The sequence below is a fragment of the Balaenoptera ricei genome, chromosome 1, assembly GCF_028023285.1.
Source record: "Balaenoptera ricei isolate mBalRic1 chromosome 1, mBalRic1.hap2, whole genome shotgun sequence".
NCBI lineage: Eukaryota > Metazoa > Chordata > Mammalia > Artiodactyla > Balaenopteridae > Balaenoptera > Balaenoptera ricei.
In genome coordinates this window covers 159,824,758-160,074,464 of record NC_082639.1, presented here as the reverse complement: position 1 = coordinate 160,074,464, position 249,707 = coordinate 159,824,758, and the positions used below count along the sequence as shown (strand labels likewise).

Here is a 249,707-nt window from a genome sequence, read left to right as displayed (position 1 = left end):
TCAGATGTTGGGATTCTGACCCAGGAAAGGATGGAGAATTTCTGACAACTTTGAGAAAAACGAATGGGTCTGCGGGCCCTAAATGCTGAGGGCTGGGGGTTACAGCCAGGAGGGGGCGCGGGGACAAAGGGTCTTCCCTGAGCTGGGCCCGAGACTCACTCCAAGAAACCCAGGCAGCTGGAGGATGAGCAAAAGCAGTGGAAAGTGAGACCCAATGTTGGGAGGACTGAGGTCTCCGGAGGATGTCAAAAACATGAGGCAGTGAGGTCATTCGGCCCCCCTGACCTCTGCTAAAAATAGTTGTGGTTGCCATAGGGGTGAGAGCTGTCAGGAAGCCAGGGGTGAATCTCCATGTCTGGTTGGGGCTGTGCAGAGATATAGCTGGGGCGGTTGGGCCGTCAGGCCAGGTGGCAGGAAACCTAAGACACACGTTTGGGGCTAGAAATAACAGAGACAAAGAACTAGTCTTAGGAGCAGCCCAGGGGAGAAGGGCCCACACCTCCAGCTAGAATGGAGGCCAATGACAGGTCCCTCCTCCCATCAGCATAGGGAAGCTCTAAGAAGCTCTTTCCTTTAAGAGAGGCAGGGGTGCCCCAGAAATAAGACTAGGAGGGAGGTTTTGGTGCTTTTTTAAAAAATTATTTTATTTTTTTGCCTTCAACATGTATTTAGCATTACTCTATACTTGGCATTGTACCCAGCCCTGAGGATTCTGAATTGAATAAATGTGGTTCCCACCCTCCAGAGTCCGGTGGAGGAGAAAGATGCATAAAACCAACACAAATTTATGAACTCTTTTTGATAAGAGTTAATGATCAAAGGCCCGAGCAGCAACCCACCCACTGCACACCAGGCCCCTCCCTTTAGCAACCCCCAGCCCCAGCCCGGGCTGCAAGCCAGCTGAGGGTGGAGAACCACCCAGATGCCTGCAGAGCAACACGCCAAGTTCCAGACCCTTTCTCTGCCCACACATCTCTGCCAACTGTTTGGAGCAAAGGAAAATAACCCAGTTTGGGGAAAGACATAAAAATGACAGTATTCTTTCTTGATCCTTCTCCCTCGCCACGTCCCAGCCTGGGAAAACCTGTTAGATGCTTCTTGAGAGGGTTTCTAAAGGCCATTATTGGCTTCCAGTTAAAGTGGGTGAGTGTGTGTATTGAGGCGGGCTGGCTTTCGTTGACCATGGAGGTTTGGGACCCAGTTCGAAGTCACAGAACAGGTAGAGACAAAAGACAGTCAGTCATTTCTGGTGTCTAGAGCTTACTGAACAAACATGGATTGAGCCCCTGTTGCCAGGGACCAGGGTGGGATGTTGAGTCCAGAGCTCCAGCCTGCTAGGGGCACCGTCATTACACAGGACATTGGGGAAAGCTTCATGGAGGGAGTGAGCTGAGTGTTGCAGGCTGAGAGTTTTCTGAGTCAAGTAGAGGGGTTTTTAAGGAGAAAGAATTCCTTGCAAACTTAAACACTGACCTCAGACAGTCAAGTCTGGTGCCTGTATGTAAACCTCATTCACTCAGATGTGCTCCAGTATCCTGACTGCCACCCGCTCTCCAGCCCCATTTTATCCTCGGATATGCCCCCGCCAAGTAAGGTGTCTGCTGTCTAGGGAGAGGCAGGGTCCAGGGGCTCTTTTTCTGTCCCCCGGGTTCCTGGGGTTCAGGCTCCAGGCCTGGTTTCTGCCCTTGTCTCTCCTCTCTCACAAGCTGCAGCCTGGTAGCTTGGCCCCTCACTGCTGTGCCACGAGGGAGGCTGTTAGAAGCACAGCTCAGCACGGGGGCAGGTTGGGTGTGTCTCTCTGGAGCAGCAGCAGGAGCCCGCTGGGCACGGTCAGGATCGGTCAGGACCAATCTCCCCTGAGGCCAAGGGCAGCCATTTCTCTGTTGTGTCTTCCCCACGGTCGGACAGACTGTGTTGGCTCCTCTGAGGCCCCATGTGAGAAGGAGAGTGTTGGCTCTGCCCAGATTGGCTGTGTGACCTTGGTCAAGTCAGTGGACGTTGACCTCCTATTTGTTCAAGTATAATCTGTACTCTAAGGTCTGTCCGAGGCAATATGTGTGAACACACTTTGTGAGCTGTAAAGCACAGCACTGGTGTGAAAGGCTGTTACTTTGTGGGAGTCCTGAGCCCCCATGGTTAGAACAGGGAGGCTGTCTCAGAGTTTACTTTTCAGGCATCATCTTCCAGATGGGGATTCCTAACCTGGGGTCCCGATGTTCTGCAGGGAGTCCTGGTGGCATTTGTAGGTTTTTTGAGAAAGTACGTTTTCTGGGAAGATGATGCAGAGCTTTTCATCCGACCCTCAAGAGAGTGGACAAGTGAAGACCTGTTGAGAGCCACTGCCTGAGCCTTGGGCTTCATCCCTGGGGGTCATCTGCCAGGGAACCCCGACCCAGGAAGGCCGAGGGGCCTCCGAATCGTTGGAGGCAACAGTCACGCAGGCTGAGTGACCTATGTGTACCCACTCAACAAGGACATGTCTAAACAGCCACATGAATCCAAAATCGCCAAGGAGGTGTTTGCTGAGCCCAAGTTCAATGCAGGCCAGCAAGACAATAGAGCTCATGGGATCTATATCATGCCAAAGTCTAGGAGGTGATTGATTGTTCTGTACTGTTCTCTATGTTGGCCTGATTTTGACTGGAATGCCAAGTCCCATTCTAGATACCATGTTACTATAAGAATGCAGATAAATGGAAATATTTCCAGGGGACACAGGCCAAGCTGTCAAAATGTCTTGAAACCAGTCTTAGGAGGAATGACTAAAAGAACTGAGGGTATTTGGCTCAGAGCAAAGAATTACAGAGTAGATGGAGACTGCGAGTGGACATTAAATTCTTGAAGTGCTGTCTAGTGGATTCTATAGGGAGGCAGATAGTAACTCAGTAAAAGGAAATATTTTCTAACAGTGAGCTTCATGGGGTGCTTGGACTGGAACTCCCCACTACCCCACATATTTGGTCTTTTGGAAGGGAAGAAATTACAGGGTCTAAGCTCTATCCCAGAAGAAGAGGAAGAAGAGACAATGACCATTCCTCCCGTGGGACTCAGGGAGAATGGGTGTTGCCTTGTAGAGGGGAGAAGGGGCAGGGCAGGGAACAGCAAGCCAGATCTGGGCCGCTGTGGCCTCTGCCTGCTTTCACAAAGGAGTCTTCTCTGACTGCCTGGATCAACTGTGGTCGAACCCCTTCCTCCATGGACCCTGCTGTCTTGCACACAGTGGGGAGCAGGGCTGGGTGAGGAGAGAGGAAGCTGATGGCCAGAAAGGCTGGTCTCCAGCCCCGTTGAAAGACAGGATGGGCTGTCCTAGGCAGGCCAGAGGGGTGGGGATGGGAAGATGGCTCACTGGTGAATCACCCATGGCCATTGTCTGCTCCTGCTCCCTCTGGGGAGGGTTGCTGGGGGAGACAAGCCTCTGGCCAGCTGGGCCGATGAGGACAGGTTTCCCACTCCTGTCCTCACAGCTCTTGGGGCCCTCCTGGCCCACCACCCAGCAGGGGAGGGCCTGTGAGTTGGCCTTGGATGGATGTTGAGGGGAGTTCGTCCAACTCCGCTCACCCTTCACGAAGGATGGGGGTCCCACAGAGGAGCCCAGAGACGTGGTCTGCAGGGGAAGCTGCCCGGCCCTGTCTGGCACAGCCGAGGAATCTGGCAGGCGTGCCCCCTCTCTAGTGACCTCACCTGAGCCTGCCAGGCACACCCTCCCTGCCACACCCTTCCTAAGCCTCCTTCCAAACCTGCCCTCACCCAGCAGGCCTGTCGAGCACCGCGCCCCACCTCGGGGCCCCAGGGGAGCCTAGGGAGAGTGAGGTAACTGCGGGTCAGCCCCTCACCAGGGCCTGGTCTGGTCTGAGGCACAGGGCTGGCCTCCTGCCTCCAGTCGAGTCTGGGTCCCTGATGACTTCTGGGGTTGGAGGTCACAGAAGTGCAAAATGACAGACTGTCAGGGTTGTTATATATATGGAGAAACTGAGGTCTGCAGAGAGCAGACACAAGCAGCAGGACACCCAGTCTGCAGTGGGAAGCTGGGGGACCTCATGACAGGAGACTGCTGCCCTCCTGGCTCCGGCAGGCCTCTGACTTGGGAAAAGTCTGAGGTTTAGAGCCACCTGACAGTTCTCCTGCTGCCTCCCTTGCTTCTTTGCTTTTTTGGACCCATATGAAGGTGTTCTGGAGCGTAGGAGCGAGGTTAAGAAAGGGATGGCCCTGTGGGGTCAGCAGCGTGGGCTTTGGAGCCAGACAGACATAGGTTAGAACCCTGGTTCCTGCCACCTCCTGCCAGCAGGACCTTGAGAAGTACCTAGGTCTCGCTGAGCCTCAGTTTTCTCATCTGCAAAATGACAATAATTACTATCTCGAAATGCAGAATGTGTTACATCTATTATCTCATTTAACTCTCACAGCAAACAGTTTGAGGTAGATATTATCTCCAACCTTCAGATGAGAAAACTGAGGCTCAGATACATCGTGCAGGATCTCGGGAATCCTGATGAGTGGTAGAGCTGGGACATAACCTGTGACTGTCTGATCCCAGGGCCCGCGCTCTGGACCACTCTGCTATTCTGCCGTGGCCTCCGAGGATGGCTGGGAGAAATGACGGGGGTGAGGTAACAAGATATAGCGCCCCTTCCCCAGGACCTGATGAGGTGTCGCAGGGAGCAGGGCTGGGTGAGGGAAGAGGAGAGAGGGGCTTCTGGGTCCAAAGCAGAGGCCACTGCGAGGGTCCCGGGCCTGTGGCACTTCGGGTTAGTGGAAGGGGAGGGACCGGAAGTCTTCTCGAAGGTGGATGAGGGCAGAGCCAGTGAAATAGAGATTCTGTGGTTAAAGCAGCCCCTCAGTGTCGCTGAGACCGTGGGGCTGAGGGAAAGGCAGACTCAGGAGGAACACGTGCCAAGCTGCTGGCAGGGCTTTCCCCTGCGGAGGGACAACATTTTTACTCTCCAGCCCCCATATTGTTTGCATTTTTTACACCGACTGTGCATTATTTGAATTTTCTTTTAAAGGAAAAATAAAGGCTAGAAAGATGTATGTCAAATGCTAATAGTGGGTGGAGGGCATCATCTGTGACTGAAGTTCCCTCAAATTTTCTACGACAAACATGTATTAATCATTCTCAGGAAATATTATTTAAATGAGATTATACATGTCAAGTGTCTGGAACAGCACTTCTGCCATGATGGAAATGCGTTCCATCTGTGCTGTCCAGTACGGCAGACACCAGCCACACGTAGCTCCTGAGCACTTGAAATGTAGCTAGTGCAGCCGAGGAAATGAATTTTTAATTTTATTGAATTTTAATTAACTTACATTTCATTTTAAGTAGGCCTGGCCTTTGAGGGTTCAGTAAGACAGACAATGGATGATGATGCCGGGCTTTATTTATTTACTTTGGCCGCGCCACGCGGCTTTCGGGATCTCAGTGCCCCGACTAGGGATTGATTGAACCTGGGCTGCGTCAGTGAAAGCCTGGAATCCTAACCACTAGGCCACCAGGGAACTCCTGAGGCCGACCTCTAGAAGAAAGTTTGCTGCCCTGTCACCATCTGAGCCCTTCCTGATGAGTGCCCTCTTCCCTGCCCTCTCTTTTCTCCTCGGCTTCAGAGCTTCCTCTACCTTCCTCTACTGCCTCCCCCTCAGCCACCTTACCTTCCTTCTCTCACCCTGTACAGAGCACAGGGGTTCCTCGGCCAAACCCCTCCAGGTGTGCTTGCCGTGATGTGCACAGCTGCAGGTGAGAGCCCAGGCTCAGCACCGCCTCACTGTGGCAATCTCAAGCAAGTCACCACCTCTATCTGGGCCTCAGTTTCCTCATATGTATAATGGGAGTCTTGGCCAGAGATTCCATAAAGGCCTCATGGCCCTTCACCTAGCTGCTGAGGTCACAGGCTGGGATCACTGGGCATGGCCAGGGGTACTGGGCACTGCTGAGCAAGAGAGACCTAAGTGAGGTGACAGAAAGGACTGTCTGGCTGGAAGGCTTATGAGGTGCTGGGATGGGCGAAAAATGTGTGAAGAAAGATGTGTCATCGAGGGAAGAGAACTTTGCTAATCCAGCTCCCCTCCAGCAGCTAGCTGCTCCTTCTTAGATCATAACTTCGTTTTAGCAGTTACCAAGCTCCGTTGTCTTTTTTTTTTTTTTTTTTTTTTTTAATTTATTTTCGGCTGCATTGTGTCTTCGTTGCTGCCCGCGGGCTTTTCTCTAGTTGCGGTGAGCGGGGGCCACCCCCTGCTGCAGTGCGCGAGCTTCTCATTGCGGTGGCCTCTCTTGTTGCGGAGCACGGGCTCTAGGCACGCGGGCTTCAGCAGTTGTGGCACTCGGGCTCAGTAGTTGTGGCTCGCGGGCTCTAGAGCACAGGCTCGGTAGCCGTGGCGCATGGGCTTTGTTGCTCCGCGGCATGTGGGATCCTCCCAGACCAGGGCTCGAACCCGTGTCCCCTGCATTGGCAGGCAGACTCTCAACCACTGAGCCACCAGGGAAGCCCTCTGTTGTCATTTTTTTACCTCTGTCTTCCTGGATAGATTTTGAGATGTTTGAAGAGAAAGAGTTTGTCTAGTTCACCTCAGTATCCTCCATCTCTTACATAAAACATGTTCATGTAGGTTTGATGAACAGATGAATAAATTGTTCCTTTGGATCCTCCCTAGGCTTTTCCCTCTGGGGTTGGCATTAAGCTCTGTGGCTCAAAGGACTTAGCCTTGGGAAAAAATAGAAAGTCAATGAAATTTGTAGAAAATTTTTTTTCCCTTTCTGCCTCCTTGAAAATGTTTTTTCTTCAACCTCTCAAACCCTAACCTTCTCTTTCTCTGGCAGAGTAAAGAAAGTGTTCAGTGGGATAAACGAATTCATACTAAGGTGTGAATGGCTCAAGGTTTACCCCTCGTAGGGGCACCTGCATTTGTACATGTAACAAGCAACGCTTAGCCTACCTGTGGGTGTCAGGCTTCAGCTACAGCTGCGGTGGCGTTGTCAGCAAGCCTGGGTTTGTCCTGGGGCAGCCATTCACCAGCTGTGTCCATGAGTAAGTTCCCCTCATCTTTCTGAGACTCGGTTTGCTATCCGTAAGTGGAGTCTCATGTCACCTCTCTAGCTACCCACTAGGGTTATGGTGGAGATAAAATGAATCCATGTACACAAAAAGCATTGTTAGCTGTGAGGCCTTGCATAGGAAAAGGGATTGATATTGCGATGACTTTGGGCCGGGGGGGCGAGGGGTCTCCCCACACCCTCAAAATCATACCTGAACAGACCACGGCTGTGCGTGGAAGTCACCTTCCTTTTAATCTCACAGCTGCCAAGTGGAGAAGAGAACCCTGGCATTCTCTCATCTTTTGCCCTGCTCCCGGGGAAAGGTGAGAGGGAGGCCAGGAGAGCCTTTGGAGCCAAACTTGCTCTCTGACTCACCTCCAGATGCCCTCCCCCCAACCTGGGCGTCCAGCAGTGAGGACTCCCCACGGTTAGAACACCGGTCCGGACTCCTCTGTCTGCATGCATTCCTGCTCACAGACCTCACCCAAACCAAGCCGCCTCTCCACCACACCGGGAGCCTGCCCTTGAGTCTGCTTCACAGAGATACTTCCTGGATTTCCCAGAAACTCACTAGCTTCGTCAATCTCTCCATCCTAAATTCTCCATTTGTGTGGAGGTGGGGACCCTAAAGCCCAGAGAGGTTGCATGACCGTCTCAGTATCACACAGCATAGTTGAGTGTTAGCCCCCAGGTCCCTAGACTTCCGGATGGTCCCAGATCTTCCTGAGGAGAATGCTCACCCTTTCCCTTCTCTCCCCAAACTCCCCTCACCTTCCCTTTCTCTTTCAAGCACCAACACCCCTCTGAAACCCCCAAGTCCCATAAGTTCTGGAGTGGGGGTTCCCTTCCCCTCTTCCCTCTCCCTCTCACTGGAGTGGCCTTAGAAGCCCCTTCCCCAGGTATCCTGCCCTCTGGGGTGTAGGCTGGGCAGTACTGATGCCTGAAACACCGCATATCCCTTCAAACCATGTAACGATGCCTCTGTCTCACCTGCAAGCCCAGAACCTGACCAAAACTATCTGCTTGGGACACTCTCCCTTCTTGCCTCTTGCCCATCCTTCAGTGCTCTGAGAAACCTCCCCAAAGGTCCCTATCAGAGTGGAGCTCTCCCTCCCTGGACTTCCCACCCCATCCCCTGCTGCAGCATTTATCTCTTCCTGCCTCTGTGTTAGAGGGCTGTGTGTGTGTGTGTGTGTGTGTGTGTGTCCCCATGTGTGTGTGTGTATGTGTGTCCCCACTAGGCTGTGAGCTCCATGAGGGCATGGACCATGTCTTACTTTTCTTTGTGTCTGAGTGCCTGGCACAGAGCAGGTGTTCAAAACTGCATTTCTTGAATTTCATTGAACCTAAAGCTAGCGGTTTGGGTTACAGGCTACCTGGACTACAGGCTGCCCATCTCTGATGAGAGCTCCAAGACCAGCAGAGAAGGAAATGCAGAGGAAGGAATGGGACCCCTGGTCAGCCCCTTCCTCCTCAGCATCCACGCTGCCATCGCTCAGGTCTTCCCATCCTTGGCCTGGCCTGGCCCTGCCTGGCTGAGAAGATGAGGGGGGGACCAGCCAGAGACATATAACAGGCCTGTGCTGGTGACTTGTCTCTTGCATGAGTTTATTTAATGCCCAATTTCGTGGGAAATCTTCTCCTCCTCACCTCCACCTCAACTCTGGGTGCCTGGGGCTGGGCTCAGGTAGAAAAAGAACAAAGGGACCCAAGAGAGTGGTACAGAGAGAACTCAGCCTTCCTGTAGGAGCCCAGAGATCAGAGCGCCCAAACCAGCTGGAGACCCAGATCTTTCTAAAGGATTTACTTTAGTCTTCTCTTCAGTGAGCTGAAATCGCTACAAGAACCACCAGAGTAAGGCAATTAAAGGACCTTTAGGCTGGGAGGTTGGCCGGCAGCAGGGTCCAGGCACCCAGAGCTTGTGGAATCTCCTCCGGGTGCTTTTGGAAGCACAGCCAACTTGGTGGGTGGCTGCCTTGGGGGCAGGGCCATGGCCGAGGTGGTCTATTGAGCACCACTGGGCCCCTCATCTTGACAGTTAGACTTTGGAGGGCGGGGGAACCAAAGACAGGGATCGGCTACCGGGGAGGGAGGGAGGGCTCTTCTGCGAGGACCCGCGTGTGGGAAGCAGTGCCGCCGTCACCGACCTAGACTGTCCTTCTAGCTAGCTGGGTGACTCAGGTCCTGCTGGCAGGTCTGGATGTGCTGGGACAAGTCCCAGCCTTCCCTCCCTCTCCACCTCTGTCCCCGCACGCGTGGTGGAGGCCGAGCCTCCTCCTTCCAGCTCCACTGGGGGGTTGGCTACAAGCCTTCAGCCTGAGGGGCCACTGCCAGCCACTTTCTCAAGCCCTGCCCCAGGCCTGGCCCCGAGCAGGTCAGAGCCCTCTGTGGGGACCCCAGATGGCCCAGCAGCATCCTGACAGTTGTCTCCCTTAGGGAGAGAGGTCTGGGAACCTGGGGTGCAGGCACCCATATGTGACATCTCCTCCGAGCCTCACGAATGCCCTGCCACTTGGGCAGCCCAGGCACCCTTATTTCGACGAGGAGACGGAAGCCTGCAACCTCACAGCCAGCGCTGAGTGGCTGAGCCTCCACTCAAACCTGGGCCTGCTGATGCTGATTCCTGAGCACACACCTGGGCCCGTGGTCTGGAGGAGCCTGGGCCCCAAGCACTGATATACTCACAGGACCCGGGTGGAGGCAGCCGGCCTGGGCCAGGCAGGCCTCATCCAGTCCTGTCTCAAGCTGGGGCCTGACTCCCTGGGACTGGGCCGGCTTTGTCTGCAAGTCCTAGAGGAAAGGTGTCTGGAATAAGCAGGCTCTCAGCTCGCAGGGAAAGGGAGCTGTGAGGGCCTCTACTGAGCCTTCAGGAGTTGGAGGCCAAGACCTCCTCAGTCACCCTCAGCCTTGCTCGTTTCTGTAGGGTCTGCCTTAGACGTCTCTGAGCAGTTCTGCACTTGAACATCCCCTTGGCTTCAGGAAGGAGGAGGAGTCATAACTTGCCTTGGTTAGTCCCTTATTACGTTCTAGGCACCAGGCTAAGGTGTGACACGCAGAATGTCCTCTCTCCTGCACCCCAAACCTGTGAGCCAGATGCCATTTGCTTTCCTATGGGCAGAGGAGGAGGCTAATCTGAGACTGGAACCCTGTCTGAGGTGAGTGGCAGCACTGGGACTGGAGCCCAGAGCTGCAGGCTCCAAAGCCCAGGCTCTTACATTGGAAACCAGACCTCACTTAAGGGCCCTGTCACTGACGGGGGCCTGCCACGTGGATCCATCCAGGCGTCCCGGCTAAAGCTCCCCTCCTCTCCCACCCTGTGGCCCCAGGTCTTTCCTCCTTTGCCTCCCCCTCTCCCCAGAATCACCCTTGAGTCACCTGGAGGTGCGGGGGTCAGGTCACTGCCCTCTGCCCCGTGCCGTCTGAAGGCTTTGGTGTGGGCCCAGGCTGCACCTGCTGCAGTGCCACCGTTTCCACAAGGCTGGCAGGTAGCACCAGCTCTGCACGGGCACAGCAAACATGGCACAGCAAATACGCCGGCTCCAGGACAGCCAACTGCCCGCCAAGTGCTGCTGGAGCACTACCGCACCAAGCAGAGATGAGTTCTCAGCTGCCCCCAGCCTGGGCCACTGAGGCTGCGGGAGTGTGCTGGCCTGGCTGGGCCCTCTGAACCCCAGGTGTGGGGCTGGGACCTGCAGGACGGACCCCCGGGGAGAAAGCCTGCCCGTTGGTCCTGCAGTCTAAAGGAGGGTGGTCCCCTGCAGAGGCCACCCTGACTCAATGTCTCGCCCTGTGACCCCTGGTGGGAGGGGCAGGCAGGTCCAGATTGGAGCAATTTGTCCCCTTTTTACAGAGTGGAGAGAGGCTCAGACATAAACAAGGAATGGCAGTGACTGTCAGAGGAATGAAACCCAACTCCTAGTCGGGGCCTGGGCTTAGCGAGAAGCCCCTTGTCACAAAGAGGCAAATATAGGGTCTGCCTGTTCCGTCCTTTTTTGCAGAAGATGGCTCTGTAGCCGGGGCTGATGTTCCCCTCTCCTAGGGCTGTTTACTTTGCAGCCTCAGGATCAGCTGAGAATGTCATCCCCCAGCCTCCCTCTTCCCTCCTCCCTTTCAGTGTGGACTGTGGCAGGCAGTGACATTTAAGAACCAATGCAGGGAAGGCACCTGACCTTGGGGAGGAATGTGGGAAATGTCTGCAGCCTGGAGCAGCCACCCCCCACCTGGGGCCCAGGAATGTGGGCTCCTGGCCCAGAGCCCGTGGCCCCCAAGGGAGGTGTGCGTGTGGTTGAAAGAAATGGGTGGTGCAGGGCCCAGGAGTGACATTGTTGGAAGGCCCTGTAAGGTCACCTGGTGAAACTCCTACCCGGTTATAGAGGGTGAAGATGAACCATCAGTGCTGCCCTCCTGCCAGCGCCAGCACAGCACCCTCTCTGATCCAGTTAAGGGCACAGTCCCTGACTCCTAAAGTCCCCTAAAGCCCAAGGTCATGGATACATCTGTAACCTGACTTCTCAGACCTACAGAACCACAGAATGTCAGAGCCCTTTTTTTTTTTTTTTTTAATTAATTAATTAATTTATTTTTGGCTGTGTTGGGTCTTTGTTTCTGTGCGAGGGCTTTCTCTAGTTGCGGCAAGCGGCAAGCGGGGGCCACTCTTCATCGCGGTGCGCGGGCCTCTCACTGTCGCGGCCTCTCTTGTTGCGGAGCACTGGCTCCAGACGCGCAGGCTCAGCAGTTGTGGCTCACGGGCCCAGTTGCTCCGCGGCATGTGGGATCTTCCCAGACCAGGGCTCGAACCCGTGTCCCCTGCATTGGCAGGCAGACTCTCAACCACTGCGCCACCAGGGAAGCCCAAGAGCCCTTTGAAATTAGCAGCTACTGCATCCATCCATATTACAGATGTAGAAACTGAGGCCCAGAGAGATGGGAATTGACCACAGGTGCACTAATTATGGGCCAGGGGTCTGGGGTAGGTGCTCTCCCTACAGCCCTCCTGCCTTCATGAACTGGGGGCATCTCCTTCTCGCAGTAGGGAGACTCAGGTGGGCCCACTGAGCTCCCACAGGGTTCCTGCTGGGAATCCAGTGCCTTCTGTGGGTGCCCTCAACTGTCAGGGGTGGGAAATACAGTACCAGAGCAGACACTGAGGGCCTGGCCTCTATGCTCAAGGCAGGTGATCTCTGCTCTGGCTGGACAGAATTGAAAGGCCAAGCTAACGCCAACAGATGCTAGTCTTTGGAGCTGAACCCTAAGAAAGTGCTGAATAAGGACTCTGCTGCCCTCCTGTGGCCATACCTGGGCATGACTGCTGTCATCGAGGCCTCCAGCTGCTTACGTTCTCCAAACTAAGGAAATCTCTCCCAATTCCCCTCCTCCTAGAAAGCACTCCAGCGGGGCTGGATGGGGTGGACATCATCTCACCTCCGTATCACCCAGGCCAGAGCTTTGGCTGTGGAAAGCAAATGGGAAGGGTGGATGACGCTTTGTTCCATGTCAGATCCTGGAGGATGAAGGCCGCAGGCCAACAGGTGAGGTCCAGTCTGTGTTACCCAGAATGCTTGAGTGTTGGGAGAGACTCGGTGGTTTCCATGGAAACAGCCTAATCAACCAACGCTAGACGGGATGGTTTGAAAACTTAGAGGATATTTATTTCTCGGGAAGGTCCACAACAGCTGGCAGGCACTGCCCTCCCCTGTTCCAGGGGATTTCTCTCTCCTTTTCCGAGAAATCCCCTCTCTTCTTGGAAGTGCGCTTGGGGAGGCTGGGATGTGAAGAGAAACCATACACAACACTCCAGAGCCTTAAAAAAAGGAAAGCAACAGACAACCTCCCCCACACAAATACACACATACAGAATAAACAGACGTAAAAAAAGAGGCTGAAGCTCTGCTTGGGAGAGTGGGGCTGGGCGGCTCTGCCCCACCTCCCCCAGCCAGGAGTCTCCAGATCTAAATGGCATGGAAGTGCCTGATAGCCAAGCAGCAGCCCTGGCTTCAGAGAGAGGACCGGGGAGGGAGGTGGGGGGGGACCTCTCCCTGGAGCTCAGGGGGATAAGGGACAAAGGAACAAATAAATAAATAAATAAACAGAACCCTAAGAGTTTGGGCTGAGGCTCGGGACCCCTGGGGTCTCTTTCCCTGAAAAGAGCAGATCCAGGGACAGGCAGAAAGAATAACAGGGAACACACAAATCCAAAGCCACACCCAACTGGCCTCCAGAGCCTGCATCCTTCAGATCCCAGAAGGGCCCAACCCAGAACCCAGCCTCAACCCAGCTCTGGAGGAGGGAGGGGTGAGCTGGGGAGCTTCCCCAGGGCCAGTGGAAACTCTTGCCTTCATCCTGACCATCTCCACAAAGAGGGAGCCGGAGCTGCCTCCAGCATGGGCTGTTCCCTAGGAAAGCCAAGGCATGGCCCTCTCCTGCCCCTCTTCTCATTGGCCTTCCTGACCCATGGCATCTGCATCAGCTGGGAGGAGCCCTTGTGTGACTGTAAATAATCAAAACAGTCCATCCGGGTGTCCTCTGCTCCATTTGGCCACCGACGCCCCCACCACCTCCAGCCAGGGCTACACTTACGGCTCCCTTCAGGCCAACAGGGAGGAGGCACTGGACAGAAGAAGCAAGGACAGAGAAGGGGGCAGAAGTTGCTGGAATGGACAGTTTGGGCAGGAAGCCCAAACTGGACATATGAAGAAGTCCAAGGACTCGGGAGTCCCAGGGTCCCCCCGGAGAAGCATGGCCAGCGGGGGGCTGGGGAGAGCACGGGGTCGGGACAGGCCGGCCGCTCAGCTGGGCAGTAGCACGTGCTGCAGGAGGTAGGTGAGGGAGTCCCAGTGCTTCCAGAGGAGGAAGAGGACGAGGACCAGGAGGGCGGTGCTGGTGATGCGCAGGCGGGTCTTCATGAGGGGTGTGATGAAGTTGGCGAGAGTGGACACGAACACCAGCAGCACGGCCATGAGCGCCAGGATCACGTTGATGAACTTGCCCAGCAGCGCCCGTGCGTTGGCGTTCTCCACGCCCTCCAGCTGCACCACCTGTTGCTGTTGCTGCTGCAGCTCCAGCTTGGTGACCCGGGTCAGGCAAGACTCCACAGCCTCCTGCAGGGACACAGGGGTGGGTGCATTGGAGCTCAGGGCGGGCAGACCCCCAGCCTAAACCCTACCTGCCCCTCAGAGGAGGTGACAATGCTGTGCCCCCTCCGAAGGCCAGGCAGGGTAGAGGGTGATCAGCTGCAGCTAGGGGCCCGAGTTCTTTAATGATGACTATCTGGGGAGGCTGGTGGGAAGTGGAAGTCTTGACTAAGGGGAAGGGGTGGAACCAGCCCACTCCCAGATTCCTCTTGAGGCTGCTGTACCTGGATGTCCCGGGCCCTTTCGTAGGACTGGTAGGCCACCTTCTCCTCCATGCTGGCCAGCTCCTGCTTCAGGTTGGTCATCTCATTCTGGTGAAGCTCGGTCAGGTCGTTGAGCTGCTCCTCCAGCCGCTCATACCTGGCAGAGGGAGAAGGTATGACACCAGTGCCAGCTCCCCAAGCCTCTTGTCTCCCCCCAGGATCAATTTCACTCATTCTCAACAATGACTCAACCCACCCCAGGTGTCCAGCCCTGTCCAATTTTAACAGCAACAACAATGAAAGCTACTACGTACACAGCACTTCTTATATGCAGGCTCTGGGCTAGGCACTTTAGCCACATTATCTCATAGGATCCTCCCCACAAACCTTCAAGATAAGTACTAGTGTCATCCCCATTTTACAGATGAGAAGACTGAGGCATAGAGAGGTTGAGGAACTTGCCTGAGATCACAGAGCTCATGAATGGAGGAGTCAGGGATTGACTGACTTCAACAACCTCGGCCCTTAAGCCCTGGGCTAATAGGCTCTCTTGGGTACCAGGGACACAGGGATATAGAGACACAATCCCTGCTCTGAAGGCACAAAATATCAGAAGATGACTACTATGTGGGGGCGGGGGGGGGGTAGTTAGTTTTCAGGCAGGTTTCCCCCTCAATTTTCCAAACCTTCTTCACATATATGAAGAAGAAAAAGTGCTAACTAAAGAAAAGATCCCTAAGAATCCCAAGGAGCAAGTGCCAAATGCCACACGAGAGGCGCAGAGCAAAAGCAGAGCAGACAGAAGGAAAGGAGGGGACAGGCTGACTCAGGACCCTCGGCTGGATGTTCACATGGACCATGCCAGACACCTACATACGGTGACTTTACAGGTTTGGACTCAATCCTCACAAACCCTATGAACAGGGATTCACGTTATTCCCGCTTCACAGATGAGGACACCGGGTACGGAGAGTATTAAGAACTTTGTTCAAGGTAAAGAGTAAATAGTAGAGCTGGGATCTGAACCCAGGTAACCTGGCTCCAGAGTCAGTGCTCTTAGCCAGAGTCTCTCCAGATAAGAGGCCATGTAGCTGGCTCCTGCCTCGGTTTCCCCTTTTGTACAACAACCATGTAATCATCAAGTAGGGATGCTCAAAGCTCCTGAGACAGGCAGAGCCTTCCTTCCACAGGCCCCATAATCCTAACTTCCAGCTGCCCTGGAAGCTGGTGGAAGGGTCCTCGGAGCCTCTTCCTGGCCCCTTCCAGCAGCCCAGGACCCTTCTAGATGCTCCCCCGTCTGCTGCTACCACCAAGTGTGAAAGCCGGTGCTCGGCCCCTCTCCCCAGGGGTGGGCCGGGCGGCACACACCTGTAGCGCTCCTCCTGCAGGCACTGGGTCATGTAGGTGTAGTCCCTCTGCAGCTGAGCCTTCAGGTCCTCCATCGAGTCCTCCAGGTGGGACTGGCCCTCCTTGATCTCCCGCAGCTCTTCCAGCACAGCATCCAGGTTTCCGGGGGCTCCGTACAGCATGTTTGACTTGGGGCTCCCCAGCGCCGCAGCGGGCCCGGCCCCCGAGTTGCTGCCCGCCCCGGCCGAGCTGGCGCTGGCGCTGGAGCACTCATCGTCGCTGCCGTACTTGGGGCTGGACACGAGCGTGGCACTGCCGCTCAGCGCCCGGGCCGCCTCCTCGGGGGGCCCGTCGTCCAGAGGGTCCTTCAGGTGGGCGATGTTGTCAGCGCTGCCAAACTTGTTCCGGATGAGGCTGGCGAACTCCCGGGGCTTGGACACCACGGCGGTGTGGGTGGCCTGTGAGAGGCCCGAGAGGCTGCCCTTCACGCCCTCCACCACGCCACCCCCAAAGCCGCTGATGCCGGCGCGCATGTTGGCGCCCACGTCCTTCAGGCCCTGCTGCATGTCCCGCAGCACATCCTTGGGCTGCCGCGAAGGCCCGTTCTGCTCGATCTCCTTCAGGCGCCGGCGGTAGTGCTCCAGCTTCTTGTGCAGCTGGGCGATGGTCTGGGCCGACTTCTGGTTCTTCTTCTCGAACACCTGCTTGATGCGGGACACCTGCTGCTTGTCGGCGTTGTTGGCGAGCTTCAGGTACTCCGCCACATTGTCGTCCCGCGCCTCCTGCTCGATCTTGATCTGTTCTGTGATCTTCAGGATCTTCTGGTGCAGGTGGTCGATGGCGGCCTTGGTCCGCTGGGGGTCCGGGGCCCCGTCCGGCACGTCCAGGCTGATGGGGCCATCGGTGTCACCATGGCCAGGGCCGCCAGGGAGGCTCAGGGCCACGAGGTCCCCCTTGTCGACCTGGGGAAGAAGGCAAGCAGAAGAAGCGTAAGTCAATCAGGAAACCAAGGGAGGGGGCCCACAGGAGTCTCTCGTGTGTCCCTGGACAACTCTGGACTTGGTTTCACTGCCTAGAAAACGGATGTAGGACGAACAGGAAACTTTTAGAGTCCGAAAGAATAACGGCAATGACAACAGGATTCCCTCACAGCTGCCATTTAGGAAGGGCTTGCACATCTGCTATTTACCCAACCCCCACAACAAGCCTAAAGTGCAGTCCAGGCAGACCTGCTCCTCCTTTGGCCCAGAGAGTTCAAGCACGTTGCTCAGGGACAAACAGCTTCAGGAAGACAGAACTGGCAGCCCAGAGCTCTTTTTGCCCCGTCACACGGACCCAGCAGGTCCGAGGCTTCACTGCAGTCACGGGGTTATTCCTCAGGGATGAGACACACTGCCCCTCTGGACTCAGCCCTCCATAACGCTCCTGCCTGGAGCAGGCCTCTCCCTCAGAGCTGACCAGAGCCTACACTCGGGCCCCATGCAGGCACAGGAAGCACTCCCCTGCCCCCTCCCCACCTGGGCTTCCCCAGTGCAGCTCAGCGGGGCACCTGCCTCCGCGGACACCTCTCCCAGCCCTGCCCTTACCTTCCAGCTCCCTGGAGCCATTAGCAACCTCTTCCGCTTCATGATGGCGGGAGCACCCAGCCCTGCCCGGTCTCCCAGGACAGGGAGAGGAGCACACCCCCACCTGCCTGCTGGCTGGGTCCCCAAGGGCTCGAGTCCCAGAAGTAACCCACAGGCTGAGGGAAGCAGGGCCCAGGCTGGGGGCCTGGGGGTACCAGCCATCCAGCGTGGAAGGAGGTGAATGTGCAGGAGGGTGAAGACAGCGCCTTTTCCTCGCAGGCAGGCAGGCAGGCAGGCTTCCTGAGTGCATCAGGGTGGCACAAAGAAAGGAGCAGAGAGACTGAGAAAGGATAGGGGGCAGGGAGAGAGGGGAAGGAAAGGTCACAGAAGATAGGAAAGATGGGAAGCAAGGTCGGATGAAAGCAGGCGGGCCTGGAGCCCCACTCTCCCAGGGCCAGACCCGCCTCAGCCTGTTGGAGGACCACTGTCCACAGCCGAGTCCCAGTGTCTTATCGCCATGCAACAACGGAAGCAGCAGGAAATGGCTCAACCCCATGTATTTTTACACACAGCACACCCCTGGCCGGGTCAGATATTGCTCTTTTTGTGTATGCGGGGGTGGGGGCAGGGTGAGGTACACATGGGGGAAGGGGTTAAACACAAAGAAAGTGGCCCCAGCTCACAGCTCACGCACCGGAAGCAGCCCGTGCCAACTGCAGGCAGAAGTCACTGGGCTCCATTTCTGCCGAGGTGCAAAATTATTGGCAAACACTGTTAAAAACAACAGCCCTGCCAAACTCAGGAGCCAGGGGAGGGTGTCTCCTCTGTGGGCTTCCTCTTCAGCCTTTTCAGGTCCCAGTTCCACTGGGGATGCTGGGTACAAAACCCATCCCTTCCCATACCTCCTGAAGTCAGGACTTTCCTCTGACATGTGTTTTGGGTCTCCCCGCATGTCCCTTTGCCCTCTGCCAGGTGCTGATACCTTCAGGACCTTGTATATCAGAGGAGCCAATTCCACAGTCTCCCTTAATGACCTGTCCCAAGGTCTACTCGTTGTAGCAATCTGACTTCAAACTGCATCATGCAGTGAAACCCCTTCTTCCTGTGCTGTTCCCTGCAGTGACAGCAAACACCCCATCTCTCGATTTTCCTGACCCTCAGTATTCCCCCCTGTAAAATGGGGGTAATCATATCTACTCTCAGGCCTTTGGTGAGGGTTACACAAGATGATGTCTAGCAAGCACTCGGCACGGCACAGGCAGACAGAGGCACTCATCGGTGCTGTCTGGATCTGGCAGCGCAACGTTTTTTGTGTGTGGCGGAGGAAATGAAGTTTATTTAAAAGATTATACTAAAAAATTTGCTCAACATTGATACCATGAGACAAAATTTAATTCTATATGCAACACAAAGCTTTTAATATTAAAGAACTTGACCCCTTTATAAGGCCGCTGTGCTTTCCAAAGGGAGTCAACACTTTCCCTCTCTTCCACCCTCTTTGTGGGAGAAAGAATATCCAGAAAATGAGTTGGGATCTGGCTGCCTCACTGCCCGATGCTCAGCTAGGTTGTGGGCTCATCTTTATAAAGAGGAGAGTGTCGGTCCCACCTACTTGGAGGAGTGTGGGAGGACCTAATGAGACACGGACTCGCTGTGAAATGCAAAAGTGCTTTGGACTACGAGGGAGTGTAAAAGAGCAAATTTGCTGCCTGTCTTGGCTCCAGTCTGGCAGCTTAGAGCCTTTTACCCTTCAATTTGGTGGCTGTCTGGCTTACAAATAGAAAAGCAGAGTTGAAGCTGGCTGTGAAATCCCCATGAATGAGAGAACAGACACTCCGGGAAAATCAGCAGGGCCTGGTGGTGAGCTGAAGTGGGCTGGGGTCCCACCCGTTTCCCCACCGCCCGCCCCTCTTCTCTGCCCTGGGGCCCAGACTCAAGCCTGGGGTTCCTGCGGCAGTACCCCAGCTCCTTCCTGCCCCTCCACTGGGTCTACAATGCCTGGAGCCTCTGGCTGGCTCCAGTCACAGAACATCCCTCTTTGTCCCTGCCCCCAGGGAGTTCTCCACTCCCTGCCCTCCCCAAGCTCACCCACCCAAGGCTGCAGCGCACTTTCAGGACGAAAGGGACACAGGGTGACCAGGGAAGAAGAGCCAAGGAGGCTGCAGACAGACAGGCAGAGGTACAAAGAGAGATTATGCTTTAACAAAGGAAGGAAAATTAGAGCATTAGAAGAAAAAAGATGAGGAAGCTGTTAAGAGGGATGAATCAAGCAGAGCATGAGGAGAATGAGATTTGCTCACAAAAAATAAAAGAAGAATCGCAATGGGACAGGATACAAGGCCCATGCAGGGCAATGGAAAGGGCACTAAGTGTGGAAGCAAACACCGGTTTAGAATCCTGGCTCTGTCACTTACCAGCTGTGTGCCCTTAGATATGTCATTAACTTTTCTGGGACTCAGCTTTCTCATCTAGAAAAAGGGGGTATTTCTACCCACCTCAACGGATTGTCAGGAGGATAAAATGAGACCGTGAAGGCAATGATCACAGTACAATCTCAGGGCACACAGCAGGTGCTCAGAAACAAATCACAATCAACTGACACTTCACATCCACTAGGACGGCTATAATTGAAAAAGGAAAATAACAAGTGTTGGCGAGGATGTGGGGAAATCAGACCCTTCACACCTTTGCTGGCGGGAATGTAAGATGGCGCAGCTGCTGTGGAAAACAGTTTGGAGGTTCCTTAAAAAATTAAACATGGATTTGCTTTATGACCCAGCAATTTCACTCCTAGGTGCAGCCCCAAGGAATTGAAAGCAGGTATTAAATAAGTACTTGTACACATATGTTCACAGCAACACTATTTACAATAGCCAAAGGGTGGACACAACTCAAATGTCCACTGATCGTTGGATAATGGGTAAGCAAAATTGGTAGAGTCACACAATGGACTCTTATTTGATTATAAAATGAATGAAGTACTACAGGCTACAACTATAGGCTACAACGTGGATGAATCTCAAGAGCACTACACTAAGTAAAAGAAAACAGATACTAAAGGCCACATATTGTACAATTCTACTTCTATGAAATGTCCAGAATAGTTAAATTCATAGAGACATAAGGCAGACTAGTGGTTGCCAGGGGCGGGGGAAGGGAGAAATGGGGAGTGACCGCTTAATGGGTACAGGTTTCCTTTAGGGATAATGAAAATGTTCTGGAACTAGATAGAGGTGATGGTTGCACAACCTGGGTGTGGAAGGCCAGGGCCCTCAATCTGCTGGCCTAGGTTGCAGGGCCAGCCCACGTCCTATTACAGAGTGGGTCTGCGGGAGGGTATCTGGGTCCTTCATTTTATGGGCACATTTTTAACACAGCAGAAGCTCTAGCTGGGACTTCCCTGGCGGTCCAGTGGTTAAGACTCTGTGCTTCCACTGCAGGCATGGGGCACAGGTTCGATCCCTGATCGGGGAACTAAGATCCCACATGCTGCTCAGCACAGCCAAAAAAAAAAAAAAAAAAAAAAGGAAGAAGCAGCTCTAACTCACTCACTAAAAAGAGGAGCAATACAGATCACTGAACTCCCGGTCACTAGCAGGTGAAAACTCCCAGGGTCCCCCAGCCTGGAGCACGGCAGTGGGTGGGCTACAACAGGCACTGCTGTTCCTCTCTCGAAACTGACACAGAGCCTCACACGGTCCAGGCCACCCAGCCCTGTGTCCATGCCCAGCCACCAGCACCATGGCCTCCTTACCCTACTCTCCTGCCTGAGAGGGGCCGGACACTCCGCAGGCACCTGACCCCAGGAGGAATCCCTGTGCACAGGGGGGCAAGTTCTAAGAAGAGGAAAAACGTGGAGAGTGGCCCATGCTTCTTCCATGACCCTTATCCACACAAGGCAACCCGGAGGCCGGGTCACGCTCCCTGCTCAGGGTGCCCACCAGCCAGGGCTGAGGTCACTGACACTATTCTACACAGACAGTGATGTCCGAGAAGTGCTGATGAATGTTCTGGAAGAGCCAGAGCTGGGACGTTGTCAGAAGTGTCCAGGGCACAACTTTCCCTATTCGTCTCCCTGCTCTGGCGAGACACACCCCTGGGAGCACCCCCTCCACGAGGCTTCACAGCCCCTCAGACTCTTCTCCCTGCCCGCTTCCAGCAGAGCTGAGCAAAGCCGGATTAGGCGCTCTGCCAGATTACAGGGCTCCCACCTCCTCCGGGGCCTGAGCTCACATCTCCATGTTAACCCGGCCAGACACAGGACATGGGTCTTCCTCTCACACACTGGCCCGGCAGCCTGGGTCCCTGAGGCAGACACTGTTGGGACAGAAGCATCCAGGCTTACATGAAGCTACTCAGTGCAAAGGGGAAGGACGCTAGCCATGTAAGTTGTGAGATGTGAATCATGGATCTATTGCTCCAGCAACAGTACAAACACATTATAAACATGCTTCAAGATGGACCACATCAACAATCACACTTGCAAGGAATGCGTACTCCACACCTGCACTCCCAGGTTCCCAGGAGACCGCAGATGGCTCCCAGCCTGTGACTCCCCTCCCCCAGGGACAGGCAGCCCCTTCCTACATTTACAAAGTGCTCCTGTCAGGGTCCCCAGAGCAAGCTGACACAGAAGATGATTCCTGTCCTAGCTACCTGCTCAGGGGTTGGAAAGCAAACACTAAGGTCACTCTTGGGAAAAAAAAAGAGGAGGGCTTCCCTGGTGGCGCAGTGGTTGGGAGTCTGCCTGCCAATGCAGGGGACACGGGTTCGAGCCCTGGTCTGGGAAGATCCCACATGCCGTGGAGCAACTAAGCACGTGAGCCACAACTACTGAGCGTGCGCGTCTGGAGCCTGTGCTACGCAACGGGAGAGGCCGCGACAGTGAGAGGCCCGTGCACCGCGATGAAGAGTGGCCCCCACTCGCCGCAACTGGAGAAAGCCCTCGCACAGAAACGAAGACCCAACACAGCCAAAAATAAATAAATTAATTAATTAATTTAAAAAAAAAAAAAGAGGAAAGAAAAGAGCTTTGGGGCTCCTATGCTTCCCTTTAGGAGAGCAGGGTGGCCCTGTCATCCCGGGACAGGTGGCCTGTGTGTCGCCTCCCAGGGCGGAGAGCAATGGAGTCAGGTGTCAACCCTGCTTTGTCTGTAGGTCTGACCAGATGGGCCGAGGTCCATGCAGGGTGCTGCTCCTGGGCTGCAGTGACTAAGAGCCCTGCGGGTGAGTGTGACAGGCCTGTCAGGCCCGGGTGACTCAGCAGAGATGCTTCCATCTGCTGACTTCTGGCCCTGAGACTCTGATTTGAGCACCCTTCTCAGGATGGAGAACACACAGATTCCCCTCTTCTACTAGTTCCCCGAGGAAAAGGGAGGTAAGCCAGGCCAGGATGGAGAGGAACAGCCATAGCCAGCTAACACCCCGCCCCCTGCCCAAAGAGGCAGTGTGACCCTACAATGAAGCTGGGAGGGAGGCAACCTGACATCTCCCACACCAACCTGATGTCCCAACCAGAGCAGACTGGGAAGATTATGCCAACCCTTGGTCCTTAGCCAGGGGCTGCCCCCATTCTCCCAGATACTGCAGGCCCCGGCTCTGGCTCTGGAGGCGTCATCACAGCTAACCCAAGCCAGGTGGGGGAGGGGCGGGGAGGGGCAGGAACAGGCAGGGGGGGTGGGGAGGGGAAGGCACCAGCTCATCCAGTGGTTCCATCGGTGCCTGGGAGCCCAAGTGGCTTTTCTCCAGAGGACAGGGAGGCAAATGCTTAGATAAAGGGGTACACGTGGAGGAGTATATATTATACATATACACCTGGGTCTGTTCCTTGGGGAAGAGTAAGATGAAAAACTCCTGCAGTGAGACCCCAGCCGCCACACGAGGGAGTCAAGGGCAGGTGCGTGAGGGACCTGGCTCTTCCTGCAGTGCCCCTTCCTCGTTGCATGAGTGCCCTCAGCGGCTTTACAAGGAATTTTACGCTGCTACAAGGGACTGCAGGGTGCAGAGTCCATACAGATGAGGAAACTCACTCTCGCATCCTTTCATGCAGCACCTACGACCTCCAGGCAGCCGGGCACTGGGTGGAGGCTTCAATCAGCCTCACCTGAAGCCAGCAAGTGCTTCCTCCCACCCTGATCCTAAGGGTGACTCTTCCTGGCAGAGTCACACTCCTCTCATCTAGCCCTTGGATTCCAGTCCTTTCTGATAGGTCCACCCCTTGGCTCTGGTCAAAACTACAACCTCGGCTCAGCCGCCTCATTCCCTGCCCTGCTGAGAACAATGCCCTTTTGTCCACACAAATGTCCTGCTGTGCGGTCCCCTCTGCCTCCTCATACCCACACCCTGGCTGGAACCCCGGGGCTGCCCTCCCACCTTGGCGCCTCCTTTATTCTCAACCCTCCAAATTCTCCCACAGCTCTAAGTACCCAGCACTTTGCTCCTTCCGGACCCTCCTACTGGGATCGTGCTCACTGGCCCTCCACATTCCTCCCTCCCGGTCACTGTTTCTCCGTAGACAGAGGCAACCACAACCAGGAACACCCCTTCCGCTTAATTTCATGTCAGCTCCTCTGGCCCCACGCGGAGTGACGTCTGGCCACTGGTTTCTGTAGGTTTCTGTGCCAGGGCTCCCTCACCAAACCCCAAGGGCCCTGCCAGCACCCGTCAGCCTAAGCCTGGAGGCCTGGTGTTTACCCCTCCTCCCTTCTCCCATCTCTATAATGGAGAGAGAAGAGGAGAGGGGGCCACAACCCAAGAGACTGGAGGGGAGCACAGCCCGCCTGACGAACTGCAGAAATGGCTTTCTTCCATCCCCCAACCCCACCCCCTTCCCTACCAGGGCCTCACCTGTGTGGGCACCGTTTCCCAAAGCCGTGCTGGTGATGGGGTACCAGGGGCCCTGAGGCCCCAGCTTTCTGCAGGCTGTGCCAGGCCCCCGGGATCACAGTCCCTGGGCAGCACGGGGCTTGCCAAGGAAAGCCGGGGTCTGCGAGCAGGTGTGCCGGAGCTCCCAGGCTCTGCAGCCGCCATCTCCAGTCTGAGGCCCAGCCTGGGGATTAGGGGCGGATTGCGCTGGGAGATTTCCCCCTCCCTGGGGCTCATGGCTGCTCCTTCCCATCTGGGAGGAGAAAGGGAGGATCACCAAGTGGGTGCCCTCCTCCACCCTGCCCATCCCCAAGTCCAGCTGTTGCCACTATGAGTCCAGTGTTCATGAGGACATCCAGGTGTGACAGACAGCAACGCCTGCCTGGGGGGCAGGTCGGGGAAGCACATGGCAACACGTGCACCTGCATCTTTCACACAGCTGGATGGATGCTCCGCCCCTGCCTTCCCCTCCCCTCCTCTCCCCTCCCCTCCCCTCATGCACGTACACAAATGCCTCTCACTGTCAGAAGCCCCTCTCACAAACAGGCACAGTCCCATGAACTCCCTTCTTCAGCCTCAGAACAGAAGTGGACCTCCTAGCCAGGCTTCCAGGATGGAAGCGAGCTCTTCAAAGCCAAAAAGGCTGGAGCCTGGAGCCTGCTAACACAGCCAGCTCAGCCTGCAGTCTTCTGCCTCTTTCCCTGCTGCCCTGTCCATAGGCTGAAGGCACCATCACTCCCAAGGCTTCCTCCCTACTCTAATAACTGCCTGGAGGAAGCAGACAGCAGCCAGCCTCACCAGGGGATTTCCTCTTCTCTGAGATCCTAGAAATCGACTTTCTGCTCTGGACACCGCTGAAGCTACTTCCCCGCTAACTTCTGCTTCCCATTCGTCACCCCCCCCCCCCACCTCGTCCCCCGCCCCAACACTCAGCAAAAACACCCAAGATAAAACATGGATGGTAAACTCACAGCCGTCTCTTCCTCCTTGGACTTCATCTTGACAGTCCCAGCAAGAAATCCCGTGAGCGGCCAGCAGAGGGGGCCAGAGGCCCACAGTAGCAGAGAGCAAGCTGTGAGGAGGGTGCCGGGGTGGCCAGCAGAGCTCAGGTGTCTGCTGGGTCTCTCTAAGGGCAGCTTCCCACAGCAGAATCACCAAAGACGACGCAGATTCTGCACCCACTTGAGCCTGGTGAGAGACTCAGGGCTTAAATATTAAGGATCGGCATGGATCACGCTGACGGGGCGGTCCAAATTCAAGAAGGTGCACAGAGATAAGGGCCCAGTGCTATCTCTAGGGCCCAATGCCAGGGCCCTCAGCCAGAACACCAAAAGCAGAAGTCCCCACACCCTAGGCTCGTGGAAACCTTACAAACATTTGTGGTGGCAATGACTTGGGGTTTGTGAGGACAGGGGTCTAGCAAGGGCACAACGCTCAGGTCCCAAGTTCTGGGGCCGGCTCAAGCATAAGCAGTCAGGGACATGTGGGGTCAGGGACACTTCTGGCAGCTTCCCACATCTGTAAATGACCTCCCGCCTATGGTACTTGAGTTTTTTCTTTATGCTCTGGGCAGGTGCACTGTTCCTATTGCATAAACAAGTCTTAGGTCTTAATGCTCCCAGGAAGGCAGGGATCAGATCTTAACTATATCCGGGCCCTTCACTGCGTCTAGCATAAGACTGACCCTCCCTAGTATTGACGTCTGTAGATGACTGCCTGATCTATCCCACTGAGCTGAGATGGAAAGCAGTCCATCTACTGCAGTCTGTCCTAGGTAGCCACGGAGGCGGCCTGGTCTTCTCACACTCAAGACATCCCTCCTCTGCCCCCCTCCTCTCCAGGCTCCGCCAAGCTAACATTTGTAACCTTTTCTTACAAGCAAAACAGGGGGAGGAGAAAAAGGAGAAGGCAGTAGCAGCAGAAGCCCAGAGGCGAGGAGGGGGCTGAGTAAGCCGAGCCCTGGGGCTCTCATGACACCTCACAAGGTCTCACTCCCCAGCTGCCCAGGATCATGAAGGCTCAGAAGCACCAGAAAGAGGTTCCTTCGAGGCCTCATTGCACCACCAAGATGACCCTGAGGTGGTATCTGGCATCTCCCTAATGGGAGGGTTCAGCTCCCCTCCAGGGACAACTCACCCATCAGCACAGTAACTGAAGGACAGGAAAAAGGGGGGTGGAGCTCAGGGTGAACCATTAGTCTGCTAAGAGAAAAGGGACAAACAGGAACCAGGGGATGTCTGCCAGGCAAACCAGCAGGAGAGAGGTCCCTTTTCCTCTAGAGTATGTTCTTGTCTTAACATGTCTGAAACGTTCCCAAATCTGCCAAGGATGTAGAGCTTCCTGCTCTGGGGGTGGGAAGCAGGAGCCCAAGGTGCCATGACGTGGTGGAAAAGGTGATGCCCAGGGTCTGGGTCTCAGCTCCATACCTGCTATGGGAGCTTGGTGGAGTGAGCACAGGCTCTGAGACTCAGTGTCTACCACTGCACTGGGAGGGGTGTGTGAAGGGAGGGGGGCTTGGAAAGCCCTGGCAGGAGATGAGAGTGCTGCAGGAAGACACCTCGCTCCCTGGGGTCAGGTTACACCTTTCAGCCCACGGCAGAGGGCTCGGGTCAGAAGGCCTGCTGTGACTCCTCACCCCGCCACTCGCTAGCAATGCGGCCTCCACAGGCCCTGTACACGCCTCTTCACAACTGCAAGAGGAGGCGGCAGCACCCACAAAACAGCAGGCTGGAGAAAAAGGCCTCAGGGATGAGACCGGTGGCATCAGGAGCTGGAGGAGAGGGTGGGTGAGCTGAGCCCTGGAGATTCTCTGCAGCTCAGCTGCAAAATCGTACATATGATCCTTATCTCCCAGGGCTGTAGGGAGGGGAGGATCAAATGGGAACATGAGTAAAAACGCCTGACACATCGTAGGTTTTACTGAAATAAATGACTAACGACCCAGCAATCCCACTACCATCCACCCTGAGAAAACTATAATTCAAAAAGACACATGCACCCCAATGTTCATTGCAGCTCTATTTACAATAGCCAGGACATGGAAGCAACCTAAGTGTCCAGCGACAGATGAATGGATAAAGAAGATGTGGCACATATATACAATGGCGTATTACTCAGCCATGAAAAGAAACGAAAGTGAGTTATTTGTAGTGAGGTGGATGGACCTAGAGTCTGTCATACAGAGTGAAGTAAGTCAGAAAGAGAAAAACAAATACCATATGCTAACACATATATATGGAATCTAAAAAAAAGAAATGGTTCTGAAGAACCTAGGGGCAGGACAGGAATAAAGACGCAGACGTAGAGAATGGACTTGAGGACACGGGGAGGGGGAAGGGTAAGCTGGGACGAGGTAAGAGAGTGGCATGGACATATATATACACTACCAAATGCAAAATAGATAGCTAGTGGGAAGCAGCCACATAGCACAGGGAGATCAGCTCAGTGCTTTGTGACCACCTAGAGGGATGGGATAGGGAGGGTGGGAGGGAGACGCAAGAGGGAGGGGATATGGGGATATATGTATGGCTGATTCACTTTGTTATAAAGCAGAAACTAACACACCATTGTAGAGCAATTATACTCCAACAAAGATGCTAAAAAAAAAAAAGAAAGAAAGGCCTAGCCCTGAGGCTCCTTCACATGCGTATGTATACACACACACACACACACCCCACAGTTATTCTAGGAGGTGCCTGGAAGACTCCGCCTGGGACAGAAAAAGCCAAAAAGTAGCTACATATGGAGCAAAGTTGAGAGTGGCAGGCGGACACAGGAAGAGCTGCAGCTGCACTAAAGCGACAGGCTATGGAAAGACATTAGCCACCAAGCAACTGTCCTTGTGCAAAGAGAAGTGCTGCTGGGTAACTGCCACCAAGTGTGCTCCTGGCAAGTCCTGGCTACCCTGCCACCTCCTCTTTGGCCTGGCAGAGACAGGCTCCATCTGAGCAGGGGACAGGGCAGTTGCTGGCCCTTTGCAGGCTCAGGCAGCTGAGCCAAGGCAGGTGTCTCTGGCCACACTCTTTCCGCTCTCGCAAGTTAGCCTGAGTCCAGGGCGACAGACAGGTTCCCGTCATCCTGGAAGGGGACCCCTGGAGGAAGCCTGGACCCTGAAGGAAGCCCAGGTCCTGTACGCAGGCTCTCCTCTGCAGGCCCAGCAGGTTTCAGCCCTCTCTTTCCCTGGGCTCCCCTTTAGTTTTTTCTTCCTCTTCCCCTCGTTTTCATGCAGTGCCCCTTCTTGCTTTAATACTCCTAAATAGTAAGTTTTTTCTTGTCTCTTCCTTTGCCATTATTATTACTCTTCAGATCCCCACACCCGCCCCCCCAACACACATTCTTTAAAAAAATCTTCCTTCTTATTTTTCTTTCTCCTGGGGGAAAAAAAAAAAAAAAAAGCACAAACCACACACCCATTCTGAAGGGTGGGAAACCTGAGAAGTCATAGGCTTCAAGAGCAAAGACTAATGCTGAAGAGCAGCTAAATTTAGTAGCTTCAAATACAAGGTGAGGTCTTCAAAAAATTTCAGGCTCCAAATGTGCTGTGAAAATCTCCCGGTTAGAATTCCTCCATGAAAGGCTGGCAGCTGCTCCAATGCTCACCTCTTGGAAATGGGGGTTTGGGAACTGGTCAGTACCCAAAGGTCCCTCCCCTAACACTCACTCTTAGAGTCAGCCAGTTGGTCCATTTTCTTAGAAACTCATGTCACCAAAGAGCCCTACTTCCCTCTGGGGACACACAGGAGGAAGGGCCATCTTCTTCAGGATGAACTAGAGCAACTAAGGTGGGCGCATTTCCTAGGAGCATGTGGAGAGGCTCGGCCACATGAGCTGGCAAAGCAGACAGGAAAGGCCAGAGTAGAGAGCGCTGTGGGGCGTGCACACACCACACCACCTTGCAGCTGCTTCCAGGGAGGGAGGAGGCCATCTCTTTTGCCCATGGGTCCTCGCCCTGTCTAATGACGTGGACACTCCTGTTACAGAGTTCATGTCATGAGCCAGACGCCGGGCAGTGGAGAGGACCACACACTTAGGTCCCTTTTAGGAAAATCAAAACTGGTGCCAGCTGGGTAGGAAAGAGGAACGATTTCCATGCCTTCTATAGCCACTCTATTTCCCTGGGGGAGGCGACATTGGGAACAGGACTGGGAGAAAGTGACCCAGAGAGGAAGCAGTGTCTCCTTTTTGGGCAGTTTTTAGGTAGCAAAGCGCCCTCCACCCCACCCTATTTGCCAAGAATAATTTAGGACGACTCCCTTCTAAAAGCAGAGGACTGAAACACAGAACTCTTGGGGCGTCCTGCTGACTCAAGGGCTCAGAGCTTACCATGAGCTGACGTGATTCAACGAGAAATGTATGTGAAAGCAAAGCAGTCTGCAAACTGCAGCATGCTGCCCAGTGGGCTCAAAGGGACACGTCAAAGGCCATGGTTGGCATGGCCTGGGGGTGCCCACAATGCCCTGAACCCTTGAGGAGCCAGTAGACAGGCATGGCACCCAGATAATATTTGGGTCTGAAGCTGCCTTCTCAGGCAGCAAAGAAACCTTATATAATGAAGTTAATATTACAGAGTACTTTTCTTTCCAGGGCAGGGTTCGCCTTTCCGGCCACCCAAAGGAGGCCTCCTGGTCACAGTATCACTTAGGATCTGATTTAGCTTCTGCGGATCATGCTGAATTATTCATTAGCTATGGATACTGGCCCAGCTCTGGGGTCCCGGTGGTGGGGTACCTGAAGTGAGCACACTCCCCAGATCCAGACTTGGAGGAAGGTCAGAGGGACAAAAGAATCAGGGGCATCAGACTCAGGATGCGGAAGATGTGGGTGCAGGAGCTGGGGCGGCGGGAGGGCTGGAGGCAAAGAACAGTCAGACAAGCTGCCTGCAACACCCCAGCGCCTGCCACTGGAGAGAGAAGGGAAGTCAGAGAAGGCTTCTGTTCCCAGGAACTTTGCTCACTGCCTCCAGCCCCCACTGCAGTTCAGGGGAGCCCTCGGTTCCCTGGGAGCCTAGAAGGAATGCAATGGGGTGTGTGCACGCATCACTGCTCCTGTTTCAGAGTCCTCTGCCCTGTGGCGCACAGAGAAAGCCCAAACTGTGCCTATGAAAAGAAAGAAGAAGCAGAGCAGGGATCAGGTAAGTGATACTGTATTTCCATTGCCTCATCTGGCACCAGAAGAGACCAGGGTCACGTTTCGCATCTCAGGGATGTGGTGCATCCAGAGAGGAATGTGCCCGGTGGCTGGGGAGACCTGTGCTAGCTGCCAGGACCCATGCCCACATCACCAGCGCTGGCTCATCATCATCTGGAACCGCTGACAGAGAGCTCCTCTTGCTGCTGTTATCAGCTCTGTTATCACCCAAACCTTGAGCACACCTTCCACTGGGGCGTGTCTGAGGGGGCTGAGGCTCCTGGGGGGAAGGCTGGGGGCCTGACTGCTGTCTCCCACCCGTGTCTGGGCTGGCAGCATCTCACCCCCCACCCCTGGGGCTGTGCTTAGAGTCAGGTGGGTAGAGAAGGCATGACATCAGGTCTTGCTAGGTAACTTGGACGTTATCTAACTTCACCCCCTGTACCTAGGGGAATTTTGTACTCCCAGAAGCCAGAGCTAATCTGGAGAGCACTGGGTACTTTCTATCTAGAAAGAAAGTCATGGATGTCAGTAGGGAAAAGACGAATAGAGGCTAGTTCCAGAGGCCAGCTGCCTGCTGGGGCAACTGAGTCCAAAACCCTGCTCTAAAGTCAAGAGGCTGCTGCTGCCTATGATCTCCGGTGTCAGAGCTTTAGGTAAGGGGTAGAGTCATTTTTTCGGCCCCTCCCCTGATTGGACAGGACCCCTAAAAAGCAAGGGGGCTTCACCTGAACATGAGGAACTCAAATCGGACTAAAGGAAGAACTTAACTCACCAGGTACCTCAGATATACTGGGCAACAGGGGCTTTTAATCACCGAGACAGGGAGCAGCGGTTCATGGCGAAGCACAGAGCTGCCCTGCCGTGGCCTGGCGGGCGGCTGGCAGCGTGGGCACTGCCTTGGGAGGCCCTCCTGAGGCCACTGGGCTGGCTGCCCCTCTGCCTAAGGAGCCTTTCCACACAGAGGAAGAGAGAAGGGAAGAGGGGATGAGAGAGGGTGGAAGAGGGGAACAGAGAAGGCAGCTGTCCTCCCCAGCCACTGCATGTGGGTCCAGGCTGGCACAGACCGGCGCATGTACACGAGCGACTGAACGGAAAGAGTGTAACGCAGCTCTAAAGGTGGATGCGTCTGTGTGGACAGGCCAATGGGCCAGCCGGACAGGGCCCCGTGGGCCTCCCACGGAACCTGGGCGACAAGCTCAGACACATCAGGAGGCCTCACAGATGAACGGTCCAGCCTCCCCCAGCTGCCGAGGGAACCTGTTCGGAAACCTCTCTCAGCAGAGCTGGCCCCACCCACCTCTGAACCGGTAGGCTTCCAGACATAAAAAAACCAGGCTCCTCGACACCTGCCAAGATCTGTCTTCTTGGCAAAAGCCTAGGGCTAAGGGCAGCCCCTCACTTGCCATTCCTCAGAGTAAACAGGGGTGCTTATTTATGCCCCTTATTTATTAGGGCAGAGGAGAAATCTTGTTGTTGGATAAATCCGGCGGAGGAGTGTACAGGACAGGCTGTCCAGAGTCTGCTCTGGTTTACGTGATGGGCGGAACGTCCCTGGTCTCCCCGTCTGGGGCCTGGAGATAACACCTCCCTGAGGCCACGGGGAAGCGTCCATCGTGGCATCATCTCCACACTCTCCCCCTCACCTCTCAGCACCTGGTCCTCTCTCCCGCCCTGCCTGCCCTCGAAGCCAGGGGGCAGCAGGCTGGCCTGTCGGTAAAGTCCTCCTGCCACTGAGCACTCCGTGCTGGTCTCCTAAGGCTCTGGACATCCTCTGTGAGCCTCAGGCTCCCACCACCCCAACCCATGCTGCTCCTCATCCTGTGGGGACCAGCCACGCTGCACAGATGGGGAAGGATGACCAGGGCAAGGTCAGGGGCCAGGCTGGTAGAGCTGGCTGTGAACTCAGCACTCCTGCACTCTTCCTCTCCCAAGACTCTCCAGCTGGAGCACCTTGCGCAAGCCTTCTGAATGCGGCGACAGCTGGAGAGAGCTTTTGAACAAGGCCGAGAGGCAATCAATGACCAAGCCAAACGTGGGAGAAAGGGAAAACAAGCCTCTGACCCCTGCAGGGGCTAATCCACTCTCTGAAAGTCTGGGAGCAGGTTATCAAGGCAGGACAGAAGAGTTGCTAGATTTTCCTGAGCGTACACTACGTTTTCTAGGGACTGCTGCTCAGCAAAAGAGAGACCGGGAAGTGGGGTGAGACTTATCTGCTGAGGAACCAGGAGGTCCAATTCCATTGCCACTGCACATATAACCAGTGGTTCCTGCTGAAAACTCCAGGGCCCAGATTTCCAGAGCTTACGGCCACACACAGACAGGGAACCCAGATGTCACCTGCATTCTCTATTTACCTGCCAATGCCCCAGTGCACCAATAATGATGGCTTAATTCTTCCACTTTATAGACATAAGACAGAGAGTGGTTATCTTGCTCAGTGTCACACAAATAGTAGAAAGCAGAATGGTGAGGTTGAGATGACAATTTGTTTTTGTTTTGAAAGGGGAATCATTTAAGAAACAACCTTGAAGACAACCAAGTAGATCTGGAGGGAACAAATGACAGGCGAACAACATCACTAAGACTGAGCTGCTTCCTGGGACTGTGAACCCTTCTCTGTGCCTCTGCTGCACCCTTGCTCTCCCTGGGGCTCCAGGTCCCCTACTTTCTTAGGGAGGGGCCAGGGTGAGCCTCACAGGACAGCTAAGGAACTTTAGCTGCCTCCAGGGTGTTTCAGTAATTCAACCCCTGATAGGGCCGGCTCTGGTCTGAAAGTCAGCTGCTAAGTTCTAAACAATGGCAAGGGGTGTGGGTAGTGGGGGAGGCTTATGAATTAAAAATAGATGCTAGTAATCACCAGGGAGCTTGCAGAGAGCATGTGGAGCTATGTTTACTAGAGAGAGAAGAATCCCTTCTATTCATGCCCAGAGACCAGGGTGGAACCACCACCAGCTTATCACACCAGCCAACGGCCTCTGGGTTTGGGGGAGTCAGCTGACCATGCAGGATTTACTGATGGCTGGAAGACCCCCTTCCTCAGGACATAGAGGCACCCCCTCTTCTCAGCATCCCCCAGGGCCACGCCCATCCCTGGGGGACAGTGCCAGATCAGAAAGGATGTATAACTGAAGGGGAAATTGCAACCAAGAGACAAAGCCACCGTCCTTGGGCTGAGGCAACCCGCTCATGATGGAAATTGCATAAAATGGTCCCTGGTGGTTTTAGTGACTTCAGATCTCAGTCTGGTCTTGTGGACATGCTAGAAACATGGGGTCTAGTCTCCTCTCTGCCATGAACTGGCTGGGTACCCTTAGGCAAGCAGCCTCCTGATTCCTGTAGGCCTCAGTCTGCTCATGTGTAAAATGGAAATAACAGTACCTGCTCTGACAACTTCACAGGGATGTTATTAGGAGTAACCAGGGAGTATATGTATGACAAAGCTTTGGAAAGATGAAATTTCTAAATAAGGATATAAAGGTCCTTATTAGGTCATAGGAATAACCATTTTCCCCATTCCCACCCTGAACCCAGGGACCCTTCCCCCAGTGAGCTCACCCAAGAGTCTCCTGGCCTGTCTTCCACCAGCAGCAAGAAGAGAACCCTGCCTGCCTCCTGGATACCGTGGGGACAGTGTAAAGACCAAACAGGAGCCTGCGGAGAAGCTCCCCAGCTGATGGGCTCCCCACCCCCTCCCCACTGCATTCCCAATCAGCAAACATCAACAAACCCTCACCAGCCTCCGAGAAAGTGCCCACCGCGCACCCACTCACACAGCCTCAGGACTACAAGGTTCCCACTCTCCCTCCTCGCTAAACAGCTCTAGGACCAGAGACCCTGGCTTGACAGGACTGTACTAATTTGACTTTTAAAATGCATCCGCTGACTCGGCAGTGAGAGGCGGACTTGGCAGCTGCTGCAAGCAAAATACTTGCTCACTGAGAATTCCCTGCGGTCCAGTGGTTAGGGCTCGGCACCTTTCACTGCCGTGGCCCGGATTCAATCCCTGGTCGGGGAACTAAGATCCCACAAGCCACGCTATGTGGCCAAAAAAAAAAAAAAAAAAAAATACTTGCTCATTAAGGGCTGAACAACTGGTTCATCCTGTGGGTCCCTCTGGGTCTCCCTTCCCTCCACAAGGCCACATTTCCCTTTCAGCCGACACATCCAGATCTCACTCTTGGCACAGACTTTCTCTGTAGTTGAAACTAAGCTTGCAGATGGTCCAGTGCCATCGTTTTAAATACTCTCTATATGCTGACAACCCCCAAGTGTCTGCCTCCAGCCTGGGTTTCTTCCCAAGACTCCAGACTCCAACATCTGACTGCTTATTTGGTCTCTCCATGTGGACGTTTAACAACCATCTCAAACGTAACGTGTCCAAAGACTAGCTCTTATTGCTGCCCCATAGCCCCTCCAGATATCTGGTCCGTGTGCTGTCTTTCCCAACTCAGTTAACGGCAATTTCTTCTTTCCAGCTGCCAGGCCAAAAACCTGTGAGCCATCTCTGCCTGCTCCCCTTCTGTCGTGCCCCAAATCCATCAGGAACCTTTGTAGCTTGATCTCTGAAGCGAATCCAGAATCCAGCCACTTCCCCCACTCTCACCCTGCAGCAAGCCACTGTCAGCTCACCCCTGGAGGCTTCCAACAGCTTCCTAGCCAGACTCCCTGCTCACGCTGTGGCTCATAGCCTAGTCTCCACAGAGCAGCCCAAGCGGTCTTCTTCAAGGGTGTCACTCATCTGTACAAAACCTAATGACTTCTCATCTCACTAGAGAAAAAAGTCAAAAGCCCTTTTCCTGGCCTACTAGTGATCTGTAGCCCTCCCTGCGCATCTTTTAAAAACTAACAAAAACCAGACTGCCTCAACCAATATTGGCCTCCTTTCTCCTCCCCGGAAGAGCTGACCCTCCACTTCCAGCATCTGCTCAATCTACTAAAACTGGCTACTTGCCACGGTTATCAATGACCCCCACTGCTTGATACTATCTATGTACATTTCCAAATCCAGATCTGACCTGTCACTCCTGCTGCATTTCACTCCGTTGAATACTTACTTCCTCCCTCTTTAAACTCCTTTCTCCTTATACTTCGGCATCATTCCTCTCCAGGTTCACTCCTGCAGACCTGGCTGCTCTGCCCCTTATACGTCGTCTCTGTCCTTGGTCTCAGCACCCTCGACACATGCCCTTCGACTGTCTCATCCGCACCCAGGATTTCAAGCTCAGTACTGGCTCCCAGAGTGCTCGCCCCAGCCCAGACCTCTCCCCCAAGAACCCCATTGCCAGTTGGTGCTCTTTAGATGGACAGCTCCCAAAGGCACCTGCAATTCAACATGTCCAAAAGTGAACACATCACTTGGCTCCCAAAACATGCTCCTTGGGCTTCCCTGGTGGCGCAGTGGTTGAGAATCTGCCTGCCAATGCAGGGGACACGGGTTCGAGCCCTGGTCTGGGAACATCCCACATGCCGCGGAGCAAGTAGGCCCGTGAGCCACAACTACTGAGCCTGCGCATCTGGAGCCTGTGCTCCGCCACAAGAGAGGTCACGATAGTAAGAGGCCCGCGCACCGTGACGAAGAGTGGCCCCAGCTCACCGCAACTGGAGAAAGCCCTCGCACAGAAACGAAGACCCAACACAGCCAAAAATAAATAAATAAATATTAAAAAAAAAAAAAACATGCTCCTGTGTTTCCTCAACTAAAGAATGCCCCATTCCTAAAGTTGCTAAGCCAGAAAACTAGAGTCCTCCTCTACTCCTCTTCCTTCGTCTTCCATGTCCACTTTCTCGCCTATACTGTCGATGAGAACTGCCAAAGGTCTTCTGAATTTATCTCTGCCTTTCCATCCTCACTGCTGCAGCCTAGACTCCGGCAATAGCTCCAATAACGGTTTCTTTGACTCCACTCCTGTCCCGCTTCCTAATCTACTGTCTACACTAAGACCCAAAGGGACCTCCTCCTGCCATTTTCCTGCCTAACACCCTTTGATAGCTTCACACTACCCCGGACTCAACATGGCAAGGCCTTTTGTGATCTAACCTCTGCCTACCTGTCAGCCTCCAAAAGTACTGGACGCTCCAACGACAATGAACCCCGGGCAGTCCCTGGCATCAGCTCGCTTGCCTTTGTACACACTATACCGTTCCTCCCCCCACCCTTCCTCCCAATTCTCTGGCTAAATTATACTCCTTCTTCAAGATTCAGCTCAATGGCTTCCTCTAGAAGGTCTTTGCCAACAAGCTCCCATATCCTCTATCACAGCCTCATCACCCTATCTTGTCCATTCACCAGCCTGTCTCCCCTCTATTCAGTGAGGACAGTACCTCCGGCTTATTCATTCTTATAGCACATAACAAGTATGCAAGAAATATCAATACTTATTATATGAATAAAAGAATGAATATAGAAATTCAGAAAGTACCAAACTAGATTTTCTCCTTACCCAACAGCCCTTCATGGACTCCTCCTCTATCTTCTTTGGTTGGTAACAATAATAAAAACCATACTGTGCCAGGCTCCATTCCAAGTATTTGACATATATGAACCCATTTAATCCTAGAGCAATTCTACTATTATTATCCCCATCTTCAATTGAGAAAACTGAAGTACAAAAAAATTAAGTGACTCAGGCAGGAAGTGGCAGAACCAGGGTTGATGCTAGTCTGTGCTCTCAACCACTGCATGTATTGCCTCTTGAGAGCATGTTTAAGGAAAACAAACCAACATTACTATCAGCCTGAGCAAAAGATAATTTTCAAAAACAAATCCCCAAACAAACAAAAATCAGCCTTTTGGGGATCATCTCTTGCTTTTGGCTTGTCCTATCTCTGGCTCCTTCCGTCAGACACACAACTCTGCAGGCGGCAGCGTGTCCACACCCACCAGGCCAGGCCCCAGCTCAGGTCCTCAAGGCCACAGGCCCCTGCGCAGGTGGCTCCTGCCTCTGAGTAGCCCCGACCCGGAAGGCCCTCCTCTTGCCCCGCCTCACCTTGTCGCTGAGACCCTCCGCCTCCTCGGCCAAGAGGTTGCCACCGTCAGCCAGCAGCAGGGCCGTGTCAGTGGTGGAAGAAGACCGGGGGCGGCACTGGTGCTGGTGCAGGATGGCGGCCAGGCTGCTGTCCTGGGGTGTCTTGCGCAGCAGGTGGGGGCTGCCACGCTGAGGCTCCAGGGAGCTGCTCTTGGTGCGCCGGCTACTGCCCCCGCTGCCGCCACTCCCACTGCTGCTGTGCAGGCTAGCACCCCGCTTGATGGAGGGCCGGGAGCGGATCTGCTGCAGCACGCGGTTGAAGGCAGTGGGCCTGGCGGGCAGGTCGTGCAGGGACATGGCGTAGGAGACGCGGTGCATCTCCGGGGAGCGCTCCTTCTCGTCCGGGGAGTCATGGTCGGACATGCCCTGCTGATGCTGCTGCTGGGAATCCTGAGACGTCTGATGCTCCCTCTCCCGTGACCGGCGGCGGCCGTGGAACAGGTGCTTGAAGCCGTGGCCAAACATGGAGCCCTCTGAGAGCTGCTGGATTTTCTTAAGGAGGAAAGATGAAGAACCTGGTGAGTGGAAAGCTCTCGAATGCCTAGTCGGTTGCGGGCAGAGGTGAGGGGTCCATTCCTGGGATATGAGTGTAGCTCCTACAGCCATCTGAATCTGGATGATCCCCATGAATGTCCTGTCATGCCTTAAAGGTCACCTTGCAGAAAGGTGGCAACCCAGACCAATTCCTCTCATTCACAAAGAAATGTACCCGTATGGCTTCCCACAGGACATTCCAAATCCACACATGGTTCAGGATTACTGGTCATGATATCCTTGTGGCTATAGTCTGGGGCTCAGTGGCACATGCGGGCAGCACTTGGCTCATGAGGTTTATCCCTCTGGACTGATTCTCCCTCCATCCCCTAGTCCCTTTCTCCTTCCAATTAGGTCCTTCCTCCAGATGCTCTTTTGGCCCACCAAGCATCCATTTCCAAAGACGCCTCATTGCAACACTCCCTGGGAAAATCAGGGTCATACAATCAGGTTATACAATTGTAGCAGATATTGCTAATGACCTACCCAATGACTATTCTCCTTTCTTTCTTACCAAATTGCACGGCCTTATTGTGCCATGCTAAAAATTCTTGCTTCATCAGACCCCCTTGCAGCTAGGAGTAGACACGTGACATAGTGTAGGCCAATGAAAAGCAAGGTGAGCGTTTCTGGGGAAACTTTTGCTTACCTAATAAAGGTACTAGCCCTTTTTACTTCTTCCCATCTGGAATGTGGAGGTAATGCCTGGAGATGCAGCAGCCACCTTGCAACTGCAAGTAACTGGCATGATGATGAAGACCTACACACAGATGGTAAAGCCCCCAACAACAGGCCTGGGAACTTGATGGCCCTATGGAATCACCAACCCAGCTGTGAATGTCTACCCTGGGATTCTTGGTTCATGAAATAAACAAGTCTATCTTTATCTATACAACTCTAGAATAATTTCCTCTTATTTATAGCCAATCTCATTCCTGACATAGCAATAAAATAAATTTTACTGAAGCTTCCGAGTTGGTGAATACTTCCACATGCCAGGAGGGTGGCACATCCCAGTCCCAGGGCCACAGAAGCTCCTGTACTCAAGACCTTCCAATCCTCACCGTATGTGCCTCTTCATCTGGCTGTTCATCTGTACCCTGTACAATAAACTGGTAAATGTTAAAAAAGTAAATAAACTACCTCAATGGGCATACCTTGTAGTGCGGTCAGTAATGTGACCACTTCTTTAGAATACAGTCTTAGTGTCTTTCCACTCAGACTGGAACAAACCAAAGGGGCTCTGGAGCCCAGTGCTGCACTGGCCCCGGCTTCCCTCTTAGCTCTGCCGCTGAGATGCTCCACCTGCTCCCCAGGCAGCACTGCTCAGCGAGAGACAGCCCCACCACCCGGCCGGGGCGAGGCAACGTGTGGGATAACTCCAGACAGCTGCTTCTGTCAGGGGGTTGGCTCACGTGGTGGAGCTGAACCCTCGGCAGAAAGCTTCAGAGCCAACAGCAGGAGGGGTGGGACTTTGAGGACCAGGTGAGAACGCGCACTCTGTAACTCCTGAGAGGGAAACTCAGAGCCCAGCCACATGGGGTTCAATGTCTTCATCTGTAAAACTCATCACCTCAGGAGGCAGCCTCGGTCATCTAGGAAACCTTGCAAAGAATTCCAAGTACTGGCTTTTCTTTTTTTTTCTAGAAACAAACTTACAGAGCAGAAAACTTGAACCATGCAGACACCAAGGAGAAAACCAGCTTCAGATCTTCTGAATTAGCTGACCCCACTCTCACTGTTAACTTTACACCTCAGCGTGCTTTGTGCAGACACTACTGTAAGATGTAAGCCGCACTTACATCTGATGTCAGTAACAACGCACACTACTGTGGATTACGTCAAAGTGCAGGATTTTCATTTTTCACCTCGTTTGAGTAGCCCCACAATCCTCAAAGTAGGTGGGGCCCCTGTAAAACCCATTTTACAGGCCAGACAAGTTATATCATCACAGCTCACCGTGATCTAACGGTTTACAGTTTTCGATATGCTCTTTCTCCTGCATTCTCTCACTTGATTTTCCCAGAAACTAATAAAAGCAACAGCAGCAACATTTCCATTTTTAGGTGAGGAAATTAAGGTGACCATTACTCCTTCTCAAGAATTTAATCCTGGGGCAGCCCCGCAGACGCTAGGTTTCACAGTGCCAGGTCTCCTGATGGGAGCTACCATCTCCTCAGGGCCAGCCTGAGGCAGAGTCTGCTCAGGGTAAAACCACCACGTCCAAGGCAGGCCGGACTGAGGAGTGCACTCCGCCAGACTTGGCAATGGCCAGATCCTGCAGCCTCTGGACCAGGGACAGGCCAGGACACCCCCCCTCCACGTCGGGCCCAAGCTGACAGCAGACCATCCTCCAGGCATCGTAGATGGGGCCAGCTGGCTCTGGCATTTGTCCAGCAACTTCTGCCAAATGGTCACATTACATATTACAAATTGTCTTTCTAGCATTCTATTCCAAGCCTCTTTCTCCTCTCCCCACCACTCCTAACCTAGCTTCTCCAACACTGAGGCCCCTCTTCCACATCCACTCAGATACAGGGTTCCCTTCAAGACGGCACCACAGTCCCAAGGCATTTCCTCTCCCTGAGCCCCAGGAGAAGGGGGTAGGCACTGGGGACAGCAGCCACCACTGTCTGCTATACTGCACTGAATCCTAAAATCCTTGGTCAAATTACTTTTAATATCATACAACAGCATTTTTCAAAGTGCTTTCCAATGTATGCTGTCACTCTAACCTGACGCTAGCCTAACCCCAGGCGGCAGGATGTCACAGAGCATCAGTGTCTCCATTTTGCAGATGAAGAAACTGAAGCACAGCACAGTTAAGGGGCTCATCCCAGTCACACAGAAGAACCTCCAACTTCTAGTCTAAGTTACCTTCACTGGCTCACACACTGATTCCGAGACTAAAGCAGATACAGTATTTACGTGTGTCCCAGAACAGTATCACAGGCAGGATCAAAACAAAACAAAAATGCCTGGGCCACGGGGGGTTCCGCCCCCTGAACTGCAGTGGTGAATCTTCCTGTGCCACACCGTAGGACTGGGGCGAGACCTGTAACCAGTGTGGGTCTTCCTTTCCCACCTTCCCATCTGTTCTGCAGGTAAAGGAAAGCCAGGGTGACCCCAGGACCTTTGCCCCAGCAGCGCTGAGGAGTCTGCTAAAGTCTATGGTAGAGATGAAGGAAAAGAACAAAAAAGAAGACAAAGAATAATGGGGGGAGGGAGATGGCTCCAAATGCAGGGGTTTTTCCTCACTTATAAGGTGCAAGGCAAGAAAGCAGGGTAACACATGGGCTGGGCTGTTTCTGCATGTGGGTGTCAGGGAGGAGAGAGTTAAGGAGTTTTGACATAACACGGTAAGTGTTCAAAAAAAAAAAAAAGAAACCAGCACATACACATAACCAGCCACAAGTTTTGGAAATGAGGAAAACCATGGTGACTAGCTTGAGGGAACTCAGCCACCAACGCGGCAGAAAGCACCACCTGCTCTGACTAACAGGTTCCAGCTACTAAATGTCACTTGCTTCTCCACATTGACTATTGCTTTTCCCCAGCTGCCAGAAACCATTTTGGTGGCCAAACGAAGCCGTGTATTCATTAGGAAAAGGGAGCTGAGATGTTTCAGAGTTAGAGATGGGACACAAACAGCTCTCCTGATCTATGAGAACGAGCAAGGGCTGTCCCAGAACTGCCCAGAGGCCAGAAGCAAGGCAGAAAGGAGAGCATCCTGGGGCCAGGTGCCTGCACCTGGGGAGGTAAATGAGAGAAGTTTGCTGTCTTTCCCTGAACTATCTTTAAGGGCAGAAAGGGTGCCGTCTCCTTGGAGTGCCATCGTCGTCTCAGGAAGAAAGGGTAGACTAGATGGTTTCCGAAAGATCCTTCCTGAGAAGGCTGTGGTCTCTGAACAGTTAGGCTTCATCTCCTTTCCTCCCTGGGTGTGGGTCCCCCAAAGGGGAAGTCTGCTCCAAAAGCTGCAAACACAGCTGCATGAGGTCAAAAGTAAAATGCTTCGGGGTGCAGTGACTTTGGCACCATCTGGTTAAAAATAGCCAAAAGCAGCTTCTAATTCCTCCAGGTCCCTGTGTTCTTAACAACTCCCATTAGAGCTGAAAGGATCTGTAAAAGTGACACTACCTATAGTTAATTATCCCACCTGGCAGCTGACTGCATAGCTGACTGCACATCCCCTCCTCCTGCCTGGGTTTGAAACTCCCTCTGCCCCACCACAGGTCCGGCTGGGAGGGTTCAGGGGCTGATTGGGTCACCGTGAGCCTTAGCAAGCCTAGGTCGCCAACGTTCCTCTATTTATAGGGTCTCTATGGAAACAGGGCCAGCATTAGAGAGCTAATCGCTGTAAAAAACCCACAGAGTCCTACTCTTGAAATACAAAGTGGATTGCAGAAGTCTTCAATTGCCCTTAAGAGGCCTTGGGTGGGGAGCCTGGGGTTGGAGCGGGAGAGGAACTGCCACCCCAGGTTTGGCGCTGACGGCCACAATGATGAAGAGTGAGCGGCTGCAACTGTTTCTCTTAGAAACACAGTGAAGAAAGATTTTTGGAAGCATTTTTTTCTTCCCCAGCATCCCAGCTGACGTTAAACAAACAGATCTCAACTCAGGGGCAAGTGATTTCCCCATTCTCAATTTTAGTTTAAGTCCTCGTTCCTTTATTGCTCAGAGAATTCTGCCTGAGCCAATGCAAGTCAGGCAAGGTGACCTCATGCAGCGGATCTTAAGGCAGAATCAGCTCAACATTTATCAGCATAAAAGATTCTTTTTCTTTTTTAATGATTTTTTTTTTTTTTGATGTGGACCATTTTTAAAGTCTTTATTGAATTTGTTACAGTATTGCTTCCGTTTTATGTTTCGGTTTTTTGGCCGCAAGGCACGTGGGATCTTAGCTCCCAGACCAGGGACTGAACCCACACCCCCCGCACTGGAAGGTGAAGTCTTAACCACTGGACCGTCAGGGAAGTCCCAAAAGATTCTGATTAAAGTTATCTTCACGGTGTGCCCTCTCTCTGCCTCTTATCCTACACCCCGTTCACTGCTCCCTGCTCCATACAGCCCTGTCTGACTACGCCGGTCTAAAGTGACCTCACCACCCTGCTCTGAACTCCAGAGCGCTCGTCATCTACACCACTCATCTTGCAATTAATCATGTTCTGCCTTGTGACACGGCTCTGTCAAACGGTTATCCAACTTTTCACCTGCTTCTGGATGGAATCCTCCATGAGCAAATGGAGGGCAGGAGCTGTATCATCTATTATCTTTGTGCCCCCAGTAGTAGGGGGAGAGACCTTAACACAAACATGGCCAATGCTACTTAATTATTTTCTAAGTGGAAACTCTGCGCATCTACAAGACCATCTTCAAAAGGCGATTTAATCCTTAGACAACTATCTTTTCCAGAGATTTAAAATGCTCATTCGCACAGTTTTTTGTGTCTAACCCAGATCCCTCCTGCTGCAGTTAAAACCTCGTCTCAGTCTATCATCTTAGTAATTGCCTGGAAAAGGATGAACACAGACCCAGGGGCCCAAATGTGTTTCCTGTCCTCACAAATGGCTCAGGTCAAGACTTAATGTTCTCACAGCCAGCTTTGTTTTCCAGGTGGACATCATTCAGCCAGCTTGGCTGGAATAAGGAAGCCTTTAGCCATTTGGTTTGAAAAGTCAAATACTGTCTTTCTCACCCAATCACAAAACATAACTGCGATCCCTCAACAGCTTTGTTTTAACTGTTCAACACGGAGAGAGGCTTAAGTGTTTGGCTGATAAAGGGGGACCCTGTCCAGTATGGCCTCATTCTAAGAATGCACCCTCCTCATCCATGAGCATTTCAAAGCGAGACGTCTTTCTTAGAGGAGAGATGAAAATAGGCGTGAATTTAGAGTTGGCCTCCAAGACCACCACTGAGAAGCCACCTGAGATATTTTTTCCCCAGCTCCTGACACCCACACTTTTTTAAAACTTCAACCCCAAATTCAGGTCCTATCAAATGTTTCAATTCCTTGTTGACGGAGAGATTCTTGTTAATGGGATTGGCAGTTAAGACAATTAAATACACGAAAAGTAGCACATTCTGTAAATGCCGAGCCTGCACGACAGTTCCCACTGGAACAAGGGCAGCTGGGAATTCATCTAGAACCCAATATGTGGCAGGAGAACAGACAGCTTCATTCACCACATGCTTTCCTGTTGGCCACCAATTCCTCCCAAGCCCATATCCAGGGCTGCTCTGAAAATTCCTGATGGCAGAGGGGGTAGGAGAGGGGCAACCCCAGGTCTCAGGACCCTCTGCCCGCCTCACATTAGGTCCAGGTGGGACAAATACAGGAACCCTCCGCATTCTTCACCACTCTCCACTGTCCCTGACTATTTACAGGGCTGGGGAACTGCTGTCCAGTCAAAAAAGGGCACTGGCCTTACAAGGGACCTGGCACTTGCCCTTTCACTTCCCCCACTTAGAAAGTGCCCTCCTCTTCTTTGGTAATTAACGTTTCCACCCTTTAAAACTTTCTCTAAGTGCACCTCTTCTGATGAATCCCATATGTTTCTGATTCCATCAGTGATGCTGGAAGCACCCTCAAACTTACACGTGCTTCGACAGATGACTTTCTTGCAAGTGTTTCACTCTGTTTGCCTGGAGGCAGAGGCAGTGCCTGCTGCCGAAGAACTGATTTCCCATTTCCTTGTGCTTAGGTCTACCGCAATCCTACCTCCCCTGATGAAACATCTCCCAGGGGTCCTGCTCCCACCTGAGACTGTGGGAGTCTTCACACCTGAACATATCACTTCTGAAGGAGAGCTGGGGGCCTCATGACGCAGCAAGGCCACAAAGAGCCCTGCCCTACCATCGGAACCCTTCCCCAGGGTCCCAGAGCACACACAACCCTCCATCCCGCCCGCATTCCCATGAAGTCGCCTGTCTTCTCCATTGAAAAAGTGGAGAAACTGAGGCCCATTAATTTTACTAAAACCCTGGGCCTTAAAAATAAATAAATAAAAGAAGAGAAAAATAAGCAGGGGCTTCTTGGGAATGTCAATGTTCTCTCTCTTAACTTGGGTGGTAGGTAGATGGGGTGTCTGTTTTGCTGTTGTTATTTAAGGGGTACATATGTTTTCAGACACTTTTATATGCACGTCGTGTTTCACAATTTAAAACATGCCTTCCCCGCTGAAGCCATCAGTATCTGTTAACCCATGAACCCTTTGCCAGCAGGCTCTCTACTGGACCGCTGAACGAACAAGGGGCATCGGGCGCAGGTGACGCACCTGTGATCAGCACAGGCTGCGAGCCAGCAAGGAGAATCATATAGGATTCAGTTGTGACTTTCCCTCAGATCTTTGGTTTCTAATCGCTCTTCACTCTGAGCAGACAGGAAGACCAGTGAATGGTGTGGATGAAAGAACCCAAATGAGTCCTGAGTCAAAAGCACTTCGAGGGGCTTCCCTGGTGGCGCAGTGGTTAAGAATCCGCCTGCCGGGCTTCCCTGGTGGCGCAGTGGTTAAGAATCCGCCTGCCAGTGCAGGGGACATGGGTTTGAGCCCTGGTCCGGGAAGATCCCACATGCCATGGAGCAACTAAGCCCATGCGCCATAACTACTGAGCCTGCGCTCTAGAGCCCACAAGGCACAACTACTGAGCCTGCGTGCCACAACTACTGAGGCCCACGTGCCTAGAGCCCAAGCTCCGAAACAAGAGAAGTCACTGCAATGAGAAGCCTGCGCACTGCAACAAAGAGTAGCCCCCACTTGCTGCAACTAGAGAAACCCCGCGCATAGCAACAAAGAACCAAAGCAGCCAAAAATAAATAAATAAAATAAATTTAAAAAAAAAAAAAAAAAAAAAAAAAAGAATCCGCCTGCCAATGCAGGTAACAGAGGTTCGAACCCTGGTCCGGGAAGATCCCACATGCCGCAGAGCAACTAAGCCCGTGCACCACAACTACTGAGCCTGCGTTCTAGAGCCCCAGAGCCACAACTACTGAGCCTGTGTGCCACAACTACTGAAGCCCGCGTGACTAGAGCCCATGCTCTGCAACAAGAGGAGCCACACAATGAGAAGCCTACACACCGCAATGAAGAGTAGCCCCCGCTCAACGCAAATAGAGAAAGCCCACGCGCAGCAACGAAGACCCGGTGCAGCCAAAAATAAATAAATACATAAAATTTTTTAAAAAAAGCACTTCGAACCAGGACTGGAATGGTGCAATTCAGAGTACCCCCTTCTTCTTCCAGGAAAAAATATTAGTACTGTTCAGAAATCCCTGGAGAAATTATTTGCAGGGGCTTTTGTGAGGGTATAGAGAACCTCAGGGGAAGTCTAGGGGAAGGCCTCCAGCCAGCAAACCCAGAGCCTTCCTTTCAGGAAAGGCTGGGGAGAGGTGGAGAGGTCTGCGATTTCCTCCCCTGCCCTCGGGTTTCTAAAAGGCATCAGGACAGAGCCAGCTGACTCTCGTGCTTAGCCACTCATCCCAGGCCTCAGCAACATCTACCACATGCTGTATTTTTAACAGGAATGTGTGCTCCATCCCTTTCTGCAGTTTTCCCCTGAGCTCCTCCCACTCCCACTCTCACTGGCACTGCATTTACTTGCCGGAAAATCTTGATGTACTTTTGGTCAGCCGACACTCTCTGTGACCAGCAATCTAGCATCTCCTCCCAACTAGCAAGGAACCTGGCAGCAGCAAAGGACTGGATAATGATCACAAATGAATCAAGACATGAACTCAAGTGGTTCAACAGGAATCCAAGCCATAGGGGGCAGGGGATGTGACTCTGAATTGTTGGGCTCCTGTTGCAGGAGCGTCTGCTGAGATTGCCCCTGAAGGTCACATCAAATGTGTGGAGTAGCTGAGAAGGCCCCCAAAGTACCTGCATAAGCTGCCTGTGGGGCAATGTCCATTTTCAGGCTATTTTTCAGTTACAGTTTTATGATTGCTCCTTTAAGACTGCTGCTTAATTATTTTTCCTTCTTTTCACTGGTCCTCCCCACCCCATAATCACGGATCCCGGGCCACCATAGGAGAAATTTACAGTGCAGTTCTCCACAACACTGAAGGACCATGGAGGGAGACCACGGGAGTCCCTGAAAGCTCTGGCTGCCACTAGCTAGGGCACATTCAGACCAAAATTCTCTCCTCTCCCTCCGCAAAACTTCCACGGAGGTGCTTCACACAAAGGCTTTTTTTTTTTCCCCCTTTCTCAAGATGATTTCCTCCATTGCACCTAATCCATCACAATGCCTGGAGCTGTCACAAGAAAACAGAAGTGGGACTAAAGGACCAAAAGTTCCTATCTCCAAAGTTTAAAATGAAAACAACAGCAAGCCAGAACTGCGGCTTGCTCCAGGCCAAACACAGGTATGAGGCAGGGGGGTGTTAAAAATCAAACTTACCCCGTTCTGGTACCACCATCAAATCTAAAACAAGTTAGCTTCTACCCAGTGCTAGAGCCAAAGATGGAATTTTTCCATCATTGGAAAACTGTGCCAGCACTGGTAAACAAGTTTGGACACACTTCAATATTCCTGGACCCTTTCCCCCAGAAAAAGGCTCAGAAAAGTTGAGTGATGTGCCTGAGATCACACAGCAAATCAAATTGCGATAGCCCCCAAGTTCATGCCTGGTTCTGAAGTCCCTACGCTGTAAACACGTGATAAAGCAGACAGAGATAAACAGGAAAAGGCCCTGATTGTCTCCCCGTGCTCCCCCTGAGCAGGCAGCAGCTAGGTTTTCTCTGGGTTGCCAGCCTGGGTCCACATGGCGGTGGTTACCTCGGTGATATGCTTTCTGGTGGGGGTGGAGAATAACTTGGAAGGACAACGTCTTTTCTCACACCTGATCTCAATTTTGGTTCGGGGAAAGTCAGCATTTAACATCAAGTATACAGTTGTTGCTATGTCTGCCCCAACCAGAATGAGTGTCACAAAAAAAAAAAAAAAGAGAGAGAGAGAGAGGGAGTATAAGAGGGTGGAGATGAACGAGCTTTTTAAGCAGCTTTATCTACAAAGACACTGCAGCCCCACACCACAACCAGTCCACCTTCCCTCACGAAGGCAGCGGGGGGAATGAATGGAGCTGGTCGTTTCCACTGCTGCCTGAGCTGAAGAGTCCGGGAGTTTCCAAGGCTGCTGCTCATGGACTCAGCGTGAGAATCCCACCTGGTCAAGGAATCAGGGTTTGCTGGCCAGACCCATCTGGATCGGCCCAGAATGAAGATGAAGTCTGCAGCAGAAGGCTGGCCCCCTCCCCACATCAGCCTTAAGAGCAGCTCTTTTCCTTCACCATCTCATTTAAAATAGGAACCACACCTCCTGACCACACAGGGTGGGCTCAGAAGTGGCAGGTGTGCCAGGTACCAAGGACTTAATGCGCACAGCCTACCCAGTGGAGCTCATCTTAGACATAAGGCTAGCCCCAAAACTCTGAAAAGGACAGCAGCAAAACCAGAGGTCACATTCGAATAACTACCACAAATTTTTAAAGTACACACATGGAGGTAGCAGTCACCTTCTCAGCCCTCCCCAAGAAACACAGACAGGTAACACACAGGTAAGAGCACACTCACCTGCGCTCTAACTTCCTGACTCTGTGCCGCTCAGGTCGAATGAGGAATGTCATTGGTTTATTCTGGTGAGCTCCTTAGTGGCTGCTGCCATAGGATACAGGCTTTATTTAACATAAGGGAGTCCTTTTGCTCCCCTAGCTAAGACCTTGCACCCCCTCTGGAGAAAATGTCCCCCAGGCATCAATCTCCGATGCATCTAAGTTCCTTCCTTGGGCTGACATCTCTCTCAGCCCTGTGGTGAGCTGGCTTGAGAAGTCTGAGCCTGCAGTCCCTGTGGCAGCTCCAGCAAAGGTGCATTATTTATCACAGCTGCTGTTTTAATTAATATAGAGACATCCAATACAGCTCAATAACTGTCTCGGCGACCTCAGGCTGGAAAATAAAGGACTCCCAGCTGCATGCAATCGCCTCTTTCGGATCCTGGTTCTAAATGCCGGCTCTGCGTGTGTGCAACTTGAACCGAGGCCCCAAACCAGCCTAAGCACTAAGCTGCCACCTGTCAGTTCTCCACCCTGGGGTTGGTTTAGCAAGCAGGCAGGGATCTCCAAGCACTAGCTTAACCTCTGGCTCCACCTAACGGCAAGAAACCCACACTCCCCTTTCACAGATGGACAAACTGAGCTTCACTCCAGGAAGGTCCCAAAAGGAGGAAACTAATTCAGCAAAGGAAACTAACGGTCTTTTGCTTGGGCTCCCACGCTGTAATTTTCTTCCCCTGCCATTTTACAGGAGGGAAAGTGATGTCAACTTTTTAGTTAGCATCTTGGATTTCTCCAGCCCTTTGCGAATAGCACTTCACACACATTATTCAAACAATCTCGGATGTGTAAGTCACTAGAACGTCTGCTGAATAATGAGGAACAAACACAGAGGCCCGAAACGAGCTGAAAGACAGAGGCACAAATAGTACCTGACGTCCAGCACAGGGTCTGGCCCAACATCTGCTCATTCTCTCTGACCTTTGTCTGGCTTCCCCATCACTTTTATTCTGTTAAAGCACTTCTGCGCGGGGCGGGGAAAGCTAAGTCGCCGGTTGGACTCGTAAGGGGAGGGTCTGCGCTCACCTTTAAATCGGGAGGCTTGCTTCGGGGACCCGGGTTGGGCGCCGCGGCAGCGCCCGCATCCGAAGTTGGCCCGCCAGCAGAGTTAGCACCCGTGGCCTCCCCAGGCCGGAGGTCCGCGCCCGGCAGGTGGCAAGCTGCATCTTCCAGCCCAGCTCCATCCTCCTCACCCTGTTGTTGCTGCAGCTCGTCCGATTTGCACCTCTTCATGGTGTATGTGGGTCGGCAAGGGGAATCTGTCCTTCCAGCGCGCCTTCTTGGGGGAGACCGCACCCCCTCTTACACTCAGAAACGAGGCTTGGGGTCTAAATTATTAACGAGGAGGGGAGTCGGCGGATCACAATTTCTTGAATTAAAACAATAAACCTTTTTAAAGGAGGGTGAGAGAGGGGAGAGGAAGGGGAGCCTTGGTTACAGCTTGCAATAGTTCATTACGACCTGGGGAGCGAAGACAGGTCACAATCGAGGCTGGGCAGCAGGAGTCCTTGGGCAGTCATTGGAGCGGGAGGAGATAGCCCCCAGCCCCCAAACTTTCTGCTTCAGGGCAAGGGCCGGGCGGAGCGGAGCTGGGCGGCACAGCGCATCCCTCCCGGCGGGCCGGGCTGCTGGGCGCGGCAGGCATGGCGCGGCCGGCCGGGCAGGTTCTCGTCGGCAGCCCTCGGCGCCGACTGCGGCCCCCAGCCCTGCCGCGGGCCCCCGCCCCACACTGGCCGGCCACGGAGCCCGCAGCTCGCCGCGCCCCGCCCCTCCCCCGCGCGCGCGCGCGCGCGAGACCCACTCCCCGCCCTCCGCGCCGCCTGCTGCAAAGCCTCGACCGCCGCCAGAGCCAGCGGCGAGCGCGCAACCTACCCCGCCCAGTGCCTCGGCCCGGGAGGGGGAAGGCGAGGCAAGGAGGGAGTGACAACGGCAACGGGCCAATGGGAAGCCCGGAGGGCTGAGGGGGCGTCGCGCGGCCACGTTTTTAGGGTTGGTTGCATCGTGCGATCCCCCAGGAGAGGTCTGGAGGGTAAAGCTACTGCGTTTTAGCATTGCAGAGAGCGGGCTGCGGAGTAGAGACTGGGGGCGGCTGGCCAATGGAACGCGGTTTTAGCAGATGCGTGAGAATCTGCTAAAACTCAGATGCGTGAGTCTTCCAGGAAAGACTCTGTCGGGGTTCCCCCCACCCACTCATTTTATTTGGCGGGGAGGAGACGAATAGGGATGCTTATCATCGCTGCTTTTTTGCTCTAACTTTGCACATTATAACATCTCTTCAATGAGGAAGACGCGGATCCCCTCTGACGCTTGACCTGAAACACCTACCAATGCCTACATTCAGAGCTGCAAAATGCAAGGAGAAGAAAGCGGGTGTTCTGCCCCATCGCCCCTTCCCTTCCCCCCACTTTAAGTAAACTATCTCATGCGTCTCAGCTTTATGCTCAGAAATGAGAAAGTATTTCATTTTTGAACACAATAATGTATGTGACAGTTTTTTGCAAACTGTGAAGCAGCTTTGAAATAAGAAGGGGTATTTATGGCAGGAGGTTGAGACATGGAAGAGAGGAAAGGAATGCAATCTCTTTTTCCCATAAATCTCAGCCAAAGTGCGCTGACTAATCTGGAGGCACAAGAGAGCAAATACTGGGGTTACCAAAATATGCAGCCTAGTAATAATAACAACCCCATATGAGTGCCTACCCTGTGCTTACTGTGGATACCATGGTTTTTGTCCACCCAGCAGCCTAGACGAACAGTTCTCAAAGTAGGGTCCTGGGACCAGCAGCAGCAGCATCACCTGGAAACTTGATAGAAGTGCAAATTATTGGACACCATCCAGACCTACTGAATCAAAAATAGTGGGCCCCAAAATCTGTTTTAACAAGTCCTCCAGGTAATTCTGATGCAAGCTAACATTTGAGAAGCACTGGCCTAGACTGTAGTGAAGGGGCCACTCAGTCAGTGAGTCACAGTGATCTCTAAAGTGTTTCACAGTTTCCCAGTCTCTTTCACACCCATCATACCATTCTGGCCTCACTTCAGTCCTACTAGTCTGCGAGTCTCCTGACTCTGTTCTGTCTTTTTCCCATTCCAACCACTCATTTTAATGTGTGTCCTAGAAGAGCCTAAGTTGTTAAGAATTTACTTCAGTCTAGCAGCTACTTTCTAAACAAGGCAGCTCCATTTCTAGAAAACAGGAATTTAGGATGGGCTGGAAATGTAGAACCACCCCCACCTCCACTAGACAGTATCAGGCACAATGTGGAAACACAAGGCCACAAGCCTTTAGCATTTTCAATGGTGAGGGAAAGGAAGAATGTGCCTTTGAAGTCGGTGGTAGGAGTAGACAGAACCAGTGGGGGCAGATGACCTCAGTGCAAGATGTCAGACAGAGTCTACTGCCCCCTGCCTGACTCGCCCCAGTGAAGTGTAGGGGCCCTACAGACCCTGGGTGGCAAATAGTGAGCACATGTGGACACATGTTCATGACCTGACTCTAGGCTGAAGAAAAGTGAAGGCAGTCGGTGTGAAGCTTTAAGGGAGCAGAGACCATAATCATTTTGAATTATGTCTCATTTCCATACTAGGTTGAAGTTGACCTTGAGTTTGATGTTTATAATATTTTCATGTACCCATAGCATGATGGACAGATTTCCTGTTTGTGGCCATATTTAGCAGGTCAACAAAAAAGTGGTGGGTTTCATGAAATCAGCCAATACTTTACATTCCATTTTGGAGAGGCAGCGTTGTGCAGAGGTTAAGAGCTCAGACTCTGTGGCCAGACTGCTTGGGGACAAATCCTGGCTCTGCTCTCCACTGACCATGTGATTGGAGGCAAGTTGTCTAACCTCTTTAAGCCCCAGTTTCCTCTTTCAGAAGTGGGGATACCAACCTTATAGGGTGTTGGGTAATACATGTAAAGCACTTAGACATTGCCTGGCACAGAGTGAGGGCCATGGCTTTAAACAGAGATGTCATCCAGCTTCAAAAAGTTGAACATTCCACTCCAGTGGTTCTATCCTTGGGAGTTCAAATGTGTCTCACCCATTTCTGACTTTCACTGAGTGTCATATTATAGAACAAATATGCTACTGCCAAAGAAGTTTGGGTGAGAAGTTGTGTAGAGAGCTGTGTGACCTGCAACCACCAGGTTGAAACTGATGACAAATTTTCGATTCTTGAGTACCTAAAATAAAGAGAACTTGAAAATACTTTGACTGAAATTTTGTTTAAAGGATTAAATCATTCTATCATTCTAGGTTTCTTGGGAAAATATAGGCACATACTATATTTTGACGTTCAAGATAAGACAAAAATTTACAGGTTTACAATACAAGAGATTATATTCAGTATGTAGGAGTAGCATTTTCCATTTTGCTTTGGTACCACTGGTTAATTGTAAATAAATAAGTAACATGGTGTAGTGGGAAGGACACTGGTCTTGGTGTTAGAAAATACATGTAAGAATTCTGGTTCTGTTACCCCCTGTGTGTTCTTGGGCAACAAAATCACTTAACCTCTCTCATCCTTGGGTTTCTCATCTGTAAACAGGGGCTAATAATATCTATCCTCACATGGTTATTTTAAGGATTAAATTAGATAATGCATGTGAAAATACTTGACACATGGTATGTGCTCAGTAAACCTGAATGAAACAAAAATAATTAACAAACTTGTCCAAGCCCACTGTCTGCCACATGAGAAAGGCAGGATTATCCCACTAAGTTTAATGCTTTTTGTGAAAGGAAATCCCAGTTAGGCTAATGGAAGGGGGCAATCCTGGTAATATCAAATTTGCTAAACCAGTAAGTGTATAATCAAGGAGGATAAAGATTAGGGTTATGGAATCCTGTTATCCTTGTCGACAGCCACTGCATTTACCTTGAAAAACTGATGCAGCTTTAATTGTAGAAGATAAGGTGCCAAGATCAACAGGTAAGCATAAAGTAGATTTTTTTTCTTTTTGTAAGAGCAATTAACTCTAAGAAATAAAAGGCTTCTCTTTTTCCAATAGCAAGAGGCTTGTAGATTATCCAAGGATAATTAATTATCCTACTCTGCAGGAATTCTTTAAAAAAAATTTAAACATCAAATGGGTTGTCAGAGAGCTATTTTAAGATTTAACATACTAACTAGAGTGCTTTGCTTAGAAGGTAAAAGTACTCTCTTGAGAAACCAGATATAATAATTTTGATCACTGTATTTTGATACCAATATCATTACAAGTATTCCTTTGTTAATGTAATTTTCTTCCCTTTCTTTTGGAGATTTCCACTTCCACTCAATGCTCTCCCTAAAAGAAACTGGGTTCCGTTGGATTAGGAGGTGTAAACTACGCAAATAATCGTCAGGGAGATTGGCTGGATTGTTGCTGATGTCACAATCCCACCACCTAAATACAGGCTTTTTATTGGCTATTGTAAGAGGCAGGCAGGACTGGGAAGGCTCTGCATCACTCGTGAGTTGGAGAAAGCTCTTGAGTCTAAACTAAATTTTCCCTGTTTTTTACTTAAAATGTACTCAGAAGCATTTTCCAATATGTTATTCTATTTTTCCATGTTATTCCATATGCTCTTACTTAGACATATTTCCATATGTTTTGGTAAACATTGTAAATGATTGTTTACCATCCTATCAAGTGAATGTATCATGGTTTATTTAACCACTATCCACTTTATTCTTAGCTATTTGTTTCAATTTTTTGCCTTCAGGTATAAAACTGTAGTTACTATTTTTATTGAGAAATAATATATATTATTTCCTCCATAGCGTAGGCTCTCTGATACCTAACTAGCAATGCTATAAAGGCGTAAACAAACCCAGATTGCCAATTTTGTAAACATTTTTCTAGCAGCTTTCCTAAGACTTGCATGGGAGATCCAAAGTTTGACTCTTTCCTTGGAGCAGTGAATCTCCCATCTGTAATACAAAAAAGGGGAAGTTCCTGCTTCTCATTTCAGGTAGGATGCATATTCTTCATTCTGGGTGCTTGTTGCTTCTTAGTAATGGGAGAAAAGTCACAAGCATCATGGCCATGAACAGAGGAGGTTTGTGAAGCATAAACTTAAACCCTGATTGTGCTGCTCTCTGTGAGAGCCTGGGACTGGTAAAATGGCTGCTTTGTGTCCTTTCCCATCTCCATAGGGAATCCATACAAACCTCTGGACAGTCTGTTACTTTAGGCTGAAAATGCTAGACCTTAAAAAGTCAGAAAAAAAGAAGAGAAAATATCAGCTTTGCTCAGAGAGAATCAGTTGTTTATTATTTTTCATCTGAAGATAAATATCTATGGCAGTTCCATCTATTATTCTATGTGGTACTTTAAAATATAATAATAAGAGTAAGCACAGAGAACTATAGGTGTTTAAAGAGAACCATAGGTGTTAGGCATTTTGCTAGGAACCTTGTGAACTCTCTCTTAATCCCCATGTCAAATCTGCAAGGTAAGGGTTATTCACTCTACAAATGAGAAAACAGGCTCAGAGAGATTATAGCACTTTCATAGGCCTGAGAGCTACACTCTGCTCTGTCTGACTCTAAAACTAAAAGCCTAATAGTCCTTTCACAACTGTAATTTTGAGCCACTCTTGTGGTAAAGAATTTATCAATGAGTATTAGACTACAGTTAGATGTATCTCCATTCATTCAAATATATTTATGAAATAAATATCATTTACAAAGGCTTTACAAGATGCTTGTGGAAGATAGAGAACAAAAAAAGACATTGGTCCCTGCCTTTGGACTTAAAGTGCAGTTGGGGAAATGAGACACAAATGAAATGTAAAACAACAGCATAAGATTGAAGTGGTAATGACTGTCAATACTCCAAGGGGGAGATAAGTACCACAGTCCAGAGAGAGAGGGATCTCTATGAGGGATTAAGATGACTCCAAGGAAGAGTGTTATGCACATTCATCCATATCACGAGTGTTAAAAGGATAAAATGTCACTTTAGAATGATTCTGAAGCCTTTAAGTAGGAAAGAACTATATAAATCATCTTGAATATAGAATCACTCAATATTGGAATCTCTTTAATTTTACATCTGCATGTTATAGAATTTTTATGGCACATTAGTGATGGGAAAAACTTCTTTTTTCTTTTTATTCCCTGAGACCATAGAGCAGTGTTTCTCAAAGTATGGTTCATGGACTATCAGCAACACAAATCACCTTGGAATTTAGTTACACATTCGGATTCCTGGGCCCCACCCCAAACTAATGGAAACAGAATTTCCAGGGGTGGAGCTTGAAAATCTGCACTTGAAATAAGTATCCTAGGTGGTTCTTTTTTTTTTTTTTTTTTTTTTAATTTATTTTTGGCTGCATCAGGTCTTTGCTGCTGCGCGGGCTTCTCGTTGCGGTGGCTTCTCTTGTTGTGGAGCACAGGCTCTAGGTGTGCGGGCTTCAGTAGTTGTGGCACGTGGGTTCAGTAGTTGTGGCTCGTGGGCTCTAGAGCACAGGCTCAGTAGTTGTGGCACACGGGCCCAGTTGCTCTGCGGCATGTGGGATCTTCCCAGACCAGGAATCAAACCCATGTCCCCCGCATTGGCAGGTGGATTCTTAACCACTGTGCCACCAGGGAAGTCCCCTAGGTGGTTCTTATGCTCACTAAGTTTGAGAACCACAGATGTAGGGGAACACTTGGTTGATCACATTTATTGATAGATTTGTGAATTAGTAATAGCTCCTTTTTTATCAAGCACTTACTATATGTTTGGCACACACTCCCACTTAGTCTGTAAGACAAACTTTGTAGATAAGTATCATAATCTCCATTTTACAGTAAAGGAAACTGAGGCTCGAAGAGGATTAAAAATTTGCCCATGTCACCTGGCTAGAAAGAGCTAGCCAAACCAGTTTTGTTTGACTTCAATGTCTATACTTTTCCCACAATGCCTACTGCACTGTTACTTTGGGATTGAGTGCCTATTATATGTCATATAATTTCAGTCTAAACCTTTCAGTACCCTCCAATGGTACTCTTGCCATGTAAGATAACTAAGATTCAGAGATATTAACATATATCTCAAAATTACCTTCCACCAGTTGGAACAAAGCTTCTTATTCTAGTATGACTTTTCCTCAATTTTACTTCCTTCTGACAGTTCTTTAAACCTTTTGCAGCTCTGACTATTGGGGCTTCCTTTCCTTGTTGTTATTTATCCTGACCCTTTGCACCTAGTTCGGAATAGCAAACCATAAGCTGAAGTCTATGCTTCGTTTTTAATAGCTACCACACCTCGTCCCGACACAGGAATGGAGAGCTTCGGTCTGTCTGAATCAAGAGGGAAATGTCAGTTGCTTGAAAAACCCTCTGCTGATCTTGTGACTGCAAAGAGAAAAAGACAATTTAATCAAGGAAACCTTTCCTGGGAAGGGGGAATCACAGTATCCCATGTGAGATCTTATTCTGGAGCATGCATGCTTGTGTTATAAATCATTTTCAGGGAGTCTCATATGGCCTTGGGGCACATCCAAGCAGATAGAGGGACAAAGGGCTGTTTTCATTGGTGAATCTTCCAGGCGTGCCTTAAACCTCTCACAGGGTGCTGGTGAAAGAAGACAATACTCTCTTTCAAGATACAATGACATAGCACAATTCAGTAATATATAGCTAGAGCCATATAAATGTCTGTACCCTTTCACCCAGTAAAACCCTCCTGGGAATTATCCTGGGAAATAATTCAAAAGAAGAAAACAGGCAACAACACACCAGAAAATGTTTATAACAGTGAAAAACCTGAAGCAACCTAAATGCCCAAGAATAGGGAGTGAATGACTAACAGTGGCATAGCAGTGTAATGGAATATCAAGCTGCTGTTAAAAGAGAGAAACATGGAGAGTATTTAGAGACACGAAAAGCCTTCTTTAAATACTATGAAAGGAAAGCATTAGAAGGCAAAATTGTGTTGAGCTAGAATAAGGGCTTTGGGGTTGGATGAACCTGTGTTATTAGCTGGATGAACTTAGACAAGTCACTTAACCTGAGTCTCAATTTCCTCATCTATAAAATAGGGATAGAAATATATATCTTTCCAGTGTTGTTGTAAGAATTAAAGATGATATAAACGAAATGATAAAATTTTGGATAAAGCCTGGATAAAGATGGGAGGGGAGTGCTAAGAAATAATCATAAGTTTTAAGCCAAGATACGGGACTATTGAAAATTTTATTTGAAATGAATTATTTTTACGATATTTTAAATTTAATACTATTTTTTTTTTCCTTTATTCCTCCTCACCCTTAAAAAAAGGTCATACTCCCTGTGCAGGAGATGTGTGTGCATGTCATCTGGAAACCTGCTTATGGATCACTAAGCCCTATTTTGAGAAAGTTCTAGATCAGTGCTTCTGAAATCAGCTCCAGAAAAATGACAGGAACCCTAAACACTGACACACAGGAAGGTCACTCAGCTAGGTTCAGGGCCTGCTTTTCAGGTACTTAGAGATTTTTTTTTTTTTTAACCTCTTTTTTGGAGTATAATTGCTTTACAATGGTGTGTTAGTTTCTGCTTTATAACAAAGTGAATCAGTTATACACATACAATATGTTCCCATATCTCTTCCCTCTTGCATCTCCCTCCCTCCCACCCTCCCCATCCCACCCCTCTAGGTGGTCACAAAGCACCGAGCTGATCTCCCTGTGCTATGCGGCTGCTTCCCACTAGCTATCTATTTTACGTTTGGTAGTATATATATGTCCATGCCACTCTCTCACTTTGTCCCAGCTTACCCTTCCCCCTCCCGTATCCTCAAGTGTCCATTCTCTAGTAGGTCTGCATCTTTATTCCCGTCTTGCCCCTAGGTTCTTCATGACCTTTTTTTTTTTTTTTTTAGATTCCATATATATGTTTCAGCATACGGTATTTGTTTTTCTCTTTCTGACTTACTTCACTCTGAATGACAGTCTCTAGGTCCATCCACCTCACTACAAATAACTCAGTTTCGTTCCTTTTTATGGCTGAGTAATATTCCATTGTGTATATGTGTCACATCTTCTTTATCCATTCATCTGTTGATGGACACTTAGGTTGCTTCCATGTCCTGGCTATTGTAAATAGAGCTGCAATGAACATTTTGGTACATGACTCTTTTTGAATTATGGTTTTCTCAGGGTATATGCCCAGTAGTGGGATTGCTGGGTCATATGGTAGTTCTATTTTTAGTTTTTTAAGGAACCTCCATACTGTTCTCTATAGTGGCTGTATCAATTTACATTCCCACCAACAGTGCAAGAGGGTTCCCTTTACGCACTTAGAGATTTATGTGAAGCTTGTTGGGTAGCGCTCCCTCTCTCCTCTACAGTTTGGGGATGGGGAATGTTCTCATGACCAGAATGCCTTCCATCCACCTTTGCTTCAGAATCCTAACCCTCACCTGCATTAAACCTCCACCTTGCAGAGCTTGATTCCTGAGAAAGGGGATAGACAGGAGGATGATATGAAATATTTTCTTTTGGCTAAAATATATTGAGCATACTCTTTGTGTCAGGTATTGTGTTTGACACATGTGGAGAGATACATACTAAGCCAGTTGGAAAATGTTTTGGAACTCAGGTTTCAGAATTTTCCAGAAAACCTCTACCAAGATAATGTAGACAGGGACTTCCCTGGTGGTGCAGTGGTTTAAGAATCCGCCTGCCAATTCAGGGGCCACGGGTTCCATCCCTGGTCCGGGAAGATCCCACATGCAGCAGAGCAACTAAACCCGTGTGCCACCACTACTGAGCCTGCACTCTAGAGCCCGCAAGCCACAACTACTGAGCCCGTGTGCCACAACTACTGAAGGCCACGCACTTAGAGCCTGTGCTCTGCAACAAGAGAAGCCACCGCATTGAGAAGCCCGCGCACCACAGCGAAGAGTAGCCCCGCTCGCCGCAACTAGAGAAGGCCCACGCAGAGTGACAAAGACCCAAAGCAGCCCAAAATAAATAAATAAATAAATAATTTTTAAAAAATCCTTTAAAAAATAAATTTAAAAAAATAAAAATAAAAAGGTAACATCGACAAAGAAAAGGGTGTTGATAGGTTTTCAGCTATCCACCTTTCTCCTTCCAGGATCAGCCCAGAAAGATAAAAACATGTGTTACAAGGTCTTATGCTGGGCAGGTAAAGAAATTAACCAAAAACGATTTCCACCAAAATGCCAGGCAACATAGTAGAAAAAGGATCAGAAACATTTAGACTTGGAAAAGCATTACCAGTCTTCCAATCTTACTGATGAGAAATGAATTGTGGCAAAGCAATGTTCAGCACTTCTTCTGGAAAGCTTTGGGTCAGTTACTCTAAAAAATTTCTGGAAACTTTGTTCTTCTACTTTCTTCTTCTACTTGTTCTTTTTCTTGGCAGTAAAACAAAGATTACCTCTATTTGGGGTTATACTAAATTTCTTTTGATTGTTTTTCCTTCCCATGCTCTGCATCCTAACAGCCAGGGATGCCACTGATGAAATATTCAGCATTGGAATGATACTTGATGTATAATTAAATAGAATACATTTAGCAATTCTGTTTTATAGACCTTTAATCTTCAAGTTAATAAACCTACATGTAGAGAATCTCATAAACAAAACCAAAACATTCTTGGAAATACATAATTTCCTTGGAAAAATACATAATCCTGAATATATTTACTACAGGAAGGAAAGAAAACATTTATTAAGCACTCTTATGTGCCAGGAAAGTTACTAACTGCTTTACACATTATGTCATTTAGTCTTCCCAACCCTGTGAGGTAGACATTAGCTTCACTATACAGATGAAGTAACTGAGGCTCCAAAAAGTTAAGTGATTTGGATCACAGGATCCAGGATCACAAAGTAAGTAGCATCACAGCTCAGACCAGAACTTGGTCAGATTCTGACTCCCGTGCTTTTTCCTAAGTTTTTACAGGATTTCATTTCCAAAGCACTTTCTCTTCCTATGGCTCATTCCATCCTCCCCAAAACACAATGAGATTACACACAATCATAGAAGTCTCCCTTTTAGCACGTCACAGAGCCAGGATAAGAACCTAAGCTTGTAGCAATCATCAGCATCTCAGTTATCATTTATTGAATGCTTTCTATGTGCAAGCCTCTGTACTAAGCATTTTTAATACTTTTTTCCCTGTTTCAATTCTCATGATAACCTTATGAGGTGGTCATAATTATTATCCCATTTGATGGATGAGAAAACCAAGACTCCGAGGGGCCAATGACTTGCCCAGTAGCAAGTCAGGACTAGAACTCGGGTTTGTAAAAATGATACCACAATTGATAAAAGCAGTTGTCATTTATTAAACACATCATGTGGCAGATACTGCTTCTTAAAAAGACTTTTTATTTCTAAATACTTTGAGATTTATGATTGGCATTGAATTTTTAAAATATTTATTTATTTATTTATTTAAGGCTGTGCCGGGTCTGGACTCTTAGTTGCGGCATGCGTGCAGGATCTAGTTCCCCGACCAGGGATCGAACCCAGGCCCCCTGTATTGGAAGCGTGGAGTCTTACCCACTGGCCCACCAGGGAAGTCCCGGCATTGTTTTTTTAAATGCTCACAATAACCCTATGAAGAAGGTACTATTATTCCCATCTTACAGATGAGGAACTAAGACTTATAGATAATAAGTAATGTCTCCAAGGGCATACAAATGGGAAGGGGTAGAACTAGGATTTGAACGCAGGTCTCTTCGACTCCAATCCTATTTCCTTAATCCTCAGGCTTTGCTGATTCCTGTTCTGTCTCTGTACACCTTTTCTACCCAAAGTGTGGTCCACAGACCAGCAGCATTGGCATCACCTGAGAGCTTGTCATAAATGTGGAATCCCAAGCCCTACCCCAGACCTACTGAATCAGATGTGTATTTTAACAAGATGCCCACATGAGTCTTGTGCACATTAAAGTTTGAGAGGCACTGCTCTGCAACACACCAGCAATATACAGAATAAGCAGAGAAGGGAGCGAGATTGTCTAGAATAGGGCTTCTCAAACAAGTTCCCTTGGAAATCAGTTTTGAGCTGGAAAGAGGTATGTTCTGCTGCTCAACTCGATAATGGTGATCTTTTCCAATTCATAAATAAAATTAAGTTAATGAATTATATTTTCTCATCTTCCATAATTTCCTCTCCTCTTTGGAGTTGATATCACTTGCCTGTTAGTAAGTTTAGACGATGACAATTGAACAGTAGTAAAGAAATACCTATGGAAAGCTCAGAAATGTTGTTTAATTGTTTGTTGTATTTTTCTCTTTAATTTGTGGGTTTTTTAATTCTTGGACTTGTGATTGTGATTTTATGGTGCATAACAGAGAATAGTCATATTTTCTCATAATAAACTTGTTCCTAACTCACATTACAGAATTCAATGTTAATGTCTTTTGGTGTTCCACAAAAAGCACCTGATTCTCACCTATATGAACATGAGGATCAAGTCTTCAGAATCTCTCTAGAAATCATCTAACCTAGAGGAACTTGCCATAGAAAAGTAAAATTAGAAAGAATAACGTATTTCTCACCTATTCCTCTTCCTTCAAAGAGGATCAACATTAATAGATACAAATATAACCTACTGTTTTTTTCCGAATAGAAATACGAGTGGTTTTTTTTTTTTTAATTAATTATTAATTTATTTATTTTTGGCTGTGTTGGGTCTTCGTTTCTGTGCGAGGGCTTTCTCTAGTTGCGGCAAGCGGGGACCACTCTTCATCGCGGTGGGCGGGCCTTTCACCGTCGCGGCCTCTCTTGTTGAGGAGCAGGGGCTCCAGACGCGCAGGCTCAGTAGTTGTGGCTCACGGGCCTCCTTGCTCCGCGGCATGTGGGATCTTCCCAGACCAGAGCTCGAACCCGTGTCCCCTGCATTGGCAGGCGGACTCTCAACCATTGCGCCACCAGGGAAGCCCCACGAGTGGTTTTTTTTTTTTAACTTTTTTTTTTTTTTCTTTTCTCAATTTATCCATTTATTTATTTATTTTTGGCTGTGTTGGGTCTTCGTTTCTGCGCGAGGGCTTTCTCTAGTTGCGGCAAGCGGGGGCCACTCTTCATCGCGGTGCGCAGGCCTCTCACTGTCGCGGCCTCTTGTTGCGGAGCACAGGCTCCAGACGCGCAGGCTCAGTAGTTGTGGCTCACGGGCCCAGTTGCTCCGCGGCACGTGGGATCTTCCCAGACCAGGGCTCGAACCCGTGTCCCCTGCATTGGCAGGCAGATTCTCAACCACTGCGCCACCAGGGAAGCCCCCCGCGAGTGGTTTTTAAACCATGTTCTCCTTTGTGTTTTTCTAAATACTCAAAAATATCTACAGTGAACATCCAACAAATATCTAATGAACACTTACTAAATGACAGGCACTCTTTTAGGTGCTGAAGACACAGCAATGAACAAGCCAGACAAAAATTTCTCTTCTGGATTGGTGGTTGCCAGAAGCTGGGGTGAGGGTGAAGATGAGGGTCAGGGGAAAAACGGATGGAGTCAAAATGTACAAACTTCCAGTTATAAAATAAGTAAGTCCTGGGATGTAATGTACAGCATGGCTACTAGAGTTAATAATACTGTACTGCACATTTGAAAGTTGCCAAGAGAGTAAATCTTAAAAGTTCTCATCACAAGAAATAAATTTTTTTAACTATGGATGGTGATGTATGTTAATTAGACTTACTGTCGTGATCATTTTGCAATATGTACAAATATCAAATCATTATGTTGTATACCTGAAACTAATGTAATGTATGCTGATTATACCTTAATAAAACCCAAAATCTTGGTTCTGATGTCAGTGTCTTTGGGCCTTTCCTCTTGGGCTGGTCAGATTCCTTAAAGAAGACACTGCAAGTTTCCTCTCTGGAGGGTAAACATCTTGTAGCTAGAGATCTAGGAATTGAATGGAGGAGGAGGGTTGGGAATCTTCACATTCAGTATCCATTAGTTCATTTAATCTCCCATTTTATACAGGGACCTCTGATTCAGCCCTCTCTGGAGAAAAAATACTTCAGTCTTCTTTTGGAGGAGTGGGGTCAGGGGGACAGTTGAAGAAGGGGAAGGTGACTTGGAGATCTAACTGCTCTTAAACAGCTTTCAAGATCCTTGTTTTAATCCCTGCCCATGATACAAGCTGTACATGGCAGCCCTGTTGTCCTATAAACAGTAGCTAGGGGGGGAACTACTATTACCAATTCCTGAGACTTGAGGGATTCTGTAGTGTACATCAGGTTGGGTCTCAGCTTTTCCCACTTTGGGTTTTGGATTCAGGTTTTTCCAGGCTAGTAACTTAGTTAACGCTTGTCCATTTGCTTTCCAGCTTCTACTTTGTTTTTGCTACTGGCTCCTCTCATTACTGTGGGCTTATGCTTTTAAAAAAATTCCATTACTGTCATTTTACTGGTGTCCTAGGAGGGAACAAAAGTAGTTCTGTGCGTTTAAGTGTTTAACACTCATCACCTGCAGGAAACACTTTCCTATACTAACTTAAATCCTCTCTCGTTATCATTCAAACCCTTATTCTCCCACATTTGTCCTTAGAATTAGATATTGCAATAAAATATGTATTTTTACTTGTAGGTGATTGTAATTTAGGAAGAGTTCACTGTCATTCACACCCTTTAAAGTTTTAAATAGCAGGAAAAAATTGATCACTTTCCCCAGCAGATCAAAAATGTAGATGAGACATACACATATTAAAAATTATGTATGTAAAAGGTTAGTTACTGCAGCATTGTTCATAATACCAGAAGACTGCACAAAACCTAATGGTCCATCAACAGAGGACCTGTTAATTGAAACATCCCAATTCATATGGTAGTATAATATACAGTCAAAAAGGATGAGGCAGATCTTTATGTTCTGCTGTGGAAGAGTCTGTAAGGGCAGAATAGAGTAAGTATAGTATGCTAGATTTGTGTTTTAAAAAATATATTTATATAGTATCTATATCTGCAACAGTAGTTACCTCCTGGGAGGGGAACTAAGTGACTGGGAGACAGGGAGTAATAGGAAGACTTCGTTTTCCTTTGCATACCTTTTGCACCATTTGAATTTTATACCATAGTCCTATATTACAGTAAGTCCCCTACATACGAACCTTCAAGTTGCGAACTTTCAAAGATGCGAATGTGACATTCCATCAATGTCAGGCGTGAGTGAAATTGCAGCTTGCCCTCCGTCTCCTATTGCTGATGATCTTTCAGCTCTACCATCTTCCACCTCCCACCTCCTCTCCCTCCTCCAGTCAATAATTCTTCTTGCCTGTTCACTCGATGCCAGCCCCTGTATGCCAGACGTTGAACTGTACTAGTGTACTTTTCAAGGTACTGTACTGTACGATTAAAAATGTTTTCTTTATTTTTTGTTTGTTTTGTATGTATTATTTGTGTGAAAAGTACTATAAACCTATTACAGTACAGTACTATATAGCCGATTGTGTTAGTTGGGTACCTAGGCTAACTTTGTTGGACTTGCGAACAAATTGGACTTACGAACGTGCTCTTGGAACGGAACTCGTTGGTATGTAGGGGACTTACTGTACTTACTTTAGAAATAAAGAACTAATGAATAGTTTTTAAAAGGATGAGCTCCATGAACTTTACCTTACAGAATGCTCTCCCTGATTACTTCCACCTAGCCATGTTTCACCCCTTCTTCAAGATGTTAATTCTCAATTCCTTTTTTGGACAACTCCAGCTCAACTACTCTCTCATCTGATCTCCTTTGCTAGAAATTACTGTGTGTGGCAAATCATCACACATTGCTTTGTTACAGCACTTCTAAAAAGTAGTATAAACCATCTTGCATTAAACTTTTCATTTTGTATTTTCATTTGTTTCACTGAGCCTTTTAGGGGTTGCAATGGTCTTTGAAGGGGTCTTCAAAGATAAAGAATGACAAATGGAGAATACGTGAGCAAGTAAAAGGGAAGGAGAACATGAGAAGGAATTTGAAGTTCCTCCTTAGGGGCAGACTTCACACGCATTTACCAAGTAGAGATTCATGTAAGCCAGTGACCCCTTTTTATACAATACTAAAAGCCCCTGGATAGGTAAAACCTTCCCATTTTGCACGGAATTAACCCAATTATCACAACATCAATTAGCTAAGAGCACTTGCACTCCAGGAATGAGAGGTTGGAAGACCAAAGCAAACATTTTTGAAGCAAAACTCACAAAATTTTAGAGGGCATAAAGATCAACTAGCCCAAACCCTTACTTCACAGGTCTCAAGGCAAGGCATTGGGGAAGTTCAGACTCCAACTCAGGTCTCCTCTTAAATTCAGTTGGGGAGCTACACTATCCAGCCTGTGGGAGAAGACATCTGGCCTGGGTAGAAGATGGGGTCTTTCCATAGCAAGAAAGACAGGAGGGCTCTGTGCCTGGAGAAGAGGAGAAAGAAAGCAGGAAATGAAAAAGAAGTGGTTGTCAAGTTTTGTTTTCTTCCTAATTGTGTCCCGGGCTCCGTCACAGTACATGTCACTAGAAGTCTTCCATATTAGCAGAAGCCAAATTAAGATAATCAGAACTGGTTTGGAAGGCTACTAACCTCAACTTCCCCTTACCCAGCTTGGTCTCTCTACTTCAAGAAACCAACTAAACTTCGGCTTACAGCTCTTTAACGACCCTTCTACAACCCCCCTTCCACACCTGGAGAAGGAAAGTCTGAAAAGGAGGATGCAATGCAAACATGAGGGGTTTCCCTATTTCCATGGTATTTTCAGCTGCTTCCCCAGTATGTACTGTATTGGAAAGTGAGAGCCATTTAGGGTAGCCATGGAGACAGTACTAGCCTCAGTCTTGTTTCCTTACTTTTCTTTGCTATTAAAATCTTTCGCTCTGATTTCAGTAAGGCACCCCTACTTCTGCCGGAGTCCGGGTTCTGCAGGTGCTCTCTCTCCTCAGGGACACTTCTGTAGGGAGTAGGAACATGTTTTTAAATCGGGAAGAGCGTGTGAGCTCTGTGTGAGAACGGGGGAGATGTATACCAAAGGGCGGTCGGTCGCATCCACAGTCTCCAGGTTTTGGAGCTCGGCCCCGGCCCAGACTACAAGTCCCAGGAGACCCCGCAGTGACGGGGTGCTCCGGTGATCGTTCCCTCACTCCTCTGGATAGTGGAGATAAAGGTTCCGTTCGCGGCGCACTGCGGTTTGGTTTGTTTTCAACGGCGGTGACGGAGGTTGGGAACCCGGCCGACTGCAGGCGGGGGCGTCAGGAGGCGGATTCCTCCTGCCCTAAGCACTGGGGGGCGGGAGGAGGGGAGCCGGACCAGAGGGCCGGGCACCAAGCCGCGAAGGCAGAGCAGGCTGAGGCGATGGAGGGCGACGGGGTGCCGTGGGGGAGCGAGTCGGTCTCGGGTCCTGGCCCGGGAGGCGGCGGAATGATCCGCGAGCTGTGCCGGGGCTTTGGCCGCTACCGCCGCTACCTGGGACGGCTGAGGCAGAACCTGCGCGAAACGCAGAAGTTCTTCCGCGACATCAAAGGCTCCCACAATCACAGCTGTCCCTCCTCCCCCATGGAAGGCGGCGGGGCCGAGCGCGGCCCTGCCGGCGATGTCGCCGAGATCGGGCTGCAGGCGGGTAAGGAGGGTAGCCGTGAGGAAGACAGGGCTGGAGAGGCAAACTGAGGGTGGGCCGCACCCCTGCCCCTGCAAAACCCCGGGAAGAGGCGGAAAGTGGAAGAAGGGCCGCGTGGCGGGGCTACCGGGCCTGAGCTGGCGGGATCCGAGATGCCGTGGGAGGGCATCTCTCGGGGTGGGGGAGGGGAGGGGCTCCAGGGACTCGGCCGCGGGGACCAGGGGGCAAGGGGCGCCCGAAGGCAGGAGTTCCAGGAGCAGGATCCAGGGGGCCGGGCTGTGCACGGGCGGGAGCGCGGAGGGCCCCAGTTTGAGAGGGCGGAGGTTAAGCCTCGGAGTGAGGAAAGTTGCTCTGAGTTCGGGGATGAGCAGTTGTGGTCAGAGTCCCAGTTAGGGATGGTGGAAAGGAGGGATGGAGGACGGGCGGTAGGCAGGGAGCCCTAGGAGGCCAGGGGACTGTAGTGGATTTTGTGTGTGTCCATTGTGTGTGTGTGTGTGTGTGTGTGCGCGCGCGTCTGTGTGTTTGATTATGTATGTGAAATACGCTTACATCAATCATGTGGCAACTCTGTGAAAGGAATGTACTGGAGAATGGGGCTGGGGTCGCTAAAGGAAAGGATGTCTCATGGGTGCCAGGGAATTGCCAGAGATGCGGATTGCGTTTAGGGTGAAGAAGTTAGACAGGGAAAGGATTGTTTTTTGGTCCTGAAACTTGATTCCCTCTGGGATGTGTTAGAGGCCCTAAAGCATTTAAAATCGTGCAGCGTCTTTGACCTCTCCTAATTTCTTACTTCCTCTTAAACTGCTGTTGATGGGGAACTGGAGGGTTTGATAACTACTTGGTCTAATTAGGAAATAACAGGTTGGATGGAAGAAGGGACTGGCATCCCATGCAGACAGATACCTTGGGACAGTATAGCAGTCAGTGGGTTTCATTGAGTGATTCTCTAACTAAAGTGTGTATTAAGATTAATGTTGAAAATATCTCAGGCTCTATCCTACAGATTGATTATGTCTAGTGGGTGGGTCCTAAGAATCTAAACGCAAGCCATGGCTAGGGATTCTGATGCAAGTGGGCCAGCAAGCACACTTTCAGAAACACTAATTTAGATGCTGACAGCAAATTTGAACATGAGGCGTAGAATGCAGTGAATTCTTAAACTCTTCAGAGTTTGTGTGTTGGGCCCTATATTTCCAAAGTTGCATGTTTAATATCCTAAATTTGTCTGAGACTCCAGAAATGGTGATAAAAATAAGATTCTGATTGATGATATTCCACTTAGTTGGCCTGGATGTAAATAAAAAAGCTTTTATTTTACCTCATGGAATAAGTGGGATGAGGGGGGATGACTAGCTTTTCTGAAGTTGTGGTTTTGCCATCTTCTGCCCAGAGATTTGTTATGCTTAAAATGGACCCATAGAGGGGACTAATTTCTGTGAGGCTATCAAAAACAATTGGTGAGAAGGGCAGATGTTTTCAGGGATGAGCCCCAGAACGTGTACTTTCACCCTCTCCCTCAGCAATGCTTTCCAGCGGCTTTCCCTGCTCACAAGTTTTTCTTATAGCTTATCTTAAAAAACCCTCTATTGCTGTAATTTTATAACAACTATTTTAGAATTACTACTGATAAAAAATCAGAGAGTAGATTCACCTCAGAGAGATGGAGGTTTTCAAGGCACCTTGGCTGGCTCTTCTTTTTATTCTTTAAAAGCCAACTTAAGAAATACAAATGCACCTTTGTATTTTGCCTCATTGGCTTTTCTAGTTGACTGCATCATGAACTAATATTTTCGTATTTAACTCTCTTCACCCTCTGGAGTCTGTCCATCTGAAATAAAAACCAGGGGAGGGTACAGATGACAGGACTGGGAGCCATTTGATTTTGTTCCATAAAATGCTTCCATTCCTTTAGTGTGGAGAGTTTTATTTTTGGAGGTGAAAAGGAACATCAGGAGAAATTAGTGAGGTGGCACTTACTATGTATATTTTGGGGATGCCATTTTCCCAGCTGTTTGGGTGATTGTGTTAGAACGTAGAAACCATTCCTTAAAAGACAACTAGCTCTTGTTCTCTCCCTTTACAGACTATCTTTACAAGGTGAACTTCATTCAGAGACTGTCTCAACTTTCTTCTGTGAATGTTGGTTTCTGATTAATAGGAACTTGAAATGTTAAGCGAAGGAACACTCAATTCTTAACCTCAATTCTTAAAACCTCTTTTGAAGGTTTTAATCATCGGTTCAGAATGGAAGTATCTTCTAGGTTGGATGTAGTATGGTATTTGAGCAATTGAAGATCATGGATTAACTGTAAATTTTTATTATTTCACTTTTAACCACAAAAGAGATGGGAAGGACCCCCCCAAATAATGCTTCCTTCTTAATTTTCACAGTTTTGAATTCACTGAGGGCAGTGTAGTGAGTATATAAGGTACATGATGTTTTAGAAGTTAAAAAGTGGGTGGAATCTAAAATGAGAGTAGCTCGACCTGTACAGGGAAAACTGAATTATAAGTGAAATTGCCTTGATTCAGGTCCTCCTTTTCTTCCCAAAGCATTGGCCTTCTTTTCACTTAACTATAGGGAATGACAGCCCCTCTATCTGTTGATTTTCCTCTGTCAGAGGGTTCAGAAGTAATGAGATAAAGGCTTTGAGCACTTCTGAAGACAGGCAGAGTGGAGTATTACAAAGTAGCAGAGGGAGAAGTATTTTTCTTGTTTTATGATCTATCAGAGTTCCAAGCTGTTGCAGTGTATCATAAACCTCTCAATTTTAAGAAATTGGAATGACTCAAATGTATTTAGTTGGAATGCTTTAATCTGTGCTACATTCCTTTCTTCCTGGTTCCGCTCCTTACTAACTGAGTGACCATGGGCAGATCACAATGGCGCTGTGCCACAGTTTTCTCATCTGGAAATGAGGATTATAATAATAGTAGTTGCCTCTAGGGTTGTTGGGAGTTAATATATGTGTTTAGAACAGTGCCTGGTAAGGTGCTGTGTAAGTATTAGCTATTACTAGTCAATAAACATTTGAGCACCTGGTAATAGGGTTAAAGAGTCAAATAAAAACATTGGTCTTGGCCTTGGGTTAGTGGAGATCAGTCTTCCCCTTCTATACTTTTCTCCTAAGAAAGAAAAAAAATTATAATTATCATTACAGTGCACCTGTTTGTTTATGTTGGATGAGGGAGGAAAAGGACTAGGAAGATCTGAACCTGGCCCTCTAGAAAGGGATAATCTAATCTCAGCCATATGCATATGCAACATATAAAGTAGAAAAACTGCAAAAAGCTAAAGGTAGATTATAGGCATTTTGTGTGAGTTACAGTTCTTAGGTTTTTATAGCTCTTTGCCATTGGTTTGGTAACAACTTCGTTTCTCCAACATCCTTCACCCTCTTTTGGTTGCCAGAATTAAAAGGGAGAAGAAAAACACTAATGTACTTATTTATTTAAGAAAAGCCCTAGTGCACATTTTTCTTGGACTTGTTAGACAGAAATTTGTATGGATAATACACTTTAAGTGGCAGAGTGACATCTGGGCAAGGGATGGAAAGTTGGGAAAGAGGATATTCTTTACAGCCTGGTTTCTTATAGTTGCCATCTTCAACTAGGGCTGAGGGGTGGAGGGAAGTTGGTTGTGGGGTAAAACAGCCAGAGACTGGGATGGGTGTGCTTTCTAGTAATTTGCCATGGTCTGTTTAGAAGAGCTGCCTCAGCATTTCAACAGAAGCTTAGCAGAGATGGTGCTATAATTGTGATTCTTATTTATTACTTTTATTACCTTAGATGAACAAAACCCCATTTCCCCAATTATATCTAAAACTTTCACTTTCTCTCAATTTTCTTCCTGTATGGAAGCAGCATATAGTAGTCAAAAGTTTAAACCACCATTGTTTTTTGGTGTAACAAGTGGAAAATAAAAAGTAGTCAAAAGCAAGCACAAGCACTTGAATCAGACCTGAGTTCCTCTTCTAGTTCAGCCTTTTATTAACCGTGGGACTTGGGGCAAGTTACTTAACCTATTGGAGTCTTGGTTTCTTCATATGTAAAATGGGAGTGATATAGAATGCCACGTATTGTATGAGTCCATCTATTTGAAATGTCCAGAACAGGCAAATTCATACAGACAGAAAGTAGATTAGTGATTGCGGGGGGATGGGGGGAGAGGAAAATGAGGAATAACTGCTAATGGGTATGGGATTTCTTCCTGGGGAATAAAAATGTTCTAGAATTAGATAGTGGTCATGGTTGTACAACTTTGTGAATATGCTAGAAACCACTACATTGTGTGGTTTAAAAGTGTGAGTTTTCTGATATGTGAATTATATCTAAATAAATAAATAGAATGGGAGTGATAATGTCTACCTCACAAAGTTGTTGTGACATTTAGAGATAATATACATTAAAGCACTTAGCACAGGCATATAGTTAGTACTAAACATATGTGACATTTGAGTGTGTGTGTGTATGTGTGTATGTACTTGGTGAACATTAGATTAGGAGGCTGGAACAGGGGGGTCGGGGGAAGAATAAGAGGAGTGACGAATGGAATGAGGGACAGAACAGTTTTGAGCTGAAGCCAGATTTAGGCCCAGGTCTCTAAGCTCCCAGTCCCATTCTGCTTCTGTGACTCCTCCCTTGTTCTTTCCTGATCTGGCCATGGGAATAGAAAATGCACCCTGGCAGTGGAGAGATTACGTTACAAGTGAGTCATAACCCAGGCTCCATAGCTTGACATGGAACCATAATCTACTTCAGTGGGAGATTTTATCTGATTGAGTGAGTATAATGTGACACTACCTACTCAAGCCTTTTATTCCAATTTCCAGTCCCTTTCCTTTTCCCTTCCTAATCTTCCTTTGCTAGGATAATCTGTTTCCCATGGCATGGGGCAGCGCACTACTAAAAAGGCTTGGATAATTCTTCCTGCTCTTGAAAGAAAAGACATTATTACCTTTAAGATTATTATCATTTGCAATATGTTTAGTTTAGTCTTAAAAGGCATTACTGATTTCAATACGGTTAGTTCTTCAGCCTTGCAAGTAGCATTTAAAGAAAGCATGGATTTAAATAAAAATCCATCTGGTCTTTAGATTTTGTTTTGCTCTGTCCACTTTCCAAGCATCAGCATTTATTTCTCCATGCTTCTCTGTCTCACTATGTTAAGTCAACAAAGAATCTTCCTGCAATAAATGTCCTTCTCAAAAGCAATCTTTTGAAAATAAAACCTCAAAAAATATGTTACTGAAGTAAAGGGAAACATGAATTTCACCTTAAACCTATTGCTCAATTCCTATAGGCTCTGGACATACAGATCATGTTTTTATTTATTTATTCATGTGATAGCTATGGATATATTTGTCTTATCTCACTTACTAGATCGTGAACTCCTAAGGGTAAAGACTGTTTTACTCATCTTTGTATCCCCTGCAATGCCTACCATAGTGCTTTGTACATAACAGGCAAGTAAGTATCTGTTAGATCGTTTACATATCTGGTAGATATTGGAATGATGTTTTTTTCCACTTCAGAAGGGCAATTTTTCCCCCATGAAAGATATGGGATTTTGTATCTTTGCCCACATTTTCCTGTCTGCGCCCCTAAAACAGAACAATGATAAGCATTTGATAGATGACTAATTAGGCTGGAGCTGCCAGTATCCCAAAGAATGATTTTCACGTCCCAAAGAATGAGTTGCATGCAATACCGGAGCTTCACCACGATATGGGAAGTAAATATTCATTCACTCAACAAATCTTTATTAATGCCTAACTTTGTACTGGGTACAGGACACACAATGGTGAAACATTGTCCAACTAATTGATATTTTTAATTCTAAGCTGATGTTATGAAAGAAAGAAGGATTAGTGTTTCACCATGTTCCCTCTAGAGGATTTCCTACACATTGGTTTCCTGCTTAACCATTAGTCTTTGAGGACAGGAGGATAAGGCATATGAGAAATTCTAAGATTAAATGGCATTGATAAAAACAGGAGTTGAGATGCTTTACTAACTTTCTGACAGTAAAGGAAAACTAGCCCCAGTCTGTCTCTGGGATGGAATAACGATAATTGTCTTGTTTGCATGGTTCAAAAGCAGAATGCATTCATGAAGATTGTTGTTAAGAGTATCTTTTATCTTCATCAGAGGTTACTCACAGGGATGCCAATATGAAGCGTATGAGGAGTGTGGGTGGATGTGGTTTGTTCCCTAACAGTTTTAAGACCTAAGGTGAATTTGCTCTTTACTTTTTGTAGGAAAATAGTTCACCTCTAGGGATAGTGGGTTTTGCTTCCTACGTGGTCCAGGGAATCTGAATGGTGTCATTCATAACAAGAGCGTAGAGTCCCTGTGAAAGATGCAGCTTTTCTTTCGTGACTCTCAGAGGTCTGACTGGAGTCCCCTGTAGGATTTTCAGTCTAAGTATAGGCCACCCCATGCTTGAAAATTGATTCCATTCTTTGCCAAACGGGGAGTCTGGTAATCTTGGGGATCCTGGAACTTGACACTTTAACAGAGGAGAACAGATGTAGCAGTGGTTATGTGCCCCCTGCTTAAAGCTATAAATCAGCCTCTCTGAGAAGGTCTCCTTATAGATAGTATTCCTCCAAAGTCCAAACTAAAACTCTCTGAAGGAAAGTTGGTCAGAGCATGGGGACTCATCAGAATCCCCTGTGGGCCCCTGGTTGAATTGCCCATCACATGTGGTGCCTTCTTCTGTCGTATTTAGTAGGCAGTGTGCAATGTGAGTGGTTTGGACGTATCCCCAGCCTGTGGGGTGCCATGTGGCTGCGGGAACCTTTTGACTGCAAGTCTTTGGAGTTGGGCTTTATAATGTGCTTCCGTTCCCTGGGGTGGTGTTCTCTGGGCAGGAAGATGGGAAGTAGAACTTGAGGATTGTTTTGCTTTTCACTTGTTTAATAAGACATCAAAACTATCCCAAAGAATAGTAATAGCTTATGTATTCATAAAAGCCTTTGATTATTTAAAAAAAAAAAACACCCTCATACTTCTTTTAAAAAAAATGCTTTTATCACTTTTATTTTACTCATATAAAAAAAGGTCTAATTTTAGCTTCATCAGATTAAGACTTCAGTGTGTTATTTATGCCAGACAGATTTTACCCTTTCTAGTTTATATAATGGGAGAGAATTACATTTCCCAGGATTTTTTTGGTTAAGCCAAACTTTCCAGACTAAAGACTAAGTAAGAAATAAAGAATATTATAAGAGACAAAGAAGGACACTATATAATGATCAAGGGATCGATCCAAGAGGAAGGTATAACAATTGTAAATATTTATGCACCCAACATAGGAGCACCTCAATACATAAGGCAAACACTAACAGCCATAAAAGGGGAAATTGACAGCAACACAATCAGAGTAGGGGACTTTAACACCCCACTTTCATCAATGGACAGATCATCCAAAATGAAAATAAATAAGGAAACACAAGCTTTAAATGATACATTAAACAAGATGGACTTAATTGATATTTATAGGACATTCCACCCAAAAACAACAGAATACACATTTTTCTCAAGTGCGCATGGAACATTCTCCAGGATAGATCATATCTTGGGTCACAAATCAAGCCTTGGTAAATTTAAGAAAATTGAAATCGTATCAAGTATCTTTTCCGACCACAACGCTATGAAACTAGATATCAATTACAGGAAAAGATCTGTAAAAAATACAAACACATGGAGGCTACACAATACACTACTTAATAATGAAGTGATCACTGAAGAAATCAAAGGGGAAATCAAAAAATACCTAGAAACAAATGACAATGGAGATACGACGACCCAAAACCTATGGGACGCAGCAAAAGCAGTGCTAAGAGGGAAGTTTATAGCAATACAAGCCTACCTCAAGAAACAGGAAACATCTCGAATAAACAACCTAACCTTGCACCTAAAGCAATTAGAGAAAGAAGAACAAAAAAACCCCAAAGCTAGCAGAAGGAAAGAAATCATAAAGATCAGGTCAGAAATAAATGAAAAAGAAATGAAGGAAACAATAGCAAAAATCAATAAAACTAAAAGCTGGTTCTTTGAGAAGATAAACAAAATTGATAAACCATTAGCCAGACTCATCAAGAGAAAAAGGGAGAAGACTCAAATCAATAGAATTAGAAATGAAAAAGGAGAAGTAACCACTGACACTGCAGAAATACAAAAGATCATGAGAGATTACTACAAGCAACTCTACGCCAATAAAATGGACAACCTGGAAGAAATGGACAGATTCTTAGAAATGCACAAACTGCCGAGACTGAACCAGGAAGAAATAGAAAATATGAACAGACCAATCACAAGCACTGAAATTGAAACTGTGATTAAAAATCTTCCAACAAACAAAAGCCCAGGACCAGATGGCTTCACAGGTGAATTCTATCAAACATTTAGAGAAGAGCTAACACCTATCCTTCTCAAACTCTTCCAAAATATTGCAGAGGGAGGAACACTCCCAAACTCATTCTACGAGGCCACCATCACCCTGATACCAAAACCAGACAAAGATGTCACAAAGAAAGAAAACTACAGGCCAATATCACTGATGAACATAGATGCAAAAATCCTCAACAAAATACTCGCAAACAGAATCCAACAGCACATTAAAAGGATCATACACCATGATCAAGTGGGGTTTATCCCAGGAATGCAAGGATTCTTCAATATACGTAAATCAATCAATGTGATACACCATATTAACAAATTGAAGGAGAAAAACCATATGATCATCTCAATAGATGCAGAGAAAGCTTTCGACAAAATTCAACACCCATTTATGATAAAAGTCCTGCAGAAAGTAGGCATAGAGGGAACTTTCCTCAACATAATAAAGGCCATATATGACAAACCCACAGCCAACATTGTCCTCAATGGTGAAAAACTGAAACCATTTCCACTAAGATCAGGAACAAGACAAGGTTGCCCACTCTCACCACTATTATTCAACATAGTTTTGGAAGTGTTAGCCACAGCAATCAGAGAAGACAAAGAAATAAAAGGAATCCAAATCGGAAAAGAAGAAGTAAAGCTGTCACTGTTTGCAGATGACATGATACTATACATAGAGAATCCTAAAGATGCTACCAGAAAACTCCTAGAGCTAATCAATGAATTTGGTAAAGTAGCAGGATACAAAATTAATGCACAGAAATCTCTTGCATTTCTATACACTAATGACGAAAAATCTGAAAGTGAAATTAAGAAAACACTCCCGTTTACCATTGCAACAAAAAGAATAAAATATCTAGGAATAAACCTACCTAAGGAGACAAAAGACCTGTATGCAGAAAATTATAAGACACTGATGAAAGAAATTAAAGATGATACAAATAGGTGGAAAGATATACCATGTTCCTGGATTGGAAGAATCAACATTGTGAAAATGACTCTACTACCCAAAGCAATCTACAGATTCAATGCAATCCCTATCAAACTACCACTGGCATTTTTCACAGAACTAGAACAAAAACTTTCACAATTTGTATGGAAACACAAAAGACCCCGAATAGCCAAAGCAATCTTGAGAACGAAAAATGGAGCTGGGGGAATCAGGCTCCCTGACTTCAGACTATATTACAAAGCTACAGTAATCAAGACAGTTTGGTACTGGCACAAAAACAGAAATATAGATCAATGGAACAGGATAGAAAGCCCAGAGATAAACCCACGCACATATGGTCACCTTATCTTTGATAAAGGAGGCAAGCATATACAGTGGAGAAAAGACAGCCTCTTCAATAAGTGGTGCTGGGAAAATTGGACAGATACATGTAAAAGTATGAAATTAGAACACTCCCTGACACCATGCACAAAAATAAACTCAAAATGGATTAAAGACCTAAGTGTAAGACCAGACACTATCAAACTCTTAGAGGAAAACATAGGCAGAACATTCTATGACATACATCACAGCAAGATTCTTTTTGACCCAGCTCCCAGAGAAATGGAAATAAGAACACAAATAAACAAATGGGACCTAATGAAACTTAAAAGCTTTTGCACAGCAAAGGAAACCATAAACAAGACCAAAAGACAACCATCAGAATGGGAGAAAATATTTGCAAATGAAGCAACTGACAAAGGATTAATCTCCAAGATTTACAAGCAGCTCATGCAGCTCAATAACAAAAAAACGAACAACCCAATCCAAAAATGGGCAGAAGACCTAAATAGACATTTCTCCAAAGAAGATATACAGATGGCCAACAGACACATGAAAGAATGCTCAACATCATTAATCATTAGAGAAATGCAAATCAAAACTACAATGAGATATCATCTCACACCAGTCAGAATGGCCATCATCAAAAAATCTAGAAACAATAAATGCTGGAGAGGGTGTGGAGGAAAGGGAACTCTCTTGCACTGTTGGTGGGAATGTAAATTGATACAGCCACTATGGAGAACAGTATGGAGGTTCCTTAAAAAACTACAAATAGAACTACCATACGATCCAGCAATCCCACTACTGGGCATATACCCTGAGAAAACCATAGGTCAAAAAGAGTCATGTACCAAAATGTTCATTGCAGCTCTATTTACAATAGCCAGGACATGGAAGCAACCTAAATGTCCATCGACAGATGAATGGATAAAGAAGATGTGGCACATATATACAATGGAATATTACTCAGCCATAAAAAGAAATGAAATGGAGGTATTTGTAATGAGGTGGATGGAGTTAGAGTCTGTCATACAGAGTGAAGTAAGTCAGAAAGAGAAAAACAAATACAGTATGCTAACACATATATACGGAATCTAAGGGAAAAAAAAAGCCATGAAGAACCTAGTGGCAAGACGGGAATAAAGACACAGACTTACTAGAGAATGGACTTGAGGATATGGGGAGGGGGTGGGGTGAGATGTGACAGGGTGAGAGAGTGTCATGGACATATATACACTACCAAATGTAAAATAGATAGCTAGTGGGAAGCAGCCGCATAGCACAGGGAGATCAGCTCGGTGCTTTGTGACCACCTAGAGGGGTGGGATGGGGAGGGTGGGAGGGAGGGAGATGCAAGAGGGAAGAGATATGGGAACATATTGTATATGTATAACTGATTCACTTTGTTATAAAGCAGAAGCTAACACACCATTGTAAGGCAATTATACTTCAATAAAGATGTTTAAAAAACAACAACAAAAAAAAAGACTAAGTAAGGCCGTATCATAAAAGCAACTGGATAACAAGACTAATTTGAATAAAAGCTCTGTTTTTATTCAAATTAGAGGGACAGTGACTGAACCAATATGGAGCTTACTTTTTAGGAATATTCTGTGCAATATACTGTAGCCTTAACTTTTAATATTATGGAGATATGTAGGAGCAAGAAGGAACGAAGAACTTGGGGGAAAACAGCTAGTAGGAGAAAAGTCATTTTTATTCTTTTGGCATATAAGAAGCCCCCTGGCGAAACCTATCTCAGTTTCTCCTGATTGAACAATTGGCCTGCTCTGCTGGCTTATATTCCATGGAGAGAAGTGGAGAAGTTCTGCTGTTGCAACTTGGAAATATGGTTGGTTAGTCGAGGATAAAAGTAGTTAGTTGGCATGTGATAAAGAGGCCTGAGCTGCAGAAGAGGTGGAGGTGTGTTCCCTACTGCTGAGTCATCAGGAGGCTGCTGCAGGCAGTACAAGGTCAAGCTTCTTCTGGTGGCTTCTTGTTCAATGAACTGGATAGTTATAGGTAACTTTCATCAAAGTGTCCTGTCCTGGAGTGGGTGTTTGTCTATACTGCTTAGTCTTGAGGACTTGGGTTCTAAATCTGATCCTGAACTGCTTGTTTAGATGAGTGCCTTGGACTCCCCAGACTCAGAACTGGCATCAGAAAACGATCACAGGAAGATTGAGGAGAAAGAAGGTAATGTGCAGGGCAGAAGTGGGGACAGTGAAGAAACTTATTGTTTAAATTGTATTATTACTGTATATGATGTGTTTTTTACCTGCTGGGTTTTTTTGATGAGTAGAATTCTATCTCTTAATCTCTTTTCTCTGAGATCCAGACCTGGATACATTTTGCTAGTTACCTTTTTGGCCAATATTTTAAAAATTATTTTGAAATAATTTCAAATTTATGTAAATGTCACCAGAACAGTACAGAGAGTTCTCATACCCACTCCATGCAGGTTCTCCATTTATTAAGATTTTATTGCATTTGCCCCATCACCTAATCTCTCTCTTTCTATTATATGTATATATTTTTCGGAACCTTGTGAAAGTGAGCTCTAGATAGGTTGTCTTATCTCTTCTAAACACTTCCAGTGTGCATTTCTCCCAAACAAGGACATGCTATCAGCATGCAACTTCCCAAATCAGGAAATCAACATTGAGTCAGTATTACCATCCAGTCTACGGACCCCATTTAAGTTTTGCCAACTGTCCCAGTAATGTCTTTTTCTTTTGATCCAGGATCCTGTCCAGGAGCACATGTTGCATTTAGTTATCATGTGTCTTCAGACTCCCTGAATGTGGACAGTCTCTCGGCCTTTCCCTGACATTTCTATCTTTGGCAGGTTTAAAGAGCAGGCTTTACATTCTATGGGATGACCCTCAGCCTGGATCTAGCTGCTTCCTCATGACTAGACTCAGGTCATGAGCTCTCAGCAGGACTAGGCACAGAAATGACGTGATGTGCAGTCACATCAGAGGTACATGTTGTCGGCCCACCCACCCTTGGAGATGTTAAGCTTGATCTCTGGTCATGTTGGTGTCCGTTAGATTTCTCTACCTTAAAGTCACAGTTTTTCCTTTTGCAATTGATTAGTCTTTTGTGGGAAGGTGTTCTAAGATTTCACTGATGATCTTGTTCCTGAAAATGCCTCCCTCCACTAGACCTAGCGTCCATTGACAATGCCCACCTGCCTCAGTGGTGGTTTTTCTATCCACTATTTCTTCTATATTTCTTAGTTGGTATTTGCAAAGTTAGAGCATTCCTTTTCCATTGTTTGTTTATTATTTATTTATATCAGTGTGGGACTTCTGAATTTTTTCAATGGATTATAATTTCTTATTATCATTTAAAAAAAATTTTATGCTTAAATTGTCCCCAGTCCGGTGAGTAAGTCCCCCTTTGAGGTGGTTCCTGTGTCTTTTTAACACATTCCCACCATTGGGTCATTCTTAATGGTAACTAGCTGAAAGAAGCTGCCTTCCAAATGACAGGAACTAAGCCCTGAGTGAAGCATGGGGTCGGCTTCCTCGAAAAACTGCTTCCATCTCTGCATCCCATAAATTACAGCTTCAGCTGCCAGCTGCCTTTCTATTCCCCCTGCAGCTCGACCAGCCTCAGGAGCAGTTTCTCCCAGAAGGGAACTTGTCAGCAGGCTGCTGACAAGTATGGTCTCTTCATGTCACATGGCTCCCAGGAGATATAAGCCTTGGGGGGGGGGGGGGATGGGCAGGGAAAGGGTTGGGGGGAGGTTATGTCCCTCTTCCCAGGTACCAGTACAGTCTGCTTTTCAAAAGCTGTTCAAGATCTTAACATGACCACCAGGTAGGATAACTTTAGTGACATTTCTGCCAGCTTGACTTTCAGCTTCCAACAAGAGGTTTAGCTGCTTGAGTACATTTCCATCTCTAATCTCCAAAAACCATCCCCTTCAACCAAAATACCTTGTATTATTTGGTCCTGAAGATTCTGAAACCCAGACTCCCTAAGCATATGTTTTCCTTAAATGGGGATGCCTCCTCTAAAATTCAGAATCCTTTAAATTTAGCTGAAGGTCAGAGAGCTTGTTTGGGAATGATAAATAAATGCTTCTTGGCAGAATTATTTCTCTCTCAGCTCCTGGGGTTTTTGTAGCTCAATACTGTGAAGCTTGTAGTAGAATTGATTGTAGTAGAAAGACTGTATAATGTTCATTTCTCAATTTAGGATTTGTCCTTTACTCTTGGCACATGTAGTTAATAAGAAATAAAACATCACTACTTATTTGTGGAAATGCATATTTGTGTCACTGATTACTTCAGTGACTTATAAAATCCTTTGTATTTCAGTCACTTTCAGAGAGGACTTCAAGTTCAGTGCTAAAGGTGAGGTAAAAAATTTTACTGAAGGAGGGAAATCCTTGGGTATCAGGAACAAGTATTGCAGTAGTAACTCTGTTGAGACCTGAATTGACTCTGAAGCCCCATCAACCTTATGAGTTTCAAGAATAGGATAAGGCAAAGATAGAGTTCCACTTCACTTATTCCATATAGTGCCTTCCCTCCTTGGCCATGGACTATACCTTACCCTGGCCTTCACTCATATTATTGACTGGGATGGAAAACAGGCAAGAAGGAGAGTGTGATGATATAAATCCATTACTCCAAAAACAATTTAAACAACGTATCTAACCTAATGGGTCACTAGAGACATCAAAAGTTCATTAATGAGAGATTGGTTCAAGACGACAGAGTAGAAGGACGTGCTCTCACTCCCTCTTGCGAGATCACCAGAATCACAACTAACTGCTGAACAATCATCGACAGGAAGACACTGGAACTCACCAAAAAAGATACCCCACATCCAAAGACAAAGGAGAAGCCACAATGAGACGGTAGGAGGGGCACAATCACAATAAAATCAAATCCCATAACTGCTGGGTGGGTGACTCACAAACTGGAGAACACTTATACCACAGAAGTCCACCCACGGGAGTGAAGGTTCTGAGCCCCACGTCAGGCTTCCGAACCTGGGGGTCCAGCAATGGGAGGAGGAATTCCTAGAGAATCAGACTTTGAAGCCTAGTGGGATTTGATTGCAGGACTTCGACAGGACTAGGTGAAACAGAGACTCCACTCTTGGAGGGCACACACAAAGTAGTGTGCTCATCGGGACCCAGGGGAAGGAGCAGTGACCCCAGGGGAGACTGAACCAGACCTACCTGCTAGTGTTGGAGGGTCTCCTGCAGAGGCAGGGGGTGGCTCTGTCTCACCGTGAGGACATGGACACTGGCAGCAGAAGTTCTGGGAAGTACTCCTTGGCGTGAGCCCTCCCAGAGTCTGCCATTAGCCCCACCAAAGAGCCCGGATAGGCTCCAGTGTTGGGTTGCCTCAGGCCAAACAACCAACAGGGAGGGAACCCAGCCCCACCCATCAGCAGTCAAGTGGATTAAAGTTTTACTGAGCTCTGCCCACCAGAGCAATAGCCAGCTCTACCCACCACCAGTCCCTCCCATCAGGAAACTTGCACAAGCCTCTTGGATAGCCTCATCCACCAGAGGGCAGACAGCAGAAGCAAGAAGAACTACAGTCCTGCAGCCTGTGGAACAGAAACCCCATTCACAGAAAGAAAGACAAGATGAAAAGGCAGAGGGCTATGTACCAGATGAAGGAACAAGGTAAAACCCCAGAAAAACAACTAAATGAAGTGGAGATAGGCAGCCTTTCAAAAAAACAATTCAGAATAATGATAGTGAAGATGATTCAGGACCTCGGAAAAAGAATGGAGGCAAAGATCGAGAAGATGCAAGAAATGTTTAACAAAGACCTAGAAGAATTAAAGAACAAACAGAGATGACCAATACAATAACTGAAATGAAAAGTACACTAGAAGGAATCAATAGCAGAATAACTGAGGCAGAAGAATGGATAAGTGACCTGGAAGACAGAATGGTGGAATTCACTGCTGCAGAACAGAATAAAGAAAAAAGAATGGAAAGAAATGAAGACAGCCTAAGAGACCCCTGGGACAACATTAAACACAACAACATTCGCATTATAGGGGTCCCAGAAGGAGAAGAGAGAGAGAAAGGACCCAAGAAAATATTTGAAGAGATTATAGTCGAAAAGTTCCCTAACATGGGGAAGGAAATAGCCACCCAATTCCAGGAAGCGCAGAGAGTCCCATAGAGGATAAACCCAAGGAGAAACACACCGAGACACATAGTGATCAAACTGGCAAAAATTGAAGACAGAGAAAAATTATCGAAAGCAGCAAGGCAAAAAAGACAAATAACATACAAGGGAACTCCCATAAGGTTAACAGCTGATTTCTCAGCAGAAACTCTACAAGCCAGAAGGGAGTGGCATGATATACTTAAAGTGATGAAAGGGAAAAGCCTACGACCAAGATTACTCTCCCAGGCAAGGATCTCATTCAGCTTCGATAGAGAAATCAAAAGCTTTACAGACAAGCAAAAGCTAAGAGAATTCAGCACCACCAAACCAGCTCTACAGCAAATGCTAAGGGAACGTCTCTAAGTGGGAAACACAAGAGAAGAAAAGGACCTACAAAAACAAACCCAAAACAATTCAGAAAATGGTCATAGGAACATACATATCGATAATTACCTAAAACGTGAATGGATTAAATGCTCCAACGAAAAGACACAGGCTTTGAATGGATACAAAAACAAGACCCATATATATGCTGTCTACAAGAGACCCACTTCAGACCTAGGGACACATATAGACTGAAAGTGAGGGGATGGAAAAAGATATTCCATGCAAATGGAAATCAAAAGAAAGCTGGAGTAGCAATACTCATATCAGATAAAATAGACTTTAAAATAAAGAATGTTAAAAGAGACAAGGAAGGACACTACATAATGAGCAAAGGATCAATCCAAGAAGAAGATATAACAATTATATATGCACGCAACATAGGAACACCTCAATACATAAGGCAACCGCTAACAGCTATAAAAGAGGAAATCGACAGTAACACAATAATAGTGTGGGACTTTAACACCTCACACCAATGGACAGATCATCCAAACAGAAAATTAATAAGGAAACACAAGCTTTAAATGACACAATAGACCAGATAGAATTAATTGGTATTTATAGGACATTCCATCCAAAAACAGCAGATTACACTTTCTTCTCAAGTGCGTATGGAACACTCTCCAGGATATATCACATCTTGGGTCACAAATCAAGCCTCAAAATTTAAGAAAATTGAAATCAAGCATGTTTTCTGACCACAACGTTATGAGATTAGAAATGAATTACAGGGAAAAATATGTAGAAAACACAAACACGTGGAGGCTAAACAATATGTTACTAAATAACCAAGAGATCACTGAAGAAATCAAAGAGGCAATCAAAAAATACCTAGAGACAAATGAAAATGAATACACGACGATCCAAAACCTATGGGATGCAGCAAAAGCAGTTCTAAGAGGGAAGTTTATAGCTATACAAGCCTACCTCAAGAAACAAGAAAAATCTCAAATAAGCAATCTAACGTTACACCTAAAGGAACTAGAGAAAGAAGAACAAGCAAAACCCAAAGTTAGCAGAAGGAAAGAAATCATAAAGATCAGAGCAGAATTAAATGAAATAGAAACAAAGAAAACAATAACAAAAATCAATAAAACTAAAAGGTGGTTCTTTGAGAAGATAAACAAAATTGATAAACCGTTAGCCAGACTCATCAAGAAAAAGAGGGAGAGAACTCAAATCAATAAAATTAGAAATGAAAAAGGAGAAATTACAGCAGACACCACAGAAATACAAAGCATCCTAAGAGACTACTACAGGCAACTCTATGCCAATAAAATGGACAACCTGGAAGAAATGGACAAATTCTAAGAAAGGTATAACCTTCCAAGACTGAACCAGGAGAAATAGAAAATATGAACAGACCAGTCACAAGTAATGAAATTGAAACTGTGATTAAGAATCTTCCAACAAACAAAAGTCCAGGACCAGGTGCCTTCACAGGTGAATTCTATCAAACATTTAGAGAAGAGCTAACACCCATCCCTCTCAAACTCTTCCAAAAAATTGCAGAGAAAGGAACCCTCCCAATCTCATACTGTGAGGCCACCATCAACCTGATACCAAAACCCAGACAAAGATACTACAAAAAAAGAAAATTACACAACAATATCACTGATGAATATAGATTCAAAAATCCTCAACAAAATACTAGCAAACAGAATCCAACAACACATTAAAAGGATCATATACCATGATCAAGTGAGATTTATCCCAGGGATGCAAGCATTCTTCAATATATGCAAATCAATCAATGTGATACAGCATATTAACAAATTGAAGAATAAAAGCCAATATGATCATCTCAATAGATGCAGAGAAAACTTTTGACAAAATTCAACACCCATTTATGATAAAAACTCTCCAGAAAGTGGGCATAGAGGGAACCTACCTCAACATAATAAAGGCCATATACAACAAACCCACAGGAAACATCATTCTCAATGGTGAAAAACTGAAAGCATTTCCTCTAAGATCAGGAACAAGACAAGGATGTCCACTCTCACCACTATTATTAAATGTCATTTTTTTTTTAAATTAATTAATTTATTTATTTATGGCTGTGTTGTGTCTTCGTTTCTGTGCGAGGGCTTTCTCTAGTTGTGGCAAGCGGGGGCCACTCTTCATCGCGGTGCGCGGGCCTCTCACTATCGCGGCCTCTCTTGTTGCGGAGCACAGGCTCCAGACGCGCAGGCTCAGCAATTGTGGCTCACGGGCCCAGTTGCTCCATGGCACGTGGTATCTTCCCAGACCAGGGCTCGAACCCGTGTCCCCTGCATTGGCAGGCGGATTCTTAACCACTGCGCCACCAGGGAAGCCCTCACCACTATTATTCAACATAGTTTTGGAAGTCCTAGCCACGGCAATCAGAGAAGAAAAAGAAATAAAAGGAATACAAATTGGAAAAGAAGAAGTAAAACTGTCACTGTTTGCAGATAACATGATACTATACATAGAGAATCCTAAAGATGCCACCAGAAAACTACTAGAGCTAATCAATGAATTTGGTAAAGTTGCAGGATACAAAATTTATGCACAGAAATCGCTTACATTCCTATACACTAATGATGAAAAATCTGAAACAGAAATTAAGGAAACACTTCCATTTTCCATTGCAACAAAAAGAATAAAATACCTAGGAATAAACCTACCTAGGGAGACAGAAGACCTGTATGCAGAAAACTATAAGACACTGATGAAAGAAATTAAAGATGATACCAACAGATGGAGAGATCTACCATGTTCTTGGATTGGAAGAATCAACATTGTGAAAATGACTATACTACCCAAAGCAATCTACAGATTCAATGCAAACCCTATCAAATTACCAATGGCATTTTTTACAGAACTACAACACAAAAATCTTAAAATTTGTATGGAGACACAAAAGACCCCGAATAGACAAAGCAGTCTTGAGGGAAAAAAGCAGAGCTGGAGGAATCAGACTCCCTGACTTCAGACTATACTACAAAGCTACAGTAATCAAGACAATATGGTACTGGCGCAAAAACAGAAATATAGATCAATGGAACAAGATAGAAAACCCAGAGATAAACCCATGCACCTATGGTCAACTAATCTATGACAAAGGAGGCAAGGATATACAATGGAGAAAAGACAGTCTTTTCTTTCTTTTTTTTTTTTTTAAACATCTTTATTGAAGTATAATTGCTTCACAGTGGTGTGTTAGTTTCTGCTTTATAACAAAGTGAATCAGCTACACATATACACACGTTCCCATATCTCCTCCCTCCCGCATCTCCCTCCTTCCCATCCTCCCCATCCCACCCCCCCAGGCGGTCACAAAGCACCGAGCTGATCTCCCTGTGCTATGCGGCTGGTTCCCACTAGCTATCTATTTTACATTGGTAGTGTATGTCCATGACACTCTCTCACCCTGTCAGGTCTCACCCCTCCCCCTCCCCATATCCTCAAGTCCATTCTTTAGTAGGTCTGTGTCTTTATTCCCATCTTGCCACTAAGTTCTTCATGACCTTTTTTTTTTTTTTCCCCCTTAGATTCCATATATATGTGTTAGCATACTGTATTTGTTTTTCTCTTTCCGACTTACTTCACTCTGTATGACAGACTCTAACTCCATCCACCTCATTACAAATACCTCCATTTCATTTCTTTTTATGGCTGAGTAATATTCCATTGTATATATGTGCCACATCTTCTTTATCCATTCATCTGATGATGGACACTTAGGTTGCTTCCATGTCCTGGCTATTGTAAATAGAGCTGCAATGAACATTTTGGTACATGACTCTTTTGGAATTATGGTTTTCTCAGGGTATATGCCCAGTAGTGGGATTGCTGGGTCGTATGGTAGTTCTATTTTTAGTTTCTTAAGAAACCTCCATACTGTTCTCCATAGTGGCTGTATCAATTTACATTCCCACCAACAGTGCAAGAGTGTTCCCTTTTCTCCACACCCTCTCCAGCATTTATTGTTTGTAGATTTTTTGATGATGGCCCTTCTGACTGGTGTGAGATGATACCTCATTGTAGTTTTGATTTGCATTTCTCTAATGATTAATGATGTTGAGCATTCTTTCGTGTGTCTGTTGGCCATCTGTATATCTTCTTTGGAGAAATGTCTATTTAGGTCTTCTGCCCATTTTTGGATTGGGTTGTTCGTTTTTTTGTTATTGAGCTGCATGAGCTGCTTGTAAATCTTGGAGATTAATCCTTTGTCAGTTGCTTCATTTGAAAATATTTTCTCCCATTCTGAGGGTTGTCTTTTGGTCTTGTTTATGGTTTCCTTTGCTGTGCAAAAGCTTTTAAGTTTCATTAGGTCCCATTTGTTTATTTGTGTTTTTATTTCCATTTCTCTAGGAGCTGGGTCAAAAAGGATCTTGCTGTGATTTATGTCATAGAGTGTTCTGCCTATGTTTTCCTCTATGAGTTTGATAGTGTCTGGCCTTACATTTAGGTCTTTAATCCATTTTGAGTTTATTTTTGTGTATGGTGTCAGGGAGTGTTCTAATTTCATACTTCTACATGTACCTATCCAATTTTCCCAGCACCACTTATTGAAGAGGCTGTCTTTTCTCCACTGTATATGCTTGCCTCCTTTATCAAAGATAAGGTGACCGTACGTGCGTGGGTTTATCTCTGGGCTTTCTATCCTGTTCCATTGATCTATATTTCTGTTTTTGTGCCAGTACCAAACTGTCTTGATTACTGTAGCTTTGTAATATAGTCTGAAGTCAGAGAGCCTGATTCCTCCAGCTCCATTTTTCGTTCTCAAGATTGCTTTGGCTATTCGGGGTCTTTTGTGTCTCCATACAAATTGTGAAATTTTTTGTTCTAGTTCTGTGAAAAATGCCAGTGGTAGTTTGATAGGGATTGCATTGAATCTGTAGATTGCTTTGGGTAGTAGAGTCATTTTCACAATGTTGATTCTTCCAATCCAAGAACATGGTGACAGTCTTTTCAATAAGTGGTGCTGTGAAAACTGGACAGCTACATGTAAAAGAATGAAATTAGAACACTCCCTAACACCATACACAAAAATAAACCAAAATCGATTAGAGACCTAAATGTAAGACCGGACACTATAAAACTGTTAGAGGAAAACATAGGAAGAACACTCTTTGACATAAATCATGCAAGATCTTTTTTGATCCACCTCCTAGAATAATGGAAATAAAAACAAAAATAAACAAATGGGACCTAATGAAACTTCAAAGATTTTGCACAGCAAAGGAAACCATAAACAAGATGAAAAGACAGCCTTCAGAATGGGAGAAAACATTTGCAAACGAATCAACGGACAAAGGATTAATCCCTAAGGTATATAAACAGCTCTTGCAGCTCAATATTAAAAAAACAAACAACCCAATCCAAAAATGGGCAGAAGACCTAACTAGACATTTCTCCAAAGAAGACATACAGATGGCCAAGAAGCACATGAAAAGCTGCTCAATATCACTAATTATTAGAGAAATGCAAATCAAAACTACAATGAGGTATCACCTCACACCAGTTAGAATGGGCATCATCAGAAAATCTACAAACAACAAATGCTGGAGAGGGTGTGGAGAAAAGCGAACCCTCCTGCATTGTTGGTGGTAATGTAAATTGATACAGCCATTATGGAGAACAGTATGGAGGTTCCTTAAAAAACTAAAAATAGAATTACCATATGATCCAGCAATCCCGCTACTGGGCATATACTCAGAGAAAGCCACAATTCAAAAAGACACATGCACCTCAATGTTCATTGCAGCACTATTTACAATAGCCAGGTCATGGAAGCAACCTAAATGCCCATCAACAGACGAATGGATAAAGAAGTTGTGGTACATATATACAATGGAATATTACTCAGCCATAAAAAGGAACGAAATTGGGTCATTTGTAGAGACGTGGATGGATCTAGAGACTGTCATACAGAGTGAAGTAAGTCAGAAAGAGAAAAACAAATATCGTATATTAATGCATTTATATGGAACCTAGGAATATCGTACAGATGAACTGGTTTGCAGGGCAGAAATTGAGACACGGATGTAGAGAACAAACGTATGGACACCAAGGGGGGAAAGCGGCGGGGGTGGGGGTGGGGGTGGGATGAATTGGGAAATTGGGATTGACATGTATACACTGATGTGTATAAAATTGGTGACTAATAAGAATCTGCTGTATAAAAAAAATAAAATTCAAAAATTAAAAAAATTAATTAATTAATTAATTTAAAAAAGTCATTAACATTACTTCCCACCAATTCTCCCTTTTTAGAATAATCTTAACCTCAACCCAAAGGGTAATACACACTAACTGATGAGAGGAACATTAAAGGTTTCTCTGAAAAGTACCTACTGTTTCTTTTAGAAAATGGACTCTAGAGCTCTTAGGTAGAATAAGAATAACATTTTTTAAAAGTGTTCACCAGCTAGTGTTAATGCTGTTTTTTTCTCCCAGGCCTCATCGTCTTGGGCGGTTTCCGTAAGGACTCTGTCAGTCTGCTTTAAATTGGGGTTCTACAACTACTGAGTTGTGTTTGGCCCTACATTGGGAGAAAGTGTGGTAGGGCGGGTAGAGGAGGAAGAATTTATCCTCTGTCAGTCTGCTTTAAATTGGGGTTCTACAACTACTGAGTTGTGTTTGGCCCTACATTGGGAGAAAGTGTGGTAGGGCGGGTAGAGGAGGAAGAATTTCTCCTCTGTCTTCTTATTATTTCCAGCTGGGCCTAAGAATTAAACTGACATAAGACAGATAAACAGGAGAAAAGCATAAGCACTTTGTTAAATTTTACATGTACATGGGGGTCCTCACAAAAGAATGAAGACCCAAAGAAACAGAGTTGAACTGGACAAAGAAGTAAATTATGAAAGCGTGACAAGACAAAGGGCCTTGGGCTAGGGCAGTTAACGGTGGGAAAGTAACTAGGAAGGTACTGGTTAGTTTAACAAGGCTTATTTGTACAGATTTTTCTTGATCTCGACTCCCAGTCTCTGGTGATAAGAATGTTGCTTTCCTTCTGTTATAGGGAGGACATCTTCCCAATGGGGGTTTTATCTCTTGCTTTCAGGAAGATAAAGCGGAGATCAGAGCGCCCTTCTTATACCTGCTGTTTGTCGAGTGCCTTTAGGTCAAAATAATCCTTATGCCAAAGTGACATTTTGGGGGATGGCATATTCTGCCACCCTTCAGGGACATTGTTTACCATTAAGTATTCACCTGGCCCCCTGAGACCTAAGAACAGTTCCTGCTCTGCCCTGTGTTCCACTTTTTATCTGCTTAGAGAAATGGAGAAACATGGCTTCTTTTTTGTTCTGTTTTGCCTTTTAAGCTACTGCTTCCCCATCTACAAATGGGGATAATAATAGTTTACGTCTGGTAGAATTGTGAGCATTAAATGAAATGGGGCAAATAAAGTGATGTACTTAGAAAGGGCTCAGTAAATATTATTGTAGGGAAGGAAAAATAATTTCCCTCTACCCTTCTAGGTTCTTGGCTGAGACACTCCTGTTATAAAAAGATTAATGGGAGAAAAACAACCAGAAATTTAATAACATGTGTACCTCCTGTACACATGGGAGATACCCTGGAAAAACTGCGTGACTCCAAAATGGCCCAAGCCACTACCTTAAATACGATTTCCAGCTAAAGATAAAACACTCGGGTGGGGTGAGGTGGGGGGAGTCATTTATGGGTGGTTATCAGGAAAAGCACAGTAAACAAGGGTAAGGTTGTTATGCAGTTTTAAGTGGTTGCCTTCTGCATTGATAAGAGTTTCTAGAGATTTTGAGCCCTCCTCTTCCTGGCACTGGAGGAAGACACCCTTACAAATGGAGATGTCCCTTTTAAATATGTCTCCTACGAAAGGGTAACTTCTCAGTTTCCAGAGCTTCACCTGTGTCTGCTGTTTCTTAAAAATAACCTGCTCAAAATAATATGTCAAAGAGGCATATTTTGGGATGATATATTTCATTCCCCTTCATTATCTAAAACAGATAAACAAAATGCGTTGCTACTTTAGCTGCTCTTCTCCTTGTAGTTTGAAACGTTTGTTTAGAAGTAACGCAAATCAAGATAATCTGTTTTTAAGAATCATCACGAAAAAAAAAGTCTTGTCTTGCATTTAAGACAATTTGATTTGAATTTTCCTGCAGCCAGAGTTGGCAGGGTTAATGTGCTCCAGCTGAGAGGCCGTGCTGTTACCTTCCGGCAGCCCCATATGCAGATGCTGTTATATTAATTACAAAAGAAAACCTGATTAACTCGAAGTCCTTTAACTGTCAGTGAGGCAGCTGCTCTAGCTCTGCAACAGATTTTCTTCCTCCCTCCTACGGTCAGTCTACAGTTTTTAATCTCTTCTTTAGAAAACTGTTGAAACTGCCTGGTAGGTCCTCAGAGCCCCTGGCTAGTTCAGTCAGCTTTTGATCTGCCGTTATAGTAGTCCAGGGGGAGCTCGAGTAATTAAATTCAGGTACAGTTTAAAATAAAAACTATCAGACCAACTGCCCATCCCCCTCAGTTATTTTTCTTTCAACAGTTAAAACCTGATGGAATCCTGGAATTTCAGAACTGGAAGGGATGTTAAAGATGATCTAATCCAAGTCCCTTAGTTCACAGATGAGAAATCCAAGGCTGAGAGAAACAAGTAGGTTGCCAGTCAGTGGTGAAGCCCGGGATGGGAGCGTGTGCCCTCGGCTGGTGCTCTGCCCACTCCCTCACCGACGCATTTGCCGAGAGGAGCAAGGAGTGAAACGATCTCGTTTCAGCTTCATTTCTCTCCATGCTCTTGTTCAAATCTTGTAGACACGTTGAAGAGCAATGAAAAAGCTAAAGATTAGTGGGAGAAGCAAAGGCCTTGGATAATGACGTTTTGAAAAACAGATGGCGATATCCATTTTGAAGACCTTTTCTCAGTCCAGTGGGTTGCACGCAGAACCCTAGCAGAGTGCGTGGAAACGAAAATTAGAACTGGTTTCGCTGTCAGCCCACTCTCCCATTGCACTGGCCTATGGTTGTTTGACTCTAGCGGGTTTATTTGTAGTGACTATTTTTGTCACTACAGAGATGGGGGTGTGATAATTTGGACCAGATGAGTAATGGGGTATGTCTGCTGTGGTTTTGGCCAATGCAGCATGGTTTACTGGCTTTCCTATAGTTGACCCTGAGGTCTCAGAGGTGTTGAGATCTCTCCCTCTGGTTCTGAAAAATGGTTACTTGGTTTTTGTTCTCTGTTACCTGCTCTCCAAGCAGCAGCAGTCACAAAACTCATTTAAGCTTATTTTTATTATGGCTTTTATTTAGGCTTATTTTTATAACTTTTGTTATAGGAGTTTGGATACCCGTCTGAGATCTGAGGAAGACTGGGAAAAGAGAAAGAACAGGAAGGGTAGATAAGAGCGAATCTAACTGGACTTCTCACTGCTCAGGCTGAGACTGTGGTCTGCAGGTGAATGGGGAGGTACTATTCTGTTGTCCACCTCTACTCTCCATGTTGAGATGAAGGAGGTTTTTAGGAATGACAGTTGCTCCTATACTATTCATGGTACCAGACTGTTCATCATGCTACTGGACTTTTCTCAGTACTTAGTAGAACCACTTATGGCTTTCTGTAGACAATTCTCCATGGTAAATGGATTCTTACACAGAGCAAGCAAGCGTATAACAAAGCGTATAACAAAGCAAGTGTATAACAAAGCATTAACTATTTTTTAGTCATTGTGTTGGGTGTTGAGGATACAGAGGGAAATATGGTTCTTCCTGCTTTTGGTAATTATAAACATACAACTAGAATAGTCTGTATAGGGGAGCAAAATTTACCATCCCAAAATGTGTCTCTGTGGTATGAAGATTACTTTAGGCTTGGTTGTTTTAAAGAAACAAAAGGCTCAGGAAGAGCTTTTATCTCCTCTGCCTTAACTGCCTAAAAGAATTTAGATAGAGGGCCTATCCCAGAAAGAGAGCTATCACCAGGGTTAGCTACAGTGTAATATGAACCAGGTGTAGTAGTCAGGGGAGGAACCTAGCAAGGCCTGTTTGGTCAAAGTCCTCTCTATGTCCCGTTGTTTCTGGATGGCCCAGCAAACATTTGTTTACCAAACATTCACTCTTCATTCTTACTGTGAATTGCCTTGTTTCCCTTTGAAGACCCAGCCCCCTACCCCCTCTCCTTAGTCCAGGATGACATATGTATCTCATTTAACCCGTCTTTGGAATCTCATGTTCAGATTCCCCATGTGTACCTAATTAAATTTCATTTTCTCCTGGTAATCTGTCTCATGTCAATTTAATTCTTAGACCCAGCCAGAGGAAACTAAAAGGGTAGAGGAAAATTGTTTTTCCTCCCTGACAACTGTGGTAAGTGTTGTTTAGTTGTCAATAAGATATGAAGGGACTCAGGACTCACTACTTGCTAAGTGGTCGCACAGCAATTGGCTGTGTCCCCTTGCTTTTAGATTGTATCAGTGGGTCAAAAATTAGACCAGTTGTCTGGTGTTTTACTCTTGCGCTTAGTAAATACCTTGCACACAACTGGGCACTCAGTTAACACTTTGCTTTCTCATCTCTGTCCCAAGAGAATAGATTTCCTGTTTCAGTGTCTCGTATCACTGGTTTACATGTGCTGGCCAGGTGATGTACTTATAGGCCGACATGAAAGGAAGGGCTTAATGAAATTCATAAAGGGGGCTGGGTGAAAGCCAACTTCCTTAAATCTTTTGGTGATGCCATTTGTGGGAGAGAAAAAGATTTGAGGATTTGAAATACTGAGTTTGAAGCAGGATAGGTAGAGTCTGAAGTAGGACAACCTCTTAAATGAATCAGGCCTCTCTTGCTTCAATTACATAAACAAAATGAACAGCTCATGGTTAAGTGACTAAAGCAAATACTGTTTCACTTGGTGCCACCCTAAATTTCAATTAAGATGTATGTATTTGGCTCCGAGATTGGACTTCTAACAGCCTAAGAACCGTGTGTCTGTGCCTTTCTGGACAAACACAAAGTTGCCTGAATCTTAGACTTGGGCAGGCGCTGCCACTGAACAAGCTGGGGAGTGATCGAGTTCAGAATATGAGAGTTCTAGTCAACTAATTTCTGGTTCTTTTTCCCAAATAGATGTTCTCATACTTTAGGAAGACTTTTGTTTTCTCTCTTTTTAAAAAAATTTTTAATTTATTTTTTATTTTTATTTATTTATTTTTGGCTGCATTGGGTCTTCGTTGCTGCACGCGGGCTTTCTCTAGTTGCAGTGAGCGGGGGCTACTCTTCATTGCGGTGCACGGGCTTCTCATTGTGGTGGCTTCTCTTGTTGCGGAGCACGGGCTCTACGCACGCGGGCTTCAGTAGTTGTGGCACGCAGGCTCAGTAGTTGTGGCTCACGGGCTCTAGAGCACAGGCTCAGTAGTTGTGGCACACAGGGTTAGTTGCTCCGAGGGATGTGGGATCTTCCCGGACCAGGGCTCGAACTCATGTCACCTGCATTGGCAGGCAGATTCTTAATCACTGTGCCACCAGGGAAGTCCCTTGTTTTCTCTTGAGTATTATTTGATCTGTTTAGATGAGTGTGGTGTCCTGAAAGGATATTTCTGAGATGGATCACACCTCTTCCTAGATTTGCCTGGATTTTATCCTAACAGGTAGTTCTTTCCCTTTGTCTTATTCAGGGTCTTGTCCTCCATAAACTGAAAGAATGTGATTTGATTAGGAGATATTGATCTTAATTGAGCACCCAGTGTTTTAAGAAAACAGATGACTTGGCAGCTGGGATGCTGTCACCAGCCATCAGTGAAATGAACCAGAAAAGATTCTAGAGCTTATGCACACTTGAATAACATTTTATTTCAATACATGCGTATTTAAAGACTGGCTCATACATTTAGTTATAAAATATGTTATAAATGAGGAAAATAAGCTAAAACTGCATGTGGTAGAGTCATTTTAAAGGGCCTTTATATGTTCAAGTATTAGGTCTTGTGTCACAAGGAAGGTTTTCATTTTGATATATTCGGGTCTTGGATTCACATCCCAGTTAGTGTGGTCTTTTCTGGCTTTGTCAATTTAATGATCTTGTACCTGAGTCCTTGTAAACTCCTTAGGCTGTCCCTCCACTGGTTGAAAAACGAGAGGGGAGGGTAGATCAGGTCACTGCCACCTTTCTGGATAGAAACAACTGTTCTGGGAATGAGCCAGAGAGGGGAATCCTGTTTGATATTTGAGGAACCTTTTCTGACTGGGATGTTTTCCTGGTATCTCCTTCAGCCAAGAGCTTCCTAGAAATTTCTTTTCTAGGAGCCTGACATCCTAATGGGATCTCCCTGGCAGTCTTTCCCTACCTCTCCTCACTCTTCTCTCTGTACTCCTTTCTCCTTCTCCACCCTTCCCTTCCCCAACCAGGCCAGCTGAGCTGCATTTCCTTCCCACCTAAGGAAGAGAAGTACCTCCAGCAGATTGTGGACTGCCTCCCCTGCATCTTGATCCTCGGCCAGGACTGTAATGTCAAGTGCCAGCTGTTGAACCTGCTCTTGGGGCTGCAGGTGCTTCCCACCACCAAGCTGGGCAGTGAGGAGAACTGTAAGCTTCGGCGCCTCCGCTTCACCTATGGGACTCAGACTCGGGTCAGCCTGGCACTCCCTGGCCAGTATGAACTAGTGCACACGCTGGTTGCTCACCAGGGCAACTGGGAGACCATCCCTGAGGAGGACCTGGAGGTCCAAGAGGACAGTGAGGATGCTGCCCATGTTTTAGCCGAACTGGAGGTGACGATGCACCATGCTCTCTTACAGGTACCAAACTCACACTTATATAGTTGCACAGATATATACCAGCTTTCCTTGTATTTGAGCTTTCTCAGAAAGTAATTTGGCAATATGTACTCTGGGCTCTGAGCATCAGCTGATAGAGTCAAAGGAACATGATCTAGGAAGTTGAAAACCAGACAAGGCTGTAGCAGTGCCCATCCCTGCCCCTGCTACCATGCTGCAAGGCCCTGGGCAATTTGCTTAATCCCTGTCTAAAATTGAAGGACTGTGGTACTTGCATCTCAATGTGCTTTGACAGAATTAGGATCAGGGTTAGAAATCCTTTTTTCATTTCTTAGCAGGAAGGTGTTGCTAGAATTGTCTCTAGCCATCCCTTTCTAAAAGGTGCAAGTAAGATGATTAATGTTCTTATCTGAGTTGAGAACAAGTGAAGAACTTTTGAAGTTTTCCTTAGACCTGCCATTATTTACTAAGTGGGACAGATCATGTTTCCTACTTTCTAAGGGACTTCAGAACTTGAGGACAGGTCTGGCTCAATGTAAGGAGATATGGAGATCCTGTCATCTGAAGAATATCTTTGCTTTTCTCAAAGATATTCTTCCAACTCCCAAACAGAACACAGGTCTTGCGGCATCTCCTAAAAGATCATATTGTCTATCTGGTATTCAGATCTCCATTTAGGAAGGACTTGTCTCTTGTGCAGGGCTTCCCTTGCTACTGTATAGCTAGGACTGGGCTGTTTGATTAGGCCAAATGGGGATGAGCAGAGGACGTGACTATGTCGGGGGTCAGGAGCTGGTAGGAATAAAAGAATGCAGACATGCTCAAAACAGAGAGTCCATCACCATGGTTAGCTGTGCCAGGAAGGAAGGGCTAGTTTGGCAGGACTAGGAGAATGGTTTCTTCTTCTCTTCACCTACCCCTGTTCTAGAAGGCTTGATCTCTCAGTCAGTGAGTGAGTGCTTTGGTTGTGGCCTCGGCCTGTGATCCTCTAGAAGTAGAAACTGTCATCTCATTTCCTTCCAGAGTCCAGATTTCTTTTATCTCGATAAATGCTAGAGGGGGCTACGTATACCAGCCAGCATTTCCTCTCAGCTCAGTTTCAGTGGTGGCTTTCCTCTGTGTTCAGACTGGGAGCGTGCACTGCTTAGCTCCAGGACAATGTTAGAGTTCTTGGATAACTCTGACAGTAGCTCTGACAGTGATCTTTGTTTATTGACTGAGCCTGCTCAGTTGACCCACAAACTTCTTCACAATTCATAAGTATTTGATCCATACACAATCTCTATAGTATTCTGTTCTGGTCTAGTTCCTTCAGTTTCCAATAGCTTGGTGGTTTTCAAACTTTTTTAGATTTTAATTCACTCTAAGAAATAACATTTTATTATCAGGACCCAGTACATATATACATGCATACATTTGAAATAAAGTTTCATGAGACAATACTTTTACTTCTTGCAAAACACACTGATATTTTCTTCTCTCTTCTATTTGACTTCCTTTTTTTAAAAAATGATGGTAGCAACCCACTAAATTGATTATCTGACTTAATGTGTTGTGACCTGCAACTTAAAAAACACTGTTAAGTAGCTGAAATGACTGCCATTAGTTGGGTGGTGATTTTTCCTGTTCTTGCCTTTTATAAACAGTCTTGGAATGTGAACAAAGCCATCTGCAGGACAGGCACATTATTTGATTGATTTTTCTGTGTCCCTTCATTTTTTTGGTTTTAATTTTTAACGCTCATTTACTTTTGTCCCATGAATTGAGGCGATAAAATAAAGTCACAGAAAAGAAAGTGAGAGTCATTTCCCAAGTGCATACCTGAGCACGTATCTTACTGGTGAGAGTTCCCAGTGCTGCTCCAGGTGTATGTAGTAAGCACTCAGACTGAGTTAACAGTTAAGGAGGCTACTTGGCTGGGAGGAAAGTTGAGATACCTAGTCAACTTTCTCTCTGCACAGTTGAAATATATATTCTCTTTCTTGAGAAATATTCTTCTCTTTTCTTGTGGAATTCTCCAGCCTCTCACGTTCTGTCTCATGTGGTTTGTGAGGCTTCCTTAGCCAGTGTTTCTCCGGATCTGCTTTATACTCCAATGGTTTTGATGTGGAAACAGCATTTCTAACTTTAGAATCCCTTGATGCTGAGCCTCAGAGGGGCCTTAGCAGCCTTTGGGGCGCTCAGGCCCTGCTCTGTCACTATAGTCAGGCTCCTGTCTCCATTTAGTGTTTCAGGGATGCTCAGCTTACTGCTGGGAGCATTTCCTAACTACCTTGAAGATTCTCTGTGCCAGTGAGAAAGATCTTTTTTTGTTTAGCTCCAGTTATATTTAGCACCAGGGAGTTAGCTCTAAACAGCCCTTCCATTTGGTTTGTAAAGGGAGTGGTAAAGAAAGGAAACATTTAGCTAAAGGAAACCAAGATTGAAATAGGGGAAGTGAGATGTTCATTTTTAACTGTCAAATTATTAAAACAGAATTTCCCCTTACCCTCTTATACAATGGTCATTCTTCTAATACGTTACTTTAAAGGCCTCATAAATTAGCCATTTTCAATTTGTTCTGGAATAGGCCAACTCACATGGTACCCACATGGAATACCACAGTATTCCCAGCTTTTTAGCTCTGGGTCCCCTGAGATTCTCAGTTCATAATTCAATAATAGAGGAATACTATCAAGCTGTTAGTTTCTGAAACCTCATTTAGTGTTAAAACATAGTCATTTTCCAGCTGGCAACACATTTTACCATTCACCATATTCACTAGTTCTGTCTTTTTTTTTTTTTTTTTTTTTTTAATTTATTTTTGGTGGCATCGTGTCTTTGTTGCTGCGTGTGGACTAGTTCTGTCTTCATTTACATACTTCCCCTTCCTAACCTTCACCCCCTTTCTGGTACATACATCACCTCCTTTTCTTTTTTGTTCCTTTTACAAGTCTAGTGGAACACAGCTGTCTGCCTTAGAGTTGCCTCAGTCTGATGTGTGAGTGTGTATATGTTTTTCCCTATGAACACCTGTAAGAAAAGGAATAAAAAGAAGCAGAGATGACTAAACTTCTTCAGCCTAAGATGGGATTCCTGCAGCCTAGCAGTGGCATTTCATTTTCTGTGGCAGTTTCATAGCTCTCAGTTTTCTGCTCTAATCAGTAGCCTGTTTATCCCTACCAGGTGTTTTCTGGCCCATTGGACAAACGTACATGTCACCTGGCAGCCAGGCTGCCACACACTGTCATGGTTACTGGCTCATGGTGATGTCTGGTAGGGTATAGTTCAGGGAACTAAAGTAGACTAATGTTTCCAGGAAAGGTCTAATGAACTTGCAAATAAACTTTTTTTTTTTTTTTACTACTTTGAGCTCTTAACCATTTGGAGTAGTAAAATTTTCTCTTTATAACCCTCAATCAGTAGCCATCAATGGAAATAATCTGTTTGTAATTTCATACAGACATTGATATTTTTATTTTTTAATTTTTAAAAATTAAAAGTTTTAAATTTGATTTATAATTTTTTAGTTGACATACAGTGTTGTACAGCAAAGTGATTCAGTCATATATGTATATTTTTTCAAATTCTTTTCCATTATGGTTTACTACAGGATATTAAATATAGTTCTCTGTGCTATACAGTAGGAGCTTGTTATTTATCTGTGTTATATATAGTTGTTTGTATCTGCTAATCCCAAACTCCTAATTTATCCCTCCCCCACCCTCTTTCCCCCTTGGTGACCAGAAATTTGTTTTCTTTGTCTGTGAGTCTGTTTATGTTTCATAAATAAGTTCATCTGTGTCATATTTTAGATTCCACATGTAAGTGATATCATATGGTATTTATCTTTCTGACTTACTTCACTTAGTATGATAATCTCTAGGTCCATCTATGTTGCTGCAAATGGCATTATTTAGTTCTTTTTTATGGCTGAGTAGTAGTCCATTGTGTATATGTACCACATCTTCTTTATCTATTCATCTGTCGATGGACACTTAGGTTGCTTCCATGTCTTGGCTATTGTAGATAGTGCTGCTATGAACATTGGGGTGCATGTATCTTTTCAAATTATAGTTTTCTTTGGATATATGCCCAGGAGTGGGATTGCTGGATCATATGGCAACTCTCTTTTTAGTTTTTTAAGGAACCTCCATACTGTTCTCCATAGTGGCTGTACTAATTTACATTCCCACCAACAGTGTAGGAGGGTTCTCTTTTTTTCCACACTCTCTCCAGCATTTGTTATTTGTAGACTTTTTAATGATGGCCATTCTGACTGGTATGAGGTGGTACCTCATTACAGTTTTGTTTTGCTGTTGTGATCTATTTTATTCATTTATTTTTTAAAATTTTTATTGGAGTATAGTTGATTTACAATGTTGTGTTAGTTTCAGGTGTACAGCAAAGTGAATCAGTTATACATATATATCTCCACTCTTTTTTAGATTCTTTTCCCATATAGGTCATTACAGAGTAATGAGTAGAGTTCCCTGTGCTATACAGTAGGTCCTTATTAGTTATCTATTTTATATATAGTAGTGTGTATATGTCAATCCCAGTCTCCCAATTTATCTCTCCCCCCTTCTTCCCCCTCTGGTAACTATAAGTTTGTTTTCTATATCTGTGACTCTATTTCTGTTTTGTAAATAAGTTCAATTGTATCATTTTTTTAGATTCCACATATAAGTGATATCATATGATATTTGTCTTTCTCTGTCTGACTTACTTCACTCAGTATGACAATCTCTAGGACCATCCATGTTGCTGCAAATGGCATTATTTTGGTTTTTTTTGTGGCCGAGTAATATTCCATTGTATATATGTACCATATCTTCTTTATCTATTCCTCTGTCGCCTCCTTATAGTTTTGATTTGCATTTCTCTAATAATTAGTGATGTTGAGCATCTTTTCATGTGCCTATTGGCCATCTGTATGTCTTCTTTGGAAAAATATCTATTTAGATTTTCTGCCCATTTTTTGATTGGGTTGTTTGTTTTTTTGTTATGAGTTATACAAGCTGTTTATATATTTTGGAAATTAAGCCCTTGTCAGTCACATCATTTGCAAATATTTTCTCTCAGTCTGTAGGTTGTCTTTTCGTTTTGTTTATGCTTTCCTTTGCTGTGCAAAATCTTATAAGTTTGATTAGGTCCCATTTGTTTATTTTTGCTTTTATTTCTATTGCCTTGGGAGACTGACCTACCAGCTTTCCCAACACTACCTGCTGAAGAGACTGTCTTTTCTCCATTGTATACTCTTGCCTCCTTTGTCGGAGATTAATTGACCGTAGGTGTATGGGTTTATTTCTGGGCTCTCTATTCTGTTCCATTGATCCATACAGACACTGTTAGTTTTAATTTATCAGCAGTTAATACTTTCACAACCCCAAATCAAAGTATCTTACTAAAAATCACAAATTTATGCAAAATTTTAACCCCCAAATTTACTAAACATTGTTTGTTGCTAGAAAACTAGCTTCTCTCAATTTTTGTCTTGTTTTTGGTATTTGTTTTGGCGCCTTATGAAACTAAACTTATGTGTTGCTTACTTTTAGTTAGATGCCATGTCTTCTCTTGAATGTATCTAGATTGAAAGATAATAGTTGACTGGTAAAAAGTTGGAAAGAAGCTTGGGTGACTATCTTCAAGGTAAGCAGATACTTTTGTAAGGAGAGAGTATATAGAATTAGGTCAAAGATGGCCGTTTCTAAGGGAAAAGAAACAAAAGTTGGGGTAATATGTATAAGAGAAATAATGCTATTCTAGAAATATAATTAAAGAAACCCTGATTTTATGGGGCAAAAAGAAAGGGGAACTAAAGTGATGTGTTAAAAAAGGATATGGGAAGTTCAGGAAAATGCTAAATTATAAGTTCCTTCCAGGCAGTAATTCTATGTTCTTTGAATTTAACATCGCTCTTGCCTTTCCCCTAACACACACTAACATACATAGTGAAATATAACCGATACATTGCTCTTTGCCAAGAAACCTGGTAATACTTTTAATAGGTTTATTGTACCTGTTAAGGATATATGTGGTTTAGAGGCAAGATTCTTTTAAAAATCCCTATGCTCACTATAGTAGCCTTGATCCCTCTTAAAAAGAACAGCTTAAAGCTGAGGCTATATTTTCTCAATTCACCACCACTGATTCATTTTTGGCCTTCTAAGATTAGCTCTTTGGGGGAAAATCTGGCAAGAGATTATGGTCTTAATCTTCCTCTTCTGTTTTCTCCCTTTTTAAGGATCCTATCTACCTCTTTCCTGCACCAAATGTCGTCTCTTTCTGTTTTCACTATCTCAAAGATCTGTTTGTGTTTCCCTTTGGGTAATGGATGGTGGCCGTAGGGAATCCTCCCTGATTCAGAGATGCAGAGGTTGAAAGTACTGTCAGCAGGCAGAAATTCTGTTATTTGGGCAATTAAAAATATTTTCTTTTTGACTTCTTTTGCAGCATTGTTTCATAGCAGAGCAGGGCTTTTACTTATAGCCAGTGTATACTTTTTAACATAGACAGTAGGACTGTTAGGGTCCCTGAAATCATCTTGTCCATCCTTTATTCTTCTTTCAGAACTTTCCTAACACCAGCCCAGACAGTTCCTGACACAGTGGACCTTCAGTTACTGTTTAAACACAGTCTTTGTAGTTAGGTGGGCCTGGACTTACATCCTGGCTTGGTTACTTAACTGTGTGACTATGGTGCTGGGGTGTCCCGCATTTGTAAAATAGAAGTAGTAATCTGTATCTTTTAGGACTGGTGTGAGGCTTAAATAAGAGACTAGATGTAAAGCATCTAGAACAGTGTCAGGCACTTAGTAAGGCTCCCTTTGAATGATTAATCAGTGTCCTTGAGAAGAGGATTTCCTATTCTCTCAGTCACCTGTCCCTTCTCTGACAGCCATCCACGGTGGAACTCCTTCCTTTTGTCAAACTTAAGTCCTTCTGGTTCCAGCTTACTTAGAGTTATTCTGCTCTAGTTAGAAGCAAAGTTCTTCATAATTATTATGAAGTGCTTTTGTAATAAAATGAAAGGAGAGATGTTATAAAAAAGGTAAAAAATACAAAAGTTAAAGTTATAAAGTTAAAAGGTAAAGTTTCCCCTTCTTCCTTCTTCTGCATTCTACTATTGTCTCTCTTGATGGGTCTAGTAAGTGATAAGAGAATAAAGCTTCACTTTCCTACTTTTATCTGTATATGTGGGTACCTGGATGTTTGAATATCCACAAGGTATTGAGTTGTCAAAAAAGTTCATTTGGTTTTAAGTAAAAATAAAAGACACGTTTTTCATTTTCACCAAGAATTTTATTAAACAATGTATTCCCTCACCGAACGAACTTTTTGGCCAACCCAATAGACTGCACAGACGCTATTCAGTACATTCTTGTCAACTTGTCTGTTATCTCATTCATCACAGTATGAAATCAGATAGTTCTGATCCTTAAGGGCTTCATGCTTATGAGTTGAGACACAGAGCTAAAGCCTTCACTTTGGGCTGTTTGGGATTGTAAACATATTTCCACTTTTGGCATGATGGTCTCATGCTTTCTGTGGCTAGTTCAGGGCTTTGGTTGGGATTATGGTTTTTCCCAAGTCTTGTTATGGCCTCTGAGTTACCACTCCCTACTTTTTACTAGGTAGGGAGATGAGCTTATATTTGTTCTATGCTGACTGCTGGGGTAAAGCTCTGGGTTGACACAGTTGCTTGTGGCCTGTTGTATTCTAGAAAGCATCTCAGTCAGTCGCAGCTCCCCAGTGGAGAGTGTTTGGACCAAAAGTAAAGGGATTTTCTACAATGTAACAAGAAGAGGGAGGTACTTGCCTTAATATGTAATTGACATTTAAGAGTGATAGTTCAGAGAACTGTATAAAAATGAGGAAAAATCAATCCTGTGTAAAAACAGATGGGAAAAACCTCCCATTGCCCTGTGAGAGTGGGCATGGGAGGAGAACTGATAGTGACGATAGGTAGCATACAGAGACAGGGATTGGAGTCGAGTCTGTGTCAGTTGCTGGGCAAGGGCAGGACTCTTATATAGTTAGGTACTTCTCTTCTGTGTGATGTAATGAGGCTTCAGAACTATAGAGAAAGCAAAGATATTTATGACCTACCTGAGTATGTGATCATCTTCTGTTTGAACCATCAGTTAAGATAATCATCCTTACCTATCATTGAGTTTCGGTAATGTGCCATGAGCCATAGAGTAAGGAGTCCTCACCAGTAAGAGCCTATATTCTTAGGAAGTGGTCAGGCTTCAGTGATTGAGCCATTTCTTCTTGGCACTTAAGGTAGTGTCATTTTACATAAAAAACTTTTACATAAAAAACAAAACCAGAGAGGTAAATTCTGGTGTTTGCAGAGTAGCAATCTCCTTTCTGTTACATTCTCTTAGTCTTGCCAGAAAAATTGATGGTAATATATCAACTTATGTAGATTCGACAGATTTGTGCAGATGTATTCTAAAAGAGAAATCTCTTTAGGAATTTGCTGTGACTCAAAATGGGAATTATGGCATACTCTCATGATTCCCTGGGATTCTTCTTCCTTGATTGAGTTAGGAGCAAAATGCTTACTCACTGCTTCATTCTTGGAGTAGATGCAAATAGCAGTTCCAGATAAATGTGTGGGATATGGGTTAAAAATAGAAAATTTTATATATGATGATTGAAAGTGGTTTTGAGCAAGTAGTAAAGGCATCATTTATTCATCCAGTAATTGCACATTTATTTATTTATTTACTATTACTGTTTTTTTGGTCACGTCAAGCAGCAGGTGGGATCTTAGTTCCCCGACCAGGGATCGAACCCGCACCCCCTGCCGTGGAAGCACAGAGTCTTAACCACTGGACCTCCAGGGAAGTCCAATTGCACATTTATTTATTGGATGCTCATTAAGTGCCAGACACTGTTCTAAGTGCCAGGAAGGAATACAGCCTTCCATGAAACAGTCTGAGGTCAGTCTTCCCTCTCAGGTGGCCATAATAGGGCCCAGAACAGGGCTCATCCTCTCTGTGAATTTTTTTTCACTCCCTGTCTCCAGGAGACAGTGCTGGCTTCCCTTTTTGTTTATAACCGTCAGGCATGAGTCATCCCTTTGCTGTGAGTATTGCAGAATCACATATCACATTCCAGTCTAATTTGTACTGCTGCCAGGGTCTCAGCCAGCAGCTCTTTTTGCCTGTCTTCCAACAGTCTTGATAGTCAGAACAGTGAGACCGACTGCACAAGTTAATTAACTGGGGAACGGAGAAGAGAGAGCATGGTACTTGTTTTCTATCCATTTTTGTTTAGTACAAGATGTATTTAGGAGTAGACAACTTCTTTCTAGGTGCCAATGTACCAGGCAGTACCTACCATCAGAATTCATTTTTGGGGAATTTTTAAAAATTGAAGTATAGTTGATATATAATATGTTACAGGTGTAAAACATAGTGATTCATAAGTTTTAAAGGTTATATTCCTTTATAGTTATTGTAAAATATGGGCTATATTCCCTGTATTGTACAATATATCCATGTAGCTTATTTATTTTATACATAGTAGTTTGTACCTCATAACCCCTATCTTGCCCCTTGCTCCTTCCCTCTCCCCACTGGTAACCACTAGTTTGTTCTCTGTATCTGTGAGCCTGTTTCTTTTTTGTTATAGTCACTAGTTTGTTTTATTTTTTAGATTGCACATGTAAGTGATATCATACAGTATTTGTCTTTCTCTGTCTGACTAATTTCACTTAGCATAATGCTCTCCAAGTCCATCCATGTTACTGCAAATGGCCAAATTTCATTCTTTTTATGGCTGAGTAGTATTCCACTGTGTGTGTATGTATGTATGTATGTATGTATATATATATATATATATATATATATATATATATATATATATATATATATACCATATCTTCTTTATCCACTGAATCCATTTTTTTAAAAATGAATTTGCAACTATGAGCAAATAAAGTCAACTGTCCCTTACAAAGGATATTGGTTCTACAAATGGACTTGGCAGCTTTGGCTGATGGTTGTTACACACACAAAATGGTCCTTTGAGGAAAACCTGTAAGTTTATTTTAGAATTTTAAGAAAATCCATCAAATAAACAAGCAAACAAAATTCTTCCTGAAAACTTTCTAAACAACACTTAACTTTGGTTTTGAATATTTAGGCTTTCTTCCCTTAATATTTCTATAATAAGTTTGATTGATTTATACCTTTAAAAAGATATATACTTAAGACAGAAGCAATTTTTAAAATATTTTTAAAAACCACTGTCATCTATAATTGTCTTGTTATAAATTTTCAGTTCTTGGGATTCTCTTCTAGCCTATCTAATTATTATATGTAATTAAAGTGTTGGCATTTAGGCAATTGCATGTTGTACTCTAAACCCTAAAAGTTCTTACTTACCCACTTTTTGAATGTGCCTCATGAAGTGACTGATACTCCAGCAGTGTGACTCAGTGTAGTGAAGGGGCTTGTTTTGAATAGCAGGGTGAGTGTCACATTAGTCTTCCAATCAGAAAACATTCCATGCAATTCGAGGCACACATGAAACAGCACATTTCTTCTTGGCCTAGGCTTGGGTAGAAAGCACGTGGATTTATACAGTGTTTGCTCAAATTACAAATGCTGAGATGGTAAAAGCACTTTTAGCTTTAGGGAGTTCAAAGTGGCCAGCCAAATGAAAGTTCTGTGACCTACCTGAGAATAAAATTTATGAGTTCTTTGTTGAGGAAGAAGGTGAGACCTTTGTACTTTGCTGGAAATAGGAGAGCGCTGTCTCTCTCTCTCTCTCTTTCTCTGTCCTTCAACACACACACACACACACACACACACACACCACACACCACACACCCCACACTACAAGAAACAATAGGCTGGCATTTCCCAGCCCTTTCTTCCTTATCTGGAGGAGATCAAAAAGGAAAAGATGGGCTTCCCTGGTGGCGCAGTGGTTAAGAATCTGCCTGCCAATGCAGGGAATACGGGTTCGAGCCCTGGTCTGGGAAGATCCCACATGCCGTGGAGCAACTGGGCCCGTGAGCCACAATTACTGAGCCTGCGCGTCTGGAGCCTGTGCTCCGCAACAAGAGAGGCCGTGATGGTGAGAGGCCCGCGCATCGCGATGAAGAGTGGCCCCCGCTTGCCACAACTAGAGAAAGCCCTAGCACAGAAACGAAGACCCGACACAGCCATAAATAAATAAAATTTAAAAAAAAAAAAAAAAAAAAAAAAAGATGGGTCTGAGATGGAGTCAGCAGGTCTTTTAAAAAAAAAAAAAAAAAAAAGGAAAAGATCCCAGGTTTTGATTTTTAAAAATCTTTCATCAATAATACCTCTTGCTCAAAAAAGGAATAAAAACAGAGTATTAGTCTGAAAGAAAATAAACAAATTGCATATCTTAGATTTCAAATAAAGTAAATTTGCAACATCTGATAACTGTTAAGAACACAGACTTCAGCAGATTTGTGTTGAGTTCTTTCATAACTCTTTAAAATGTACTAGAATTCTGCAAAGGATTGATTTTGAGTCTGCAGACTTTGGAGTTGGTGTGCCTGCAATGGTGATATAGGCACAAGTCTCCAGGTCAGCACTTAGGTCTGGAGTGCCAGGCAAAGTAGGCAATTTCAGAGATTTGGAGGAACCTATGCATGGATGGAAATACATGCTCTTAAGTGCTTCAAGATCCTTAGGAAAGAAGTAGAACAATAAAAAGAAACTACTAGCTAGGGAAAGGACCTGTGGAAAGTTGTTTCTAAACCAAAGATCATTCTTGAAACTCACTTTAGGCGTTGGGTTTATCAGTTATGATTGGTTTCCATCATATGTAACAATCAGAAAAATAGGGGCTTGCTTAAGCAAGACAGAGGTTACTTTTTCTCCCTCATATAAATGAAGTCTAAAGCTAGGCAGTTGAGGGCTGGTGTAGCAGCTCTGTAGTCATCAGAGATCCAAGCTCCCTATTTCTTTCTTTTTTAAAAAATTAATTAATTAATTTATTTATTTATTTATTTTTGGCTGCATTGGGTCCTAGTTGCTGCGCGCAGGCTTTCCCCAGTTGTGGCTAGCGGGGGCCACTCCTCGTTGTGGTGCATGGACCTCTCATTGCAGTGGCCTTTCTTGTTGCGGAGCACAGGCTCTAGGCGCGCAGACCTCAGTAGCTGTGGCACGCAGGCTCAGTAGTTGTGGCGCATGGGCTTAGTTGCTCTGCGGCATGTGGGATCTTCCTGGACCAGGGCTTGAACCCGTGTCCCCTGCATTGGCAGGTGGATTCCCAACCACTGTGCCACAGAGAAGTCCCCCTATTTCTTTTTGCTTCATCATCCTCAGGGCTGGCTTCTACTCTCACGTTTGCCCAAGGACTGCAAGATGATCACTGCTGCTCTGTCTGTCACATCTGTGCTCCAACCAAGAAGGGCAAGTCCAAAGGGTGTACTTACTAGTAGAATCAACCCATTAAAGAGCTTTCCTGTTGCCCCACCTGTTATTGGCCACCCCTGTCTATAAAAGACATTGCCTTCCGAATAATGCAGAGGTTAAATATTGGATAGGCAAACCTTAGTGTCTGCCAGAGCAAGTGAGCATGAGCATAAAGGTATTACTAAGACTTAGGTGGCTAAGACTTTGGGATGCCTGCCAACTCCTAGAATAGGACGGTAATGTTTGGCAGATATAGCCTTTAGTTTGCTGCTTGATTGATTGATTCAACAAAGTTAAGGACTTACTCTGTACTAGGCACTGGAGTTATAGTAGTGAACAAGATAGACATGGTCCCTGTCCTCAAAGAGTTTATAGGCTAATGGGAAAAAATTAGGTTTTAAATAAATAAATTATAAATGTGTTGAACATTAAGAAAAGGAGAAGTAGAGAAGTGCTCGGGATTGTGTAATAGGAAGGACTCCCGAGGGGTATGACACGATGTATACATTGAGATTTAAAGGACCTTGGGAATTAGCCAGGTTAGAAAGATAGGGATGAGTTAGTCAGGTTAGAAAGAGGGGGAGGAATGTTCTAGGCAGATTCACTCCCAGTCTGTTAAGAGTTCTTTCTTCATCTACTATTTGTCTTATTTCTTCATCAGAGGGAATTAATGGGAGTTTCCAAAGTAACAAAAGGGACTAAATATTCTTTTTTATCTAAAATGGCTAAAAGGACTGCCATCCTTTCTACTTATTTGTTTTTTCACTCTCTCTAGACGAGTGCCTGCCTGCATAGGCTGCACCAGGGAGTCTTGGTAACCAAGGAAGGAGGTGGACAAATGACTGGGGCATACCGAAGTTCAGTTGCCCCATCATAGATCTGGATTTTGGTCTCAGTGTGGGACTTTGGGGAGGCAAGGATTGGTTCTGACCCTGAAGTGCTGATATGACCCCCTTCCCCTTCTAGGAAGTGGACATTGTGGTAGCACCGTGCCAAGGCCTCCGGCCCACAGTGGATGTTCTGGGTGACTTGGTGAATGATTTCTTGCCTGTGATAACCTATGCACTCCACAAAGATGAACTCTCTGAAAGGGATGAGCAAGAGCTTCAGGAAATCCGAAAGTATTTCTCCTTTCCCGTATTCTTTTTCAAAGTGCCGAAGCTGGGCTCGGAGATAATCAGCTCCTCCACCAGAAGAATGGAGAATGAAAGATCACCACTCCATCGCCAGCTAACTGACCTGGGCTATCTGAGCAGCAGTCACTGTAACTGTGGGACCCCCAGCCAGGACACCAAAGCTCAGAGCATGTTGGTGGAGCAAAGTGAGAAGCTGAGACACTTGAACACATTTTCTCACCAGGTGCTACAGACTCACCTGGTGGACGCAGCCAAGGCCCTGAACCTGGTGCACTGCCGCTGCCTCGACATCTTTATTAACCAGGCCTTTGACATGCAGCGGGACCTGCAGATTACTCCCAAACGTCTAGAATATACACGAAAAAAGGAGAATGAGTTGTACGAATCACTGATGAATATTGCCAACCGAAAGCAGGAGGAAATGAAGGACATGATCGTTGAGACGCTTAACACCATGAAGGAGGAACTTCTGGATGATGCTGCCGACATGGAGTTTAAAGGTAGGTCCTAGAGAACTTGATGGGGTGCGGGGACTACAGCATCCTCTAACTCTTTTCCAGCTGGAAGTTGAGTACATTAATTCTGAAGCCCAAAGGAACCTCAGGATCATCTCACCTACCCCCACTGTCATTAGCAGGAGCCCACCTTAAATCATTTAGCCAAGGTGGCCTCTCTTGTTCTGAGAGACCTTCCTGGAAGATTCCACCATCATTCCTTCCTAGGACTGTTAGTCCAGCTTTTGGTAAATTCATCCCAGTAGTGCTCTTTAGTCTCCAGTTTATATCTGTATCCCCTTGACCTTGATAAAACTGGAGAGGAGCTGCTTGAAGAATGTCACTAAGTCATGCTTTAACCCTGGCTCCTTTGGCATGGTCCATGCTTCTTCATCGGTTCTTTTTTGTGTGTCATGGTCTCATTTTCTTTTCAGGCTGCTCCTGAGACCTAACTCAGAAGGATTTCCCAAAGTAGCGGTTTTAGCTTTTCTGACGTTCCCATTCTTCATGAATGACTGTTAACAAAACTGGGCCAAATGCTTAGTCTGGTCTTTTGGTGTCTGAGGTTTAGATGCTACGGACTTTGTATACTGACTTCTGCATGAACATTAGCTCTACTACCTATTAATTAAAGTACGTGGTTTGCAAGTTACCCTTTAGGTTCTCAGTCATGGCTATGCATCCAAATAACCTGGGAGGCTTTTTGAAAATGTAGATGCTTGAGACCATTAAAGACCACTCCAGACCTACTAATCAGCATTTCTGACATGGGACCTAGCATCAGTTTTTTGTTTTTGTTTTTTTCTAAAACAACCTCCCTAGGTGGATTCTGCTTATTGCCATTTTCTAGGTGAGGAAACTCAGGCTTAGACAGGTTAAGTAGTTTGCTCAAGGTCACACAGCTACTAAATAGTAGAGGCAGAATTTGAATCTAGACAGTCTGATTCCTGAGCCCATACTCTTAATTTCCATGCTTTACTGCTTCCTCATCTGTTCCCAGTTACCGATGCTACCATCTTCCTGGGAACCAGCTTCAAAACCTCAGCATGGAGACTTCCCTGGTGGTCCAGTGGTTAAGACTCCGCGCTTCCAATGCACGGGGCATGGGTTTGATCCCTGGTCAGGGAGCTAAGATCCCATGTGCCGCGTGGCTCGGCCAAATAAAAAAAATAAAAATAAAAAAATTTTTAAAAGTAAAAAAAAGTCTTAAGCAAACAAACAAAAACCTCAGCATGGTCTTTAACTGTTTTCTTTCTCTCGTCCCCGTAACCAGTCAGTCGCCAAGTCCTGCTGAGTCTTCTTCCCTATTTCATATATACCTTTGCTTCTCTATTCCTTCCTCTTTAGTCTAACTGAACTATTGTTACCTGACTTATCTCACTGACATCTTTCTCTCCTTTCTCCAGTTCATCTTTACTGGCTCTATTTCTACAGACTGAGTTAAGACTCCTTAGCCTAGTATTCAAGATCTTCCAAAGCCTAGCCATTTCCAACTTTCTCAGTCTTGTTTCCCACTATGCACCTTCCTGTAATTTCTTTTTTGGTTGGTCTCAACTGCTTCCTGTCCTCTGCATGCTTCCTTTACTTTTTTTTTTTTTTGCTTATGCCCTGCCCTAAACCTGAATGTCTTTTGTTTGTGAATTTTCAAATCCTACGTACCCTTCAAGGCCTCTTCCAAACAACATTTTTCATGAAGTTGTCTTTAATTTTCTTAGCTAATAATGATCGCAGTTCATCTGGACTCCCATAGAATTTCATCTGGAACTGAAATTTCTGGTGTATTTCACTTTTTTATCTTATTATTATATTTATGTTCCTCTATTTTCTAAAATCCTAGAAATGAAGAACAGGATCTGGGTCTTTATTCATCACTATATCCCTTGCAGCAAATAACAGAGTCTGTGTATAGTACATCTTTGGAAAATGAATGAGTGTGTGAGTGATGGTATATGTTTGTCACACTTATAGATACAAAGGAAATATACTTTAGCAAGCATAGGATGCTTGATTTCTTATCGGTCTTTCTAAAGATGAACAAAGATACCTCTTTGGCGAATTCCCATTGTAGGGAGGAGTTGCTGAGAAGTGCTCACTTGCAGTGGAAATCCTAGGAAATCTTCTGAATGTTTAATTTAATTCAGTGCCTGAGTAAAAGACCCTGGAGCATCAATGCCAGCATCAGAGTAGACATGATAAAGGGTTGTCAGGGCAGGTAGGTGGAGCAGTCAATGAAACATTTGATTGTCTATCATGTACCAGGTATACCATGTTTGGTACCTGGGACACAGTGGTTAGCTCAGATGTGGAGTAACTGGGAACAAGTAGATCAAATGTCTGGCTCTGTTAACTACATCGTGGACTTGTGGTTCTACTTACCTAGTTGGCTACATCTTAGACAGGACTTACGTGCTGCTTCTTACCTTGTTCTAATACATTCTGGGTATCCTTGAGGCAATGACAAGTAGATTTAGAAGAGAGCTGCCACATATCCTATGGAGCCAGATTTTTATTACTGATTTTTGTTTCTTTTAAAATAAAGGTAATGCATGCACACTAGGTATCATGACATACATACTTTATAAATTATTTATGTTTTGAAAAGATAATACCTAGAAACATGGTACTTTACTCAAAGTTAAAAAGATACTGTCTCCTAGTCATCTAGTTTTCCTCTATATGTTCTTCTGCCCTTGCTTTTTCACTTATCCCATATCTTAGAGATCTCTCCATAGATGTGCAGAGAAATTTATCTTCTTCTAAAGGATATACCTTAATTTATTTAACTGTTCCTCTACTGCTGGATATATAGGCTGTTTCTTGGTTTCTTTTTTTTTAAAATAAATTTATTTATTTTATTTATTTATTTTTGGCTGCATTGGGTCTTTGTTGCTGCGTGCGGGCTCTCTCTAGTTGCGGCGAGGGGGGCCACTCTTCGTTGTGGTGCACGGGCCTCTCATTGCAGTGGTCTCTCCTGTTGCGGAGCACGGGCTCCAGGCACACAGACCTCAGCAGTTGTAGCACGCGGGCTCAGTAGTTGTGGCTCGTGGGCTCCACAGCGCAGGCTCAGTAGCTGTGGCTCACGGGCCCAGCTGCTTCACAGCCATGTGGGATCGTCCTGGAGCAGGGCTCGAACCTGGGTTCCCTGCATTGGCAGGTGGATTCTTATCCACTGCACCACCAGGGAAGCCCCTTTCTTCCTTCCTTTCTTCCTTTCCTTCCTCCCTTCTTTTCCTCCCTCCCTCCCTCCTTTCTTTCCTTCTTTCCTTCCTTCCTTCCTTCTTTCTCTTTCTTTTTCTTTCTTTCTTTCTTTTTCTTTCTTTCTTTCTTTCTCTTTCTTTTTCTTTCTTTCTTAGAGTATACTGCATTGATCATCATTGTGCATGCATATATTTGAGACTTGTAAGGGTATATTCCTAGAAAAGTAATTCCTAGAAGCAGAAACAATAGTTGGGTCAAAGGGTGTATAGATTTCTTTTGTTAATTGGCTGGTTAGCTTAAATTTTTTATAGATATTGCCAGATTTCTTCCAAAGAGGTGGTACCAATATAAGTTTCTAACATTAGAGAGGGCCTTTTTAGGAGTGGAATTTTTATAGGTGATTTGTCTTCTCTTAAGTTCTTCTATCCTCTGGTTTGCAAAACAGACTTTTCTAATCCTGAGAGCTAGTAGCATAGTGGGGACAACGTTCCAGTTTTACTTTTTATTTCTCTAGTAGTTGATTAAAATTGAATTCTTGACTCTTGGATTTTTCTCATTTATATGCTAGGAAGTGTGAATTATTACAAAGATCAGAGGTTTTGGAATCCATGAGCTTTGGGTTCAAATGCTAGCTATATTACTTCCTAACTGTACCATCCCCTCCCAGTGCCCACTTTATTCTCTCTTTGAGGCTTTTTCCTGACATATAAAATATAACCAGTAATATACCCCTGACAGTGTTGTTGTTGGGATTAAATTAGATTACATATGAAAAATACTTACTGTGCATTTCAAATAGTCTGCAGTCAATAAATGTTGTTCCTCCTCTTCTATAAATGTGATATAAGAGCTGACAAAATCAATAGGTTCATTCTGTACACAGTTGCTCCTTCTCACGATTCTTAGATGCCTTAAGTAGTTGAGGATTGCATGGCCCGTGGTCATCCTGAGAGTCAGTTTGTCAACCATATGCATTTTAGTAGCTGTTGTTCATGGTAGCTCCTTGGGTCTGACTTGGGAGCTGCCTTTATTCAGTGTGCCTGCCCCTTCCCCTCACAGCCAACTAGCTTTTTGCTCTGCCTCCATAGATGTCATTGTCCCTGAGAATGGAGAACCAGTGGGCACCAGAGAGATCAAATGCTGCATCCGACAGATCCAGGAACTCATAATCTCCCGGCTTAATCAAGCAGTGGCTAACAAGCTGATCAGCTCTGTGGATTACCTACGTGAGAGCTTCGTCGGAACCCTAGAACGGTGTCTGCAGAGCCTGGAGAAGTCTCAGGATGTCTCGGTTCACATCACCAGTAATTATCTCAAACAGGTACTCAAAGGGTAGTAAAGAGTGTGTCACAGATAACACATGAAACAGAATCCACCCACGAACACAGCTTCAAGTTAGTCAAGAATTTCCCTTTCAACTTTTTGCCAGTCCAGTTTGAATTTTATTTTGTTTTCCTATCTCATGACCACTGCCTGTGGGAGGTGCTTGTGAATTGTCAAATTGCAGTTAAGTCTATGAGCAAGAAGATGAAGATGAAGTAAAGGAGCCCAAATAGTCACCAAATAGATGATCAGCCTGCATTGACTCTGCACATATACTGAGGGATAGATTTGGGAACCTTGGAACTGGACCATGTTCTTGAAATAAATATCATTTATTGCAATTTTAATTAGCCACTCTACTCAGGGAATATTGACTTTCGTTTGTGTACTGTCTTTCAGATCTTAAATGCTGCCTATCATGTTGAAGTCACATTTCACTCAGGGTCCTCAGTTACAAGGATGCTGTGGGAGCAAATCAAACAGGTAGAGGTTGTTTAGGGAAGTGTTTTTCAGCCCCTAGTTGGCTTAGGTGAATCTTGGTCGTTCCAACAGAAACTGATGTCTAGGATGTCTGTCCTAAACAAACTGATGTCTGTCAGGGCAGGTGGCCCTTTGTCCTGGTTTGCCTGCCTGGGAGAATCCTGGTTTATGCCTGTTCTGAAATAATTATTAACAGTGCCCCCTTTAACTATTAAAAGTGATGTGTCTAAATGATATTTTATGGAGCCATAAAACCCTACTTCACTACCTTCTTCATATTTCTTTTTCCCAACCTAAGTGTTTTCTCAGAACCAGGCTTTGTTGCCAGAGGCCATGAGTGTGGTTTCCTTTCTGATGTTCCATCTGACTCTTACGTAGAGTTATTTGCTGTATTTAGAAAGGGATTTATCAGGCACCCCCAGTACTGAATGTAATGTATTGATTTGTGAGCATGCAGACTAGGCCTAGTGTTCTTTGATGCTTTCCGTTGGGCTGAGCCCCGATTTTGAGGTAGATGGAATTGGAGAGTGTTGGACTTCATACAGCTCTTATCTTAAGATCCTGGCCTAACGAGTGGGTAACCCAGAGAGGGAGGGGTGTTGGTTCTTCCTGGTGGTTCCTGTCTCCCATCCCTCAGTGTTCTCACTGTCCTCATCCTGACAGATCATCCAGCGCATCACATGGGTGAGCCCACCTGCCATCACACTAGAGTGGAAGAGAAAGGTGGCCCAGGAAGCCATCGAGAGCCTCAGTGCCTCCAAGTTGGCCAAGAGCATTTGCAGCCAATTCCGGACTCGGCTCAACAGTTCTCATGAGGCCTTTGCAGCCTCATTGCGGCAGGTGGGTATATAGGAAAGGACATACAGCTGGATCAATCGGAGAGGAACTTCATCCACTTTGGAATGTTTTGTCTACTGCTGTCTACATAATTTTTAAAAAATCATCAGTATATTTCCTTTCTATTCTGTTAAAGGATAATACTAAGTTACAGGGTGTTTCATCAGTAAATTTTTCATGTGGATATTTTTCTAACTCTAGAGAGAATGGAGGGAACTCAATTTCTCCCCACTTCACTGAGTGAGGAATGAAAATCGAGGGGTAGGAATTTTATATGAGTTTATATAGTATTTTAAGAATGAGTGACAGAAAGGGCTGACATTCCAACTTCCATAGTAGTTTGCAGTTATGTGACATCTGCTTATCCCCTTGGGGTGTGCGCGTGTGCATGTGTACATGTGTGTGGAGGGGAGGGTAGGGAGATGTGATTATGCATCCAGGAAGAAAAATTATTACTTAATGAATGCTCACTATCTGCCAATCTCTGAGCTATGTTACATATATCTTATTTAATTCCCACAGGTATCCTCATGAGGTAGATATTATTATCCCTATATAATAGGTGAGCAAGCCAAAGCTGGGGACCTGATAAGTCATATTTCTTTCTTCTTTTTCCTTCCCAGCTGGAAGCTGGCCACTCAGGCCGGTTGGAGAAAACTGAAGATCTATGGCTGAAGGTTCGGAAAGATCATGCTCCCCGCCTGGCCCGCCTTTCGCTGGAAAGCCGTTCTTTACAGGATGTCTTGCTGCATCGTGAGTCCTTATTTTTTTTCCCTAGTAAATTGGAGGAGGAAGGTTCTGGATACCTGACATCCTCATGTTCAACCCTGGAGAATCCCAGTGTCTAAAGCTGCTTCCTTGCGAAGCTGCCTAAACACCCATTGATGTATTTTTGAATTTCTGATGAAGTCTGTTTGGTCCTGCTATTTATATAGTTCAAATAATACAACCAAAGTTTATTTAAATTAAACCAGTTAGGTTACTACTGGTTTAGAAAACATCCAGATTTCTTCCCCTGGCATAATTATGACTTCCTGCTTCTAGGCAGGTCCACGTCTAAGAATCTTAGGGAGGTTGCCCAGCAAGTTCCCATCCTTCCTGCCTTATCTCTGTCTCTGTACCTTATAGGTAAACCTAAACTGGGACAGGAACTGGGCCGGGGCCAGTATGGTGTGGTGTACCTGTGTGACAATTGGGGGGGGCACTTCCCTTGTGCCCTCAAGTCGGTTGTCCCTCCAGATGAGAAGCACTGGAATGACCTAGCTTTGGAGTTCCACTACATGAGGTAGGTTCTGGTCTCATTCATCTTCGTGGGGAACAATCCAGAGAAGAAGCTAGAAGCCTGGTATAAATTTTGTACCAAGAGCTATAGTATGCCTTGTCTCTCCATTCCTATGTCTCAGAATGTTGTAGACCAGTATTTCAGTGTCTGGCCCAGAAATGTGCTCTCTTCAAGGCCTTTCCTGCTTTTACCTGCCCTTTCCCCACCATCCTAATTTCTCAGACCCATCCTTCCATTTGACTTTCTTCCTTAGTCCTTAAGGCCTGTCAGTTTTTAGATTCCATAATTCTCTGTCCTCGTTAGAGAGGCCATTCTCTTTGCCCTCTCTCTGTACTGAGGGCTATTACCTCTGGGCCTGGACTATGCATGGTCTCAGGGTTATTTCTTCCACTGTGGTGACATGCTATGCAAGGTTAGCTCTAGCCCAGACCTTTCCACTCCTCACCAGGTCTCTGCCGAAGCATGAGCGATTGGTGGATCTGCACGGTTCCGTCATCGACTACAACTATGGTGGTGGCTCCAGCATCGCTGTGCTGCTCATTATGGAGCGGCTGCACCGGGACCTCTACAGTGGGCTGAAGGTGAGGCAGGGCAAGGAGGAAGTGAGGTCCAGCTGGCAGCCAGACCCACAGGTTCCTTTCTGGCCTTTCCTCCTTTCTTCTTTATTCAGAGCCCCTAGCTCTCATAAGACAATGTTGGAGTAATCAAGCTTTATTACCTTCATTTCCAAAAAACCTTAAAAATGTCTCAGAACATGTTTTTTTGCCCAGTTTATATCCAGAGTACTGCAGTTCACCACTTTTACCTCTCGTGGTAGTGGTAAAAATCTAGACTACACAGAAGAGCAGAAAAGCTTCCTATAACTCTGCTATTCTTTCTCATTTTTGTTCTCAGTGAATTAAGCTAGTTTTTGTTGTCAACAAATATTTATTAGTGACTACTTTGTACAAGGCCCTGTATTAAGCAACATAAGGGGATATCAAAAAGTATAATTGGCCAGGGGCTTTTAAAAGAATTGTAGGGACTTCCCTGGTGGCGCAGTGGTTAAGAATCCGCCTGCCAGTGCAGGGGACACAGGTTCGAGCCCTGGTCTGGGAAGATCCCACATTCCGTGGAGCAACTAAGCCCCCACGCCACAACTGCTGAGCCCGTGTACTGCAACTACTGAAGCCCGCACGCCTAGAGCCCATGCTCTGCAACAAGAGAAGCCACTGCAATGAGAAACCCGCGCACCGCAACAAAGAGTAGCCCCTGCTCACCACAACTAGAGAAAGCCCGCACGTAGCAATGAAGACCCAACACAGCCAAAAATAAATTTTAAAAATATTTTAAAAAATAAAATAAAATAAAATAATTGTAGTCAGTGAATATTTCATGAACAGGTGGCATTTGAGTTGGATAAGTGAACCCTCATGGGTAAAATTTGGGCAGATGGAAAGAAGAGGTCATAGCAGGGGGAAGGAATAGCATAGTGCCCAGAACATTTGAAGGACACTGACTGTGTTGGAGCAGCTGGTTCATTTGGGGAATAGAGGGGAGATAATATGCAAAGAAATGTTGGGAACAAGTTATAGAAGACCAAAAATGTAAAGAGTTCCATAGCATTCAAATTCCATCGTAGACAGTGAGAAGCGAAAGATTTTGAATGAAGGTGAAATACCCTCAGTTGGATGTTGAGTTCCCCTCATCTAAAACAGCCACCAGTAGGGAAATAGAGAGGTTTCTTTTGTTTGTCCTCTACATTGGAGCTGGAAAAGCTAACCCCAGAGTATCTGGTAGGTCCCTTCTCACAGGTGCCTCTTGTACCAGTTTATATGGAATAAGACAGAAGAATCCTTAGAAATGCTTGCAGGAGCCATGAGAAATCAATACGGTGAATAAAATGACCCTGCAAGTGGCTTTCCTTCTTCATTTCAGGGGAGTTAAGCTCAGCACCATGTGATGCTTTTCCATAAGTGGGTTAGAGAACTATATATGGGCTTTTGGATGAGTGATATAACATTCTCCAGAATTCAAGAGACCCTAAATTGGAGGCTTGGTAGAAGTAAGATGAGTGACTTTGGTATTTGAATCCATAAAACCAAAGGCTAACCAGTCCTACAAAGCAATGGAAGTAAATCTGCCTGAGAGTCCTAGAAATACTCACTTTGAGCCTCTAAGGCAGTTCTAGAGTTTGTTCAGGATTAGAGATGCACTCATGCCTTCAGGCGTTTGGTTGTGGCTCTCCTAGTCACATTTGGGGATCATCCACCTGGCCTAAGTGCTGCCTCCAAGGGATTTGATCTGGCCTTTATAGCTTGCCCTTCCTTGCTTTTCCTTTATTTCCCTCTCCTACCTTCTTCTTCCCTTATTCTCATCCACTTTTCTGTCCTTGTGTACCCTAGTGTGGTCAGTCTTTCAGTATCTCACAGAAGGAACTCTTAGTTGGTATAAGCAAGTTGGATTGAGGAGTTGTCTTCTTAGTGACAAGTAAACCCTTTTGTCTCCCCAAGGCTGGGCTGACCCTGGAGACCCGTTTGCAGATAGCACTAGATGTGGTGGAAGGAATCCGCTTCCTGCACAGCCAGGGACTTGTCCACCGTGATATCAAACTGAAAAATGTGCTGGTAAGTAAGAGCTGTTTCCCCAAGACAGGGAGTTGTCTCTATGTGTAAGTGACCTTTGGAGGGAGGTACACATAAATGTAAATTTGGTCACAGGAAAAGACTGTGACCAGTTAACAGCAGAGTGGATGGATGGTTTCTTGGACTTGAAGCTTAGGGAGGAGTTGCATCATAGGCCTAGCTTATATTGCTTAAGATTTTTTCTCCCAACACTGGTGAGAAAATTTAAACTTACAGAAAAGCTAAAAGAGTGGTACAATGAAGATTCACATACTATTCACCCAGATTCATATTCTCTTTCCTAGTGTAGTCTCTCTTTGTTTCTGTCTCTCTCTTTCTTCACACACACACATACACACACACACACATTTTTTACTGAACTATATGAGAGTAACTTGCAGATAAAACTTTACTCCTACATACTTCAGCTTGTATCTTCTAAGGAAAAGGACATTCTTCCACTTAATTAAAATGCCATTATTCACACCCAAGAAGTTTAAATTGATACAATATTATTAGTTAATACACAGTCTATATTAACATTTTCCAGTTGTCCCAAATATGTTCAACTATCCCAAATATGGTCTATTTGTTTGTTTGGCCCAGGATCCAATCCAAGGATCATACAGTGCATTTTGTCATGTTTCTTTAGCCTCTTAATCTAGAATAGTCCTGCCTTTTTTTGCTTTTGTGACATTGATATTTTTGAGGATTCCAGGTCTTGTTATTGCTTAGGGTTTGAGATGCTGGATGAGGACTGAGATGGGTAAACACACCTTAAAAGGTAAGATAGTCATGAACCTGCCAGTCCTGTTATCTAATTATAAAGAATCTTTTGACATACTCCTTTTGAAAATATATTGGATTATCATTGAAGTGTCTCTGGCAACACTTAAATGATATATAAAGAGGGCTTCCCTGGTGGCACAGTGGTTGAGAATCCGCCTGCCAATGCAGGGGACACAGGTTCGAGCCCTGGTCTGGGAAGATCCCACATGCCGTGGAGCAACTAAGCCCGTGAGCCACAACTACTGAGACCCACGTGCCACAACTACTGAAGTCCGCGTGCCTAGAGCCCGTGCTCCGAAACAAGAGAAGCCACCACAATGAGAAGCCCACGCACCACAACGAAGAGTAGCCCCCACTCGCCACAACTAGAGAAATCCCACGTGCAGCAATGAAGACCCAACACAGCCAAAAAATAAAAATAAATAAATAAATAAATTTATTTTTAAAAAATGATATATAAAGATGATAGCAGTTTTGGGGGGAGGGAAATATCTTCCTAAAATTATAGGCTGAAACCTAAGAGGCTTGTCAATAGCCAAATGAGACAGATTTTTTTTTTAATTTTTATTTTTATTGAAGTATAGTTGATTCATAATGTGTTAGTTTCTGGTGTACAGCAAAATGATTCAGTTCTACATATATATTCCTTTTCGTATTCTTTTCCATTTTATGTTACTACGAGATATTGAATGTAGTTCCTTGTGCTCTACAATAGGATCTTGTTGTTTATCTGTTTTATATATAGAAGTTGGTATATGCTAATCCCAAACTCCTAATTTATTCCTCCCCTACCCCCTTTCCCCTTTGGTAACCATAAGTTTGTTTTCTATATCTGTGAGTCTGCTTCTGTTTTGTAAATAAGTTCATTTGTATCATATTTTAGATTCCACATAGAAATGATACCATATGATATTTGTCTTTTTCTGTCTGACTCACTTCACTTCTTTTGATAATCTCTAGTTCCATCCACGTTACTGTACTATTTCCTTCTTTTTTTTACGGCTGAGTAGTATTCCATTGTGTATATATACATCATCTTTATCCATTCATCTGAGACAGATTTATTGTCTTGGACCTCAGGAAAGGAAACTAGAGGGAATTAAAAAACCCTCCTCAGCTGACCAGAGGACCTCAACCTTCTTATTTAGCAACTTTCTGCCCTGGGTTCTGGAGGTCAGAGGAGAATAATCAGGAACTAATAATACTTTCCTCAGTGTCCTTCATTTATTCATTCTTCCAAGATTTGCTAAGCTCCTGATATGTGCTAGGCACTATGCTAAGTGCTGGGGATACAAAGATGAAAAAGACAGTCCTTGCCATCAGGTTGTTTACAGTATGGGGAGGAGACAGTAATGGGAGTGAATCTGGCGACAGGGAGAATAGAGGCAGAGTTGATTAAGTACTGCTGTGAGGAAGATGCCTACTTTTGAGCTTGGGTATGCAGCTGAGCGCTATGTGCAGGACCAGGCATAGGATGACTCTCACCCTGCTTTGTTGGCAGTTGGACAAGCAGAACCGTGCCAAGATCACTGACTTAGGATTCTGCAAGCCAGAGGCCATGATGTCAGGCAGCATTGTGGGGACACCAATTCATATGGCCCCTGAACTTTTCACAGGTAAGCTGGAGGGCAGGGGGTGGGTTTGGGCAGGGCTCCGTGTTTTAACCAAGTGCTACCCTTTGGGCTAAGTAGTATCCACAAGTACTACTGGCAGTTCTGGCATAGGCAGGGGAGAAACCAGAACAGGGGAAACCTAAGACAAGTAGGGGGACAAGTGAAGAGGTAAAGGGGCAAGAAAGAAAAGTGTAAATGGGAGTCACCAACTATTCTACTGGATGTCTCTCTGGGCTATTAGTGCCATCATTGCCATAGTCAACCAACTATTTAATCCTAAAGTATTGATTGAATAACTCCTATATAATAAGAGTTGTCCTCTATCATTAAAGAACTTACAGTTGATGGAGATATATTGAGAGGTAAAATAATTAAGAAGCAGTATAAGATAACATGTGATTAAGTGCTACATAATGTAATGTTGGTGTTCAGAGAAGAAATGTTAGATGGTTTTGTGGTAGAGGTGAAATTCTGGATAGAAACTGAATGAGATCTGGAAAATTTGGTAGGTGGGAAGGGAACTCTATATTTATTAATATATTCTTTGAACTAGGCACTGTGGGTATGTTATGTCATATATTTTGTTCCATTTAATCCTCATGACAATTCTGTGGTGATATTGATGCATTTTTATGTCCATGTCATGGATAAAGTTGAGGCCAGATTGATGAAGAAACCCACCCCAAAACACTGAGCTAGAAGTAATGAGGCTGGGATTGGAATTTAGGTCCTTCTGTCTCTAGAGTCCAACCATGTTAGTTAGGAGAGAAAATTCTGGAGGCTGGGGGAGAGGAAATAGGAGCAAAATTGCCGATTAGAAATAAGCATGACAGGAAAGAAATCAGTTCGGGAAGTAATAGCAAACAAGTTGGAGATAAGATATATTTGAGCTTGAAATTCATGCAGTGGAGTGAAGGCTTGATGTGGAAGAAGTAAGGAGTGGGCTTCCCTGGTGGCGCAGTGGTTGGGAGTCTGCCTGCTAATGCAGGGGACACGGGTTCGAGCCCTGGTCTGGGAAGATCCCACATGCCACGGAGCAAATAGGCCCGTGAGCCACAACTACTGAGCCTGCGCATCTGGAGCCTGTGCTCCGCGACAAGAGAGGCCGCGATAGTGAGCGGCCTGCGCACCGCGATGAAGAGTGGCCCCCGCTTGCCACAACTAGAGAAAGCCCTCGCACAGAAACGAAGACCCAACACAGCCAAAAATAAATAAATAAATAATTAAAAAAAAAAAAAAAACCCTTGGACTAATTAGTATTTAAAAAAAAAAAAAAAGAAGTAAGGAGCTACTGGGCTTTTGAACAGGTGAGGGATGAAAAGAGATGTTCATGGAAATGTTTAGTAGCAGTAGGTAAGGCAGATTGAGTGGCAAGAGCCAAGTAGGGAGACCAGTGGTGGAGACCAGACCTAGGATTAAGTTGGTAGTAGTGCTGAAACAAAAAATGTTACAGATTTGAGATCAATTCAGAGGAAGGATGGGCAAGATTTTGTAATTAACTTGATATGGGTGATGAACAGAAAAGAATGACTATAAGATGACTCTGAGGTTTTGAGCCTGAACGGATGAGGAAGGTTGCGTCATTGCCAGGGAAGGTGGAAAGGGAACGGCAGGTCACTCGTTAGTATTGGTAAGACTTAAAATTAGCAATTTATAATATTTGGATTTCTCTCATTAGCCACAAGTCTTCCGCCAACCCTTCATTGAGTGATACATATAAGGATTAGGAGTTACTTGGATAGCTGTAGTCCTACGCACAGTGAAAAGAAGTAGACAGTCATCATTTTTCTTTCCCTGACTTTAAAAAAAATTTCTATTCCCACTTTTATTATTTTATCTTGGCTACTTCATATTTAAATTCATTTGATTATTTCTACTGCAGTTCATCCTACTGCTGTAAAAATAATCTTTCTAAAATATTTTCTTCATGTGACCTCCTGCTCTAAAGCATAAATGACTCCTGCTGCCCACCAAATCCAGACTCTTCTGTCCGACTTTAAAAACCTTTATGTTATGGTTCCAACCTATCTACCCACCTGTATTTCCCAACCTCATTTCCCTAACATGACCTTTCAGGATTAATCTTTTTGACTGTCCCATTAAAATAAAGGCCTGGACTTCCCTGGTGGCTCAGTGGTTAAGAATCCGCCTGCCAGTGCAGGGGACACGGGTTCAATCCCTGGTCCAGGAAGATCCCACATGCCGCAGAGCAGCTAAGCCTGTGAGCCACAACTACTGAGCCTGCGCTCTAGAGCCCGTGAGCCACAACTACTGAGCCCGAGTGCTGCAACTACTGAAGCCCGCATGCCTGGAGCTGGTGCTCCGCAGTAGGAGGAACCACCGCAATGAGAAGCCCGTGCACCGCAGCGAAGAGTGGCCCCTGCTTGCTGCAACTGGAGAGGGCCCGTGCGCAGCAACCAGGACCCAACACAGCCAAAAATGAATGAATGAATGAATGAATAAATAAATAAATAAATTGATATAAAAAATAAAATACTTCACACAAACAATAATCAAATACAAAATATAATGAATATCAGTGAAATATAAAATAAATAAAATAAAATAAAAGGCCTGTTTTCCTTCCCCTTTGTCAAGTTCTAGTCTTGGCTCTTTTAATCTTTAGCCCTCCCAGTGCCATAGTTTTTCGTATTATAAAATGGGCATTATAAATGTGTCCTGCCTAACAGGGTTGTTATAAGAGATAATGGGTATGAAAGTCTTTAGGAAAAAATGTGTAAAGACCTCTGCAGATGCAAGTTAGCGGTGATGCTGCTGATTCCCTCCCTGGCTCACTACTTGTCACCCTTTCTTGCTGTAGGGAAGTATGATAATTCTGTGGATGTCTACGCTTTTGGCATTCTTTTCTGGTATATCTGCTCAGGCTCTGTCAAGCTCCCTGAGGCATTTGAGAGGTGTGCCAGCAAAGACCATCTCTGGAACAATGTGCGGAGAGGTAAGAGCCACGAGCCTTGCTTTGCCCTGACTCCCCAGGAGAGAGCAGACTGAGACCAGGCACTGCCGCAGCGGCCTCCCGTCCTCCTCTCTGGCCACTCCACAGCAGGACCTCATACACATTTAAACCATCATGGAATCCAGAAAAGACATTTAAGTCAAACCTTTGCTTCCAGGCAGCATGGTTCTGAACTCTCAGAAAGGTTTTTATCTTTAAAATTTCTAATTCTTCAACATCCTATGCCAGTGTATTCCAGTTTTTCATCACAGTTACTCTTAGGTTCTAACCTAGATATTTGCAGTTGAAGCCAAAGCTCACTGCATTGTTTAGCATCCTGAGCCCCAACTGGGTAATCAGCCTGTGAGCTGATCATGCCTCTTCATTGTGTTGGTTCCCTTCTCGCTGCCTCTGGTCTTATTTCCATGCTGCTTTCTCTAGGGGCCCGTCCAGAACGCCTTCCTGTGTTTGATGAGGAGTGCTGGCAATTGATGGAAGCCTGCTGGGATGGTGACCCCTCTCAGAGACCTCTCTTGGGCATTGTCCAGCCCATGCTCCAGGGCATCATGGACCGGCTATGCAAGTCACATTCTGAGAGGCCAAACAGAGGACTCGATGATTCTACTTGAAAGCAGAGACCTTTCTCTTTCACTCTTTATTTCTTTCCTTCCCCTCACCTTTTGGCTATGGGAAGAATTTGACATTCATTACAGAGAGCTCCCAAGGGGACTGATGCTTGCTGGGCAACTTGAGACCTTCCCAGGCAGAGATGACTCCTGGATAGGGAAGAGTTGGATGGCTGTGAGCATATCCAGTTCACTGATGCCCAAGCTATTTCTTTAGCCAAAAAGTCAGTATAAATCTCTTCTGTATGAAATTTCAAGAAAAGTCTTACATAGTTTCCTTTTCCAGACTGTCTTTTAACTCCAGCCGTAATTAGGACTCTGTGCTCCCATTGTGGAGCTCACATTCCTAACATTCTTTGGAAGTCTTAGTTCTTAGCTCCATTTACACCTGGGAGGTTAGGTTTTTCTCCACCCAGAGTCCCTTTTCAGTTTATCCCCCGTGGCTTAGTCTGCTCTCAGACACCAGCAGATTGCCCACATTTTTTGCCTGAGCAGGGAGAAGCAGGGGAGGGGCTGATGCTTAGTAAGGAGATGAGTGGTTGCAGTTCATTTTTCTGAGAAAAGGCGCAGGCCAGCCAGAGTCCACATGTAGATATTTGGAAGTGTTATTTAAACACTCAGCAGGCTGAGTACAGGAATACATATGTATAACACGCGTGTATACTTTGCTTTCGTTGAATAACAGTGTCTGCTAATTTGGGGTTCTTTGTTCCTTGGCATCCATTATTTAAGTGATGCAATGCCATGAAATGTACTGTATTGTATATTACTTGGGAAGACACTAGATATTCAAAGAGGCCTGGCAGCACTTGGGCTGTAGAGGGCTCAACAAGGCCAAAGTCCTGAAGATTTTACCTCCTAGCTTTGGTTGTCTGTGCTCCCACATGGTGAGGTGAGATTGTGGCAGGGGGAGGAAGAAGGATGGGATGAAAGAGTTACCCTTACTGTGTTCCATCCTTCTTACCAACTTAATTAGGGCAATTTACCCCAGCCTGAAAATGATTACCTGGCCATTTTTAATGTGCTTGAGGTCTGGTCGCTTCTGTTGCTTCAGAATTGAGTGACGGACCTTCCTGCAGAGCAATCAGAAGACGCAGTGGAGCCTGGGGTTCCAGAGTAGCTGCCTTAGTGCCTAGGGAGCCAGTGGCAAGGTCAGTCTGGGGGCGTTGAGGAATGCACGTCGGGGTGAGGTTTCCACAGGCATGCCCTAGTTCCCTGGATCCTCTGCAGAGAGTGGCTCATTGATTGAGTGAAAGCCTTTCACTTCTCTGGGAAGGAGGACTGTGCTGGTTCTTCCCAGACCAAAGAAGTCATTTGTGACTCCATCAGTTTCAAGGGGACAGAGCCTAGGCAGCAGCTTCTCCTAATTTTTAACACTAAAATTCAAGGAAAGAGTGAAGGGAGGGATATATTACTACCACGGATAGAAACAGGGGACTGGTAGAACTCTCAACTAGTACCTGTCAGCTCTCCAATGCATTTTTTTGCATTTTCACTTGAGCTGCCAAAGAGGTGTTGACAAAGTTTTTTCCTGATCAGCAAAGTGGTTTGGGGTAGCAGGGCTGCAAAGTGATAACTGCACTGAATGACACTTTATTTTTTGGCTTATTATTTAGCACTGAGAAGCCAAAAGGGATTGGTGATTATAACAGCACTTTGGGGAATAGACTCCCTCTGGCCTTGCTTTGGAGAGAAGGCATGCGTGGTATTTCATCTGACTAATCAGGGAACCTCCTAGGTTCATACTGCATCAGAGTGGAATAAATGGCCCTCGAAGAGTCCATTGCCGAAAGAGTAGTTGCTTTCTTTGAGTTTTCAAAGCTTGATTTTTGGATTTGCTGGATCAAATAACCCACTTTTTCTTTAAAAGAAAAAAAAAGAGGGTTTATCCTTCTAAATATGGGGGTGGGGTGGGTCAGGGCTAGTGTGATGTTTAAGTGGGTTAGGAGGGAGTCAACTTGAGAAACCTGTATGGCAAACTCCCTTGGGGGTTTTAAGTACACTACTGTTCTGAAAAGTGTTTTATTTTTAACTTTATCTGCTTTGTTAACATCCAGTCCACAGAGCTGACTGAAGAGACTGTGTGTGAACATCTGACACTGGGGGGACACCTTACTCAGATGGTTGAAAAGGAAATTGGTCTGGACAGCTTGTTGTCTTTTGTCTTTATGTAATGTTTTTGTTTGTTTCAAAGGACTAATGTTTATTATTACAGTGTTAAATAAAAGTGTAATATACTAAGTGTGTAGAATAAAAGTGCAATAACAAGAGAAAATTACTTTGGCACAAACTTCAGTTCTTACACTCTCTCCCTCCTTGTACCACCTGTCTCTTTCCATGATATTGTTACAGCAGGACAGTGTTAATTGTGTATATTTTTAAGAGATGCAGCTATGGGTTAAGTCTTCATTTAGTGTAATTTTGAATGGCTGGGTTTGGTTTTATAGAGTATTGTGTATACTTCTGGGGTGCACAAACACCAGATGTGCTGTATAATAAAGATCATATTAACGTTTTAGGTTTATATCTGTTTGGCTTTTGTTTTCCCTTAACCTCACTGTGTCTGCAGAATGCTCTCTATTCCATTCCATTTCCACTGGGACCCTAGAGGTCTTTCAGTTTGCCTTGGAGATTGATGGAACATGTTACTCTCCCCCATGGATTGCTCTCGGTCTCTGGGCACTTGACGTGACCACTACCAGAGGGTAGGGCCCGGGAATGGGAGGTAGGAGAGCGAAGAAGAAGGGAGCAAAGTGGAGTGATAGCAATTTATTTTTCAGAGCCTCTCCTGGGTTCACACCCTTTCCGCCAGCCTCTTTTCAGCATGAACTTGCAACATTCTGAACTTCTGCACAAGCCTATCTACTCTTCATTACACTGTGAGAGAATCTGGGCATGGAATCCATATATGGGCCTATCTGCATGTGGAATATTTGAATTTTCTTCTTAGGCTCAGCCTGCTCTTCAGATTTGCTTGCTCGGCAGTGCCTGATGGACACCATCATAGGCCTCTACCAGCAGAGCAGCGCCATCTGTAGCCACCAGGGACTGTCAGTCAGCACGCAGCATGCCTTCTCCCAGGGGGTGTGCGCTGTTTGTTTTCTTTTGGATTACCACATGATACTCACGGCTGCTTCACTTTTTGCTGTAATGGCTTGTGATCTGACTGCAACACCAGTTTGGCCAGGAGATGGCAGCACACCTTAAACAGTTGATGTGTTTGTGATTAAGTCTTAAAGGAAAAGCTAGAGTTGAAACTCTGGTTCTCAGCCTCCCCTACACAATAGTCATCTAATGTAGATAAGCCTGTTACACTTGTGAAACTCTCCGCTAACTCCAGCCATCCTTCACAGCTAACTATATCCCATCTTTATGCATATACCGTATATTCTCCTACTATAAAGTTCAGAATGACTGAGTTCTCTTCCTCATCATGATTATCTTGGAGAAAACAGCCTGTGGTGTACACATTTTTAGCCTGGGTATGCTTCTTCGAGAACACAGTCCTCAGCAGCCTTGCTCTTTAAGCAGAGCGACTGGGGTGGCCTTCCTAGCCTTCCAAACCCCTGTTTGGGTGGGGCTCAGAGGGGAGAGGCCTAGTTTCTGAACATTATTAAATTCAACTTCAGAATTTCTGTCTTTAACAGGTCCCCAAGGAGTCCACAAAGTGCTAATTGAATAGCCTCCTTTCAAGTGTAGTTATCACAGGTGGCCATGTACTGGTTGAGACCTCTTAGGGCACTTCCAGGGATGGCCTGTTCCTTAGCATATTCTAAAGGTAGCATTTCGTTACTGAGCTGCATGAGCTGCTTGTAAATTTTGGAGATGAATCCTTTGTCAGTTGCTTCATTTGCAAATATTTTCTCCCATTCTGAGGGTTGTCTTTTGGTCTTGTTTATGGTTTCCTGTGCTGTGCAAAAGCTTTTAAGTTTCATTAGGTCCCATTTGTTTATTTTTGTTTTTATTTCCATTTCTCTAGGAGGTGGATCAAAAAGGATCTTGCTGTGATTTATGTCATAGAGTGTTCTGCCTATGTTTTCCTCTAAGAGTTTGATAGTGTCTGGCCTTACATTTAGGTCTTTAATCCATTTTGAGTTTATTTTTGTGTATGGTGTTAGGGAGTGTTCTAATTTCATACTTTTACATGTACCTGTCCAGTTTTCCCAGCACCACTTATTGAAGAGGCTGTCTTTTCTCCACTGTATATTCTTGCCTCCTTTGTCAAAGATAAGGTGACCATACAAGCAGCTCATGCAGCTCAGTAACAAAAAAACAACCCAATCCAAAAAATGGGCAGAAGACCTAAATAGACATTTCTACAAAGAAGATATACAGATTGCCAACAAACACATGAAAGAATGCTCAACATCATTAATCATTAGAGAAATGCAAATCAAAACTACAATGAGATATCATCTCACACCGGTCAGAATGGTCATCATCAAAAAATCTAGAAACAATAAATGCTGGAGAGGGTGTGGAGAAAAGGCAACACTCTTGCACTGTTGGTGGGAATGTAAATTGATACAGCCACTATGAAGAACAGTATGGAGGTTCCTTAAAAAACTACAAATAGAACTACCATACGACCCAGCAATCCCACTACTGGGCATATACCCTGAGAAAACCATAATTCCAAAAGAGTCATGTACCAAAATGTTCATTGCACCTCTATTTACAATAGCCAGGACATGGAAGCAACCTAAGTATCCATCAACAGATGAATGGATAAAGAAGATGTGGCACATATATACAATGGAATATTTACTCAACCATAAAACGAAATGAAATTGAGTTATTTGTAGTGAGGTGGATGGACCTAGAGTCTGTCATACGGAGTGAAGTAAGTCAGAAAGAGAAAAACAAATACCGTATGCTAACATATATATGGAATCTAAGAAAAAAAAAAGGTCATGAAGAAACTAGGGGTAAGACAGGAATAAAGACACAGACCTACTAGAGAATGGACTTGAGGATATGGGGAGGGGGAAGGGTAATCTGTGACAAAGTGAGAGAGTGGCATGGACATATATACACTACCAAATGTAAAATAGATAGCTAGTGGGAAGCAGCCGCATAGCACAGGGAGATCAGCTCTGTGCTTTGTGACCACCTAGAGGGGTGGGATGGGGAGGGTGGGAGGGAGGGAGACGCAAGAGGGAAGAGATATGGGAACATATGTATATGTATAATTGATTCACTTTGTTATAAAGCAGAAACTAACACACCATTGTAAAGCAATTATACTCCAATAAAGATGTTAAAAATAAATAAATAAAGGTAGCATTTCAAATCAGTGGGAAAATAGACTATTTAACAAAACTGGCTATCCATCTGAGAAAAAAATAGACTCAAATCATCATGCAAAAAAATGTATACCAAAGATCTAAATGTGAAAAAAAGGCTGTAAAGGAACTAGATAAGAGCACACATATTATTTACCATGTGCTCGGCACTATTCTAAATGCTTTACCTATACTCACTAACTTAATCCTCACCACAACCCCATTTTACTGATGAGAAAACTAAGGCACAGAGCGATTAAGGGTCAGGCAACTGATACATGCCAAAACTGGGATGTGAAACTAAGGAGTCCGGCACCAGAACCTCTGCTTCTAGAGAGGACCACTGCACTGTGCTGCCTCTAGGAGAAAATGTATGTAACTGTGTTCACTTATAGTTGGGGGGGTCAGGAAGAACTTTCTTGAATATGATCAGGAACCCAGAAGCCATACGGAAAAAAAGTGATAGAAATTATATAAAGAACATATATAAGAGCCAAAGACACCAAAACCAAATTTAAGACTAATCACTAGTTTAGAGAGAAGAATTGCAATATATAACTGATAAAAAGTTCATACTCCTAATAATATGAAGAAATGAATCAAAAAAATCTAAAGGCAAATTGGTTAATAAATATTTGAAAAAAGATGTTCATCCACACTAACAATCGGGAAAAACCAAGAAGATATTTCATCTATCAAATTACTAAAAATAAATATTAAAAACCTATTCATAAGTGTGGAGGATGAGCATACCTATGTTGTCGGGAAGTGGACACAGCCGCAAAAGGGCAATTTGGCAGGAAATATTACAAAAAATGTTAAGGTATATATCCTTTACCCCAGAAATGACTTCCAGGGAGTCCCTACCTACAGAAATATTTGCACATGTGTGCAAAGCTATGTAAGTACAAGGGTGTTTATTGCATCATTATTTGTAATACTAAAAAGTTGGAGGCAGTGTTAATGTCTGACAACAGGGGAAGATTAAATTCTAGTGCTCATACCATGGAATGCTATACAGCCGCTGAAAGTAATGGTGTAGATTTCTCTGTACTGACAAGGAAAGATGTTTATACTATATCATCAGGTAAAAAAATAATGTATATAAGAATATATTTAGTATGACCCCTTTTTTGGTAAAAATCCCTTCCATTCTTCCATAACCCCAAATTATCTGGAGATCTAGTCCATCTCTCTCTATATATGCATAGAAAAAAGTTTGTAAGGATATATATCAAAATGATAACAGCGGTTTTCCTAGGGAGAGAACTTCCAACTTTTAGTGTATTGAATTTCTGTTATTGTATTGTTCATCTGCTATGAACATCATTTTTTTTTTTTGTAATTTAAGAAAATGAATGAAATGGCTAATTTAGGAGAAGGGAAATATGTATTGGAAAAACTTTAGGGGCTCACAAAATCAACAGGAAACTAAAAGTTCAGGCTCATAGATTGAATCAGTGGGTTGGAACCAGAGCAACTCTTCATCGTGGCTGTGAAGAACCATCTTCACTCCTGATGCGTCCACAGCCAGGGAGGATTTTCTCAACTGGCCCTGCACAGGCCCCAGGCCTATCTCCTACCTGTACTGGTTCTGAACTGGAAGGCTCTCTCCCCTCCAGATTCCATGGTGGGAGGCAAGCGCCTGGATTTGCCTGCTCACTAAAACCGCATTCAATGGAGAAGTAATTCCTGAAAGGTAATCAAAGAACAGTTAGAAAAGGGACCTAGATTCAGGACAGGCTCCAGGTTGACAGATGTCCACTATAGTTCACCTCTTGGGCTGCTCGACATCCAAATCCACTCTTCTGGCACTACTGGGAGGCAAGGTCGTGGAAGGAGATTTATAGATTGGAGCCTGTGCATGGAGGGGAAACAACTGGGTCTCTGGTAAGTTCATTTTTATTTTTATTTTATTTTATTTATTTATTTATTTTTTAAAAAAAATTTATTTATTTATTTTTGGCTGTGTTGGGTCTTCGTTGCTGTGTGCGGGCTTTCTCTAGTTGCAGTGAGCCGGGGCTACTGTTTGTTGCGGTGCACAGGCTTCTCACTGTCGTGGCTTCTCTTGTTGCGGAGCACGGGCTCTAGGCGCGCAGGCTTCAGTAGTTGTGGCACGTGGGCTCAGCAGTTGTGGCTCACGGGCTATAGAGCGCAGGCTCAGTAGTTGTCGCGCACAGGCTTAGTTGCTCCGCGGCATGTGGGCTCTTCCCAGGCCAGGGCTCGAACCCGTGTCCCTTGCATTGGCAGGCGGATTCTTAACCACTGCGTCACCAGGGAAGCCCTCATTTTTAAATCTCTGGACTTTTTTTCATTGTAAGAAGACCCCCTTAGCTTTTGTTTCCTTTCTTCCGCCTTCCTTGTTTTCCTGGCATGGCTTCCCAATGAGATTAATCACAAAGGCCCTCTGTGCTCTTCCCACATGCCAGTCCCCTGCCTCTCTCCCCCACCTCAAGGTTACTATTGTGCTTATCATTCTCTTGCTTAAAAAAAATTTTTTTCCCCCAAATACACATGTACCCTAAACAATACATAATTTGGTTTTGCATGTTCTTGAGCTTTACAAAAATGCTATCACCTGTATTTAACCTTCTGTAACTTTATTTTCACTCACATGTCTCTGATTTTTATCCAAGCTAATTTGTTGTCACTGTAGTACAATACACTTCACTGCAGTGTATTATTCCAATGTGCACATGTACTGGAGTTGAGCCATTTGCTTTTTCTCAGAGAACCAACTTTTGGTTTGGTTGTTTTCCCATTGTATCTCTTGTTTTCTATTTCATTAATTTCTGCTCTTGTCTTAGTTATCTTCTTTGTTCTCCTTTTTAGGATTATTCCATTGTCCATTTTCCCAGCACCTTCTTTTTATTTTTAATAAATTTATTTATTTATTTATTTTTGGCTCCCTTGGGTCGTGGTGCGCAGGCTTCTCATTGTGGTGGCTTCTCTTGTTGTGGAGCACGGGCTCTAGGCGTGCGGGCCTCAGTAGTTGTGGCACGTGGGCTCAGCCTCAGTAGTTGTGGCACACAGGCTTAGTTGCTCCGTGGCACGTGGGATCTTCCCGGACCAGGGCTCAAACCGTGTCTCCTGCATTGGCAGGCGGATTTTTAACCACTGCGCCACCAGGGAAGCCCCTCCCCCCATTTCTTGAGTTGGATGCTTAGCTTATGGATTTTCAATCTTTCTAATGTAAACATTTTACAATCTTTCAACCTTTCAATCTTTCTAATCTTTCAATCTTTCAATCTTTCTAATGTAAACATTTACGTTCAGAATTTCCCTTTAAATACAACTACTGCTGCACCCCATAAATTTTAATATGTAACATTTTTTGTTATTATTCAGTTTTAAGTGTTTTCTCATTGCCATTGTGATTTCTTCTTTACCCTGAGTTTTACATAGGCATGTTTTAAAATTTCTAAGTGTGAGGATAAATTCCTTTATGTTTTTGTGGGCAGACAGCATGGTCTGTATGATGCCAGTTTTTAAAAATTTGTGGGAACTTGCTTTATGAACTAGCTCATGGTGAATTTTTTTTTAATGGTTAAGATGATAAATTTATTTTATGTGTATTTCACTGTGATAAAAAAATTGGTAAAAAAAAAGGATTGAAGTTCTGATACACAACATGCATGAAGTTCAAAAACATCACACTAAGAAGCCAGTTACAGAAGACCACACATCATATATTCCATTTACATGAAATGTCTACACCAGGTAACTCCTCAAGATGGCGCAGTTTGGTGGCTGTCAGGCGCTGAGCGGAGGAGCTGTGACGGCTCGTGGGCACGAGGTTTTCTTCCTGAAAGTGTTTCAGAAACGGCAGAGGTGGTGAACCTACTAAATGCCACTGAATTGTTCAGTTTAAAGTGGTTAAAATAGCACATTTTATGTTAGGTGTACTTTACACCATTTAAAAAAAAACCTATAGAACCGATTAAATTCAGGCTGACAACCTGCACAGAAGGTGCTGGAAGGGGCTTTGCTGCCACGAACACAGGCCCGGCCGGACATGCCCAGGCATGACCTCGAGGCTGCATCTCTGCCGTGTGTCCCTGTCTGGCTACCGCCCGTCAGACCCGCCAGCATCTGCATGCGGTCCTGACCCGGGTCAAGGGTGCCATTTGTCCCACCAGCCTGACCCTTCTCACTCGCCCGGCCTTGGCAGTGAACACCAACGCCCACGCAGGTGCCAGGATCACGCCTGCACCCGGGCCATCGGGGGACCAGCGCAGGGCCGTCCTAACTGGCCAAGGTCATCGTCACGATTGAGCCAGACGAGCAGAGCCCGGGAGGGGATGCCACCCCCACCCTCCGTCCACCCCAACTCCCACCGGCCGCCGAGAGGCTGCTGAATGTTCCAACAAAAGCGAGTGGCCCGGAGCTCGGAGCCGCCCCTGGTGAGCATCTCAAGGACCTGCTTGCGAGTGGGGATGGCCCCACATTCTCCGCATTCCGCCGCGGTAATGCAGCCCCTGCCCACGCGTCACCCCACGTCACCCTCCGGCAGAGACCCCGTGACCCCCACGACCCCAGGAGGGCACCACATCGGCTGTGCCGACCCCCATCACCATCCCCTACATGAGGCCCCAGACAGGGCGGCGTCCACGCGGGGATGAAGCCAGGAGGGCACCGAGTCGGGGACAGAACGGGCAGGCCCAAGCCCCTCGGGGCGGCACTGCCAGGGCCCTGGCCTGAGCTGATGGTCGGGCAGCCGGAGACCGAGATGCAGAGATGCTTGGGCGACCCCCGCGCCGCGGGCCAGCACGGGCTGCTGGCGACGGCTCTGGGCAGAGAGACAGCCTGTCACTGTGGTTGAGAGCCATCAAGGGAGCACAGGAACGAGCTGGGGGACGCCTGGTACAGAGCACAGTGGAGGGGACCCTCCTTCCAGCAGGAAGGTCTACCTTATTTTGTCCTTTTATGTGTCTGAAAAGACAACGTGAACTATCAAAAGTGTGCCCCTTCCGTGAGACGTGGGTACCCCGGGGCGGGGGGTCACGGGGAGGGGCACCCCGCGGGGATGAGGACCCCTGGGAGGCCCACCCGCCTCCGAGCCCCCCACCGACGAGCTCCTCTCTGGCCACCTGGGGCTCCTGCGGGTGGGCTTCTGCTCATGGGGTCTGCTCCCAGCTGGCCGCACTCCCCACCCCCTCAATGTCCTGCCTTGACCCACATCCTGGCAGGTCCAAAGGCCGCTCGCAGCGAAACCGCACATGCGCACAGGAGCCTGCTGTCCTGGACGGGGCGGGCGGCGGCCACAAAGTCTTACCCGTGGGACTGACTCCCCCCACCCACCTTCTCAGGGCGGCTTCCAGGCCTCAGAAGCTCCAGGTTCGCCCCCCACCTCTAGCTTTATCTACCACCATCGGACATCTGCCTCCCAGCCAGGACGCACTGGGACTCCTCAGTCTCCCCCCAGTCTTCCCAAACCTGCCCCTCACGTCCGCCCCCACATCCACCTGCTGGGACAGCACCTCCCGCCGGCCCCTGGGCTGCTCTGGCCTCTTCAGACTGCCTGCTCCACTCCCGCCAGGAATCCACGATCGGGATGTCTCCATGGCCTTGCTGACTGCTCCTCCAGGGTCCCCTGTTCTCTTTGGGAGACCCCAGGGCCTGGCCCTCATCTCGCCACAAGGGCTCCCAAATCTCTCTTCAGCCCCGACTGCTCCCTGAAATGCAAGACTCACGCACCCAGGTGCCCACTGAAGAGCTTCACTGGGTCTGACAGACCACAGACTGAGTCTGGCCTCTGCTCAAATCTGCTCCCACCCCACACAGGACGCTGCTGGCACCCAGAGGCCGGGCCCAGGGACCTGATCCGGAGCCCACCCTGGGACCCCTGCTGGCAGGAGGCTGAGCCAAGTCCCCCTAACTGAACAAGAGGCCACCGTGGTCCAGAGCCCCTCAGCATCAGGCCAGGTCCCAAGGAGGGTCTGGTGATTGGTGTAAAGTTTCTCTATGCCCCATCCAGTGGGGGCCCTGCCCTGAAAGACGAGGCAGGGCACACTGTTCAGGGTTGGGGGCCTCCAGGGCGTGGTCAGAAGCTCTCCTCTGACCCACAGCCCCTGGGACTCTATCTTCAACCAACAGACCTGCTGTGGAGGAGGAACGGATGCCTCCCTGGGGGGCCCAGTATGGACTGGCAGGGGCCGATGACCAGGTCTGGGGGTGGCCGCAGCTGGGACAGACACACGGGAGCAGTGTCCAGCCATCCCAGCCAGGGCCCTTCCTGCCAGGGGACATCAGGGCTTCTCCTGGGCTTTACCTCATGGCACCACTGACCAAGCCGGTCCCCTGTCTGATGGTGGATACACCCCTAGCCAAGGGCGAGGACACCAGTGAAAACCCCACATGAGGCCACACCAGCTGCCCACTCTGCTTTCAGACTCTTCGCGAGGAGCACCTAAGCCTCGGGCCACCAAGCTCCATCCTTCCCCGCCTTGCAGAGCAGACATGTCAACCCATCACCGTGACACACGTCATGGGAGAGGCGGTACTCACTGTCTTCTCCCGGACAGGGCATGCCTGGCTCCTCGGGGATGCTGGGGAAAACGTGAAGGATGAGCCCTTCGTCCTTGCGCTGACAGGACAGGCGGAAGGGCTCCTCCAGCTCCATCTGGGAGGACACAGTGCAGGGGTCACCTTCACTGTCCACCCACTTGAGGGTGAGCGGGTGGTCCTGGTGGAGGTGGCACATCTCCCGCACCTCCTCACAGAGCTTGTCAAAGGTGGTGGCGGAGTCCAGGCCGGTGATCAGAATGTCCCCGCTGTAGTGCGCCTTCAGGCGGCCACGGCCTCCGCCCCCGTCCATCTTGCGGCCGGTCCTGCTGGGCATGGCGCGCTCCGCCGGGCGCTGACGGCGGCCCGGCGGCACCCCGGACGCTCGGGCCGTGGCGCGGGGCCCCAGCGGCCGGGCCGGGGCGCAGGTTGGGTAGACGGCGGAACGCGGAAGGGAGCGCGCGGCGCGGGGACCGAGGAGCACGGGTCCGGCCAACTCCGCGGAACTTGGCGGCAGGCGGGGCGGGGCCTCATGGTGAATTTTAAATAAGAGTTTTATGTGAACATGAAAATAATCAGTATTTTCATTACTTTTTAATGATTCATTGATGGAAGTCCATTTTCCCCTTTGAGACTGTAAACAAGACGAGGGCACTGCTATTCTGTGTTGTTCAGTGTCTGGCACACAACAGGGATTATGCTGAATGATTTCTCCTTGCCCCTCCAAATCTACTCTTTTACCTCTCCACCCAGCTCTGTGGACCACATCATTTCTTCTGGGGTTTCCAGCTGGGTTCAGCTATACCAGTGGGAGTTTGGAGGGTAGCGGGAGAGAGAGATTGGGGTATTTTTCACCCGAGCTTGCTTCCAGCTGGGCTGGATTGGCAATGGCTGCCTGCTTCCTGAAGGTCACAGCTCCTGTTGGATGGGTCTTGCCTGTAGCTACAGCTCTGGCAGTGTAGCTTCCACTGACCACTCTTCCCTTTACCCCATCAAGCCTAGGAGCTTCCCACTGCTATTAGTCTTAGGATGCTTTGCTGATTTCCCATAACCCTGCTTACATCTTTTAAATAGTCCCTTCATTAAACTTCCTTCAGTTCCTCCTTTTGAGTATGCCATCTCTTTTCTGATAGCATCATGATTGATACAGTAGCATAATGAATATTTGGTGAATGAATTATATGAAACCATCACACACAAATTTGCACAGAGCAAGAGAGAACTTGGTGTTTGAGTGATGCTCAAGTTGAGTGATGCTGCAGAGTAGAGTGCAAGGGGCCACTGGAGAGAAATAAGACTAGAAAGACTGGCAGGGACCAGATCATGAAGGACCCTGTAGGCCATGAGTTATGTTCCTATAGGTCTAGTTCCCTGAGAAACAGACTCTGAGATTGATATTTATATGCAGGAAGTTATTGGGGAGATCTCTAGACCACTCACTTAGGATCAACACCTTAGAGACACAAAGGAAGCGAGAACAAGCAGAGGAGAAATCTGAAGTGCAATGAAGCTGCAAAGGAGGCCCGAGCCGTTCCATGGGGAGCTGTGGACCTTTAAGAATACTACAAAACTGTCCTACCTTGAGACTGCAGGGAAGAAGTCCATGGTCTCTGCCACTTTAAATGTCACACAGTACTCAGGAGAGGGCACAGCCCATGTCCTTGGCCCCAAGGCTGGAGCCGGAGCTGGCAGACCTTGGAGCCTGCGTTCTTCAGCAGAGAGTTACACTTTTTTCTCCTTCAGCTTCTGGTGCCAGAACCAATTCTGGACATGCTTCATCATTTAGCACCATGAAGACCTAGAAAGTGGAATGAGAAGCTGGGAAAAAGATCTCTGCTGTTTCCTCTTTTCTTTCCTAAGAGAGGTGATCCCTGGGCAGCAGCTCAGGCTTTTAGAGACAGACTTGGAGTTGGAAAGACTTTTTAAAGCACCCTGTTTAAGCCCCTCTCTTTCATCAGAGGACACTGTGATCCAGAGAGGAAAGGTGGCCACACAGCTAGTTAGAGGTCAGGACAAGACTAACACCGATGTCCCTGATCCCCAGGCCAGTTTTGCTTTTTTAATTATTCCCTTTGGCCCTCTGAGCTGAAAGGAGGATGGCAGATGGGCTCCTTCATCTCTTCCAGCCATGGGGTCTGGCATAGCCTCATGTATGGAACCCCCATCCAATGTCAGGCACTAGAAAGGAGTCTGTGACAGCTGATGTCATCAATCTCATGGGCCTGGGATGCTAGGATGTGAGAATAGCTCAAGAAGAACAGCTTGCTGAACCAGCTTGCTGAACCTCATCCCTAAGGTGAGGGATGCCGGCCAGGGCAGGTAAGGGGAGAGGCAGCCTGAGGATGTTACCAAGTGCTCACAAAGTGAGGGCTGGGGGATGGGGCACCAGCTGGGCCAGGGTTTCCCTGAGGGGTACCTTTTCCCTCCCCAGACACAGGGGAGGAGAACCTTTGGCTGGACAACACTGCAAGCTGGATCCAGAAGAGCCAACTGCAGCAGGAAGAGAAGGGCCTGGCAGAGAATGAGGGCTTTGGGCAGCTAGAGAAGGAATCTGTCTTTGGTGGGCCTGGTGAGCTGAGTGAGGTTGGAGACAATCTCAGAAGGTCAGGCTGGCCCAAGGAGGTGGAAGATTTGTGCCATTCGTGGCTTTCAATTGTCAGCTGTTGGCTGCAGGTCCTGGAATTCTTGAGCTTGTATTCAGGAGAGCTTGTGTTCAGGAGAGCTCTGTGTGCTGTCTCTGGTGTGTGTGGTCCTAACAGATGTTTCTGAGTAATGCAGAAGAATCTGTAAGTCATAGGCCTGTTCCATGGGCCAAGCCACTGGACAAGAGGGACAAAGGTTTTCATGTCAGCATTTGGATAGAGGAAAAATGTGGCAGAGGTTAGGTGGATGCTTTCCCTGATGCTGGAACCCTGGAGGGGAAAGAGATCGGGGTAGATGTGAACCTACAGGTCAAGCCCGTGACTGCCTTTCCTTCTCTCCCTCTTGAACCTGTACTATGTCCAGACTTGCAGGGCCTGGCCGTGGGACCTACCATTGTGTCCTTTGAAAACAGGAGCCCCTGATCCTCATGCTCAAGGACAAGGTGGGGGGAGGGAGAGTGACTGGTGTCCTGCTGTGATTAAGTGGTGAGTCTGAGTGGTCATTACCTCTTTCCCTTCCCTAGACTGTGAACCTGGTAGGCAGAAAGGGAAGACTGCCAACACGGTGGGAGGATGAGAGCATGGGTGACAGAGCATGGGCAGGAGTAGGCAGATGGGCAGGGAAGGTGTGGTGTCTAGCAGGGCGCTCAAGCCGCTCATTCTCAGCAGGCTCAGTGGGACAGTAAGGTGGAGGCTTTCTGAGAGATGCTCATCCCTGTGTCTTATCCCTCCCTGGCCACACACAACAAGGAGCTCGAGCAAGAGGGCTGCACTCAGGCCTAGTGGCCCACGTGCCCCAGCTTGTCCTTAAGTATCTTAGTGTTCAGGAAATGTGCAGTTCCTGGTGAGGAGCCCCCGGCTGCCCACCCACATTCTAGAATTGGGAGAATACACCCATCTCCTTGGGGTGAAGTGCTGATTCAGCTGAAAGAGGTCTAGTGTTCGCCACAGTGCTTGGGGCACAGTGGAGTAAACTGCAGCCCTTATTAGTCTCTAATTTATAGGAAGAGCATCGCCTTGGGGTCAGACACAGCTGAATTCAAATTCAGACTCTGCCCCTTAGCCAGGCTACGTGTCAGGCGCAGGTCATTTTTCTTCTTAAAACCTCAGCACCTCATGTGAAAATAGTGATGTCAGTGGCTATGTTTTGCAGAGTTATTGTGAGGTTGTGAGGACTGGTGATATAATATGTGAAGAGTTGTTGTGTGTGTGTGTGTGTGTGTGTGTGTAATATATTTATATATAGAGAGAGAAAGATAAAGCAGGAGATCAAGCGAGCCTGTTGCTGGCCCTGCTCACCTTTTTTACCCTCCTCATCTTTTCTTTCTTCACTCTTTTCCCTCTGTTCTCTTCTCTCACTCCCTCTGCTTCAATTGATCCTTAAGAAGCCAAAGTAGAAGGAGAAGAAAAATGACAAGGAGGAGAAGGAAGGGTGGTATAGATTGAAAATCTGCGCATTTCGATGACTACAGTCAAGGCGGGATTGGCTCCAAGGAGCAGAAGCCACTGTGATGATGGTGGGCCTATTAAAGAAAAAACTATTCAATGACATTTGTTCAAGACTTTATCCTGGACCATCGTGATAGGCATAGGGACCACTGCAGTGGGATTCTTACAGCAGGGGAGAGAGATTAGGCTCAACTCCAAATACAGCATGGGCAAGTGGGAATTTACAGCCAAGGAGCTAAGTGGGGGTCAGTGGATGGAAAATTACTAACAGGGAACAAGGGGGTAATAGGAATTCTGGCTAAGCTGACCTAACAGGATTCCTGCTGAAGACAAGGCCAGGGTGATCAGACATCACCTGGGGGATGGGGGAGGATGAGGAAACTGATCAGATATCGAGGGTGATCATATATCGAGGTCGGGGATTCTAGTTAAACTAACTTAGCAGGGTTCTTGCTAAAACTAGATTTTACAAGGAAGTGCACAGATGGCCCTAGGAGAAAGTTCAGGAGCCTGACTAATGTTTGGTCAAGCAAAGAATCTTTGTCAGGCCCCATTCAGGTAGATTTGAGGACTATATCTGTTGAGGGATGGCAGGCTTCCTGCGGAAGCCTCTGTCCCTCATTCTGCAGGCTGGGGCTATCAGTGAGTTCTTCGGGCTAAAGAGAAGTCCCCGTGAGGGAGAAAAGGAGCCTCCTCCTCAGCTCTCCCCTTCCCCCCCATCTGATGTCTGCTTCACAGAGAACACGAACATCTGAAAAAGGTGAGCAGGGCTGGAGGAAGCCATTGAGGGCAGCAGAAGAGAAGGGAGGAGGGAGCCGAGGGCAGAATGGAGGGGCAGGTGTGTAAACAGACATCCTGTTGCCCCATCAATCCTGAGTGGAGACCCTGGAGCAAATCTTCTCACTTCGAGGTAACCGAAGGGGAGCTGTAGCTGTAGAAACAGCTGGAAAAGGCCTGCAGGCTAAAGCAGCTACAGCAGCTCAAAGACAATGGTGAGAAGGTGAAGAGGCATCTCAAGGCTGGATACTGAGCTGGACATTGGTTGGGACACTGAAGGCTAGAAGTTTTGTTCAAAAGTGTATCTGTGGTACCTTTCAGTATTTGTGCCCACATTGGGCTCATCTGTAATTTGGATTCTTTTCCATTTATTTTATTTATGTCTTGTGGCTTTTGTTTTCTTAACATCATCTTATTAAAAGATTTCCAGGTTTCTATAGCATCTTCACAGTTGAAGTCTTAATGTGACCTCTCCTCCCTTCCCCCTCCCTTTCCCTCTCTTTCCCTCTCTCCATCCCACCCCCATCCCCCTGAACCATCCCTCCCTTCTTTCCTTCCTACCTTCCTTCCTTCTTCTTTTCTCCCGTATTAGTGAGTTACTACTACATTCCAGGCCCTGTTCTTGATGCTGGGGATACAATGGAGAACAAGAAAGTCCCTCTTGGGCAGCAGTCCCCAAACTTTTTGGCACCAGGGACGGGTTTCGTGGAAGACAATTTTTCCATGGACAGGGCTGGGGGATGGTTCAGGCGGTAATGCGAGCGATGGCGAGCGATAGGGAGTGGCAGGTGAAGCTTTGCTCGCTTGCCTGCCACTGACCTCCTGCTATGCGGCCCAGTTCCTAACAGGCCACCGACCAGTCCTTGTCCATGGCCCAGGGTTTGGGGACCCCTGCTCTTGGGGACTTCCCTGGTGGTCTGGTGGCTAAGACTCCACGCTCCCAGTGCAGGGGGCCTGGGTTCAATCCCTGGTCAGGGAACTAGATCCCACATGTCACAACTAAGAGTTCGCAGCTCACAACTAAAGACCCCACATGCCACAACTAAAGATCCCACATGCCACAGCTAAAGATCCCGCATGCCGCAACTAAAAGATTCGGCATGCCGCAATGAAGATTCCGCAAGCGGCAACGAAGATCCTGTGTGCCGCAACTAAGACCTGGCACAGCCAAGTAAATAAATAAATAAATATTTAAAAAAAGAAAGTCCGTCTTAGAACTTATTTTCCAATGGCAGTTGATATAAAATAACATACAAAAACACAAGAGAATAAGTTAATACCAGAAAGAGGTAAGTGCATGGAAAACAAGATGGAAGACAATAAAATGAAAGGTGTCATTTTAAATTAGGTGGTAAGGAAATAACTCTATGAGGAATAACTCTGTGACATTTGAGCAGAAAAATGAATAACAAAATTTAATGAACTATACAAAGTTGGAGGGCTACAGAGAGGGCAAGGGAGATTGGATGTTCTAGGCAGTAGGAGCAGCAAAAGCTCTAAATGGGAACAAACTTGGCATGTTCGTGAAACAAGAGAGTAAAGGTGGCTGAAGCCCAGAAAGCAAGGGAGAGAGTTTGAGGGTGAGGTAGGAAAAGAAGTTAGGATCAGCTTATGGGCTGTGAAGGCCAGGGTAAGGATTTTAGATTTTATTATTAGTGCAGTGAGAAAACACTGGAGCAGAGGAATAATATATTTAACTTATGTTATGAAAAGGTCACTGCCTGCTGGGTAGACAATAGGTCATAGAGGAGCCATAGAAGAAGCAGAGAGATGTACTGAAGAATTGTAGTGATACAGCAGAGATGGAGCAGAATAGATGGATTCAGGTTAGATTTTGGAGATTGAGTTAATACAATTTGCTTGTAATTTGGATATGGGTGTGCTGAGGAAGGGAGCATTGAGAATGATTCCTAGGTTTTGGCTTGGGCAGCTGAGTCCCTGATGGTGCCATTTACTGAGATGAGGGAGATGGGAAAGGAACAAGTTTGACAAAGAACTCAAGACTTCTGGTTTCCAGTCTGGTTTGTAAGACTTCTGGTTTGTAAGAAGCTTGGAAATTGCCACTCCATCCTAACAACAAGTAAAACACTGAACAGACTGAAAAATAAACAGATCCATCAGAGAAGTGAGGTCACAGAGCAAACCACTGCCCCTAAAATTGGAGAGAGAGATAGGCCAATACAGAGCAGAAACCTGCAGGAGCCAGTGCCAGGGTATGAAAACCTGAACTGTAACTGACGAATTGCTGGAGGCTCAGTGTGGACAAGTCTGAGAGCTAGAAACTCCAGGGGGACCCAGTCATAGGGGACCCCCACACTTTTATGAGTTTTACCTCCAGTAGCTTGGCCATCTCTCACAGTAAATATTGAAGAAAAATCCCCTCTTGCTTCCAGCAGGGGTGGGGGAAAAGGAACCATTTTGAGCTATGCCAGAACATTCTGTTCTTCTTAACAAGGCTTGCCCTAAAGAGAAGTTATTTTACCAGAGTTTAAACTATTGGGGTTTGTTTTTTAGAGCCCAACCAACCTGGGGGAAGGGAAATACCCAACTCCAGCCCACTCTAGCCATCCTGTGCCACCTAAGGGGTGGCTAGGGGAGGACTGAGAAGCACATGCGAATTTCACAGTCCAGCGGCACAGGCTCATTAAAAGACTGACACCTAATCACAGGACTACAGAACAGTTCCTCTCCCCACACCACATCATCACACTACTAAAGGCCTATTTACCATAGTTCCTTTTACCCAGTATATCATGTCTTCATCAGACAAAAATTGAGGGAATTTGTTGCCAGTAGACCTGCCTTTCAAGAAATGTTAAAAAAAAGTTCTTCAGAGAGAAGGAAAATGATATAGGTCAGACATTCAGACTTATAGTATGAAAAAAAAAGAGCACCAGAGAAGGAATAGTGAAGTTAAATAAAAAGTTTTATTTATCTCATTTTTAATTGATCTCACAATAACAGTTTCTTCAAAATAATAATAGCAATCATTTATTCAACTATATATTCTTATGTATGTATAAATATATGTATATATAATTTATATGTTTACGTATAATTGAAATAAATGACAGCAATGATATAAGGAATGAGAGGAAGGAATAAGGATTATTTTGCTATTATAAGGTACTTGTATTACCCATGAAGCAGTACAGCTGACCCAAGGGTTAGGGGTGCTGATCCTCCATGCAGTTGAAAATCTGCATATAACTTTACAGTCCGCCCTCCATATGTATGCAGATCTGCATCCATGGATTCAACTACTGTGGATCATGTAGTACTGTAGTATGTATTTATTGAAAAAAATCCACATATAAATGGACCCGTGTAGTCCAAACCCATGTTGTTCAAAGGTCAACTGTATAGTGTTACTTGAAGGTAGACTTAGATTATTTATAAACATATATTGCAAACTCTAGGAAACCCACTAAAAAAACTTTTTTTAAAGAAATATAACTGATATGATAAAAAAGGAAAGAAAATGGAATCGCTTCTTGGCCTTTTGGCTAAGATCATGTGTAGGAAAGAAAATGGAATAATATAAAATGTTCATTTAAAACCACAAAAGGCAGAAAAAGAGTGGAAGACAAAAATAGGAACAAAGAACAGGGCAACCAATAGAAAACTGTAACAAATTAGGTAGATACTAATCCAACTATACCCATAATCACTTAAATATCAATGATCTAAATATACCAATTAAAAGACAGATATTGTTAAAATGGATCAAAAAAAAAAAAAACCCAACTATATGTTGTCTACAAGAAACCCACTTTAAGTACAAAGACACATATAGTTTAAAGTAAGTGGATAGACAAAGATATACCATGCTAATACTAATCAAAGAAAGCAAGAGTAGCTATTTTAATTTCAGATGAGCAGATTTCAGAGCAAAGGAAGTTATCAAATATAAAGAGGGGCATTCCATAATGACAATAGGGTCAATTCTCCAAGAAGACATAATAATCTTTAATGTGTATCTGCCCAACAACAGAGTGTAAAAATACACAAGGCAAAACCAGATAGAACTGCAAGGAGAAATAGATGAATCTGCTATTATTGTTGGAGACTTCAACACCCTTCTACCAGAAATGGACGGATCCAACAGGCAGAAAATCAGTAAGAACACAGTTGAACTCAACAGCATATCAATCAACTAGGTATAATTGACATCTGTAGACTACTTCATCCAACAACAGCAGAGTACATATTCTTCTCAAGCTCACAGGGAACATTCGCCAAGATAGACCACTTTCTGCGCCATAAAACACACCTTAACATATTGAAAAGAATAGAAATCATATGCTTGCTCTTAGACCATGATAGACTTAAACTAGGAATCAATAACAGAAAGGTAGCAGGAAAATCCTCAAATACTTAGAGATTAAACAACACACTTCTAAATAACACATGGGTCAAAGAAGAAACCTCAAGGGAAATTTTAAAATATTTTGAACTGAAAAAATATGATTTATCAAAATTTGTGGGATACAGCAAAGCAACTGTCATGGTTAATTTTATAATTTTATAATTATATTAATTTTATAATTAAATTAAAACCCAGTCAACTTGACTGGGTTAAGGGATGCCCAGAGAGCTGGTGAAACACTATTTCTGCCTGTGTCTGTGAGGGTGTTTCTGGAATAGATTAGCATTTGAATTGGTGAACTGAGTAAAGCAGATGGACCTCCCCAAAGTGGGTGAGCATCATCCAATCTACTGAGGGCCTGAATAGAACAAAAAGGCAGAAGAAGAGTGAATTCATTCTCTGTTTAAGCTGGGATATCCATCTTCTCCTGCCCTCAGACATTGGAACTCCTGGTTCTTAGGCCTTCAGGCTCAGACCAGGGCTTATGCCATGGCCCCTACCTGGTCCTCAGGCCTTTGGACTCTGGCTGAATTATATCACCAGCTTTCCTGGTTCTCTAGCTTGCAGATGGAAGACTGTGGGACTTCTTGGTCTCCATAATCACGTGAGCCAATTCCTATAATAAATCTCTCTAAAAATATATGTTCTGCTTTTCTGGAGAACCCTGCCTAGTACAGCAGTGCTTAGAGGAAAATTCATAGCATTGAATGTATATATCAGAAAAGAAAAAGGATCTAAAACCAGTCATCTAAGCCACCTTAAGAAGCTAGAAAAAGAAGAGCAAATTAAATCCAAAGTAAGCATAAGGAAAGAAATAATAAAAATATAGAATCAGAAATAAATTACATTGAAAACAGGAAATCAACAAAACCAAAAGCTGGTTCTTTGAAAAAATCAGTAAAATTGATAAGCTTCTAGCTAGGCTAACTAAGAAAAGAAGAGAGAAGACACAAATTACTAATAGCAGAAATGAAAGAGGGGACATGACTACAGATCACATAGACATTAAAAGGATAATAAAGGAATATTATGAACAACTCTATGCCCACAAATCTGATAACCTTGATGAAATGGACCAATTCCTTGAAATACACACTTTGCCAAAACTCACACAAGAAGAAACAGATAATCTGAATCGGTCTGTGTCTATTAAAGAAATTGAATCAATAATTAATAACCTTTCAAAATAGCAAGCACCATGCTCATACTGGTTCACCGGTGAATTCTGCTAAACATTTAAGGAAGAAATTATATCATTTTTCTACAATCTTTTCCAGGAGACAGAAGCAGAGGGACTGCTTCCCAACTTATTCAACCAGGGCATTTCCCTAATACCAAAACCAGGCAAAGACATTACAAGAAGACAACGGATCAATATTTCTCATGAACATAGATGCAAAAATTGTCAACAAAATATTAGCACCAACAATGTCTGTAAAGAATTAATTAATTAATTAATTATAGAATTATACCATGATTTAGTGGGATTTATCCCACATATTCAAGGCTGGTTCAACATTTGAAAATCAATTAATGTGCAGTCATCCTTCAGTATCCATGGGGTATTGGTCCTAGGACTTGCCACGGGCACAAAAACCCTCGGTTGCACAAGTCCCATAATCGACCCTCTGTATCCACGGGTTCTGTATCTGTGGATTCAGTCAACTGCAAGTTATTTTGTGGATATGGACAAATTGATTCTAAAGTTTATATGGAGAGGCAAAAGACCCAGAACAGCCAACACAATACTGAAGGAAAAGAACCAAGTCAGAGGATTGACACTACCTGACTTCAAGACTTACTATAAATGTACACTAATCAGGACAGTGTAATATTAGTGAAAGAATAGATAAATAGACCCACATGAATATTGTCAACTGATCTCCGAAAAGGAGCAAAGGCAATACAATGGAGAAAAGATAGTCTTTTCAACAAATGGTACTGGAACAGCTGGACATCCACATGCAAAAAAATGAATTTAGACTCAGACCTTATACCTTCACAAAAGTTAACTCAAAATGGATCACAGAAACTAAATGTAAAATGCAAAATTATAAAATTCCTGGAATATAACATTTTCCTAGGAGAAAATTTAGATGACCTTGGGTATGGTGATGACTTTTAGATACAACACCAAAGCCATGATCCATGAAAAAGAGAAAAGAACTCTTAAAACTCAACCTGATTAAAAAATGGGCAAGGGATTTCCCTGGTGGTCCAGTGGGTAAGACTCTGCTCCCAATGCAGGTGCCCACGTTCGATCCCTTGTCAGGGAATTAGATCCCACACTCATGCCACTACTACGAAGCCCACATGCCACAACTAAAAAAAGATCCCGCATGTCACAACTAAGAAGCCTGCATGCCGCAACTAAAAGAAGATCCCGCATGCCGCAACTAAGACACGGTGCAGCCAAATAAATAATAAAATAAAATAATAAATAAAAAATAAATATTTTTTAAAATGGGCAAAAGATCTGAACAGACACCTCACCAAAGAAGATATACAGATGGCAGATAAGCATATGAAAAGATGCACCACATCATATGTCATCAGGGAAATGCAAATTAAAACAATAAGAGATACCACTACACACCAGAAAATTGACAACACCAAATGCTGATGAGGATATGAAGCAACAGGAACTCTTATCCATTGCTAGTGGGAATGCAAAATGGTACAGTCATTTGTTTTTTGTTTTTTAAAAAATATTTATTATTTATTTATTTAGGCTGTGCCAGATCTTCGTTGTGGCATGTGGGATCTTTGGTTGCGGCATGTGGACTTCTTAGTTGCAGCATGCATGTGGAATCTAGTTCTCCGACCAGGGATTGAACCCAGGCCCCCTACATTGGGAGCGTGAGGTCTTACCCACTGGACAACCAGGGAAGTCCCAGTGCAGTCCCAGTCACTTTGCAAGACAGTTTGGTGGTTTCTTACAAAACTAAACATATTCTTAGGGTACAGACCAGTAATCATGCTCCTTGATATTTATCCAAAGGAACTGAGAACTTATGTTCACACAAAAACCTCCACACAGATGTTTATAGAAGATTCATTGACAATTGCCAAAACTTGGAAGCAACCAAGACATCCTTTAGTAGGTGAGTGGATAAATAAACATTGTCTGGTACATCCAAACAATGGAATACTATTTAGCGCTAAAATGAAATGAGCTATCAAGCCATGAAAAGACACGCAGGGAACCTAAACACATATTACTAGGTAAAAGAAGCCAACGTGAAGAGACTACTCACTGTATGATTCCAACTTTATGACATTCTGGAAAAGGCAAAACAGTGGAGACAGTGCAAAGATCAGTGTTTGCCAGGGGTTGGGGGAAGGGCAGGATGAATGGAGCACAGAGGATTTTTAAAGCAATGAAGCTATTCTGATACTATAATGATGGATACATGACATTATATATTTGTCAAAATCCATAGAATATACAACACAGGAGTGAACCCTAAGGTAAACTATGGACTTTGAGTGATAATGATGTGTCACTGTATGTTTACCAATTGTAACAAAAGTACCGCTCTGGTGGGGATGTTGATAATGGAGGAGGCTATGCCTGTGTGGGGGCAGGGGGATGTGTGGGAAATTCCTGTACCTTTTGTTCAATATTGCTGTGAACCTAAAAACACCTAAAAAAATTTTAATACACTTTTTAAAAAGTGTATTAAAAATTAATAAAGATATTCACTTCTGACTTAAAAAGAAACTGGGTTCTGGCCTGGCATGAGGTGGACTTCAGATTCCATTTACAGAGCACTGAGGGTGGAGATATTGGGGAATAAACTTTTCTTCTTCCTCCTATAAAGATTTATTGCCAAACAGAACAGTTGTTCTCTTTTTGGAAGCACCCATAGCTTGAACTCTGACTTCTCTAACAAGTTATCTAACTTTCCTTAAAAAAAAAAAAAAAAGGCCCTGTTGGACTAGGGGATAGAGAGGGTAAACAGAAAAAACTGGGTAAGGGAAAAAACTGCATTGAAAATCCCATCAGGTTTTTGTCTAATGTTCCTAAAGGGCTTTAATTTGAACTTCATCAAGAATATTAGCATCCAGTCCACAAAAGATGATCAAAATAATTAGAATTGGAAAGTCAGAGGATTGAGAAGAAACCAACCTGTTCTTTTCATATGGTTTTTCTTTGTTGCTTTTTCCTTTATGCAATGTTTTCCTGTTTTTGAAGAGGAGCAACTGTGGATTTTCTTTATCAAAGTGATTTTGAATGGCTGGGTTTGGTTTTAGAAATCGTTTTGTAAGTCTTTTCAGTTTGAAATGATACTTCCTTCCCTAACCCCTTCCAACACAAATGGGGTTTGAACATTCTCTGTTGTTAAGGAGTGGAATTAGTTAGGACCCTTGTAATCAACAGAAATGTTTTGGGATAGCACAAGCAAAAGGGTTGTCTTTGGGACTTTCCTGGTGGCCCAGTGGTTAAGACTCTGTGCTTCCAATGCAGGGGACGCGGGTTTGATCCCTGGTCAGGGAACTAAGATCCCACATGCCATGTGGCCAAAAAAAAAAAGGTTGTCTTTTATAAAGGTCCAAGGCTATTTAACAGAATGAGAGGAATTTAATGCAACATGTTCTGGAAACAAGTTGGATGCAGAGAGCATTATCTTTGACTTGTTTCTGAACCTCTTCTTTATTATTCAATCTGCAGCCAACTACCATGGTTTAGGAGCCAACGGCCCTGTAATACAAATCTATTCTCGTCAATAGATGTATCAGACTATGGAGGCCAATTAGTTCCTACTTCAAATTCTTAGGAAAGGAGTCTAACTGGGTTCAGTTTGGATCAGGGTCTTACCCATAGAGCAATCAACTGTGGCGGGGAGACAGGGTGCACCACGTGCATGGGGTTCTCTTTCTGCAAACTTGTGGTTGATGAGTAGATGCAAACTAGACTAGCTGTGTAATTTGTGGGGCCCTGTGCAAAATGAAAATGCAGGGCTCCCTTGTTCAAAGATTAAGACTTTCAAGATGGCAACAGCAGGAGATTAAACCAAGTGTGGGGCCCTTCTAAGTGTGGGGTCCTATGTGACTGCACAAGTCTCATGCCCTGAAGCTGCTCCACGCTCTGGTCCTAGAGGAAGAGCCTCCAAAAGGAGTTTCTAGACTCCATATGTTGGAACTAGAACCAGTGTTTCCTGTTTTTTGGAAATCGTAACTTTAGATTGACTTATGTTTTCCACCATTTTTCTAGTTCCTTATCGCCTCTTCAGATCCAGTAACTTTATGTGGAATTGCTTGAATGTAAGTTAGTTGTATTTTTAAAAGTCTTTCGTCCTTTCCTTTTATTGTTAGGCAATGATCTTCTGGAAGGTTGTGCAAAATTTGATTCGGGTTAACCACCTTCATGAGAAGAGTTGAAGGAGAAGATAATGTCCTTTTTCTTTCTTTGGCTGTGCTGCCCAGCATGTGGGATCTTAGTTCCCCGACCAGGGATCAAACCCGTGCCCCCTGCAGTGGAAGGGCGAGTCTTAACCACTGGACGGCCAGGGAAGTCCCTGTTCTTTTTCTTTTTAACTTTTTATCTTGAATTAATTTTAGACTTACAGAAAAGTTGCAAAGATAGGCTTAAGAGTTTCCATATATCTCTCCTCCATCTTCCCCTAATGTTACCATCTTACATAACTACAGTACAATTATCAGAACCCAAAAAAATTAACATTGGTGCAATACTACTAACTAAAGGCCTTTTTTGAATTTTACCAGTTTTTCTACTAATGGCTTTTTCTTTTTCGAGGATCCTCTCCAGGATCCCACATTGCATTTAGTTATTTCTCCTTAGTCTTGTGCAGTCTGTAAAAGCTCCTTAGTCTTTCCTTGTCTTTCATGACTGACTTTTTTGAAGAGTACTGGTCAGTTATTCTGTCAAATGTCCCTCAATTTGAGTTTGTCTGATGTTTTAGAATAGCTAGACTGAATATTACAGGTATGATGTGTGTCCTCAGTGAATTATATCACAGGTTCATGATGTTATGTATCTTATTACAGGTGATATTGACATTTATCACTTAAGGTGGTTTATACTGGGTTTCTCACTGTAAAATTACTATCTTTTCCTTTATAGTTAATAAATATCTTGTGGGAGATATTTTGAGACTATGCAAACTCTGTTTCTTCTCAAACTTCTGCCCACTAATTTTAGCACTCATTAAAGGAACTTGTCTGCAACAATTACTAGTGTTTACCTAATGGTGATATTTTCTATAGTTCTTTTTGTCTTTAGGCTTATAGTATCCCATCAAGATGCTGTTTCCCAGAATTCATCTTAGTTCTTTTCCTCCCATCCTTTTAAGTGTAGTTATGTTATTGCTTTACAGTAGGTTCATTTGTTAGTATTTTTATTCCATTTGGGTTCTCTCCACATCCTAGTTGGTTTTAGTTGTTTGTTTATTTTTGGGGTATGTGATACACCACTATGGTTCTAAGGGTCAAAGCAATACAAAAATATACACAAGATGGCGTACTAGGAGGACGCAGAATTCGCGTCTCTTCACAACTAGGGCACCTACCAGGCACCAGTGGGGGACCACGGACACCTAAGGGGACAGGAGGAACCCCCAGCCACCAGGTAGGACGTGGGGCATGAGGGGAGTGAAGGGGGAGGAGAAATGGAGGCAGGACGGGACTGGCGCCCCTGAGGGGCAGCTGGGGAGGGGAAGGGATCCCACGCCCGAAGGGGAAAACTGGGGAACAACTGGGAGGGCAGAGGATCAACAGGGAGCATGGCCAGGTTTCCCCTGCCCACTTGGGCCCCCAGGAACCTCTGCTGAGATCCCAGGCCTGATCCTCTGCCCACCAAGGCCCCCTCCAGATGCACGGGTCTTGAGGGAGTGGGAGGGGGGGAAGGGGGAGCAAAAGTAAAGGCCGGACCTCCAGGACCAGCACCCCTGAGGGGTGGCTGGGGGATGGGGAGGTGTTCTGACACCAAGTGGGACCCCCCCCCCATGGTTAGGGGTCCAGCAGCGACGGGGGGAGGCCCTCGGGGAGATGGTGGGGGAGAGGCACGAAGGAATGGAAGGGAACGCAGCCAGCGCTTTCCCTGTCCACTTAGGCACTGGGGAGCCTCTTGGGCTCCCAGGCCTATTCCCCTGCCCTCAGAGCCTCCCTCTTACTGCTCAGAACCCAAGCCCTGCCCCTACCCCGCATCCAGACCTCTACACTTGGAGACCCCAACGTGCTGGGCCTAAACCCCACCAACACACCCTCACTCAAGGCCCTACCTCCAAACTCCAGAACTCCTCACTCCAGACGCCCTCCTTTTGACGTGCTGCCTCTCCCCTTCCGCCGCAGGTCCTAAGCAGAAGCACCGCCCCACGCTTGAACGACGCCTGGCCTAGGCCCCGCCCCATGCTCAAACGTCACCCCCCACACACCTAGGTCCTGCCCCACCACAAACCCCACCCCTGCCTAAATTCCACGCCCGCCTAAACTCCGCCCCCATAGCCAAGGCTTTTCTTTTTTTTTCCTTTTTTCCTCTTTTAGATTGGGGTTCTGTTTTACCTTGTTGATTCATTGTTGTTGATTCTTTTATATTTTTATTTTTCCTAATAAATATTTTTCTAATTTTATTTTATTCTTTATACTTTGTTACTGTTCTCTCCTTTTGGCTTGTTCCACCACCCCCCTTTTTTTCTTTTTTCTGTTGTGGTTTTATTTTACCTTGTTGCAGTTGTTTCAATTATAGTTTTATTTTTCCTAATATATACTTTTTATCTTTCTAATTTAATTTTGTTTTTTATTCTTTGATATTGTACCGCTGCTTTTTTTCTTTCTTTCTTTCTTTTTTTTTTTCTTTTTTTTTTACTGCGCTACAAAGCTTGCGGGATCTTGGTTCCCAGGCTGGAAGGTCAGCCCCGAGCTCCTGTGGTGGGAGCTCCGAGTCCTCCCAGAGGTCCTCATCTTAGCACCAGGACCTAGCTCTATCCAACTGCCTGCAAACTCCAGTGCTGGACGCCTCAGGCCAAACAACCAGTAAGATAGGAATACAGCACCACCCATCAAAAAAAAGAAATGACAAAAAAATATGTTACAGATGAAGGAGCAAGGTAAAAACCTACAAGACTAAATAAATGAAGAGGAAATAGGCAACCTACCTGAAAAAGAATTCAGAGTAATCATAGTAAAGATGATCCAAGATCTTGGAAACAGAATGGAGAAAATACAAGAAACATTTAACAAGGATCTAGAAGAACTAAAGAGCAAACAAACAGTGATGAACAACACAATTACTGAAATTAAAAATACTCTAGAAAGAATCAATAGCAGAATAACTGAGGCAGAAGAATGGATAAGTGACCTGGAAGATAAAATGGTGGAAATAACTGCCAGGGAGCAGAATAAACAAAAAAGGAATGAAAAGAATTGAGGACAGTCTCAGAGATCTCTGGGACAATATTAAACGCCCCAACATTTGAATTATAGCGGTCCAGAAGAAGAAGAGAAAAAGAAAGGGTCTGAGAAAATATTTGAAGACATTATAGTCAAAAACTTCCCTAACATGGAAAAGGAAATAGTCAATCAAGTCCAGGAAGCACAGAGAGTACCATACAGGATAAACCCAAAGAGAAACATGCCGAGACACATATTAATCAAACTATCAAAAATTAAATACAAAAAAAAATATTAAAGGCAGCAAGGGAAAAGCAACAAATAACATACAAGGGAATCCCCATAAGGTTAACAGCTGATTTTTCAGCAGAAACTCTGCAAGCCAGAAGGGAGGGGCAGGACATATTTAAAGTGATGAAAGGGAAAAAACTACAACCAAGATTACTCTACCCAGCAAGGATCTCATTCAGATTTGATGGAGAAATTAAAACCTTTACATATAAGCAAAAGTTAAGAGAATTCAGCACCACCAAACCAGCTTTACAACAAATGCTAAAGGAACTTCTCTGGTCAGGAAACACGAGAGAAGGAAAAGACCTACAAAAACAAACTGAAAACAATTAAGAAAATGGTAATAGGAACATACATATTGATAATTACCTTAAATGTAAATGGATTAAATGCTCCAACCAAAAGACATAGACAGGTTGAATGGATACAAAAACAAGACCCGTACATATGCTGTCTACAAGAGACCCACTTCAGACCTAGGGACACATACAGACTGAAAGTGAGGGGATGGAAAAAGATATTCCATGCAAATGGAAATCAAAAGAAAGCTGGAGTAGCAATTCTCATATCAGACAAAATAGACTTTAAAATAAAGACTATTACAAGAGACAAAGAAGGACACTACATAACGATCAAGGGATCAATCCAAGAAGATATAACAATTGTAAATATTTATGCACCCAACATAGGAGCACCTCAACACATAAGGCAAATGCTAACAGCCATAAAAGGGGAAATTGACAGTAACACAATAATAGTGGGGACTTTAACACTCCACTTTCACCAATGGACAGATCATCCAAAATGAAAATAAAACACAAGCTTTAAATGACACATTAAACAAGATGGACTGAATTGATATTTATAGGACATTCCATCCAAAAACAACAGAATACACTTTCTTCTCAAGTGCTCATGGAACATTCTCCAGGATAGACCATATCTTGGGTCACAAATCAAGCCTTGGTAAATTTAAGAAAATTGAAATCACATCACTTATCTTTTCCAACCACAACACTATGAGACTAGATATCAATTACAGTAAAAAATACAAACACATGGAGGCTAAACAATACACTACTAAATAACCTATAGATCACTGAAGAAATCAAAGAGGAAATGAAAAAATACCTAGAAACAAATGACAATGAAAACACAATGACCCAAAACCTATCGGATGCAGCAAAAGCAGGTCTAAGAGGGAAGTTTATAGCAATACAATCCTACTTCAAGAAACAAGAAAAATCTCAAATAAACAACCTAACCTTACACCTAAAGCAATTAGAGAAAGAAGAACCAAAAAAACCCAAAGTTAGCAGAAGGAAAGAAATCATAAAGATCAGATCAGAAATAAATGAAAAAGAAATGAAGGAAACAATAGCAAAAATCAATAAAACTAAAAGCTGGTTCTTTGAGAAGATAATTAAAATTGATAAACCATTAGCCAGACGCATCAAGAAAAAAAGGGAGAAGACTCAAATGAACAGAATTAGAAATGAAAAAAGAGAAGTAACAACTGACACTGCAGAAATACAAAGGATCATGAGAGATTACTACAAGCAACTATATGCCAATAAAATGGACAACCTGGAAGAAATGGACAAATTCTTAGAAAAGCACAACCTTCTGAGAGTGAACCAGGAAGAAATAGAAAATATAAACAGACCAATCACAAGCACTGAAATTGAGACTGTGATTAAAAATCTTCCAACAAGCAAAGGTCCAGGACCAGATGTCTTCACAGGCGAATTCTATCAAACATTTAGAGAAGAGCTAACACCTATCCTTTTCAAACTCTTCCAAAATATAGCAGAGGAAGGAACACTCCCAAACTCATTCTACGAGGCCACCATCACCCTGATACCAAAACAAGACAAAGATGTCACCGAAAAAGAAAACTACAGGCCAATATCTCTGAAGAACATAGATGCAAAAATCCTCAACAAAATACGAGCAAACAGAATCCAACAGCACATTAAAAGGATCATACACCATGATCAAGTGGGGTTTATCCCAGGAATGCAAGGATTTTTCAATATATGCAAATCAATCAATGTGATACACCATATTAACAAATTGAAGGAGAAAAACCATATGATCATCTCAGTATATGCAGAAAAAGCTTTTGACAAAATTCAACACCCATTTATGATAAAACCTCTCCAGAAAGCAGGCATAGAGGGAACCTACCTCAACATAATAAAGGCCATACATGACAAACCTACAGCAAACAACATTCTCAATGGTGAAAAACTAAAGCATTTCCTCTAGGATCAGGAACAAGACAAGGATGTCCACTCTCACCACTATTATTCAACATAGTTTTGGAAGTTTTAGCCACAACAATCAGAGAAGAAAAAGAAATAAAAGGAATCCAAATCAGAAAAGAAGAAGTAAAACTGCCACTGTTTTCAGATAACATGATTCTATACATAGAGAATCCTAAAGATGCTACCAGAAAACTACTAGAGCTAATCAATAAATTTGGTAGAGTAGCAGGATAGAAAATTAATGCACAGAAATCTCTTACATTCCTATACACTAATGATGAAAAATCTGAAAGAGAAATTAAGGAAACACTCCCATTTACCACTGCAACAAAAATAATAAAATACCTAGGAATAAACCTACCTAAGGAGACAAAAGACCTGTATGCAGAAAACTGTAAGACACTGATGAAAGAAATTAAAGATGATGCCAACAGATGGAGAGATATACCATATTCTTGGATTGGAAGAATCAACATTGTGAAAATGATGATTCTGAAATACTACCCAAAGCAATCTACAGATTCAATGCAAACCCTATCAAACTACCAATGGCATTTTTCACAGAACTAGAACAAAAAATTTCAAAATTTGTATGGAAACACAAAAGAACCCGAATAGCCAAAGCAATATTGAGAAAGAAAAATGGAGCTGGAGGAATCAGGCTCCCTGACTTCAGACTATACTACAAAGCTAAGTAATCAAGACAGTATGGTACTGGCACAAAAACAGAAATATAGATCAATGGAACAGGATAGAAAGCCCAGAGATAAATCCACGCACAAATGGTCACCTTATCTTTGATAAAGGAGGCAAGAATACACAGTGGAGAAAAGACAGCCTCTTCAATAAGTGGTGCTGGGAAAACTGGACAGCTACATGTAAAAGAATGAAATTAGAACACTTCCTAACACCATACACAAAGATAAACTCAACATGAATTAAAGACCTAAATGTAAGGCCAGACACTATAAAACTCTTAGAGGAAAACGTAGGCAGAACACTCTATGACATAAATCACAGCAAGATCCTTTTTTGACCCACCTCCTAGAGAAATGGAAAGAAAACCAAAAATGAACAAATGGGACCTAATGAAACTTAAAAGCCTTTGCACAGCAAAGGAAACCATAAAAAAGACAAAAAGAGAACCCTCAGAATGGGAGAAAATATTTGCAAACGAGGCAACTGACACAGGATTAATCTCCAAAATATACAAGCAGCTCATGCAGCTCAATATCAAAAAAACAAAAAACCCAATCCCAAAATGGGCAGAAGACCTAAATAGACATTTCTCCAAAGAAGATATACAGATTGCCAACAAACACATGACAAGATGCTCAACATCACTAATCATTACAGAAATGCAAATCAAAACTACAATGAGGTATCACCTCACACCAGTCAGAATGGCCATCATCAAAAAATCTACAAATAATAAATGCTAGAGAGGGTGTGGAGAAAAGGGAACCCTCTTGCACTGTTGGTGGGAATGTAAATTAATACAGCCACTATGGAGAACAGTATGGAGGTTCCTTAAAAAACTAAAAATAGAACTACCATATGACCCAGCAATCCCACTACTGGGCATATACCCTGAGAAAACCATAATTCAAAAAGAGTCATGCACCCCAATGTTCAATGCAGCACTATTTACAGTAGCCAGGACATGGAAGCAACCTAAGTGTCCATCGACAGATGAATGGATAAAGAAGATGTGGCACATTTATACAATGGAATATTATTCAGCCATAAAAAGAAATGAAACTGAGTTATTTGTAGTGAGGTGGACGGACCTACAGTCTGTCACACAGAGTGAAGTTAAGTCAGACAGAGAAAAATACCGTATGCTAAACATATTTATGGAATCTAAAAAAAAAAAAGGTTCTGATGAACCTAGGGGCAGGACAGGAATAAAGACACAGACATATAGAATGGACTTGTGAACACATGGTGGGGGAAGGGTAAACTGGGACAAAGTGAGAGAGTGGCATGGACATAAATACACTACCAAATGTAAAATAGATAGCTAGTGGGAAGCAGCTGTGTAGCATAGGGAAATCAGCTTTGTGCTTTGTGAGCACCTAGAGGGGTGGGATAAGGAGGGTGGGAGGGGGACGCAAGAAGGGGATATGGGGATATATGTATGCATATAGCTGATTCACTTTGTTATACAGCTGAAACTAACACAACATTATAAAGCAATTATACTCCAATAAAGATGTTAAAAAATATATACAGTATCACTACCTCCTCATCCCTGTTACCCCATTCTCGTTTACCCCCCCTTTTTTCCATTCATTTCACACCTGCTTCCTATAGGTAACCAGTCTCCTTAGTTTCTGATTTATCTTTTCTGTATTTCTTTTGCACATATGGGCAAATGCAGTATGTTTTCTTATATTCCTTTCTTTCTTAGGCCAGCATTGTATAGATAAATCTTTTGTGCTTTGCATTTTTCTTTTAGCAGTATGTCTTGGCAACCACTTTATATCAATTCACAGAGTTCTTCCTTGTTTTTTAAAATAGCTGCTGAGTATGCCATTGTATTATATACCATAAATGTATGAACACTTAGGTTGTTTCCAATATTTTGCAATTACAAACAGTACTGCAATGAATAACCTGTGTATGTGTATTTTTCCATTGTTGGAGGTGTACATTCAAGTGAATAGCACAGACCTTTCTTCGCCTCCAATTCTTCTTTTCTCCAGGGAACCAAGAGCTATGCTGATGTTACTGCCCATATAATGTTTTCTTTCTTAGCTCTAACTTTGAAGTCTGTAATCTCTGGCAATAAGCACAGATTGTGGTCAAGTGTACACTTTCTGAGAAAGCCTTCACCCCCTGTCTCAGCCAATAATTTGGGTGGCACCCCCAGCCTTGTACTACAGTAGTGGTTTTCAACCTTGTCTGAACATTAGAATCACCTAGGAGCTTTTAAAATACCATGCCTAGGAATGCTCTAGGTAGATTCTGCAATTAATGCAGGATCTCTGGGTGTGGGACCCAGGCACCTATATTATTTTGAAGCGCCACAGAAAGTCCAACGTGTGGCTAAAGTTGAGAACCACTGGTTATATCTTTGAAATGCTACAATAATCTCCTGGCCCTCACCATACTGCCTGTGATTTGAGCCAGCTGCAGGAGTGTATCCTAGCTGATTGGGAGGTGCTCCACTCAGAGAATTCCTGATTTTTACGTGGAGAAGAGGTAAATACCTGCTGGCCTAATTTCAGGAGGATCTGTAAAAGTCTTTAATGAAACAGAAGTTCAGCCTAGCTAAAAAAAGTTCTTTCTCACATAGAATCTGAATGACAGGTACAAGTTGCTTCAGGGCGAGAAGGAAGAATATTAAATTTCCCTTTCTCCCCTTCAACACACAAATATGGGTACCTTCCTTTGTAGTTGGTAGTATTAATAAGACTTTGTAGGGAATTCCCTGGTGGTCCAGTGGTTGGGACTTCGCACTTCCACTGCAGGGTGCATGGGTTTGATCCCTGAATGGGGAACTAGGATCCTGCATGTCGCATGGCGCAGCCAAAAAAAAAAAAAAAAAGACTTTGTAAAGCAAAAGTCGACCAATAACACTGTTTATCATCAAATCAAAGATGCCACAAGTTATAAGACACATGATTATCTTATCTTAGTGATTCTTAGCACTAAGAAACAAACCCACTGCTAAATATGAGATATAATCAAATGTAAGATATATCCTTATTTCATAGATTTTTAAATGTGGAAAAGTGTACATATTAGAATTGATGAAATACAGTAGATCTTTAGACTAGACTTCTTCTTTGAACTCCATGCTTGTAGGATCACTTGAATTTCTCACAGGCTCCTTAAACCCAACTTGTCCCAGTGGGGTACTCTTCATCTACATTGCCAAAGCTATTCCTTTTCCTGCATTCTCTACTTTGGCAAATGGAACCACCAAACTAGAAACATGGGAGTCACACCAGCCTCCTGACCTTCTAATACTTTCCACATGCAAAAGGTCTTTCCCATTCAGTCAGTTCTGTCTGGTACCTCTCTCTTGAATACATTGCCTAGGTCTTCCTCATCTCTACAAGATTACTATGGTAATCTCCTAACTGCTTTCCACCCCTCTAATCAAGCCCTGCTCCACACTGTCCTTGTTTTCTTTCTTTAAGCATCAATCTGATCATATTATTCCTTGCTTAAAAATCAAACAAGATGAATACGCCATCCAAAAAATAGAGGATATGAACCGGTCACCTCACAGAAGAGAAAAATACACACTTATACATGTGAAAAGCTGATCATCCTTATTAGGAAATAAATGTAACAATGACATTTTTTCACCCACCCAGTTGGCAGTGTTTGAGAGAACTGATAATAACGAATGATTACAAAGGTGTGCAGAAATACTCCTACATACCATCGTTGGTAGTACAATATTTTAGATGCATTTTGGCCATGTTTTGGATATGTGAAGGAATGCAAACTGCCTGTTAAAAACCAAAATTCAACCGAGTAAGTTTGAAGATCTAATTGGCATTATTAAACTAGATGGGCAGCATTCCATCTTGTAAACAGAAGGGCACTCTGAGGGAAGTACAAAATGGAAGCTTTTTATAGGAAGAAGGGTAGGGTAAGGGAGCTATTAGCAAAAGAAAAGAAAGGATTATTTTTAGGTCAACAGACCTTCTTTCTGGGAGGAAGGGAAAGGCAAGGGTTTTATCATGCAGATTGCCCCTTCTGGGGGGTGTTGGGTGGTAAGCAGAGGTGGAGAGGGCCCAGGAGACATATTACCTCGTTGGTGCTGAAAATTCCAGACTAGCCAATAAAGATTACATTTCTGGTGAAGGTTGAAACTGCATTTAGATCAGGTATTAGATCTAGATCTGGTATCACGGGCTTTAGCACAAGTGACGCCATTTTGGGCCTGTGGTTTTCTCTTTAACATGTCTAATTTCTCTGAGCCTCAATTACTGCACTTGGTCAAATGGGGCCAGTAGCTACCCTAATGTTCTCAAGGAAGTGAGATAATTTTTTTCTTTTTTAAATAAATTTATTTATTTATCTTTGGCTGCATTGGGTCTGTGTTGCTGCGCATGGGCTTTCTCTAGTTGCAGCGAGCGGGGGCTACTCTTCCTCGCGGTGCGCGGGCTTCTCGTTGCGGTGGCTTCTCTTGTTGCGGAGCATGGGCTCTAGGTGCGTGGGCTTCAGTAGTTGTGGCACGCAGGCTCAGTAGTTGTGGCACACGGGCTTAGTTGCTCTGCGGCACGTGGGATCTTCCCGGACCCGGGCTTGAACCCGTGTCCGCTGCATTGGCAGGCGGATTAACCACTGTACCACCAGGTAAGTCTGGAAGTGAGATAATTTAGGGGAAAGTAGTAACAGCTAACATTTACTGGGCACTTGCTGTTCTAAGCATTTCATATGTGTTCACTCATTTAACCTTCACAATAACCCTGTAAGCACTACCCCCATTTTACATATAAGAAAACTGAGACACAGAGGATAAAATACTGCCCAAGGGGTGAAGTTAGTACTAAGAGAAGAGCTGGGATTACTGGCTACATAAGAGGCCACGTAATTTACGTAAGAGGATCTAGCGCCAGTCCTATTTTTTTTGCAGCCAACCTACGCCCATCTTTCCTTTTTGTCATAGCCCACAGCATTCATAGTCAAAACCTGCTTATACAGAATTTGCCCATTCGCTAGTTACATCAACTGGCCTCTAGTTGCTTTGGGTATCTCATCACCGTTCTGTCTGATTGAGTTCCAGGGAACTCAGTCACCTCCCATTCCAATTCACTTCCAGGGTCCTGGTCAACGCTGGGTACACGGTAAATCCTTAGATAAATTCTATCGGACGTTTCTGTGGGATCGATGGCATACCTTTACAAATGTGAAATAATTTTCACAAGACTGAGACAGATACACGATAACTAGCCTACATACAGGGCGAGTACCGCCTTGTCGAATACAGCTGCGCTCCACACCCGAGCTCTGGGGCCGACTGTTCCTGCTGTGCTACTTCAGACACTCGGCCGGAACCCTTCCGGCGGCATCTGAGGCAGCCCGCCGGGACAACGCCGCTGAACACACAACACGGGAAGGATTAGTAGTCTAACTATGTGCCTAAACTCTCTAGCTCACTTACATGATCCGAGAGAAAACAGCCCCAAATTCTTGCACTTTTAAAAAAACCTGAGTGACGATAGCATTTTTATCCATTAAAAAATATCATAGTCAAGTGATTCCGAGAGAGTTTTTTTCTTCTTTTTGGTTAGGCATATATATGGACAGCCCACTTGAAACGAACAAGGAAGGCGAGGGAAGAAAGCGGAAGCTGTGGGGTCTTCTAAACCAGAAAGTCTCCGGAGCTTGCGCCAGGCTCTTTGCGGCGCCCCCCAGTCAGACGCAGGTTTTTGAAGCGGGCGGGAGAGAAGGTGTCGTTGCTGGAGCTGAGACCGGACGGCCAGAGTCCTCAGGGATGAACCTCGAGTTACTGGGTGAGGAGGACTATGGCTGCTTCTTAGAGAACCTTTTGGTCCTGGAAAGGAGGGAACCCAGGCGGAGGGGACTCAGGCTGCAACATTAGGGACACAGTTCTAGATGCATCTTTGGGCGCCTTGATATGGAGCAGCAACAGGGAGAGGAAGGCTAGCTTCTGCCTGAGCGGAATGCATTGCTTTTCCCGAGGCCACTTTGCAGTTCACTTGTGAAGCGTTAGGGACAGATAGTTTGTGACTTAGTTTCGGTTACAAGGATTACAGGTGCTGAAGTAGCCCAGAGCAGGCAGGACCAGAGTTACTGGGGAAGGAATCTGAGGAAGTGAGGCTTGAGGTAAAGCTTTGAACACTTGTCAGGGTTTTGGGTGAAACATGGGTTTTTGAAGAAACATGGGGTGCCTAAGGAGGGGAACGTGTTTATCTTCTAGTACAAGTCCCTCATTGAATAAATTAAAAAAGCCTCAGAGGGTACTGACTTGAAGGCACTAAGCAAGTAAATGGTATAGTTGGCATATAGTTGGCACTGGAATCCAGTTACCTTGACTTTCTATTTAAGGTCTTTATCAGGGACGGTGTGTAAAACACTGAGGGGTGAACTACAAGGCAGTTTCCTTTTGTCACCCTCTCTGATTCATTTCCTCCTTACCCTTTACCCAAGTTGTTTATAAACTGTAGGTTCTTCTGGGTTTTCATTAGGGAATGTTTAGCATCGTAGCCTAAGGATGTCTGAGGTTTTCAAGAACTAAGCGACTTGCTATTTTCAGTGGTTGTGTTTCTCTTTAAAAAAGTTAAATTCAGAAGATATAGTGGCAGTCCTAAAGACTGTAAAGCTATTTAAGAAATGGTCTTTGCTTTTAAGGAGCTTTTTGTTAAGTGTGGAGAATAAGGTGTTTATGTAAATAGCCATACTATATTGCAGAACGTAGGTTACCCTTTTTTTAAAAATTTACTTTTTATACAGTAGGTTCTTATTAGTTATCTGTTTTATACATATTAGTGTATATATGGCCAGCCTTAAAGAGTCTTTACTAAGGGCTAAGAACATTTGGAAGAGGGAGTGAATATCTTTGGGGCAGGGGAAGAAAGGTAATCAAGAAAGAACAAAAACAAACAAACAAAAAAACCAAACCTGTGGAGGATTTGGAGTTTTGAGTGGATATTTAAGCTTGGTAAAATATTGACAGACTGAAGTATGAAGATATTGGGAGGAGTGTTTATTAGGAATACGTTTGAGCTAAGACATCAGTGAGATGAGTCCTAAAGATATTTTCCAGCTTGGCGAGGTTGTGGGTACTGTGAATAAGGAGAAGGCCAAGAGATGGGGTTGGTACCATCTACTCCTTGGAGGCTTTTGAATACCCAGCTGAAAAGCTGTGCTTTTTAAGGAAAGTAGGGCAGATCCATTGAAGGGTTTTGACCTGGTAAGTAATTCAATCAGAGCTGTGATTTTTTTAAAAAAGATTTATCTGACAACAGTGTGTAGTTGAGTCTGCCAATTTGGAGGGCTAGAGTAGATGAGGGATAAAGAAGGTCTGAACTAGAAAATGGAAAGAAAAGACATTGAGAAGGTAGAGTTGACAATTTGAAAATTGACTACATATCATGGTGGTAGTGGTGCTGGTGGTGGTGCTGGTGGTGAGGAAGAGAGTGAAGTGAAAAATGGGAACTATGGTGGTGCTATTCATAAACATTTAAGGACATTTGGAAAAGACAGCATTGGGTATGTTGAGTGTGGGCCTGTGGTTCAGGAGATGGGTTTGGATTTATGAGAGAGGAGGATTTATTTATCATCTCCTCACAAGGTTTTGACTAGCCCTTCTACAGGTGGGCTAGTCAAAACCTTGTGAGGAGACGATAAGACCCAGGGAGAAAGTGGGAGGGGAAGAAAAGAAAACTGCTGAGGACAGAATCTTGGACAATCATCTATATTTAGGGAATAAGAGGAGGAATAAATGATAATGTATCAACTAACAGTTACATAGTACTTACTATGAGCTAGGCCTATTTTCAAGTGCTTTTCATGTGTTTATTCATGTAGAGGTAGAAGAGAATGCAGGTTGGTGTGGTGTCTTCCATAGAAGCAGTTGTAGAGCAGTTGAGGCTAAGAGCTGAGAAAGGGCTACTCTACTCAGTTTGTGGGCAACTTAGTTCTTGGGCAACTTGGGGCTCCTTAGCAACTTGAACAGAAGCTGGGTTACAGTGATTTTAGGAAGATGTGTGAGATGGACTGGAGGCAAAGGGTTGATCCTTATTTTTAAAATCTTAACTATGGAGAAAAGGTGATAGATAGGCTCATACCTTGAAAGAGAGAGCAGATGGGAAAGATTTTTCTTGTATGACACAGAAGATTCATGTGGGTAAAACTTAGGAAGGAATATTTAGCATTGGAAGGTTAGACAATTTAAAAGAAGGCTGGCTGGATTCAAAAGATATAAATCTCTATGGGAATGACTTGAGTTTTACAGCGAGAAAGTTAATTATTGCAGATATAAAGGAGAAAGGAACAGAAGTGATGTGATTGTGGGAGCATACTAAACCATATCTGGCCAGATAAAGGAAAGGAATGATAATGTGTTCTTTTTTTTTTTTTTTTAAATTTTTATTTATTTATTTATTTATGGCTGTGTTGGGTCTTCGTTTCCGTGCGAGGGCTTTCTCTAGTTGTGGCAAGTGGGGCCCACTCTTCATCGCGGTGCGCGGGCCTCTCACTATCGCGGCCTCTCTTGTCGCGGAGCACAGGCTCCAGACGCGCAGGCTCAGTAGTTGTGGCTCGTGGGCTCTAGAGCACAGGCTCAGTAGTTGTGGCTCACGGGCCCAGTTGCTCCGCGGCATGTGGGATCTTCCCAGACCAGGGCTCGAACCCGTGTCCCCTGCATTGGTAGGCAGACTCTCAACCACTGCACCACCAGGGAAGCCCTGATAATGTGTTCTTAATGTGGACACTCAAATACTTTTACCTCTGCAACCACTTTCTGAGCCCTTGCTGTGTATTAGGCAGTAGGCACTGGAGGTAAAAGTTAAATAAGTGTTTTTCAAACTTACTTTTACTACAACTCATAGTAAGAAATGTATTTTCTATGACAATCCGTTATATATACACACACATAACTGTTTCTGAAAATGATACTAATTGTTGTTATGCTCAGTGTCCTCTGATATCTTCTGTTCTGATCTATTAAAAAACTTGTATGGTATGGCTCACTGAATGATTTATCCATTTGTGGTGGATTGGCTCCTAATGTTTGATAAACACTGAAATGAGATACAGCTTTTGCCCTGGATAAATACATAAAACTAGGAGGATAGGGGCATAAACAAATAACTAGGATATGGAACCACAATAAATAGTGAGAATCCACTATATTATCCACTATATTATGGGAATCCAGCTGAAAGAGCAATTAATTTTGCATTGTTGGGGTTGGCGGTAGAATTTGGGGATGACTTTATAGAGGAAGTGCCATTTAACGCAGACAGTAAACATGGAGGAGGATTTTTCCAGAGGGACAAATGGAGAAGGTAATTACCAGTGCAGAGAACAGTAGGGGTAAACATTCTGAGGCATGAACATGTGATATATATTCTGGAAATGGTTAGCAGTTTACAGCTGGTGCTTAGGGTGGATTATGCAAGGTTCTGTCCCAGGTGCTAATGAGGAGTTAGTCAAAGATAAAATGGAAAATACTGGTTGGGGCCAGATTATTGCTTTTTAAAATTATACTTAGGAGTTCAGCATATTGTTTAACAAGGGAGATTTTTGAGCAGGTAAGTGACATGATGAGATTTGGGGCTTAGAAAGTTGGCTGTAGCAGCTTTGTTAAGGATTGATGAGGGAGGCCAGACTGGAGCCAAGGAAATATAGTAATTATGGTAGCGATGGCATCAGATTGGGGTGTGGTAAGATCAGTTATTTAGCCACCTGCAAGTTGCATTTCTCTAAAAAGAAATGCTGCTGATTGTGTTATCACCTGTTAGATTGAGGAAGTGGAATGGAAACTGCTACTCTGGACCTAACTATTACGGTAGGCAGGAATTGGTTGGCAAGTCGAAAATACTTCCACTGGGAGAAAAGGACCACGAAATTTTAGAGTTCATGATAACCAAGTTTTTAAGGAGGTGGATGTTCAGCAATTTAGAGAATAGGTATTATTCCAAGACTAGAAAGCTAAAAGGCAGTTTGGAGAAAGAGTCCTAACTGGGAAAAAAGGAGGAGGCACCTGAGGGAACTGGTGTGCTTGCACTGGAAGCAGTCTAAACTCAGATTCCAAAAAGGCATGTACAAAAGAAGGGCACGTTGCCGAAGGTGAATACATGAGGGTGGCACTAGCTTTTTTTTTTTTTTTTAAATTTTATTTATTTATTTATTTATTTTTGGCTGTGTCGGGTCTTCGTTTCTGTGCGAGGGCTTTCTCTAGTTGCGGCGAGCGGGGGCCACTCTTCATCGCGGTGCGCGGGCCTCTCACTATCGCCGCCTCTCTTGTCGCGGAGTACAGGCTCCAGGCGCGCAGGCTCAGCGGTTGTGGCTCACGGGCCCAGTCGCTCCGCGGCATGTGGGATCTTCCCAGACCAGGGCTCGAACCCGTGTCCCCTGCATTAGCAGGCAGATTCTCAACCACTGCGCCACCAGGGAAGCCCTAGCTTTTAAGTATAGTGTCAGGAAAGCTAATGTGACTGAAGGCCAAGATTGTAAAAACGAGGCAACTAGAAAGGGTTTTTAACATTATGTGGAGTGCTAAGAGCAAAGAAGTTTCCTGCTTGTTTGGGCTGGATGGTGTAATACCAAAATTATTCATTCAACACTCAACAAATGTCTTTCATGTGCCTACTCTGGGCTTTTATAGTTTATAGGCAAAAGGGAAGTGGAATGCTTAACTTCTTTTTTTAAAAATTTTATTTTATTTATTTTTTTATACAGCAGGTTCTTATTAGTTGTCCATTTTATACATATTAGTGTATACATGTCAATCCCATAGTTGTCCATTTTATACATATTAGTGTATACATGTCAATCCCAATCTCCCAATTCATCACACCACCACCACCACCCCCACCCCCCACTTTCCCCCCTTGGTATCCATATGTCTGTTCTCTACATCTGTGTCTCTATTTCTGCCCTGCAAACTGGTTCATCTGTACCATTTTTCTAGGTTCCACATATATGTGTTAATATACAATATTTGTTTTTCTCTTTCTGACTTACTTCACTCTGTATGACAGTCTCTAGGTCCATTCACGTCTCCACAAATGACCCAATTTCATTCCTTTTTATGGCTGAGTAATATTCCATTGTATATATGTACCACATCTTCTTTATCCATTTGTCTGTCAGTGGGCATTTAGGTTGCTTCCATGAGGAATGCTTAACTTATTTTTCTTTTGCCTTCTCTGGGGAAAAGGATTTTTGTTTGTTTGTTTGTTTGTTTTTGAACAAATAAAGTGATCATTGGTTATTGCCAAGAAGAGTCCTCAATAGGTAGGGATTTTAGGTGGGTCACTTAGCTCACTTCTCTTGGTCGAATTATATTCCTTGGCCTTGAAGGAACTTGCATGTGAAATAATGTCGGTGATCTTTGAGATTTGGGGAGAGAAAAGAAGACATGCTGAAAGAAAGAAGATGGGCAGAATTTTGACTATTTTCAATAAAGGGCAGATGTGTTTTGCAAATCATAGACTAGTAACCTTGAGGTCAAATTTGGGCAAGATTATAGAGGCTTTTTAGTGCAGTTATAGTTAAGAGTAGGGTTTCTTGGTCAGGTTCCAGTTTTGCCAGTTTTTAACTGTCAGCTTGGGGATAACCTTTAATCCTAACTTTCTTTATCTGTGAAATGGCGTATGATAGTACTCAATAGTGAATTGAGAGGATCAAAGAGACAGTATGTAGAAGACCTTAGTACGGAGTCTGACACATAAGCATTCAGTAAGCGGTAGCTGCTAATGATAAATGCAGGCTTGAGCACTTCAAAGAAATGATAAGCCAGCATGAGTTTAAGTCTAGAAAACTCATTAAAGTTCTTTAAATTCATGCTTTTCAAATTAACATATACAGTACATATTTATCACAACAGTGGAAACAATACAAATATGCATACAGAAAAAATTACCTTTTTCCTCCTTTCCAAATGGTAGCTGTCTGGAATTTATCCTTTTATACCTTTTCCTTGCTCATATGAGTATAATTAAATACAATTTGTAAGGGCTTTGTTTTTGCTTTTTTACAGAAATAGAACTTTTTATACACATTTTTTGCAACTTGCTTTCTTCACTTAATGCTATGAGACACTATTCCTACACATTAGGAGATAATAGAACTAATGATTTTTAATGCGTTCATGTAGATACACACTCATGATATCACATTTTAACTTAACTATAAATGCTTTTTTTATTTTTTTATTTTTTGGCTGTGCCGTGCAGCGTGCGGGATCTTAGTTCTCTGATCGGGGATTGAACCTGTGCCCTCTGCCTGGAAACACGGAGTCTTAACCACTGGACTGCCAGGGAATTCCCTATAAATGCTTTTTTAAAAAACGTGTTCTTTTTTTCCCTTGCCTCCTCCATTCTGAAATTTATTTTTATATGTGATATGAGAGAGGAATTGTAACTATTTTTTCTTTCAGATGGATAGTCAGTTGTCCATCCCTGTATATTAAGTAAATTCCCACTAAATTTAAATGTCATCTTTATCATATATCAGAAACCTTACAGTACATTTAGATTTTTTTTTTAAACGTTTGTCTTTAATCTGTCTGGAATTGCTTAAAATTTCTTAGTTTTTGGAGAAAGCCATTAAGCTTTCCCACCCCAGAATGTAGATTGTCTTTTCACTTATTCATATTTTACAGCCTTAACTAAGATTTTATAGTTTTCTTCTTCATACATGGCATGTCTTTCTTACTACATTTTTTTCCTTAAATATTTATGTCTGTAGCCATTGTGAATGGAATTTTCCCCTTCATTTTCATTTCTGGGTATTAATTGCTAACCTAAAGAAAAGCTGTTAATGTTTGAATGTTTTTCTTGTATCAAACCACCTTGCCTTATTTTCTTATTAATTTGGGTGGTTTTTAAAATTAGAATTTCTGTGTTTTCTAGGTATTCAATGTTATCAGCAAAAGAAATAGTTTTATGTCTTATAGTCAATGTTTAAACCAATTGTTTCATTTTCTTATTCCATTGGCTGGAATCTCCAAGAGGAATATTAACTAATAATGGTGATATATCCCTTTCTAGTTGCTGATACTAATTGAAATGGTTTTAACATTTCACCTTTTAGAATGATAATGTTGTGTTTTTGGTTAATAGTTTTTATCATTTATTGTAGTCTTCTGTTAGATGTGGCTGTTATTAGAATGAGCTATTGCGTTTTAGCAAATTTTTTTTTTCAGCATCTACTCATAGGATTGTATGGCTCTTAAACATTCTTGTCCAAGGATATATTGAATACATTAGAGTGCATTGTGCTATTGTTTGTTCCTTTGGAACGAGTTTGGAGTAGGCCTGTTTTTTTTTTCCCCTTGCTATTCCATTATGCTTTCTTACATGGTAGAATAATAAACTCCAGATTTTTTGTGTTTAGAATTTGGTTATACTTATATACACTGCTAGAAATTACTTTTCATTTCTGCAGAATCTAGAGGTGAAATACCCCACCCTGTACTATTTATGTTCTTGTTTTGTTTGTTTTTTTTTAAAGAATCAATTTAATTAATTAATTTATTTTTGGTTGCATTGGGTCTTTGTTGCTGCGCACGGGCTTTCTCTAGTTGCGGAGAGCGGGGACTACTCTTTGTTGCGGTGCGCGGGCTTCTCATTGCTGTGGCTTCTCTTGTTGCAGAGAACGGGCTCCAGGCGTGCAGGCTTCAGTAGTTGTGGCTCGTGGGCTCTAGAGCGCAGGCTCAGTAGTTGTGGCACACAGGCATAGTTGCTCCACGGCATGTGGGATCTTCCTGCACCAGGGATCGAACCCATGTCCCCTGCATTGGCAGGCAGATTCTTAACCACTGTGCCACTAGGGAAGTCCCACTATTTATTTTCTTAAGTGAAAGAGGCTCTTGTTTTCTTTTTGTATCATCTTATCAGGTTTTGGTATCAGCTATGTTGGCTTTATAAAACACTAATACGTATTTTTTTCTGCTCAGAAATAGCTTGAATAACATAGTAATTATCTGTACCTTGAGATTCAGGAGAAATTGCTCATAAAACCATATGGGCCTGCTGTCCTTTTTTTTATAATTAAACATTTAAAAAAAATTTTAATGGTAGGTCTTTAACAACCTTTCAATGTGTTCTTTTCTCATTGACCCAGTCAAGGAATTTTCTTCTGTAATCAGTTTTGGAAATGTGTCATTCATGTTTTTTGAATTATCAAGTGTATTATGAAGTTAAATCTGACCAGGGTTTATTTCTCTTCGGCAGCTACATTTGGGCATCTTTTTTCCCCCTTTTGTGGTCTTTAGAAGCAAGCCTAAGAATCTAATTGTAACAAAATGTTAAATGTTAGATGATGGGTGGTTAGATGGTGGGAGGATAGAGAATATAAAAGTGGCCTTGAGCATCTAGGGGAGGTGGCCTTGTGCTACCATAACCCTACTTGACAGCATTCTTGCTCAGGCTCTTCAACCAAAGTGGCTCAGACGAGCTTAGTCTTTTTTATACACACTTTTTCTTTGTGTTCCTTTAAACTCCTTATTATAATCCTGTTAACTAGGATGACTCTCAAAAAAAGGGGAAAAAAACCAACAACACCTAAAACATAAAGGAAAAATACAAAATCAGGGGTAATCTGTGTTGAAGGGTAATCATACATTAAAATGGTCCCAGGATTCTGGATTCTCTCAGAATCTTTTTGTTGTTGTTGCTTTTTTGGCCACACTGCGCAGCATGCCGGATCTCAGTTCCCTGAACAGGGATTGAACCTGTGCCCTCTTCAGTGGAAGCTCGGAGTCCTAACTACTGGACTGCCAGGGAATTCCTCTCAGAATTTTAAATATGGCTTTCCCATCTCTGAACACAGCAAGTCATACTCTGCTCCTTCCTGAGTACTTCATATTTTTAGGTTGTGTTTTTTTGTTTTGTTTTTAATTTTTTAATGAATACTCCTTTTTTCTCTCAATCATGTGAATATAGATCTATATTATTGCTTTGGAAATATATATAAGATATTTTGTTAATACATATTATAATACATATATTACATATAATACATATAATATGTGTAGTATTTTATTTAAAAAACAAACCTTAAATATGTTAATGTTTGTGTAAGCATATAGAAATATATGGAAGCTTTTACCTTAGTGAGTGGGTTGCAGGGAGGAAACTATCATTTTTTAATTACACATATCTGTATTACCTACATGTATTACTTTAGTAATTTTAAAAAGGTTCTTTCAGAATAACCTGTCTTAATCTGGTTTCAGCTTTTCGTTTCATTCTTGTCTTTAGTATTTGAATGCAATCAGACACTGAAGTCTGGTGCACATTAGAGAAACCAAAATAATTGCCTTTTGCGGGGGGCAATTATTCACCTTTATTTTCATCTTTCTTTTAGTTTTCTTAACTTTAGGGCCTGTATTTCTTCTGATTAGTTTTAATGTTTTCACTGTTTTGATTTCTGTTAATTTTTATAAAACACAAAATGTAATAAAACTGGTTTTCAGACTTTTTTTTTAAATCAAGTGTCTTTTTTAAAAAAATTGAAGTACAGTTGATTTACAATATTATGTTAGTTTCAGGTGTATGACATAGTGATTCAATATTTTTGTAGATTATACTCCATTTAAAGTTAGTATAAAGTATTGGCTATATTCCCCATGCTGTACAGTATATCCTTATAGCTTATTTTATACATAGTAGTTTGTACCTCTTAATACTCTATCCCTATATTGCCCCTCCCCCTCCCCTTTCTCCACTGGTAACCATGATTTTGTTCTCTATATCTGTGAACCTATTTCAGTTTTGTTATATTCTTTCATTTGTTTTATTTTTTAGATTCCACATGTAAGTGCTGACATATAATATTTGTCTTTCTCTGACTTATTTCACTAAGTATAATACCCTCCAGATTGATCCATGTTGTTGCAAATGGCAAAATTTTATTCTTTTTTATGGCTGAGAAATATTTTATTATCTATATAAATATTCATAGCTATATAAATATTCATATATATACACATACTCTGCATCTTCCTTACCCATTCATCTGTTGATAGACACTTAGGTTGCTTCCATATCTTGGCTCTTGTAAATAATGCTGCTATGAACATTAAGGTGCATGTATCTTTTTGAGTTAGTATTTTCATTTTCTTCGAATATATACTCAGGAGTGGAATTGCTGGATCATATGGTAAAAAACTAAAAATAGTGAACTTATTTTTTAGATGAAATCTTATTTGGATGTCCTAAATGTAAAACAGCTTCCTTGGATCTGTAGTTCTCAGAGTATAGTTTAAATATCATGCTAATAAAATGTTTAGATAATAACATAAGTAAATACTGATAAAGATGTTGCTACTGCATTAAACTTCTAAACATTAAACTTCTGACAAGCAGGCAGTATCATGCTATAGCTCAAAATGTTTATCACTAATGTACAAATACCAAATTTAATATAGGAAAAGTATTCAGGGATGTCTGTACCAAAATGTTATTTGCTTAAGAAATTAATACAGAGAATTGTGTGTTTAACCAACTACCAGATTATGTTACAGCCTAAGTGCTATTATTAGGAAGGGAACCCTGTTGGTTGGCTGTTCTTAATAAAGGTTTTAAGAGAGTAGTTGGGATTTAAGATAAGTTGACTGATTTGATTTTTTAAAGTTTGTTACATAAAAATAACCGTAAAAACACCCCGTTACATGTTTACATTAATAACATTTTATGAAAAATAACTTTTCTAAAACAAAACTTATATAGTGAGAAGAGTGGCATTGTTTTGCATTTTTACAAATCTCTTTAATGTTTGCCTAAATTTCAATAGAAGTTGGCTGGATTCTGCGTTCATACTGTTTCAGTATCACAGCTCGTATAGCCTCAGGAGAACTCATCTGTAAACTTGTGGAATAATGAGAGTAAAAAGGCACATACCATCTTGGTGTGATAATGAAAATAGGTGTGACCTCATGGAGTCCCTGAAAGGGTGCCAGTTCTTCATCCACACTTTGCAAGCCACTACTGTACACTGTTTGTGGGCCGTAGTTGTGAGCTGTAGGATTCCTGGTATGTTGCACATGTTCCATCAACTCTCTTTCTTTGCTTTGTTGCAGAGTCCTTTGGGCAGAATTATCCAGAGGTAAGAGTATTGTATTGTGATTTTAGAAAATGGTAACTCCCTAGCTTTTATGTTTGAGTGGAAACTACGTTTTCATCTTTTTTATTTTTTTTCTTGACAGTAGAAGCATTAAATATGATGATCCTTTGCTATAAAAGGGAACTAAATGTTTAATTTTGAGCAGGGGTGGAAGTAGATAGGCAATGTTGGCTGGAAATTTCAACATAATGTTGTAAATCTTACAGTTCATTTCCCTTTAAATTAAAAAAATACTTTTGATTGAAGCATTTTTCACAAACAGTACTATCACCTTCATGTAAATTTTTTTTCTGTGTGCTTTTATAGTTTTGATAAGTGTTTTTGCATAGTAATAATACGTATGCTATAAGTGTGCTTTACATGTAAAAATATTTTGTAATACTTCGAGTGTGTTTAGTGTAGTCATGATTATTTTAAATGGCTTGATATTAATATAAATTTATTTGACTTTCCTCATGTTACACAGGGGTTTTGTTTTATTTTTCTTGGAATAAATTTCAAGAACTATGATTACTTGATCAATAAGATGACTCTTTTAGTGAATCCTGTTTTATTTTGCCTAATTGCCTTCCGGAGAATTTGTACGAAGTTATAGTAGTAATGTAAGGGATTGATCACATCTGTTTCTAAAAATTCTCTGTTAGCTTTTATAAGTATTTCTCCATTTTGGCTAGTTTAATAGATATGAGAACACACATAGAGATTATTTTGGTATACATCATAATTTAAATTCAAGAGAATTATCATAGATGTTAGAGAAACTTTAAGAAATAATTTGGATACCTGGGTGTTACTGTCTATATTCTTATGTTCATTTTAATCTTTAGGAAGCTGATGGAACTTTGGATTGTATCAGCATGGCCCTGACTTGCACCTTTAACAGGTGGGGCACACTGCTTGCAGTTGGCTGTAATGATGGCCGAATTGTCATCTGGGATTTCTTGACAAGAGGCATTGCTAAAATAATTAGTGCGCACATTCATCCAGTCTGTTCCTTATGGTAAGGAATTTTAAAGTTAATGTATTAAATATGAATTAAATTGGGGGGATGAACGGTGACTGTGTAGTTTCCAGTCTCATTAGATACTTTTCTTTTTTTTAATTTTTTAAATTTATTAATTTATTTATGGTTGTGTTGGGTCTTCATTGCTGCACGTGGGCTTTCTCTAGTTGTGACGAGCGGGGGCTACTCTTCATTGCGGTATGTGGGCTTCTCATCGCAGTGACTTCTCTCGTTGTGGAGCACGGGCTCTAGGCATGCAGGCTCAGTAGCTGTGGCGACGGGCTTAGTTGCTCCGCGGCATGTGGGATCTTCCCGGACCAGGGCTTAAACCCGTGTCCCCTGCATTGGCAGGCGGATTCTTAACCACTGCGCCACCAGGGAAGCCCTCATTAGATAAATTTTAATATTTAGAGTTTTAAATATACAGCCATTACTAACATAATTTCTCATAGCTTATGGAGACCTTGAATCCATGCTGCTTTCAGCACCTTTGGGGGGAGAAATTCATTGTAATATGGATCTGTATCAGACTCTGTCTGAGAATAGTTCAGTACTGAAATGAGACATTTACAGATTGCAGCTGTAGTATATTTGTGATATTGACCTTTCATTTAGAATAAAAAAATCTTGGTTAGGAGGGCAGCTTGGAAGTCAAAGTGTCCAGCCTTGCCCATCTTCTTGAATTACAGTAGTTTTAGTGATCACAAACATGCCTGTTCCTTCACTGAATTGTAGTTATTAAGGCTTTCCATCAAATATATTGAGCTGAAATCGGGTATTATATAAATCCCATTGATTTCATTCTTATTCTCAGGGACTGTCTGTTTCAGAAAATTTTATTTTGGGGCAGCACTTCTTTTAAATGAACTTGGGACCAAAAACACCTAATCAGATCTAGATTTATTAAACTAACATATTTCCTTTTGTCGAAATATAAGCAGCAGTGGTATTATAAAGCACTGGAATGAGAGGAGGCCTGAATCCCAGTCTAGGTTTGGCCACTGGATTGGGAGGAGGCCTGAAACCCAGTCTAGCTTTGGCCACTAATGAATTGGCGGCTTTGGCCAAAACGTTTCTCTAATATGCAAAATGAGAGAACTGGCCTGTATGATTTCTTAGGTTCTTTCCAGTTCCTTTGCATTTTATTTATTTTTTTATTGTTGTGCTCTTGCAATAAAGATTTAAGTAGATACATACATTTTTATCAGCTTTATTAAGAAACATATAATTCACATGCTGTAAAATCCACCCAATTAAAATGTACATTTCATTGTTTTTTATATATTCAGAGTTGTACAACGATCATCACAATCTAATTTTAGAACTCCTATCACTAAAAATATACATGTATTTTTATTATAAAATAATAATAATTCAGAAAATTATGGAAAGTACAGCAAAGTAGAAGATAGAAGACTATCTCCCATAGTCTTACCACTCTGATATTACTACTGTAAGTATTTTGATTTGTTACTGTATATCATTTTTAAAAAGCATAGGACTTCCCTGGTGGCGCAGTGGTTAAGAATCCACCTGCCAATGCAGGGGACATGGGCTCGAGCCCTGGTCTGGGAAGATCCCACATGCCACAGAGCAGCTAAGCCCGTGTGCCACAGTTACTGAGCCTGCACTCTAGAGCCCATGAGCCAGAACTCCTGAGCCCACGTGCCACAACTACTGAAGCCCGTGCACTTAGAGCCCGTGCTCCTCAACAAGAGAAGCCACCACAATGAGAAGCCTGCACACCGCAACGAAGAGTAGCCCCCGCTTGTGCAACTAGAGAGAGCCTGCGCGCAGCAACACCCAACACGGCCCAAAATAAAAAATATAAATAAATTAATTAATTTTAAAAATTAAATAAAAAGCATAGTTTGTAAGTGTGCTATGTTTTATTTTATATTTTGCTCTTTTCCTGTCTAACACTGTGACCAGACATTTTCCTGCTTGTGTAGCCTTTAAAAACTTTTTTTTTAACGGCTAAATATCTTCTGATAGATAAACCATAATTTACTTAACCATTTTTGTTTCTCTGCTACATAATGTTGTCTTTGCACATAAAGTTTTTCTCTCATACAATCATTTCTTCAGCAAACATTGAACATGAATTATATACCAGATACTGCTTTAGGCATTTACGATTAGGGTTAGGGTTAGGGTTTTGGGGACACAAAAACAAGTAAGGAGAAATTCTTGATTGGTAGGGGGAGGTACATGTGCATACAGCTACGTGTACTAAAGCTTTGTAGGTCCTACATAAGAACTATATTTGAGATTTAGTGGAGGCAAAAGTGCAAAGGAAGAAATGATCAATTGTACTGGAGAAGAAGTGTGGTCAGAAAAGCCTTCAAAGATGAGGTAATTTCTAACCTCAAACTTGTAAGATGAGTAGGTGTTTGCCAGTTGTATTCCAAGCAGAAGGTGCTGTACAGGCAAAAGCACATCACCTTGAAACAAGCATGGTAAGATGGGGAACTGCAGGTAGTTCAGATTAGCTGGATTGTGGTATCAGAGATGTGATATGGCAACAGCCAAGGTAAACAGGTCCTCATGGAGCACATTGTGTGCCACACTATGAATTTGAGCTTTATCCTGTAGGTACTGTGAAGCCATTAGAAGATTTTAGGAAGGAAAGTGACACGATGAGCTTTTTATTTTAGAAAGATCTCTAGAACAGCATGTGGGAAAGAGATTGAAGGGGACAGTGAATGAAGCTAGGATTGCAGTGGCCTAGGCTGGAGCTGATGAGGATAGGTGCAGTAGGAATGGAGCTGAATGGTACAGATGTAAGAAATGGTCGAAATAAGAGGTCTTAGGTATTAATTAGATAAGGGGTGTAAGTGAAGTAGAGAAGTTAAGATGATCCTCAGGTTTCCTGCTTGGATGAAGATGTTAAATGTAAGATTTGAGGATGACTGCTGAATTTGAGATCACGGTCGTGTGTCTCCTGTTGTATTTTATTGCAAGTAGTTGTTTTGTGAGTATCTTCCCTGGAACATGGTAGGTGCTGTGATACATGAACCTTGTCTGCCATTTTACTGTAGTATTATACCTGGTATGTAGTAGGCATGCAGGTACTTGTTGGATGGGTGGGGATATCTTAGTGAAGATGCCCAATAGGCATTTGATCTATGTGTTTTCATTAGTGTAGGCTTCCAAAACTGTGTTACTGCTAGGTCATACGGTTTGAACAATGAGAGATTTTCCCCCTCTCCCCCCAACATTTTAAAACTTTTTATCACAAAACTTGATTATTAAGAACTTTAAAACATTCAAACAATATATGAGTATATAGAGTAAAAAACGAAAGCCCTTTGTCTACTCCTTAAGATAAGTAGTATTAGAGTATATGGAATATATCTTTCATCTGTAAGATATATCTGTATCTCTCAGCATGTATAAAAATAAACATACACATATACATGTGTATGTTTTTTAAGAAATGGAGACATACTATATATTTTGTTTCTTAGCTTGCTCTTCCACTTAGTATATAGTGGATGTTTTTCTGTGTTGATATATGTGTGTGTGTGTACATATGATATATATAGTATTGCTTAGTATGTATGCATCATAATTATTTAACTGTTCCCTCATTTTTGGTATATATAAGTATACATGAGAGTTATGATCAGTAGTTATGTGCATTTTGCATTTTTCTTTGATTCAGCCTCATTTAGAATATAACTATGTATTACTTTAATTGTTGTGTAATATTTGAACATGTTAGGGACTAAGAAAATTTCACCAAAGAGAAGTTTTGGGTAGGCATGATAGCTGTCTTCAACTATTAAAGAACTGACATGTGCAAGACAGAAAAATTGACCTAAGGAGAAGAAGCAGGACTAGTAGGTAGTGAACGGGATTTATAGGCAAACAAATGTTACCTTAGAATAGAGATGAGCTCCCAAGCAAAGGTGCCTATGGATGGGATGGACTGCCCAGGAAAGAACTTACCAGTGGGACTGGCCCTGCTTCATCATGCTGTCTCTTCATAGGGATGCTACAGAAGATATTCAGTCACTGGATACGGGCCATAGGTAGAACGAAATGATGTTTAAGACTCCAAGATATTAGACTTAGTAAAGACCTGTCTGTTTTTTGGAAAGAAACAGTATTGTCAGATGTGAGGATGTATGAGAATCCCTAATTTTTGAATTTACGGAATTTGGAATTGAAGAATATATTGTTAGTTTTAATGGGAAAACCCCTCTTAGTTTCACCTCTGATTATAATTTAATTTCTAAAAATAGATTTCCCTCTATTATAACAGAAATACAAGCCTGCTATGAAAGAAAAAGTTATTAAAATGCAGAGGGTTTAAAGGAAAAATGGAATTATAGCTAACATTCTATTTTGTAGTCAGATTGTGCTAAAATGCTTAGGGGAACAGCAGCAGAAGCTGTCCCTTGTTTCTTCCCATTCCCAATATTCCAATAATGTCCCATTCCCAGTGTACTTCCATTCATTTGGTTTGTTTCTCTTGATATTTGTCTTCATATTTCTAAAGTATTTATGCATATTACTTCTTCTTAGTTTGTTAATTTCAAGAACTTATCCGTGACTTTTTATTACAGTATATGTGAGTTTTATCTCACCCTTTTACCCTCCCATCATCTACTGAAATTGGGTGGACCATTGGCTTTTTTGTTATCAACTCTCAAGTTACAGTATCTGTAGTCATCTTCTTCTTTTTTAGGTTCACATTCTCCAGAAAGATCTTGTAATTGACTGGGAGCATTCTAGAGGTTGTGGGAGACAGGCACCTGAGTCCTTTGTATTCAGACTTGAGATTAGTCCCTCCACATTCACTTCCTCAGTTTACTCCTGCCTTCCTCTGCTGTGAGTTACAAGTCTGGGAATACATTTATCTTGTCTCTAATATAATTAATGGTTTTTGAGCGCTTACTGTATTGTACTGAGAGTTTTATATGTATTAAGTCTCTCAAGAGTCTGCAGGTAGCTACTATTATTATTTCCATGTTATAAGTGAGAAACTTGAAGCTCAGAAAGGCTGTATAACTTGCCCAAGACCACACAGCTAGAAGGTTGTAATGTCTAGGCTTGAGCATAAATCTGACTTGAGCCTCTGTTCTTAACCATGGAACTGTGTTACATCCTCTAAGTTCCTCAGTAGCAACTCCTCTTCATTGCAAAATTTGAATAAAGACTGATTTGGGGTTTCTTTTTCTGTTTGTCTCTTCTGTTTTTCATTTCTCTGTTGTCTTTTTTGCCTTCCTGTGGGTTACTTGAACTATTTTTAGAATTCCATTTTGATTTATCTGTGGTATTTTTTATTCTTTTTTTTTTAAATTTATTTATTTTTGGCTGCACTGGGTCTTTGTTGCTGCTCGCAGGCTTTCTCGGGTTGCGGCGAGCGGGGGCTACTCTTCGTTGCGGAGCACGGGCTCTAGGCGCGCGGGCTTCAGTAGTTGTAGCACGCAGGCTCAGTAGTTGTGGCTCGAGGGCTCCAGAGCACAGGTTCAGTAGTTGTGGCGCACGGGCCCAGCTGCTCCGTGGCATGTGGGATCTTCCCAGACCAGGGCTCGAACCCACGTCCCCTGCATTGGCAGGCGGGCTCTCAACCACTGCTCCACCAGGGAAGCCCCTGTAGTATTTTTTAGTGTATTTCTTTGTATAGCTTTACAATGGTTGCTATGGTATATACATAACTTATCACAGTCTACTGGTGTTGACATTTTACTAGTTTAAGTGAAGTATAGAAACCTTCCCTTTACATCCCTTTACCCTCCCTTGTTTATAGTATAATTGTCTTAAACATTTCCTTTATGTATATTGATACCTATATAAGTTATAATTTTTGCTTCAAATGTCAAAACTCTAGAAAAAGGTATTTAATTTTTTAAAACCCTTTTCATTATTCTTTCTTCCTGATGTTCTAAGATTCCTTCTTTTATTGTTTCCTTTCTGCTTAGAGAACTTCCTTGAGCTGTTCTTTTAGGGTAGATCTGCTGGTGACAAATGCCTTGATTGCCCCTTTGTTCTTGAAAGTTAGTCTCTCTGGATGTAGAATTGGGGATGACAGTTCTTTTCTTCAGCACTTGAAAAACTGTCACTTTCTTTGGACCTTCATGGTTTCTGGTGTGAAATCTGCTGTCATGTGAGTTGTTGTTCCCCGTAGGTAACGTGTCATTCCTCTTTCTGCTTTCAAGATTTTTTTCTTTGTCTTTAGTTTTCAGAAGTTTGTGTCTTGGAGTGGATTTCTTTGAGCTCATCCTGTTTGAAGTTTGCTTAGCTTCTTGAGGTTGTGTGTTTTATATCTTTTGCCAAATTTGGGAAATTTTCAAACATTATTTCTTTTTTTTTTCATGTTTATTGGAGTATAATTGCTTTACAATGTTGTGTTAGTTTCTGCTGTACAACAAAGTGAATCAGCTATATGTATACATATATTCCCATATCCTCTCTCAACCATTATTTCTTCAAATACTTTTAAGCCTTACTCTCTTTCTTCTCTCCTTCCAGGACTCTGATGCCATGGATATTAGATATTAGATCTTTTGTTATAGTCCCACAGGTCCCTGAGGCTCTGTTCATTTTTTTCATTCCATTTTTTCTCCTATTGTTCAGATTGGGAATTTTTTATTCTGTCTTCCTCTTTTTCATTGGCTGCTGAACCCATCTTTTGAGTTTTTTATTTCAGTTTTTATATTTTTCAGTTCTAAAATTCCCATTTGATTCTTTTCTCTATATTTCCTATTTCTTTGCTGAGACTTTTTTTTTCCCATTTGTTTCAAGCATGTTTGTAATTGTTTGTTGAAGCATTTTAATGATGGCTGCATTGAAATCCTTGTCGGGTAATACTAACACCTGTGTCATCTGTGTGCTAGTATCTGTTGATTGTCCTTTCCTAGTCCTTTGGCTCTTCTGGAGACTTTTTGTGTGTGTCCATTGATGCTAATGGGTTGTTGGCATCTCCGTCACCCGGTCCAGGATGTATGAGGCAAAAAGAAAATCTGAGGACCTCACTGCTGTGTCGTTCCTCATATCCTGTAGTCCCTAGGCAGTCTGTCTTCTCTTTACCTTTTTGTGTTTGTTTCCTATATAATGTTCAGGATGTTTAACTGTACTTAGCAGGAGGAATTAATTCCTTCCTTAATTCTTTTCTTAATTATTTTAAATGACAGATACCTATCGGTACTGGTTCGTTTATACTATGATAGTGCTACTTCTGGGACAACTTCAGAAAGCTCAACTACTCCTCCCCCTCCCCCCAAGGGGAAGAAAACCTGTTTTTTGTTAAATCAACACTTAAGGGCCAGCTGATTTTATACTTTTCTAAAATGTTTGAGTCTCCCTTTTTTCACTAAGCCACTTGTACTGTTATCTTGAACTGTTAAGAGCTTCTATTACTAGATATGAAGATGTCATGAAAACATTCTTTTTTATTGCTTAGTTAGGAAAGCTTGTTGTAGATTTGAGTATATGTTTAAAAAATAAAGAAGAAGAAACGTTGGTGACCCATGCAGTTAGGGCAATAAGTGAGACTCATGCATTTTTATCTGTAAGGGTGGTATGATATACTTTAACTTAGAATATGTGCTAAGTTACCCTTTTTCCTTCTCAGCTGGAGCCGAGATGGTCATAAGCTCGTGAGTGCTTCCACTGATAACATAGTGTCACAGTGGGATGTCCTTTCAGGCGACTGCGACCAGAGGTTTCGATTCCCTTCACCCATCTTAAAAGTCCAGTATCATCCGCGAGATCAGTATGTTTAATCTGTGCTATTCTCTCCTGGGGTGGGTCTAATTCTATCTCCAGGCTCATGACAATTTCAGTTTAAGGTTTTAGGATGCAAAAGCCCACATCTCTTCAAACCTCTTCTATATAAAATAATCTTTCCAGATTATCTGGATCTACTGAATAGATTTTAAAGAGACTGTTGTAGTATATAATTAAAAACTGGCCTATGTTAATTAAGACTTCAGAAATGGGCAAAGGTAGAAATAAGTATAATAACTGTTCTTTACCTGGGGTTTTCCTCCAATTTGAATTTCTTTAGTACGGGAAACAGTTCATTATGAAAACTATATTTAAGAAAAAGAGCTACCCATCATTCTATTACTGAGATATAACTATTTTCATTTCTCTAGGTTTTCTTTTAGTCAAGTTCTCTTTAAGTATAAAGTTTATTGTATAGTGCTTCATAACTCACAAAGGACTTACTAGCTCACAAAGCATTTGTCTGTTAGACGTACACAAATATGTATTTTTACATAGTTTTAATTGGTATTTTGCCTTTCACTTTATTTCATACATATTTTACCAGTTTGCTACATCTTCGTATTTATTTTTAATAATTACATTTTATCTTGTCAAGGTAAGATCTCATAACTTTACTCAGTCATTTCCCTATTATTAGGAATTTAGAGTTTAGGCTTTTTCACTATTTTAAATATGCTTGGGCTGGGAGAGTTGATGAGGTAGTAGATAGGAATTACAGAAAAGAGCAGAGAGTCAGCCTTCTGATATCATAGCAACAGCCAATGTACCATTCATATTTTTAAACAGGAACAAGGTTCTCGTGTGTCCCATGAAATCTGCTCCTGTCATGTTGACCCTTTCAGATTCCAAACATGTTGTTCTGCCCGTAGACGATGACTCCGATTTGAACGTGGTTGCGTCTTTTGATAGGCGAGGAGAATATATCTATACAGGAAATGCAAAAGGCAAGGTAAGCCTAGAAGCTTAGAAGCTGGTGAAATACGCATCAGTCATCCTGTGCGTTGGCTCATTTCATGTTTGCTTGTTCTCCTTTCTTTGAAATTTCTTTTATCCCTTGACTAAGCATGCCTCCTGCCTGTGGCAAATATAGCCTATTTTTCTCTCATGCCTTAATAATTTCTGTTCTTTGGATTTAGAGCAGTCAGAGGTTATTTGACCTAGAGAAGGATGGAGGGCTTTTACTGGATGCTAGTAATGAAAGGCCATTACTAAATTATAAAATTTAAAAATCATATCATCAGTGGAATACTGCTGATAAAACGTCTGATATCTTGGTCTGCAAATATTGTACACTTTAGGCTAGCTTAATCTATAGTTTTGTGTAGTAAGTTGGGTTAGGTGAGCTTTAGGGTCCTTTTCAAGCTTATTAGAGTTTGAGTTCCATTGCACTTTGATTTTTTTTTTTTTTTTTTTTTTTTGACTGGGACGTATGGGCTAGTACAGTTTCATGGCTACTTTAGAGAGTGGCAGTTTTTTTTTTATTGTGGTAAAATGCACTTAACAAAATTTACCGTCTTAACCATTCTTAAGTGTACAGTTCAGTGGTGTAAAGTACATTCACATTGTCGTGCAGTCATCACCATCGTTTATCTCCAGAGCTCTTTTCATCTTGCACTCACTCACCTTGTACTTACTAAATAATAACTTGCTATTTCCTACTCCCTTTCACCCTTTGGAAACCATCATTCTACTTTCTATCTCTATGAATTTGGTTAGTCTAGTACCTGTATAAGTGGACTCATCCAGTATTTGGTTTTTTTGTGACGGGCTTACTTCACTTAGCATAATGTCCTTAAGATTCATTCATGTTGTAGCATGTGTCAGAATTTCCTTTCTTTTCAAGTCTGAATAGTATTCCATTGTATGTATGTGTCACATTTTGTTTATCTGTTGATGGATACTTGGGTTGCTTCTACTTTTTGACTCTGGATAATGTTAAACATTATCTTTTAACAATAGGTTAAGACACTGTCCTTTAATTGAAGAGGTAAAAGGCAATAGCAGTTGATCAAGTTGAATACATGGGAATAGAGATATTCATATTAATATTTTCACCCAGTCTTTGCCCAGTTTTAGAAACAGAAGCCAAATCTAATTACTGTAAGTTATCAGAATACTTATTATTTTTCTCTTTTAAACTTTAGATTTTGGTCCTAAAAACAGATTCTCAGGATCTTGTTGCTTCCTTCAGAGTAACAACTGGAACAAGCAATACCACAGCCATTAAGTCAATAGAGTTTGCCCGGAAGGGCAGGTAAGTGAGACCTGTCTTTTTAGAGACAGTTTTAAAAGTGAGTAGAATGCAAAAATACGTTGAGATTCACAGTTTTTGTGTATATTATCCTTAATTTTTTTAAAAGTTTACTTAAAAAATAGTTATAGAAACTGTCACTATCTGGTTGTTAAGTTGATAAGATTTACTGCTTTGAGCCAGCAGTCACATCTTATCGGGAGGTTAACAGGCAGTTCCTTTACAGAAAAGATGTCTGAGTGGTCTGTGCATAGAACCAGAATGCCTGGCGTGTGGTGAGCACTGGGTAAAGATGAGCTGCTATATTATAATCAGAATTGGTGTCACAGAATTCACGTAGTAACTGCACTGTACTTACATAAAACCTATTTATTTACCCTTTTAATTTCAGATGTTTTTCTGATGTTTGATTACCCAGCTAGAAGTAGATTTATGTATCAACAGAAACAAGAAGGAAATAGGTGTCAGTAAGAGAAGTAACAGTCATCCTATTTTGTATGGGAACCACCATACATACTTAGAGGACATTCGTGTTCAAATTCTCTTGAAGCAAGAGACAGTTAGTGAAGTCTGTAAGAAGGTGGTAAAATAACTTGTATTTTAGACAGGTTTCCAACACTCAGTGTTATCACAGTAAAAAATTGGACAATCCGGAATGATATATTCAGTTTGTTAACTCATTAAGAATATATTGTATATAAAGCAGGCCAGAGGAATGAAGTATTTATATATATTTAACTGTAAGCTTCTGAATTCGGGAAACTGGTTTCAATTTAGAGGTTTTGGATTTCAGTCAAATACTGCTGATTAGTTTGTGCATCTAGGGTTCAGGGATTACACAGGAAGGGAAGTAAAGCGTTTTCTCACTTCACGTTATATTTTGGCTTGGAAGGTAACAGGTAGATACATAAATAGTCTAGTCTATTACTTAGATTTTCACTCAGTCTCTCCCTGATTTGTTAGTTGTCTTATGGTACTATTATAAGTAACTGGTAGCTATGGAAAATGTTAACAGGAACAGATTCTGACCTCTGGTGTTGATATTTTTATCCTTTCTGTAGTTGCTTTTTAATTAACACAGCAGATCGAATAATCAGAGTTTATGATGGTAGAGAAATCTTAACCTGTGGAAGAGATGGAGAGCCTGAACCCATGCAGAAATTGCAGGACTTGGTGAATAGGTATGTATCACAACCTAGAAGAATATGTGGTAATTCATGGCCTGGGGTCGGGTTCCGGTTCTACTTGGGTACTCTCTTTGTCCTTTAGGACCCCATGGAAGAAATGTTGTTTCTCTGGGGATGGGGAATACATAGTGGCAGGGTCAGCCCGGCAGCATGCCCTGTACATCTGGGAGAAGAGTATTGGCAACCTGGTGAAGATTCTCCACGGGACAAGAGGAGAGCTCCTCCTGGATGTAGCTGTGAGTAGCATGAGAGGCTGCTCTTGTTACTTATGTAATACAGAAAATCTTGGATTCATTCTTAGAACTGATTTTTCTTTGCTTCATTAAAATTTAGTGGCATCCTGTTCGACCCATCATAGCATCCATTTCTAGTGGAGTGGTATCTATCTGGGCACAAAATCAAGTAGTAAGTATTTTTCTGGTTTAACCGCTTTGAAGCTAGATACCCTTTCCTTTTATCAAAGACCTTTACAACTAGTAAGCCCAAAATTACCTTTTATACTTTCTTTTCCATATGATTCTTCTAATTAAATAGTTCAGTGCCTCTAGTTTTGCTTTATTTTAATGGTAAGGTCTTGGTCCAAAGTCAGTTTACCAGCTCTGTTTTCAGGGAGAAAATCTAGTGTACTTCCTGGTACGTTTTTCTGTTGCTCATCTGAGATAGAGTTTTCTTGTGCTTTTCTTACTTTCAGCTCAGTTAGCTTCTGTTTTACATCTTGGTTTTATTTTGAACACCGTTGATTATATTTGTAATCAGTGTACGCGTAAGAAAACGTAACATTTTACCTCAGAATTACATCTTAAAAAGATTAAAGAAGGCAGTTATTTATGAAAGAACCACAGTTAATAACATGGAATGTTTAAGATAGGAAATGCCTTAAGGTAGTAAAACTGTAGATACCTAATTTTTATTATCTGCCAAATTTGATCTCAGAATTTTGAGTCTCGTTCATGCTCAATCCTTTAATTTATATCATTAATGTCTAGGTTACAGACCGCTGCTTTCTCATACAGTTAAGTAGTATATTTTGTTTGTGGCATAGGAAAATTGGAGTGCATTTGCGCCAGACTTCAAAGAATTGGATGAAAATGTAGAATATGAAGAAAGGGAATCAGAGTTTGATATTGAAGATGAAGATAAGAGTGAACCTGAACAGACAGGTAATATTTCTCAATTGCAGATAGTATTTCCCAAAGGAAAAATGATTGTTTTACTCAGTACTCATTCTTAATTTGTGTTGAAAATTCACTTCAGCACTTAGTCTAATTTTTTTTTCTAAGCTTACACAGTTTTGACAGTGTTTTTTGAATATTTATTGGTAAGGCATTGACTCAGGGCTTACATGGGCATTACTAGGACTCAAGCAGCTCTCTTAACGTTTCACTTTGTATTTCCTGACTAATTGCAGATGATTAAATGAGGATTTGCATGGGGCACCTAACAAAGCCACCCACACGCTGGGTGCTCAGCTGCTGTTTGGGTATTGTCACTCCTTTGTCAGTAAGGTGAAGGTAAAGAGCGTGGGCTCTGGAGTCAGACTGCCTTGGGCAGAATACTTATTCTGTAAACTTAAACTTCCTTTTCTGTTTCTGCCTTTTCGGGTTGTGGGGAATAAATGAGGTAATTCATGTAAAGGGCTCACTATAGTGTCTAGGCCATAATGAGCATTCAAATGTTCTCTTCTACTATGAATATGATCGTGATCATTGTTATTTTTATCTCTTGGCTTCTGAACTTCTAGATAGGAAGTTAGTTGAGAATAAAGATTTCACTTTATAGCCCCATCGTTGTCTAAACACAGGGCTTTGCGTCTGGCAGGGGTTTGTGTGTATGAATGCTTAATGTGCCCAGTTGGCACTGTCAGCTTGAGTAATTAATGCCACGGGTCATTGACTGCTGGGCCACTTGATGGTGTCAGGAATCAGGGAATTGGGATTGAAATTAGTTCTCTCCACCTTGAAAGTGCTGGTCCTCACTTCTGTGATATTAGATAACTTACATGCCTCCTGTGTCTTAGGAAGACCGTCAGGGCTGCAGTATATTCTGGATTGTATTAGTGTTATTGGACTGTGTTGTACGAAGCCTTCCCAAACTTCCACAGAAGTTGTTTCTCCTTCCCGTCTCCTTGGCACATTGCACATACCTTTACTGTAGCACTTACTGTATGGAACTGAAATTATCTGTGTGTATCTGTCTCCCCAATTAGACTTCTAAAATTTTTACTGAAGAACCGTTCCCAACTTTCTGGGGGATTGCTCTATTCCCGGTGCCTAGCGTGTGGTGGAAATTCAGCAGATATTTGCAGAACGACTAAGTAAAACGAACTGTTTGGTTTTCCTCCTTTGTTTCTCCTGGATTTCAGTTTATGAAAACCATAAGCTATATGTAAAAAGCAGTTTTTTACTTCTTCTCACACCTCTGCTGTGTTTTTGTCCTGCAGGGGCTGATGCTGCAGAGGATGAGGAAGTGGATGTCACCAGTGTGGACCCTATTGCTGCCTTCTGTAGCAGGTGAGCTGCCGCCGAAGGCTGGGCCTGGGGTGCTCCTCCTCCTCAGTCTCTGGTTGTGCTGCTTAGTTCCCCGGCTCTTCCTTCAGGCCCATCTGCCTTTTACCTCAAAGAGATAACTCCTCTGGTGCGCAAGAAATCCCTTCCCTTCTCCCTTGATAGAAAAATCTTAAGAAAGTGAAATAATTTGTTTATGCCATTTATTTTACTACTGATTTTATTAATCTGATCTCCTTTTAAAAAAATTTATTTATTTATTTATTTATGGCTGCATTGGGTCTTTGTTGCTGTGCGTGGGCTTTCTCTAGTGGTGGCGAGCGGGGGCTACTCTTCCTTGCGGTGTGCGGGCTTCTCATTGCAGTGGCTTCTCTTGTTGCGGAGCAGGGGCTCTAGGCGCGCAGGCTTCAGTAGTTGTGGCTCGCGGGCTCTAGAGCGCAGGCTCAGTAGTTGTGGCGCACGGACTTAGTTGCTCTGTGGCATGTGGGATCTTCCCGGACCAGGGCTCGAACCTGTGTCCCCTGCATGGGTAGGCGGATTCTCAACCACTGTGCCACCAGGGAAGCCCCTGTTTGATTTCTTTTTATTTGTCTTGGCTTTCTTGAAATTTTAGATCCATACCTGTTGCTTATGGTTAGATGATTCTGCCCTAGAGGAAGGGTTCATGGTTTAAGCAACTTTCTCCTCTTTTTTCCTATCCCTTTTCTGATCCTGTTCCAAATAGTGATGAAGAGCTGGAAGATTCAAAGGCTCTATTATATTTACCCATTGCCCCTGAGGTAGAAGACCCAGAAGAAAATCCTTATGGCCCCCCACCGGATGCAGTCCAAACCTCCTTGATGGACGAAGGGGCTAGTTCAGAGAAGAAGAGGCAGTCTTCAACAGATGGGTCCCAGCCACCTAAGAAGAAACCCAAAACAACCAATATTGAACTGCAAGGAGTACCAAATGATGGTAAGAGCCACATTTTCTCTCCCTCACCTGACAGACGCCACTCTCCAGCACAATCTGGTAATTTCCTGTTTGGGTGATTTTCCCTTAAAGGAATTTTCCCATGAGTCTTTTTTTTTTTTTTTTTAATTAATTAATTAACTTATTTATTTATTTTATTTATGGCTGTGTTGGGTCCTCGCCTCCGTGCGAGGGCTTTCCCCAGCCGCGGCAAGCGGGGGCCACTCTCCATCGCGGTGCACGGGCCTCTCACTCTCGTGGCCTCTCCCGCTACGGAGCACAGGCTCAAGACGTGCAGGCTCAGTAACTGTGGCTCACGGGCCCAGCTGCTCCGCGGCATGTGGGATCTTCCCAGACCAGGGCTCGAACCCGTGTCCCCTGCACTAGCAGGCAGACTCTCAACCACTGCACCACCAGGGAAGCCCATGAGTCTTTTTTATAGTGCTTTACAACTTTGTAATAATTTCATCTGCTTTCACTTCTCTTTTAAAATGGGGAGATTCTGCTCTCAGTACTTTGCCTAAGATGACATACTTTAACTCTTCTGACATCTGGCTCAGTTTGTTTAAGTACCCTACCTCTCCCGCAAGATTCTCATTAGGTAGTAAAGTACTAGTCAGACTTGGACAACCTTAATTCTTCCTACCTACTTTTACAGTCTGACTCTAGAAGCCTTTTTAATTACATGGTTGAGTCTGGATTCTTACCCTGGTCTTTCGTGTACCAAAGCCCATTCCCTTTCTGCTCTCACATGCCAGTGTGCACATGTGCATTCCTGTTCTGGCTTGTGTGATAAAGTATCAGTGTGTCTTTGAGCTACCTTTTCCATTTAGAGCTGCTGTGGCTTCGTATGAATCACATAGGCCATGTGGCCAAGGAACTGTTTCTCATTTAATGGCCACTCTTCTATAGTTTATAATTAATAAACAAAACAAACTTTTCTTCTTGTATTAGTGGACCTGAGACACAAGAGCAGAATTCTTTGCTCATGGATAGGTGGCATGGCACATGGTCAGTTGGGGTGATGTGTGGATTTCTTTCTGTGCCTATCTGTCCTTTTACAGAAGTCCATCCACTACTGGGTGTGAAGGGGGATGGCAAATCCAAGAAGAAGCAAGCAGGCCGGCCTAAAGGATCAAAAGGTAAAGAGAAAGATTCTCCATTTAAACCGAAACTCTACAAAGGGGACAGAGGTTTACCTCTGGAAGGATCAGCGAAGGGTAAAGTGCAGGCGGAGCTCAGCCAGCCCTTGACAGGTAAGGACACACTGGGAGCACTGTCTGGCTTGCTTCGTGGCCTTGCTTTGTACAGCCCCTGACTCCGTTTAACTGCGGCATTGTTTCCTTCCTTCCCTCCTTTTCCCCAGTGGCAGATATTCTCTGAGTTTTAAGCTACTGCCGAGGGCAGGCTAAACCAGATTTGGCTTAATTCAGTGGCTCTTAACCTTGGGTCTATAACCAGGGGATCTCCGTTCCCTTGGTCTTATGCAAAATATTGTGTGAATATTTTTTGGGGGAAGATGCCTGTATGTTTCACTGGATTCCTGTAGGAATCTGTGACCTGAAAAAGGGTAAGAACCCCTGGTTTAATTCATTTTTTAATCTGTGTTTGCTCCTAGGTTTTTTGTTTTGTCTCAAATGAAAGATCCAGACAGATTAACCAGAAATATGAGCTTCTTTATACAGCCCCTGACTATTTAACTGTAGCATCTTTTTTCTCTCTCTTCAAATTGTTGAAATCCCAGAGGTGGTGTTTTTCTCTCTTTCCGTGGTCTAGAAGCAATGATGGAGTTGTTAGTAGTACTATCACGTTAAGGAAGAAGATGAGGTGTTTTGTTTTTTCAAACAGGAGATTACCAAAAAGACAAACTTTTTAGCTTCTTAACACCTAAGCCTCTTGAAACTTACTGTTTTCTCACTTTTATATATGATTGAGGGATTTTTATTGGAGGATGGAGAGCAGTTTCAATTTCCAGTCAAATACTTGTGAATCTAGGCTAAATGGTCTTTTGTTTGGAAAATAGTAAGCAAACTCAAGTTCATTTCTGCTCAAATATTGTTGGGTTTTGGAAACTTTTTGTTTTGTTTTATATTTAGGCACTGCTTTAGTTAATACATTACTCTCAGTTTTCTGTGGCTAGGTCAGTAGATTCAGAGGCAGGACTAACAAAATATCAGTGTTTGTATTTAGGTTTTTTTTTTCCCCCCACTTTAAAATTTTAATTGTGTTAATCCAAATGTGATGATATGCAAAACAGAATTCCTTAAGCCAGTTAATCGTTGTGAAGATGAATTCTCTTCTACAGAGAAGCTGAAACAGACTCAATTTCTCATCATTTTGAGTATTCTCCCTCAAGTTCACTAGATTTAGACTTTTCATAGTACAACACCATACCATTGGAGCACTAGCATTTTTTTTCCCAGCAACAATATTTATGGTACTCCACTGATAATCACTTACCACCTCCACATTCAGTCCACTTAGGGCCATGTCTGTATATTTTTAAAAATAGCCTGGAAGAGTTATATGGGCATTGCCAACAAAGATTGCATGTCAGTAATTGACTAATGTAAATAAAAACCATCCTTCCATAACCCACTTCTTGCATAAGCAGATGCCAATATAGAAGAAACAATTGAAAGTTCAAATAGATTTCCCTGGCCCCAAGAGCTGAAATGCTTCAGGGTGATTTAAAATGTAGGCAAACATATTGAATTAATTGAAATACTCTAAGACATACTTTCCCAGCGTCTTCAGAATCTATCTGTAATTAATCATTTGCTTTTTAATACTAAGCATATGGCAAATAAACCATTTGAAGTTTTTAAAAACTAAAATTTTCTCTCTATAATACAGTGATTTCAACTTTTAATTATAGTTGATATGGTCACTAAAAGTTACTAAATATTTTTGGCATTTCCCAAATTGGGTTTTTGTCAAAGGTACCAGGAAGTATTGTTATATTTTACAGCTTAGAGTATAATAGCAGTGGTATTTTTTAGCTATGCTTCAAAAACATCTAAATGAGATGTTAGAAAGTTTACTTAGAAAGTTTACTTAGCCGTACAGGAATGGGCCTTTTTATTCCCTAAAGTTTTCAAAATACTGCATTGAAATGTTGATCTGTGTGTAAAATACATAGTGTTTGTACATATCAGCATTTCAGAACTCCTTCTAGCAAGACTGGATATCATTATCAATGGCCTATTAGAAGTTTATTCCCACTCACTCAGCTGACAAGGTTAAAAGAGGTACCGACCTCATTAAAGGCTAGAACTTGTGTCTTGAAACAGCAGGGTGCTTCAGACTGGATTTTTATTTTCTGCATTATTGTTATCAGGGACTTGAGTTGGTCAGCCTTAAATAGAGGCAGCTATTTTAACGGCTTCACCCTTTGAAAGGACTAGAGGAGACTTTTACATAACAAGGCCAGGGTGATGATACGCTTTCTGATAACACACAGACAAAACAACTCTAGATTACTGCAAACATTTTACCAACTTCTCATGATTGTCTGCATTGCCTACTTCCCCGTGTAATCTATACTTCCTTCTTCCCATTTTCTCCTTCTCTTGCCTTGGTTCCTTGGCCTTTTCCTGAATGGAAATGGCCAGATCAAACTCCCGAGTGTGCTGAGGAGCAGGATCATTAAGAAATCTGGAAAAAGGCACTGTGATCTAGTCCTAACACTTCCTCAGAAGGGCTTTCAGCCACTAGCTGCAGTGGGGTTTGGATCTTTATGAAGGCTGTGAATCTGGGGGAGGGTGCTGAAACTGAGTATCATAGAATGCGCCATTAGAAGTCTCAGTTTCAGGACAACCTGTCATATCTTTTGTGTGGGTTTCTTTGGGCGAAGGTGGCGCTTCATCCAATACCATTTTCAGCTTGGAGGGCCCAGAGCAGGCAGAGGCTGGCTGACACATGCTGTTCATTTTCACATGGCTCCCCCAGGCCTTTGAGGTAATAAAAACTCTTATGTCTCATGTTCTTCCACACCTTGGAGAGTTTCAGTAAAAAGCAGCATGCTGTCATTGTGGATTTTCCACCAGATATTAAGAAATGAATCCTGATCCTCAGTGGCTGATGCTGAACCATCTTCAAAGATTAATTCAGTCTGATGGGTATATTTGTAGATTCAGTGCTTTGTGGACCTCCCCTCCCCGCAAATGCCTAGAGCCAAATCGTTTGAAGGCAGATTGTAGGTGTAGGCTATTGCTCAAGTTAGATAAATGCCAACTGTTTGTTAATATCTGCAATTTATCAGTTACTGAAGAAACTGTTCAGTAAGCCCTGATAGGCCTGACAAAGCTGCTATAGTCTGTTGCATGTTGCAACAGGAGATTATGCATTTCAGGTGACAGTTGGAAGACACATAGACCGCCAATAGAAGTAATCTAGCCATCTGGAATCTGGGGCTGTAGAAAATTCTTCCCTGTCACACAGCTCATCAGTATTGAACAGTACCAGTGGACCCACATCCACGAAGACACACTTTCTGTGATGAGTGAAGACCCATCAGTGAAGCTTGAGGGTAACCCTGAGCTGGGGACTTTTCAGAAAGTCCAGATCGACATAGCACCATCTATCAGATTCCCCCTGGTTACCTCATTAGATACTCTCCAGAGGGCAGTCCTCAGGATCGAAACTTGAGATGTGAGCAGAACCACCAGTGTCCCGGTTGCCCTGTGACCGCTCAAAGATTGCCCCAGAAGTAGGGCTCCTTGGCAGTAAACACCATCGGTAGCAGGTGTGACAAAGTTGTGGTCTGTCACATATGTGGTCTAAAGGCCTTGTGGGATGGTGGGCATGAAGGGAATGGTGTGCACCTGGGTCTGTTGAGGGTGGCAAAGGCCAAACTGAGCAGAGGTGCCACTTCTGGGGGCCGACAGGCCCTGCGCTGATTTCCCTGCCTTTGGCTGCACCACTGCCCTCCTGGTACTGGCCCCCCACCCTGGGCCTCTGAACCATATTCTGTTCACTTGCTGAATCTGATTGTTTTAAATGATTGGTAGGGGCTTCCTCCCCCACCTTTTTGAAAAATGATCAGTTTCTCAAAGACTAATTTATGAATTCCTGCTAAAATCATATTTTTAGATGGCTAGTTGGGTATTCTCATTCTGTGTGGTCTTATTAGCTAAGGTAATGTTTGAAAATTAATATCCAGTGTTTTCTTAGGCCACCCTGGCTTGGCTGCTTTGGAGAGGTACCAATAACAGCTGTTTACCATGAGCTGAATTTTTCTTGATTTTATATTACTGGAGATTTCTGTCATGTTGCGGCTAAATAATACTTGGGGCAGATTTTTAAGTAGCCTGGAGATCTTCTGCTTTGTTGCTGTTTCTGTGTATCTTATCTTGCTCACAGACTTGCTTGCTCTGGTATTGGTTTGTTGCCTGATGCCTCAACAAGCTTTGTTTTTGGTCTGTTCACAGGAAAGAGAGCAATAAAGAAAAAACATTAACTGACCTCAGATAATCAGTATAATAATGTAGCTCATTAGTCATCTTGAGTGCCCATTATTAATGCAAGCCACTTTTTCCTCTTATGAGTTAGGCTTAAAATATCAATGTTGTCTATTTTTAAACTGTTAAACTAGATTGGTCAGAGTACCTGTGGAAACAGAGAAACTAGCCTTAAAGTGTTAAAGGCCTGTTACTGAGTCCTCTGGAGTAGATTCTTTTATTTCACGATTTTTAAAAAAAATCAATTGAAGAGGTTAATTATTACGTTTTATGTTGAAAGATCTGAAAAACTGATGCTTAAATGTACTTTTTATCTTACTGAACTATATAAAGTTTAAATTTGATTTTTAACATGTAGCATCCAGGAGAGTTTGTATCTCATAATTTCAGTCTCTTCTCAGGCAAATTGGAATTTATTTTTATTGCCAGTTTTCATCTGTGCTTGAACTTATTTAAAATCAGGTTAAAAGCAAGGTTTATAAATGGGTACTTTTTTTTTTTTTTTTTACAACTTGGGCAATTATTTTTAACCATTTTACCTTCAAGTGGCATGTTCTTCCCCATTCCAGATGACACTGGGAGGACTTTCTTCACCTTGTTCTCTTTTTACACTTCCTAGTTAATATTTCACAACAACCCATTTAAGGATGTCCCTCAGAGATTGAACAGCTTCTATGGAGTAATCAGGGAAGTGTTCATTTGATTTTACTATTTAGGATTTTATTTATTGATCAGTTGTTGGCGCATAGAAATGCCGACAGTAGTTTTCGTTAACATTTCACCATATTTGGGATTCTGAGGAGCTGAGAGTATCATTTAAGGAAGAAGGATGTTTGGAAAAGGGTTTGTTGCTCACCGTTAATCATTTAGTGGCGAAGTAGTCTAGTGTATATGAAAGATTGAAAGAGGCAGTACCCTAGAATTTCCTTTCCTCTACTTACTGCACCTTTTGGAATACGAAGCATTATATGTTAACACCTTGGAGAATGGTTAGAAGCTTGGAAAATGTGTAGAAGTCTGATCATTTTGCCTTTTTTTCTCCCTTTGGGGCAGTGCTGAGAAAAGTACTGAGGGAGGGGGTGGGGTTTGGATTATTTGTTGCTTCAGTAAAGAGTAATTGGGAGTTGGAGTTGGTTTTAACTTAAAGGGGGGAAGTTCTTAGCCCATGTGTGCTTGTAATGCATCATCCAGCATCTGTATTTGTGTTCTTGAAAGTAACTGGTCTAAGTTGATGCTAAAAGAAATCTTTTTATTTCTCATCTTTTTAGCAGGGGGAGCAATCTCAGAACTGTTATGAAGGCCCTTGAAGTTCTTCGTTCTTCCCTACTTTGCCATCGTGTGGCCTCTGGACACTGTGGTCAGTCATTTGAGATTGACTTTAATTTAAAACAAAGGCCTCTGTCTTCCACCCAGGAGGTGGAAGGAGTGAATTTTATGTTTGAATGAAGAAGTGAATTATGGAAGAAGAATATATGTCCCTTCCCTTTCAAGCATAAGTCCAAATAGGCTCTCAGGAATGAGGATTTGTGAAGACATCAAACAGGAGTTTTGACTCATTTAAACTTTAATGCTTGTTATGTTGCTGGAGAAGCGATTCCTGTTTTGCTCGTCTGTCTTTACTGTACCCAGCATCATTTCGGCCTGTCATTTCCTATCTCCTACTTGCCTTCCCTCCACAGTGCACGTCCTTGCGTGACTTGTTCTTATCTGAAATTTTGCTGCCTGTATCCTAGGAAAACTTCTGTTGCACATTCTTTCTTCCATTTTTAAACTTACCCACTCACCAGATACCTCCTATATTTCCATATTGTGTTACAAAGATGGGCAGAAAATAAAGTGCTGGAAAGATTTCAGATTTTCCAAAAGGAAAGAAAGATAAGAAAGGCCCCCTCTTTTTTAACATACTATAACATTTTGCTCAAGAAGTTGAGCTATAAGAGGGTCAGGTTTTTCTTTGTATTCTTTTCATTGCATGTTTCCAGTATTGGTTCATTCTCATTAATCGTGGTTTTTGAAGATAGCTAGTTCATTTGTCTCCAGCAAAGAATCATCAGTAGTTTATATTGCTTTACCTGTACTGGCTTCCAGAGCCAGAAACAAACCGAGGTGTCTCTCAGCAGGCTTCTTTTTTACTGGGGGTGGGGGAATCTATGCAAGGACTAAAATAAAACCGTCCAAAATCAAAGCAACGACAACACAGTTCAAATAAAAAAATCAAAGAACCTTTTTTTTTTTATCATTGCTCGTGGACATCTGTCCTTCCCATCAGTCATTGCATTTCCCCTCCTTGTATCCACACCCCTTTTCCTTCCTACATGTTTCCAGTCACTTCCTTTCTGTGAAAGGTTGCTTAGCTTTTTAAAAAAATTTTTAATTTTTGCTTTTGCTGTTCTTTGTATAAAAAGTAGCAGATTGGATGGATGTGTACACTAGGTGTTTGAAATTCTCTGAAAATCCAGAGTGAAGAAACCAGGTGTGGAGGGGCCTCTCCAGCCTCTCTTGAGTAGAGCTTTGAGCTGACTGGAAGTGCTTAATCTGGATCATCATTTTCACAGTATTTTCAAAGGAGAGTTAAACACTGTGCTTATTGGGAAATCTCTGTCAGTTGGTGGTTGCTCTGATAGGTAGCCAAACGAGGTGATTACCTTTTGGATTTTAGCATAGAAATCAAAGTAGAACACATCAGCAAGAGCCTCTTCCATTCCGTCTTTAGAACCAAAACATTCAGTAGTTGAAGCAAGAGCTCTCCCTGAGTCAGTGGCAAAATGTCTATATTTTTAGATGCCACTGCTTTTTCCTCAGATGCTCATTTTGTGAATTTCATTTCCTATTTCATATTAGACCAGTGGTTGAGATTGGTAGGTGGGTCACTAGACATGTTTTTGTTTTGCAGACGTTATTTCCATTTTGTTTCTCTTTGTACTGTACAGTGCAGTAGTATGCAAACTGTGTGATACAAGAGGTTTCTGCCTTATTTCCACATGCAGAGTAGCTGGGTGTCCTCTGCCTGAGCATTTGGATGTTCAAGCTCTGTCCATCTCCTAAACTGGCTACTGAGAAAATCAGCTTCAGCCCTGTCAGAGTGTCTCTGGCAGCAGCTCCTAATAATTATTTATGCTTTTGGAATTTTTTTTCAGCTCCTAAAACCTTCTGTCTATTTCAGTTTGATTTTCTCGATTTGTACAATATATGCATATTCTCTTTTTCCCTTTTGTCATCTGCCCACCCCCCAGTGTTTTGTTTTCTGATGTTCTGTAGTTTTGTACGAGATGAGACTTAGCCTTGGGTACTTCTTGCTGAAGCTTTAATGCTTTGTAAATAAAATCTGATGTTTATTAAAGAACAGGTGTAGGTGTGTGTTTGTAGACACTGGTCACTTCTGAGAGTCACCAGCCACTTCACTGTGTACAACAGAAAAAGCAGCTTACTTTGTTGATGTTAGATCTTCTCCGTGTAGAAATAACAGAGCTGGAAGGGCTAAGGGGTGGCCAGGTAGTCCAGATACCTGCCTTTGGACAAGATTATAAATAAACAATTCAAGCAAAAAGTTAGTGAAAAAAAGATCATGTAGGAATGACCTCTCTTCCAATTCCTTAGCTCAGTAAGTGTGTAACTACTCTGTAGAGGCCGCAGTGCTAGGAGACATTCTGGAGCTTACAAAAACACTTGCCAAGAGGGTCCTGCCTTCCAAGGATCTTTCTTAAAGTGTAAGTACAGATAAATTCCTCTTCATTAGCACTTTTTCTCCCTAGATTAAATAGCCTTGAAATCCATCGAATACTTACTGTCTCCTAAAGAATAAGATGTTTCATAAAGTCTATTTAAGTCTTTGATTTTAATCATCTCCAAATCTGAGTGTCCACTTATTAATCCTGTTATGTGACTGAGAATCTTTTTGACATCATAGCTGTTTCATAGCAACTTTGACCCAAGTGAATGATGAGCTCCTTCCTCGTTCTGTGGGGTGGGGGGACTGGGCTGAGAGGCAGGAAGAATTATGTATCCTCTCCCCCAGAATATATCTTCGGTACCCTTGGGAAGGAAGAGTGCCTAGAAGTGGGAGACGAGCTGCATTTAACATCGCCTGTCTTGCTGCTAAGCATTGATTCTAAAAGCCCTTTTGGCCCTTGCCTTCATGAATTTTCATTTCTATTTAAAATTCCTTACACACTTTACAAAGTGTTTTCATGTACAGTTTGTCACTTTTGATGCTCAAAGTGACCTTCCTGAAATAGGCAAGGAGGTCTTAATTTACAAAGGAGGAAACAAATTCAGGAAGGGTAAATCACTTGCCTCTCAGTCCAGAGTTCTTAATCCTTTTTATAGAAGGTTTAGGAGCATTTTAAGTTAATAATAACTTAATTCAAGTTAATCCTCTCTTTTTTTTTTTGGACTTGGTATTTGATTTCTTATTTGGGCAGATTTAGCTGGTATTTTGAAACCTTTGAATTCAGATTCTACAATTTGGAGTGGAGAGGAAAGGGTGAGGAATGGTACAGCTTTACTATGCATTGAGGTAATTTGGAAATTCACTTCAGCTTCTGACGTCTTTTCATCTTTGTTTCCCAAGAGGTGGATTTAAATTCATTAAAAGGATGGGAAAAGAATGAAGACTGGTAAGGTGGTGGTTAACAAGCAGTGATAGTAAAGCAGCAACCTTGTGACATTTTTTCTGCCTTGTGGCCTCACCTGTTAATAAGGACTGGACTTTTATTAAGTTGTATTGTTTTATTGACAATGCATGCATCATATCTTTTGACTTTGAAGGCTATCTCATGTCCAAGGAATTAAATTATGTTGTGGAGGATTTAGCTGGAACACCTCGGGTGTTGGCTGAGGGTGGTGAAATGCCTACTAAGACATGAAGAATTTGGCCACTAGTTTCATCCTTGGGAACCTGGTGTTGGCCTTCTATCTACCTTTGGTGGTGACTTTACCTAAAACACTGGCCATTCCTGAGAAACTGCAAGAAGCTGTGGGGAAAGTTATTGTCAATGCCACAACCTGTTCTGTCACCTGTGGCCTTGGCTATAAGGAGGAGACCATCTGTGAGGTGGGCCCTGATGGAGTGAGAAGAAAGTGTAAGTCTCAGCGCTTGGAATGTCTGACCAACTGGATCTGTGGAATGCTCCATTTCACCGTTCTCATAGGGCAGGAATTTAAGCTGAGCTGTCTCAGTTCAGACATCCTGGAGACTGGACAGGAAGCTTTCAGATTCACCTGGAGACTTGCTCGGGGTATCATCTCAACTGATGATGAAGTCTTCAAACCCTTCCGAGCCAGTTCCCACTTTATAAAGTTTCAGTCCGCTCAGGAGTATGACTCTGGGACCTACCGGTGTGACGTGCAGCTGTTAAAAAACTTGAGACTTGTCAAGAGGCTCTATTTTGGGCTGAGGGTCCTTCCTCCTAACTTGGTGAACCTGAATTTCCATCAGTCCCTTACTGAGGATCAGAAGTTAGTAGATGAGGGCCTGGAAGTGAATCTGGACAACTATTCCAGGCCTCAGCGCCCACCGTGGAAAAAGAAGGTGACCATAGCTGTGGGAATAGGAATTGCCAGTGGTGTGTTGGTGAGCATCGCCCTGTGCGGTGGGCTGAGGGTGATCCACAGCAGTGCCAGCCTTGAGACCTTACAAACCTTGCTGCCGAAGGGCTGGCTGCTCAGGAAGCCAAACTAGCTTTTCAGGGGAGTGTTCTGGCTGCCTGATTGTGGATTAACTAAGAGGCAGGCTTCCACTACCAAAGGAGTGAGTGGGGGTTGTGATGCGGGGCAACATCGTGGTAGCTGTGGGCAATATTCTCTAACTCTGTGTCCCAGATGGATCTCTTCCAGATCTTCCCTGCCCACTAGGAACCCAGGAAACCTGACTGCAGGTATCTCCCTGCTCCTGGGAAGAGTTCTGTCCTCCAAGTTTACATTTATTTTCTACCCTTTACAACTTGTATGCCTCCCTACCTTGATCTCCCTTCTGAGCAGTATAATCATGTAGAAGGATATAATAGCTTTTCTAGTAAAAGTGTTTTTTCCTCTTCAATAAAAACCATTCCCAGGTGCTGTATGGAGACCTAACCTTTTCTGCCCTTTAGTTTAAAATTTCTTGCAGTTGTTTAAATTGTCCCATAATCAGTCTGGTTTTGGGTTAAACTCACACACCAGCGTTTTTAGAATAGACATTGAACATATCGCTTTGTAGGGGGCATATGCCCATTTGTGGCAGAGCCGAGGGTGTTAGTAATGACTTCTGACTCAGGTATGTAAGAGACAGTCACTAAATGTTGATAAATTATTTGCACCCCTTATACCTCCCACGTGAAGCCTTTGTGCTCAGTGCTAAGTTGAATTCCTGGTGAAACACTGGATTCTTCAGCTGGTAGATTGCCCCTGAACAGTTCCTAGGCTTGCTCCATGCTCCTGTCCTTCTAGCTCTTTGAGTGCCCTGAAGCTTGTGTTGCTGGATGTTTCTTACAGCAGCCAAGGCCCCCTAACGGAGGACTAGTACCTTCCTTCCTCAACAGGAAATCCAATCTTAAGACCTTCAGAGGCCATTCAGACTGTGTCTGAGATAATTGGCTTGGCTTGTGAAACTATCAGGGAAATTGCTCTTGGGCCGCCAGCTGAGCTAATTCTATATGAGAGAATTAGCATTTCTTCCCCTCACTTTTTTCTCAGCACAGAGGACGTAGCAGAAACAAGACTTGGACCAGTGGTTATCTTCTCTGGCCGTGTGTCTGAATCACCCGAATGAGCTTTTGAAAAATCAGATTCCTGAGCCCTAACTTGAGGATGCTAATTCAATTTAAATTATGACCAATGGATCTCTGTTATTTCTTCTATTTTAAATTAAAAAAAAAAATCCAACCCGTAGAAAAGTTGAAAGAAAGGTTTGATGACATCCACAGACCCTTTATCTGGATTCACCGATTGCAAACGTTTTGCTCCAGCTCTCTTCCTCTCTAAATACATATTGATTTTATGTGAAGCACTTGAAAGCTAGTCACAGACATTGTGACCTTTTACCCCTAAATCATGTATGCATCTCCTAATAAGGACGTTCACCTGTATAACTACAATGACTTCATCACACTAACAATTTCCTAATCTTACAAATAGTTGATACTTCGTTTCTCCCAATTTCTAAAATCTTAGAGCTTTTAACTTAATGTTTGATCTAGGATCAAATGAAGGTTCACGTATTACATTTGATTATTATTCCTCTTAAGTCTTATTTTACAATAGATCCCCTACTTTTTTTTTTTTCATGACATTCATATTGAAGAGGCCATTTGTCTTGCATAGTGTCCCACAATTATTTCCTCATGATTAGATTTCTGAGGAATGAATCTTAAACATTTTTGACAAGAGCCCAACGAAAATGATATGTACTTATTGCATGACCTCGGGAGGCACAATGTCAGGGTGACCCATGGTTGATGATAAGCTTGATCGTTTGGTTAAGGTGGTGACTTCCAGATCTCTCCAGTTGTGTATCTGTATATGTTTTCCTTTTGTAATCTGTGGGGTGATGCTTTGTGATTATCTGGTTTCTGAAAAACGTTCACAAGCGTTTTAGAATCCATTCATGGTCTTTGCCTTATTATTACATGCTGGGGATTGCAAAATGATGGATTCTTTAAATTCATTTTTGTATTTGTTACCCTGCATTTTTCTGTAAAGAAATGCTATTCTTTTTATTCTTTTGACGTTTCAATGAATTCTCTTTTTTTATTCAGTGAATTATATATAATCCATTACTGTTGTCATATTTTTGATGTTCAAATTGTTCCCAGTTTTGGCCAGAAGTCCCTTCAAGCCAACTCTTTTGTCTCTTTGGTGTGGTCCCACTTGACTTTGAGCATGTCCTTGCTATAGCAAGATGCCTCAGATGCACATTTGAACTTTCCTTTCTCCAAACCTGAATCTCCAAGGGAGATTCTCCGAGGGACTCTGTTTCTCCAAGGGGCTCTTGTTCCTTTTAGTGTGGGGAGTAGTATTTAGAAACCATGGTCTGGGTGCTAGATGTGCTCATTGCCACTGAGGAGTCACTGCTTCTAGGCTGTTTGAGTGTCCTAGGTATATGTAAATCATGAGTTCAGAAGCATCTTTGTTTTTCAGAAGTTTTGTAGGTAATTCTCGTATATAGCGAAGGTTGAAAACCACCGGCTTAGACTCATGCATAGGGAGTCTTTAACTATTGCTCTTATTTTGAAAAGGTCTTAAAATTTCCACACACCCTTTCACCCATTCTTTCTACCTCAGATAGGATGTTATTCAGAAGACCTGTTGTGTTCCTGCTATTGACTGTGTAATGGAGCAAGCTAACTGAGGCTTATCTTTGAAACACATGATTGTGAGGATCAAATGAGATCCTGTGAGTAAAACGTCTCTGTAACTGTGAATGACCAGACATGCATGAGTTGGGAAATGTCACTAATGAAGCTCATTACTTTAGACTTGGACACTTCGCTGAAGCAGTCAGGAGAGAGCTTGCTCTGCTTTGAGAGAGGACTGTAAAACATTAATATTACATTGCTGAGGAGGGTTGAGGGGTACGGTGTTTCCCATTTTACAGATGGAAAGACTGAGGCCCAAGAAGAGCTAAATAACTTCTCCAGCATACTGTTGTAAGCCGGTAGTCGAACAGGGGATGGAATATTGTACAGCTCTAGGTTTACAGCCCTCTGTGCATTGGGATCTTGAATTTTGACTCTGAGGATGTGAGGGGATTGAACAGGGAAGAGAACAAAACCCCCTCAGATGTGTTAGTGCAGACCAAAGCCCAGTTTATTTCTTTGAATTCTGTGCATGTGGTCTGCCTCTGGGTCAATTCTGGAGGATCAAGGAGATGCTGCCTGGACTAAGATTTGGGCTCCAGAGTGGCCAGCGCTCCCGACGAGGCTGTGTTGTGGTAACTACCACTATCTATGTGGCCCCCTCAGGGGCTCGTCAGCCTGGGCTTCTTGTGCTGAACAGGCCCTGGGCACACAGCTCAGCACCAAGTAGTGGGGCCTCTGCTTGCCTTGCTTTCTTTCCCTCTTCCCTGAAAAAAGCTGTCAGGCTCAGTCAGCACGGAGCCCTACCTGCTTTGCACCAAAAGAATTGAACACTTACACACCTGCGTAAGTGTATCACACATCTCAGGTGTAATAGAAGTTGTGATAAATGTTGAATGCATGGTAGTGTTGCAGCTGGAAAATGTGACTAGAAATTCATATTCTTTTGGCTGTTGTGAACAGAGGCTAGAGGCACCTTCTCACCAGGAGGAGGTCACTATGTCTCCGCAGGGAGAAGACTTCCCTTTGGTACTGTTGAGTCAATACAGGTATCCCCCGCTTTTTGAAAGTTCACTTTCCACCACTTTGGTTTTACGAGAAACCTACATTAGTACCTGTTTTCGCTAACTGAAAAGAAGTCTGAAGAGGATTTTCACTGTTTCAAAAAAAAGGTAATTGCTTCTTTGCTTTACACCATTTCAGCTTAAGAAAGATTTCATAGGAACACTCTACTTTTGAGGAGTGGGAGAAACCTGTACCTCAAATGTCTTAAAAATCAGGGAAGCTCGGAGCAGTACCATCAGATGAGCACTGTTTACCGCCCATCCTGTTAGGTAAAGCCAGCCAGCCTAGGAGAATGCCTGCTCTGCTCTGCTGAGGCCTGCCTTAAAGTTGCTTGGCCTAATTTTTCTTCCCTCCCAGGACTGAATAAAGCAGTATGGACCGTGTGTTGTGACTTCCTTAGAGGTGACTGTGTGAAGGCTGAAGGTGTTGGGTAAAAGCCTAGGGTTAGAGAACAGGACAAGGAGATACTCTTTAGTCTGAGGATAAAAACACCCACAGCTGGTGCCAGCTGCCTCAGCAGGTTGAGAAACCATCTTTATTTAAGAACTGCCCGCTACCAGAGTCAATAAATAACTACCATTATAAGAAGTGTAAGAGAGACAGACAATAGGTCAGTGGGAGCGGGTCCATTTTAACAGAAACTGAGTTAAGTCAGTGGTCCAATGAAGCCCCAACCCTTGCCCAGCTGTGAGCTTTTCTAAGCTATGCAGGCCCTGGAGGGGGTGGGTCAGTTGGAGTCTGGGGGCCAAAGCAGGGTGCACCCCATCTGAGGGCATGAGGCTTCCTAGGGCTCTGGGGAAAGCTATCAGACCCATTTGTTTTTTCCTCTCCAGTTTCCCTTTGTTGTCCCGCCTTCCCAAAGCCTACGACCATATATACAGCTACCAGGCACCTCTTTCCATGGAGCTCTTGGAAGTTCCTTGAAAGTGCCCATCTAATCCCTCATGCCACTCCAGGAGCCTCTCTGGCAACCTTGCTCATCTCCAGGATGAAGCCCAGGTTAGGTCTGAGCCAGGGAAATAGCTACACCTATGCCTCAAACCCAGGTTTGAGGATACGGCTATCCCTCCGATACAGAGGAGCCCAGTAGGCGGTCGTATTCTGAGATCAGGAAGCACACAGTCCTCTAGCTGGGGAAGAGATGAAGGGAGTGAAACATTCTAGAGCCAGCTCGGGCTCTTGCCCAGAGTAGACTAGCCTGGCTCCTGCGGCTGCCAAGAGGCAGCGGTGTGTGCTGGGAAAAGAATGCCTGGGGTGAGCCTTGCCGCGTAAATGACTGTGACTGCAGTCACTCCCCTCTGCGTGCTGCAGGGGCCCCAGCAGGTAGGAGCTCCAAGACTCTTCCTGTGCTGAGCACATTTTGATTCCAAGAATCCCAGCCCTGAAGGACACTTGCAGCATCCCCTCCAGTCTTCACCTACCCTAGACCCCAAGACAAACAGCTGTCAAAATTTCTCAAAGGTCCCTACAAAAGGAAGAAGCCTCTCAATTACTCAGTCCAGGGTCTCCTTGCAGACGTTTTTTTCTGACGTCTCTCCTGTCATTTTATCAAAAAGAGCGCCCCCCACCCCCACCGCCCATGGCCCTCCTGTTCCCTGCGATCACCTGTATCATTTGATTCCCTGGATGAAAGTAGGTAACCCAATCGCGCTGGGCCCTGAGGCTCCACCTGAAGAGAGCTGCCCTCCCCCCAAGGGTGAGGTATACATCTGGGCTGTTGGAGCAACCAGGGCCGAGTAGCCAGGGCCGGGGCAAAGGGCGCTATAGGCTGAGCCCCAACGTACGCAGAAAGGAGACTCTCCCGAGCCCTGAAGCGCTGCCTGTCCTTAGTCCTCAGGCACTTGCTGGCCACTAAGCTGTAGGGTGAAGTACTGGTTTGTGGCTGTTTCCCCTTGGTTGCCTGTCTGGGGCTTGGCGTGTGAGAGGGGAGAGATCCAGGATCGAGTCGTTACCACAGCAGGAGCGAGCCTCAACCCATGCGGGCAGCGAAGGCGACAGTCAGTCCTCTTGGGCAGGAAGGGACTCTGAGAAGCTGTCTGATCTCTTCTTCTGCCTCCACACCAGCTCCTGTGCGGTCACCTCACCAACAGGCTGTTCCCTTTTACATGCCTGCGTGTCTTCAAGCCACCTGCTGTCTTATTCAGTCTTAATCAGCACTCTGCCTGAGTCTTGGCCTGCAGGAACATCCATTTTAGTCCAGCTCTGTGTCCCCCAAACAAGTTCTCCCTGCACGGGGCTTACGTTTTCCTGAGGCTGAGTTCTCCTAGTTAGAAAAACCCTTCCTGGGTTTCCCAGAGGGTCTGTCTGCCTCCACAGAACTAAGACTCTTAGTCGTTCTCTCTTGCCTCAAGCAAGTTTAGGGGCTGCAGCCGCCAGCTGCACAGGTGAGTTCCTGTGCCGGTCCAGCCCAGCCCTCTCGGCCCAGCATCTAGACACCTGTCCCTTTGCTGCTCCTGCCGCAGCCAAGGCAGTGAGGAAAGAATCAGCTAAACTTTGGAAGAAGGTTTTCTACTTTCAGCATCCCCTTTCTGATAGAGCTGGGTGCAGGCCAAATCACAGCCACGGGGGACCAGGATGGATGCTAGACCAAGTTTGGGTCCCTGCAATGGAAGAATGGTCACTCAGCTGAGCCCCCAGCACCTCGCATGGGGGTGAAGGATGGGAGCAGGTGAGGAGGGTTTGATTGGAGGGCTCCAAGGAGGCAGTCCTGGGCCAGGGGCAGGGTGGTAGGTTCAGTGGTGGCAGGGAGAAGGCATGTGAGCTTACATTTTTAAAAAATTGTAGTGGGTAAACACCAACATAAACCTGCCCAGGAAAATAGAGCAGGACTTAAAAAATTTAAAAACCATAACAAAATAGAGCTCTAACTGTAAACTACAGAAACCAGGCTCAGGGGGCCTGTGCCCTACAAGATGCCTGTCCCGCTGCTCCTATATGTGAAGGGCCACCTGTCACAACATATAGGCTTTGGAATTTCCTGGTTGTGCCACCACTGCTGCCTGGATTTGGAGAATTCCTGTCCTTGCTTTGGCCTCTTTTCTTGGAGCAAGGGCAAGGGGAGCAGGGGGCTTCAAGCCAGCACTGCATATTGAGGTCCCAGCAGAAGCTGGGCTCAGAAGGCAAAGAAAGACTGGGTCTCCTGTAGTCTGCATACGCCTTGGGTTGGGACCCAGCCATGCTGATCACCCCACCATCACCCACCTGAACCTCTTGAAGCAGAATTTTCATAGCCCACTGCCCTTCTTAACCACCTTCTTAACCAGGTCATAGCCATTCAGCACTGCCCCCGTCCTCTGGATAGACAAAGAGCCTGGGACAGGAAGGTGGGGGAAGAGTGTTATCCCAGCCCCATCACTGACAGGCTGTGTGACCTGAGGAAGGCCCTGCCCCTTCCAACTCCGTTACCTCACCTGTAGAGTGGGGGCTTGGGCCCAGTGAGGTCTAAAGCCTCTTCCAGCTCTGACGTGCTGTGACTGGTAATACACCCAGAGCGCAAGCTAAGATGTCCCATTTATTTACCCCTTTGTCTTCTGGGGGAGTGCAAAAGAGCATCCGAGGCAGCCTGGGGGACGGGTTGCCAGGTGGCCCAGGGCATTCCTGCGAGCAGGTAGGGCCGCATTTATCCTTTGCCCTTCTCAGAAGACTCCTGACTCCAGACACACAGAATTACAGCTGCATTCTGCTGGAGGAGGACGGTGGAGGCACTCCTGCCTCCTACCCAAACCCGGGAGGGACCGTGCAGGCTGGGGCTTGGTGCGGTGGGGGACCTGCCCAAGACAAGCCCTTTAGTCACCCAGCCACCTGTAGTGGCTTCTGTCACTCTGGGGTGACAGGGTCGGGTTGGCAGTATTGGCTAAGCGGGCAAGGTCACCTGGATTGTGACTGTGCCTCAGGCCAAGTCTGGTGCCCCTTTCCACCAGGAGTCTCAGCTTCTCAACCCTTCTTAGCTCCCACCCAGCAGTCGGGAGCGTCGCCCCCCAGAGCTGCAGGGGCTCAGGCTCCCGGCCTCAGACACCAGAGCACTGGTTCTCAGCCATCTAGGCAGGTGGCAGGGGCCTCCAGGGAGTTATCCAGGACAATGTCAGGGTCCAGCCGTGCTGTCCTGTAAGAGGAGAAAGTAGGAGAGTCCCTGGCCCCCAGGTTTGGGCCTCTCCTTAGACTGAGAGATGCTGCTGTGTAAGCTTTGTCCTGTTCCTGTCCAGTGTTCCCGGGCTTAGGACTCCGCTCTCTGGAGCAGAGTCCATATGCGGCCCCAGAGTGCTATCTCCGCTGATGCGCAGATACATGTTTAAACCCCCTTCTTCCTGTAGGTCTTCCTTCCATCCAGGCACCCTAGAGGGCCCAGGCATAGGGTTCAGTATCATCATGGAACTTACTGTCTGGTGCCTCTTGATTTAAAGAAAAAAAATCCTCGCATGGGTTCTATCCTGTGGCAGAATATGAAATATCCTACCTCCTACGAAAAGGGCACTGTTTAAAGTAGGTATTTAAAACCAGTCATTCTCAGGCACAGTGTTGGGCCACCTTGGCATTGGGAAGGGACTGGGGCCAGCTGGCTGTGTCCAACGGAGGTGGGTGTCCAGCTGTGGCGGAGAGGGAGGGGTGCCGAGATCAGAGCTCCAGGTAGCCTATGAGGATCAGCGTCGCCACGGAGTGACAAAGGACGGTGCCAGGATGTGGGACTGGACAGCCTGCCGAGTTCTCCACCATCATGCTTGTGCCTGAAACCAGCAGGCGGAAATGGGCTGAGTGAGCTGGGCCTGGGACCTGCACATCCCTGTCCCACCCTCAGGACAGAATCCAGACCTTTCCTAAGGAGATTCACAGCGGGCTGGCTTCAGGACAGGGAGGTGTTCTCAGCCCTCCTTCTGCAGTGTTTTGTAGGACCTCTGCTTTTGTTCCCGTGAAAGGAGCGCACTCACCTCTCGGCCCTCAGGGATGTTTGGGAGTGGGAAGGAGGGGGCAGCAAGGGCAGTTCCAGGGCTACTTTGCACTTGGTTCCTGCCTGCCTGCTTTTTTCCCCCTTGGGGACTGGCTGGGTTGGGGTCTGGCTTGGGTGGGAATGATTCCTGCATCAGGCATCTGGATGGACCCTGATACTCCTGGGGGATAAGGGGAGAGACAGCACCTCCATTCCTCACGATGTGGACTTCTGCCGGGACCCCGTCCCCCCCTGGCCCTGTGGTCCGAATCTGCACCAGGGCATGGCCAATGTCTTCAGGAACCGCAATTTCTATCCAATTCTTGCTGGTGAGGTGGAGCGTGGGAGTCGGGTGTAAGTCGTTCTGGTACAGCATCTGTGGGAAGGGGGTTAGCCAGGCAAGAGTTTCCTTACACCAGGACTGATTCTCCTCTTCCCTAGGCCCAGGAATGGGAGGACCCCATACGGTTCTGGGCCCTCGAGGTCCTGCCTCCTCACCCCTCCTGTTTCCTGTTGACCAGGTCCAGGCTCTTGAACAAGCTTCTCACTGGGACAAGAAAAGCTTGCAAGCAGCTGAACTGGTTTTGCAGACTCCTTAGACCAGAAGGACCCAGACTTCACCCAGTCCATCGCTGCCCCCGTGAAATGAACCCTGCCTTTCCGCAGTCATACCATTTTCTTCTAGTCTCTACTACATGCTCCCTGAAGAACTGCTCGTGAATTTCACGCCACTCACAATCCCAAACTCTTTGCTTACACCTAACTCAGATCCTTCTGGCTAGAAACCGCAGCTCCCTTGTGTTTGCCGGAAATACAAGTGAGCGCTTCCTCAGCGTTCAATGCCTGGTTGATCCCTTCCTTACCTTATAGCCTGTGACTGCAGACTCATTTCGGAGCGGGACCACAGGGTCCCACTTAATACTAAGACTGGAGCTTGAGAAAGTCCAGGAGATGTTGCCAGGGGGTCGCCGTGGAGCTGCCAGAGGAGGGAGAGAGTCGGGGAGACCTCCTAATGTTTCCCCACCACTCACCCCCTTGCTTTTAGCCAGCCTTTTTCTAGACGTCTGCCCAAAGCAGTTGTACCCAGAACATTGTGTCACCACTGCCTGAGAAACAAACTCCAACAAAGGTTGGAGAAAAGGGAGGCACTTCAGAGGCCATGAATTCCATTCCCTTATTATTATTAGACGTGCTGCCTCGTTTCTGTCCCGCCCAGGGCTTGTGGGCTGGAGCATTTGTCTTTCGGGGAAAGAGTGATCCTAGAGGCACCCCCTCCAAAATACACCCCTCCACCCCCATCCAGGCTGACGGACTCACGGGGCTTCACGGTCGTGGCATTGGCGGAAGGGCTGGCCGGCCCAGTGCCGGCCCGGTTGTAGGCCCGCACAGTCACGTGGTACTTGGTGTTGTAGTGTAGGCCGGTGACTAGGGCACTGGTGTCTAGCCCTGCTGTCCTCACTCGGTCAGCAGCTGCTTCTTTGTCCCCGGCTTTCCAGTAGCGGATCTGAAGGGGGCAGGGGTACCCTAGGGTCAGCCGTCAAACCCAGGACCTCGGGGCTACCCTGACCCTGGCGCTGGACCTGCATCCTGCTCCTCGCTGGTGCTTGTAACTCAGTCTCAGGTCTCAGAACCCAGACACTAGATCATGAGCTCCAAGAGAGCAGGGACAAGTTGATGTAAGTTGCTGCTCCCTTCTTGGTGCCCAGCAGAGTGCCCAGTTCAACGAGAGAGCTTAATACGTGGGCTGAACGAGGGAGTGGGGGTGTGGGCACAGACTCAACCTAGCGATGGCCTGCTGAAACCAACCCCATTTAATTAATTCAAGGAATCCCGTGGGGACTCTGTTTAAAGGCTATGAAATGCACATTGTACTTGCAAAGTAGTCCCCCAGCCCGCACTCCAGCAAGCTTACGAGGGCTGCCTAGTAAATGCAAACCCATTGTCATAGACCTTGTAACACCAAGGCCTTCTAGATAGTCTTCCAAATCAATGGCAGAGTTTGCAGCTATCTCCTCAGTGGGGCTCTCCTAACCCATCGTGCTAGAGCCCAGGGCTGACCCCCCATGAATGGAATTTACAACATCACTAGTATGATGATTCTCCCTTAGACAATGACATTTCCTGCTTGTCCTTCTGTCCCTTCCTCTCGCTTTCTCTCACTCTCCATCCACCCCCACATGTACCCCAGTGTGGAGTCACCAGTGGGCCCAAGAAGCTGCCGGGCCCCGAGTTCCTCAGGGACAGGATGAGCGGCTGGTACATAGAGGAGGCCACGCTGGTCTCTGCAGCCCTGAGGATGCCAGGCTAACTGGGCTCTGGCATGAAACGGGCAGGCCGTGCCCCTTCCAGAAACCGCTCCTCCTCCCCTGGGCTCCCACAGCGTCCAGGGCCGGCTCGAGCCAAGCAGTAACGTCAAGGCTGTCCACAGGCATCAGCCAGAGGGGCTTAGCTGAGGTTGCGTCCACGGTGCTGCATAGACTGCGTGCTGTGTGCCTGGTTAGTGGATGAGTGAGTCCAGGAGGAGGACTAGCAAGCCATGAGGTGCCCCCGCGCCTTGACCCCCTGACCCCTTCCTCTCCCAGCCCAGGTCAGTGCTCACCTCGTACCCCAGGAGGATACCATTCATGTCCTGCCGCACCGGTTCCCAGGTCACGTTCATCTCTGAGGATGAGACCCCTTTGGCCCAGACCTTGGTAGGGGCCACCCTGGGCTCTGGGGACCGACACAGAACATGGGTTTGGATTCCCAGGCACTCCCTGTGCCCTACAGAGCAGCTGCCAACTGGGACTGCCCTCTCTTAGGATTTTAAAGAGCCCAGGGTGCAGGGTGCAGAGCATCTCCCGGGGCCCACTTCTCTTTCCAGAGAGCCTCCCTCCTCTAGGCCTGAGGGGAGACGAGGTAGCGAGGGCTGGGAAGGAAGCCAGGGGCTTAGAAGCCAGGTGTCCTCTCCACCCCACCTATGGAACCCAGCAGGGGTGTGAGGAGCACTCCGCCACCCTACACCCCGTGGACAAGCTGCTGGGGTGGGGACGCCGCACGGGCCCCGGGGTGGCCCACCTTCCTCAGCCGAGTACACGATCGCGGTGAGGCTCTCAGGCCCATCCCCGCGGTGGTTGTAGCTGCGGATCTTGACCTCAAAGGGCGTGTAAGGCCGGACGCTCTCGTTGCTGTAGACGAAGTACTGGGCATCGGCGCCGGGCACCCGCGCGGTCTGCCAGCTAGTGCTGCCCTGCCTGCGGAAGGACAGCAGGTAGCCGAAGCCGTCTCCGTTCTGGTACTCCCGGGACATGGGCTGAGGGGCAAGAGCGTGGCGTGGGCGAGGGGCCGCGGCTGCGTTTCCCTGCCCGTCCTCCAGCCCCACCCAGCCTTCACCGAGAGGGGTGGCCCCAGGACTGCGGTGGTTCCATCCTGCAGTGGGTACCAGGGGAGGGGAGGGACCTTGTCTCCTCTGGAGTCAGGACCGTGCAGTGGCTCTGTCTGGGTCCTCTCTGCATGCCGCTCAACTCCTGAGACGAGTCCCACCAGGTGCGGGTGGGGGTGAGGGTGGGGTAGAACTTGTCCCCCCAGAGAACTGGAGGCATAGTCCTGCCTCTGTCCTTGCAGCTTACCGTCCAGTTGACAATGAGCTCTCCAGGGGCTCCACCACCTCCTCTGAGACCTGAGGGTGCCACCGAAGGGGCTGTCAGGGCCAAGGGACACAGGCAGTTAATGGGCCGTGAGGGAACAAAAGCTCTGAGTCTGAGACCGAAAAGCATCCTAGGCCAAGGACACCCTTCCAATGGGCCCTGGCTATACGCCAATAAAATGGACAACCTAGAAGAAACGGACAAATTCTTAGAAAAGTACAATCTCCCAAGACTGAACCAGAACCAGGGAGAAATAGAAAATATGAACAGATTGATTACCAGTACTGAAATTGAATCAGTAATTTAAAAACTCTCAATAAACCAAAGTCCAGGACCAGATGGCTTCACAGGTGAGTTCTACCAAACATTTAGAGAAGAGTTAACACCTATCCTTCTGAAACTATTCCAATGGGCCCTGGTTTTGTCCTTCAAGAGTCCCTCTGCACGTGGGCTTTGCAGTCAAGCAGACCTGAGATCAGATTCCACCTCTGCCACTTACTAGCTGAGTTTCTCTGGGCGAGTTACTTAACCTCTCTGAGCCTCTGATTCCCCTCTCCGTAAGATAAGGATAATAATGTTTCTCTCAAAGGCTGTAAGAAGAATAAAATTAAACAAGACAGTGGCTAGCATATACATACAGTATACACTCCATAAATGATTATCCTCATCCCTCTTGTTGGTTTAAACTAAGTAGCAGAGACCAACTCCAATTTGCTTTAAATTAAGGGGAATAAATAATTCAGAACTGCAGTTAATCCAAAAAACATTTCTTTTGTGTTACAGGGTGTTTTATTATTATTATTTTTTATTTTCATGGCAGACTTAATTTCCTAATTGTCTCTAGTATTCAAAAGGCTGATATTAAAACAAGAATGTATTTAATTAGATAGTGAAGCTTGGCAGGGGGTAACTTGGCTGAGGGTTAAAATATATCTGTAGATGATCCAGCAATTGGAGACTTATCACTTGGTTCTGATGATACTTTAAGGCCTTCTCATTTGCAAAGGGCACTTAAACACATTACCCATTTGATCCTGTGAGGTGGGCATTAATATTACCCTTTTCAGAGTGGAAAGATTGAGGCCCAGAGCAGTTAAGTGACTTGCCTAAAGTCACACAGCTAATAAATGTCACAGTTTGAATTTGAACTCAGCTCTTCTGATTTGAAATCTCATCGTCTTTCTTCTGCACCATAGCTGTCTTTGTGCTCAACTCCTGGATACTACAGTGAAGGAGACCACTCCTCACCCTTTGACTGTCCAAGAAGTACAATCAAAGAAAGTGCTCCTTCTGGAATTCTTTACTCAGGAGAGGTACCAGTTAAAAATATTGAATGATTCCAGAAAGAGCCTGGAGAGTCAGCATGGGGCACATAGGAAACCATGTTTATGGACACAAAAAGGCAGACCCTCATTACACATCCAGCGGGGCAGGCCTGGGTGGGTGTGGAGGGGAGGCAGGTCCTGATTCCATAGTGCTGGTCTCAGGATCCCAGGGTTCTCGTTCTGGGCCTTCACCTTCACCTCTTCCCTTCCTTCCCCACTCAGGTTCTGACACCTACCTGCCTTTCAGGGAGGGTTGTGGGCAGATTGTCCATTCCTCCTGCTCCCAAAGAAACCATCTAAAGAAGGACTTAGAGCACCGGCTGCTTACTTAGTGCCCTGCGCAACACACACACACACACACACACAAACACACACACACACACACACACACACACACCCCTTCCTCATTAACTGATTCCTGCAGCTCGTGCACTTCCAGGGAGGATATCTGCCCGTCACCCCATGGTCCTGGGTTCAAGTCCAGGCGCTGCCAGTGTGACCCTTCCTTCCTCCAACCTTTGGTTTTTCCATTTTTAAAAAAATTAAACTTTTTACTTTGCGACAATTGTAGATTCACATGCAGTTGTAAGGTTGGCCTATTTTTTAAATGAGGGGTTTGGACTGGCTGGCTTCCAGCCCTGACAGGCTGTGGCCCAGGGCACAGTACGTTGTGCAGTGTTGCGGCCTCGCTCTGACTTGTGTTCCTTTCCCATCTGTTTTGTTAGAGTCCGAAGCCTGGTGAGCAGGGTTGGAACTCCATGTAATTGCTGCTTGCTTGGGGCTCCCTTTAAGGAGGGCTAGGGTGTGTGCCCTGACATTACTTCTCACCCAGGGCTCTGACCTGCTTCCTTGGTCCGGATTTTGCTGGAGGGCCCACTGGGCTCCCCAGTGCCCAGGATGTTGCTGGCTGAGACCCGGAACTCATAGTCCATCCAGGGCGTGAGGCCCAGCACCTGGGCGGTCTCGGCGTTGCCCTCGATGTTGGCGGGATCTGCAAGGCACCAGGGAGTCAGTGTTCTGCACTTCATTTACTGATCTGGATGGAAAGGGGCAGGGACTAGGTATGAATCACTTTTTTATACCCAGCTTTCACGGTGGTACCAGCTATATTAAGAGTTCAATACCTTTTCCAGGAATGATTGGGAAACTCGTAGACCTCCCTGCCTTGGAGCCTTTGTAAGATGTTGTGTGCACCCCACACCCACATGAATGTTTTCATTGCCCCATTAATAGTTCTGCCAATGCTTCAAGGGTGCAGACTGAGTGCCTCCCCCTCCAACTCTCTCCCCATTCTTCTGCCGCCTGTGTGACCATCTTCCCTAATGTCCTGGGAGCTCCCTGCAGGCAGGGGGTCTACACTTGTCCCTCTTCAAAGATCCAGGCTCAGCCTTGGCCTCTGACCCCCAGCCCTCCCCGCCCCCCCTACAGCCAGGCCTAATCAGTACTGACCTGGGTGGGGCCTCACACTTACTGGTCCGAACCTGCTTCCACTTCCCTGCAGGTAGAGTGCGAGCTTGCAGGGTGTACTTGGCAATGGGGCTGTGGTTGTCAAAGCCACGGCTCCAGCTGAGCTGGACAGTGGTGTCACCGATGTCTCTCACAACCACGCCTCCTGGGGGACCTGGCGGACCTGCACCAAGAGGTCAGAGCAACAAATTTGAGCCAACCTCCTTCAGGCTCGCTTGGGCTGGTGCAGTACCAAGAGGGAGCAGCAGAGGGCGCAGGAAACACACACCGGGTTGGGAGGGCAAGGAATGGGGGCAGTAGTGAGTGGCGCATGGGGTGTTTTGAGGAGGAAGGATGTGTCCAAGGCTGGAGGGGTCACAGAGGCTCTCACACAGAGATGTGTATAGATTTCCCAGCACGAGGCTTTGAAACTTCTGGCCTCAGCAAGTTCTCCAGTCTTGGGATGTGTTAGGAGTGGATTTTTTACAATTTTAGCTTTGGAGGAAGAATATTTTATTCATTTAGGATCTGCCAAGAACCACGGGATGAGTTCAGCTCAACAGACTTGTTAGGAGCCCTTCCCACAGCTTTCAGGGAGAGGTGGGAGTTAGGGAGCGAAGGTCAGAATAGCCCAGCCGGCCCCTGAGGGTGTCACGGTGGGGGTAGGGTGGGAAACCCCATCACCTCGGACCAGGACTGTGGCCTCCTTAGATGCACTGTCCACCACCGTCTGGGCCATGCATGTGTACTTCCCACCGTGGCGCAGCTGGGCGTTCAGGATGGTCAGATCCCCAACCGTCTCCTTCTGCACACGGGGGACAGGAAGCGGGGCAGGTCAGAGGAAGCAGCCCTAGGCTAGTGCCTGAGTCAGGGCACAGGAGGCAGGGCTCAGAGTGCCCTGCTCTGCTACTTCCCCAGGCCCCTTGCACCTCGCTCTTCCTCTCTGTTCCATGGGAGGGATCGGCTACTCTCTACTTGGTACCACTGGGGATTAAACGACATTTTTTTACAGAAGACAGTCAGTGATGGTTCAAGTTAATGATATCATCTGCGCTAGGGGGCAGGATAACAACAGTAGGGGAGTGAGTCTTGTTCGGTGTCTGGAATTCCAGGTTTGACCCTAACCCTCTTCTAAATGCATAGACGTCGGGTGGAATCCGGGGAACTGCCCGTCTAAGGGAGGGTGCTTATGAACCCAGGGATGAGCTTGCCGTCATGGCATTCCCGGGGGAAGGGGGAAAAGCTTTGGGGGTGTTGATGGCTCTCGTGGGTCCCCTGTCTGCCCAGAAGGAGGGAGGAGCCCTGGGTTTCTGGCCTCAGGCCTTACCACACTGGCCCTTCGGTAGTGACCCCCAGGCTTGTCGAAATCGATGGGGAAGTCGTCCAGGGTCCAGATGAAGGTGAGGTCCATGGTGGGGTCGTGGGAGGCGTGGCACTGCAGGGTCAGGTTATCTCCCGAGTTGATGTCGGCACTCGAGGGGGCTAGAGTGATCTTGGTTGCATCTGCCAAGACAAAGGGCCCCTGAGTGGACGGGGAGGAAGTAGGCCCAGGCAGGGGCAGCAGGGCAGGGTGAGAGGCTCTGTCTTGAGCCCCAGGAAAGAGAACAGGCAGCGTGGCCAACAGCTGCATCCCAGCAGCCCCACGAGTGCGTGGGAGGGAGGCAGGAGCATATCCTGGATGGCGGTGTTTGGGGGCAGTCCCAAGAGAAACCGAATCCTGGGGTAGCCTCAAAACCAGACTAGGAGGAACATGGGAACACAAGAGCCCAATGGCGAGGAGGGATGGCACCCCGTGGTGGCTGAGTCACCAACCTCAGCCAAACCATGGTCCTTACCTCGTACAGACAGGATGCCCGTGCTGTTGGCTTTGCCCATGAAATTCTCAGCAAAGCAGGTATATTTGCCTTCATCTGACCGACTGATGTTTCTTATGATCAAGGTGCCATCCGGAGTTACAGTCACTCTGCAGCAAGGACAGAGCAGATCTGGCCAACCCAGTGACACACTATAGTCATGGGAAGGGGACTCACCTCCAAGGAGAGTGAGGGTGGGCAGGAATTTCTCAGGTGGGGTGGGGCTTGTACCTGCTGCTGTTGACCAAAATCTCAGTGCCTTTGCTCCAGAGCACCACGGCCTTCGGAGCTGCCCTGGGCTGACAGGGGATAACGATCTCTCCCCCTCGGGCTGCGGGGATCAGACGCCTTACAGGATTCAGCCTAAAGTCGGGGGCAAGTGCTGGAAGGAAGGGGGAGTGCCCCACAGTCATGCAGGGAATCAAACCAGTACTCGTTGGCCTGGAGTCAGATGTCACCTGGCTACATGTTAAACATTTTATGTTCCCTCTATGGCCAATCCACGAGTGACCCCTAGCAGCACCGCTTCCAAAATAGCCAGAATCCAGCCCCTTCTCATCACCCCCACTGCCACCAGATCTCCGCTGGTTGGCCCTCCTGATTTTGCATTTTCTTTCTACAATCTCTTCTCCACCCAGCTGCCAGGAATATCATTTTAAGAACACAAAACAGACACTCAGAAAAAGTCCAACGCCTCCTAAGGGCTCACAAAGGAGTCCCTACCTCTCTGATTACATCCTGCTCCATTCCTTCCCTCACTCATTGTGCTCTATCACCTGGGCCATTTGTTTCTTCTTCTTTTTTTGGTTCCGTGAAGATGCGATGATTTTTCCTGCCTCAGGACCTTTGCACTTACTATACATTTTGCTTGCAAAGCCCCCAGATCTTCACATGGTTGGTTCACATCCCAAATGCAACTTCTTCAGAGAGGTCTTCCCTGACCATCCCCTCTAACTGGCCCACCTTACCCCCAGCACTCTGAGGGAGTTTCTTTATACTGTATTTTTTATGGCTGTCTGAAATTATCTTATTTAATTGTTTGATTTTGTGTTTATTTGCCCCCCTCTCTCCACTGGATTGTAAGATACTTGAAGGCAGAGACCTTATCTTTCGTGTTCACTTCTTAGGAGGTTTTGAAGAAATATTGGTTGAATAAATGAATGAGTCTTAGTTAAGCCTCACTACAATTGGATGAGGTAGGTACCGTTCTGTCCATTTTACAGATGAGGAAACAGACTACAAGCTTAAGTCACACATCTAAGGATACTGGACTAGCTGACATTTACTGGGCACCTGTTATGTGATGGGCAGGTTCTTTATGCTTTAGCTCTATCATCTCCTTTAATCCCCACAGCAGCTTATGAGGGCTGGGCTATTATTGCCCACATTTTATTATTCAAGAAACTGAAACACAAAGAGATTAATAACTTGCCGAAGGTCACACAGGCAAAGGGGCTGCATTAAACCCAAATCTAGCTGATTTGGTGTTCAGGGACTTTTGCCACCTTGTTTTCATGGCGGCAGACATTTACTTTGTCCACGTCAGACGCGGGTCAAGCCAGAGACCCTGTCCTCTGGGAGCTCCATCTAGTGTCTCATCTCCTGTCTTAAATCCCTGAGTTCTACTCAGAAGCTGTTGGAAAACTAAGGAAAATTGCCAGGTGAGTGTGTGCGTTTAGAAATGCTGCAACACACAACCCCTAACGCCCCCCACCTGGGTGTCCCCGGGGACGTCCTCTCTCCCTGGGCCCCTTACCTTGCACGGCCAGCTCGGCACTGGCGTAGATGGTGCCGTGCTTGTTCTCCGCCACACACTGGTACATGCCTGAGTCCTCTAGGCCCAGCTTGGAGAATCGCAAGTCCCCGGCCAGCACTTCTACCCGGGCCTGTGCAGAAGATCAGGAGCACTGGGTGGGGGCTTATGGGGTGGACGCAGTGGAGAATGGGCTGCCTGGAGGGAGCGCCTGTACGCCCAGTCCTATCCACGGCCACCTGGAATCCCAGGACGCAGAGATTCCCCAGGCCTCCCCGCACGTCTGCACACGGAAGCCAGAGGGGCGAGTGACACACTCAGGACCACATAGTGCTTTTGTGGCTGAGTTGGGCCTGGACTCAGGTCCCTGGACCCTCCAGACTCTATCCAGTTGACCAGCCTGAGGCCATGTGACTCTGGGATGGAGAGAAGCACCTAGAACTACCCTGTGGCACCCTAATTGGCCCAGAAGGGTTGCCAGTGTGCGGAAGGGGAGGAGATCTGGAGGGTGAGGGAACCAGGTGAGCAGAGGACGGTGTGCTGGGTGTGTGGAAGGAAGCCCCAGGTCTCCTACCTGGGAGGCCAGAGGATCCCCATCCCGAAGCCAGCGCACTGTGGGCCGGGGCTTGCCGGCGGCTGCGCATTCCCAGTGCAGGTTGGAACCGATGTCAGCCTCCATGTCTGAGATCACCTTGAGCCACTCGGGCTGAGCTGCGGGGAGCAAGGGAGAGCAAGGCTGGGGAGGGGCTGGGGAGGAGCTGGGAGGAGCTCCGCGGATTAACTGGACTGGATTTGCAGGGCTGCAGCTCCTGTGCCAGACAGCAGAGGGCGCCAGCCGCATTCCGGGATGGGGGGGTGGGGAGAAGCAGGTTCAAGACACCTGGCACTTCGTGCCTGTGTCAGTAACTGTTTTAGCGACTTAAGTCATTCTAATCCTTTCCATGTGCTTTCTGCAACCCTGACTGAAGCTCTGAGCTGACCACAGCACCAGCCTCATCTGGTCCCATACCCAGTGCAACCCGTGGGCAGGAAAGTTTCAGCAAGGGGCTGCCTAATCTCCTCCCTGACTTTTGGGTCGGCTTCCTCAAGGACAGGGGAAGGCAGGGGGTGAGCGTGTCCGGCCCTGTACCCTGCACGATGATGCGGCCCTGGACGGTGTCGCGGCCCTTGGAGTTCTCCGCCTCACACTCGTAGGTGCCTTCGTCCTCAAAGCCTACGCTGGGGATCTGCAGGGTGGGCTCGGCTGTGGCCCACTGTGGGGACAAGGAACCATCCACTTTGCGCCACTTGATCCTGGGGACGGGGCTGGCAGGGGAGACAAAGCCAGAGGGGGTGCGCTGAGCTAGGCAGACTCCCTTGTGCCTGCAACTCCTCCCCCAACCCAGGCCCCCCTGAGATGCTGGGCAGGTGGGGACGACGGGGAGGAGGGCCGGGAAGAGACAGAGGGAGAGCGGCCAGGAGAGGAGGACGGGCCTCTCCCAGGGAGGCTCAGAGCATAGGTGGTCTGTTCCCTGAAGCTGACTTGCCCTCCCTGCCTGCCCCCACCCTGCCCTGGCCTCTTCTGAGCCTGCCCTCCTCAGCAGTGGCCTGCAACCTGGTTCTTTATGGGTGCCCTTCCTCCTCTCCCCAACAGGGCCTTGCCTCTACTTTTCAAAGGGGATTTGGTTGTTAGTAATCTGTGTACGAAAATGGACTGAGGTATCAGTGAGTCTTAAAGGGTAATGTATTACCCTTCATGTGTTTTAAATATGGATTTTCTGGAAGACCAGTAACTTTCCACAAAGCAGGGGGCATCTTGGGTAACCACAGGAGATATGTGAGGGAGGAGGGGACCAATGCACAAATCACATTCTTTCATTCATTCTACAAACATTTATTGAGTACCTGCTATTTGCTTAGCCCTGTTCCAGTGAGTCCTTTTTCTGAGAGAGTAAGAGTTCTATTATGTATTTTCTATTTTAAGAGATAACTGTTAGCATCCATAGAATACTAACTAAATACCAGATGCTATTCTAAGCACTGTACATATATTAGTTCATTCAATCCTCATAACAACCCCATGAGGTAGGTACTATTATTATCACCATGTACAAATAGGGAAACTGAGGCACAGAGAGGTTAAGTGGTTTACCCAAGGTCTCCCAGCCAGTAAGTGACAGAGCTAGTATTTGAACGAGGCAGGCTGGGTTGGGGTCCACACACCATGCTACCTGCCCCCAGCCTGGGGTGTTGTATAAGCTGCCTGAGCCTATCATGCATGTTGCTGGGAAGATGCCTCACCCAGAGAGTCAGTGCCCAGTGAGTGGCGGTTGCTACCCACTGTGGGTCCGGCACTCTGCTAGACCCTGCGAAGGCACCAAGATGGCTGAGAGCTGGCCCTGCCTGCCCTCTCCCTGAGGGGCTCTGAGAGGCTGTGCCCTGGCCTGCCCCCTCCCTCCCCTACCACTCACTTCCCGAAGGCGAAGCACTCCAGGGTGACCTGCTGCCCCACCAGTGCATAGGTCTCTGCTGGGAACCGGGCCTTGATGCTGGGGGCAAAGAGCCTGGTGTCTGGGGAGAGAGGGTTCACATGTCAGATGTAGCTGATCCAGATCAGGTGCTCCTGTGCTTAGGATCTCAGCACAACTCAGAGCCCACACTTTCTTGACTCCCTTTCCCCTTGGGGGCATGCAGCAAGGGTCTGAGGCCATGTAGCAGGAAGACCCTGGGGTCCAGGCCCAGACCCCGTGCCCTTTGAGCTGCTCTTCACAACTTCAAAGGGAACGCCCCCTGACCCCTTCAGCTCCCTCCTCCTCGCCTTGCCCGCTGACCCTGACCTTCTGCAGCCAGGTTGAGCTGAGCAAACTTGCTGAAGACGCTCTTGGTGGAGAAATCCATGTGGCTTGTGGCCAGGCAGGAGTAGTTGCCCAAGTCTGAGGCATTGGTCCGGGCAATGTACAGGTTCCCTGTGGTCTGGGACACGAAGTGACGCCCGTCCGTAGGGATGAAGTTGGGGAACTCGTTGAGGAGCCAGCGGTAGGACAAGCCTAGGAATGGGGAGTTTGAGGAAACCGGGGGTGCTGGGCTAATGGAGCAACTCTGGGTAGGACCTCAACGCGCTGCTGGGGATCTGTAGACCCTGTCCTGAGAGCCCCTGTGCCCTGAACTGGGGCTGAGGGGAGACCTAGAGGGAAGATGCGACTTTATCTCTGCCCTCAGGGAGTGCTGTCTGCTGGGGAAACAGCCCCTGCCCTTGGGGACCTCCCAGTCTGATGGGGGTGGGGCACAGAATCATTTAGAGTTGGCACCCAGGGATCAGTGCTTCCAAGGGTCACTCACCACCTCTTATTCCATCCCTCTTCTGCTGAGTGGCCAGAAGCCCCTCCTGTGCCCTCCGTCTAACATGGTCCAGGGGCCTGACTCACCTGGGTAGTGGGCGGGTGGGTTACAGGGCAACATCACACCCCAACCTTCGTGGGTTTTCACTGGGTCTCGCTCCTCCTTGGAGAATTCCTGCAGGACTGGAGGTGGAGACCATGTGCTCAGGCGTTGTCCTCCAAGCCTGGGGGACCCTCCCCAGCTCAGGCTCCATGGGGAAGTAGTCACCCGCCCTTTCTGGACACTTTTTCCAGCCCTTTCTTCTCTACCCCCAAAGCGTCCCGGCACCCCGTGGGGCTCACAGCCAAAGCGGAGGACAGCCTCCCTGCTGACAACGGTGCCCACTGGGTTGGAGGCCAGGCACTGGTAGACGCCGGCGTCCTGGGCTTTGGTGGGGTTCATGATGACCAGGTTGCCCCCAACCAGCTGGTGGCGGGAGCCTGGCTCCAGCTTCATCTCGGTGCCATTCATCTTCCACCTGCAGCGGGGGCGGACAGGGGCTGATGTGACAAACAATTGCCCACTGCCCAGGGCCTCCCAGCACCACTGCGGGGGTCTCACCTGTAGGTGGCCGGAGGGCTGGCCCGGGCACGGCATGCCAGTGTCACCTTCTCCTCTGTGGACTCCTCTGGGAATAGCAGACCGAGGGGCTGGTCTTCAAAGACAGGCCCAAAGGTGGCCGGGGATCCCCAGGCTGAGCTCCAAGCTGCAGATGGGGGACACCACCAGAGGTCTCAGGGCCTAGGGGCCAGCTGGAGCCTGGCCTCCAGGGCAGTGCTGTCCAATAGAACTTTCGGCAGTGTCGGAAAGGTTCCATTTCCTACCCTGTCCAGTACAGTAGCCATTGTGCCCCTGAAATATGGCTAGTGCAGCTGAGGAACCAGATTTTAAATTTTATTTAATTATAATTAATTAAAATTTGAATTTCAATAGGTTGGGCAGACCCCATCTAGTCAATTAGTTCAGTCAGTCACCCCTCCTATACTCAGATATTGAGTACCTGCTGTATACTTAGCACTGGGCGAGGCACTGTGTAGCAAAATGAGTAAGACACAGTCCCTCTTCCTCAAGGAGCTTGCGATCCAGGGAAGAAGACAGAAAACTGACAGTAGGCGAGAGCCGTAATAGTGGTTTAGGTTCAAGAGCAGGGACCCTTGGAGTGGAAGCAGTCAGGGGACTCATGGAAGAGCTGACCTGCAGGGTGTGAGATGGGCCTTGAGAGATGCATGGGAGCCACTGGCTGAAAAGGGGGAGAGAGGAGGTGTGGCCCTGGAGCCTAGTGCCCCTTCTGGGGAGGGCGTCCTGAGAGAACGTGCTCTGGCTCTGGGCCTCTATTAGCTGTTACAGGACCCTTCTAAGCCTCAGCGTCTCCACCTGTGAAATGGAAAGAAGATGAACCCCCCTCCCAGGGTCTGTAGCAGGGCTCAGCCTGACACAGGGTGTGTACTCAGCCTCTGTCTCCTGGACCCAAGTGAGGGGGCCGGGTGGGGGTCAGGGGAAGAGGAAGTCTCAATGGTGGGTGGACGACGTACAGGTTGCTTTGGGGCATTTTATAAAATTCCACTGTGACATTTCAAGAAAGAGAGGCCCAGAAAAGGGAGCGACTTGCCCACGGTCACAGGGCAAGCCTGTGGCACGCGCAGTTCTAGACCTCGGGTTCCTGCATTTGCTGGGCAGATGGGTATCCCACATGCAAACGGCATTTTCCTGCCTGGCCCCCTCCCGGGTAGATGCCTTGCTCTTCACGTCCCCTCGTCCAGGCTCACCGGGGCAGGGTCTGAGAGGCACAGGGCAGCGTTTCACATCTGCCTCTGTTTGCTGACTGGTGCGGCCCGTCATTCTTTGCCTTTGTGGCGTCAGGCAGGAGCCAGGCCACCCCTAACTGGCTCCTAACCCTCCATGAAGCTGATTTCAGGCCCTCCTTGGTGGGTCGTGGGGGGATCCCCATTAACCAATTAGTGCCTGCTCTCCTGGTGCACCCAGCTGTCAGCCTTAGTCCAGGGGTGGGGGTGGGCCCCATGCCACAGCTGAGGCCCAGCCTTGGACCCCTGGGAGTGATGGCAGCTGTTAAGCAGCTCTCAGAATGAGGAAGGAGGTACGGCTCCCTGAAATGGCATCCCCCATCCCCCCTCCCCACCACCCATCACTATCCCTCATTGCCGCCCCAGGCCTCGGAGATGGCGGCGCATCTTCTCGGCTGGAGAGCCCAGCTTAATCCTAAGTTAATGATGGTGGTGGAGGGTAGGGACCCTGCCCCAGCTGGGACTGCCGGGAGGGGAGGGAGAGGAGGGGTAGCGGAGGCGGCCACGCTGCTGGGAACAACCTTGCATAACAGCAGCTTCCAGTAACTCTGTCTGGATGGTGGTGGTGGTGGTGGGGGGATGGTGGCTGAGTGGGCCTGGGGCACGCTGATAATTTAAGCTTCCGGAAAAAGCATTCTCCCCGGCATTCAGCCATGTACACACCCTCACCCCAATATCCACAGACACATGCTTTCCACCTCTCACGTACACACACTTCCTTACAGGCCCACAGACACCACACATATATACATACATGACTCTAAGCTACTCCAGTAGTCAGATATACACATTTATACACACATCCGTTCCCATGCACATATGGCTACAAATGTCCACATATACTTATTTATATCTACATCTAGGCATTCATAATAACAAAATAGATGCTGTTTATTGAGGGCTAACTCTTTACCAAATACCATGCTCCACATTTCTTTCTCATAACCTCTTTACAAGGTAGGCAGTGCCATTTTCTCGTTTGGCTAATGTGAAAACTGAGACTTAGAAGGTTAAATAACTTGCCCCAAGTCACACAGCGAGAAGGAGCAGATCTAGGGATGTGGACCCTGGCCAGCCTCCCCCCATAGCCAGCGTCCTTAACCACAGGGCTCAGAATTCTTGACTTCAGTCTCCCATCAGGACCATCAGAGATACTGTTGCATCCTGGGGGTACTGAATCAGAATCTCTAGGAGTGAGGCCCAGGAATCTAGATTTTAAAAGGGCCTCATGGGCATTCTGAAGAGCAGATAGAGTTGAGAGCCATGGCACTGTGTGTAAGGCCTTCTATACACATTCATCATCCCCCCAAATGTAGCATGCCCTCCATGCAATAACTCACTCACATTTCCACCCTCTCAAACATCCACAGACACACCCTCACTCACCCCGCCCCTCCCTCTGAAGCTACACACACATCCACCCACACATGCACTTTCTCACACACACACACACACACACACACACACACACTCCCCCAGGGAGAGCCACCCACTCTGTGCTGTCCTTGTTTGGCATCCTCTCTGATTCTCTCCTGATTCCCTATCCTGACAACTCTGCTCCCCCAAACACAGGTATCAGGGCCTCGTGGAGGAAGGAGATTAGGGAGCTGAGACCGTGGAGGGGAAGCCACGCTGCCCTTCTTTGCACTGGGGTGCAGGACTCCAAAGCTGCATCCCCAGGGTAGGTGAGCAAAGACAGCCAAGAGCTGAGGCCCCTTCCTAGGGGGTGGGAACAGCCATGGGATGTTCCACTCCTGCCTCTGCAGTTGCTGGAGGTGGCAGACCAGGTCCCGTCTCCCTTGGCCTTCCTGCCTCTCGGGGTCTACGGACCCCAGAGGCTGCACATACTGCTTACCTCAGATGATGGGGTCCCAGCACTGACTGACCCTGAGGGTGGGGAACGCGGAGGAGCCCAGGCACCGCTCCTCCACTCTCTCTGGTGTGGGTGTCTCCTGCTCCTTGCAGCCTGGGCTCCCCACCCCAGCAGCTCCTCCAGACCTGGGGGGCCCTGGCACTGGAAACTAGGCCTGGAGCTGGGGGCCTGGGAGGCTCCCCTATTTCCCAGCAGCCTCACTGACTTGGATGCTGGGTTGGGAGGTGGTTAGGACATAATGAGAACATCTGAAACTATGCCAGTGGAGTCCTTCCCTGGTGAGACGAAGAATTTAAAATGTGCTGGTTTCAGCCTTGCAGGGGCTGTGGGATGGGGAGGTGGAGCCTGAGGTAGCTAGAACTCCAGAAGGACACCAGAGGATGGGTACTCTTTCTCCCATGGAGATCTTTAAGGAAAAAAGAAACGTCTATTGATCTGGGCTGGGGGTCAGGGCAGAGAGGCCAAGCAGCGGTTCCAGCAGGCCCCTCCGAGCAGCAGCAGGCTGTTGGAAAGCTCCCCCAGCTCAGACAGGCTGGGGCTCCCATACCGCCTCCCTAGCAGACTCTCCAGAATCCAGCCAGCCCGGGGCCTCTTGGCCTGCACTGCTCGCTTTTCCGTGCCCTCCTTTTCCTTCTGCCAGCCACCTTCCTCCCCTCTCCCCACTTGAAGCACCCCTGGCATGAGAACTTTTGCTTGGGTCCCTCTTGCCTTTTTCCTGGGCCACGCCCTGCTCTGCCTCATCTCTTCCCAGATCCCGTTCCACATTTGGTCCATTTGCCAGGCTTCATTGTTGCCCTGAGGAACCCTCCCAGAGTTGCGTGGTCAGGGGACCCTAGAGCAGTACTATCCAATAGTACTTTCTGTGATGATGGAAATATTCTATAATCTGTGCTATCCGATACGGCTATGAGGCCTTGAAATGGGGCTAGTACAACTAAGCAACTAATTTTAAATTTAAGCTTGCAGCCTTAAGAGGCTGCAACTCTGGGCTGATGTCATGGAGATCTGGTTGTGCCATAGTCTTGCTGTGTGGCCCAGGGCAAGTCCCTCACCCTCTCTGGATCATGCTTTTCTCATCTACAATACGACAAAGACTCATTCCCTCTCCTCCTAATCTCAAAGGGAAAGTAAAATCCACAAGCAGGAAAATTCTATAAGGAAATGGCCTCAAACTGAAGTGCCACAGCAGTGCAGTCAATTATTTCTGTAGTCATCACTAACATAATAGCAATGATATAAAGCTATGATTATGCCTGCTAGGCTTTGGAGTCCAGACAAGCCCTCTTACCTGGAGTGGAGACAAGGGCCACAGCGGCCAGCATTAGCAAGTGTGATTTCCTCCTGGTAGGCGTCCCCATGGTGAGCGTTGCAGGCAGAAGTGGGGAGCGGAGGAGCGGAGCCTCAGCCCTGCCCAGGGAGAGTCTGGCCGGAGGCTGAGAAGGACCTAGGGAGGCAGAAAGACAGGGGAGGACTCAGCTGAGGAGCGCCCCTCCCAGCTCCAGGCACATCTGGGTCGGCGATGCTTTTGCCTCAGCCTGGGGAGAGGCTGGAATTGCTCTCACCCTCCCCAGGGCCCCAGGGGAAGGGGCTTGGCCATTACCAAGGAGCTCTTCCCAGGGCTGAGTGCCTCCTGCTGGCCCCCTGGGAGTCTGGCTCTGCCCTGTACCCTCACCCCACCTCCCGTGCAGCCAGCAGGGTGTTGCTCAGGGAGTGAAAGCAGTGACTAATTGGGAGGCGAGCAGCCACCGCCTGCTCACCCGGTAATAGCTCTCAGCGCAGGGCCAGAAGAGAGCAGGGCCCGTGCCTGGGTTTGGGGAACTAGTGACATCTTCTAGGAATTGGGCCCGCTTTCCCCTGCCCCGCACACAGCTGCCTGGGTGGGGGGTAATAAGCCCCTCTGGGAGCTGCATCAAGTCTCTGGGAACCAGCCTTGTTTTTCTACCAGTGAGGAGGAGTTTCATTGATTCGTCCACACCCTCTCACCTGGGCCCCAGGTAAGGCACTTAGGTACTGTGCATGATGGAGCCATAACCTTGGCCCCCTTAGTAAGGCTTCCCAACCAGATGGGCTAGAGGGCCTGGACAGGCCTTCTGGGCTGAAAGAGTTAACGCAGCTCCTAGAGGAGCCTCCCTCTTGCCGAGATGAGCAGAGATTTGGTTAAATCCTGGAGCCCTGGAGAACCTGCTCCCTGGGGGACACCGAGAGCAAGTCAGAGCCCCCCTCCATCAGTCTGAGAGAGGGGGTTCTCATCCTGGGGGGAGAGCAGGTCCAGCCTTCCACCTACTCCCCATCTCCAGGCTGTCTTGCCCAGTTTGGGGCGGGGAGAGTGTGGAATCTCAGGGGCCTGCTTCTTGGTTACCAGACTGAGTCTGGGACACTGGGCTCCCAGGCTACTGGGAGCCAGATCACCCTGCTGCATATTCTGCTTCTCTGCCCTGCTACCTGCTTTGCAGAAAACTAAGAGCAGAAGGTGGGGATCTAAGGTTGAGGGAGAGAGCCCGGCCGGGGGCTCTTCCACTAACTGGCTTCAAGACCCATGCCATCTCTGTGCCTCAGTGTCCTCATCTGTAAAATGGGTGCTCTCTAGTGTCTCTTCCAGCTCGGAGACTGTGATGCTCCCAGAGAGTGCAGGGTGGCCGAGGGCCTGGGAATGCTGCCCCTGGATGGGAGTGGGGAGGTGGAGGAGGCAGGCTGCCGATGACCTGAGTCTGCCTCTAGGGCCAGTGCAGAGTCCGAAGACCGGTGCAAGCTCAGGGTCTCCCGGCCTCACTGCGGGCTCTATTCCCCGGGAAATAGAGGGCTCCCAAATGCCCTTAAACCTCAATGTTGATCACCACCACCCCGTTCCTGCCTTCCCAACAGTCACAGCTGGCACCGAAGGAGCAGGCGGGGGGTGGGGGGAAGAGAGGGGAGAAGTGGGCCCAGGGCCCGTCAGGGAGGATATAGGCTGAGAAGCTTGGTGTTCCGGTGCGAGTGGCGGGAGTAGTGTTTAAACAGATGGCACTCCCTCCCCTGCCCCAACTCCAGCCTCATACCTACCTCCCTGTGTCAGGAAGGGGGCCAGGTGCCACCTCTCCACCTGTCCCTCCCTATCCTTGCCACTTTCAGTTCCAGGCTTGAACCCAGAGGTTCAGCACTTCCAGCCCGTCCAACACGCCCCCAGCACCCTCAGCGCAGAATAGGTATCACTTGTGTGTTGTATTTAACTGCTTGAGAACAGCTGTGATTGTATGCCTCCATGTCACATGCTCACACTCACACTCACACAGGGGGCTGACCAGTCTTCAGTGCTGCCCAAGGGCAACCCCAGGGCACACACACACACACACACACACACACACACCCCTCATACTCCCTCTCACACACATTGTCTCTCACTCACACACTCCCTCCCTCTCATACACACATACACTCTCACACAGGCTCTCAGGTTGCTGGGGTCAGCAGGGTGCTTAGCCATGGAAGAATCTAGAAGCAGGACCCTGGATGGTACACAAATGCAGGAAGCTGTCCTCATGATACGGAGCCACTGGGGCACTGGGAACCACAACAGGATTTGGAATCGACGGACAGGAGTTGGTGACCTTGGCTTCATCTCCTAACAGTGTTGGGAGCTTGGACAGGTTACCTCTCCTGGTGGACCTGTTTTCTCATCTGTGAAGTGGAGATCGTAACCCTTCCTTTGCAGAGCTGCTCTGAGTGTTGAATGAGGTACAGTGTGCCCTGCAGAGGCAGTCTTGGGGCGGTTTGGACTTGCCTTGGGGTGGCGGTGAGGATAGGGGCGTGGAGAGAAGATGGGGCACCAGGCCCCCTCCCCACTTCAGCCAGGGCAACTCCACTTATACTTGCTTTATCTGCTGGACTTCCCTCCGAGGTTCCCTTTACACAAAGGTTTCCGCAGCTCCGAAGAGTTTGAAAACGCCCCTTTGGCACAGGTGTGCCCCGTCCGGAGTCTGGCACAGAGAAGGTGCTCAGTCATCGTTTGCTTCCTGCCCTTTGTCTGCCTGCCAGTCTTGAGAGCTCAGCGAGGGGGTAGGGTGTGGGCTCGGGGAGACAGGCACTTATCCCGAGTGTGTCCGAGCAAAGCGGAAACAGACGGGCAGGGACCTGCGGCCGGGGCTGGAGACTCCGGGGACGAGCCTGCTGCTGCCCGTCTGCCGTTGCCCACCAGCAGTGCTGGAGAGAGTGGGGTGGGTGTGCGTGTGTGCGTGTGTACGCATGTATGTGATGTTTGTGCATATCTGTGTGTTCTGTCTCTATGTCCCTGTGTACATGTGTGGTCTAGTCTTGTGTCTCTGTGTATATGCATGTGTCTGTATATGAGTATATCTGGTCTTTGTGTATTGAATATATGCCTCTGTGTGTGTGTGTGTGTGTGTCTTGTGTCCCAGCCCTGCCTTGTTTCCCGGTGATCTACCAGGAGCCCTGCACCCTGGATCATTCACCTCCACCCCACAGTGGTCAGAATTATCTGTTCTCTCTCTTACCATAAGTAATTACCATATATCATGGATAATACAATCCCTCTGCTCATCCTAAACTTCGATGTAATCCAGACTTTTATCAGTCACCTCTGGGCTCAAGGGCCCTGGGCACCCGCTGGGGCCTGAGACCTGCAGCTTCAGAGGAGACATGGGTCAGGGAGGGCCTGGTACCAGGAAGCACCTAGGGTTGCCCTCGGGGAGCATTAGAGGCTGATCAACCCAATCAGATGTACATTGAACCAAGGCCACTCTGTGCTAAGGCCTTGTGTGAACACACATCCCCACACCCCCAGAGCTTGGGTCAAAGGTTGGAGCTTATTTCCTCCCTGACACGAGGCAGTTGGTATCCAGTCTTGCCCTGCGTCCATTCCCACTGCGTATTTAACACCACGTGCCAGGCATTGTGCTAAGTGCTGGGGAGGCAGGAATAAAAACACCGCCTTTGCCGAGCTCCCTGCCCAGCTGAGTGCAGCGGGAGATGTGCTCACAAGCTGCATGGGCCAGTCGTCTCCCCATAACATCTGCCCTGTGACACATTCTAGAATACCCAGGATGGAGGAGGCCTTTTTGTCAAGAGCAAGGCCGGAGTGGAGCTATGCCAGGCCTAGAGCTGGCCCTGTGGACCCTGAGCCAGCCAAGCCTGGCCCCGGCCAGCTGCCCTGGTGCGGGGGTGCAGGCACAGGCTGGCACAGGCGGACACAGGCTGTCACCATTCAGGGCCGGTCCTGGGAGAACGTGGGGGGCTCATAATCTGCTTGGGGTTCTGGGAGACCAGGGGGAGCTGGCCGAATTGCTGGGCCCAGGAGACAAAGGGCCTGGAGGACAGCTGGGGGATGGAAGGCTGTGAGCTGGACTCCAGGGTTTGCTGGGCTGAGGACCCTTGCACAGAGGCGTTGGAAAATGAAAGACACACTCCGCCCAAGTGCTTTCCCTTGGGGTACTGAGCTCCTGGCCCCAAGCCTGTCTCTCCTTCCCCCTGGACAATGGAGATTTGAGCAGCTTTGGGATGGGTGGTGGTAGGAAAAGAAGGAGTTTGGAGCCCATTTGAGGGCAGAGACTAAGTGACTTGTTATAAGCTGACAGGTATTATAGGAGCCCCTCGGGTCCCCACCGTGCTCCACCTAGCAGTGCAGCACACTGGCTTAGTGGGGTGGGCTCTTGCGTTGACAGGCCTGACAATTACTAGCCAGTGTAACCTTAGTATAACTAACCAGCGTAACCCCAGTTATTACGTTCATTACTTAACCTCTCTGAGCCTCAGTCTCCATCTGCAAAATGGGGATGAGAGGGGTAGTACCCACCTCCCGGGACCCCTGTGAGGTCAGCACAATTCCTAGCCCACAATAAGTGCTTGGGAAAGATCAGAGCTCATCACTGAGAACCCTCATGGGCCTCGAGCACAGACCCCAGCACACCGAGGGACACACAAGTGTGTCGACAGACACTGTGCCCGGCTGTGAGTCGGGCTCACTTCCACACAGTCGAGACATCCGGCCAGGCTCACATGTGTCGAGAACGCTGAGAGTCTCCCACAGTCTCCCTGGGCGGGTGCCTTCCTGCTGTACCCCACAGGCGTGGCGGGCCTGGGCCAGCACTGGCAGGCATGCCGTTCCAGACAAGGCACAAGGACACACAGAGACTCGCCCAGACACCACGTGTTCAGGAGAGCACGGGGCTCGGACACCCACGTGGGCTCCCCCAAACAGGTGCTCCTCCTCAGCCACCCCACCTCCTGCCTGTGGGGTGTACGATGGGAGGGGGACTCTACCTACGAAAGGAATTGCCACCTGGGATGGGACCACTGTCTTCCGGGAAGGTCTGAGCCATGCCCACACCCCATGGGAGGATGGGGTGTCCTCAGTGGCCTGGTGGGCCCACGTGCCTGGTGGCAGGAGCTGGCAGGAAGAGGACTGGAGCTGAGAGGCCTCGGTGCGGGCGGGGCCAGTGCCCTGAGCTGGAGGAGGTCCTTCGGGCATATTTGGGTGGGACAGGGACCTTCTCAGTCCCCAGGGGGGGACAGGGACTGCTTGGTGACAGGGCAGCCTTGCAGCTGGGTCCCTCCCCAGCCTGTTCTGTGTGCTCCCTCTCTTCCCACCCCTCGGTGTTCTCTGCAGGCCCTTTGTATTTGCAGCTGGTTCCCTGAGGCCCCAGCCCTGGCACTGCCGTACCCTCTGGGGAGAGCTGTGGCTCCCAGGCTCATGGGTTTGCCTGAGCTTGCGGCACGGGGCCGGGGAAGTCCGGCCCTTGATCTGCAGCCGGGAGTCTTTGGCCCTTCTGTCCCCACCCTCTCCACTGAAGAGACCCCTCAAAGTGGGGAGTGGGCAGAAGGGGAGAGCCTTGCATTCTCCTGGGAGGACCTGGGGGTGGGCAAGTAGCACCCAGACTCGAGGTTTTCCTACTTGCCTGCCTATTCCGTGTGGGGTCTGGGGGCAGAACGAGTGAGGGCTTTGGGAGGAGGGCCCCTTTTGAGACATCAGGCGTAGGAGCAATTGTTTCAACTTGGTTCAGAAGATCCAAATCGGGAAGAAACTAGTGGAGCAACTTTGCATGTCCCCTCATCTCTGCTGAGAGGTGACTCCCTCTAATTCCTGGACAGGCTGGTTCAGAACCAAGCCTGGTCCAGGTGGGTTTGAACTTGCTCCTCCCCTCAGGCTAGTTTCCGCTCTAGGGCCCAGATTAACTGCACCTGTTGGGCTGCACCGCAGGAAGGCCACCCTTCAGCCAGAGCCAGGGTCGGGGAGCCTTTTGGTCTATGAGGTCGGCGGACATTCAGAGGATGTGGGCTGGGCTGGAGGAGACCCAGCAGGTTTCATCTGGATGGGTGCCCCAAGTGTGGGGTGGGGCTCATCGGATAAAGATGCTGAGGTGCACTTGGGTCTGCATGTGTTCTGGGATGGAGTGTATTCAGTTTTGGGTGAGAATGTCACACACTTTTGCCTTTTTTTGCATCCTCTCTGGGTAAACAAGGAAACATGGGCTCATTTTGTATCGAGAGAACTCATTAAACCCATGGAAGTACTTCTTTACTCCAGGACAGTTACCACTGGGGCACAGAACCCATGGAAACTCCCATGAATGTTCCAAGTTAGCAAAGTCCTGGGGGGTTTGGTCTAGATTAGGGAGGTCCAGAAGGTTGAGAGGTGGCCAGCATGCAGGAGGGAGAGAAAAGGATATCTGTCTTCTTATGGATTCCTGAGTCACCTCCCCCTGTACCATTTGCAAGAGGATAACCTGAGGCTGGGAGAAATTAACAGGTCACCTAGCCCAACCTCTACTTCTAGGCAGGACTGTCTCTAAGCTTGGACAGACTCCAGTTCTCCACACCCTCATAGAGTCATTGGAAAGGAGGTTGCCCTACTTCCTCATGGCACGTCTTCCTGGTGAGGAAGTGTCTCCTGCAGTCTAGCTTCAATCTCTCCTGCTTCACTGGCATATCTTTTGCTCTAGTTCTTCTTTCGCTGTGTATCAATCCTCAACCCTGTGGTTCCAACCTCAGGCATAAATGTGTGTAGATAAGCTTTCTCACAAACATTTGGCTGAGGATGTTTCTGGGAGGTGAGGCACAGTGCATTCTCCAAACCACCCCAAAGGTATTGCTTCCCTGATGGCCTTAAAGTCAGAGCGGATACCTTGGGGGGCACCTCCTTCTTTGTACTTACTCCTGAGGAGCAAGTCTGGTCAGTCGGTCAGAGACAATGTGTGCAACCATCCCGTTGAGCACACTTCTTCAGAGGCCCATCCCACACGTGTCTCTATTTGAACAACTGCTGGCAGAGAAGGTGCTGGAATGGAGTTGCATAAGGAGTGAAATCTGGCAGGGGGAACGGTGCGGGGTAGGTGGAGGAGTGCATTCGACCAGGAAGGGAATGTGAGGACAGAGCTTGGCCGGGTGGGGCATAGAAGATGGGTGGGGAATAAGAGAGAGAGAGCAGGGGACACCTTTCCTAGGGCAGTGTGCCCCTGCTTCCCTCACGGCTTACGGTGAGCCCCAGAAGGACAGGTGGGTCTTGGGTGACTTTGATGCCATGGGCTCTGCGGCCCCTCCCTGTCTGTCTCACCTCCCACCTCCCTCTTGCTGGCTGGTGACTCCTGATAGATCTCATGGGAAATTAGGAAGAACTTTGACCTCGTGGTCAAAGCCTTCCTTGAGTGGTCCTGCAGCCTGGCTAGAAGGGGTTAACTGTGGGGCACCCTGGGGAAGGGCTTGGATGCTGCTGTGTCTAAGGGCAGAACTCCCTCCACCCGAGGACAGGAGTCAGGGCACCATCTCCCTGCTCCACCTCCAGCCTCTCCCACAGGTGGCCCACCCTTTGCTGCCCTTGATCTCCAGTGGCTCTGAGTGCAACTGGGAGGCGGGGACTCAGAGGCTAAGTGGAGGTAGGGGCTCTCTGGCCAGGAGGTTGGGAGAGGAGCCTGAGACTGCTGCCCAGAATGAGGTCAGATCACTGACCTCCTGGGTTATTTGGGCTCTTCCTCCTCCTGCTTCCCTTTGAGCAGAAGAGAAAGGATGCCAGCTGGACTGGGAAGGGAGTTTGGGGCCTTGGGGAGTCAGGCTGAGAGGAAAGGGTGATAAGAGTCTGACCAGTTGCAGGCTGGACATGAAGTGGGGGAAGTTAAGGGCAGGAAACCTGGGGGCTAAAAAAACCTGCCCTTCTCCAGGGCAGGGGCCATGGGTACTCACAGCTCACTCCATCCTGGTCTGTCTAGATTCCCAAACCTCCAAACAACCTTGACTGACAACTTTTCCTCCTGGGACACAGGCTCAGCCCCCAGTGCTCTGTGGCTGAAGGGTCCCTGGCTTTGTGCCTGTGTAGGGTCAGGACTCTCTCCTTCCACAGGCACTGTCTCAGCTCACCCGTTTCCTTGCCTCCCGGACCTGGGAATCCCTCCTGGAGAAGGTGATGGGATTCATCTCTGGACACTGGCTGGGGCTGCTTCCCCCACCCCTGGCTATTATGTAAGCCCCACGGTGCTGGACAGAAGGATTGTCCTCTCTTTCTAGACTCCCTAAACGGTGCCCCTCCCTCTTCTAGCCTAGCCCCTTTCCCCACTGGAAAGCCAAACTTCTGCAAATCCTTTCTTCCCACCAGTGAGGATGAGGGGGAGGGATCCGAGGAGAAGATAAGGTTGGGGAGGGGGGAAGGGATGTGACTTGCCTCAGTTTCTCCTCCCTATGTCCCCGCTCCAGGACAGGGCTTTGCCCAAACTTGTGCTCCAGTCTCTCCTTGTCTCCCACAGCCTTCCCCTCTGTCGAACAGAAGCAAGACTTTGCAAAGAGGCCACCCTGCACAGGCAGACCCAGGGGGACCTCAGGTCTGGGCAGTCAGGCTCAATTCCATCCAGGGATATCTGGGGGCAGGTCAGGGTCTGGGACTTGGCCTCATGGACGGTCAAGCCCTGGACCAGGAATGCGGGGCAGGCCCATAGCCTCTGCCCTCTCCGGAGGCAGTTGTTGCTACCAGCCTGTGGCTTGAATTCCTGGACACACTGCTGGGGTCCAGCTTCCGGGCCAGGCTTGGCCTGCTAGGGCCCTCAAGGATGCCACCCACGTAGGGCGGAGGGGATCTCCAGTCCTGGTGGCCCCTGTGGGGCTGGGGTGAGAAGTCAGACTGGCCCCTGCCAACCAGCTGGGGTTCCTGCGCTGTCCCTGCCCCCTCCCAAGTTGCCAGGAAACTGAACGCGGAGCCCCTGCCCACAGCAGCGCCCTGGGGAGCCCCAGGACTGGAGGAGACAAAAGCGGTTGGCACCTACCTGGGGTGAAAGAAGGGTGTTGGCTGCGGTAGGTGGACGCTGCTCATGCCGGGGAGCCAGAGCCAGCCCAGCCGCCAGCCCCCGGGGCCGCCCTCCTCTCCTCCCGGCTCGCCTCAGCCTCAGCTGATCCCTGCTGTCCTGGCGCGGCAGCGGCGGCAGTGGCGGTGGCGGGTGAGGGCGCGCGCTGGAGCCACTGCAGCATCTCTGCATCAAGATGTGCTCCTCCCTCTCCCAGGCTCCGCTCACTGGCTGGCTCCCGTCCTCAGCCAACGCTCGCTCGGGGCCCTGGAGACGGCTTCCTTCTGCCCCCCTCCCACCCCCTTCCCGTCCCCACCCTCCTGGCTTTACCTCATTTGCTGTCATTGAAGGGCTAGGGAGCGAGCCAGGGCGCCCGCGTCTTCCATAATGCATGGGCAGCTCAGCTCCTGGCGCTGTCTGGCCTGCCTGCCCCCACCTTCCCTGCCCAGCCCAGAACGGAAGGGCTGGAGAGGGGTGCGGTGAGGAGGCAAAAGAAAGTGGCTCCTATCCTCAAACCCTAGAGACCTCTGGAGCAAACTCCTTGTTTCCTCCAGAAATCCCCTATTAGAGGAAGGGCTACAAATCAGAAATCCCCAGTTAGTGGTGCAAAGCAAGTGGGGTGGAGGGCTGCCTTCGTTGCCCACCTTACGTGTTTATTTTTATTGTTTCCCTTGCTTATAAAAGTAACACGGGCTCTTGGTCAAAATATCCAAACATTAGAGGAAATTTTAAAATAGATAGTGAAAGTACCTTAACAAATTTAAATCACATGCCTCCAGGTTTATTATTTTCATGTATATAATTTCATGGGTTATTAGTATTATTTTATGCAAATGATCACACAATACATCATGATTTGCAAAATATTTTAAAACTATATGATAGATCTTGGGCACCTTTTCACATCAGTGCATATGGATCCAAGCCCATTTTCAATCAGGCAGCAGTGTGTTGTCACGAAAAGCTCACTAGATTGGGGGTCTGAATGTCTGAAAGGTAGTCTGGGCTCTGCTAGTGACTGGCTGTGTGTTCTAGGGTAAGTGCTCTGTCCTCTCTGAGCCTCACTGGTAACCCGAAGGGGTTAAAGATGGCCAAGGCCCCTGCCAGCTCTGAGATTCTAGGTGCTCACCCAGGTGAGTGACACATCTCTCCTGCTCTGCTCCTGTCATGTGGCAGGTGTGCCCAGGAAGGCTGGGGCCTGGAGGAGGAGGGACAAGCCATCTGTGGTGGCAGTGGGCCCCGTCAGGCTGTCACTGTTCTCTCACCCCCCTCTGGTCCACCTGCTGTCCAGCTCGCACAGACAAGACTGGTGAGTGGTCCAGATGCTAGAAACAGCTGGCAGGGCCAGGCCAGCGTCAGAGTTTTCAATAAGCATACCTGTCAAGCCTGGAACATGGCTCCATGTTTTCCTGAGTGGAGGGGGTCACAGGGGCTTGGGACAGACCTGGGCCCACAGAGAAGGGCCTGGAAAGGGAGAAGGAGATGTGGTGTGGAGGAGGGTCTGCTGCGCAGCCTCCAAGGCCTGAAAGCCTGCCCAGGTCCCGTATGCTCTCCCCTCCGGTCCTCCTGCCGCCCCTCCATAGAGTTTTCCCAAATCGGGAGACAGTCTTCATTGTTCCTGATGGAGACTGTGTGAGCCACGTCTCTTGGATAACTTGGACTGCTGCTGTGCAAGTCCCTTCCAGGATGTCCTTCTTTTTTCTGCCTCTGCCCACATTGTCCTTGTCTGTTTGTCTGCCTGTCTTCCTGGGGCTGGCACGTTGACCCCGAGCTCCTGAGGTGAGCCCTGCCCTCTGACCCCACCCAGGTCAGCTCAGGCTCTGAGGAGAGGGCTTCGAGTTCTCTCCAAGCAGAAACGGCTGCCAAGAGGGGATGGCTCAGCTGCTGCCCTGGGACTGACGGACCAGCCATTGGCTGACTCAGGGGCCAAGGGTCTGGAAATGCATGCAAGGAGGACTGCTTTAGATTGACACTGCTGTCTTTGTGACTCTGTTTTAGGACAGCTGCTGCCCTTGTGGTGGGAGCTGGGTCCTTGGGGAGGCCACAGTTCCCGTCCCAATGACGCAGATGGCTGGGGTCTCTAAGATGCTCTCAGATCCCTCTGCAACCTGCCTGCCCTGCCTTGCCCTGCCCTGCCCAGGTGGGCTCCAGCAGCCACAGTAAGTGAAAACAAGAGAGCTAACTAAGCCTAGGACTGGATTTGGGGAAACATTTCCCGAAGTTTCATCTCAGATGGATCTGGGGGGTTTGGGAGGCGCCTCACTGCTGGCCTCTACGGTGCATCTGTTTCTGACAAGAGAGTGGGCTGAGCATTTGGGGGTCCAGGCTGAGTTTTGCTTGTGGGTCCATTAGTTCGATAATGACAAAAATATTTTATAATGGTATTATTAATTATTGTGTAAATTATTAATAATAACTTGAGTGTCTCCAACGTGCCAGGAACTGTACTAAGTGCTTTACCTGAATTATCCACCCAAGGGGGTACGTGTTGTTATTATTATGCTCACTTTACAGTTGAGGCTCAGAGAGATTAAGGAACCTGCTCAAAGTAAACAAGTGGAGAAGCAGAGACTGCTGGTCTGTCTCCATCACCTGCCCTTCTCAGGTGGGCAAAGCAGGGGACAGGACAGTTCACTCTTTTTTGGTGCCTGTCAGATCCCAGAATCCTCAGCACGGTTGACTGTAAGGGGCCCCTCTCCTTTCTGTGGCTAATCAGTGTGTCTCCCTGTTGTCTAGAGCAGGACACCTCATCTCCAAGTTGAGTTTCCACAGACGTCCAGATGGGGCAGAGAAGGGCCATCCGAAGATGATCAGGCAGCTAATCTAACGGGTCACTGATCTGTCTGTAAGCACGTGGTGATCCCAGAGCGGGGGGTCCCAGAAGGCACCCTGAGGGCCACCCAACCCTGCCCAGACCATCTGCTCCTTCCTCCGGAGGCCATACCAGTGGATCTCCAGTGGTCAAGGAGGGGCCTCGGGCCAGCCCCAGGGGACCAGAGAGGAGCTGAGACCTTGCCAGGCCCCAGGGCCCTGACGGTGTTGATCTCCTCCCTCTTCAGTGACAAGCCTCACATAGCCTTTCCTGGCCCCTCCCCCCCGCCAGCCTCTTTACCTCTGGTTTCAGGCTTCAGACCTTTTCTAGAGCTCCCAGGGGTGTTTATGTGTTTATGGAGCTATGTCTCTGCCTAGAACAGTGGGGGATTTGAGAGCCACAGGATGTGGTCTGCCTTCAGTGTGCCTGTAACCTTTCTGGAAGCAGTCTGACGGTGGTAACAGGACGGTCCGTCCACAGCTTTGGGGAAGAGTGACAGGCAGGTTGGGCAAAGCTCTGAAACCGGACCAGCTTGACACATAGTCGTGCTACTTCTGGGCTGCGTGGCCCTGGGCAAGCCACTTACCTCCTCAGAGCCCCAGGTTCCCCATTCGGAAAATGGGGATTAAGACACAAACCTCGCTGAGTTGGTGTGAGCGTTGAATTAAGCACATAGTAGGTGCTCAATAAACGTCACTACTTCCCTTTGGACCCTTTTAGGATTCAGCTTCCCCATCTGTAACGAGGGTGGGCACCTACGAGGCTGAGCCCTTCTCCGCTTTGAGGGTTGGGTGGCTCTGGATGCACATTCACGAGAGCTGGACTCTGTCACTCCCAGCTGGATGACAATGGCAGGTCACTGAAGGACACTTAATTGCTCTGGGAATCCAGTTCCTCATCAGTAAAATGGGAATAATCCTATTCCTACTTAGAATAGTTGTAAGGACATGTGGATAAAACATGATTTTAAAAGCAGTTTTTGTATGAACAAGTGCCATGCAAAATACTGGTTATAAGTCCCTCGACTGTGCAGTCTCTGAAGGCAGAGCTTATCTCACTAATGTCTCTTCCCTCCACCCCAGCCCCTGGCTTAACATAGTGACTGGTGCCTAGTAGAGACTCAAATAACTATTTGTTGACTGGTGAATGAATGGTGGAGAATAACCGCTGTGACAGTTCAGATGGGGGGAGAGAGGGAGCTAGGAGGTGGGTGAAGGTTTCCATCAGTGGGGCTGGGGTGGGGTGCATCTTGAATTGGGCCTGGATGGACAGAGCAGAGGTGGAATGCGTTCCTGGCATGGGGGTGTTGGCGACTGGAAAGAGTATGATTTGTGCAGGTCTAGGAGGAGACAAGTTGAACTGAGCGGGGGGCTGGGAATCTCACTACTCCATCCACATTTGCCTTCCTAATTTTGCTTGAGGGCCTGAAGGGGTCTGCGGCCCGGAGGGGCCTCATTATTCTCTTAGCCATTTCAACTCAGGGCTCTCGGAGCTTCTTTTCAGGCTTATAATAGACAATGCTAATGTCATTATTAATATTTAATAGTAATGATGCTAATAATGCCCTGCATTTATGTGGTCTCTCCAAAGAGCTCAAAGAACCCTGAGATCTTTTTTTATGAACAATTTGGCCAGTGTGGGAGGTGGGAGGGTGGGAGGGCAGGGGCAGCAGAGAAAGGATTGAGTCATAGGGAAACTGAAGCCCGGAAAGGTTGGGCCAAGGTCACAGAGTGGTGGAGGTGGAGCTGGGACTAGGATTGGGTGCTTGGGTTCCCTGCCTCTCCAGGACATCTGGGTCTGGGGAGGACATCCTTGGTGGGGGAACCTTCTGGCAAAGCCAAATTGTGACCCTGGATGTGGTGGGGCTGCTGAGCAGGGACCTCTGAGTGCTCTTGTCAAAGCCTGTCCTGGGTGGCTAATGTGCAGCCTGGGAACACGGGAGCTGGAAGAGGCAGGTGAGGGCACTAGGGGTCCTTGGCCAGATTCTGCAGGCCTCCCTGAGCCTCAGGCCAGGCCCCTGTTTTCCAGTATCCCTGGATGGCTGACGTATAAGATCCTGGAAACAGCTTCAGTCAGCCCACGTCAGGGCACAGACCCTCTCTCTACTCAGCCTTCTTGTGCTGACGTTGTCAGGGCCAAAAACATACCCCAAATATATAGTTACAAAAAAGCTAGCACATTGGAATTTCAGGGCTGCTGTGTAGCACTGTCCAGGGAACTGCATTTATATACGAACGGTGGGTGGTGCTCCTTGAAGGAGACAGTGCAGAGCGGAGTGGACGGCAATGGGCTTTGGCATCTGACAGCTATTGATTCCAACCCCACCCACTCTATTGATTGGCTGGCGACCTTAGGCTTCTCTAAGTCTCAGTTTCCTCGTCTGCAAAATGGAGGTGAGATTACCTGCCTCAAAGGGCTGTGTGGATCACACGAGGTGAGGTACACATGTTGGACAGCAGTGGAGGGGGCAGTGGGAATCTCAAAGTTCTGGCACCCTTGGAGGGAGTGTCCAGTGTGGGCGACGCCAGTGGTGGCATCCTGATCAGGCTGTTCCTGAGATGTGACCTCCATGTGTCTCTGCTGGCTAACCTCCCTCAGTTTCTGCCCGTTTCTGAGTTGGCTTCTATAGCCTCCTCTGATTCTGTGATCCATCTGATAACCTTCTGGTGAATTTCCTTTTTGCTTATGATGGCCAAAGTCTGCTTCTGCTGCCTGCAGCCAAGAACCTGGACTGATTCTGGACTTAAAGTTCCTAGCACAGGGCCTGGAACAAGAGAAGTGCCCAGTCAATGATAGCCAGAAGTTGTTAGAAAATTGTTGTATCCACCCACCCAACCACATCCGTCCTTTCATCCATCCATTCGTTTCACAAGCAAATATCGAGTACCTCTTGTACCAAGCACCGTACTGAGTGCTGGGGACACTGAGGAGAATAAGACATAGTATGAACCCTTGAGCTCACAGTGTAATGGTGAGATGACACGAAAAATAATCAAAATACATTCCGGTGAGTGCTGTAATCCAGACTTGCACAAAGTATCATGGAGGGGTACCTGCCTTGGCCTAGTGAGGCTTGGGAACAGAGAAAACATTTTAACTGAGTCCTGAAGGAAGACTCTGAGCTCACCAGATAGGTCAGCTGTATGAGGCATGGGCTGGGAGGGGCAAGGAGGGCGTGGTTCCTGGAAGAAGCAACGTTTTGTGCACAGGCGGTAGCACGGCAGAGCAGTGAGCGAGTTTGGGGCAGGAGTTGGTCAGCATGTCTGGAGTTGAAGGAACAAGGAACAGGTGAGGCTGGAGGAGTAGACTGTGGTCAGTCCTCGAGGAGCCTTATGAGCCCTGCAGGGTCTTTATCTGAGAACAGTGGGGGCGGTCAGAGGGGTCTGAGCCGGCAAGAGACAGGCTGAGACTTATGCTTTGGGAAGTTCACTTTGGGGTGGCGAGGAGGGTGGAATGCCTAGAGCAGACGCAGACCTGGAGGTGGGGACCCGGGCTAGTCAGGCACTGTCAGAGGAGAAGTGACAGGGACCTGGAAGGATCCTTGGGCTCAGACCTGCGTCAGCCAGCCAGAAGTCTTCACTTGGGTGCCCATGGGCCTCTCACATCTCTAGGTGGGACGAACCCCCTGTCCCCAACCCCATGATGGTCCGTTTTGTGTGTCAACTTGGCTAGGCTACAGTACCAAGTTGTCTAATCAAACACTGATCTAGGTGTTGCTGAGAAGGTATTTTGTAGATGTGGTTAACATCCACCATCAGTTGACTTTAAGTAAAGAGGTTACCCTCCATAATGTGCGAGGGCTTCATCCAGTCGAAGGGCCTGAAAAGCACAACTGAAGTTTTCCTGAGGAAGAAGAAATTCTGCCCTCAAACTGCAGCATCAGCTCTTACCAGAGTTTCCAGCCTGCCAGCTTGCCTACAGAAAACAGACTTGCCAGCCCCCGCAATTATGTAAGTCAATACCTTGAAATAAATCATATGTGTGTGTGTGTGTGTGTGTGTGTGTGTGTATGTGTGTGTATGTGTGTATATATGTACATACACATGCACCTGTGCACACACATCTTACTTGTTTTGTCTCTTGGGAGAACCCTGGTTGATACATCCCTCTTTGCCCTGTCCACCTGCTTCTCCTCCTGGGTTCCCTGTCCCATGAATGGCACCCCCCAGACCGTCACATCCTCCGTGACTTCTCCCTCCCTCACCCTCACTCCTGTGTCTTGCCAACCACTCAGTCCTCCCACTTTGCCTCCCAAGGGCCTCTCCTATACATGTCCCGCCCCACCCTGCCTCCCTCCCACAGTCTTAGCTCTGACCCTCACCCGTTTTCACCTGAATTCTTACCATCTGTCCTCCCAGGTTTTCTGTTTCCAGTCTCGCCCCCTCCCATTCACCCTCCAGACTGCAGTCAGAGGGAGCTTCCTAAAATGCAAATCAGATCATGCCACTTTCCTGCTAAAAATTCTTCAGCTTCCCTTGCCTCCAGGTTGATGGCAGGCTCCTTCCTGTGACACACGGGCTATTGTCATCTGGCCCCTCTTTATGCAGCCCTTGTCTTGCATATCCCCAGCTCACTCAAGGCATATTGACCTGCCTGCCCTTTTTGGAAGGGGCTGGACTCTCTCATTTCACTCTTCTAGTGTTGTTCCTTGTTTGAAATGGTTATCTTTCTCCCTTAGGTATACCTGGCTAAGTCCTCCTTGCTCTCAAGGATTGGCCCAGAGGTCCCACCTCCAGGCAGCCTAATCTGCCCCCGACTCTCCTGGGTACTAGGTGGCCCTCTCCAGTGTCCTTGTCACTTCATAGGCAACCCTGTCACTAATCTGTATGGGGATGGGGTGTCTCACCCTGTGTCTTATACCTTTGCACCCTCAGCATAGTATCTGGTGCTCAATATATATTTGTTAAATGGCTTGATTAGTGGGTCATCCATTCTACTCTGTGATTCAGGATGGGGCAGAGGAGACCATGCTGGGCCACATTTGGCTACCTCCCTCCCCAACCTGGTGTTGTGATCCCTCTGAGATCCTTGGGTCCAAGTGCTAAGTTTCAAAGTTTCAAATAGTTGGAAAAAAAAAAGAAAAAAGTTTTGTGACACTTGACAAAAGAATATGAAATTCAAATTTCAACGTTCATAAATAAAGATTTATTGGAATGCAGTCACACTTGTTCATTTGTGTATTTCTGGCCACTTTCATGCTGCACTGGCGGTGGAATAGTTGCCACAGAGGCTATATGGTCTGCAAAGCTGAAATTATTTACTATCTGGCCCTTTACAGAAAATGTTTGCCAATGCCTAGTTTGAGCCATCCCTTTGTCACCTGGAGCCTGGGAATCAGAAACATGGGGGGTGTCAGTCACTGATGCTCAGGTGTCAGTTTTCCTTCTTGCCTTAGCTCAGTGGTTCTCAACCTGGGGACATTTGGAGATGTCTGGAGATATTTTTCATTATCACGATGGGTGTGTGTGTGTGGGGGGGGTGGAATGTGTGTTAGGCATCTAGGGGGTAGAGGTCAGGGACGCTGCTCAATAGCCTATTAAGCATTGGGCAGCCACGCAACTAAGAACTACCTAGCCCCAAACGTCAGCAGTGCCGAGGCTGGGAAACCCTGTGCAGAAGCTCAGGACAGGGCAGGCCAGATTCCTGGTAGGTCTTCTGGATTGAGGGCCCAACCAGAACTTCCACTGCCCTGGAACTGAGCAGTCCAAGGACTGTGTGTATAGGGAAGGGGGCAGTGGGCAGGCCAGCTTTCTTCTTGCCCCCCTGAGTCTCCTGTACCTGTTAGGGGCCTGGGTGGGCCTCCAATGAAAGAATAGCCTCTTCCCCTATAGCCCCCTAAGGAATAGGACAGGTGCCTACCTGCTTGGGCAAGTGAACTTGGTTTCAGAAGGGGAGATGGTTATCGAGGCTGCCAGCTGAGGTCACAGGGCGGGGTGCCAGGACCAGGGATGTAGAGGAACTGGAGGTGCTCCCAGGGGACCAGGTGATCAGGGTGTCCAAACTGGCAGAAGGAACGTGAGGCAGGGGGAGCCCCAGGGAAGGGGCTGGCACTGCTCCCACCCAGCCTTCTGGAGAGTGAGAAGAACAGATGCTGTGACTGTCAGATGAGATGCTCCTGGCACTTGGGGAAATTGCAAAATTAACAAAAGGACAGTTGCTTTCAGGGAACACAAGCAGCAGCGCAGTGTGTACAGCTGGGCTGGCCTCTGGGGACTCCCTTTCCTTGGAAGGGCACAGAGCAGGGGTCCTCCTGCCTGGCTTCTGGGCTGCTTGTGGATTGGGATTAGGGAGAGGGAGGGCTGAGGCAGACCATCGGGCCTGGGGGCAGAACAGGGTCAGGTCAGATTCAGGGCCAGGGTACATGTGGCTTGGAGTCTGGTAAGTGGCAGGGCTGTTTGGAGGTCATCTCATCTATCCTCCTGTCTCTGGGTCCAGCCTCAGCAGACGGTGTCTTGCCGGCTGAGGATCCAAACAGAGGGGCCCTCAGCAGGAATGAGAATTCACCAGCTGTTACTTGCAAAGCCCCCAGAAGCAGCAGCCAGCGCTCTCTGGGAGCCTCATGGACAAAGAGGCATGTGCCTGAGGGTCTGCAGGGAGCCTGCACTTTCTCCTGGTAGAGAGTGGGGGCAGCAGGAGCGGCCGGAGCTGGTGTGGCCTCATCCTGGATGCTTACCTGGGACAGGGAGGGGATTGTGACTAAAACCATGTGGCTGGGAGTAACTGAGGAAGGGTCAGACTAGAGCAGGTTCGCTGGGTCCGGCTTAGAGTCAGGCGGATTGGACTCCATGCTTCTAAACCTATTAAAAGAACAGGAAGAGAGAAGGACAATAAGCAATTTCCTAAGTGGGGATGGTTTTAATTGCAATGTGGAGTTAATTTAGACCCAAAGAAAACTCCTTCTTTTTTTTTTGTTCTTTTTAAAAAAATTGAAGTATAACTGATTTACAATATTGTGTCAGTTTCAGGTGTACAATATTGTGTTAGTTTCAGGTATATATATATATATATTCCAGAGTATTTTCCATTATAGGTTATTATAAGATTTTGAATATAGTTCCCTGTGCTATGCAGTAAATCCTTGTTGTTTATCTATTTTATATATAGCAGTGTGTATCTGTTAATCCCATACTCCTGATTTTATCCCTCCCCACCCTTCCCCTTTGGTAACCGTAAGTTGGTTTTCTATGTCTATGAGTCTGTTTCTGTTTTGTAAATAGCTTCATTGGTATTATTTTTTAGCTTCCACATATAAGTGATATCACGTCATATTTGTCTTTCTCTGACTTCACTTAGTATGATATTCTCTAGGTCCATCCATCCCCCAAAAACTTTCTAACACTGGGATGTCAGACCAGTGACAGAGGAGCGGTGGAATCTCTCGCTGGTGTCAGGGACCTGCCTGCCTGCTCTGGTGGCCAGGCCTAGCTAAAGGTCCCTGGACAGGTGGTCCTGGGGCACAGCTTTGTCCTTGCCTGGCAGACCCTCTGCTTCCTTGTTTCTGGAGCTGCAGCAGCTGAAGTATAGAAGGGAGACTGGGGGTGGGGGATCTGGGGACTCCGACTCTCCAGAGGCCCCTGGGCATTGGCCAGCGAGTCCCCGAGAGGAGGCAGTTGCCCTGTCCGTCCATCGGGGAAGTGAACTGGCCATCAACCGATGGCCAGTCATGACTGGGAGGCGAGCAGGGCCAGAGGGCAAGGGGCAGCAGACAGATGCAAGGGGTCATGCTCCTCATTTGCTGGAGTGCCATCCCTTTCCTTGTCAAAAATCTCTCCGGGGGGCCAGCCAGCTGACAGATGCGCCCCGGAGGAGGGGGGGCTGCCGGCCTCCTCCCCACTGGCCAGCCGTCCCTGGCTTCTTCCCCCTTCCCTGACTGTTTCCCTGGAGCCTGCTACATTGTTAGCTGGCACCCCAGGGGACGGACTTCAGATGGAGGGAAGCGGGTGTGTATTTTGTTCTGTGGCGGGGGGGGGGGGGGGGTCTCTGAACCAAGAACCTATTTGGCTAATGAAGTCGTAATTACTCCCAGCCTCACTAATAGGATGAAAGCCGGGGGCTCCGTTAAAAGCCACTGATGGACCCGCGAGAGTGTGCCTGACAGCTCTGAAGAGGGGCTGGACAATCAGAAATGGAAAGGGGTGGATGTTGGGGAGGACTGGGGGAGGGAGGAAAGGGGTGAAGAGGCTCTGCGCTGGTCTGGGGCCTACCTGCTCCTGGGAGTGAAAGTTATACCTACATATTCCTCAGTTTAGGATAAGACGAGTTTCCTGAGAATTATCATATTGTCTCTTCTGCCCCCAACTTTCCCAAACTCAGCACAGCTCCCCTCTGTCTGCTTTGGTGGGAGATAGATAGAGGGCCAGAGGGAGTCTAGGGCAGCTGAAAATCCCAAACTATTTCTACCTGTCTTTAGAATGAGTCTATTTATGTTTGTGTATATATATATATATATATATATATATTTTTTTTTTTTTTTTTTTTTCCCCTCGAGAAGCCTTCAGCCTTTTCAAATGCAGTCTGGTTGGCCATAATTTGAAATGTGAGCCTGCTTTCCCCAAGGAGGCCTTAGCTAATGTGGAAGGCAAGGGCGGGGCATTCACTGGGGGTGTGGCAGAGCCAAATTTGGATTTAGCGTTTGATGTGGGGAACCCGTGGGATGAGGGGATGGCCCAGGACTCACACTCTGTGGGTCCAAGCCGCATGCACATAACCGAGAGGGGCTGGGGTGACTCCAAGGACCCTGCCAACTAAAGACTGCCGCAATGGCCCCTGTGCACACCCAGTCCGGCCCGTATTCTATCCCCTGCAGTTAGCCTGTGGCCTTGACTACCTCAGCCACACCAGGGCACAGCCCTGAGGAAAACTTGGGAA

General features: G+C 45.9%; 6 protein-coding genes across 11 annotated transcripts; 3 read left to right on the top strand and 3 right to left on the bottom strand.

Annotated features, from left to right (window-relative positions):
• Positions 1-13,618: 13,618 nt before the first annotated feature.
• TMCC2 (transmembrane and coiled-coil domain family 2) lies at positions 13,619-153,990 on the bottom strand. 3 transcript variants are annotated; one of them, XM_059904740.1, is made up of 6 exons: positions 153,921-153,990; positions 139,019-139,237; positions 37,252-37,782; positions 15,729-16,669; positions 14,382-14,517; positions 13,619-14,124 (listed from the first exon to the last, which is right to left on the bottom strand). In XM_059904740.1, the coding sequence occupies exons 3-6, from the start codon at positions 37,753-37,755 to the stop codon at positions 13,813-13,815; spliced, it is 1,893 nt and encodes a 630-aa protein (XP_059760723.1). In that variant the 5' UTR covers positions 37,756-37,782; positions 139,019-139,237; positions 153,921-153,990; the 3' UTR covers positions 13,619-13,812. The 3 variants fall into 3 exon arrangements, with proteins under 3 accessions (XP_059760723.1, XP_059760716.1, XP_059760731.1); XM_059904733.1 differs by lacking the exons at positions 139,019-139,237; positions 153,921-153,990 and adding an exon at positions 49,463-50,111; XM_059904748.1 differs by lacking the exons at positions 37,252-37,782; positions 139,019-139,237; positions 153,921-153,990 and adding an exon at positions 49,463-50,111.
• On the top strand, positions 66,554-128,174 carry DSTYK (dual serine/threonine and tyrosine protein kinase). Of its 2 annotated transcripts, XM_059940163.1 has the most exons (14): positions 66,853-66,970; positions 78,776-78,848; positions 95,555-95,943; positions 109,283-109,952; positions 114,233-114,465; positions 114,867-114,950; positions 115,611-115,787; positions 116,408-116,537; positions 116,913-117,069; positions 117,515-117,647; positions 119,559-119,672; positions 121,960-122,074; positions 124,893-125,027; positions 125,466-128,174. In XM_059940163.1, exons 1-14 carry the CDS (start codon positions 66,944-66,946, stop codon positions 125,651-125,653), a joined length of 2,625 nt encoding a protein of 874 aa, XP_059796146.1. In that variant the 5' UTR covers positions 66,853-66,943; the 3' UTR covers positions 125,654-128,174. The 2 variants fall into 2 exon arrangements, with proteins under 2 accessions (XP_059796138.1, XP_059796146.1); XM_059940155.1 differs by lacking the exon at positions 78,776-78,848 and having other exon boundaries at positions 66,554-66,970.
• Positions 134,621-137,776, bottom strand: LOC132353493 (protein kinase C zeta type-like). Its single transcript, XM_059904721.1, has 2 exons — positions 137,443-137,776; positions 134,621-134,740 (listed from the first exon to the last, which is right to left on the bottom strand). The coding sequence occupies exons 1-2, from the start codon at positions 137,774-137,776 to the stop codon at positions 134,664-134,666; spliced, it is 411 nt and encodes a 136-aa protein (XP_059760704.1). The 3' UTR covers positions 134,621-134,663.
• A 9,943-nt stretch (positions 153,991-163,933) lies between the features above and the next one.
• RBBP5 (RB binding protein 5, histone lysine methyltransferase complex subunit) lies at positions 163,934-199,823 on the top strand. 3 transcript variants are annotated; one of them, XM_059940133.1, is made up of 14 exons: positions 163,934-164,071; positions 175,336-175,361; positions 176,207-176,379; positions 183,968-184,108; positions 184,912-185,074; positions 186,270-186,379; positions 187,438-187,557; positions 187,646-187,799; positions 187,897-187,968; positions 188,606-188,723; positions 190,004-190,073; positions 190,792-191,021; positions 192,083-192,160; positions 197,749-199,823. In XM_059940133.1, the coding sequence occupies exons 1-14, from the start codon at positions 164,053-164,055 to the stop codon at positions 197,775-197,777; spliced, it is 1,503 nt and encodes a 500-aa protein (XP_059796116.1). In that variant the 5' UTR covers positions 163,934-164,052; the 3' UTR covers positions 197,778-199,823. The 3 variants fall into 3 exon arrangements, with proteins under 3 accessions (XP_059796116.1, XP_059796115.1, XP_059796126.1); XM_059940132.1 differs by having other exon boundaries at positions 192,083-192,274; XM_059940143.1 differs by lacking the exon at positions 183,968-184,108 and having other exon boundaries at positions 192,083-192,274.
• Positions 199,824-201,330: 1,507 nt separating this feature from the next.
• Positions 201,331-202,160, top strand: TMEM81 (transmembrane protein 81). The gene has a single exon (XM_059904709.1). It carries the CDS (start codon positions 201,342-201,344, stop codon positions 202,158-202,160), a length of 819 nt encoding a protein of 272 aa, XP_059760692.1. The 5' UTR covers positions 201,331-201,341.
• A 6,408-nt stretch (positions 202,161-208,568) lies between these two features.
• CNTN2 (contactin 2) lies at positions 208,569-229,132 on the bottom strand. Its single transcript, XM_059904698.1, has 22 exons — positions 229,063-229,132; positions 224,661-224,805; positions 224,402-224,577; positions 224,147-224,242; positions 223,559-223,768; positions 223,193-223,292; positions 221,872-222,047; positions 221,317-221,453; positions 220,746-220,875; positions 219,221-219,371; positions 218,972-219,099; positions 218,464-218,639; positions 217,821-217,941; positions 217,162-217,320; positions 216,532-216,681; positions 214,348-214,418; positions 213,797-214,031; positions 213,339-213,451; positions 212,057-212,243; positions 211,603-211,715; positions 210,947-211,115; positions 208,569-210,539 (listed from the first exon to the last, which is right to left on the bottom strand). Exons 1-22 carry the CDS (start codon positions 229,130-229,132, stop codon positions 210,430-210,432), a joined length of 3,123 nt encoding a protein of 1,040 aa, XP_059760681.1. The 3' UTR covers positions 208,569-210,429.
• Positions 229,133-249,707: the final 20,575 nt, after the last annotated feature.

Coding starts and splice junctions, on each gene's coding strand:
- TMCC2 (XM_059904733.1), bottom strand. CDS start 49,669: ATGAAGAGGTGCAAATCGGACGAGCTGCAGCAACAACAGGGTGAGGAG. Junction 37,783..49,462: donor GCAAGCCTCCCGATTTAAAG/GTGAGCGCAGAC, acceptor TTCCTCCTTAAG/AAAATCCAGCAGCTCTCAGA. Junction 14,518..15,728: donor CTGCAGGAGGAGCGCTACAG/GTGTGTGCCGCC, acceptor TCCCTCTGCCAG/GTATGAGCGGCTGGAGGAGC.
- DSTYK (XM_059940155.1), top strand. CDS start 66,706: ATGGAGGGCGACGGGGTGCCGTGGGGGAGCGAGTCGGTCTCGGGTCCT. Junction 114,466..114,866: donor CCAGTAATTATCTCAAACAG/GTACTCAAAGGG, acceptor ACTGTCTTTCAG/ATCTTAAATGCTGCCTATCA. Junction 119,673..121,959: donor TCAAACTGAAAAATGTGCTG/GTAAGTAAGAGC, acceptor CTTTGTTGGCAG/TTGGACAAGCAGAACCGTGC.
- LOC132353493 (XM_059904721.1), bottom strand. CDS start 137,776: ATGCCCAGCAGGACCGGCCGCAAGATGGACGGGGGCGGAGGCCGTGGC. Junction 134,741..137,442: donor GCCCTGTCCGGGAGAAGACA/GTGAGTACCGCC, acceptor AAACACTTTCAG/GAAGAAAACCTCGTGCCCAC.
- RBBP5 (XM_059940132.1), top strand. Junction 184,109..184,911: donor CAGTATCATCCGCGAGATCA/GTATGTTTAATC, acceptor ATTTTTAAACAG/GAACAAGGTTCTCGTGTGTC. Junction 187,969..188,605: donor TCTGGGCACAAAATCAAGTA/GTAAGTATTTTT, acceptor TTTGTGGCATAG/GAAAATTGGAGTGCATTTGC.
- TMEM81 (XM_059904709.1), top strand. CDS start 201,342: ATGAAGAATTTGGCCACTAGTTTCATCCTTGGGAACCTGGTGTTGGCC.
- CNTN2 (XM_059904698.1), bottom strand. CDS start 229,132: ATGGGGACGCCTACCAGGAGGAAATCACACTTGCTAATGCTGGCCGCT. Junction 224,806..229,062: donor GGCCCTTGTCTCCACTCCAG/GTAAGAGGGCTT, acceptor CCCCATCTGCAG/CTTGGAGCTCAGCCTGGGGA. Junction 221,454..221,871: donor GGGCCGCATCATCGTGCAGG/GTACAGGGCCGG, acceptor TGCTCCCCGCAG/CTCAGCCCGAGTGGCTCAAG.